This window comes from Tachypleus tridentatus, chromosome 6 (assembly GCF_004210375.1).
Source record: "Tachypleus tridentatus isolate NWPU-2018 chromosome 6, ASM421037v1, whole genome shotgun sequence".
NCBI lineage: Eukaryota > Metazoa > Arthropoda > Merostomata > Xiphosura > Limulidae > Tachypleus > Tachypleus tridentatus.
The window spans coordinates 101729204-101963326 of record NC_134830.1 but is presented as its reverse complement, the minus strand read 5'-3'; the positions used below and the strand labels follow the sequence as shown (position 1 = coordinate 101963326).

Below are 234123 nucleotides of genomic sequence, written 5' to 3'. Positions count from 1 at the left end.
CACGCCAACTTATTTTCGTCATATCCTAAAATTACCATTCATGTTTTCGTATCAATTTATATCATTTGACTCTTTTTCTTTAAGTGAAAAATTTACACGAACCATTCAAATATAATTAAATATTTGTTGTAACTACACTTTAAAAAATCCTAAATATGCAATTCTCCTAAAATTTGTGTTTATGCTTCTATTTCTACAAATAGTCAGTGATATATATATATGTGTGTGTGTGTGTGTATGATATAATTAGTTTTAAAAGAATCATAAGTTTTATTCCAACTCAATTTGGGGATAAGTTCTAGATTATATTAGCACTTCGAGATGAAGACGCAAAAGCTATGTGAAAGATTATGAAAAACAAACAAAATCGAAACTGATTGTCACCGAAATTCAAGCGGTTGAATTATATCATTAAGAATTAGAAATAGTGAGAATTATTCATCATTTCAGTCTTTTTAGTTTCGGCTTGTTTTTGGTTATAACAAACTAACATTAATCAGATGTTTGGATTTGCTTTTTTTAACGTAGTCCTTCCTTTTTATTTCTGCTTTATTTTACTTATCTCCTCAGTATTAATATTATCTTTATATACGAGGTCTGTTCAAAAAATACGCGGACTGTTTGAATTGCGCGGCTTCAGTTGGTTCCAGGGGAATCCGCTTGGTATCGCTAGGTTTGCACAGATCAGCTGATTACGACGCCATTTCCCGATTGCAGATATCTTCATTTGCGTATTAGCTACGCGGTTTTAAGTGAAGTGCGATTTTTTTCGTTTGGCGGATTTCAGAATGAATGACCTGAAGGAGCAACGACTCACTGTGAAATTTTGTGTTAAACTTGGAAAATCTGCGACTGAAACTTTTGCTATTCTTAACACGACTTACGGTGATGTTGCTATGAAGCGTACGGCATGTTTCAAGTGGCATGAACGTTTTAAGGATGGTCGACAGTCCATTGAAGATGATGAGCGTCCTGGACGTCCTTCCACGTCAACTGACGACCCACACGTCGACAAAATCAACACCCTGGTGCGGGCAAATCGACGTCTGACTGTCAGGGAGCTTGCTGAAGAGTGTGGGATATCAGTTGGATCTTGTTACGAGATTTTGACCGAAAAATTGAAGATGCACCGCGTTGCTGCGAAATTTGTGTCTCCGAACTCCTGAGTTTTTGTACAAACACTCGATCACTGTTCTTCCCCCCCCTACTCACCTGACCTTGCTCCTTGCGATTTTTTCTTGTTCCCCAAACTCAAAAGACCCTTGAAAGGAAGAAGATTTGAGACAATTCCCGAGATTAAGGCAAATGCGACGAAGGAGCTGGAGGACATTACAAAAGAAGCGTACCAGGACTGTTTCAACAAGTGGAAACAGCGTTGAGATAAGTGTGTGGGTTGGAGAGGAGAGTACTTTGAAGGGGTCCCAGACCTGTAACTTCTAAATAAAGTACATTTTGTTTTATGACGTCAGTCCGCGTATTTTTTGAACAGCCCTCGTATATATATTATGATAGAAGTGGTCACGATATGATATTGGTTCCTTTTTATGGGAATCTGATGCTTTATACATTGAATGAAGAAATTAAAGTAAGTGTGTGTGTGTTTGAGTGTTTTTCTTATAGCAAAGCCACCAATGGCTATCTGCTCAGCCCACCGAGGGGAATCGAACCCCTGATTTTAGCGTTGTAAATCCGGAGGCATACCGCTGTACTAGCGGGGGGCCTTAAAGTAAGTAGTTAACTCTTCTTTAGTTGGATTCTCAATAATAAATTTAGTCAAATTATTATTTGGAGCCTTACACTTGATCTGTTATATCGTTAGACTCTCAATGGCACGCAGTATGTCTGCGAACTTAAAAAGCCAGAAACTGGTTTTCAATACTCGTGTTGGGCAGAGCACAGATAGTCCTTTGTGTAGCTTTCTGCTTAATTATAAACAAAAATATGATATCGTTAACAAGTAAAGCAAATTACAAGAAAATTGTAAATACAACGTGATAATGTTGAAAACAAAGGCTATTTTCTTTTAGAATAAAAGCATATAATGAATACAGATTTAAAGTATGTAATCTTAGCTGGAATCTCCCAGCGGATCAGCGGACGTTTAACGCTAAAATCTGGGATTAGTTTCTGTGACAAACAGAGCACAAATAACCTATTGTTAAGTAGAAAAACAAACAACGTCCGTCTCATTATTTAAGTACTGAAAATTTCTCCCTCTTTTTCTTGTTTGTCCTGTTAACTTTTTATGTATATTTGTTAGTGTTTCAACATCTTAAACTTTCTAATCTAATTACACAAGTCTGCGATTGTTTTATTGTCTTGAAATTTTTTACTCCTTTTACTGTAAGTTTTGTATGATGAATCCGAAAATGATATACATTTTTCCTCATCAAGTACAGATTTTTCACAAAACGTCATATGTACTTTTTACACAAGTGAATCATTGAAATCGGGTCAGATTTTGTTATGCTTAAAATATTGACAACCACTTGCCATAGGTTTCTCTAGACCAGGATTGGGCAGCTCCATGGCCAGTGGATAGTACAATTATAGCAAGCTTGAGTTTAGGAATCAACTTTTCCATCATTTATTTTTATCGCAAATTTGGTAATCAGCAACTGCACTGCCTCATTTCATCGCGCTTTATGACTGCCACAAACTCCGTCCATTTTGTAACGTCAATCTGGTTTAAATATTTGTTATCAATTGTGCGTTGTTTTGCATGCGCTTGCAAACATTTTTATAGCGCAACTTTCAAGTGTTTAAATATATTTTGTTTTCAATCCCATAATAGAGATGAATGGATAATTCAAAAACGAAAGAATCCAGATGATTGTGAACACTTAGAAAATAAAGACAATTTAATTGATGTTGGGATTACTGTCAAAAAGAGAATGGCGCGTGACTGGTAAAATGTGAAACGAGAATTTAATGAAAGTTGGGAGTTGAAATTTGTAGTGATTGAAGCAAATAATAAGTCAGTGTGTCTTTTTGTGTAACAAAGTTTTTAAGAATAATAAAGTATACAACCTTAAGCAACACTTTAACAATTTTCACAACGAATTTGATGTAAAATTTTCAGTTGATATCAAAAATCGTATGAATAAAATTAACAGTCTGAAAGCACAACTTCTTGACCAAAAGGGAGACCTAAAAATATTTTTATTATCGACAGAACTAGTTACGTTAGCTAGCTATAAAGTAGCCTGGATTCTAGCTAAAAACAAAAGAAACCATTTTCTGATACTAAACTGGTAAAAGAAATAGTGATTGTGGTCATTGAAACTCTGTTGGAGAATTATATTTCAAAAATAAAATATAATATTCTTTAAAAGGTAAATAATTTGCAATTAAGTCGAAGAACATTGTCCGTAGAATTTTAGAGTTAGCAAAAGACATAGAAAATCAGTTGCTCTAACAACTAAAAGACTGTTTGTATTTTTCTTCAGCACTAGATGAGTCAACACATGTTAGTGACGCTGCACAGTTGATATTTTGGGTTCGATATGTAACTTCAGATTTTCAAGCGAGGGAAGAAATGGCTTGACCTTTGTGGAATATGAGATTGAACATGTGGAAAAAAAATTATTTGAAAATTTCTTGAAATGTCAAAAATATTCAATCTGTATTTTAAAATAACTGGTTTTTGTCACAACAGACGGTGCTCCACCATGACTGGGACGAAATTAAATTTTTTTTCTCTTTTGAAGCAGCATTTAATTGAAAATAATGTGAAGTTTATGCTGCCATCTCTCTATTGCATTTTGCATCAGGAAAATGTTCTGCTTAGATGTCTAAATGTGATGGACATTGTTGTAAAAATTGTAAACTATATTAGAAGTGGAAGCTCTCTCATCCATCGACAGTTTTTCGAGTCTTTGAAGAAAAGCAGTGACTGTACTTTTGATAATCTTACTGCTTTTGCAAATGTAAGATGGTTAAGTAGAGGAAGAGTCTTGGAACGGTTTACTTCCTTATTTCCTCAAATAAAAGAGTATCTTGTTGAAAAGCTAAGACTGAAATATTTCCCTGAAATTGAAACTTTGTCATGGCAGTGTGATTTGCATTTTGTGTGCGACATGATGGCTCACTTGAATAATTTGAATACGAAGCTTCAGGGAAGAGGTTGTTGTTGTTTGAATTTCGCACAAAGCTACTCGAGGGCTATCTGTGCTAGCCGTCCCTAATTTAGCAGTGTAAGACTAGAGGGAAGGCAGCTAGTCATCACCACCCACCGCCAACTCTTGGGCTACTCTTTTACCAACGAATGGTGAGATTGACCGTCATATTATAACGCCCCCACGGCTGAAAGGGTGAGCATGTTTGGCGCGACGGGGATGCAACCTCGCGACCCTCAAATTAGGAGTCGCACGCCTTAACGCGATTAGCCATGCAGGGCCCCAGGGAAGAGGTAAAATAATAAGCAAGTAATCACAGTCTATTCATGAATTTCAATTAAAGCTAAACCTTCTTGCGGAACAATTTAAAAAAGAATGATTTGACACATTTTGCAAAGTTGAATATTTTTCTAGAAAATAATAAGGACTATGATTTCTCTGTAAATTGGAACAAAATTCTATCTCAAAAATTTGAATCCCGTTTCACCGAATTTAAAAATTTGAAACCCATATTTGAATTTTTGCATGATCCAGTTCAATTTGACTTAAGAAATTTCAGTAAGGAAATTACGTCTTTTTTGTCTTTGAATAAGTGTGGATTTGAAGACGGGTTGCTTACTCTGCAAAGTGTAGAAGACATAAAAGGTAAACAAAATGTTCTTTCAGAGAGATGTGTCTCACTATTCTGATAAATGAGAGTCTTGCAAATTTAAAGATAACAATTTTAAAATTATTTTACACCCTTGTGCAAATTAATTGAAACAAGACGAAAAATTACGATTTTTTTCAATTTTTTGCGTTTTATTTCTGAGAATCCAAAAATTATTCACAAAGTAATACATGATATGACCACCTTTATTTTTCTGAAGATCATTAATCCGTTTTGGCATCAAGTCAATGAGTTGACTGCAATCTTTACCAATTTTTGGATCGCGGTACCACACCTCAATTATGGCCTCAATTAACTTATCTTTCGTAGTACAGTCTTTTCCCCCGAAGTCTTTCTTTACAAATCGCCCAAAGATTTTTAATAGGATTTAAGTCCGGAGAGTTTCCAGGCCAGTCCAGCACCTTTATTTGTGTTGTAGTCATTAAATTCTTCACAAGTTTCGATGTGTGGCACGGAGCCAGATCTTGCTGAAAAATGCCAGATTCATCTAGAAATCTCTTTTTCAATTCTGGAACGACTCTTCTCTGCAAAACTTCGATTACAAGTCGAGCACCTTGAGTATCTGTTCATGCCGAGCCATTCGAAAGAGGCATACATAATGAAAATATCACAATGGTATGGAGATGTTAATTTAGATTGGTCTTTGCTTAAATATTTTTGTGTTTTAGGTTTTGAATTTACCTTATTTTAGTTTGTTTGTAAAGAATATTTTTAACTCTTGACTATGAGATGTGTTTGTGAGTGCGTATTTGAAAAGGGCAGAATCAAAGTTTGTGACTACACAGGTTAGAATAATTTTTGGGTATCAGTTTAATCACAAAAACGAAGAAAAACATCTTCATATTTATTTTTTAAAATAACACATTTAATCAAGTAAAACGTTATATGTGTTAAAGTGATATTCTTGATATTATATAATAATTACTTTCTGTAATAATTTTAAAAATGAACTGAATGAATTTGTTAAATAGCATTCAAAATGAAGTCCTGATGTCTGATAATTTTGGTCAGAAATCACTTTCTTTGTAATTTATGCTACCTTTTTCTCTTACTGTCTCTTTCATTTTTCCCAGTTAACACAACAATATACTATCTGACAAAATCACAGTGTTAAGGTTAATCATTATTATATAATAGCATTGTCTGATGCTTCAAAGTTAGAATGTTATAAAATACCATTCAAAATAGTATTCTTGGAACATTTTTAAACCTTGCTTTTGAACTCTGATTGAAAAGGTTTCAAGAAAATCGAATCAGAAACAAAGTGCCGAAAATATTTAGGGTAACATTGAGGAAAAAGGTATTATAAAAGAGAAAATATTACTGAAGTGACAACTCATTAATGTATGAAAAGAAATTGCATTTGGGTAAAGATACTTGTTAATAGTTTACACTATTCTTGGTTGTCATTCAACAAATCAGAAAGTGCCACACCAATATAAAGCCTGTAAAAGTACAAGCACTTTTACACTATGCCCAGTAGTTGTAGTTTTTTTCAGTAATAGCTCTAAAAACTAAACCATCATTTTACAAGTGTGTAGCAATCATCGTAAACCATTAGATAAATTAGTGTTATTGTTGTATCATGTAGAAATGAATCCGATTAATATGCAATTTTAAGGAAATGATATGAAGCCATCCAATGTAAGAAATATAACTGCAATGCAAAACGTTCTTAGTCTTTAAAGCTGCCTATGAGACCATTCCATTTATAACGCATTATGCGATTGTGATAATATCGATTGTCTTATTTGACAAGAGTTAAATGTATTTTAATTATCTGTCACAGAGTACTTTATCGTTTGTAATGTATCTGAAGAAAATAACAAACTCTAACTCAAAACTTGAAATAGTTTGACTCTCTTGAAATTCTAAATTCTAGTACATTTACAGTAGTTTTGATGGCAGTGAACGGATTCTGTTGTTTTAACGTATGGTATACGGTCACTTACTTCCGATATCAACTGTAAAATTATCAGCACTACAAAGTCTTCTCAAATTAAATTTTGTGCTATAAACGTAACAATGAGATATTTTGTGGTGGAATCAAGTGTACCTACGGGCGATATGAGCTGAAATATGTCAGTCTTAGCCGGGATGAGTCAGGAATTCATTGCATCAGAACTAATAGCTGGATGTCATCGAATCCATGCGGTACCACAAAATATTCTATACGCTTGAAGCTGTGAGGTATTTTAAGAGTGACAATACATAACATAGCGTGAATAATGTGTGTGTGTGTTAGGTTGTTGCTGACTGGCTGCTTTCCCTTCGGTCAGTTGTTAGAGATGATGGAAGATAGTCTTTGTAGTTAGGATATATGTAGCACAGTTCAGACGAGCTTGAGAGACATATATTTCCACCTTAGTAACATATTTCAATAAAACTTTGAACACAGTCTTAGCTATTCTGTTTCTCATATTTACTTCTAATACATACTATTCATGTTTTAATGTATTAGTTCATGATAGATTAGACGAGTAAACTCCATATACAAAATAAAAGTGCAGTTTCGCATATTTCAACACACTGTAAGGTTAAAACTTAATACTTAAGTTCTCATATTATTGTTAAAAATAACATATATTGTATGTTTAAGGAGTATCTGAAACTAAAGGGTAAAAAATAATATATATATTATTTTTAGACCAGACTGATCAGATGTTTAATAACTTCTAATACTGACAAATAGTTTTGTAAAATCTTTATTTTCTAATCGAGATTAAAACAAACAATATTATAATATCGTAATATTGAAATCTCTAACTTTGTCCAAAGGTTTATGCAATTTTTTTTTTTCTGGTCAGTGAGTAACGTTTTCTAATTAGATGTTCTTATAATAGAAATACAAGAAAACTGTCACGAAAAACACAAACAAGATGATTTTATTACAAATAAATCATAAAGCCATATGGTGTTTACAAAGTATCTAACGGTTCATAGTGATCTCTTTACCATTTATAAGGTTAAAACTTTGTCTAAAGCATTTGAATAAAATGTGTAAAGAACTATGTATATTATTTTTGGAAACAATAAATCTTTCCATTAAAATAAATTCTGCAAACTTGTGATCGACTCATTAATACTATATTCAAATATGAGATACTTCTAAGAGCAAAACTCACAAGTGTGTGAATAATCTAGATGTGATTATATGAAAGTTGCACACTATCAGTGCTAGGAATATTAGAAATTGTTAAAGGGAATAATTACTGATTTTAACATACTAAACATTTTAAACAAATCCTTGTACCCTTAATTTATTCACTAATAACCAGTTTCGTTTTACAAAACATTTACAGTAATGCCGACATAATGTTTTATTTCAGAACAGTAACATCTGTAATTTTTTAATTTCTAGAAATTTTTCATGTGTTTAAAAATGTTATTTAAGAAACTTTTTCCCATCTAACTCAAATATGAATAATCTTGCTTTCCCAAGTATTACTTTTGACTGTTCGAGACTCATTGTTGGTTTTCTAAGCTTTTCCACACGACAGTCGAGCAACTGGTGAAAGTTTTGACAAAATACTTTTAACCACGGGGCACTTCTTACACGTAAGTTGCCGGAATTCATCTTGGTATTCACTAGTAGGGCAGGTAGTGCAAGCAGCACTCACTGACTCCCAAAAATATCCTGGTGGGCATTCCACTAATTACGAAAACAATAAATATTCATAAAACTCTAAAGTATAAAAGCAGGAAAACAGTATCGTTTTTATTATGGACTTAAGGTGACACCAGACATTTAAAGTGATAAAAACAAGATGAATATTATTTTTATAAGCATTAAATCATAATTATTTAGATTACTGAAACATACATTCGGCCAGGAAACAAACATATTAAAGTTTACCTACGGAGATTTACTTATCTAGATAGCAGAAAGTTGAAGGTTAAACAATGTAAAAACCATTATTAACTGTTAGCACAGAATACTTTAACAAGTGTGAAACAATGATAAAGTGCAAATTTAAATAACTACGAGTAACATATCTAAATCAGACTGGCAGGTTTAAATACTTCCTAAAGTATATCAACAACAAACTGAGAAGTTTGAAAAACAAAACCAGGCACATATCAACAATAAATTACATTTTAATAGTTATCAAATGCATACGAAAGACGAAAAGAGATATTTTAGCAATTTCCAGACATATATCTACAGTAAATATTTTTACATACGAATAATAAATTCAGTGAATCTAAATAACGACCAGCTGTATACCAACAGTAAATTAAATTTATGGTCGTGACAAGCTTTACAGTGGAAAATGTTTTTTGTTTAAGTTATACTACAAAACAGCATTTCCAGTGTAAAGCAGATTACTGTATTACATACAACGACCTCATGGATCATAATCTCTTATTATCCCATTAACCGAATTATTTTAACAATTATTAGATACATATCACCAATAACTCGCTCAAATTGAATAATTATTAGAAACTTATTCACATGTTTGAATATCATTAGACGTAGACTGCTGGCCAAAATCTTAAGGCCAATGAACATAAAAAAATATGCATTTTGCGTTGTTAGACTCAACCACTTATTTGAGTAGAGCTTTGAAAAATGAAAATAAGAAAATGGAAAATACAAATAAAAAACTTTTTTAGCATTTAATAGGAAAAATGTGAACACTATGAAATTAGCCTAAGTACTAGCTGGTCAAAAGTTTAAGACCATTTAGTCATTTGTGTTCAAGCATTAGCGTTGTCAACATCTTTCACTGACATCTCCTGTGTTACATTGGGTAAAAACATGGTAAATGCTAAAACGTTGACTGAGTTTGAACGTGGCAGAATTGTCGAGCTGCAAAAGCAAGGTCTCTCTCAACGTGCCATTGCTGGTGAGATTGGGCGTAGTAAAACTGTTGTTGCAAATTTCCTAAAAGACCCTGAGGGCTACGGAACGAGATTTTCAAGTGATCGGCCCAAGAAAATTTCCCCGGGATTGAGCAGGAGGATTCGACGGGTTATCCGGCAAGACACCAGCCAATTGTCGAACCAGATTAAGGCCCTTACGGATGCAGAATGTAGCTCAAGAACAATAAGACGAAGGTTTTTGCTGAGAAGCACCAAACATGGGACGTAGAAATGTGAACGAAGGTTTTGTTCTCTGATGAGAAAAATTTAACCTGGATTGTTCAGATGGCTTCCAACGTTACTGACACGATAAGGATATCCCACCGGAGACATTTTCTACACGAGATCATGATCTGGGGCGCTTTCTCCTTCCATGGAACAACGGAGCTTCAGGTTATACAGGGGTGTCAAACAGCAGCTGGCTACATTGGCATGGTGGAAGAGCATCTTTATTGACTGAAGGCCCTAGTGTGTGTGGAAATGACTGGATCTTTCATCAGGATAACGTTGCAATCCACAATGCCCGCAGGACAAAGGACATTTTCATGGCGAATAACGTGATTCTTTTGAACCATCCAGTGTGTTCGCCCGAACTGAACTTCATTGAAAATGTTTGGGGATGGATGGAAAGGGAAGTCTATTGAAATGAACGTCAATTCCAAACAGTGCATGATCTTTACCACTTGGAATAACATCCAGCTAGCCTTCTGCAAACGCTTATATCGACCATGCCAAATCGAATGTTTGAAGTTATTCGCAATGACGGCCGTGTAACTCACTTCTGAGACCTCTTGTTGGGCATTTCCTACCCTGTTTAGGACTTCTTTTTGGTATGACCTTAAACTTTTGATCAGCTAGTATATAGGCTAATTTCATAGTGTTCACATTTTCCCTATTAAATGCTAAAAAGGTTTTTTATTTTTATTTCCCTTTTCTTATTTTTATCTTTCGAAGCTCTACTTAAATAAGTGGTTGAGTCTAACAACGCAAAATGGATATTTTTTCTTTATGTTAATTGGCCTTAAGATTTTGGCCAGCAGTGTGTTATGAGAAGAAATCCGAAAGTAAGTTATAAATTTTACATAGGTTAGATTCCTCTCAGTGGAGTCAGCAGATAGCCCAATGTAGCTTTGCGATAAAAATACATACACATTTTATAAGTAGTCTAGATACAGTTATGATCTGATTAAATAAAATTTTATGAATTTCAAGTTAGTTGTAAACCTAAGAAGACGGAGAAGATTTGTGTCTTTCATATCTTTCTGATGTGAATGACAATTAATGTTTGGAATTTGCAAATATTAAAACCATGAAGTTTGTAATTTTGTTAACTCGCATTTCGAGTACAGAGTTCAGTATTCACAATATAATAAGTAATCGAAAAGACAAAGCTTCTTTGAACTGCTAAATCTCATAATACATTTTTGGATCTAACAAAATACATATATTATTAGTACCACATATTCTACGCATCTAGTGTGAGAAATTAGATTTTACAATGATTTTCACAATATAGTGAGTGTTGAAGTTATTATTGTTGATGGTATATTATTAGATTAACATATTTGTAGTTGTAGTGTTTCTTCACTGTTTAAGTATTATTTTCCTGATTATATTTCTGTTCACGTTTTTTATTTAAAATTGTGCCTCAGTCATTTTCTATTAAACTCGTGCAACCATCTTCATGTGTGTTATGAGGTTTTTTGTGTATTTTGACTGATTATGTTTTCTGTTAGAAGCTTGTTTTCATACACTTTTTTATTAAAAAGTCTTAATTTTGGTTGGCGTTTGTTATAGTTATGCATAATTTGTTAAACTACCCTTTCCTAATGAAGGTAAGCAATCCTTTCAAAATATTTTTTTTAACGTGTGATTTTTTATATTAAAGGTTAATTCGTCAATGTAAGTGTGTGTACCTGCGATTTTTTATTAAAGGTTTTATTTTTGTATTTTGCATTTTTCTTTATTGGGGATTAGAGAAAATGATTAGTCATGTGGAAGCAATAGCCACTATGGATTAATACAATGTTTCCTGTTAAGTAAGGATCATTGGATTCAAACAATTCCACATGGTACCTCATGCAAGTCAGTCGACAGAAAGATATATCGAGAGCAGAATAATAGAAGGCGATTGTTCAGTGCGCAACATAAATGCGTTACATTTTGTGTTCTTTCTTTTTATTTATTAGCTTAGAATCAGCCAGTTTAGCCAATGTCAGAGTTATTTCGTGATTTATCTTGTTGACCCTACCATTACAATATCAACAAACTTAACAATTTTATTTTTTCGGAAATAAGTTAACCTATAGAACTAAGCCTGTAAATTTCACTTTCATTATGCGAGAGGAATTTATTCACCTGTATAAAAAGTAATTATATTTACTACCACAATGTTTAGGTCCCGCTGTCATCGTGCTTGGAGATCAAATGTTTAAATAATTTTGTTTGGTTTTTCAACTGTATTCTCAGTAACCTGTTGCGTTTTGATTTAAGTCAGTTTTGCAGTTTAAGACATTTCATAAATAAAAGTTATGATTTTAAAGTATTCAGGTTGAACTACTATAACAACTATATAAATTCACAGAGACTTAAGTTAAATATTTTGTCATTACGTTTTGCTTTCCTTTCAATGTACTTCAGCAGATAGCCAAATGTGGCTTTGCTATAAGAAAAACAACAACAATTCAATGTACTTAAAATGCATCACATTTGGTACATGCAGGCAAAATGAAATTCTATTTCTAGATATTAAAGTTTTTATTTCGTTTTGTTGTTTTATTTTAATTTCGCGCAAAGCTACAAGAGGGTTATCTGCGCTATCTGTCTCTAACTTATCAGTGTAAGACTAGAGCTAGTCATCACCACCCAGCGCCAACTCTTGAGCTACTCATTTACCAACTAATAATGAGACTGACCATACACTATAACGCCTCCATGGCTGAAAGGGCGAACATATTTGGTGTGACGGGGATTTGAACCCACAGTCCTTGAATTACGAGTCAAGTACCTTAACCACCTGGCCATGCCGGGCCATTTCTTTTTGTTTTATGGCTGTCGGAATGGTCAAAATCAGGTTTACCCTGGTCATATGTTTACCAAATTGTATGATATCTACAGATTATGAAGAGATGGATTAAACCTGTTTAGAACAAAATGCATTTCTTTTTGCTATTACCAAATGATAGAGATAAAGAGATCCAATAAGCCAATATATTGTGGTACATTCAGTTAGTAACCTTATAGCTTTTCAGAAGTTTTGTTGGAATATATTAAATTTGTAAATGTTTTATTAAGTTTACTGTTTCTATTGAAAATTCATATAGCAAGGTTTTACCAAATTAATTATATTGTATTGAATGATTTTAAAATATGGGACATTCACATTTTAGCATTTGTGCCAGTACCTCATTCTTCATTAAGATATGTCATAGCAGTGGTTCCCTAATGTGGGTTTGGCAAAAAACAACAACATATGTGGCAAACACGTGTAAATAAGCCGGTTGAAATATACTTTCTAACAGTTAGGGTCGCGTAATTTCAATATGTCTGAACTGGGGTAGAAATTCAAAACGTTTGTAAACGGCTGAGTTACAGAGCTTTCTTTTCATACTAATACCCTTGATGGCAACAATGTCATTGAATAGGTACTGTTTTCGTTGTTGTTGTTTTTTTGTGCAAATACAAATATATTAAAACTAAAACCAATTACAGATTGTTTAAAATTATAATTCTAGTGGAAAAAGACTGAAAATAATAGCTTCTGCTATTTCAGGTGAGTATAAAGAATAGCTGTAAAATCCGATTAAAATGAAATGTACACTAATTCCCATAAACCTTTAATTTATATACGATAAATGTCATTGTTATAATTACCGCATATTTCGCCGTTCTCTTTCATGTCATGTTTCAATTCTGTTCCAGCAGGGCATCCATCTTCTGTCTTATATGTGAAAGCTGTAGTAAGAAATTACTAAATATTAAAACTAGCTCGTCAGCAGAGTTTATATAAAAGGATGAAGAATACGTAACACATAAAGTGAGCCAATGTGACACAATAAATAAACAAGAATTAGAAAAATAGTATTTCTTTCATTCGGGAAAAGATTTAGTTAAGTTTGTTTTGGAATTTCGCACAAAGCTACTCGAGGGCTATCTGTGCTAGCCGTCCCTAATTTAGCAGTGTAAGACTAGAGGGAAGGCAGCTAATCATCACCACCTACCGCCAACTCTTGGGCTACTCTTGTACCAACGAATAGTGGGATTGACCGTCACATTATAACGCCCCCACGGCTGGGAGGGCGAGCATGTTTTGGCGCAACTCGGGCGCGAACCCGCGACCCTCAGATTACGCCTTAACGCGCTAGGCCATGCCAGGCCAGATTTAGTTAAGCACAGAATTGAATAAGAACAAAACAATTACTAACGAAACTATAGTCATGAATAATAAATAATGTGTTTGTGAAATCTACAATGGTCTTGTTTTCCTAAATTCTGTAATTATGGAGTTCCACCAAGTACCGAGGATATTAAGCATCAGTTATATTTAGGTAAGTATATTAACCTATTAAAATAATCTTTTAGTAAATTAAGAATATTCACTGTAATATAAACATGGGAGTTATAAACATTCTGCGGACTCACATCGCTAGAAACCAGTTTCGATACCCATGGAGGGCAGAGCACAGATAGCCAATTTTGTGGCGTTTGGATTAATTCCATACATATAAACTTTTCCAAACTTATAATGAGTCATGTAAAAGTACAACACGTTACGTTAGATGTATAGCAGGTAGTGTTTTAGTCATGTCTCAAATACTACGGTAGACTTTAGGTAATGGAAATTCTGAGGGCTTATAACACACAAAAAACACACGAGTTTCGTTACTCTCGCTACAGATGTGAACATTAAGCTTCACTATACTTTCTACCTCTTTTGTGAATTAATGTATCGGCTAGAGATTTTTTGATACGAAAACACAATTTTATATTTAACAAATAAGGCTATTATAAAGAACATCATACCCCATTGTTTTTAAGTTGTGAAATGCTATTGCTTATAAATACCTATACCTATATAAGTATGTTTATGCAGTGTTTTGAATCTTTAAATAAATCATCATCAGGCACAAGAAAACGAAAATTATGTGCATCAGAAAATACAATATCTAAAGAATGTTCTAATCGCGTGAAGCATCAACAACAATAAAAGTTAACCAATAATAGTAAAGACTATTTAGAAACAGTATCAATGAAGGAGAGGAAATAACATTAAAAATTGTATTTATAAAGTTTTTAATTAAAAGATAAAGCTATCAAAAATGTTACTTTAAAATAAAAATTAAATGTATAAGGAATGTTATATTTAAAACGGAAGATTTGCTTCAGAGATGGATTTTCTTGGATTAGCAATTCAGGGTCGGAATTATCATTACGTACGTTAGTGAATCCTGAATGGTATGTCCAATTTCATATCCGTGATTTCGGATCGTCGAGTTGGGTGGACTTAAAAGGATATCACCTGAACTAGACGATACCTTTAAGTAAGTGCTTGCGGATGATAACGGGAACTTCTCTCTAGGTTTTGTGATATAGGTGGCATTGCAGTCAGCACACACAAGTATTTATAGATACTCAAAGAAAGATAGGTAGGTAATCTTATTAAAAGGGTTAGCTTGTTTACAAAGTATGATACTTTGTTGTCCTAGGTAGAGGATGGTCAACGAAACAATACATTTATGAAGCATGAACATTTTTATAGAATTTTAAGTGTCTTATTTATAAATATACAGGTTAGGTTTTCTACAAGTTATTTGAGAGCATTAAAATACACAGTGGTACTTCAAGGAAAAGTGTTTGTTTGTAATCAAGCACAAAGCCACAGAATGAGGTATCTGTACACTGCCCACCACGGGTATCAAAACCCGGTTTATAGCGTTGTAAATCTGAAGACATACAGCGGTGCTCAACTGTAAAATAAAATAAGTTGAACAAATCTGTACACTGCCCACAACGGGTATCAAAACCCGGTTTATAGCGTTGTAAGTCTGAAGACATACAGCGGTGCTCAACTGTAAAATAAAATAAGTTGAACAAATCTTAAAGGCTCGAGTTATTAGACATGTTCCAGGTTGATCTTGTCTACGAGCTGGCCTCTGAACGTTTTCTTTAGATAAATTGGCGTTGATAAACTTCGACCACCTAGAGTAATAATAATATGTAGATTAAAAAGTGATCAATTCGAATCCCGGTCGCTATAAACATGCTCGCCCTTTCAGCCGTGGGGGCGTTATAAGGTGACGATCAACCCCACTATCATTGGTAAAAGAGTAGCCTAAGAATTGGCGGTGGGTGGTGATGACTAGCTGCCTTTTCTCTAGTCTTACACTGCTAAATTAGTGACGGCTAGCGCAGATAGCCATCGTGTAGCTTTGCGCAAAATTCAAAACAAACAAAAGTGATCAAAAAGTGTCGAAATTGTCTTCATAGTAGGATTTCTAAAATATTGGTTTAAAAAACCTCAAAACAGTTATTCAGCCACGGTTCTTCGTGGTAGATGAGAGAAGTATTAGCTAGGGTTAGTCTTAGTGGATTGTTTGTTTTTTAATTTCGCGCAAAGCTACACGAGGGCTATCTGCGATAGCTGTTCCTAATTTAGCGGTGTAAGACTAGAGGAAAGACAGGTAGTCATCACCAACCACCGCCAACTCTTGGGCTACTTTTTTACCAACAAAAAGTGGGATTGAACATCACATTATAACGCCCCTGAAAGAGTGAGCATGATTGGTGTAACGGGGATTCGAACTTACGACCCTCGGATTACGAGTCGAGTGTCTTTACTGCCTAGCCATGCCGGGTCAACTTAGTGGAAATCACGTAGTAACTCCACTGACTTAATCATACAGCTTCGTAAATTCTTCCCTAATTAAACAATGTGACCATTGCAAGAGCGTTCACGTTGCGATCCTGGGAGTTATAAACACTATGAGTGTTGATCTTGAAACCACCACTATTCTAAACAGTACCGGCGACATAGCCCCCCCCCCAATGACACAGCGATATGTCTACAGTTCACACTGCTAGAAATCGGGTTTCGATACTCAGGGTGAGCAGAGCACAGAAAGTCCATAGTGTAGCTTTATGCTTAATTCCAAATAATTAGTCAATCAATCATAGCTAAGATGGACCCTTTTTAGGACTGGCACTGACAGTTATATCCTCCAACATCGAAGGGTTCCCTTCTACTAAGAAGGATATTATTGCCAAGATATGTCAAGAGCAGAGCTGCCACATCCCCGATTTGGAAGAAATACACCGACTATTAACAAACAATTGACCACAGGTAGTTGGAATAAATCTAACTATTGAAAGACACCACGAACGGTATGCAGTTTGTGGTAAAGATAGGGTGGACACGACACCAAGAAGCTAAACAGTAAATAAAAGAATCATCTTCAAATAGTTTATGTTAGCAGCTGGTATGTTGTGAATGAAGAAGTTGCATCAAATCTAGCTATGAAATATTCATTAATAAGAAGTACTGTGTCTTATAATGACTGAAACAGTAGCATTTAATGAATGACTCTTTATGAACATTAAGGAGGTCATCCTTAATATTGGATCGTAAACTGCAAGGATATAAATGGTGAAACGCATTATCAGTAACAGTTTTTTTTTCTCATTTCGTGAGGAAGAGCCATAGTTTTTATCCTTTCATCAACCTTTTATCATTTCTACAACTACAGATATTCTAATTTTGAGCTAAGCAAAACTTGTACTATTTTACTGTACTGCGAAAAAGTTTTAGAACAAGAGAATATTTTGTAATTCTTTCATGCCATTGTAGAACGTATTTAAACACTATAGTAATGTTTCACTGATCCCTGTTGATAATTTGATGAGCCAGGGTGAGAATACTTTTCATTCTTTAGAATACTCATATACTTGTACAAAGGGCATCTCATAAGAGTTCTGTTGAATAAACATACTGATCAAAATTAGAGTCTGAAATAACTGCCATGGTACCTCATGGAATGTCTTAAATCTATAGAAAGAAGCTAAAATATGATACCGGTATATGCAGTCCAAAAAGCGTAGAGAGTTATCAGTAAAACAGAAAGTTCGCACAGAAGCTCTACATGACGTTTGTTGGATTCTCCGACAAATTACTGCAGACTTGAAATGCTTCCTAAGCACTGTCAAGTACACCCTAGATCGTGAGACCGAGATAGGTAAATTTGAAAATAGTAAAGGATAAGAAGAACACCGAAACTCAATGATACTGATGTTAAGTATCATTGTTTATGTAGTCTTCGGGACAGAAGGAAGACTGCCACTGATCTCAAGCATGAGATAAACGACAATTTATCAGATGACTGAAAACTGTCTAGATCTACAATATTAAAAAGATTCAACGAAAATGGCACGTTTGGTCATGTAGCAGTTTATAAATCTTTACTTCGATCTCCAAATATTTTCAAGAGACTGGAACTAGCTAAAAAGTACAAAAATCTATTTTCGATGATTGGGAAAGGCTTTTATGGGCGGATGAGTTTAAGTTTGAAATATTCGGTTCAAAGCAGAGGTTGTATATCCAGCAGAAGAAAGATAAAAGATGTATAACCTCAATGTATAACATTTACCATGAAGTATGCGAGAGTCAATTATGCTTTGGTGGTGTTTTTCTGTTGAGGCGACAGGAGATGTTTGAAAAACAAATGAAATAATGTATCAGCATAAATACTATAAGATAGTGATCTCGACATGCTATACTTAGAGGTTTGCGTATTACAAGTAAAGGATTCTACTACCAAAAGAATAATGACCCCAAACACTCACTCGACCTATAAAGAAATTATTTAGTTCAGAAAGAAGTTGCTAAATCCATTCAAATAATGCAATGGACCCCAAAAACCCCATCTCAACCAACTTGTGCAAATCTGGGATTTGATAAATCAAAAACTTTACACATCAAAAGTTATTTCCAAAGAAATTTTATGTAAATGTATTAGAAACATTTAGAGTAAAATCCCAAAGGACACTTTGATTAAATATGTTGCAACAATGCCTGAAAGACTGTCTGAAGTTATTAAAGTACAAGCGGTGCCACAAAATATTAATTTTTTGCTAAGCTCAAATACTTTCACGATGTTTCTGTTGTACTAAATATAAAGATAAATAGCATTTTTGATGTTTCACGTGTGATTTACCCTATACTGTATTTTTTCAAAGTAGCCTTAAATCTAATACCTGACTTTATTCTAATAATTTTGCACAGTACTGCCCTTTTAAAGAATAAAGTGAATTTGCTTCTGCTTAGAAATTTATGAACTTTGGCAAAAACGTTTAATACACTTTCAATTACGGCAAGTAAATAAATAACCTTATACATAAGTATAAAAAGCAAAACTTCCGAATATGTAAGTACTTGCTAATGCTTTGCTACTTTTATCAATGTCGCTCATTTACATGTCTATATTTGTGTGTTTGTTCTTATATACATGTCCTTCACTGACACAGAGGAAAGTCTACGCATTTACAATGCTAAAATCAGGGGTTCGATTCCCCTCGGTAGACTCAGCAGATAGCCCAATATGACTTTGTTATAAGACAAACACACACACTATATATGTTTGTAAATAAAATTCACCTACCAGCACAGTCAGGAATAATATTACTTGGAGTCCATTCTCCGTTCAGGGAACACTCGTATGTATCAGAAACCGCTGTATAGAACACATATCCAGAACGACAAGTTGGAGAGCAGATTTTTCCAAAAATCCAGTCAGCGCAGTTTTGTTCACCGTTTTCTAATCCATAGAGGTCCTGACATTCTAATACTAGAAACATTAAATCGTTTTACAAGAAAATTTTTAGTAATTAGTTTTTGAAACCGATAATAACACTAATATCTTTATTAAGTAAATATTTAACATTACAAAGAAAAATACAAATTTCACTTGTGATATAAAGAAATACTTTAATTTTGTTAAAAATCCCTTAAGAACAGTATAATTCTACTAACATTGAAACGGTTTACAATCAATAATAAAAAGTGGGTTGTCGCTTAACAACAAGGTTAAAGTTGGAATAAATATAAAAATAAAATTAAAATGATACAGTTCCCTTCCCAGTGACACGGCGGTAAGGGGTTTTAATACCCGTTGTAGCTACAGTAGAGATAGCCCATTATATATCTTTGTGTTTAACTACCAACAAATGAGCCCATTATATATCTTTGTGTTTAACTACCAACAAATGAGCCCATTATGTATCTTTGTGTTTAACTACCAACAAATGAGCCCATTATGTATCTTTGTGTTTAACAAATGATATTATTCATTCTTAACAGTTAGCAGTTAAGCCATACTTTTTTCAATTAATTCACCATTTTTGTGATAACTACATATTTTTATAAAATCTCAAAAACGACAAAACGTAATAAGAACGTAAGGAAAGGAAACACATTATAAAATTAAAGTCAAAACAGATATCAGAACTGTTTTGGTTGAATAACACTATAAAAATATGTAAAACAAAAATATAAGTTTTATGACCGTCAAGAAATCAGTAGTTAAAATGTAACATTAAAATAAAAAAATACCACAGACTCGGCTTGTTTTGTTTGTTTGGAATTTCGAACAAAGCTATGAGAGAGCTATATGCGCTAGCCATCCCTAATTTAGCAGTGAAATTCTAGAGGAAAGAGACCACCCATTACCTAGCCCAGCATGGCCAGGTGGTCAAGGTACTCAATTCGTAATCTGACGGTCAGGGATTCGAATCCTCGTCGCGCCAAACTTGCTCGCACTTTTAGCCGTAGGCTGTTATAATTTTACGCTCAATCCCACTTTTCGTTGCTAAAAGAGTACCCTAAGAGTTGGCTGTGGGTGGTAATGACTAACTGCCTTCTCTCTAGTCTTACACTGTTAAATTAGAGACGGCTATCGCAGATAGCACTCGTATAGCTTTGCGCGAAATTCAAAAACAAACAAACAAATAAAAAAAAAAACCACTCATTGCTAACTCTTCGCCTATCCTTTTACCAAAGAACAGTGGACGTTACGTTATAATGTCCCCACGATTGAAAGGGTGAACATGTTTGGTGTGACGGAAATTTGAACCCGAAATCCTCAGATTACGAGTCGAGTGCACTAACTATCTGAGATAAGGTATTTTGTAAACATCGGCTTCTCTGAGTACAAAATCGAATATACTAACAAAAATCGTAGGTAAAAGTAGTGTATACTTTTATGGTAAATATCTTAATGTTTATTTCAATTATCGAAAATAATACATAGATAAATAAAGTGCTTCTATAGGAGCAAATCAGAAATGAATGTGTCAAAGTTATTTTTCTGATCTTCACAAAATTCATTTCTCTGTTGTAGTTTACTCTGAAAACACTTTTGATAATTCTTTTAATTTTTGTATAAAATAATTCTATTAACCTCTATTGAATTACAGGTTCGCTCTTCTTAAATTATTGCGCTAAACATGCTCGCCCTCCCAGCCGTGGGGGTGTATAATGTGACGGTCAATCCCACTATTCGTTGGTACAAGAATAGCCCAAGAGTTGGCTGTGGGTGGTGATGACTAGCTGCCTTCCCTCTAGTCTTACACTGCTAAATTAGGGACGGCTAGCACAGATAGCCCTCGAGTAGCTTTGTGTGAAATTCCCAAACAAACAAACAAACAAATCTTAAATTATTTATTTATGACGGTTTGGTTGTAGATGCTTATATAGTTTGACTTGACGATTTACAGTTTTTAAAATTTATAACGTCAAAGAAATTTATCATTATCATTTTATTCATTGACATATCTTTCGAACTGTATCAAGAGTTTCAAAGTGACTCAGTTCTGATCGTTGGTTTATTTTCAGTAGAAGTCCACAAAACTGACTTTAAAAAAATTCCGCTTGTTTATCTGATTTTGCAAACGTAGGTCAATTCAATGTATATTTTTATTAATACATAAGAAAATAATTAAATATTTGTTTTCTCTTTATTTCCTCAAATTTCCAAAAATAAAATATAAAATGACTTAACTTTTTGAGCTTCTTACCACAATCCAAGTTATAGTGTTTTAAAACCACATTCTAAACAAAACTTGTGAAAAATATATTCGCATTTCAATAACTAAAGCAAAAACTACAATAATATTTATAAACGAGCATTGCACTATATTTATTTGCAAAGATTATGCACGTTTCGATGTTACTTTGATAGTTCTTAGAAATATTTCAGACGCCGTAATATTATATTTGAAGGAACAAAATATATGTTCACTTAATTAATTTGAAACCTTTAATTCATTTGTACGTATTGTATGGGGCAATTACTAAAAGTAAGGTCTCCAGTAGTACAGCGGCATGTCTGCGGACTCCACTACTAAAAACCGGGTTTCGATACCCGTGGTGAGCATATCACAGATGGCCCATTGGTTAGCTTTGTGCTTAATTCTAAACAAACAAACAAAAAAACTAAAAGAGTGTCAGGAGATTGGATACATATAAACAACACCTATATTGAATAAAATGTGTAATGTACTATGTGACACCTGTGGCTTGATAGAAGCATATCAGCTGATTACATTCTTTAACAATGATTACACACAAGCATATACACATGCATATTGTACATATATAAATACACATACTAATTACTTCAAGACTTTCAGCCACACTTATTATATTATGTATTAACTGGACTTTCTGAAGAAATAGAGGACAGGTTGAATTTAGACTGGCAGGTAAAGTGAGACTAAAAGTTATCAAAAGAACAATCGATCATCTACGATAGATTAAATGGGTTTGTAGGAGTAAATGTTTCTGACAAGCTTAACTTGAATGATTTAGACTGGCAACAAGGTGCACTTGGACCCACACTCGTGAAATCCCTATTACACATCACAGCATTCAGCAGCATCGTACAGTACAAGCAGTGCTCATGAACAGATTTGTTCACTAGAGACTTCTCAACTGGATCTTTTCAACTCCACAATCAGTGGTCTGAGAGACACTAATCAAGCAAGGATTATCTAAGATCCGCCTCAGGATCCGGTTAAGGATGGAAAGTGTTACATAGACACTAATGAGATAAACCATCATCATTATTCCTCATATGTTTTCATGTGGAATACATGTCTTGCTCCATTGGGATGTATAGAATCCAGCTCAGACAAAATATGTAGGAACTGAGAAGGATATGAAGTAAAAACACTTCATGACAACAATTTAAAGATCATGGTGGACAGTAATTGCTACCATAATCACATATGATTCCTATGCCACAGAGAGCAAGAAAGCTGGTTAAGCATTTATCGTTCTACAGGGAAAATAACATTTTACATAAGAGACTGGTGGAGCATTTAAGCTTCCCACTGGTGGTACAAGGATGGAGCTGAAAGTTATAAAGCAGTCTTTTCCTTGGATTGCTGGAAGCATTGAACTTCAAAGAGACAATGTCATCAACATAGTATTTCTGATTGTCTCCGAGGCAGTGCTTCATAAACTTAATCGTATTTGGTCTCCAGATAGATGTCATGGTAGACCATCATCTGGATGTATGTAGCGGTCCCTGCAAGAATAAAGATAAAAGATGAAGTTGACAGTCTCGAAAGAAAAATCACTTCATCAAATACCTCTGTTGCCAATATATTGTCTTCCCCTGATCTGTAAGGAGAAAACAACAATCATGGAAATATTTATCGCCATCCAGAAAACATCAAACAACAAAATATGGAGAATCAGTAACACAGTATAAAGCCAGAGGGTTACTGGTAACATTGGTAAAGGAGCTGTTTGTCTTCTACCTTCCTTGAATCAACTGATATCCACATGAGAGAACAATGTCTCTAGTGATTACAAGATTGTAATCTGGTATTAAACTTACTTCAACACAGTTTTTTTCCTCATATATACTTTAAGTTCTCCTGTGGGACAGTAGTAATTTTATCAACTAAGATCCCTAAAGTGTGGATACAGCAGACAGCCCATTGTGACTTTGGCCTAAAGCTATCATATAATTTACATCTTTGATGTAAGCAATTTTAAAAATAAACACAGGACAACATGTAAATGTAGTAGAAATGTAGCAGAACAGTATAAGTGATTAGTGTTGCCATACAGTATTGAAAAGAGATAAGAATTCAAAGTAAGGGATGAAAATGATTCATTTCGCACATATTTCTGTATAAAAATCACGTTAATCTCTATAAATATACTGAGATTATTTAATTTTATCTGCACTCACCTTTAACATGGATTTCGAATGTGCAATCAGCAAAGTTACCAGCCTTGTCTTTAGCTCTATAGCTAATAGTATGAGTCCCAACAGAAAGCTCTGTTCCAGGATCCTATACATGAAGAAACAATATTCAGATTTCCGAAATAAAATTATTTGGTTATATTGACAAAGTAATCACAGAAGAAATGCTAGTTGTGAAATGATTCTTAAAACACGAATATGTCCATTGCAAAATATTTATACCAGTAAATGTATTGTTTTAAATGACTGTGAATTTTTTTTTAAAATATAGGCACATATCAACCTTTCACAGCGCTAGTTTGGTTTGGTTTGTTTTGAATTTCGTGAAAAGCTACAAGAAGGTTATCTGCGCTAGCCGTCCCTAATTTAGCAGTGTAAGACTAGAGGGAAGGCAGCTAGTCATCATCACCCACCGCCAACTCTTAATGTACTCTTTTATATAGTTGGATTGACCGTCACATTATAACGCCCCCATGGCTGAAAGGGCGAGCATGTTTGGTAATGGGGATTCGAACCCGCGACCTTCGGATTACGAGTCGAGTGCCTTAACCATCTGGCCATGCCGGGCCTTGCAGCATTGGGTATCTTCTCTTAGCAGTCATTATTTTTTAATGTATTTATATAGTTTATGTTTTACTAAACAACACAAAAAGAAAGCGTACTCCATTATATCACGACTCGCCAGTTTCTCAATAGTTCTGGCAAAGCTTTTGCTCAATATAAAAGCTCTTAAGATGTTAGATTCATTAACTTATGTGACGTATAACGTCAAGGTCGACGACGTGTGTTTCTTTTAAGAATAACTCAAGTGATGACGCACTACTAGCTTTGATATTTTACTACATTGAATTTAATGCCTCTCAAATAACCACAATAAACAGCATTCTAACTTTGTGTATGTGTGTTGGAAACTAACTGGCATAACGATCTCGGGTTCTGAACAAGTTGGCATAACTATTCTTGGTTCTGAACAAGAAATTTTGTAGACAGTGTCGTTTAATAGACAAAGAGTGGTTGACACTTTATTGTATACTATTACTATCGAAAACCTCTAGTGGGACACTCCTGCAAGGTATTTGGAAACATTGTTACAACTGTTGTGACTTTTCATCAGACTAGTCAGTTGTTCTAAAATGACCATATTACATCAGTCTCGGTGTTGTGTATCATAAAAGTAGGAATTCTAGCCTAATTGTAAAACAATTAGTGAATTATAAAACTACTTATGAGTAAAATCTAATTGATGTTATACGTATATACACACAGATACCTCGCTTCAACAAACTAAAAGTAAGCAAAAGTTGACACTGCCCTTTAGAACATTAAACAAACGTTTATTTTCTGATTTATATTTTATCCTTTCACTAAAATTTTAGATACTAGTTCTGGCAAGCAACCATCTGAACAAAAGCACACTTTAAAATTAAATTTTATACAAAGGTCCAATATATTAAATTGGTGTAAAATATTTTTAACTTATACTCACAGCTGTGAGCTGGTGTCATGGCAGTAGAAACAAAAGGGAGCAAAGCTGAATGCAGCTCAAGCATGCGACCTGAGGAAGCTTGAAAGACAGGGATAAATTATCTACAGATTAGATACATGTGAGTACATCTCTAATCCTGTAGAAATTCCATTTGATCACTGCAACAGTTTTAATATTTTGTTCCTAATGGAAATTTTAGAACAGAGGATTTCTTTTTCACAAGACTATTATATCTCAAACCGACACTTTTAACTAAATGTTTGATCACTTATTTTGATGGAGCTTTTATTTCAATACTGACGTTTTCAAGTTAAGATAACATTATTGACTATTCTTCTAATGCTGCCACAACTCACTAAACCTCTGCACAACAATGAAAGGAGAACATAATGAAAATTTCCTGTTTGGCAACTTTTAGAAGTTACTGAATATTCATCTATTTGAATTCACCTGGTGATAGCCTTGCTTTCCCCTCAGCTAAGCCTACAGATGAAGAAGCATTGCTAAATGATTTATAAAATACGAGGGAGCTTATTAAGGCTCCTCAAGGACTGATCTTGAAGTCTCCAGAACCACCTAACACACTAATTATTACCAGTCTAATGAAATAACGTCCTGCATCACCTATATAAAACATTCGTTCAGTTTACTCTCGTACAGTTCAACACCATTCAAAATAAATCCATTAGAGAATTGGGATGCAATAGAAAAATGTTTAAATGTTTCATCAGGGTCTGTTCGTTTAAGAAATATTATTACCATCCCATATGCCTGCACCTTTGATGGGACAAACACATACATTTCCGGGGCGACATTTCTCCAGATGTTCTTTAATATTAGAAAGTTTTACTAAGGCCTACCACTTTAAGGGCACTAGCTATTTTCACCCAACCATTTCCATAGATAATTACGTTGACTAGTAATATCGATATGGTGGAGCTAGCATCAACTGGTTTGCTGCTGCTCAATAACTAATCCAGGTTTGGACTATTTAGTCAGAGAAAATGAGGCAAAATAGCATCCAGTAGTTTATCTAAAGTACCACTACCAGGGGTTAGCAGCCAGGTTGAGATAGATGTAGGTATTTTAATAGGGAAGAAAGGCATCTGTTAAAAGGTCAGGTGCATCATTCACTCTTGGAGAAAGAGAGTGACTGTGTTTAGGATAAGTTGGCACTAGATATTTTCACCCAACCATTTCTATAGATAATTACGTTGACTAGTAATATCGATATGGTGGATCTAGCATCAACTGGTTTGCTGCTGCTCAATAACTAACCCAGGTTTGGACTATTTAGTCAGAGAAAATGAGGCAAAATAGCATCCAGTAGTTTATCTAAAGTACCACTATCAGGGGTTAGCAGCCAGGTTGAGATAGATGTAGGTATTTTAATAGGGAAGAAAGGCATCTGTTAAAAGGTCAGGTGCATCATTCACTCTTGGAGAAAGAGAGTGACTGTGTTTGGGATAAGTTGGTACCAGATCATAAACCATTTTGACTCATCATAAATCAACTGTTACATCAGAGAACATACTATTGAGACTTTGATAAGTAAAAGTTCCAGTTTTCTTTCAAACATCTCTGTTAGTTCATTTTATTTTTAATTTAGCTTATTTACTTCATTATTGCTATTTTATTTTATTATTTTAATTATATGTTGTAAATAATGATTATTTTTATTATAATTGACTTTCCTTTTTTCTTGTAATTTATACAAGCACACTTTGAACATTTGTATATTATTTTTATTTTATAGATATTATTGATATCACTGTTTTTATGTTTAGTTAAAGTTTTAAGTTTTTCTTTTCTGTTTATTTCTTTATAGTCAAATGGTTATCTTATGTTGTTTTTGTGTGTTAAATATTTTTGGAAAGTGTTTCTGTATTTTGGTGTTAACACATTCTGGTTCTGATAAAAAGTTATTTTGATGCATTTCATATAACTCCTAAGGGGATTTTTTGTGCTTATAATTTGCACGTCTTACTCAAGTAATTTTATTGTGCCCAGCTTGTTTGTTTGTTTGGAGAGTACTTTATATTGTAATCTGTAGTCTGTTTTTCACATGTTATTTCTTTATTAAATTATCTGTATTATTGTTATCCAGTAGTGAGAGTAAGTTACATCAATTTTTGATCATTATGTGAGATACCTTAATTAAATTTTAAGTTCTAAAGTTACAAATGGTTGAGTCGGCCTAGTTAATATGTACATTTCTCAAAAATGTGTATATATTGAGTATATGTTCTTAACATAGAAATTCACCAAAGAAGCTACTAGCATCTTCTCGCTCACGAAACAGTATCAGTCATCTTTTGCGTCACATATACTTTACTGAGGAAAATACTGCTACATCATGAAGCATACTGTTAACAAAATCGACAGTGATCTTCTCCATTGGAAAATCAGATTATATATATACGAGGGACCCAACGTTCTCTGTTTTAAAGGAATAGCAACCATGAGTCACGTGGGTAGCACCTGCTTCTTGAGAAGAATTACAATTTTGTGTGTGTCTTATAGCAAAGCTACATCAGGCTATCTGCTGAGTCCACCGATACAATTTTGTTATCCGTATATAATTCTGTGTTTTACAGTATGGAACCATAAAACTCGATTGAGCTCAGCTACAGAATACAATTCATTTCAATAAAATTTGATATTGAGATTGTATCTCTCCCAGTAGAGACGTTAATCTTTATACTTATCTGTAACTGTGATTTTGTTTTGAAATAGTGACAGTGACTATATTTATCTTGTGTCCAGTCTGTTTCTTTGGCTTAAAATCAACAGAGATTAAGATAATTCAGATTTCTTCTCTGAAACTCATTTTAAGGCGAGAATCATGTTATTCTGCTGCTCCTTCCCAGTGATCCCAAGAATATGCTACCTTTGATATAGACTTGTCATAAGAATGATGTGCCTCGGAATAGATTATCTTCCAATAATGAGGGTCAAAGGTTGACTAGATGATGTTGGGTAAGAACATTTTAACTTGAGCTTGATCAGATACAGGTTCTAAATACTGATCTTACAGAATAAAGACTTTCTTTCTAATATTTTGTTTTTTTTGTTTATTCTAATTTAGTTATTAATTCAGGTACAGAATGAATGTTTATGAGGCTCGGTATGGCCAGGTGGGTTAAGGCGTTCGACTCGTAATTTGATATTCGCGGGTTCGAATCCCGATTGCACCAAACATGCTTGCTCTTTCAGCCGTGGGGACGTTATAATGTGACGGTCAATCTCACTATTCGTTGGTAAAAGAGTAGCCCAAGAGTTGGCGGTGGGTCGTGATGACTAGTTGTCTTCCCTCTAGTCTTACACTGTTAAATTAGGGACGGCTAGCGCAGATAGCCCTTGAGTAACTTTGCGCGTAATTCAAAACAAACAAACAAACAAACATTTCTACGTTTCAAAGTCGCTGACTTCCTAAAAACAATACCAAATTTCTAGAAGTTGTCCATATAATAATTTCAAATTGTTTCTTTAAAAAAGAGAGTAATTATTTTAGTCTTACCTGCGACTTTGTCACTTCTTCTACCATTACGTTGTCTTTAAAGATCGGTTCAGTCCAATTAACTTGAGTTGGTAATAAAGTATCAGACACGACCTCAAATGATTTTGGACAGTATATGATAACAGGAGACTCTTTGTCTGGTCAATAAACAAAATAAAGTAAATTATATTTGTGAAAACAGGGTGAAGTAGGATAAAATGACTTAAGTACACTAAATCATAATATGTTAAGCTGCATCCTTCACTAATGAATATTTTTCTAACTTTTCTAGTCTAACAGCGTATAGTATACGATGTTTCAAGTAAGATTTCTAAACTGAATTGGAGTATGTCTGAATATATCTCACGTAACAGCTCAGTGAATAATTTGTTCCATATAGTGTCAGAATTAATAAAACTCATACAAGGTTTACTCAATAAACAATTTCATTAGCATAACGAAGAATCTGATGTGTTTAATGTGGAATTATACTCAGATAATTTCAATGTTTTTCGATATCAATGAATATTTAGATGTTTTGTGTATGGATATAGAGTAAAGTATTGTTTCATTATTCCCTGAGTCAATTGTTTGTCTCTACGTAAATTTCTTTCTGGAATTTTAAATAAATTAATTTGTGATTCGTAAAAAGTCGAACTCAAACATCTAAACTTTCACAAGTTTACACGTTACAGTATTTATATTATGGAAAATCTATAAGTCCATTTGTTACCTTATCCAATTTAGACTATTAACAATAAGAAATGATTTAATATAGTCTTGGTGAGCTTTCTGTCAAAAATGTAATAATCATCAGGCCTTACGTAATAAATTGTTCTCAGCCTGAAAGTTACCTACAGTTTTAGTAAGTTTCATCCACATCATCCTCCATCACCAGTAAAAATTCAAATTTAAAATGTCTTAGCATTAAGCTAGAAAAGCCAGTTATTAACCAGAAGATGAATGTACTGTCTCCATGTCTTTGATTGTGAAAACGTAAAGAAAGAACTTTAGTTTCGATCATTAATTAGAGGGAAAGCAGCTAGTTAGCAATACTTGACCACCTACCATCTACTTTAATAAGTTGAAACTACTCTTATATCTCTCACAAAGTTTAAAGTCTGAGGATATTTTATGGTGTCTCGCGGATACGAACTCAATTTAAATTCTAAATTCCGAATCTCTACCATGAGGCTAACCCGTACCCTACATGATAAAAATGAGCCCAAGTAGAAAACATATAAAAAAACTCATTTTTTGATTTTATTATTGAATTTATGAGAAATTGTATTACATTTCTAATTCCATTGCAAATCAGAAAAATTGATTATCCAATTAAATATCCATAACTTCAAGGTATTAACTTGCTTAAATATCTGGTTTGTAGAAACAAATACTAAGACATCAAAGATTATTGTAGATAAAAAAATAAGTTATTCATTTATTTGAATCATCTGTTTGAAACAAATGGCTGTAGTATTGAATTGATAACTACTTAATATGTTCAAACCCAAATATTATTGACACTTTCAACAATTATTGTTTACACTTACCCTGTATTTCTACTTGCATAATGCAAGAGGTCGTTTTTTTAGTATGCTGTTCAGTTGCAGTGAAAATAACTTCTGTTACACCTGCAGAGAATTCATTATCTTCTTGCACCTTGACCCAAGCTGGTAATACCTGAATGTATTCAAGATGTATGTTGGATTTTGGCTGTGGAATGTAAACTAGAACTTTGTTGTTGCTAATCGGAAGCTCTTTAGCTATATCATCGGGACACTGAACGTATGGTTCCAGAACATCTGTGTAAAAGTGATGAAATGGCAATATTAAACATCTACCTAGCATTAATATTTTGTTAAAATGAGATAATATTAGCTTATAAAACTATCAGTAATGCCAACCCAATGTGCTGATAGTCTGATAGGCTTTTATGCATGTATTGTTCTAAACACACCAAATAATGAACGAAAATGTCATCTTATATCAATACGAGACTTATAATAATGTGTTATTTTAATGCTAGTATAAGCCTTATTAAAAGATTCATCTTTTCATATCACTGTAAGCATTATAATGGTTATGAGTTTGATACACATTTAAGCTTTTATACTAATTGTGATTGTTTTATAACGTATTTACTGCTGCACATTTATTTTAGCGCCTACGTTTGTTTCTGTGTAGTTTCATTATTTTCTTGTGACGTATATTCTTGACTGTGTATTGCGCAAGTACTTCCTGTTCTTGAAATTTGTAGAAGTTTCTTGAGCGTAAAAATCAACAATGTACTATGTGAGTATATAATACCAATGATTGACAGTATTGTTGCCAAGTGAACTTTCGAGAACTTTTAAAAAACGTTTATAAGTTGACGTGCCAAGCAACAAGAGATTAATATTATTTGGACAACTTCAGATAGTGTGCTATAGCCTTAGGAAGCTATAATTGTCATTAACGTTTTTGAATCGAAAAACCACAGAATTTGACTAGGAACGTTTATAGATTTCGAACATTACCAACTGTTCAACTTCAGTGAATTACTTCGGACGTTAGAATCTCTGCAAGAACACTAAATATCACTGTGGCTAAACATCAGCAATGTGTGGCCTATCAAGCTATTAAGCATCACCGAGGTGCTTTATAAAGCCACTAAAGCCGAGACATGCGATATCCCATTGTTGGAGTTTGAAAAGATACAGTTTCACCAGATTAATCGATGTTATTGACTTGGCCACTAATAAGAAGGCTGATGTAGTTAGGAATGAATTTAGATCTTTTGCGTCTGTTGGATCCGTATCTTTGACAAATGACGCTGCTAATCCCATACCCCTATGTATTGTACTATTTTACGTTGGACTGTGGTGACTCAATCATTGTTGTTAGAATGTATATTGCCTTTAAATTCGAGTTCTGCCACTGGTGAGGCTATTATGGCTCAGGATATTAAGGTTGTGTTTTTAAATGTTTTTCTTCATAACATTTGTTTAAATCTGATTTAAGGAAAGGAGAATATGTTTAATAATACATATTTGGTATCCATACTTAAGAAATCCTTTTTTCTTCTATTTTATGTATTATTTGTGTTTCTTGTATTGTGTGTATTTTGAATTAAATTCAAAAACTGGAATATATTTGTATTTCCGATTTCTCATTGCTTTGTAAAGCAATCGTTTTCTTATATATGTTAATCTAATCATTTTTAGATACGTTACAATGAATAATTCTTTTGACAGAAAATACAAGAGTTGAGTACGTTATATTAAATTGATTCCGAATAAGCAAATCAGCAAGTCACGTAATAACCACAATTATAGTGGAACAGGATGTAAAACAATTATGTTTCATGAGTAGAATTATGCCACTAGAAATTGATTGCGTCTTCACAGGGTATGGATCAGCTCAGACTTTTCATTGCGAAAAATTCATACACTAAATTCATAAATATATGTTCAGATCCAGGATTTAGAATTTTTAAGACAGGGATATCTTTTATACCTAATGACATTGGAAAATAAATGAATATGGATCAACAAAGGGTATTAGAACCGTTAAGAAAGAGACCTGCGACAAACTGAATCCCAGTTGTGATAAGCAAAGTAGGGCGTCTTGTAACAGGTGAGAATCTATAAACACAAAAATCAGCGCCAGAAGCAATAGCAAATAGCAGAATCATAAGGGATCTATGTTTGAAAGAGAGGACAACAAAGTTCACCAATATACGGCTTTCGGTGAAACCTTCAATTTAACTGGTGTGTACCTCAAGGAGAATGAAACAAGTACACTGCTCAAATTTGGATGCAGCATCTATGAATTTCTGGGAAATAGGCATTGATAAATCACCGTATTCATCAACAGGACGGATTACATAAACCAAACAGAGAAGAATGGAGTGCTATGGACATGAAAACTTTAAAACAAAGCTTGTTGCGATGGGAATTAATAAGCTATAGACCTACTGTCCAGATATACGGTTGTGTTAAATGTAGAGGCGAGAGGTCTTACGATCTTCCTCTCCTCCGACAGGGTATCTAATCATCAGACTAGTTATTTAATATAACTACTGTGTGTACTAACTAATCATAAGTCTAAATAATCATCCCTTGAGGTATGATGTTGTAAAGTAATTAAATAAGCAAGGTTATAGAGCTTTTAGCTAACGGTGAAACTTAGTTTTATATAAGGATATAATACAGACAATATTATGATTTTATTCAAATTTGAACGTGTAAGGGAGCTACACGAGAAATAATTTGCATTTGAAATACGAGAGCGGTGCTCCTATTATATATGAAGTGAAGAGTGGACACTACTTCACGATCCTTACTACTTATTGGTCTTCAGTCAGAGCATGACCAGAAATGGACTTTAATGATGTAGGAAAACTACAAAATCATTTTAAGATAGCGTACTCTACTTTCTGTAGAACATATTATTTCTTTATATAAACTAAGTTAGAAAAAATGAACAAATCTATGATTAGTTGCACAACAGGAGTGTTGAACATTTTAGGATATAGAAATATATTATAATCTGTTCTATAAACATTTTATTACGCTTTAAAATTCAAGAAAGGAAATAAATGTCTTACTTTTTACACATTTGTACGAAAAAGTTTTTGGCTTCCAATGTAACTCTCGTGTACACTTCACAAATGCTCGCCCAACTAATCTATATTCCTGTTCACAGGTAAAGTAGCACGTGTCACCAACTGATGTCTTACCTTCACTACACGTTTCGGGATATACAAATCCGTGTTCGGGAGATTGAATTGGAGGGCAGTTCATGGCTTTAAAACAACATACTAAGTATTTACCGTTATTTTTGGTGCATGGTTTATATTTCTAGATAAAAAGGCTTAACAAAAATTCGTGTTCTAGTATTTCGTTCATCAATACAATGAAATAAAAGTCATATTTGTTTTTATTAAGCTTCAAGATTGTTAAACATTACATCAGATTAGGTGAAATTAAAATATCACGATTCTTTATTCAAATAGAAAAGTAATAAACGAGTGAATTATTACCAGAAAAAGTAAATCATAAGCTAAATTAAGGAAAATAAAACTTGGTTTAATAAAATGAGATAATTGTAACATGTTATCTAAAGGTAACATGTATTTTATGGAATCATATCATACATTGATATAAATAAGAACAAAATCTAACAAAATTAATCTTATAATAACAAATTATATATATAATATACAAGTCTTACCTACACTACGTTCTTTCATATTAGTATAAGCAATCGTATTGTTATGGAAGACTGCAACATTTATAAGACCCAGTAATTTTCTTTTAATGACCGTAATTTGACATGGATGAAAATAGTATTAAACTTAGAAACTGTTCTTTGTACAATCACAGCATGTAAAGGAAACTGTGTCTTTGACCATACTTAGTTATAATGAGAGACACTTGATAATTGTAAATAAGTTATAAAAACGGGACCTGAGGTAACTTTAATTATTTCAAGCTACATTAAAAATACAACAACAGTAGATACCAATATGGAGACAACTCTTACTTACTTGTTCAAAAATGAAAACTTAAAGCAACATTTAAGTTGCAAAAATCTTAATCTAACCGAAATATTATATACAAAATATACAAAGTGCCTTTTCTAATTTTTAGGGCTCGATAATCCGAATTGTATTGTGACGAAATTGTCCGATGCTTTTAAGAAGTTGGACCGATAACATAAAAAGAGAACATTGTTAGCTTATCGTTACAAGCAAAAATTAATTATAATTTATTTTGACTTAAATACGCATGTAAATCGACCATACTTGAAATGATATACAATTGAAAGTGAATGAAATACAGAAAAAGCAAACACCTCTTCTATAAAATTCAGATTAAATTTACTTGCTTAAATTGTTCTAATTAATAGTGTTCTATTGTTGCAACACATGCATTCTCGTATCAGTTGTACAATATCTGTAATATAAAATTACATGTTACATAATCACATGATAATATATAATTTGTTAACACAGAGTGACACAATTCGAGTTGCAAATTACTTTTTCGGAGCCCCCCGCTAGTACAGCGGTAAGTCTACGGAGTTACAACGCTAAAATCAGCGGTTCGATTCTCCTTGGTGGACTCATAAGAGGATCTGATGTGGCTTTGCTATAATAAAACACACACATACGTTTTCGAAAGATGAGTGATTAAAACAAACATATACTTTACGGTCAACAACTGAAGCCAACATATTATCAAACCATAATATATTCTAACAAACCAACTCCATTTTTAATTGAATAATATTTAGTATTTTACTCTTCCTATATACTTATTTTCAATATTAATAGAAATATATGCTTTAAAACACTTACCAACACAGAAAGGCAACTCTTTGTTCCACGTACCATCTGTTTGGCAGGTCTTTGTTTCTGGTCCTTGTAGTTCATAACCCCTTTCACACTTTATTTGACATATACTTCCTACTGGATAATTTTCTGTGTTATTGACATCGCTGGTAGGTATCTTACAGTGTAACTGACTGTTTGATGGCTTAGAAAAGGCAGGGCATCTGATTCCTGTAACGGTTATAAATGGGTCAAAGCTAGATTTCGTCTCTTTGCGATTATCGTTATTTCAAGAAGATATATTGTTCGATGGTTAACAAAGGCGGCCATAATTCACCCTGAAGAAGTTGTTTCCTGTGATTGTAACTTTGATTTATATGATCAAAAAGGCACTTTCAATTTTCACATGTCTACCTTTATTATAAGAAAAGCACACCAAGTGATTCAGTGTGAAGATTCATATGCTATAAGCTCTCTGTTAAAAAACAACTAAGATACAACTAGGGTGATTAACACAGTTTACAACTGATTTATAACAGTTATGTCAACAATATAAACTACTACTTAAAAAGCTGCTATAATGATCTTTTACCATTGTTAAGCAATTTCACTTCTACCCAGTAATGGCTATTTTAACCTGTTCAGTGCCGTAGACGAGATAACTCGTTCAAGCCGATCGGTAACACAGTGCCACGGACGAGTTAATTCGTTCTCAATAATACCTAACTTCAACGCCAGATGTCAGCACAATACATGCATTTGACCTACTTACAAACTGTTTCACTTTCAATCCAAAATGGCGTCACGAAAAAAGTTACAAAATGGAGAAGCATTAGAGTTGTATTGTAGCAACTGAAATGCTTGGCAGCCAACAGGTTAATATATTGTTGGTTGGATATAACATTTGAATAACTTTTCTGTCATGTATCAAAAAATTATAAGCTTTTTAAAAATATTCAAGCTTCAAAATTGTAGCAAATTCCCTGAAATTTACACTTTATTTTTTCATTACTAAGCCTTATCAAATCACATAAACATCACTTTCAACTAATAATTTATTTATAACAATGAAGTTGTCAAGATGAAACTTAAAACAAACTAACTTTTCTGCTATTCGCTAATTTTGAAAAGTCGGTATTGACAAATGTTTCAGCTAATATGCAATAATAAAGTTAATTGAAGACATTATTTACCTATGTTAACTAAAACAAGAAGATATTTGTGAACAAACCTTTATATTAAATATTACATGTGTAAAAATCAAAATATATTTAGCATTTAAAAGGATTAAGAATGAAGTCGATTAAAGAAACGTTTAGAAACCATAAGATTTGGTACAAAATAAACAGTTTACTTTATTTAGCTTACCCCAACATGTCTTTCTATCTCTGGCGAGATGATACCCTTCTGGGCATGTGCAATCGTACCCTCCATTGTAGTTAACACACTTATGACTACAGCCACCATTCTGTTGCTCACATTCGTCGATATCTAGAAATGCAATATGTTGTTAAGGGTCTTTTTTATTATTTTTGTTACAAGCAACATAAGCATAGCTGTAACTCTAGCAACAGTGAAATGTTGGTCATCGGATCTGCAATGAACCTAATTTGAATAGTGTATTACTTAATGAACTGATAAGCTTTTATGGCAGTTGCTCTATAATAACATTCTTTGAAACGTAGAAACCCCATGTAAGCCACCATGGGACACAGCATTTGTGTGATAAACGACAAGAGCAGTAAAATTTCAACGATAATTTAGAATTACAGCTTTCGGATAATGCAAGGTCTGTGATCATCATTTAACGTCTTTAAAAAATCTTTGTTGAAAATTCGTTCTCCCCCTTTCTGTTTGTGTCAAAAAAATGTCAAAAGTTTATTACTTTTGCAAAGTAATTTACACATAGAAACCTTAATTTCAGTGATAAACTATTCAATAAACATTAGGAGAGTTTCCAAACGTCAAGTTGGCCTCAGTCTCATTTGCATGTACAAGACTCGAAGGCATGTTGTTTGCATGATATGCAAACGTTTTGGATGAAATCTCGATGGGTTTCCTGTTGAAATTAAATCAGTTAGAAAGAAAGATCGCCTTAAAACCTAAGAATACATTTTAAAATAAACAAGAAACTTCCTATTTTAACCGCTTTTATTATGTTAGATTGTTCAGTGATGGACAAACTTGAAAATGTTTGATCATTTATCAACTAAATAAATACATAAGAAATAGTTGAATAAAATTCATTATAATTCGTTGATGGATTTCTCTTTTCCTTTATAAGTATGATTACATGTTTCAATGAAGGAAAGCAGAAACAAAAAAACATACTAAATGCAAACCAAGGTTAAAATAAAGTGGTCCTGAGCAAGAGTAATCTTGCTTTGGGAGAACATTTCAACCAGCCCAAGACAACACTTGAGGAATTTTATTGCATTATTAAAGCAAGAGATCGAATTATGAACGTATGTAAGTTTTACATAAGAAACTGGTCGAACAAATTTTCCTTTGTTCGAACTTGTCACCAAGATAAGTTGTTTTAGTGTTAAATACTGATATAACAAAATATATGTGAATAAATTTTATTGTTATTTTAAAGTAACATTTTAATTTACACGTTGGCAGTTACAGTTGTCTGCATGTTTAATCTTACATTTCATATATAGTGATACTTTAGTATAGTAAATTAATGTTTTCAGATGAAAATATTTAATTAACATAAACTAATTACATTCGTTTTCTGTATGCCGTACGTTATAGAAACGCAAATTTCTACTATGTGATAACCTACCATTGCATTGGTACGGATCAATTGATGAAGTGTTGTAACCTTCTTGACACAAGCACTTAAAACTGCCTTCTGTGTTCTCACACTGGTGGTGACATCCTCCATTGTTGATGCTACATTCGTCTATGTCTTTCGATAAATACGAACAATATAAATTTCAGTTAAAGAATAACACGGGAAACAGCCTATCAATCCAAACTATTTTAAATTAATTAACTTTAAAAACGTTTCATTTACTATAGTAAAATGGATATTATTCCAATTTAATTTTAATTTTCATTAATTAGTTGGAGTACAAAACTCAATACTATTGAACGGAAATTAATTTTTACGACATTTTAGATATGAAATTAATTACTACTCAGAAATTGAAATGGATAATATTTTCATAGTAAACTGAGGGTCGCGGACTCAAATCCTCGTCATCCCCCAAATGCTCGCCCTTTCAGCCGGGGGGGTCGTTACAATTTGACGGTTAATCCCACGATCCGTTGGTAAAAGAATACCTCTGGAGTTTCAGGTGGTTGTTGATGACTGCTAAATTAGAGACGGCTAGCGCAAATAGCCCTCGTGTAGCTTTCATGCGAAATTCAAAACAAACTATAATAAACTAAGATATTTTATTTTCATTTAGTTTTGATTGAACTGTATAGCTGTACCGTATAAACTTCATATAATCTACAGGAGCTTAGATCAAATAGTAGAGGTTTTAAGGAAAAACGAACAATAGTAAAGTCACTTTCAAACTATATTCCCATTTGAGGATATATTTAATCACCTGAGTAATTAAGAAGACAATGGTTTAAAAGTGAAATTTTCTTATAATCATAATCACATATAAATCATCAAAACTCATGTGACGGCTCCACTCTTTAGCTTACTTTATATATGAGAGAAAATAAGATTATGCTAATAATATATATATATTATGTGTATATATATACACGTGTGTGTTTCATACCCATTTACAATTAGTGTTCACTAATTTATTTGTTTTGAAATGCATAATGACAGATGGCGATATGTCTGAAGAAACGATGAAAAAACACAGCAAAGGAAAGATAAATATGAAGTTTTTTTAGTAGAATTTGCTTTGATATTTTTTTTGTCTTCGATGCGGTGAGTAAAGTTTCATCGAACAAAATAATTCGAGTTAGGAAAGTCACAAATGAGCGGTTTTGTCTGCATAAAGGTGTAGTAGTTATATAACTCATACAACAAGAATTGTTTGTGTGATTATATTGTATGTTTATCAAAATAATATTCAACTGGACAAATAGAATTTATATGTAAATATATAATGTAAACAAAAGCAAAATTTATGTGAAAATGAAATATGTTGGTTTTTTTTTTACATCGTTATAAAATGTCAATAATTTTTAGGCTTTGCTTACACTGTTTAATTGCAGCACGAGTCACGGATGTAATGTTTATTTTTCATAACGAAGACTACCTTTTGGAGATTTAACTTTTAATTTGGGTAATAATGTTATCAACACCATTTATAAATTTAATCAAAAAGAACTTTTTGAGCCAAGAAAAAGTAAACATTTTAAATTATAGTTGGTTAAAAAAAAATTATTGGTGTTAAAATTCTATTGAAATTTACGATTTTAAGTTGAAGAATGACTGGACAAATATTCCAGAAAATATTAGTCAAAATATCTTTTAATAAATTCAATTAAGTAACGACCTATCCCTTTAGATGTCGTCACAATGAGAACGAGTTTTCAATCTGGTTTATTTTCTAAAGCAAGAAGTCATAAGAGTAAGGTCTAGACGTTGTTACAACAATAGAATTGTTGTCTTCTATACTTGTAAATGTTTAAAAATCATACCAAGAGAAAGTTGTTGAAACTGGTTTTAGGAAGTGTTTCTATGATAAAATATAAAGTTGTTAGCTATACTCTTCAAAAAAAAAAAGAAACGCAAAAGGCAAAATTTGAGACATATTGTTAACAAGTTTATTCCGGGTAGTTCTGTATGACATGTGTGAAACTTTGCACATTCACTGTTGAACATCCAAAGTCTGCAAAGGCGAAGTCCACGCTCACTAGTTGAAGTTTAACGTCACTCAACGTCAATAACGAGTATGCCCCCCCGTGAGCATCAATAACTGCTTGGCATCTCCTGCCCATGGAAGCGATGAGATGACGAATCACATCCTGTGGAATGGCTGTCCAGTCAGCCTGCAAAGCTGCTGCAAGCTGAGGTAGAGTCTGCGGTTGAGGTTGTCGCCGTCGTAGACGTCGGTCAACTCGTTCCAAAGATGTTCGATGGGGTTTAAATCTGGTGATCTGGAGGGCTAGGGAAGAACGTTGATGTTGTGGTGTCTCAAGAAGACAGTGGTGGGTTGGGCTGTGTGAGGACGGGCGTTGTCATTTTGAAAAACGTCGTTGACGTTCACCATGATGGGTTGCACATGGGGCCTAAAAATCTCGTCGACGGTTGCGTACGGTCTGGTCGGAAATCCTACGCAGCCCTGGTATGGTTGAGGCAGTAGACGTCGCAGTGGTGGTCCTATCTCGAAGGTGACGTAACCGGATGTAGCGATCTTGTGCGGGCGTGGTCACACGAGGTCTGCCAGATCGTGGACGGTCACAAGTTGATCCATGTTGATGGTGACGATTCCATAGCCTTGTGATGGTGCTTGGGTGGACATTCACAGCTCTGGCAACATCTGATCGAGATTCGCCTGCTTCCAAGCTACCAATGGCGTTGTTGCGTTGTGCTTCAGTCAGTCTTGGCGTAATTGTATTGCGTGTCGGTGGCTTAACACTGAGCTATGGAAACCGAGAACCCGTCATTTTTATAGGGATTTTGCACATGTTGCACTTGCAGAACATACAGATCGCTCAAACAAATTTATTGCACACGAATGCGTTTTGGCGAAAACTCCTATGTTTTCCTCCGTTTTCAAAGTGCACAACTTTTATTGTCATTTTGGTCTGACAATCAGTGCCTTAACACGTGTAATATCACATACTCTGAGCTTGTAACGTTATTACATATATTTCTCTTTAAAATAACAAAATATCCCTTTTGCGTTTCTTTTTTTGAAGAGTATATGTCAGGAGTGTGTGTTTGTGTTTTTCTTATAGCAAAGCCACATCAGGCTATCTGCTGAGATCACCGCGGGGAATCGAATGCGTGGTGTCAGTATTGTAAATAGGTAGACTTACAGCTGTACTGGCGTTGTGCATCAGAAGGGTGTAAGCCTATTATTATAAAATCAAATTATCAGTCACTGTCATTTGTGGTTGTTTCATTCAAAACATGTGACTCAAACATTCGTGAACTGTTTTTTATTTCTTTCTATCTTGATCCCAGTTGCTCAGCAATAAATCCGAAGCCTTACCACGCTTAATTTTAAGTTCCAATACCCGTGTTGGGCCCAACACAGATTGTCCATTCTGAGGATTTGTGCTTGGCTTTATAATAAGAAAAAAAGACAGAATGCTTCCATGTTAAAAATTACAATCAAAGCAGCCTTTCATTTAAACGGAATCCTATTTAAATACGAAGGACAAGAGCATTTAAAAAGATGTGTGGTTCATTTGTAATTATTATGCCATTAATATTTTGTGAAATACTAATAATCCAATTCCGGTTTTGGTTACTACAAAACTTATAAAACGCATTACAAATGAATAAATAATAATAATTTCATCACAGTTTCGACACCAGATGAGCATGCTTTTACTTAGTGCAAAATCCCAATTTGGTATGGGACCGGCAAACTAGTGCAAACTAGTAAAAATTTTAATTTTTTTTAAATTGGATTTCGTGTGAAGCTACTCGAGGGCTTGCTTTGCTGATTTATAAATGATATACAAAATGGAAACAGCTATATTACATTACACACTAATAACTCTTTTTATAAGGCTACACGAAAATTGGGGTTGAATGTAACCTTATAACACCTGCACTGATGAAAGATCGTGTATCTGCGATGACAGCATTTGAACTCGGAGAGTAAAGGAAGAAACAGAATATGCATAGAGGGAACTCAAAGAATTTGAGCCTCAGTCACCCATCAGAAGTTAATCCGGCATGTAACTTGTTTTAATTAAGAATTTATTTAATTATTAAAGAAATGAATAAATCATTATATATATATACCTTTTTCGACCTTATTTTCTTACAGCCTGGAATGGCCAGGTAGGTTAAGGCGTTCGACTCCTAACCTGAGGGTCACGGGTTCGAATTCCCGTCGCACCAAGCATGCTTGCCCTTTCAGCCGTGGGGGCGTTATAATGTGACGATCAATCTCACTATTCGTTGGTAAAAGAGTAGCTCAAGAGTTGGCGATAGGTGCTGATGACTAGCTGCCTTCCCTCTAGTCTTATAATGCTAAATTAGGGACGGTTAGCACATTTAGCCCTCGTGTAGCTTTGCGCAAAATTCAAAAACAAAAATTGTTTTCTTACAGTCCGATTATATCTTATTGTCATGTGGTTAATTTTAACAGAACTTTTGCACATGAACGTTCCCGCCAATAATTACTTGTTCGGACATGAGTACTTTATTCTTGATATTTAAAAGCAAACTGAAACAGTATTTAATACAGTGCTTTCAAAGGAATGATTGCACCAGATTCTTATATTTTTAATAGATATATTTGGTTAGTAACTTAAAATCACCTTTTAAGATTTCATCCTGGTTTAGGTTCTCATGTTTTTAAATTGCTTACTTTAAGCTGTATTTTTAATATTTGTTACCTTCACAAGATTTTTCATCTACACCAAGCTCTAAACCTAACGGACAGGTACAATGTACGCTCCCTGGAGTGTTGACACAATTGTGAGAACATCCAAAACTGTTTTCTTCACATTCGTCAATATCTAAAAAATAAACAACAATCAATTACAAAATATTTGAATATTTTAATCGAAAGCATTTTAGAGATTCTCGATTTAAATGTTTTTGATTAATATATATATATTAATTATTGTGCCTTATTTGTCCGGTTTGGGGCACATATATTCATATAACGACATCAAATATCGCTACTGTGCACTCTTACAAGAAAACAAACAATAACAGTATCGTTTAAAAAACAGAAAGAGTCTCGTTTTAATATATAACACAGTAAAAGTTATTTGTGATGCAACTTCGGAACCTTTTTAAGAAGGTGGGAATGAAAAATTTCAATATGTATGCATCCATAAGATATTTTAGAATACTATATTGTACATTCCATATAATTTAACCTTATCATATTTCTTTTTCCGTATTGTTTGAAAGGTATGTTTATGGTAAATATCTGCTTTTCACCATTAACTATATGAATGTGATAACTGTGATGTATTAAATATTATCATATACCAAAACTTCACACAGTCCTCTAGTCTAAATTCATATCTTCCAACATAAAATATGTGTTACTGAATAACACGTAGAGTGAAAAAGTAGCAGATCAAAATTAAATAAGTTGAATATTATGAGCTTTTCGAAAAGCAAACTTTCCATGAAAAAGGAGTTTTTGCCTTCCAAAGGGACTCAGGCTATTCGTTATTCTTACTTTCATATAAATTATTAAACTAGCTGTGTACAAGTTCTTACTATTAACAGCTAAATTATTATTTAATTATTTAAATAATTTAAATGTAAGTTTGTTCTTTTTTTTAATAAAAAAGGATGAATACGTGTCACTCTATACCTGTGCAAGATATATTTTTCATCAAATCGCCACTATAGCCTGGGTCACAGAGGCAGTCAGCTAATGAGGTTTTTCCAGTTCCATTAGTATGAGAATGTGGCGGACATTCAATACAAAATTCGCTCTCTTGAGAATTTTTATAGGAATTCTTCCTGCATTCTGAAAACGTTAAAAACATATACATCTATCTATCTATATATGTACATATGCCAATATGTAAACTCTATTCGACTCTTAAATAATGATTTTGAGGATAAGTTTAGGTCTTGACAATTCACGAATTAATATTCGTTGTATTCACTGCATGAAAGAATAGGTATTATAATACCTTATTTTCAAATAGAAAATCACGTGTCCTTGAATGTCAGATTAATTTCACAAGTAATTGTTACTAATATATATATGTATATTCACATGTTATTATTTATATAAAAAAAGTACAAATAACTTGTGATCCGACATTTTGTTCTTCTTACCTTGACAAGTGTTATCGCTCATTAAAATGAAACCTTGATAACATTTACATCTGAAACTTCCCTCGGTGTTATGGCATATATGTTGACAAGTAGAAGAACTTGAACATTCATCAATATCTAAGCAAGAAAAACAATGTGAAACACAAAGAGATGATTACTTGTTCAGTCTATATTAATTCATGTTTTTATTGTGTGTTTTAATTTAATTGTCTGCAAACTTCTGCCATAATTTTGGAGATAACAGGATAAAATCTGGTAGATGGACTCAGAATGACCAGGAGTGTGTCCATTCCCTATTGAGTTTAAACTCACCATAAAAGTAACCCAGGCTGATAGGAGTACACAAATGGAAATCTGACATCGACATTGGTGTTCCTGGGTTCTCAGGGTCTTGGTGACGTCATACTTGATTTTGTATTCGTACCCTCTCTCACAAGTTAGCAGGAGCGGGACCAAACATAGCACACGCGCTAAGCTACTGCAGGTAGACGTTCTATTCAGGACCGTCAGAAATAGTGCGCTTGTATCCCCCTTTTCCAACCAATGCCCCTTGCTATTATGTTTTTTACAAATAGGTGAAAAAATAACGACATACAACTCCATCTAACAAAAATTATTTCATCAAGAACAAAATTATATTCACTAGAAACCACACATTGATGAATGAGCCCATTCACAGTAAAATTCGATGTGTCAAACGAACTACAATATATTAAAACTAAGCAATTCTAATGATAGTCAAGGCCCCCTTATATATCATCGAAGTGGGCCCTGATGATTATTACCATAAGAATTCCTGACAGAATCGAATCACTCTAATCTAAGACAGAAAATTAATAGTAAACATTTAATAAGCGTAAAAATGTATAATACCAATGCCGTAGCCTCAATTAGGCACGTGTCTCGTTGTTTTTCGACAAGGAGCTTCTTCGTGTCCCGCGTGTGGGCACAGATAGCTTTGTACTTAATTCTAAACAAACAAACATTCGTGTACCATGATATCAAATTTACAATGGGAGCTTTTGACAGTAAATGAGAAAGAATAGTCCCGAATATCTATTATTCACGATAATTAATAATTTTAGTGTTGACATACTTGTTTAATATTTGTATATCATTTGTTTTTGTCAAAAAATCTCTATAATTTACTGATTTCTGTTTTAGTATGTAAACATTTCGTAGCTGCTAATGAAATTACACCAATTTTCTGTTGATAAAGTTTTATCGTATCAATGAATGCATCTTATGATATACAATCGTTCTGTCCCGAACTAGAGTTCTCAAACTGCGTCATGCCAGTTTAAGAAATATTCTGGAGACACTCGTTATGAGTACCAATTTAACATGATTTATTTGAGCACAATTCTTGCCTTATATACATGTATATTTATTACTTTAGTACATTTCATTTATCTACTGAATTCATGTACCTCCCTAGCGCCATAGCAAATAATGAACCACCCTGAAAGAGTCGCATCCCATCCTTTCAAAATCCTTTTCATGGGCCAGCTAACGGGTTTTCTATCAGGCACTGACCAACCCTTGGTATAGTCACAGAAGTCCTGCGGATAATGGAGAAGCTTGACTTCTACACTGGGGCTTCTGTGAAGCAGCAAATCGCGCGTATTTTATGCTAGTTGTATCTAATGGTCAATAAGAAACAATGTTAAGAGAAACTAGAGTACTGAACGTTTTCCTAAATTGTGTAACATTGTACACTATTTTGTAATGTAAGGTCAAGAAAAGTAAAACAGCCTTAAAAGTTATTTTGTAATAAAAAGAATACACAGACGCAATAAAAACAGGATTAAACACAAAATAAAACAATATAAAAACAGTAATATTGAGTATTTTTGCCAAATAATGCACGAATTGCCACTTTTTGAAGCACTGATAAATATAGAACCAGTTAGTTTAAGTGATTAATTCCTCTAGTTCCTTGTAATTATATGATTTTCAGCATTTTAGAGGTTTTTGTTGTACTGTAGTAATAACAATATCAACTGTTTTATAGTGCTTATATAGCAAAATAATGCTTTTAAATATTGTGTCAAATAATGGACTGTACGTCAGAGACCAAAGAAGTTTAAAAACTAAAACAAATAAGGGTTAAAAGAAACATGCCATCGAGTTACCAATTAAATATCAATAGAAACAAATGAAAACTACAAAACTTGGATAAGAAATTTCAAACATGAATGTGACATCACCCACCATAGCAGGTTTTCTTGTCTGAGCCCAAACGCAATCCTGCAGGACAGGCACAGTACGATATGTCCTCGCTCCTGAGACAAGTGTGTGAGCAGCCTATATTTTTGTCACATTCGGTGGGATAGATGGGGCGTTTTATAACTAAAGAAGAAAATATATGTAAGTAAACTTCATAAACAACGCTATTCGTATTCCCCGGTTAGAGAATACAAAGATAAGATAAAAACTGATATACGTTTTATGAAATTGAATTTTCCGTACGATATAACACGTCTTTATCAACAGTTATAAAAAGTGATCAAGTACTGTAAATAACGAAAAACCAAGACAATAATTCATTTATTATTTTCTCTTTTATAACTTGTGACATTAGCTGGAATTCTGGACATATTGCATCAAAAGATACCATTCAGCAACATATAAGCCCTCGAAGTGTACAAGTTTAAATTCCGGGATTTATTTCCTTGCGATGAGCTCAGTTCTAAAACAAAGAAACATGGAAATAAAAAAGCCTTATTTTTACTTATTGCCATCTTCATTGGGAATCCAAAGTTTTTTTCCCCACTTCTCCAACCCTAAATCAGTGTTTTTGGCATAATACAGTGAATTATGACAATAACGTTCATGATGTTGGAAAAACACGTTGGTTCAAGAAGTCTTGATAAAAATGAATAAAATTTGCCCATGGAAAAGAAAGGTCAGCCTTTTAAAAGAGGTCGGGTCATAGAGTTTTTATTCATTATAATATATGCATGTGTTTTTTTATACAGCAAAGCCACATCGGCCTATCTGTTGAGTCTAACAAGGAGAATCGAACCCCTGATTTTAGTGTTGTAAATCCAAAGACTTACCACTGTACCAGCAGGGAACTCATTATAATAATAACGTATGTCCTTTCCAAAAGGCTCAATGTAAAGAAAATAGTACAAGAAAAAATCCTTTGTCACATAAAGAAAACATTAAAGCAAATGTAATCACGACATTTGAAGTTAGAGGATCAGCCGATTATAAATATATTAATGTAATTAGAATTTTCTATAGTAAAAAAGGAACCTAATATTGAAATGACTTAACTATTTATTGCACATAAAAAATTCCAATTAACAGTTCATAACATTTACGTAAAATATTTAAATTAAGAAAAAAAGAAAACGCTTAACATACTCTCGCAGAACCCTTCAATATTTCTTCTGTAACCTTTTGGACATGGTTGGTTACTGTCAACTTCCTCATCAAGTTGCGCACATCTATAGCTTCCAACTGTATTAACACAAGCTCCTCGACAGACAGTAGCCAGAGATGGAATTGTACATTCATTAATATCTAAAAAACAAAATGCTTACTTATATATATATATATATATGTTGTAGTATTATGTATAATTATGTTGAAGTATTATAAATAATTCATATTACTTTCTCTTCTACTAGTATCAAACACATATAACTCAGATTTCTAGCAGAGATAAAGTTACACATTCCTACGACGATTTTATTATCTTGACATTTTTACGTATTTTATTGTAATTCGTCTACGTTGAACCTGAAAATTATATGTATTTTTCTGCATAATATACAGATATTTCACGTAATTTTGAGACCAAAAGACGCAGATTTCACAAACAAAATCAGAATGAATGAGGATACATATTCGTTTGACATCAATGTTCATCCCTTTTCTTCAATTTGTGTTTTTGATGACAAACATAATAATAAAAACTGTTCGTTTTTATTTCCTCTCGATTCGTAAAAACTCCTTAGAGGATAGAAAAAAAATATTTTCGAAATTTGCGTAGCTGAATTATGAAAAATCTCTTATTAACCCCCACTTTCCCCCCAAAAAAACTTTTATGAAGTTTAAATTCGCAAGCCTGTGTTATCAGTACTATGAAAAGTGAAGAACTAGTTTCTTATATTATACCAAAATATATTTTGATTTTACTTTTCACTTGCTCGTGGAAAGCACATTTAACGTCCCAAACAATAACGACGCTTATTTGAAACATCCATTTCGAAATACAAATGTACAAAAATTAAACTATGCTAACTTCTTTTTCATTGACTTTAATCTTAACTAATTTTGGAATTGGCCTCTCTAGTGATTTAAATTAGTCAATAAATTTTAAATTCGGATGGATGGCACTGACAGAAACCCTAAGACTGCAAGACGATCGTCCTCACTACCATGTTAAACCAGACATTGGAAAGAATATTAAATCTTGAAATTAATATTTTATATTGCATTTTACAAGTGTTTATATGCAATATAAAGTAAAATTTGTTAAGCAGTTTTGAAATATGCCTGAAGAAAACAAGTAGGTATTAAAAATATTAATATGTATTAAATAAAATTGTTGTGTGTTGTTAAGCACCCGGTTTCTAACGTTATAAAGTCTGCAGTCACATCACCGTGGCACTAGGGGGGGGGTCCTTTAAATAAAGAATATATTATACACAACGCAGTTTAACAAATCATATACATTTATTTTTGTATATAAGATTGTGTTTTCAGTATTATAATAATTTACTCACAACTTTATCTTTCTTAAACAATTATCTGGTGGGAGCGGTGAGTTTACCGACTCACAATGCTAAAATACAGAGTCCCCTCCGTGGACTCAACAGACAGTTAAATCTGGCTTTACCTTAAGGGAACAAATAAACTGATTCTTAAACCAAAAAAAAAAAAAAAAAGATTAGACACGAGCAGAGTTACTAATGTAGAATGCTATCAGTCTAAGTTTCCTTACATATGTAAAAACAACACAATAACACAAGTGTACAATTTAAGTATCAGTAATTTTTCTAAAGCCAATAAAAAACTGGTTATTATATCACTTCAGTCCACCTCATAACACCACATATCGCGTGTTCCTGCAAAATGCTTTTTAGTTAATAAAATGAATTCCAAAGATTACGTATGGTTAGATAAATATACATAACAAATACTATGACATTTGCGTGTTGTTTAATACTCCTAATTATAAGAGAATGAATAGGCCTTATCTTTAAATTTTTGAATAACTACTCACTATGGTTAAGGTGAATAGTAGAAATTAATGTACGAAAGAACACATATATTACTTATCATATATATATATCGGAATATACAGACATACTTACCAAATTAATTAAATGTTTTGTTTAAAATTACGTCTGTATTGTGTAAAAAGATAACAGTTTAAAACAATCTTAGGTTTGTTTCGAATGACAAAGAGTAATTAGGTGAAATGAGTTAGCATTGTGATCATAATCTTATCTTAAGACAAATACGGTGTTGTGTTATTCGTTTCAATGCTATACCAATATCATATCTTAGTTCACACAGACACCTACACACACACACACACATATATATATATATATATGTATAATATCTAACATGGACAGGCTTTAGGGCACATGTTGTAGAGGAACCTATTCTGTGTCATTTAGTGACAATGAAATAAAAGTAAGAAATATATTTTTCATTACCAACATTTCTTTTAAAAATACACACATTCACAACAAGTACAACGTCAGCTAGAAATTTAAGTAAAAAAATCAGGAGGTCAAATAGTTAACCATTTAAAATGTTGTTTTATTTCTATACAACATATCTTTTGAAGGGTGACCCATTCCTCTTCTTGTAAACACAAACGCGTTCTTTTATTCAGCTGGCCTTACCTGCCAGTTATGACATTTCCCTCCACAACTATAATTTCATTCCTAAATCCTAGTGTTATATCAGTTCCGTTTCTCGGACATTTCACCTTGCCTTTAGGATTAGTATGTTACAAGTAGAGACTTTATTGGTTGAAAGTGTATTAACATTAATATAAGATATATTAAAACATGTATACCTACCCCAGCAGGTTTTCTTATCCGGTGCAACATAATAGCCTTTTGGACAAACGCATTCAGAACCAACTCTCATGAAGGAACACTGAAGACTGAAAGTTCCATCTTCTTCACTACTAGAGTTTTCTTCTGAACTTTCCTCTGAATCTTTATTAGAACCGTGTTCACTTATTGAATAAATTTCATCTGTTGGAACCAGGAAAACAATAGTTTTCTTTAGCGTGTAACTGCACAACGCAATCCAAGATCTCTTTTAAAAGCGTAAACTATTATTATGTTTTCCTGAAAAACTACTAACTTCAACTACAAAATATATACTTTTCATTGATGGTGAAAGAAAAAAGATATAATTAGATAATTGTTATATAGTTAACACTTGTTAAAAAGAAATAACTCTTTGTGCTGTGAGCTGTATTTAACTTTTGAGATAAAACGTTATTATTTGTTTAGATATTGTAATGTATTAAACCTGCCTTAGTATTTACTTCCTTCGTTAGTTTCATTGTGATTGATAACCTGACAACTGCCCTCCGCAGACATAAATTAATATAACCGACTAAACTAGGAAAAAAAACACATATTTATCGTATTTCGTATATGAATGAATTATCTAAAATTGTTAAGTAGGAGAAAATTAGACAGGTTTCACGTTAAATTTTGGTTACTGTAATAAAATAAAAATTTTCAATTATACAAAGTCATATAGTGTAAGTACACCATAACTATAAGTTATGAGATATTCTTTTCGAAAGTACAACAGATTACAATTTTAAAATAACAATGTTGTTATCCTGGTAGTTGATTCTTTAGATAAACCGTTTTTCAATAGTAAATAATAAATATGTGTTAGTTTTCCTATTTTAATCAGTTATATTAATATATAAAGAAGACATAAGTGGGGGAGAGCAATTTTTACGGAGGAATTATCTTTTAACCACGATGACTGACGGTGTACGTCATAGGTTGGTACTAATGGAAATATGAATATTTGTCTTATTGTAAAAAAATATGAAAACTAAATACAGTAAAGGATTGACGAATCTCTCTCTGTTGTATAATCATGAACTCCTGAAAAGTTTCGTGGAGATCAGAAGTGAAAAGTTGGAAAATATTCGTCATTGATTGAGGCGGCGGTAAGGGAGGGAGGCTAGATATGACTGAAGCTATTCCAAAATGTGTCTTAGTCTCTCATATAAGTCTCATACCCAATGAAAAGTGCTAACTGCTGAAGATAATTTACTACGTAAATACTACAGTATATGTACCCATAACTGTTTTCTATAGCCCAACTTTGCCTTCTCACCGCTAAGACGCTGGCGCCGCCCCTGTTCGGAGACAAAGAAACTGACATATAGGAACAAAATAATTTATAACATAGCTTATATCTAAATAGTTAAAATATGAACATACACTTAACAGACTGTTATCAGGTAAATTCCTTACCATATACTTTTACAAAAACATCTTTCGACATCGTTCTGCCATTCCTATGAGTAGCGCGACAGGTATAAACACCTTCATCGCTGTATTGTACGTCATTTGCTGTTAAACTTCTTGAAATCATGTCAAAGGAAAAGTTTTTTCTAATTATGTTAGTTATGTTCACGTCACTGAGAGTAATTCGAGTGTTCTGAAAAATTCATTATTACATAATTAAATACTTTTTCATAAGAAGTGTAATAAAAATGTATCTAAGCATACTTGCACATGCAAGCAGTACAAACATCTATTGTCGCACAGGCTCCCGTTTTATCTAATCATACTCACAAAGTAGTAAAAATAGTGAATTCTTTTAAGAAAACAATTAACAATTGAAAAATTAAAAATGATAAAGAATTGATGTTCATATGTTTTACACTATTGCAAATTCACTATTTTTCTTTACTCTTTCACCGAACGAACTTTATAATAAATATTAAAACACGGTTATAGCAACAAAAACATTTTTAATACCGAAGTTTCGGGATTTCCTTAGATTCCTTCATCAGTATTAATATCTAAGAAAATAGTGTTTAAAATACTCAAACACACAACATCCATGTATAAACTTTACATATGAGATAGAAAAAACAAGAATTTAGCTGTTTTAGACGTTCAAATAAACAAAATAAACAATTTCTTTGCCACATCTGTTTACTGTAATAAAATACTAGTTTATACAATCGTTTCAAGAGTTGTGTACTATATTTTCAAGCATAATCTTGTGCTAAATATTTTAAGCAGTGTGTAGTATCTGTCTTCACTGAAAAATTTTAAATTCATAACATATCACAAAGCAATGGTTATCCCCTTAATTTCTTACATTCTATCATGTGAAACTTTGTTTATAAATAAACTACAACCTACTAAAAAGCCACACCCTATCTCAAAATATCCACCAATCAGTATCATATTCTCTACAAATTAAGTTATATTTAGTATTTTTGGCAATATTTAGAATAAAAAAATTGTTTGAAACCAAAGACGCTCTATTCATTACTATGCATTCGTGGTTCGTATATAAATACATTTTTGGTAGCTTTAAAGTTACATATATTGGTAAAACTACACGTCACCTACAAATACGTGCAGTCAAGAACATTGGAATTTCAGCAGGAAGCGGATGTAAGCTAAGTAATCAAATTGAGTTTTGTACCTGATTGTACAGTGAGAATGGCAACCGCTGTATACTTCTAGAAAACCTTAAATTTCTCGACTCTGGGACCACAGGTTACAAACTCTTTATTAAATAAAGCTTTTGAATTTTCAATGATCACCCAATAATAAACAATAACATCAGCTTCTCCCTGTTGTCAGTTGTGTAATCAATTCTGGATTCTTATGTTTTAATTTTAAAGATACAGTGTTTATACTTATATTTAAGCCTTTCTCTATAATATTTTCTCTTAATAATATTATTTACTAACATTTAAACAGCAGAAATGTTGTAGGTAACAGCATTAATTGATGATGGCCTCCGTTTAAGGGTTAAAGAAACATGTGTATGCTCCACGTTTTATCGTACATTCCATTAGATTGTTATAATTAAATCTGTCCTTTCTGAACTACTGATTACACGAGTTTTATTTTAATATTAACTGTAAAAAACATGTGAATATTATACCTAATTTTATGAAATTTGATAGCCTGTTAAACTTATTTTCTAAAATAATTTACGACTATTCAATATTTTAATGGCTGAAAAACAAGTACACTACTGTATTTGTTCAACAGAGTTGGCCAGAATTGAGTAAACGACAGCAATGTAAACGCCAAAAAGCGTAAAAATGTATTTCAACAGAAACTTAACATAGGGAGAAGTATATTATGATTGATACAATTACTTTGAGTTTCATACAACGCATTGACAAATGCATATCTAATTATAAAACCTAATGAATACCAATGTATCTTTGATTTAAGATTCAGTTAAATAAACAGTTATACCATTTTTATACAAAGAGAGGAATACACTAATGACATATTTGATGAATTATATTAAGTTCATAATAGTTGAATTTTAAAATTTTTAATGGGAGCGTTACCTTGGTAATACTGGAAACTACACCTGATGCGTAGATAATCAGATGTGGGTTTTGGAAGGCCAGAATATACCATGGATCTCTTATTTATTTTGCAGAGAAAACATTGAGAAAAACGTGGCGTATTTTATAGCACTCGCTTCAAGATATTAATAACTGTCATATTACATGAAATATCATTTACTGCAATATTCTGCTGCAAAATATGTCTTATGAATAATGGTGGTTTGTTTTTAACGCGCAACTACACAATGGGTTAGCTACATCCTATGTACCCCTGGGAATCAAACTCCGGGTTTGATCGTTGCAGCTTCGTAAACTTACGTTGACTCACTGAGGGACTTTCCCGACAACACTTTTGTGTTTGTTTGTTTTTGAATTTTCGCACAAAACTATTCGAGGGCTATCTGTGCTATCCGTCCCTAATTTAGCAGTGTAACTTTAGAGGGAAGGCAGCTAGGCATCACCACCCACCGCCAACTCTTGGGCTATTCTTTTACCAACGAATAGTGGGATTGACCGTCACATTATAACGCCCCCACGGCTGAAAGGGCGAGCATGTTTGGCGCGACCGGGATGCGAACCCGCGACCTTCAGATTACGAGTCGCACGCCTAAACACGCTTGGCCATGCCGGGCCTACACTTTTGTGACTTACCTTTACAATCCAACTTTGCTACTCAGAAAATGTTATTTTCATACTAATTGCTGTTTCATCACAAGTAATTTTTGAAACGTTTGGCCCTCGTACATGAATAATCAATTAAAATATGAAATAAGATGAAAGCAATATTTGTAAATAAAACATTTATTGAAACATACAATAAAAATACGCTTATTAAATTAATTTTAAATGCAAAAAGTCCATAACAATTCAAATTGTCAATGTTAGAGCGAGTATCACGATGATATTTCAAATTATACATTGTTTTAATTTTGTTTACATTTTAGCATTTAAAAGTTATTTCTTCAATGAAACAAAATAACAAGACCGTGCCAATGATGTAATTATATTACTGAAATGATTAGCAATACATAAGTTATAGTAAATTCCATACTTTCTTATTGTACTTTTATATTTACATTAAAATTATGTCACTTAAGTAAAACCTAAAAATATAAGTGTGCAGTATTCTTACTACTTTAATATATAGTGAGTTAATATTTAGCAAAATATGGAAAAAGGCTTACTTTTAAGTCTACATAGAATAATATATATATAATATAAGTAGATCATATATTACCAAATAATATTTATTAGAAAATAGTGAGCTAAGAGATATTAGAATACGGGTTATATGTGAATACAGAAATATAAAACATGCTTATTTCAACAAAGATATATATATATATATATATACTTTATACATTTCAGTTTATAGACACTAACATTTCGTGAAAATACATCTCAAAAACCACAGCATGTGTGAAAATATTAGTTCATACACATCGTAGGTAAATATAATTAAATTGTATAAATAGTTAAATAACAATATTCTAGAGTTGTTTCGTAGGGAAAATAACTCATACCTATGAGGCGATATATAGAATCTGCTTTCTATAATAGAATAATAGAATTCTGAAGGTTTGCAAGCAAGAATAAAAATAGTTAATAATATACAAAATCCTTACAATTAAGCCTTTTTCATTCTAAGTTTTCAGAACAAACTTAAGCTTAACATTCAATTATTTTTTACTTTATATCATGTTTACAATTTTATATAATTTGTTACATTATTTATTGATTTTGTTTCAGATTAGTTGTTTCATAAACTTTTCACATTAGATTATACTAAAGATAGTCCAAAGTTAAATGCAACTAACATTTGCAAGTTAAACAGTCTAAAAATAGCTGACAAAAGTTCCAAGCAGTCAGTCGACCGAACATCGGATAATTTATTAGTGAAGGCTATCGAACTGTTTCGCATAAGTTTAGCTTTCTCAATAACCTTTGAATAAGACAGCTGTAAAAAAAAAAACGAATTGTGTGCAGTAATATAACAAGTATACATACGTCACTTCCGGGATGAAGCCATTCGATTGAAACTACAGAATCGGGTGCGTAGTAGATCGTACAAGTGAGGGTTAAGGAACCACCAATGACTGGGTGTTGAGCGTTGGTGTCATTAATGTATACAAATACTTGAGGGTCGAGATAATCTAGGGCTGCGAGATATATAAAAAAAAAAATATATATATATACACACAAGTTTAAATCAGAAAGTTATGAAAATAAGTGCTGTAAACATTAATGTAAATCAGAAAAAAATTATATATACAATAATTCTATTTCTAAAAACAAACTATCACTCTTAGTAAATATATCACAAGAACATAAGAATAGTAAGAGATTACAAGCCGTTATTTTGATAAACTTATAACTACTACTTTATTTAATAGATTATCGGAAACAAAAATACTGAGTTTTTAAACAGATTGTAGCTGTAAAACTTCAATCACATGATTATGACTATAATAAATTCCAAATACATAAATATATCACAAACCAAATTAGTGTGCGATCGCAATTATGAACCACTAATTTACTCAAAATTCTGATAGAATGTAGTGGCTGTAGAGGTGCTTTTCCTCTACCCGCTTTCAAAACCCACCTCATAATGTGCTTCTACGCTGCTTCATGTTATTAACTGACGATCTGACTGCAGAAGTGTTTTAAAGGATGAAGTCATAACGTCACGGGTCAAGGTAGAAAGCCAGCCGGTATAACTTTAGAAAAAGCTTTTCATACCAACGTTATGGTAGCTGTTTTAGTATCAAATTAAATTCAGTTTATGTATTATAGTAATAGTGGCGGCCATTTTTCATTGTATTCATTGGATTTCTCTTTAAGATACATAAGACGTTCGTGTGTCCTGTCCTCACACTGTGTGTATGCACTGTTATGGCAAACTTAATGCGCATGTGTGTTTTTATAGCAAAGCCACATCAACCTATCAACTACATTCACCGAGAGGGATCACGCTCCTGATTTTAGCGTTGTAAATTTAAATATTTATCGCTGTTCCACTGGAGGACAGAAAATATAATAATTTTGTTTTTGTTCAACGTGGCACTATCTATGAATGTAGTTAACATTAACTTAAGTCAAAGATAATAAATGCTCAATTACATCAATCATGGGAAATGGAGGAGGTTGTATATCTCCCTAACATGCCTCTTGTTCGGACTATCATCCACGAGGTTTGTTGAGGATGACCCGGCGACGTAGGTGTAGGTAGTTAGATAAATAACAAATAGGCAAACAAGCAGATTTTTATACTGTAAATGTGTATATTGAAACCAGTTTTCTATAAATATGATTCACGACAAAACTAAGAATAGCCTAATTTCTTTTCAGGCATGTAATCATATTTCTTTTTTTGCTTTCAAATAAACCCTTACCCCACACTGGCACAGCGATAAGCCTGAGGACTTATAACGCTAGAAACCGGGCTTCGATATCCACAGTAGGTACAGCACAGATAGCTAATTGCGTAGCTTTGTGCTTAGCTACAAACAAATATTCGATGTACGTTTTCTATTTAAACCATTAGTATTGTCAAAAATACATAATTATTTAGTACTGCCTTATCTTAAGGAAACCCTTAGATAAATCGCCACGTTCATTATAAACCCATAAGCATGTATCAGGTAATTTACAAGCATTATTACAAGAATAAAAGCAATATATTACTGTGTAACTCATACGTTTTACGCTTATTACAGTAAATTAACACATTTTTATTATTATCACTAAGTGCGAAATATAAATGAAGTATTTTGCCCAAAACCTTTAACCTCAGAATTCAAACACTGGAAAAAAAAAATAGAAACAAATATTTACAATGGGTAATGACAACGTAAAATAATAGTGAAGAATGCTATGACATGATGACGCTCTGTTCAAAAACTGTTTGTTTTTGAAATTCGCGTAAAGCCGTCCCGAATTTAGCAATGTGAGACTAGAAGTAAGGCTGACCGTCATATAATAACGCCCCCACGGCTGAAAGGGCAAGCATGTCTGACGCGACGGTGATTCGAACCCTCGTCACTCAAATTACGAGTCGAATGTCTTAACCCACCTGGCCATGGCGGGCCATAGAAAACTCTATTCAGAGAGTTGTAGTCTATGACTACATATAAAAACAACTTCTGTTTTCAAAAGTATATCACCTAGTGAAATATATTTACAAACCATTTACGCCGATCCTGAAAATAAAACCTCTAGATACTGATAATCTTGTGTTTGTGTGAGAAGGAAACAAAGAAATAGCGAAATAGTTCAAAATAATATTTTCCAAATTAAAAAAAATTCAAAAAGACTATAGAAACGTATTTAACTTCTAAAGTAAAACATAACAGGTGAGATTAAAGTTGAAACTGAAGATAAAAGTCAAGTCCAGGAGAATTTGTAAAATCTGTCGAAGAAAAGAAAAAATATTAACAGAAATAGTTTTTACTTACAATATGGATTCAGCGAAAATACAACCTCTTCTGTGCGATCATTCAAGGCTCCTCGGCATAAAAACATTCCTTGATAGTAAATATTCGGATATCGCAAGGTAAATCCTATAGCTGGGTTAAAATGGACATCATAACCAGTAATAATGCTTTCTTCATGCTCACCAACTACCTTGTAGAGTGTTACATTAGCTCGAGAGTTTGTCAGTCGGCAGGGAATAACAATAGGTTTTTGTGGATTTATGTATATTCTTGAGTACTGGGGTAGAAATAGATGCTGATCGTCTAGGATGTAAATAAAATAGAGTTTCACGGTTAACGGCTTTACATGGAATTATAAAAAAGAAGAAGTTTTGTAAGAATAAATGACTTCTAGCTTGAAGGAGAAATTATTCAATAATAAATCAAAACTATTTTGCGAAACATTGTAACAGAATCACAATATGTAACATAGTTGATAAAACTATAACTCTTATGTTTGAATTTGTTTAATAAAGAAATAAATACAGTAGGTATGTTAAAACGACGATTTTATAAAATTTACCTTCAATGAACTATGATATGAAATTATTAATAGTTATAAAAAATGAAAGCTTAAAAATAAAAAGCTGATATCCTTAAAAAAGGTTTAAGACAGTGTAAGAGATGTTCCGTGTAAAACATTAAATATAAATAGAAAAACTCACCATTTACAAATACATTCAAAGCTGTGGCATTTTCCCCGGCATAATAACTTGAATTGGCGAATACACACTTATATGTTCCTGTATCTAAGTAGTTTGCGTCTGAGATAATTAGTTCGCTAAAGTATTGGTAGTGGTCGCTGGCTGGAACATAGCTGCTGTTAACTTGAGCTCTGCCATAGGACCTATTTCTCTGTGAAACAAACAAACAAAAAAGAACAAAAAATGCTCAAAAACGGAAAAAAGAAAATGTGATTATTTTACAAAGTTTCAATATCCTTAGAATAAATATATTTTTAAAGATATATGTAATTTATTGTAATGTATAAAATATTTAGTAGGGCATAAAAACAGTGGCAAGAAAGACACCTTATGTAAAAGAGTTGAAATATAAATGTTATTAAAAAGATGTATTTCAGTTTGTTATCTTTGATGATTTAAAATAATAAATCTGAAAATAATTTAGTGTTTATTAAATATTATTTCATATGAGTATTGTTACTGCGAATATTTGGATTACATTTGTTCTTAAACTCAAAGCTATACACATTTGACTGTTTGTGTCGTGCCAACCACGGATATCAAAATCCAGACTTTTAATGCTATAAGCCTTCAGACTTACCACCGAACCAATGGAAGACATCGTACATTGAATTATTTAGATGTGTAATATTTAATATTTGAGCACTTATCATTAAACATGGGCTATTAAATAAAGAATGCATAGATATATGATATTCGAGAGTATCTATTTCTAATATTTAACAGATATCTAAAAGATTTGCTAAAACTTATCTTTACTAAGGGAATAATATTAGTTTTGAACCGTTAACATAGATTACATTCTTATTAATAATCGTAAATTACTTTCAATCGGGTACAGTTGGTCTGTGGTAGAACTCTGAATTTTGAAACTGGAGAACCAAGGCTTAAATATGTGCGCTACTTCAAACTAGTCCCGGCGCTTTAAGCTGTAGGTGACTGTCAATCCTTTATCTTGGACAGTGGGAGCTTTTTATTAGCTGCTATACCTCTACTCAGTAGTTTAAAATTTTGGACAGTGGCAGATAAGTAGTAGCTCTCCAAAACTACAAAACACAAATCAACTTATCAAGTACGTTTTTGAAGCATGCATCTTTAGAAAAGGATTGAGGACTAATCTCAACAGAAACTGAGCGACAGGGTTCGTCAGACCAGTTCCTATTTGGATTAATCCTCAGGTTATTGGAGACCACTGTAGATGAAATGCTTTTAATGCACTTTTACTGATAAAATTCTACCAAAGACTAAGTAAGAATAAGTTTCGCTTTTCTTGGCTGTCTTGCTGCTCTTTTCTTCAAAATAATTGTTTAATAAAACTGATAAACTATCACTAGCGGATGCTTAATATCACATTCAAAATATTTCTCAAAATATCCAACACTATATGAAATTATGTAAGTATATTAAATAAGTTTCGAACAAATTTTAATTATTGTTGTCATTTGATTTTTGATTTCTATAAGAAGCTGCCTTGAAAGTAAAAGCGTAAAACGTTGAGTCCACCAAAAAGATTTGTAATATGTTTGGACATTTTCCAGTTTACAATAAACACTGTCAGCAAAACAATAACATTCGACATAGCCACTAGGAGACGCTTCAAAAACAACCTAGAAGAAGTTAATGGCATAACTTGGCGTGGCCGTTCTAATAAAGATAAGTGATTTATGAATTATAATTCTCAATAATCCGTTACAATTTGTTCTTAATCTAAATAGCTCATATCATCCTAGCACCTAAGTATGCAACACAGAAATAACTTGTGGTATTATATTTCTATTTTACGCCATGAAAAAATATATTTTGAAAATTATTTTATATCAGATTATTGGAAATAGTACTAACAACTTCTGCTGGTATACTCCACGCAAGCGGTCTTCTTCCTTTACAGTGAATTACCAGTAATACTTTGGCTGGAATGTTAAGTATTGGTGATTGGAAGTTGATGATTGGAGGACTGTAAATAAAATGTGGACCTAGATGATAGAGAAGTACGGTGTAGCATACTTACAAACATTTCATAAAGCAAAATAACAACAATATAATTAATTTTGTATTAAAATGTTTGTAACATAATGTCATCACACAATACCAACAACTTATGAGTGAAAAGTATTGGAACTTCGCAATCAAACGCGAAATTAAATCAATGATGCTTGACATCTCAATAATCTGCGTTATCTTTACTTACTGTCTGTAACCCGGATTTAGAACTCACATTACGATTTTACCTTCCACAGATTAAACCAAATATTAATAAAACTAATATAAGATGACCTGAAATTGCTATGAATAAACTACAAATGAAACCTAATTTAGGATTAAAATTAGTCAGCCATATGAGTTACAAGTTCTATAATTGATATTAGTCTATTCTAAACTAGATATTTGCAAAAAGTTAAGTAAAATTACCCCAGAAAACATGCATTTTAACATTAGGTTCTTTTATTTATCCCATTATAGATAAGTTACTAATTTTCTCTCAATAACTAACTTATGGGAAAAACCCGCTATAAAATATGTACATCTTATAAGACATCCAACATTGTTATATACGTAAATGATTTCTGTAACTCAACATATAAATTCTCGTATAGTTAAAATCATCTTACATTGAATTAAAAACGTCTTTAATGTATGTAAGGCTACAATGAAATCAAGGCAAGCGAAAAACGAATATAACATAGTAATTAAGTTCAAATTTTCGATCTGTAAAATAAATAAACGAACAAGTAGCAAATAAGTTAGATTCATATAATTAATTTTTGAGTCAATAATAATTTCTTATTAATTTAAATAAATACAGGAAACACGTATTTTTTCCTACGTTGACACACTGTTGAATTTCCACTCCAGCTTCCTGAAATCAGACACTCACGCCGAGCACTATTCGAGTCTTGAAGTTGATAACCATCGTCGCAAACGAATAAACAGCTAGACTTGTAACTATTTTCACAGTAATTTACTAGTCGACCATTGACTGGAGGTTCCAGTGGAGAACACGTTATGACTGTTAAGGAGGAAGTATGTTAAGTAATGTTTGATATGTTACGTTTTATTGAGTTATACATAAATGTTAATTTTTTGACAGTTAAAATTAATTCTTACAAGGACTACAGCTAAGTTACTAATAGTGTTTAGGATATAAGGATGCTAGGAATAGTTGATTCATTCCTTTTTGTTAGTACAAACAGTATTTGAATTTGATCATCTTTTCTAATATATTAACATTTACACAAATCGGTAACAAGACAAACTATTTATTTCTGGACATTAGTGATGTCGAGAAACCCACTTGTTGAGAAATTTATATGCAAAATCGGCTCGTTTGGGTTGAGAAAATATTTTACATAGAAGAGCGAACAACGTTTTGACCTTCTTCGGTCATCGTCAGGTTCACAAAGAAAGAGGTAACTGACCGGAAGCTGACCACATGTTTGAAAGGGGTTGTGTAACTGAGTGTCGGAATGTAGAGGGCGGTGTTAGATGTTTGAATATATAATTTTATTTATCTTATTATATTAATATAGGTATAATGATGTTCCTTTATATTGGTTTATTTTGGGTTTAAGTTGTTGTATAAGTAAGGCTTCTTTAATTTTGCGTTTGTTTATGTTTGTTTCTTTATTTAGTATTTGAGTGTTTTCTATGGTTATGTTGTGTTTATTTGACTTGCAGTGTTCGAAAACGTGTGAAGGTGACTTTTTATGTTCTTTGAATCTGGTTTCCATTTTTCTACTTGTTTCTCCAATATAGAAGTCGTGGCAGTTATCACATTGTATTTTGTAAATAATGTTGGTGTGGTGTTTGTCAGTGTAGTTTTTACATAGTATAGACCTCAGTTTTGTGCCTGGTTTTTGAATAAATTTGGTATTAACTGGAATGTCATATTTTGTTACTAATTTTTGCCAAATGTTGGTTATTTGTTTGCTGATGTCAGGAATATATGGTATACAGCAGTATATGGTTTCGTGATTTTTTGATTCGTGAGGTATATTTACTTTAGTTGGTTGATTTTGCTTTCTGTCTAGGTGTGTGCGTATAATGTTTACTACGGTTTGTGGGGGAAACTTATTGATGTTGATGAAGTATTGTTTTATTTTGTCTAATTCATCGTTAATTTTATCTGGTGAGCATAGTTTTATGGCTGTGTTTATTTGGTTTCTTAGTATGTTGAGTTTTTGTTTTGTTTCATGTGCTGAGTCCCAAGGAATGTATAGTCCAGTATGGGTGATTTTTCGGTGGATTTCTGTTTTGAATTGTGTGTCGGTTCTTGTAATTTTGAGGTTAAGAAATGATATTTGATTGCTTTCTTCCTGTTCACATGTGAAGTTAATGTTGGGATGTATAGAGTTAATGTGATTGAAAAAATTAAGTATGTGTTCTGTAGATTTGAATCCCGCAACCGTGTCATCTACATATCTGTACCAGTATAGTGGTGGATGTAATGCTGTGTTAATTGCTTGTGTTTCAACTTGTGTCATAAAAATATTGGCTAGAACTGGTGATACTGGGTTGCCCATGCTTAGGCCATTTGTTTGTATATAGTTTTGGTTGTTGAACATGAAGTTTGTCTTTATTGTGGTGAATTCTATTAGGGTTGCTAACTGGTTACTGGGAATTTCTATGGTTGGGTTAGGGTCTCGGATATAGAGTTCTAAGGCTATCTTGCAGGCTTCAGTGGTTGGAAGTTCTGTAAAGAGGGATATAACATCAAAACTGGCCACTAAGGCTTTATGATTAAGTTGATTTATATTAGACTTGAAATTAAAAGAATCTTTGATGAATGAGCTGGCTGATGTTACATATTTGGAGAATGCCCATGCTATGTATTTACCAAGATTGTAATTAAACGATTCATATGTGGACATTATTGGTCGTAATGGACAATCTGGTTTATGAGGTTTGGGGATGCCGTATATTTGCGGTGTGCGCGGGTCGGTTTTACGTAGGTAGGAATAAAGTGTTTGTGAAATTGTGTTGGCTTTTTTCATTTGTAGTAGTAATTTGTTCAGTTGCGTCTCGTGTGTCTTTGTTGGAGTTGTGTGTATTGGTTTAAATTTGTTCGTGTCTGATAGGATGTTATTCATTTTTTGGATGTATTCATTCGTGTTCATTATGACTATAGCGTTACCTTTATCTGCTTTTAGAATTTTTATGTTTTTGTCTTGTTGTAGGTTTTTAATGGAATTAATGTCTCTTTTTGTAAGGTTGTTTTTTAGTTTTCTGTTTTGAGAAATTATGTTGTTCGCTCTTCTATGTAAAATATTTTCTCAACCCAAACGAGCCGTTTTTGCATATACATTTCTGGACATTATTCAAAAATTGGACATCAAGAAACTGCTAATTCTTTATATCTATCGTCTTTTTCTTTAGTCAGTAAGTAAAAGCTATTAGTTTTAGCTAATTATATCAATAAATTATAATAATGCATTCTTAACGAGATATGGAATGTTTTAAATTTGTAACTGAAAATATTAAAGGTTTATTTCCAAGTTTTAGCAGCGATCCGTGAGAGATAGTTACATAGCTTTTTAAAGTATTGTTACTGAATAAGTTATGCTCTTGAGAAAAAGCTGGTCGTGATAAACAACCTTGTTGGAATTTTATCATACAAAACATAATTGCTTTTAATTAAACCAGCCTCGGGATGTTAGTAGTTGACAATGTTATCAGTTTAACGTACTAGCAGATTTTTTTACTGTAAGAACAGAAGAATTTTATTCTTCGTAGAATTATGTTTTCCATTCTCTTTCCAACTAAAGAATTTTAGAAACTGAGCTTAAGCTACATAAATATAAGTACAAGGAATGAGACTGACGTTTTAATGACTTTTATAGTTTATCCAGAAATAAACCAGATTTTTATCAATATTACAAAATAATGGATTTACATTTACAAAGCACAGAAGTTAAGTATGTTATGAGAAAACGATTTTTGAGCCTCATGACATCATTACAGTTCATATTAACACGTGAAACCACGCATTTTGACAATACCCCTGCGGCGTAATTTCAATTGGCCTGCAATTTCATATAGGGCAGTATGTACAAAGCACACCGTCACTCCTCATGCGGTTTCCATAATCCATCTAATGTATGAATACGATGGTTTTTCAACGTTCCCTTCAAAAATCCATAGACACTACGCAGTAATGAGATCAGTACATTTTTACATGGATTATCATGAATTTCCATTTCATTCTCTAGCTGCTTGAGGTGTGAAACGGTAGGAAAGAAGGTATAAATGAAAGTTTTACTTTTCTAAGCCCATACCTTGTTGGTCATGTTTCCAGATGGAGATCTTTATCGAATATTTTGTGTACTGTTTCCTGGGTCACGTGGACAGTTTTTTGTCACTAACCTTTATGATAAAAAGATGTTACACTTTGCTTTCTACGGCTGAGGTAAGACTTGATGGAGATCTTTCTCTGATGTCTGAAGTTGATCCACAGCTCCTTATTTTCAAATACTATTTAATATATGGTACGTCTTCGTCTTGGAAAATCTAAAACTCCAGTCTGAAAAACATCTTTAAGGCCTAAGCGTTAATTTTTTTTTGCATCTGAAAGAGTTATTACATATCTTTTCTAGAAACTAAAAATGTTCGATGGTATCACACTACCTACAGATGTGATTGTTAAGATGTGGGTTCTAATCTTGTCGTCGAATTCGTGAAGAAAGGGGAAAACGTTATAATGTTACGGTCAATTCCATTTTTCATTTGAGGTAGCTCAAGGGCTGGCAATGGGTTGTATTGACTAGCTGTTTTCCCTCTAGTTCTTTACTTCTAATGTAGAGACGGCTAGTGCATATAGCCCTCGAATAGCTTTGCGCGAAATTCAGCAACAAAGAACCACTACCCACACAATTCCAAACAATGTCAAAAATAATTATGATATATGCAGTCCGTTGCGATTTCATATCGTCTATTGTCACATAACTTCATAATGTGCATCCTCGAACTAGTTTTACTAAAACGTAATCAATCTTGTGTGTATATACATATGAGTGACATATTTGGTTGTGAGCAGTACTTGTAATTATACTAAGGTGTTTTGTTGTATGTAAAACTAGATAACTTTTACAAGAAAAATCATCTTATTTTAAGGATTATAATGAGCGATTAATCACTAAATGAAATCCGAATGTCATTTATTATGGACTAAATATTATTCAAATGAACTAAAATTCGAATCCATTTCCTGATATTCTAAGTCACTTTTAACGAATGAAAAGTCCAACTCACAAAGAGCGAGCTAATAGATATTGATTATAAAACAAATTAACAAAATTAAAATCATGCAATCATTAAAAGCAGTTTCGTAGTATTGCTAAACAAGTAACAGATTGTATCAAATATGATTTTAAAGTTTTGAGCACACATAAAGTGATACGAAACTTATGAAAACAAACAGAAAAGAGTCTTACGTTGGCAAACAGGCGTGTCACCAGACCATGTCCCTGATCTCTGACAAACCCGTCTAGAGCTGCCTGGATTGTTGAGTTTATAACCTTCATTACAACTAAAAAAACATGTAGATTTATAGCTGTTGTCACAAGATCCATGTATTCGACCGTTGGGAGGCGATCTCAGTTTAGGGCAGTTTTTAACTAAGACAAAAATATAAACAAAAATAATTAATGGGATTATAGTTATCACGTACATACTTGATACACTGTTAACCCTTTTTAATATAGCAAAGCTATTGGCAAGAAATAAAAATTATCACATTTTTTTGTCACCATCTGTTGTTTTTTCTCTGATTTCTTTAACAATTGGATTAATGTTTTATTTGAAAATCATTCTTTTTCCAGTTACTTATGACTTCACAAGCTAATGCATTTAACAATTTTGAATATTTTTATGTATAAGTTCACTCATACTCATGAACAATATATTCAACTTTAATTAGTACAATGCAGCCTTGATAGAATTTATTTACAAATAAAACTAAATAAATGAATATACATCAATAGTTTAAAACCTTGATTTATATTATTTGTCTAAGGCAAACTTTAAAATGAAAGATATATTTATTGTTCTGTAATATAAAACTCCATTTGTGTTTCAGAAAAGTTAAACTTTCAAAAGATTAGTAGTAGTTTTGGCTTGTTGTATCATTTAAAAGCTGTTTTCCTTGCTTTGGGTATATTTTAAAAGCAGTTAAACTTTGTCCATATACCATGCTTAACTGAACCAGTTAAATTTTTTCATGTACTGTAAATTGGTACATGCAACGTAGACAAAACCAAGAACAGTTAATTGTATTTAATACTTTCGAAGATATTACAGAGTTAGCACTCTCCAAGTTCTACACAGTAGGTATTAAAGACAATCGTGTATTCAAATACCATCCTGTATGTAGACAACCTTACAACTGCCACACACAATCTTATTCTTAGAATATACACAACATATTACCTTCACACTCAATCTAACTCTTAGAATATACACAACATATTACTTTCACACTCAATCTAACTCTTAGAATATACATAACATATAACTTTCACAAGATGTCGACTATTTCTATTAGCTCATTTAATTATGATTAGTAGTTTAGTAGTTTTTAATTATAGTTAGTAACTATAAAATATTCAGGGTAAAGTGTGATACTGTGGAATATAAGAAGATGCTAAAGTATTCAAGTATTTAATAGCATCAGTTTTTTTTTTAAATAATTAATTAATCAAATCAAGGATTCAGATCTCATCAGAAGTTTTGTTTCCATGTTTGGAGAAACGTTGTCTGATTCTGTTCCTACTTTTATGTCCAGATACATATTCCACGTTTAGTATCATTTCTTTTCTTACCTTTGTGTTCAGATATATGTTATTCTAAGTTTAGTGCCACTTCTAACAGTGTAATATCTAGCAGTATATAAGGAGTCGTTTTCATATTTAATAATCTATATCATCACCTAAGTTTAATTATTAATTTGCTGCATTTTTTTATTAATTACTTATTATTGTCCAGTTTTATTCTATCTTTCGGCTGTTAATCTGCTGCTGTATTGTGAGAAGTACCATTTCTGTAGTGGTGGTGGCGCTGTTCATTAAACTTGTAACCTTAAAGAATGAATAATTTCCCACTAAGCGAAAGGAAAATAGTTTGAAACTATAATTTTGTTTAGAACTGAAGCAGAGAATATAAACGTGGTAAAATGAGAACCAACTAGCCCTGAAATGTTGGCGAAGCCAAATAAAACTCTGGTACTCACCTTTAGGTAGACACGATTTCTTGTCTTGATTCAGGTAAAAACCAGGATAACAGGAACACAAGGCTTGCCTGTTGAATTCGGTGCAGCGATGTTCACAACCTCCATTGGAAACTTTGCAAACGGGTCTCGTGACTTCAATTTTATTTTTCTCTCTCATTTCATTAACATTATCTATCAAATAGTTTAAGTTACTTGATAAGTCTCTGAAGGAGAAGAAAAGTTTACACTGAAAGTTCGAGTCCCAATAGGGTGTCAGGAACAAGATTTAAGATCATAAAAGATCCTTAAAATATTAAGGTGTGTTTTAATTTTAATTAATCATATTGTTACGTAACAATTTAATAAAAATCATGATAACTAATATTGTATTAGGATTTGACAAATAACATTAACTCGTCACAACGAAGTATTAATACCAATAAACGCTGAGCTCTCACTCTATTAAGACTTCAATAATATCCTGAAAAATACTTTTTAAATGAGAATATAGAGAAGTTATCTTTGGTGAAATATGTATATATATACAAATTTATATAATGGCGAATAAAATAAACATTTACTTAGTTTTTAACGTATGAATACTCAGTTTCAAACTAAACATTTTATTCCGTCTATTTGACATTTGTTTCTCCAAGTAACTTACTTATTTCAAAAATACGCCATAAGTGTTCTTAGTTTAATTTGGTTGTTGAAGTTAAGCACAAAAAACCACAATGACCTATCTGTGATCTGCCCACCACGAGTATCGAAACCCGTATTTTAATGTTGTAAGTTTGGCGACGTACTGCTATGCCGCTCTTACTTTGAGCCAAACACCTCAAATCTTCTTTATTAAATGAAGTTCCTTTGTGCTTTGAATAATTTCATACTTTTTTCTGAATACCTACTTGTAATTAAGTAGCTTTTTCTGTAAATGCGTAAAGGCTAAAACCTGTCTGAAAAAGTTAATAAGCACCAGATATAAAGTTTCTCTACTTTTAAACTAGCCTGTTATATATATTACGCCTGTTATCCGTACCTAAAATTAATAAGTTTGTATAACATTTTGTCATGTGGTTTAGGTTGTAAACTTAGTCATATATTAAATCTAAAAAACAACAACAATCGTTACGTGAACTACTCGAAACAACTGCAGGCAATTAAGTACAAACATCACTGTAGCCCGGATGTAAATTCGTACAAAATATATGTTATTTTTCTGACAAATAACAGTTTAGTTTTTCTGTTTTAATAATAATGAAACTGAGAATAGCACTTACTTTACTATCACTGTTATTTTTTGTATCACGAATTTATGACCTGACTAAAAAAACACATGACAACGCAGTTTCTTCTTTAACCTGTTTAACTGGGCATACAAAACAAAACTTTGGCGAATATGATTGTTTTATTTTTATTTTTCAAACGAAAGCAATGAAAACCAACTAAGAAAAGTTACCAAGAAGCATTAAAATATTGTTTTTGTTAACCTTGAGCAAATAATTTTGCCTGTACATATATTTATCTACATATGTATTATCAAGCTTAACTATATCCTACTTTTGACCGATAAGAGTAGTAAAAGTCTTTGAAATGCTTTGTTTTATGGATCAAAAGATATATATGTAACTAATAGGTACGCGTCGAAAGTTTTGTTGTTTGTAAATTTTGAAGTTGAATAATTTATTTTGTTTCTGTCCACCTGCTAATTTTGATCATTATGTTTTACACTTACTTTTACTTTAAGAAATGAATAGAGCTTTTTACTCTTTCCCATTTCATGAAAAATCATACTGTTCTATTTACTGATTATTAGTTTAAATAAGTAATGATTTTCAGCATCAGTTGCTGCATGGGTGTGCCTCGTCTACAAACTCAGAATAATGTGTGTAATAAATTAAAACAAGTATTTTTTTCATGAAGGTTGCCGAATATTTCGAGCATTACACATAGCTTATAAGATTTGATTAGGTAGTAGTAACATTGATATTAAAAATTGTTTATATTTTATGTAACATTGGTTTTTATATTTTAGTAATTTTTAGGTTCTATTTTATTATGTCATTTTTTTAATTTTGCGATTAATTTTCCGCCTATTTTTGATTTTTATATTTTCATGTTTTAAATATTATAAATTGTTTTATTTCTTTTATTGTAATATATTTTTATTAAGTACAGTTTTGAGTTTTAACATCCATATTTTTTGCATTCTTTCTTAACATTACATTTACTTCGTTTTTGTAATATGTCATTTTATGATTTTGAATATCACTAAGCTGTTTGTGTTAAATTATATAGAAACGTTTGTAAACAATAATATGAAATTTAAAATTTTCCGTTAAAATCAACATTAGACCTCCATTTGACATCATATAGTCGACTGAAGAATTATTGGTTGTTAAATAACGTTCGTTTATTCGTTCTATACATGTACTCGAATGAAGTATTACTGAGGGTTATAATACATTCGTTTTCCGTTATATATGCATGTTGAGCACTCATCATGTACTCGAATGAAAAATTATTGGTGGTTATAATACATTTGTTTTTCTGTTCCATACCCATGCTGAGTACTCACCATCATGTACTCGAATGAAGTATTACTGGTAGTTATAATATGTAACTTTATCCGTTCTTTTCGCATGTTAAGTACTTATCTTTCTTGGTTTTCACACTCACTCTCTGCATAAATCTAATTCTAATATTCTTAATTTTGATTTACGCTGGAATACGCATTTAAAGGCGAGCGTAACTACATATCGTTACTTCATCTGCTGCAAAAATGTATGAATTAAAGAATGTTTTAACAATTTAGAACAGTTAGACAATAAGCATCATTATTACAACGACTATGAATTATGAGAAGGTTGCATTTAGTATATTATAGTTAATTACAGGATATCTACCAATGTAAGTAAAACTATTTTATTGTAAACATATATAATAAGGTTCACTAATTGTATTTCCATTGTATTATTTATTTATTTTTACTATATCTGTAAGTTAATGCATTTCATTTGTCGTAGGCGTGTTTTAATTTATTTTAACCATGGTTTAATACGTTTTGTTGATTTTTATTTGTTAGTACTGTGACGGATTCACTATTATATATTTATTTTGATATCGGTTTTTGTTTCAGTTAAATATATATTTAGAAATGTATGTAACTTGTACTGTGAAATTCCCGCATATTCACTAAATTTTTAGAAGATTCTCAAGTGTAAAATCAACATTGTACGATGTGCATATTATTAGTAGTATTACTCTTCTAGATAAAATATCGACTAACGCTTATAAAAGGTAATCAACGCAACTTTCGAAGAGACTGTATTTTGTGGTTTGTTACAGTTGCTAAACTATTTATCCTCGGTAACTATTGCTGTGATTAACGTTTATTAATCAGCGTGGTTAAATATTTGAAACACTATAAATGGTTTAAATTCGACGTATTAACATTGAAATGTTAGTAATTTTTGAAGGTATTATATTATTTATATATAACTTCCGTGGTCAAAAACTCGAGTGTGAACTTAGCTGCACGCTAAGTGAATTGTGCCTACATTAACTCAGAATTAATTCGCTTATCGTGAACCCTCGATAAGATATCAAGAAAGTTCCGGATCAGATAAAAGACTCAATATTGTCTGCAAGTTTGTAAAACTTTTCTATATAAATCATTATTTGTAATAACCGTTGTTATCAATTGTATTATTGTTTGTATATTACAATTTATTTGTTTTAACAACGAAAACTGTGTGTATCAATCTTGCTAGCAATATCTCGACATTTAATTAACTTCTCATCTGAAATTACAATTTAACTCGGTTTCAGGCGATTTAATATCATAATACGTAACACTAATACTTATACTGAAGGCGTATTTTACTACGTTTATTCATAATAACTGTAGTTTAGTATTGTTTCATTAGTTGTATCTGCAAGTAAGCATTTTTTCATTCAAGTTTAAAAAAGAATCGAAATTTAGGAATTTTTATTTATCATACGTTATAGACAAGTTTAGTCATTTTTAATCTAACGTATCTACAATTTAATTCACTTTGTTTAGTATATATATTTAATGGAGTGTTTTTAGTAATAAATTAGTTCTCGTTCGATAATCCTTTTACAACAGTAATTTATTGTTTCTTAATTGAATACATAAAATATCCAACGGAAAGGTATGTTACTGGAAAAACTAACATCTTTAAAAACAAAATTAAAAAACAAATGAAATACTGAAAATAAGCAATGTAATATCAAATAAACCATATCTATCAGTTGATCGTATTTCAATTCTCTTCAATTAGTTTACTATCATTATACTTTTGATGATCAGTGTTCTTAAAAAGTTGGCTCTACGTAACATTCGTGCATCTGATATTTATTGAAATTAGTTGAAAAAAGTTTCTCACTTATCAATGATTATTTGATTATATAGGAGTTTAATAGTTAACCACAAAACGTAATCCCCTTTGTTATTCTGGCAGGTATAAACTGAAGATTTGGCAATAGTGAAATATAAAATATCATAAGTTTTTAAGTTTGTAATCATTCCAAGGTTTTGGTCGAAAACTTGATATAACTGAGAGATCCTTGTAAATGATACTTATTAGGAGGCGGGTAGACAGTTAAGTGTATGATATATTTACTGAAAACATATATTTCAAAATATATCGTAATTTTTTCACATAGATGGAATACCATAGCAACAGATAATTATTATTCAAAACCATAAATATGTTGATGACAAATTCATATATACTTTAATGTAATAATAATAATGATAATAAAATTAACAATACAGAAATAATTATTCTAATATCGTTCATGCAGACACAAAAACACATCAACATAAAACTATAATTGGAACGAATGTGATAGAGCAATTGTTTAGCAAGGTACGTAAAACACGCATTGCCCAATATTAATAGGATGATAAAATTCATGCAGAGAAACAGTAATAATTCAATGTATCTTGTTGGTATAATATTTTGTACGTATCTATTGTACTTCTTTCGCTGCTGTATATAGACATATACATATGAATTATATATTTGTGTGGCTTAACATAAACAATTCCTTCGTAACTGTCACCGTCAAACTGTAATTAAGAAAGGAAAATCTTTCCTTATCAAATAGTTTATTACAAAAATCAGTTTTTGATTCGGAACTTCAATAGAAGTGATGACTGCATAATATTTTCATTTTTGGGTAGCGCACAAAAGAAATAAAACGTAATCATACACATAAGCTTTTATATAAGGTTAACAGCAACTCATCTTTCTTCTATAATGGTGTTTGATTTATATTTAGAACATAAATGGTAAGTGAAGAGAATATTGCATTCCTTTCCCTACAAGGAGCTGATTTATGATTTTCTGTAACATTTTTACAGTTCTACCATTCAGTTTTACAGACAGATTAATAGATAACATACCAGTTACTTTGATAAATATGACACCCACACCCACATAAGTTCTTCTTTTACAAAATAAACACGATGCAGAACGTTGTGCATAACCTCGTATGTGTGTGTGTGGGTGGATGGGCACGATCACACTTCTTTGATTGCGGAGTTTCAACCCTGATTAAGTTTAACTTGATTTCAAACGGATGATAAATTGTGTGATATAATTTATATGTTAGTATCTATTCAGAAAATCAAATAACTAAATACAGCAAGGTTCCCTTGTCAACAAATGCGAGAGTCCATTTCTGGAATAGCACCTAAAAGACATTATTATTAACTTATCGATTACAAACATATACGCACGAATATAACAGAAAAGGGGTAATGAGAAATATTTTCCACGCCCAAAAATGTTAGAGTTGTTAAATATTACTGACAAACGTAGCCTTTATTTCCCGTAATAAAAAAATGCTCTGCATTTACCCTCTACACATTTATGATCTAACTGTTGAAACTAAGTCAGACAGTAAACAGCGTAATAAACACGTTATGTGAGATAACATTCACACTAGTGTGTGCACATTTTACAGCTATTTATCTATTCACCTTGTCAATAAACCAGTGTCTCCAGAATTAACGTCATTGTAGTTATTATTATTTAAACATAAAAAGTTCATTATTTTGTATGAACTATGTGTAGTGTTTTCATATAACAAAATACTCACCTTTTGATACACACTTTGGAAGCTCTCCCACCCATTTCTGTTTTTGACAGTACAAAGAATTTGCATTTGGATCAAGAAAAACGTAGTTAGCTCTACACTGATATATGATGAACATATAAGGATTGTTAATATTTTTTACTCTACGAAGATATTTGGCGAAACCATTGTTGATTCGAGGAGGGGGTGTTATCCTCTTACTTCGTCCACGAACAACTACGCACGATTCGTCATAGGCGGAGGCTGGTTGTTCAGTCTGTGTTTTTGGTTGACTTCCTAGAGTCAAAACACAAGTATAATTAAGTTACGCATTGTACTCAAATACATATTTTTCTGATATGCATCAGATTGTTACATGTATTGAGATATTATAACTTTGATAATTATAATTATGAATTAAAACAGAACAAAACATAAGGTATGACCTCATATTAATGTATTTCGCTGATCATTTCTTAATTTTACAAACTATAATGTTTTTCCTTTTTAAAGGAGACAAGCCTAAATCATATTTAACCTAAATTAACTCTTAACATTACATAATTTACGAACAACCAAAATAAATGTTTAAGATTTAACTTACGTAAAAACACTAACAAACTGATACGTTTCATGGAACTGCGTCTTCGGTAGGCTGACTAATAAAGATAGTTTGTTTTAGAACAAATCCGAATTGGACTGTCTGCCGTGTCCAGTGAAGCAAATCGAATCTCGGGTCATAGCGACGTTAAGTCCGTAGACTTACCGTTAGAGAGCATTTTAAAATCAAAAACCGAATAGTAGGATTATAATTACTCACGTTATTCGTACATAATATAAATATATGTTAAAATATCTTTGAAGTAGAAAGTCTATGTTCCTGTCATTGAGTGTGCGAGAAGTTTTGCTTGGTGCATTCAGTGCTATTCCTCAGGTAGTCATAAATTTGATAGATATGTTGTTCACAAAGTTGGCTTCATCGTTGTTGTTATTGGATAAAGGTCTTGAACATTCAAATTTCGCTTGAACTTGTGACAAACTAATGGTCTTAAAGACTGAGCATGTATTTTGATTTCAAACTAACTTGCTTGTTATTGTTCATTTAATTACATATGATGTCAGTATGATGGAATGAGGTCAAACAGCTTGAAATTTATATTTTGATTTTAAGGTCTATGCACGAGGGATAGAGGAATTATCTCTATTATCGAAACGTTTTCACTGGAATTCACTGCAATAAGCTATTGATCGTTTATGAATACGAGCGAAACGTTTATTTAAAACACTTGAATTATGGTGTTTTTGTAATATTTTAACTACATTTGTGATATATGTTTGTTCCAAGTATAATGAATATCATTGTTGAATGATTATACCATATCTCATTTTTTTGCCTCTCTCAGAAATATATAAAATAACAAATCTTTGTATAAAGCCGTAATTAAGTTGTTGAAGCATGTTAAAATATTCATAGTAAACTAATTAATACGTCCATTTCGTATTAATTTTTTGTACCGTAATTCATAATAGTTTTATTCATTTTTATTATTGTTGAACATTATATTCAATCACAAAACATTAACACAAATTATATTCTATTAAGTTCCCTTCTGGATTTACGACGCTAAGGCTAGTGATTTGACTCTCCTCTATGGAAGCAGTAAATAGCTAGATGTGGCTTTGCTATAAGAAACACACACACACATGTTCTGTTAAACTTTAACACACTATAATATTAATATTTAAAAATCATGCTTTATTATCTTCACATTTAATTTACATATTATATTTGTGATAAAATACCAGATTTGAATGTTTTATTCTCTTAATACGTCTTAATTAATTTCATATAAGAGACGTATTGAAACAGTATTGGAGATTTTTCTTTCTTGCAAGTCACTGTTCAAGCACTTGCAATCATTAATAGAAAGCTAAAAGTCTGCCTGAAATTCTATTTTTATTTGTTTCTTTTGAATTTCGCGCAAAGCTATACCAGGGCTATCTGCGCTAGCCGTCCCTAATTGAGTAGCGTAAGACTAGAGGAAAGTCATCACCACCCACCGCCAACTCTTGGGCTATTCTCTTATCAACAAATAGTGGGAATGAGCGTAACATTATAACGTCCCCACTGCTAAAAGGGCGAGCATGTTTGGTGAGACTAGGATTCGAACCCGTGACCCTCAACAGATTATGACACAAGCGCCCTAACTACCTGGCTATGCCAGGGCTATTTTTATAGGTAACATAAACATTTAAATTTTACGTAATTGAGCACCGAAAGATGATGGAGCACTAGGAAACAAACAAGCCTCAAGTCTGTGTTAAAAATTACACTAGCTGCCAAACGTTTTTCATCTTCCTCTTGAGTTATGTATTCAAACACATATTAACATCTTTTTTTTCTGTTTAGCTGATTAATTTAATTTTGTAAAATAAACTTGAAATTTCGAAGCAAACCAAAGTATTTATAAAATTTGTTTACAAAATGGTGTGGTTTGAATTTTGCGCAAAGCTACTCGAGGGCTATCTGCGCTAGCCGTCCCTAATTTAGCAGTGTAAGACTAGAGGGAAGACAGCTAGTCATCACCACCCACCGCCAACTCCTGGCCTACTCTTTTACCAACGAATAGTAGGATTGACCGTCACTTTATAACGCCTTCACGACTGAAAAGGGGAGAAAGTTTGGTGTGACGAGGATTCGAACCAGCAACTCTCATATTACGATTCGAGTGCTTTACCATTTGGCCATGCTGGGTCGCTTCCAAAATATTTAAATATCTAAACTAAAACTATTATTAGTTTTACATTTAAATTTATGATACATTTTTTTTCGGGTCAATTATAGAAGCATTTTCATCTTTGTTTTTGTCAAAATAAATAACCCATCTGCCATGCTATTCTCCCAATAGAGGTGGAAAGACCGTAACATTTTTCATGTAAAACATCAATAATTCTTTTCAGGATTATCTCTATAAAATTATTTCCAAATTTATAAATGAAGTTTGTCAATGAAATAATGCTTAACAATCTAATTTAAAAGGTACCCCAGCAATATCACGCTAATGTAAATTTAATTTCAAAAGAAAAGGAATCAGCCGTGATGTAATATTAAGGATTCTGTCAATAAAATATGTTAAGAAACGATACTATATTTTAAACGTCAGATGTATTATTCCTATTAACAAATCATCTTTGAAATTTGGAAATAGACATCATCCAAGATTCACAACGCACCCAGAAACATATTTTGTAATGTAACGATACTTTTCTTGAACGAACAGAGTTAAATATGTGAAAGTAAAGCGATTTACATTTTGATCAATAATCCCATACATTATTAAGTCTCATTACGTGTTAACCTCCCTTTTACATTACCAGTTGCCTGTAAGAACATCAACATGCCTATTTTTCCTACTCACCATATTGTGACGGATGTTCTGCAAATTTTCTCCGCTTCTACTCACATGTTTAGTAGTTTTCGGATACGTACGACTTATGTCTGGCAGAAAACCTTGGCTTGAGTCAATGGACTGGTTAGATGAAAGCCTGGAAGCTTCTCCAGTATTAAGTAGCTCCTGGTTAATAGGATCCTTGGGAAACACGGTTTCTATACGTGGTGATGAACGCCTGTTGTAACTGGATCTTGTATTTTTTTGCATTTGTCTCTCCATAGCTTCAACTAATTTCTGAAGTCGAATTTCAGTCAATGCATTTTCCCCATTGTTATGTCTTCTCGAACTTTGATTGTCTAAAGTCGAAATCGGCGATCGCCTCGTATAAAGAACGGAACCTACAGTGTGTCTTTGATTTACAGGTGGGCTTGTTGAAGACCAGCGTGAGTAATTTCGTCTGGAAAAATCAGTTGTATTGATTCTTCTCCCAGTATTCCATCTTCTTCGTGAGTTTCTATAGCGCTTGCGAGTTTTTGGCCTACTGTAAGTTCTGGATTGACGGTATGCAGCCGCTGGTTTATTAGTACGGCGTAGCCACTCAGAGTTGTGATATCTTCTGTGGTGATAGTTGGTTGGATTAAAATTATTCGAGTAAGAAACTCTTGGACTTGAGGCTGCTTGAGGTAGCAAGGAAGAAGATCCTGCTTGTAAATTACGACCTTGTGTATTATGGTTCGAAAATGTTTGCGTTTTTCGGTCTTTTTTACGTGTTTGTACTAAGCTGTTTTTACTTTTCTCGCGAACTGCTGCGATGTCAATTTCTTGTTGGACCAAACGTTTCAGTTCAGACGAATATCGTCCATGATTTTTAGACTCTTTCAAGGGTGGTGCGACTTTCAACAGATTACTTCTTGTAGAATAAAACGGTTGATAATTATTGATGATTGGTAATCTACTTCTTCGTGAAGAAAACTCAGCACCATGAGGTTGAGACGTTTGGTATGAAGGCTCTCCCCAACTGAATAACGGCCTTTTCGTTAAGGGGATTTGGTACTTTCTCGAATGACGGAAGTTGGAATAAGGCAGGCTTTTCTTTGATCCATTTGCCTTCTGTTTAAAAGGGTAAAAATAGGATGTCGAAGATCGGAACTCCTGATACCCTGGCAGATTAAGACTGTTTTTAGATCTTTTTTAGTATAGTTATTTATATTTGCAAGAACAATTTTAAAATAGATTTAGATATCGTAGTTTATGGTTAAGTTATTTAACATTGGCATTAGTATGTTTTATAGGATTTAGTTAGATTTGAATTGGTTATAAGTGCTGAATTTTAAAAGTTTATTTAATTTATTTTTTATAGATCTAATTTACTTCATGAAATTTTGTATCTCCATATTGAATTTTTGGAAATCAGATTACTATAATTAAATACATTATTTATTCACTGTTCAACACCGTTATGTTACAGAGCATAAAAATAGATTTTATTCAAATAATATTTTTAACATTATAAACCGCAATATTGTCGCTGGATCACCGACAAAGAGGGTAGGGAGTCTCGTGGTATATTTTAAAAAAGAATATTTCTCCCGTATTAATTCTAGAAATAAAAGCAGGAATATTTATGACGAGAAGTAATAATTTTTCTGTTTTTATGTGTATTAGAAATAAACATAGATGTTGAGGAAATAGTATCGTACTAAAAGTTAAAGTATTTGTTTTTTACATGAGGTCTATTTTCGCTAGCTCTCCATAATTTAAAAGTGTAAGACTAGAGGGAAGGCAGCTAGTAATCACTATCCACCTCAAATTCTTGGGTTACTTTTTAAACAACGAATGGTGCGATTGGTCGTCACATTATAACGTCCCCACGGCTGAAAGGGCGAGTATATTTAGTGTCACGTAAATCTGAACCCATGACCCTCAGTTTATGAGTCGAACACCTTAATTACCTAGCCATGCTGGACTAAATGTTAAAGTAATGAATTTTCAGAGTTGAAGTGTGATAATATATATGTGTTAGTTATATTAATAAGATGACTATTATTCTCCTTGAACAATTTTCTTTTTATTTCGTTAATCTATTTTGTTAGATTAAAACATATTTTTACTGCTTTGCAAAGATGCCGCATATGAAAAATTTGAAAAAATCTTTAACTGCAACAAATAACTTGTGAAATTTTGTTTCTTTATTTAAAAAAATCTACGCTATTGGTCTGAAAATGATAAGTAGGTACAATATTTGACTTTTTACGTTGAATTTTACTTGGACCAAAATAATTTGGTCACTTAAAAAGAACAGTGAAAAAATATGCATATTTTGTTAGTGTAAATATTTAAGACAAGAATGCACTCGATTATTGCTCAATATACTCAGGGATACTACATGTGAAAGGTCAGAGTATATATCGGGTTAATATAAGCATCTACGAGAGTAATAGTCAATTGTCGTTAATAAATAATTAAAAGTAAAAAAGAAGTCTGCATCGCGTAGAGAAGTATGAGAAATGGATAACTTTTAAATATATATGCGAACCTTTTAATTTCGTGACAAATTGAAGTATATTGTGATCTATACGTGAAGAATGTCTGGCTATTCCACAAACAAATCGTCTCTCTCTTTACAGCAAAATAAGTTAAAATTGAAAGGATTTTGAACTTTACTTATTTCCTCTTACTCTCAACTTTGATATACATAAAAGTGCTTCAAGTTTATGCATTTACATGTTGAGGTTTTCACCTCATGTTTTAGAACGACAATGACACGAATTTGTACCTGACAAACACCTTTATTAGATATGCATCTTATCATACCAAAGGCGTATGGAACCCATTCACATCTAGTTATTTTATATTTTTAGATCTTTGATTCCTCTGAGAATCCCTATTTCACAAAATAAAATATTTGCTGAAATGTTGTTGATGTACTCCACTTTTCATTCGAAGAGACTTAGCCAATTTTCAATAATATTTTATTTATGTTTCAAAAATAAAATCTGACTCACAGCTCAGCCTCAGTGATATTAGCTTTTTAATTGCGGTCAATTTGCTTTTATTAAAGTTATAGCTTTTTAAATGATATAAAACCTATAAGCTCACCTTACGTTGATTCGTCAAGTTTAAAATATGCCAGGATTTGTACACACACGTATTGCTAAACCAGTTTTATTTAGCTCAAGCCTAATCTATCTAGATAAATAGTCTTTCTCTTTAAAGTTTTAAAGCACAAACACCAATGTGTCAAGTTAGTAAAGTAGACAGAACCATTATAATATGCTGTTCTTTTTGTCTTTGGCTTCAGCATAAAGCATAAATCGTTGGAACCAAACAAAATAATGCAGGATTTTAGCCTTTACCCTATAAACCACATATTAAACTGGGAGAAAAGCAACTAGCATGACAGTTTCCAAAATAATTATTGTACTGTTTGAAATATTTTATTAACTAAATATTTTATGTGTGGCTAAATATTACGAAAAACAGTCTTTGGTTGTTATATTTCTACCACGTGAAACAGAACAGCTTAATACTTATATGTAATTATAATTTATGATGCACATTTGTATCTCAAGCTTACAATTTTTGTGTTTTACTTCACGTTTTAATGTTTATTTTATAGTTATATCTTAAGCCAATACAATAATATTCCAAGAAATCTAGAGGACACTGACGTAAATGCAAAGAAAAAGATGCTGGTTAACAAAGTACATGCTAGTACACATAAAAAAAACAATTGACCGTCCCACGTACTTAGGATCACATACCACGTAAGATTTGTGACTTGATTTTGACATTTTCCAAATGGAATACTTTAATAGTTTAAGTTTAGGGCTCGAAATAATATGTATTTCTGAAACTGCAATGTTCATCTTTCAGAGATAAAATATTCGCAGAAATGAGAAAAGACATTTTAAAAATCTTTTTTGATCTACAGATATACTGAGAATTACACGTCTCATGTTCTGGCCTTAAGTTTTTTTCTTTTTTTGCCCACTACTTAAGTACACACACACACATATATATTTCCAAGTCAATTTAAAGAAAATAAATGGTGAAGTGTAAGAAGATAATTGTTAATGACGTGGAATGAAGTGTTGTTTCGTATTATGCTATGATATAAAAATAAATAATTTTTAGTTGCAAGTACATATCATTAATAGATAAGTACGTAATACTTAAATGATTTTACGTATTTTCTAATAAATCCGTCTAAAGTTGCTCCTTGTAAACCCTCATTAAACGCATAAAGTAAGAAACAGTGGAGCGTTCCGGGAAACTATTAAAATTTTGTTTCTCTCTTTTTTCTTACCATGTGGGTTGACCACTAAACACTTTGGGGTAGGACTGGACCATTGTCCACGAATACACTTCATTTCGGCTTCACCAACCATACGGTACCCCGGTAGACAGCGAAATTTCACGAGTTGTCCATTTTCAAAGATGAAATGCTCTCCGTTAACTGGAGACCGCGGAGCAGGACACAGGAAAGAGCTCCAACCAGACGCAACTGCTGCTAAAATAACACAAAATTTTTGTTAAACGCAATTGTAAGGACATCAAAACTTAAACATTTTCTGTCGTTTAATTGGTAATCGATAAGAGTTACGAGTGAAGCAAATAATTTTGTGGCACATGTTCGTGGTCGTTTCAACATTATCGTGTTGATCATTATACTAATTGAATATTCAGCTCTTAAGTAAAAATAAAAATTAGAATTCCAGTTGCTTTACTTTAGATTCCATGTTTTTATTATTATTTGTATGTTTCATAAATGTCATGTTGGTATACGTATTAAGATAACACAAATTTAAGCTAACATAAACATGTAGTAATTCTGTAAATATAAAGTTGTAGTATAAAATATATGATACTATCTTGTAACTTTTATATTTGTATGATACCATCTATTGTCAGCAATATGACTGGCATAGATCTATTTAAGAGTCGGAAGATTCAAAGATGTTTGAAAATTGATCTAACAGTTCAAATGTCAGAAATGTACGATGTGGTTTATAACACATAATGCACTCAAAATATATTTATAGTGAGTGGTATGTCAGTCTCTGTTCTAAAATTTACTTCGTGAAAGCTGAAAGCAGCTGATGAAATATCCTAAACGTTTAGGATGGTTAAATGTATTTGTTGTTTTCACAAATTTAGCCCGTTGAAGATAAAACTACCCATACATCCAATGAAAAGTAAAATATGTCATCTATTCATATATACATATTTTCTGTTTCTATTTTCTATGAAGACAAATACTTGATGACTATTAATCTCGAATTATGTGTATTTCAAATCGTAGGCACTTTAACATGTGTAAGGTACATATAAATAAACATCTAGTATTGAGTGTCCCAAAAAAAATTCACATAACTTTCCGATAGTTTCCTTTTGACAGATATGTTTTCTTCAACAAGTTTACTCGATGAACCCTTTTTTCAAATCTTTTTTTTTCCCTCATGAATATCGCTTATGATAGATGAAAGCTTGTTGATTTACAGTTTAGTGCACACATGGGCTTATAACATATTTAGTTAAATGTCAAAATTTCATGTTCACCGTAAGGTCAGTTTCGTAAATATATTTTTTTTTATTACGACGTTATCTGAAAAAAGTCTGTAGATTGACTTAAAGGTGAATTTTCAATAAATTTAATAATAGCCTTAGAAACTGTACTTTAGTTAGGTATAATTTCTGTGTGGTTGCCATATTTTTAAACACTTTAGTTTTTGAGTAAAAAATGAAACAAAATATGCGGGTCCTCGAACTCAAGTTCCTCTCGGTCGTTCGACTGCTTCCGTGACGTTTTACAACTATGACGTAATAGTTGCCAAACACGCTTCGTTGCGCGCCGACCATTGTGTTCCTTTCAGTGCTGCTATTTTATGTTAATCTATCGGTGCTTCTTTCGGATTACATACTTTGTGAGACTATTTTTTGTCTTTACATTGCTACTTTATGTTTGTTTTATAATAACATGGTTTACTATGTTGCTTATGTTTGTAAAAACGGTTCGACATCGGGCAAAAGCTTCTTTTCGTTTCCGTGCAAGGAGAAGGAAACGACAAGGTGGCGACAGTGGGTGCGGATAGTCAGTAGGAAGAACTGAACTCCTTCACACCATGCAAAGCTTTGTCAAGATCACTTTGAACTCTCATGCTTTGTGTCGGATCCCACTGTTTTGGAATCCGCGGGTTTCAAGCCAGGCAGGTTGAGACTGAAAAAACCATCGGCAGTAGACAGGATCGTCCCCACCATCTTTCCTCGTGTAGACCTAAGGACTGATCTCAGCCTGCAGCGTACAGGTTCCATCTCTCTGAAGCCATTCCTTGACATCACGAAAAGAACAAACTTAAAGGTATGTGTGCAGTATAAAGCGATAAACAATAACTAGTATAATATAATAATTTTAAAAAGAACAAGTTTTTGAATAATGTAACTAGACATACACATTTCACATTCATAAGCGTATTTTTTGCATTTGTGGCACCTGGAAGTCAGTAAAACCTTGATTTTTTTAGTCTAGACAGTGGACAAATCTGTATATTCCAAGTTTAAAAGCTGGTAGATCATTCTGTAAATATTTTTGTATCAGTTTTAAATATGGAAAAGTTTGAAGAATTCCATTTTTCAAATTTAACATTTCAAGATAAATTAACTATTCAGACTGCTATACCTAGTTTGATTTTATAGACAGAATTATGACGTATAATTGAAATTCATTTTGTTAGGAGTCATAAATACCCGGTACAATGATTGTGGAAGGGCCGAGTATTAATTACCATAGTCGGGAAAGTATAAACAAATAAAACCCAGTCTGTGATACCAATAATTTATAAACACCAGACAGGTTTCGAGATGCTTAAAATTGCACGTGAAATAATACAGACCATATCTGTTGTCATGACTTAGTCTTACCATTCTTCCACTGGAGGTATGACCGACTCGCATTCAGCCTGGGCGCAATCAGTATCACTCACAGTTCCGCTACTCTCGCTCGTGGAACTGTCCTCATCACTAGAACTTGTCAGATCTGTGTCAAAAGTAACTGTTCTAGGTTCGTTCAGAGTAAGTTCGAATTGATATGGCGTTACTCGACACTGTTCAAAACACAAAGTCAAAACAGACTCCGCCTCTGTTTCTTTGTATGCACTGGCCATGTTTATTTACATTCAACGCGCTGGCGTTGGCAACTATTACGTCACAGTACTTTTCCTAGCGACAAACGTAACAACTAAAACGTTCGAATTGGCGCTCTGAAAGGGCTCTTTCTGCACCAAGTTTTATGTTTCATTTATTAGCACATATTTTTTATAAAAAATGTGAACCTTCAAAATTAATCAGTATGAGTTGTTCTTTTGACTGCAAAGTTTTCTTTTTTTTTTGTAAAATTCACCTTTAAAATTATCCTCTGTGTGTCAGTGGTAAGTTTGCGGCCTTACAACGCTAAAATCCGGAGTTCGAGTCTCTGCGGTAAGCAGCCTATACATACATCTTTTCATTAAGAAAACAATAACAACGTAAAATTAAATAAACTTGAAATTATCGCTGTCATTAAATTGAACTCCATGAGTCCAATTTAAATATATACATGTCTATTGAAAATAAAAAAGTCCAGCTGGTAATATCGTAACAAACACTTAATAAGCTTTCTATATTATGTTACTACAAACTACTGCATATAAACTAGCTAGCTTTTCACACATGTTGCATTTTACACGGATAGTACAAGCTTTATTGAAACAAATGTAATACCAAACACAAGATAGATGCAATAAAACGATAAGAAGAAAAGCGCCTTTGGTGATTGTAAGAAAAGGTTAACCTTTGGACACTCATATATTAACATTGTTTAATTGATCAAAATTCTTGAGAATTATTGAAGTACCAATAGATATCTCAGAATGTTATTACTGAACACACGGAGTGAATCACTGATATTCGTTTTTAATCATTTTCTCGGTCGGAGTTAACAAAGTTTAAAGGAAATATTTTCTCAAAGAGGAATAGTGAATATGTATTATTTTAACGAGTTTTTTTTTTTTCCCGTAACTATAGATCTCTCTTACTCTTACTGGCTTACTTTGTGTCATTAATACGGACATACATACCTCTTGCGATAAGTTTTATACTGCCTTAAGGTGTACAATTTGTATATATAAAGTATACAAGGGTGTTATTGAAGCAGACAGTTAGTACTGTGTTAACTTTATTTCTACAAGTATTGATCATTATAGGTTAATGAAGCCCTCACAATTTAAACCAAAATGTTATAGTAGAAACACATTTTCCATTGAATATTGGAATTATATTAGTTAAAAAACTAAATTGTTTGGTAAAGAATTTTTCTTCTTTTCGTAGCCCTGAATATAATTATATGTAGATTACTTTAAAAACAAATCATATGATTATTTCCGCAAATTCATATGGTTCAAACAAGAAAAGAAACATTGTGAAGGTGAGCTAATCGCATTTAATGTTTTATTATAATTCGTAGCACATTTTATATAATATTAAAACAATTTGTTTTCAAGCGCAAAGAAACATTTCCCTTTACTCATCGGTGATACCGAACTCCAGGTTTGAGTAATATAATCGCACAAACTTCTGGGTTGTGGAGGGGGATGGGTAGCTAATTATGAAAAAAGTGTGAACGAGGAAACACTTAATGTTAACGCTGATTTATCTAGTTACCGTTTTGTGATACAGGTTATTTGCAGTTTAGGAATTTTATGTAATTTCGATCGTTAAATGTTTAATTTGCATTTATATAGTTTAGATAGTTACTGAAATTAGTCAATCTATTTTTATTTTACTTGCTAAGGTTTTCATAAAGTAGTTTCACTTCTTGAAATATTTTTTCTGTAGCAGTTTTAGAAACAACATATTTTCATGCATCAATAGCTATGTGAAACAATTTTGTTATATATGTGTATATGTTATATAGATTTAAAGAGAATACCAATAATAAGAGCTGGTTATAACCAATTACATATTTATGTATGTATATATGTATATTTATATATATACACACTCATCTAGAATTTCAAAGTTTTTTAACATACTCAAAACAAATCCATGTTTGTTACCAAATGTTTCTTGAGATATCTGTTATTAACATACATAGAAAAATAAATCAACAAAAACATTACAACATTTCATGTAAAATTACCATTCTAGAAAAAATTCAAGGAAACTAGTTGTACAGAAATATCTTACTATAAATACTTATAAAAGGAGATCTCGAAAGCAAATGGTTTCAAGGTAATAACAACATCTCTAGAATAAATCTGCAGAAACCGACAACATTCCTGTATCAAAATTTGCCCTTGCAATATCAATTCAAACTTTCATTGATATTATTTACATTGTACACGTTTTAGAAGGGGGTGAATATCTAAAAAGTAGTCATATCCTGGGAAGTGATTTTATTGAAAATTTAAATACTTAGAGAAGTATCCCTAAAATAATATGACTATGGAGCGCTGATTCTTAAGCCTTTACGGGTTATTTCATATTTTGAGTCTTGAATATAATTAATTGTTTTCTTATTTACCGAAACGTTTTGTAGCCTCTGAAAAGTTTCTAACCAAAGTAAAAAGATTTTGAATAGCTCAGCTGTTTATTTAATTATATCATCAGTCATGAAATTCAAATAATTACTAGCCCAAAATTAATTTCATTCGTTTGTTTTAGAGCAAACTCACAATAGGTTATCTGCTATGTCTAAAGGAAGAAATCGAACCTCGGAATTTAGCGTTCTTAATCTGTAAATTTATCGCTGTTCCATTAGATTTTATTAATTGCAATTACAATGTTTGAATGTTTCTTTCCCAGGAAGTTTGGAATAGGAAACACATATTAAACCTTTGCTAACATAAAACTCCAGAAAGGAAATAGCCGTACTCACCCCAGTATATAGTCATACACCACAACAGTTGGTACATTTGGCTAGTCATGATATTTATATCAGACAAACAAGTCGATATATCTTTGATATATTTTTTCTTTTCGCTTTCAGACTTCAAACAACCACAGAACTTTTCAAACTTATATCAATTGTGGTTAATATGGTCACTTTCAAAATTTCAGTGTTGTACACTATGTAGTTAATTTAAATGGTCAACATGTGGTAATAAATTTGTAATATACGCAATCATTACACTTCGTTTCGACTTACATTCAACAACGTATAGCTGAGAGAAAGAGAGAAGCCACTTATGGTTACTGAATGTACAATATAAAACTATTTAAAACGACACATACATGTATGCACTCTTCTTTTAAGGCAGTAACGTCTCTTATATTTATATTTTTACTGGAAGACAAGGCATCAATCAAGCTCTGGCTTATGTTAGCCACACCACCCACACAAACTGAATTGTGAAATCAGTAACGGAACTGAAGCTAGCAAACACGAACTCACCACGTGATGATAAACATGGTCTGATGATTTATTCAGAAGCTCGCACGGAATGTAGTTAACGTCTAAAGAGCGTATAGGAGTTTTCCAACTAGCTATGATTGTTTCTGTTTGTAGATACTATTGAAACAATAACATTTTCAACGAAAGAAATATGTTCACGAATTTTCCCATCTTTAACAACCACAATAAAATATTCAGAAACTAATAATATATATATTTACTTATTGTTTGTTATTAGGCACAAAGCCCTGGTCATCATTGGTATCGAAACCGGGTTTCTAGTGGTATAGGTCCGCAGATATAATCACTGGGGGGCCTAAACATGTATGCATTTTGTGTGCGTTATTTTTTGATTCATCTATTTTTGTTGCTTATATTTTGTAAATCTTGTAGAATACTAGAAAAAGAAGAGATATTCCCTGTAAATGCCAAAAAAATAATCATTTTTCATCTTGTACAAAGAAATTTTTATTGTTGATAAATGAGTTTTAGTTCATAAATAATATGATTAATTATTCAACCATTGTAATACATAAAATTAAACGCTGGCCAATCTAAAGACGGGCGCTTTATAAAGCAGTTAGGAATTCTATATCTAACTAAAACTTTTAAGAACGTTCAATTTCTACACATATTCTTTCAAGGCCATTCAGCAAATAGAAAATAACCCTTGAAAATATCACTTTTGAAAAAACAAAATAGCTAACTGTTTGATAGAACAAGCCTAATGAACATTGCTGAGAAATACTTTTACGTTGAACAAGTGATCCTGTATTGACGAATTAAAAACTTTTGGGATGCGATACATTTTATTTTAGAATACAATAGCATAATTTTTTCGGAGCTACATGGTGGCATTGATGGAAAAGTAAATCAAGTACAAACTATCCTGATATAAGTTACATATACATTTGTGTATTTATATAAGTGATAATATGTTTGTTGTTCCTGTTTTCAAAGAAAGTGTTTAGTGTTTTCTTCCGTTTCTACATCCGTCAAGATGCAGCTTGTTTACTCTGCATATGAGCATTCTTTCATTTGCTGTAATACGAACATCTAGCTTGTATCTTATTACAGAAGTTCGTTTGCATAATATGGGGAAAACCAATGTAATATAATATTTTCTTAATAAGTTTGGATTGAAATATAGTTGACAGTATAAATTTATTTCTCAGAAATTACAGATTCCAGTTAAAGATAAGTTTTTCAGACAGATTCGTGATAGTTTCGTCACACGCGTCATTCAGTTACTCATTGATAGTTCAAGTGATAAGTTTCCATGTTATTTACTGAGCATCTCATCGTTGTACTTGTTCATATCAGTACGTTTACTTTTTAAAGATAACTGCTTACTGTAAGATTGGTTATTCTTACACAGTTAATCGCCATGGTAGCCAAAACAAGTTTAGGAAGAACTTGGTTTATCCTTAAGATTTGTTTTATTCTGGCGGCAAAGGCTAAAGACCAACCAAATGGCCAAAATAAACAAAATCAAAGATTGGATAAAGTGGCAGAAAAAACATTCATTCAAAGAAATTCTGATATTGTGTTCCTTCTAGACAGATCGGGAAGCGTAGGTGCTGCGAACTTTGAGATAGAGAAAGGTTTTGTGGAGAGTTTTCTAACACATATAGTGATTGACGCTAATGCAAGTAGACTTGCCGTTATTAGCTACAGCAACACTGCAGGTAAGATTATAATAACAAACGTTAGTATGCATAAAGAATTTGTAATAGTAAAGAAAATTTAGGGGAATATTTCAATTAGATAAACAATAAAAATGTGGAAGTAAAGAAATTAAGGCTTAAGTTTTGAATGTGGGAAAAATTTTCATCATCTTCATCAAAACTAAATTAAGGATATTCTGTTTCGACCTAGAGGTTTTACGAGATTTTCTTCCCGTTCTTAATAAAAACTAATTATTATGGACTGTAGTTTTTATTCAAGGTTTTTAGCAACGCGTCTAGTAAAAGTTATTACATAATGGGAAAAACAGATAAAAAACATCTTTTCATTTACCCAAAACAAAATTTAAATCCTAATCTCCAATCCCGATTTGCGATGTAAATAAAACTCAGGATAACAAAGATTGACGACTAAAATCATTTGGCAATTCACTGACGGCATTGAAAAGGTTTATCGCGAACAAAGCTATGTTAAAAATGCAACTACACTTAACATAATCGGTTATAACAATGAGTTCAACTATATTTTGGAGAGTTCCTGATGTGAAAAAAAGAATCAAGTGGCCAAGTGCTGAAACCTGTGAGGCGAAACTGAATATTTTTATATTGAAAATTTTTAGTTTTATTTGCAACTTAAATCCATTAGCGAAAGTAGCCTATAAAACGTTACCGAAGAAATGAATAACTTACATTAAAAATAAGTGACCTGAACGTTGTCTTTATTTTTAGCGAAAAGAACACGTAAATAAAAGAAAGCTGTTACAAAAGAATTAATGTTTTCATAACATTACGGACATTTTAACATAGGTTGTATGAAAGTAAGATCGAAAAACAGCTTTAGTTCATTAATAAGTAACAGAATATTTGTTTCTTTTAAGGCAGAGAGTTTGTTTTCTTTGTAATATTAAGATGCTTAAGGTCCGGAGTAAGGGAATTAGCCACTTGATGGCAAATAACGTAAAAGATGTTACAATTGCTGTTATTAGCTAAAATACACAAAATATTAATAGGGCTATTAATGTTGAAGTTTTGAGTAACTTCGTGTATACTATTTTCTTTACCTAAGAAGGGGAAGGGAGGACGAAAATGGGCCAAAATGAACGTGCACCAAGATCAAATTATGTATTAAGATCTAATATTGTAAAGTTGTACAAATGCTTCTTCTGACTAATGTTAACAATTCTTTTTTTTTTACGGATACAGAACATACTTATCCTCAAATTCAACAATATTCTTTAGTTTGTTGCTGCTGAGTTCAATATTTGTCAGTGTTTTATTTTAGTGCTTTTTTAAAAAAAACATTATGAGTGAAATTTGCTTCTTTTTTATAACATGAATTCTAATGTTTAAGCATTTACAAAAATTCTCTTTAACACTTTTTTCACTTCCTAGAAAAATGTGTGTGTGAGATTTCTTATAGCAAAGTGATATCAGTCTATCTACTGAGTTTACCGAGGTGAATCGAATTGTAAATTCGTAGACTTACCTCGGTACCAGCGGGGGACCTAGAAAAATTAATATATCTTTTTTAAATGTGATATATTTTTATATTTAAATATCACGAAACTTACATGCGATTACTTATGTGGTAGAAAATTTACAGAAGTTACTAAAATCAAGTTGGAAACTTAGTTTAGGACTTGCAGAATTTTCTGGAGATAATAAAACACTTTTTTATTGTCGTGTTGATTTCCTTTGCCTTGTTATCTTCTTATTAACACAAGATCATTCTGGTGATATCCATTTTGAATAAACTCGTAATTTCTAGAAAACAGACAAAGACTGGGAATATGTCCACAGCTCTCTGAATCCAATTAAAGAACCTGTTAGTTAAGTAAAATATAATTAAGGAAACTTCAATATTTATCTCAAGGCTAAAATTCACGACAGATATAAGGAAATGAAGGCTTAAGCACTACTACTAGAAATTGCATAGAAGAATACAATTAAGAACAAGATTAAATATTCATTTTTGTTTGAAATTCATTATTTGAGTGATTAACACAAAACTCTGGTTTCTAGATGTATGAAGAAAATAATTTACATAAATTTCAAGAGTAATTTATCATCATAAAAAACAACAACCCAAACTGAGAAATGCTTGGATGCTATAATCGATATAATAACAAACATTTAATTCTTGAACATTTCGGTACATACATATACCCATAGGGGTCGTTAATATGTCTTTAAATTAGAATACATTTTATATTTTGATAAACACTCATTAAGACTGATCGTTTCTTTTCTAGGTAAACAAAGTTTCACAGTGAAGTCACAAATTTTAAGAATAATTAAAATGTTTTATTCACAAATTCGACTAAAATGATATTTAAATCACATTTCAGAATACAAAATTTACTCTGATCTAAAGAACTATTACCTACAACTATTTATTTCAGGATCGTATATAGATACAGTTATGGTGGTTGTAATTCCACTTACATTGTTGCAACCTTATGCCAATTACAGCTGCGATCCATGCGAACATATGGGAGTATCAAATAGAACTGGTAAACACTTATCAAACTCATCAGGCTCCAAAACATAGTGAATACGAATTGATTACGAATTTCAATGTCATCTCATTTGGGTCATCCAATATTAAACTTTTAATTAAAGAAAGTGTATCTACTATAAATTAACACCCAGTTTTAAATAATAACAGAACTTCACTGCAATTAAGTCTGCCCTGTATACTTGTATAATATTGTGGCATTATCCAATCATCTGTTTATTTTGTTGTATTTTAATTTATGCCATCCTCTTGGTCTGTGTCTTAGTTACTTTTTTTAAAAAAATGTTAGCTACATAAATATTTGCACATAATAACTGACTCTGCTCAGTATAATTTGGTGAAGATGTGCGTTTCAAAATGTTCAAGAATTAAATATTTGTTACTGTACACACATGTGTCAAATGTTCGTTGTTCCTGCCATCGTTTTGTTGTTCATTATTAAATTTCGTTTCCCGTCGAATGAATTTATTGTTAGTGAGTATTAGTATGCACTTTGTAATTATCACACAGACACTGTAAGTCACAGGGTCTGTAAGCACAATATCTCTTAGTTGTAGCTGAATTTCTAATACGAACCAGAAAATTCCAACTTTCGAATTATGACAGTCGTTTTTGTAAAACCCAAAAATAGTTTTTGCTAATAAATCATCTCAGCTGGATATCTTATTTCATGATAAAATAAAACTTTGTTTTCATCACAGGAAAATTGACATTTCTGAAACCTATTAAACTGGAGAAACAAGCATCTTTACAATTTTAAGAAACGGGGTTATTATTCATTAATGCTGTTTTTAAAACTATGCAGCAATTCATTGTTCCAACAACTGTTCTCAATCCTTCCTCATATATATATATATATAGTAGTAAAGGTCTTGCGTTAGGTTCTTTCATTTTACTATGCTGTTCTTTCTGATATTTCATTTTGCATTTGCAAATTATTAACATTAGTCTAAGTCAATTTTCTTTTTTGGCCTGTGCAAGCTACAATGGCTCAGGCGCTTCTAGCCTCTAGTTCTAGGCTATTTTTCCTGTTTTTTAACAGTTTCTTGAGAAAAGTTTCCACAAAAAAGCTTAACTCTTTCAGCTTTTGATTTTCAACAGTGTGTTTCTTTTTCTCTGTTGGGCATTTCAAAAGTAGGGATATCAAAATTCTTAATTTCACTACACTTTGAGCGAAAATTTAGTATTCAGTGCTAACCATGTGCACAAATAGTCCTGGATGTGTAGCCCCTGTGGGTTGTGACAATATAGACTACTTTTGATATATAATTAATTAGCTCAATTTTAATTAACAGAAATTTATCATTTAAGATTACCTTACCGACTATCACGTGAGGTAGAACAGCTATCAAAACTTTAAGTGCTTATAATTGGCCAATTATTGGTAGTGGCGCTGTTTCTCATGCCCGTTTGTTTTGAGTTGTTGTGCACCAACTAAAAGTAAACAAGACTGATTTAGAAACGGCTCTTTACGTATGCTTTTCTTCTTTTCATAAGCCTGGCTATTATAACAATTTTCAACTTGTTTTTTATTCTTTGTTAAATTTCTAGTTGTTTTTCCTTCTCGGTTTTGATTTATTACTTTAATTTCATGAGTCTTTGTGAATTTCTATTTCATTCTTCTTTAACTTTTTTGAGTGTAAGGAATAATCGAAAGGCAACTTATTTTGTATGATGTGAGGTTAGTCATATCATATGTGTCTTTTTGTCTTTAATATTTGTTGACATTTAGTTTTCCAACCAGCAGTTTTTACTGCCTTTTTTATATGCAGTAGAGAACTACCCGTTTTATAATCTTTCAAAAAACGGAATACCATACCGATTTTACAATTCACAGCAATACAAACAATACGGAAACACGTAAATCAAGAAACAACTTCGTTAAAGCTGCATTAAGTAGAGAAGAAATTGTATAGTGGGGTTATTACATTATATACTTAATTTATTTTGTATACATCTATAAAAACATATCTCGTTCTCTCAAAATTATGATTTAAACAAATTACGTCTATTAAATGTCGCGAAAATTTTTGATGCAGAGTATACATAAAGTGTTTTGTTACTTCTTTCTTTAGAGCGTCACCTAGACTACATAAAAGAACCGAAGAACAAGTGCCATCTGGTACGTGACTTAGAGTTTGTAGAGTATAAGAATTCTGGTGCCACAAACATGGGTGCAGGTTTTTTGGAAGCTCAAGATGTTTTAAAAAATTCTCGAGATGACACGAAAAAGGTAATGTATGCAATATATCATTTCGTTTTTGTATTTCTTTTCTGTTCTATTCTAATGTTAAAGCTAAGAGCCATATGAATATTAAAAATGTGATAGCTTAATAAGTCCCGACAGTTGCTATCAAATGTAAACAAAATAATAAGCTAAGTCCTATTCAGCTTATATAATGGCTATACTTATTTTTACTTAAGCGTAGGAACAGGAAATTTTAACTTAAACTAGACATATGAGAAAACATAGATTTTAAGTAATTACGTGAAAAGTATCATGGTAACAAAAAAAGTATCTCAGAGGAAGTTAATGTTTTAAGAAGAATTATACTGAAAAGATGTGTTCTATTATAAACTGTTACTTTTAACGTCTACGATTGAAGGCTAAGTTAAACAGGCGGGAATTTACACCTAATGTTTTTCTTATTGAAATTTCTTAATATATTTTCCTTAGTTTTTTTTTTTTTTTTGGGGGGGGTCACGAACAACTAATTTATCAGCATTCCTTAGAAGGGGGTCTTTACAGCAGAGATTCATTTTCTCGAAGAACATCAACTCATTGTTTTAGTCTAGTATAACAAAAAACATCATTACAGAAAAGACAATTTATGTGCAAATTGTTTTAGACTCTTATATAAAAAAACAAAAAACAAACCAGAAACTGTTAATTTTATCTTATACTAAACTTGTTCTCGATAAACCAATTCTTTATTTTAAAACTTTATTCTATGGTGAACAGCGGTAAGTCTAATGACTCACAATTTTAAAATTCGGAGTTTTGTACTTTACTTTTGTTTTCTTAGTGATATCATTAGTTTTCTATTTATGAATCTTCGTCTTTACCCTTTGTGGTTGACGTTAATTTCATCTGTTGATCTATGTTTGAGAACTTTCTTTTCTGAATCATTAAAGATCTACGACGTTATAGATCTTAAGATTAGTAGGATAGGTCACATAGATGAGGAATCCTAACGGTGTATCTTCCATGTCAAAGAATAATAATAGTCAATTATTATATTCCTTTTTCTGATATAGAATCCACCAAAAATATTTTAGTTACATGATATAATTGTTATGATGGTGTTATAAAGTTGTTTCTTTTAATTACACCAAATTACTTTGAGAAAGTATACTTATGGCTGGTTCCATAAAAATAGATGTTAAAATTGAATTACGAAGTTTATGTAAAAACCTGCATTTTTTTCAAAACTTTTTTTTTATAATTTTCATGCTTCTCAAGAACAAGTAACTTTCTAAGATTTCAGTCATACTATTCTTGTTTTGATGTAACGATTACTTCATGCTGTTGGTCGTTTTTCGCTGTCTTTGTATTTTCTTTTACACATTATTAGTAGGTTTTAAAATAATTTAGGAACTGGATCTTGTCTGCTTATGAAATACTGAACATATCAGTTTACAAACTTTACCTTAAAATACATGTGATATAAAACAAGACAAGAAACAAGCTAAAATCAATATGACCTAATTATTCTAGTTATGCAGTATAGTGTGGCCTAAATTCAGTTCTTTTCCCCCTCCTACAGAGTTGTATATGGATTATAGCATAACGTTTTGGAGCAACACGTTCCATATTATAAACTGAACTAAAACTATTAATAAATCATTTTCTTAAAAACACTAAAGGCAGCCCTTATCATTCATGTAATTATCAAGATTTTTCTTAATAGCACTTAAATTTACTACTCCCTCAACATCTGAAAGCAACCCATTTTAAAGGCCAACTCCTACTCTGTAATAATTTATATTTGTATCCCCTAGTCCTACTATTCTCACTGTTCAGTATGAGAAATGATGATGCACCAATATTATCAATTCATTTTACATTCTTAAGCACCTGAATCAGATATTCTCTAACTCTTCTTTTTTATTTTCAAGATAAAACAATTTGAGAGATTTCAACTTTTCATATTACAACCTCTTCATTCCAGGGTTCAATCTAGTTACCTTCTCTGAGCACTTTTCAACAATTCAATGTTCTTCCAATGTTCTGCCTATATCCAAATGTAGCCTTATCCGTGAACTAGTCAATAAACTTATAACCTATTTAGACTTGTATTCAATATTTCTGTAGCTACAACCTAAAATCCCATTCTCTCTATCAGTAATGACAACACACTGTTTGGATGGCTTTAGAGATGATCAACTATTACATCAAGATCCCTTTCTTTTTATGACACTGTTAAGGTTATTCTAATTCAAATTATACTTATAATTTAGATTATGATACGCCACATGTGTTATCTTGCATTTATTATAATTAAAATCTATTTACATTAATTTGACGAACGTAGTAAGTGATTTATATTCTTTTCAAATCATCAGCATTCTTTTCACAGCTAGCAACACACAAGATCTTAATATCACCTGCAAATTTAAGTAATTTATTGACCATTTCTTTACCTGTATGGTAAATACAGGTAAATAAAAATAGTAAAGGTCCTGTGACTGAGCCCTGAGATACTCCACTTGAAATATTCATTCAGTTTTACTTAACTCTATTTGTGACAAGCCTCTGCTTTTTCTCATAAAACCACTCTTCTATCAAATTTGCTAATTATCTCCCCACCTTCACAGATTTCTTTACAAGTCTTTTATGTGGCACTTTGTTAAATGTTTTCTGAAAATCCAAAGACTCCAAATCAATTGGATATCACTGTTACCCTCATCTACACAAGCAGTAGTCTATTCAAAGAGTGTCAAAGTATTTTAAGGCAAAATTTTCGTTTAGTGAAATCATGCTGACTATTCGATAACATTGTAAACTTTTTTTTATTTTTAGTTGTTCCTTTCTTTCAGATTAATGTATGTATATATACTGCTGGCTGGCCAAAATCTTAAGACCAATGAACATAAAGAAAAAATATTACGTTGTTAGACTCAACCACTTATTTAAGTAGAGCTTCGAAAGATGACAATAAGAAAAGGGAAAATAACAGTAAAAAACTTTCTTAGCATTTAATAGGGAAAATGTGAACACTATGAAATTTGGGAGGGGCACACATATATATATGTGTGTGAACAATACAAGAGCATAAAATATGCTCGTTAGACAGGTAAGTAGTTTTTGTGCTACGTGTTAGAATACAAATAGTGTTGAACAACTAGCTTTTGGAGCATCCAGTAGTTTAATAGCTTCAAAATTTCTAATTTGAAACAAAAATAATTTATTATAGCCTCTTTCAAAAATCAAACAATTTGTAAAGAAACATAAAAATATAGTTTTCATGCAAAATTATTATATTACGTATTCAATTTAGAAGTATTAAAATGTTTCTATTTTTGACAACCTTAGAAAAACTGTTTTAAAAAGAAGTTGAATTCCGTATGTTTTGAAAGTATGTGTGAAGATATGGCATCATTGGTGTTTAGATAATATGATAGCTGATTTTGCTATTAGTGTCAGTAACTTGTAAATATTTTTCAAACCTTTAACACCTCATTTATTTCTGTGTTTCATGTATGTTTTCTCTAACAAATAGGTCATAATCTTGTTAAGTGATGGGCTTTCAAATCGTGGAGTTGATCCTGTTTCTGTCGCAAACAAACTGAAAAAGATTGGAGTAGAGATTTTCACTTTTGGTATTGGTCGATTCTTTAGATCTGAATTGGAAGCAATAGCAAGTAGTGTAAATCACAGCTTTATCTATCCTGAATTTCGTGAGTTCAAGAAACTTGCTCATAGAATTCGAGGAGGTAGGTTTTAAAACACGCTGCAATGTATGTGTTATTAAATGTACTATGTAAATATTTTGTTAAAAAACACATAATTCATAAAAAATACAGAAAAGGTCGTATAGATTTTGATACTTATTTATTATAATTCACAGCGATAAATCTAACATTACTTTTCTACTGATATATAATGTATAGGAATTTTCGTATTCCAATCTTTTTTATATTCGTTTATAATCTGCGAATAACACAATTATACGTATATATTTAAAACATTTGAGTCATAATGGTTTCAAGAACTTTGTGAAATATAGAAATATTTATTGATGTATATATATATATATATGTATGTGTGTATAGCTAGCCCAAACGTTCAGTAATTTAAACACATTACTTAAGAACAATGCTTGTTGCAAGTCATTTCGTTACATTTACATTTTCGAAAAACCAAGTTCATGAGTTCTTGCTTTTTTTTCTAAATAACATTTATATGAATTCCTAAATCACTGTTTCTCTTTAGGTTTCTTTACGAATATTTTCAGAGATCTTGGAACTGTATGCTGTGGTTGTTAAGTGCACGTCGCAGAGCAAACAATTTAACATGCGAAGAGAAACTTAAATTGGAGTATACAAATTTATTTGACTCGCATAATTTACAATAAAAATAAGCCAAAAGACTAAGGGGATAGTTACTTAACTGTTAAAAAATAGGTGATGAATAGATATTTAAAACAGAATACAATGTTGAAGTATACTATTTCCCTATAGAAGATACATGTATATGTTATTTTTATTTGATGAGAATTCATTTTTCTTACATACTACATTTTACTGTTTTATATCTTAAACTTTTAATGATTTTACTGATATTCTCTACTGTAATTTGTTTTATACGGCTACTAAAAGTTAGCTTTATGTATATATGTTTGACATATTACAACAAGTACCTTGTAAATCATATGTTTAAACTAGATATCACAGGAGAGGTTTCATAGTAATGATTACTTATATGCATATATCTATTTTTCTTCTTTACTTTGGAGAGTATCAACTTCCCACAACTGTTTGCTGGCAGTGAAGGGTGATATAGATGTGGAACGTTGTGGGCTTGAGAACCCACATCTCGCTCTCCTAATTTTTATTTCCATATCTTTTGCTACATCTTTATCTTTATTTCTTTATGTGAGACTGGCGAATGGAGGTTAAGACTAATAGACGATGTATCCCCATCGCAATTTTGGTCCTACTTTAGGAGTCACTTCCAAGTTCTAGGGTACATTTTATATCCCACATTATAGCTTGTACTCTGGGATATTTTCATTAGTGCAGTGTTTTTTATTTGTTATTTTTAAATTTATTTTTCTTTCGGTTCCATGTTAGGTTATAACAAACTAATGTAGTTAGCCAAATGTTTTGATTTGCTGTTTTTAACGCAGTCCTTTCTTTTGATTTTGTTTCCTTAATTTTATCAGTATTATTTTTCTCTAACATATGTATACTTATAATTATGTGTTTAAGCTAGATATCACAAGCAAGTTTTTATAGCAATGCTTACTTATAATTACATGTTTAAACCAGTATTACAAAAGAGATTTCATAGTAATGCTTACTTGTAATTTCAACGTGTTCTCTCTCTTAGAAAACTAAACTCTGGACTCAAATTCTTATGGAAGTTTACTCTAGGTTGTAGTACCTTTTTTCTGAATATAGTTAAAATGTATTTTAAAATTTGTGTTAAAAAAGTTTTATTTATATTATTCAGCCCAAAAACTCTCAATTCGTTGCAGATCTTTACGAGAGAACCTGGTCTGAGGGCGGGACCGTAAGAGATTGTGACTATCTCTGCAACAGTCCTTATAAAGGGATGCCTGATGATCCCGGCTGCTGTGATCATATGGCCAAGTGTTCATGTGGTCTCCTTTCTGGAACACACACATGTGCTTGCGGACCAGGTTATTATGGACTGGACGGACAGCTTGGAAATTGTAAAGGTAAGACATTACATAACCTGACTATCTGATATTTTTCTATATGCGCTAGAGAACTTATAGTATTACAATGACAAGACAAAGAGTTAATCAGTTATTGCATACAAAATTCACTGTTGATATATTTATATATACTACTTTTGGAGAATAATATTTAGGTATTCTTTTTCGTAACAGTTCTTTTGCAAGCTAATAACGTGAACTACAATAGCAGCACACTTTTCGTTAAAACAGCAAGTTACTACAAGAGTAGCACACATTTCCTGAAAACAAGTTACTACAGTAGCAATACACTTTTCTTGTAAACAAGTTACTACAGTGAAAACAACAAGTTACTACAGTAGTAGCACACTTTTCCTGAAAACAACAAGTTACTACAGTGAAAACAACAAGTTACTACAGTAGTGGCACACTTTTCCCTGAGAGCAAAATATATTAGTACGGTAGTGCAAACAAGACATCCATCAGAACAACAGTATACAAAGCATATAAATAACAATGCGGCATATCAGAGATGAGAAAAGTAGAGGTCAGTAACTTTTTAAAATACATTTGTTCAATTCCGAGACGAAACACAAACTTTCAACCACAAACCAGTCTCAATGAAAAATCACTGAAAACGATGTCATAGTATGATGTTTTGTTTCCTGCCCTATTTGTTGTGTGTATTCACTTCCTATTTACTTCTTAATTATGATAAAGTAAATTATAATATTGTTTGTTTGTAATTAGGCACGAAGCTACACAATGGACTATTTGTGCTCTACCCACCACGGGTATCGAAACCCTGTTTCTTACAGTGTGAGTCCGTAGACATACCGAGAGGGAATAATTATAAAACTGTAATAAATAGTCGGTTCTTAGAATTTTATAAAATTCTGAAGTTTAAATATATTAACGATTTATTTGTTAATGGATAAATCTAATACATTTTAATAACGTCTAGACATTGTTTATGTTGTTATGTTAAACTTAATATTTATTTGTAAATTTCTCACCGATTCCAAAATATGTATTGTGTATTTTTTTTATTTCTCTTTGAGAAAGACCACATTTTTCTCAGCACATGTTTGGACATATTGAAAAACAGCTCCCAGTCCTAGATCGTTTGAATTTTGGAAGGCAAAATAGGCCGAACTGCTTTGCACGTTTTTCAAAGATGTCTGTGAATTATAATCTCAACTTATTTTTCGAAGAAGAAATAAGTAACACACTGAAAAAAGTTTTTTTCGGTTTCACATGTCATTAAGTGAAGCATGTTATTACAACGAGACACAAGAATAACTAACTGATATCATGCACTAAGAATAAATAACTGTTTGAAAACAAGAGAATATATATATATATATATTTGATTTTATGTACCTTGAAATTTTTCTTGTTATGGGTGTTTTATAGAAGTTTTAATTAGCTACAGTTCAGTGAAAAGATATATATGTAATAATTGCATCTATTTTTTAAAAACAGTATGAATGAAAACGTGTTGCTAATGCTTCAGGTAATTTGTTGTTAAACACAAAGTTACACAGTTGACTGCCTGTGCTGTACTATCTGTAGAGATTAAACCCCAATATTTAGAGCTATAAGCTTTTAAATTGTTACAGAACAACGTAAGTTTATTATTACATGATATTTAAAACTTACTAGACGATTTAAGTTTTCACCGCAATTAAACTGTTTTCCTTTTTGTGTAAACTCAAGCATAACATATTTGATAGTAATTTATTTTAGTATGTTTTTATATGAAATGGAATGAAATTTAACTGCCCTGTATATGTCTATGTTACAACTGAGTAAAATAGTAAAAACGATTTAATATCTTTTAATAAAATATAATCATAAATATCGTTACTAGATTAACCAAACATACAAATGCACATAGATGCAACCCAACGCCAATTTAAATATTTTGTATTTATATTTTCAAAATTATTTTAAGTCTGACGTCATTTCACATTTTCTGAAAACGTACAAGAGTTCTACTTAACACATCTTGTTTTCATTTGAAAATATACGTCAGTAATAACTTGTAGTAAATCCACCTCCCACGACTCCGTGCGGAATTCGTAGGGGGGTTTATCCTTACGCAATAAATTGATGATCCATCGTATAGAAAGGCGTTCTTCTGATGAAATTACTTCCATATGTTTTGGCAAGCACAACGTAACCTTGAACACTTTCCATTTGAAGCGCCATCAAGTCTTAGTTTCTTCCATCTTTCCGCAACGGGATCAAAACCTTGTGTTATGTCTACGAGACGGAAAAGGTCATCTTATGTGACGCGCGTGACTTTCTTCTATTCGTGAAAAGGTTTAAGAAAGATACTTAAAATAAACAACCTTAGAAATAAAAGGCTGTCGTGGTTTCAACATCAGCTTATGTTGAACATAAATAGGGATTTTCCTGAAGTAAGCAAGGTTATTTAAATTTATTTATTTTGCTGACGTGCGTAGGCGATTTTTACGTTTCGAACGTGAAACTTAATTCTCTTACCCTATACATTTTGTTCTATCCATACGGAATGTGCACTGTATTTATGTTTCTGATTAAATGAAATCTTTTTTCGTAACATGAAAGCAATACATTTTGTTTGTTTGTTGTTAAGCGCAAATATACATAATTGGCAGCGGATAGCCCGATGTGGCTTTGCTATAAGAAAAAAACACATAAACATAATGGGCTATTTGTACCCTGCCCATTGTGTGTATAAAAACCTGAGTTTAGCGTTATAAGCCTTTAGATGTGCCGCTAAGCCACTGAAAAGTGTGGGTTTTTTATAGCAAAGCCATATTGGGCTGTCTGCTGGGTCCACAGAGGGGAATCGAACCTCTGATTTTAGCGTTGTAAATCCATAGACTTCCTGCTGTACCAGCGGGAGACGAAAGGCGTGGAAACACAAAATAAAATAATGTTTTATGAGTCGTTCTGTCGTTACTACTGAGCATGAAGCTCTTGACAGCTGATATCATAGACATGGGAAAAATTATGCTAAATATAATATCATTAGTCTGGTTTTTTCACTATGTTTAAAACATGTATTATTTTTATCACACCGGGTATCGTAATTTTATCACATGTGTCATTGAAAATAATTAATAAAATAAAAACATTGGTGTTGTTTAAACAGAAAGCACAAAAAATCAACGCATGATTTGGTTTCTTATAATAATTCAAACATTTTAATGTTACACAACACAACTAGCCTACGTTGATGTTGTTTTTAATTTTTAATAGTTTCTCTGTTAAAGGAAAAAATTTAAAAAAAGTCTCTACGGTTACATTTTTTATTTAGAAGAAATTACGATTCTCTCCAATTTTATCATAGTAAATTATATGCACAAAATTGACAATTATGTCTACACCTTGTCTCAAAGAAATGTACAAGAGTAAATTATATGCACAATACTGATAATTATTCATCTTGTGGAAAGGGGACGTACAAGAATAAATTGAATGTACAATTCTCACAACTGTTTTTACAGCTTGCCCAAAAGGAACGTACAAGAACAGTTACGAGGTAGCTTCTGATTGTACCGCTTGTCCTTTTAAAGCAACAACGCTACGAGAGGGCAGTACCTCTATAAGAGATTGTTCGTGTGTAACTGGGTACAATGGAGATCCTTCAACAGGAAAATCTTGTACAAGTAAGTGCTTCTTTGTGCAGTGGAAAAACAATTAAACCTGAGTTTTATGATGTATAGCATCTAAGCTGGCGTTAGCTGATATAATATTATAACATAGTTAGTTGATAGTACACCTTTCTTTATGAGCCTTATATAAGAAGTGTATGTGATAGCATAGCAGCCACCTTTGGCATCTAACACATTACTGTCGTAAAAATATTTCATTCAATATCACACTTATCAGGTTGCCTTTGCCACAATACACAAGACTCAGGTAAAACGCCAGATGTATAGTACGTGTATATGGAATATAAAATCTTAAAGCAAATAAATATTAAACTGACGAAATATGTTGGATGTGATGTTACTTCACAATAACACTAATGATAACAACTACAGGACACAAAATTCAACGTATGTTTTCGAACTTATCGTATACTCATGTTCATGTTTTTGTAGTGGTTAAAAAAGCTAAACGTAAGACAGTTTAGTATATTCAGTTCATAACTGATTGTCACTAAGCCTCGCCTTTTTACCACTACCCACTAAAAGCATCATAACTCTAACCAGAAGTAACGTTGCCCATTTAGAATGAAACTGAAATTTAGAAGAAAAGAAGTAATAGGCTAATTATAGCTTTGTAGATACCTAAAACACAAACTTTGGAAGCTCTGTTTGTCATATAAAAGATATGAAAATACTTTGGATAACAATAACACCCCAACATTCGTCATTACAATGTCTATGTGATCAAGCGCTTTAAATTAAAATAACTTTAACTTTTAAATTGTTTATAATATTGTACTCGGTTTCTTTCTCGAAATTTAACCATTCAAAACTATAACTAATATGAAACTTCTGATAATAATAAAGATGCTGATATTATCATGAAAATTAGAAAATACGGAGAATAAAAACGCAAATATATCAAAATTCGAGAAAGCCAACAATCCAAATTCTTGCCAATCGTAACAGGCATTCTTTCTTCAGTCCTGAATTAATGAGGTAAAAATATACTGTCTATATAATGTGTGTTCTACAATCAAACTGGATATCTCAAACGTATGGTTAATAGTAAAACTGAAATTTAGTTTAGTCCATAAATATTAAATAATTGAGGTCAAGATCCCAGTTTCATTTTTTCTAAATTCAGATACTTTAAATAAATTCTTAATGTTCTTGGCACTTCGACATACAGATTTTCGATTGTATTATGACAGGTTATTAATATCACATTTCTCTTCATTTGTCTTATAGCATTTCTTTCCTTTACCTATGTATGATGTTCAGTCTGTTACCTATGTCGTACTCTATTTCTAAGTTTTGCCAGTGAAGACTCAGTAAAGATTATATGTAAAGAATATTTCTAATTAAAAGCTCTTTACTTGATAACCTTTGTTTCCTAAAGTAAAATGATTTAGTAATCGTTTAACTCGTTTGCAAGCATTTTTTTTGCTTATTTGACTGATACAAAATAACTGAGAAACCTAGTGAATTACTAATTTGTCTATAATGGTGTAAGTATCCCCCAGTTATAGTTGACTGTTGATTGGAGGTATATGCAAGTAATGTACAGACACTGGACAATGTATTTACAATTTATCTTTTATTTAATATATTTCACACGATTGTCATGAGCAAGTTTATCAGCAGTTAGCAGTAGAAATATTTGAAGACTATATCCATTAAAGCTAGGTTAAGTGTTAAACAATTCAGATATCTGAACATCATTTTAGAATCTTTCAATGAGTTTGACTCAGAACGGCCTACTCTAAGATTAGTTTTTGTAAAATAATCGTCTCTGCTCAAAATTAGTAATCAAATACAATTTAATATCAACTACTAACTGATTTTAAACCTTAATTTCTTGCTTAAAGTCCAAATATACATTAAATATTAATAGTTCCTCCACGTAAAAGTGGAGAAAGTATACAACTTGAAAGTGTTCAGACACATAATAATTCATAAATCCTTCCACACAGTTTAAATGTAAAGACTACTTAAACTTCGGGACAACTACATCACACACCGTTTATCGAAAAAAGATGAAACAAAATAAAACTTTCCATTATATAAATAATTCATGAGGATATGGAATATCTTAAGAAAAATAAATTTAAGTAATCAAAATTTCTGCAATATGATTTGCATTTTATGACATTATGCCGAGAATATGTAACACTTGTTCTTGGTTGTTTTTATTTGTTTGTTTTGAATTTCGCGCAAAGCTACACGAGGGCTATTTGCGTTAGCCGTCCCTAATTTAGCAGTGTACGACTAGAGGGAAGGCAGCTAGTCATCACCACCCACCGCCAACTATTGGGCTACTCTTTCACCAACGAATAATGGGACTGACCATAACATTATAACGCCCCCACGGCTGAAAGGGCGAGCATGTTTGGCGCAACCGGGATGCGAACTCGCGACCTTCGGATTATGAGTCGAACGTCTTAACAAGCTTGGTCATGCCGGGCCCCTACAATCGTCAAAAGAAAGAGAAAAGGAAATAGGTGTTGTAAATAAGTTAATATAATAAAATTTTCAATTAAACTCAATATAAATTAGAAAACGTTTCTGAAAAGATATATATAAAGCTAAATCACGCGTTTTAAAGATAAACAATAAGGTAATTGAATAAGAGATAGAATTTTTTTGAGTTGAAAGTTTAGCGCAAGTTCACTTTTAATTAAAATATAAGAATTTAAACTGTTCTTTTTACCATGTTCTCACGTCAACTACCAATCAGTACTCGTAGCAGCGGATGCTTCATGTGTCTTTGTAGATTTCTACCTAGTTACCAAGGTCTACCAGTATCGAAAAGTATCACTTACTAAAACGAATAATATTCTGTAGCTGTTTAGTTTTTGTTTTAAAAATTTATATTGTAAAGAAATGTAACATTAAACAGTATACGTAGCCTACAAGTATCACTTTTTTCTACTAAGAATTCCAATTTCATTTTTTAATCAAATATTTTAGTTGCTAAACCACTAATTTCGTATCCCTTATTCATGTTTTTTGTTCTTGATGCGGTTTCATGTCATCAAATTCAGTCATAGCTATGAAAGCTTAGTAAACAAAGTTCTTTGGTAACGTTTGTTTTTATTTTCGTTATTAATGTCTATGAAGCTTCTTATATAAATGCTTGAAAGAAGAAACGTTAATTACAGAATTAAATGAACATTGACTTTGTTGTAATTTTAAAATAGTTATAAATATAGAAGGAAAACGGAGACATGACTATTATTGTGCAAGTTTGCTTTTTCTGTCTTTTTTTTTTCAGATATGAAATTAATCAATCAGTAAAGTATATATTTAATTTTTTTAATAGTTGTAGAATGTCCGCCACTCCAGGCGCCATCTCATGGTAACTTGCTTCGTCCTTGTGGTAATACTTTTGGTTCTTTGTGTCTCTTCTCTTGTGAAAAGGGTTACGAACTTCGAGATCCTAATAGTAAAGATCGTATATGTAAAGAGACTGGCATTTGGACCGCTACAGAAACTGTCTGTCAAAGTAAGTTTTCTCTTATATGAAAATAACGTTAGTTTAATAGCTTTTATATTATTACAGGAAACCATACTTCCAATATTGTTTAATTGTTTCAGCATCTTGCCAATTTTAAACTAAGATTTATTCCAGAATTTCCTTCTAGGCTCCAGTTAAATTTAAAGCAAGTTTTTTCAAGAGTTTCCATGTATAGCCTAGTCAGATTTAGGTTAACTTTTATTGCTGAGTTTCTGTGCTGAGCTTAGCCAGATTTAAATTAATTAATTAACTGAATTGCAACGGATATTATCATTATCATTCATTTGAATACAGAAAGCCTCGAAACCTTGTCTGTGTATTCAACACTGTTAACATATTGCTACATATTATAAATTTACATCCAGATGAATGATCAATATCTCTAGTCAATAGCTGTTTTCTTGGGCCATGCTGCTTTGTATTAACCATCTTGTTATGTGAATAAAGATGACAGAAAAAGATATAATTTAGGTCTAATAAATAAAACTATTTTTAAGGAATTCGATGTAAAGAGCCCATTGCTCCACCTTATGGACAGAAGAAGTGTGGTGATCCTGATTTCTTGGTCGGTTCTTCTTGTACGTTTGATTGTAAACCGGGATATATCTTAATTGGACAAAAGAAGAAGACATGTTTAGCAACAAAAGTTTGGTCAGGGCAAGAAATATCCTGCGAGCGTTAGTATATTATAATATGTTTCATGTACTTCTATTATCATAATTTTTGTTGCCGTACGTATTCAGTCTTTTGAAAATTCATGAAAACTTTAGACTTCAGATGGATTAAGGTTTATTAGATTTCAAGATTTCTACAAGATGTTATACTTTTGTACTCATCATTTCTAAAATGCTAAATTTATTTTCAATTAATAAATGAAATTTTGTAAATGCTATTATCCTAAGTTACGTGTGCTACAGTAACTTATAACAGCCTATTTACAATTAGTATTTCGATGAAAAGAAACAGCATATTTTTAACTAAGAAAACAAAATAAATTTAGACGTTTTAAAGACTAGAGTTAAATGTGCTATAAATTTTATGAAATCCTGAGTGGTACTTATATATGTTTTAAATCTCAATGCCCCAGATAATTGTTATAAAATGATAGTTATTTCACTAAATCTTTATGTACAGTTTATTTTAAATACTCTTCATATTTGGTAACAGTTGTTTTAACTTTACATGTTAAGGATGTTTTCTTTAATTAACTACATAATTAATGATAATGTTTCTTTTCGCCGATAATAGCTGTAATGTGTCCAGCCTTGAAGTTTCCTCGATTTGGAATACTTCAGATGTGCACTCCTGGTAAGCATCAAGAATTTAATACGGTCTGTTTGTTTTCCTGTCTCCCTGGATTTCAGATAGATAGCTCCCCATTTTTACAATGTACCAAACATGGCAATTGGAGTGACAAAATACCAACATGTCGAGGTAAGTTATCAGTCATACAATAAAATACAGACTTAATTACAGAAACTTATTATCAGTAGCATGCGTATTAAGTTTTTTTTCCGTTTTATTGACACTTGTTCGTTAGATGAAGTTTTAACTTTTTGTCCATCTCAGGTACGATAAGCTGATCATAGATACAGTGAAGTTACTAGTTAACTGTTCAGCTTAAGTTGTAGATTACGAATTAGGAGGACTTCATATTTTCCACTCATCTTTCGTTGCGCCTATTATTCTAAAGTGTTTACTATTTCGTTTTTCGTTAAAGCCTTTGCTTAGGTGGTTGTAAAGTCCGAAGTCTGCACTCAAATTATCCTCAACCTCGCCTAAGAGTAATCTTCAAACAGAACAAACAGATATGCAATTTTTTCCTGTTTAAAGACAAAATATCTCTTTTAAAAAATCGCTGGTAATATACAAATATTTTTGTCCTTGGTACAGATAAGTCTATATTGGGTGTATGACTCGAATCTTAACTACCAGAATTAGGGAACAGCCCTTTCAATAATTCTGGAATTTACAATCACCTAAGCAAAGACTGTAACGAAAACCGAATAGTGGACATTTTAGAATAACAGATTTGGAGAATGATGAATGAACATTAAAAAAAGGAAATGCTCCTAATTCGTAATCTACAAACTAATCTGAACATTTAACTAGCTATGTAACTTCATCTCAAATTATGATCAACTTATCTTAGGTATGTTTTTAAAATCCATAATTAAACCTCTATTATTTTTTAATAGTAGTTCAACTTATTTTCATTTTTATGCTGGCGTTTTTGTAACATTATATCAAACTTATTTTCTTAAAAGGGACTTCAGTTTATTTTCTAAACTATGATTTTTCTTTGTGTCTACTCTTAATTCTCATGTAACATTCTAAATATCATACCATCCTTGAAATGAACGTAATGTTTTATAATACGTTCACATATAAATAAATGTTGCTTTTGTGTCACTTTTTGAATTATAAATGGTTAACTTATAAGTAGTGATTATGATCGTGTCCATCAGATAAGATCTTTAAGTTACTGTGTTATGATAGAAAAAGAAAGTTTTAAATCGAGTCTGAAAATGTCCTTCAATCAGATAGTTTCTAACTTATACAGATATTGAGCCTCCTAGTTTAAAGTGTCCACCATCGAAAGTGTTCTCAACAGAGCCAAAGAAGAACTACGCTTATGTCAAGTTACCAGAACTTCATGCCTCAGATAATAGCGATCTCAAACCAAAAATCGCCTGGTCTCCTGCACTGAAGTTTCCAGCAAAGTTTCCTATAGGAACTACTGTAATTTCTTTCAAGGCAACGGATTCAGCGTTATTATCGTTTAAATGCAAAACTTTAATCACTGTGAAAGGTATAATTTATCAGAGTTTACTTTTCCAATTATTTATTCTGATACCTTGGCACTTGAACTTTCAATTATTTTACTACATTTTATAATAACCTAGAGGACACTTGTTAAAAGAAGTTAAACGAGATAAGGCTGATGTAGATTTATAGAAAATTGAGTTTCACACAATGTAGTTAATTGTGTTTAAGTGTAAAGCTAAACAGTAGACCATCTGTGTTTTGTCCATTACTGATATTGAAACCCAATTTGCAGAGTATAAGCCCTCAAGCTTACCGCTTGTTCAACGAGAGCGATGATTTAGATTCTTTCTGAGTTATTTTTCAGCTAGCCATTGGTATTTACTGTTTTGTAGTTCTCAACATATTAATTGCTGTATATAGTTAAATATACAATACAAAGTATATTCCATGTAACTATATCATTGTATACACCCACAGTGTTGTTATTTATATGTTGCACAGCAAGTCACATATTATTTTTGCATTACACTATTAAATCACCAACAATAACCAGTTCCCGTGTATTTATGAATTACTAATTGAATGGCTAACTGTAGGTACTTAATGTGATATCTAGTTAGTACAATTACTATGCCGAAGAAATTGAAAAGTAATGTAACACTTCAAAGTCATTTTGGGCTGGCTTGTTTATTGTTGTTAAAAATAGAGTCGCACTAACTTCTGTTATACAATAGATGCAAGTATTAGCATCACAAAAATGTTTTTAGTGAAAACAAGCTAGTCCTCTTTCTAAGTAGACAACTTGAATACTTTTGCAAATTCTTACTTCTAATGAATGTAGTAACGCATCAATGTGTCAAGTCAAAGGAATATTGGGAGTTTCTTCAAAATATCAGTTTTTCAAGATATAAGATCTGGAATCTGGATCTTAATTTCGATCCGTAATAAATGTAGAATATCATATACAATTATGGTAAAGGTAATAAACAGGACTGATTCCTGTTTTTTATATCAACTATGTGTACAGGATATTTTTATTTCTGTACTGATGTTAGTATTTTATATAGTTGAATTTGGTTCTACTAGTGGCAAAAAGATTTCCTTCGTGTCTATTTACCTTGGTCTTAATAAAGTTCAATAGGTTCTGAATTATTTAAAACAGACAATGAACGTCCTATAGTCCTTTCTTGTCCTTCAACAATTGAGTTAGAGACCGATGAACTAGACATAGAAGTATCGTGGAGTGAACCTAAATTTTGGGACAATTCTTTAAAAAAGTTGAAAACTTTTTCAGTAAGTATAATTTAAATAATTTGAAGTTAATTTAAGATTCATAAATAAATGATGCTTCTTTTTGTTTGTATGCTTATAAGTAAAATACGTATCTAGTACCTGAAGTCTAACACTATGTTTTTGTAGATCACATATTGTTTTTTGTTGTTTTTTTCTGATGAGGAAGCTTATAAAATCTATTAACATTTTTAACACAATGTAAGCAATATGCATGTGATCCCACCACATAGTAAGTTTCTTTTTTAATAATCTCATGGCTATGATTTCGCTTTTTGGAAATTTATTCCGTAAATATAATAAATTGTTTTAACACTATAAATGTTTATAACATAGAATAAAGCATCACCCTTTCAGCCGTGGGGGCGTTATAATGTGACGGTAAATCCCACTATTCGTTGGTAAAAGAGTAGCCCAAGAGTTGACAGTGGGTGGTAATGACTACCTACCTTCCCTCTTGTCTTACACTGCAAAATTAGGGACGGTTAGCATAGGTAGCCCTCGAGTAGCTTTGCGCAAAATTCAAAACAAAAAAACAAACAAAATGTATTCGAAGTTTGAAGAGGTTAATATTAAATAGTTTCAAACTACAGATTATTTAAAAGACATTACAATATTGAACACTTTAATAACATAGTAAGCCAAGTGATTTTGTGCGCCTTAGAAAAAAACTTGAACAGTTAACCACAAAATAGAAATATATACACTTGTTTCAGCGTGGGAAGCATAACTGTACCACATTACTACTCCTATTGCTGGGCATAATATGATTATTTCTACTACCTACAAGTTTAAACTTTGTGTGGCGTTTTCAGATAAGATGGGTTATAATCAATAATAGTGTAAATTATTTATATGATTGTTTGTTTGTTCTGAATTTTGCGCAAAGCTATACGAGGGCTATCTGCGCTAGCCATCCCTAATATAGCAGTTTAAGACTATAGGGAAGGCAGAGGGAAAAGGTAAGATTAAAATTCCCTGAAATTGAAACTTTGTCATGGCAGTGTGGTCTGAACTTTCTTTGTGAGATGATGGCTCACTTGAATAATTTGAGTACGAAGCTTCAGGAAAGAGGTAAAATAATAAGCGAACAAACACAGTCTATTCATGAATTTCAATTAAAGCTAAACCTCCTTGCGGAACAATTTCAAAAGAATGATTTCACACATTTTGCAAATTTGAATAGTTTTCTAGAAAATAATAAGGACTATGATTTCTCTGATGCTAAATATGATCTCTATGTAAACTGGATCAAAAATCTATATCAAACATTTGAATCACGTTTCTCCGAATTTAAAAATTTGAAATTGATATTTGAATTTTTGCATAATCCATTTCAATTTGACTTCAGTAATTTCAGTAAGGAAATTACATCTTTTTTGTCTTTGGATAAGTGCGGATTTGAAGACGAGATGCTTACCCTGCAAAGTGTAGAACACATAAAAGGTAAACAAAAATATTCTATCAGAGAGATGTGGCTCACTATTCTGATAAATGAGAGTATTGCAAATTTAAATATAGCAATTTCAAAATTATTTTCCATGTTTGGATCCACAGATATTGAGACAAATGTCACGAAACTTGTTGATGAAAACCCCCATAATTTACACATTGAAGTTTAGTTGAAATGCAATTATTTTGATTAAACTAACATATTTTAATTTTTTTAATAGTGTGGCCAACGTTGTTTTCATTAGCTACAGTTGTGGCCATTATAAAAAATAAGTTGCCCACTCCTGCTCTAAGTCTTCAATTTTTTTATGTGACTGTTTTTATTGGAAAGAAGGACTAAAACAAACTCAACATTATCTTCCTGATGATAGAATATGGTATACAATGATAATAATGCTATTGACAGTAATATATTTTATTCACTAAGAATGAAAAATCTGGAGAAAGATATCCACCAGGTGTCACCTCTGTGGTTTACTATGCAGAAGATCCCAGTGGTAACAAAGCAACTTGTAAATTTGATGTCATTGTAAAAAGTAAGTACATTTATCGTAATACAAAACTACTAAAATATGAGGTTATTTTTTATATTTGTTTGATTTTGCTTTTAAATTTGAATTTTTATTACTTGTGTTCTATTCATATACGAAACAGATGTTTATATATGCCTTTCTGATGTTCGTTTGTTTGTTTTTTGAATTTTGCGGAAAGCTACACGTCCCTAGTTTGGCAGTATAAGACTTTGGCAGCTAGTCATTACCACCCACCGGCAACTCTTAGGCTACTCTTTTGCCAATGAATAGTGGGATTGAATGTAACTTTATAACGCCCCCACGGCTGAAAGGGCGATGATGTTTGGTGTGACGGGGATTCCAACCCGCGACCCTCAGATTACGACATTTCTGAAGTAGAACAAGATAAATCTTCCATTCGAATTATTAAAACTACTACTTAATATTTGAAACAAAACAGATACTATTTTATTTTATGAAGGGCGCACTAAACGAGGTTCTTTCAAGTATTTGGTGTAATTTTTCTATATCAATGAAAGAATCCAAGATAAAGGGGGTAACAATTGTCATATTCAAGGCAACAACTGCAGAGATAAACTTGGAAGATTAAAGATTTAGTACAAATAGATTCAACGACGTTTCAAAATTCTTCAGAAAGACTAAAGATAGATGTCTATGACATAACTATTTCAATCAACCCCTTTAGAAAGTTTTAAAGTTAACTTCAAATGTGATTGTTGAACGAACTGTTCCTAAACAACGATTTTGTCATTTTGAAACTAATCATTGATTGTATGTACTTTGTTTTGGTACAACGCTTTAGCATGTTGTTGTAAAATGTCAAGTCACATTTTGTGTCAGAGAATAATAATGTGATACTTACATAAAAATAAAAGTGATCATTGAAAAAATATTTATCGTCAGGGTCCATATGGACCCTAGGTGTACTGATGAAAATTAAATACTTCTTTCCTCATAGAACATATGTTTTTCTGATACTAAATTATTTTATAGAGAATCATTGCCCATTTTACCCACCTCCAGTAAATGGTGCCTTAGCGTGCGATGACTGGTTGTACGGACAGTTCTGTCAGGTATACTGTAATGAAAACTTTGATTTCATTACAAAACCTGCGGAATGGTATATTTGTGAAAGCACATCCAAGTGGGAGACTGATCCGCTCAACTATCCAGTTCCATGGCCAGACTGTGCAGGTATGTAGCAATAATTACATTTCATGGTATGTCTGTATCAAAGTTATACAAGTGAATTTATATATATTGTCAATTAAAATAGTATTCAGTGATTACAAAAATTTTGAAAACACATTTTGGAAAGTGTTCATTGGACTTTTAATATTCGCATGTTATAAATGGTTATCGGCCGAATTCAAAAGTTTATGTTAGTAAGATCTACATATGTAAATTAAGTTCCACTATTATTATGTTTATTAGAGTTTGTTTTGTTGTTTTGGAATTTCGCGCAAAGCTACTCAAGGACTATCTGAGCTAGTCGTCCCTAATTTAGCAGTGTAAGACTAGAGGGAAGGCAGCTAGTCATCACCACCCACCGTCAACTCTTGGGCTACTCTTTTACCAACGAATAGTGGGGTTGACCGTCACATTATAACACCCTCATGGCTGAAAGGGCGAGCATGTTTGGTGCAACAGGGATTCGAACCCGCGACTCTCACATTACGAGTCCGAACGCCTTAACCCATCTGGCCATGCCAGAATTAAAACGTCGATAATTTGCATATTTAAGTATAGAAGAAACTTTGGTTATAAGAGAAATGATAAGAAACTCAATCTGAAATTAAACAAAAGTAGCTGAAGGTATGGTATTGTAGGAAAAAGCGACGCGATAAATTTGGGCCTGAAAATTATGTTTATAAAGAAAAAAAAAACCAATCACAAGTAAATAAAATGAATAAATACTTTATTTATTTTGAACTCTTACAGCAGAGTTAAGTTCAAGAAATAAACTTTATTATTATTTCCAGATAAAAATATTCTTTCTTTAATATATTTCTTTTAGTTTTCTTTGTTATAAATTAACAAAACCTTTAGCTGTTACCTTATCTTTTATTAAGGAAAGTTTATCAGGAATATATAATGAGCATGCTTAAAATACTCAAAATAAGTTTCTTTGAATTTTATAATAATTGAATCAGACTTTAAACCAATTTAATACGTTCCAAAGTAGAAATTTCGGTATCTTGTAAAAATACTTGGAGGAATTTTTATTTTTTGTATCGTATTAGGTTGAACAATTTGTGCACATCTTTTATATGAAAATAAGTTGGCGGTGGGTGGTGATGACTAGCTGCCTTCCCTCTAGTCTTACACTGCTAAATTAGGGACGGCTAGCACAGATAGCCCTCGAGTAGCTTTGTGCGAAATTCCAAAAAACAAACAAACAATCTTTACATGCAAATAAATGTTTTGAAGCGTTTTTGTTTTGTTTTTTGTCAAACCCTTTCTCATTTATGTTGACTATCGATATTGTTATATTTATTACTTCTAAAATTTTTTGTACTGTAAAATAAATATAGCATCAATATCTTTGTAGGTTAAATTATTGATATTTTTCACAACACACTGAAACACGATTTTCCTTATATAGTTTGTCAAGGTCGTCACGAGAACGAGGTTCAGCATTTTGATAAGTAAACAAACCAGACTCACTTTAAACTCTCTTAATTCATTCCACTTATAATTACAACCATTACGTAAGTCGTCAAACAGATATGTATCAAGATCCACACATAAATACAACATATCAAACCTCACTCCTCTCATACGTGTTGGAGACAAGTTAGCTAATTGAATAGAAGAGTAGCTAGGTGAAAAAAAAAAGCAGAGAGTTATAAATGGAATTGAGTCGTATTGGATTGTTGTCACAAGTAGGGTAATTCAAGGATCAGTCTTAGGACCTTTTCTCTTTTTCTGATTTACACCAATAACGTAGATGAAAGAAGGGCCAAAGAAGTTTTCGAATAATTTAACATAACAAAATGATGTGGAGGCATACAGAAGAATGTTGAGCATTTTAAACACATTTAACATACTTTGTTAAAAGCTACGTGCTGGTTAGTTTACACGTGAAAATAAACTAGGTCAACATGGCCGCCGAACCGTGTGCCTGTATTCCTTAGAATAGCTATATCACATATAGCTTATACACATATTGTATAAAAATACAAAAAAGTTAGTTTTTTTGTTGAAAACTATTTTCTTGACTACTGGAACTATTACCTATTTAATTAATCTGTAAAATGTTAGTGCCAAATATTTAGGATAGTAACAAATTAGCAACGTCTTTAATTTAGGGTAAATTATTTATACTTTACTTTTATAAGTCGCTTATGTGGCACCTTGTCAAATGTTTAAAGAAAATCTCGAAATTAACATGTAACAGTTAATCTCTGTAGTACTCGGTAATTATTGCTGTCGTTTTAACATTTAACACGTTTACAGAGTGGTATGTTCCATCGAAGATTAGAAAGGCTGTTAGCGGCCAGTACTTTGCAGGGAACTGTTCTGACCCACGTGTTCAAGAAGTTATCAAAACACTTTTTCTAAATCATTTTACGAAGCAGTTCAATACAACCCAGTACTGTACATCAGAGGGATCTTGTACTATTGAAAAAGTTCAAGTAAAATGTGGTAAAGTCAATCTGACTCTAGCCAGAAGGAAAAGAGATGTTTCGAAACTACTTCTTGACCAGATGCTTGAGATTGAGGTGGAATTTACAGTATCTGCAGGTAAAAATGTAAGTTAAGCTTTCTTACCAAAACATTATAAAACGGTTTACTGCCAGCTCTGAAATATTTGTTAAAATGTAGGTCAATTATGGTATAATATCAGTATTACAGATATTAAAATGTAAGAGAAGTAAAGAAATTAAATATTTTTATGTTCTATCAATCAAAAATGAAAAACACATATAGGCTAACGTATTTATTAGCGAGATGTTTATATAATATATCTATCAAACGTTTACTCAAATATTCAGGTAGTCATTAAAGGGAAACTTAAAGCTATCACTTTCAACGCATTAAATTATTTCTGTTAAAAATTGTTACATTGTACATGCAGGGTGTCCCAAAAATTTATACAGACTTAAAATTATTATAAATACAATGCTTATTAAGACATATCTAGGTTTTATAATCCAAGTTTAAGAAGACAAGTATAGAATCTTTTGAGTTATCGCAAGTGTTCGAACTGATTACCGTTCTGATCCAGGCACTGCTGATAACGCGGACAGATGGAATTGCAAACTTCACGAATCATTTCATTTGGTATTTGGGTGCATTTCCTTTCAATTGTTGCTCTCATCTCATTGACTGTTGCAGGTTTTGTGCTATAAACCTTGTCTTTGACGTATTCCCATGAAAAAAAGTCCAGAGGTGTGAGATCTGGTAAACGTGAGAAAAATTCAGTGCTGCTTCTTCGCCCAATCCATCTGTTCGGCAAAATTTCGTCAAGATAGGTCCTCACATTACGATGGTAGTGGGGAGATGCTCCATCTTGCTGGGAATAAAACTCCTCATCTACAAATTGCTTTCGAATGTGTAGCACAACAGATTCTTGCAGCAAGTTCAGATAAACGAGATCAGTGACTGTGTTTTCGAAAAAGAATGGTCCAATTACGCCCAACGCTGATAATTCATACCCACTGTAACCCCTAGTAAGTTTTCGTGATGTTCAACAGTAACATGCGGGTTCTGAGGTGCTCGGTAGGTGAAATTGTGATGATTAACTGAGCCATTTAACTTAAATGTGGTCTTATCGCTCCACACAGACTTATTTGGAAACTGTGCATCCTCTACAGATTTTGCCAGATACCACTCACAAAACTCAACTCTCCGGTCAGGATCATCTTTACTGAGGGCGTGGACTAATGGCGGTATAAAACTTTTCCAATGAACGCGCTTCAACATGCGATGGACGCTCAATTTTGGGATTCCTGTCTCACGGGCTGTTTGCCGAACATATTTTCTTGGAGATCGGTGGAGACTTTCTAACAGCTCTGCTTCTCGTGTGGGACTGGTGGACGACTGCAGTCTTCCAGAACGCCCTTTATGGACGTCTTAAACAGTTCCATTTGTTTCAAACCTATCTCTTATGCGAGTAATGATGAGTCGCCTTGGTGGATCTATTTAAAACTCCCTTCTAAACCGTCTCTACACCTCAGCTAAGTTTTCGCACTTCCTGTAACACTTTAAGAGAAATTTCCTTTTCTCAAAGCTTAGTCTTGCTTCTGCCATTACTTCAAATCAGTTGTACCTGTAAAAAGAAACTTTGAGTGAGTTATAATCATTCAAAGTGCGTATACATGTTCTTGGGACACCGTGTATTTAGTTTTCTTTGCTATGATGAAATTATCATATTGAAACAAGCCATTTTGAACGCTCACTCACACTTTTTAAAATGATGAATAAGTTTGATGTAAGTGTACTTAATAATGATGTATTTCTTCTGTTTCCTTACAATGTCTGTAAGGTGACATTTCCATGATAACAGCATTCATCTGAAGACATTAATGAAAACGCTGTCTCGTACTATAAATTGGTCTGAGGTTTGTAGTTTTCAAGCGTATGTGTAAACTTGCCCCAAATCATAAAAACATTATTGAAGCTGTATTAGGAGAACTGATAGATACGTATTCAAGTGGGATTGCTGTGATTTAGTTGTAAGCTTAAGAGCTTAAGATGTTAAAATGTGGGATTAGATCTCTATTATGGGCAATGCAAAGGTAACGCATTCTACAGATTTGTGTTAAAACAAATCAAAATCTTCCGAAACCTCGTTGTATGAATATTTCTCCTTGTAAAGAGTGGTTGCATGTTATTTCAACCACTAGAAAAGTTTTAAAAACATTTTACATTTTGTTTGTCTGTAATTAAGCATAAAGCTACAAAAAGACCTATTTATGCTGTTGCCACAAAGTGGATCAAAATCCAGTTTTCTGCATCGTAAAAGACGCTTTATAGTAACAGCAAATTAATTATGGCTTTTCCATTAAAACAGCACATAATAAAAGTTATTTTTCATTGCAACTCTCTTGAAGTATGGAACAATAAATTTTATAAAATAGCAACCAATGAATGGATGAGATAAAGCAAGAACTAGAGATGTAAGTATAGTACTTCTTCAAGTACCATAACCAATACTGTTTTGAAGTATATGGAATACAAAAAAAAAATCTACAAGTGTTATATTTATAAAAATGTTCACATTTACTACATTTCTCAGAAAAATAAGTTATGAGAAAACACACACTTAGTGCACAAAATCAATTATTTAGTGGTAAAGGAACAAACGTGTACCTCAGTTGAATCTTTACCTCGTATTAATTAGAACCTCCACCTAGCATGGGGTCGAGTAACCTTTAGCAGCGACAATATCCTGTTCTCTCATGTTTGGATCAGGATGAGTTTTTGTTCTAGTCTCCAGTGGCAGATAAAATTCATTGTAACGTCCTTCACTTGACATACTTAGAATCATAATGTTGTTGAAGAAATTGGTAAAATGAGACGCTACCCGAAAAATAACTTTTATAAGTTTGTTCAAATATTTTCTCCCTAAGTCATTTAACAGACGACGATAATTTATCTTCATAGTAAAACATATTCTTTATCAACTGGCTCTATTTACAGACTACCATGAAAACCGCCTTTAACAAGCCTGTCAGAGAAATTACTATCAAATCTACTGGTATTTTTGTTCTTATCCATTGTCTTGAGTATTATCCATAGCATTGCCACACATCCTTATTTATAAACGACAAGCAAGAATCACATGATTGGTCTATCTTACATACAAAAATAACTATTCATTGTGTATATATGATGCATTTGTATTAATTATTTCTCAATTTCACATAGCAAACATTTCTGAATGATGTACAGTTTTCGCTAATACGAACATCATGTGTGAAAGTGGCATAACTTTCCTTAGTGTCTTTTTCTTACTAATGATTGTCTTTGGATGTATGAATAAATATACTTACATATATTATATACATGGTATATTTTTGTTTACTTTTAAACTCACTGCCATTTCTTTTTAATCATCTCACCCCTTGCGTCACAGTTTAGAAATAGATTCACTTTGTTACCTTAGTTTCTAGCTAACTTCGGAAGTTGGGAGAAGTGAAGTTTCCTTATTTTTTTCAAACAGAATGTGTCTTCGTTTCAAGATTTGTTGGAGGCAGTGAATAGAATTGTGGCAAACATGAAGACTGAAAATACAGACGAAGATATTTGGCAAGAAAAATCTGTTGATGTAGAGCCATTTAGTGTAGTAGTTGACACTCCAACCCAGCTATTATGTTATCCTGGTGCTATTCTGAAGAATGAAGAATGTGGTAAGATGTTCAAAATTTATTATTTCAGTTATGACTCCCAACATATTAAGTACGTGTTTGTGTTTATTGTAGATAGCATTTTTCGTAATTCTACGTATCACTACTCTCTTTCTTGTTATCAATCCGTACAATATTGTAAAGAGAAAAAAAATTTTATTGAAAGAAAGAACAATATTACGTTTTTGATTCGATCTTATGTTAACAAAACTTTATAAAGTAAGAATTCACTATGGCAGATTAACTTTTTTGTTAATTAATAACAAAAACGATGATACTTATGTAATTTATTTCATAATCATTTTGTGGTAAATTCAGGAAAAAACACACCTTAAGATGAGTTGTGTGCGTTCACGTTTCACTGAATTAAAATCCGATTAACGTTTACAAAGTGTTTATAAAACACAACGTTACATTTGTATGCTATAGCAAACAACTAGTAAGTACACAAATATATCTATTTAAATATTATTGATTTACCTTCTTGTTACAGTGAATGCTTGTTTGACTGAATTAACCTTAATATTGATTTCAATAACAGAAGCTGAAGTAATTTAATAGAATTGAACTGTCGACTCTTTTAGTATTTCAAAAATAACAAAAAAAAGACAAAAAACACGAGAGGCAGTATCATAAAGCCACTTACCAAGATCTGAACACCAAAAACAAGTAATGAAACTGTTTGCAAAACCCTACGCCGATGGGTTTACACCAAAGTATAATGATTTGAAAGACCTATATTTTCATAAAGAGGCATTATGTACTAGCTTTAACATCGGATCTTTGTTCACTTGATGAATCCATAGAGATGTGTACAAACTATAAAGAGGATAAAACTAAGAAAAGAATACCTAAATTAATTATCAAAAATTTGTTAAACTTTGTTGCTAAATAATTTCATATTATCTTCAAAGGAAAGACTTACGAGCCGCCAGATGGAATTAATGTGGGATCCAGCTTAGCGTCAGATTTAGTTAACTTATTTCTTTGTTTTTGTGAAGAATACCGTCTATACTGTAAAACATTTTACAAACGAGTGCAATATGAATGTAACTAATTATATTTTTCATAAAACAATATTTTAGGACTATTATATACATTTTAACAGTACATTCTTAATCTATACCAGCTGGCTTGAAGAACTGAGGATCGAGCAAAAAACGCATTGTTGACAATGGTAATGACAAGTATAGAGTGGTCTATACACTCTTCTAATTGTTAAAAATTCCCAAGGGACTAGATTAAAAACGTGATGTCCGAAAACATAATGGGCCTAACGTAATATCTTATGACATATATGTATAATTAATTAAGAATAAAGGCTGCTAAATTGTCCAACAAGATTTCGACTTTTATACTACCATAGATATATTGATAATAACTTTAGTATCAAAATAAAGCAAAACAATTTCTCACTTAGTAATATTAACTTTAGGTTAGAATGTCAGGAAATAAAAATATCTCATTCATACCACTAACAAAAAATGGTGTTTTGTCAATTAGAGTGTACCGTAAGCCAGCCTTCGTTGGACAGTATTCATTTCAGTAGCTATGTACCATCTGTATTTAGAGAAAACCTAATTAAAACACTTGTGTATCGAGCTTACAAAACTCTTATTAATTATTACCTGTTTAAAATATAAAAATACAAATATGCAAAAATTCTTGCTCGCCTTGTCTAGTCCACAAATTTATACTATGATCAATCAAAACCACCACTGAAAATATTTATAACCGTATAAAATTGTAGTGTGTTGTTTTCTTTTATTTATTTATGACAGTACAATGTCCTCTGGGTACATTCCATAATCGAAGCAGCGATGTGTGTGACTTTTGTCCTATTGGCGAATTTCAAGATGAAGAAGGTCAGATAAAATGTAAGCTATGTCCGGAAGGATCGCTAACTGAAGAAACAGGGACTAAAAACAGTACAAAATGTAAAGGTAATCCATAATAAGTAGAATTTAGAATTCAAATTGTCATTATTGTACTTTTTTCCTATAATCCTATACCATTTCAACAGCTTTTATTTTTAATTAACCCGATTTTCATTATTGTTAATTTGATTAACATTAACTTATACTTTCTAATAAAGTGTTCATGATGTGTTGAAATAACGTGTTTACAATTTCTATATGAAAAAATTAGAACCTTTTACAATATGAATTCACAATTTAGTTTAACAAAAATAGAGATATGCCATATGCCAACAATTGACGCATATTTATCTATTTTAGAAAGATGTCCTCCTGGTACTTTTTCTTTGACTGGTTTGGAAACATGTAAGGCTTGTCCAGTTGGAACATATCAAAACGAAACACAACAAACTTCATGTTTATCTTGCCCCTCCTTGATGACAACATGGATAGAGGGCGCCACAGATATTCTCGACTGTAAAGGTTAGTCACATGATGTTTTCAGAATATAATTATTATCAAATTCTGAACGAAATTTCACGTAATTTTGTTGTATTAATGGTTAAACATGTGTTTTTCCAGATAAGTTTGGTGTCGTGAACAAATTAATGCTAAATATTTATGATATTTGTAAAACATCTCATTTTGTATGTCTCTTGTAGTGCAACAAATATACATGTTTACTTTATCGTTATTCTAAAGATCATTTCATTTGACAGTACTTTATATTTTATTTAATTAATTTGTCTATAATAGAAACGGGTATCAGCGTTTTCTTTAGAAACTATTGAAAGTGTAATCATTCTTTAATTTATTCTTGCAAAAACAAATTTATATATGAACATCTTGTGCCACGGTTCATGAAATGAAATTAAATGCGCAAAAAAATGAGGTATACGCTGTTGTATGTCCGAGAGAGAGAATAGTTCTATTTGAATCTTGCACTTATTATACATATGAGATGAAGTATGAACACATCTCATAATTTTAAACATCCCATCCCCACCTCTTAAGCATATGAAATTGGTTTTGTTTTTGTCTTTTGCGTGAGAATAAAGTTGCACAATTAGAGAACAAGGGAAAGGTCATTACACTTTTTTACTGAGTTTCGTAATTTAGTCCAAGTGTGACAGTAAAGGATGAACTTTTTTACTTTCTTAGACAATAAATAATATGCTATGCTAAATTACGAAGCATAATAGACTGAGTAATTGGATAAAAATAGAATTATAATACGAGGGCTGTTCAAAAAATACGCGGACTGACGTCATAAAACAAAATGTACTTTATTTAGAAGTTATAGGTCTGGGACCCCTTCAAAGTACTCTCCTCCCCAACGCACACACTTATCCCAACGGTGTTTCCACTTGTTGAAACAGTCCTGGTACGCTTCTTTTGTAATGTCCTCCAGCTCCTTCGTCGCATTTGCCTTAATCTCGGGAATCGTCTCAAATCTTCTTCCTTTCAAGGGTCTTTTGAGTTTGGGGAACAAGAAAAAATCGCAAGGAGCAAGATCAGGTGAGTAGGGGGGTGGGGAAGAACAGTGATCGAGTGTTTGGCCAAAAAACTCACGAGTTCTGAGGGCTGGATTTCGCAGCAACGCGGTGCATCTTCAATTTTTCGGTCAAAATCTCGTAACAAGATTCAACTGATATCCCAAACTCTTCAGCAAGCTCCCTAACAGTCAGACGTCGATTTGCCCGCACCAGGGTGTTAATTTTGTCGACGTGTGGGTCGTCAGTTGACGTGGAAGGACGTCCAGGACGCTCATCATCTTCAATGGACTGTCGACCATCCTTAAAACGTTCATGCCACTTGAAACATGCCGTACGATTTATAGCAACATCACCGTAAGCCGTGTTAAGCATAGCAAAAGTTTTAGTCGCAGATTTTCCAAGTTTAACACAAAATTTCAGAGCAAGTCGTTGCTCCTTCAGGTCATTCATTCTAAAATCCGCCAAACGAAAAAATCGCACTTCACTTAAAACCGCGTAGCTAATACATAAATGAAGATATCTGCAATCGGGAAATGGCGTCGTAATCAGCTGATCTGTGCAAACCTAGCGACACCAAGCGGATTCCCCTGGAACCAACTGGAGCCGCGCAATTCAAACAGTCCGCGTATTTTTTGAACAGCCCTCGTAGAATAGTACTTTTTGAAAACAGTTGTATACCTCTTGCAATTTGTAAGTTAATCATCAATTCACAAACGTTTAACAGTTCAACTGAAATCGTTTTGAAACTTAGGCGTAAAAAATAAATTATGATTAGAAGGAAAATTCTGTAAAATGATCTTTATTAATTGAATATTAATTTGTTTAAATATTCAAGTAATCTGCCACAATAAGTAAAGGAGTCAAGAAGTGTTTATCTAGTGGTTTGAGATTTTAATAAAATGCTACTTACTAACGAGTGGTAGACGTTTAATTAACCCTATGTCTCAATTGGTAAAGCTCTCGCCTTTGCATGTCATAAGTTTTAAGTTTTTTAAGTTCAGTGTTTTCTGGAATGGTTGAATATGAAGTGTCCCCCTGTAAAATAAGTTCAGAATCATTTGCGTCTGTGTGAAGATAGTCCTTGTGAAGCTTTGCTCAAAATTCTGAAACTTCAAGTCCGTCAACATTGTTAAGTGTTTTTTTTTTTCGTAGGATAGCTGGAAAAATTAAGACTAGTGTCACTATTTCTTATTTATTTTTCAAGTTCTTGGTGCAAAAAAGAATTGCGGCAGGTAACGCATCATAAAATTTTGAAAATTGATATATATCCGCTGTTATAATGTATTAGTAAAATACCATACAACGGACACCAAATAAATAGATAATTAAGCACAAAAACAAGTTCGTTAAACATAAAGGTATCTCAATATAATCATGAAAAGAGGTATGTGTATTTTGATCAGTATTACTTTTGTATTTCAGAAAATTGTGAGCCCGGGAGCTTTTCTGACACCGGTTTAAAACCATGCCAACAGTGTCCAATCGGGTACTACCAGTTTAATTATGGTCAGTTATTTTGCCAGGAATGCTCAGAAAACTTAACAACTGCAGAAAAAGGTGCCAGGTCTTCAAACGATTGTATTGGTACGTTGCTTACAAATACTTATGTACACTTTATTTGTTTTATACACTGCTGGCCAAAATATTAAGGTCAATGAACATAAAGAAAAAATATGCATTTTGTGCTGTTAGATTCAACCATTTATTTGAGTAGAGCTTCGAAAGATAAAAATACGAAAAGGGAAAAAAACAAAAAACTTTTTTAGCATTTAATAGGGAAAATGTGAACACTATGAAATTAGCCTAAATACTAGCTGGTCAAAAGTTTAAGATCATACTGAAACGAATCGTTAATCGGTAAACACGTAACGAAATTTAGTCATTTGTGTTCAACATCTCTCGCTGACATCTCCTGTGTTGCAATGGGTAAAAACATGGTAAATGCTAAAAAGTTGACTGAGTTTGAACGTGGCAGAATTGTCGAGCTGCAAAAGCAAGATCTCTCTCAACGTGCCATTGCTGGTGAGATTGGGCGTAGTAAAACTGTTGTTGCAAATTTCCTAAAAGACCCTGAGGGCTACGGAACGAGAATTTCAAGTGATCGGCCCAAGAAAATTTCCCCGGGATTGAGCAGGAGGATTCGAGGGGTTATCCGGCAAGACACCAGCCAATTGTCGAACCAGATTAAGGCCCTTACGGATGCAGAATGTAGCTCAAGAACAATAAGACGAAGGTTTTTGCTGAGAAGCACCAAACATGGGACGAAGAAATGTGGACAAAGGTTTTGTTCTCTGATGAGAAAAATTTAACCTGGATTGTTCAGATGGCTTCCAACGTTACTGACACGATAAGGATATCCCAACACAAAATGCATATATTTTCTTTATGTTCATTGGCCTTAAGACTTTGGCCAGCAGTGTATATAACTTCTATTAATATTTTCTTTCCTAAAACGCTGTTGTTGTTGTATACAATTAAACACAAAGTTTTGTTTGTTCGTTTTTGAATTTCGCGCAAAGCTACATGAGGGCTATCTGCGCTAGCTCTCCCTAATTTGACAGTGTAAGACTAGAGGGATGGCAGCTAATCATCATCACCCACCGCCAATTCTTGGCCTTCTCTTTTATCAACGAATAGTGGGATTGGCCATAATATCATAACGTCCCCACGGTTGAAAGGGCGAACATGTTCGGTGTAACTGGGATTCGAATCCGCAAAAATACAAATTTACACAAAGCGCTTGCTTTGCCTACTACACATTTCGAAACCCGGTTTCTAGCAGTACATACTAGTCTACAATCATACCATCGTGCAACTGGGGGGAGGGGAGCTTCTAAAATACATTGTATTTTGTTGCTTTTTTTTTTGTTTAGAGTTCAATCACTGTTATGGAAAGCCTTGTCAATATGGTAGCAAATGTATCAGCCTGAAACATTCGTATTCCTGTGAATGTGGTCCTGAAATGTATGGAAAACATTGCGAAAGAAACGTCGATGCCTGTTTACAGCAACCATGTGCTCATAACAGCACCTGTATTGATCTCGGTAAGTAGAACAAAATATTTGCTTTAAATATAATAAGCTTTACTCCCAGTTTTATTGCCATACTTTTTGTCATGTATTTTCATAGCTCTATACATATTCAATTATTCATACACGTTTAATGCACTGTTCTTCAGTAAGAAAGAAACTAGTTCATGATTACAAGAAACCCACTTGAAGTAAAAATGTATCTCAAGACGGTTGATATGGATATTAAAACTTTTATTAAATTAAAGTAGAGAATGACGATAACCTGAAGATGATCTAAGAAGGTCGAAACGTTGTTTTCTACTTTATTTTGATAAAAGTTTTAATACCGATACCAGAGAAAAACTAGACTTTGTCCTGACTTCATGCCAAAAGCATTCTAATACTTATCATTTTCACTTTTCCCACTACCTTGACAATACGTATAGCCACAGAAAATATCAGTACTTCCTAAAATTTTCTTTTCAAACTTTATTATGATCTTTGATAATACTAACTATAACTGCATCATAAATATTTCAGTTATTTTGTCTTTCAGAAATTAAATTAGCTAAAATATTACAAAACTTAAATTGCAAATTCAAGGGAAAGGGTTAGTTAAATTGATTGCAAATGGAGCTATGATTGTTTGTTAGAAATTCATTTAAGGTTTCATCTTTAACCCTAGTGACGATGTTCATAACGAGATAATGAGAAGTAGTCTTATAAGAGTCAAGTTAAACGTGGCTTTAAATCAGTTTATCTTAAAAGCATGTAGCTTGTTACATTTCCCATTTATATATTCGGAGTTACGTTTAACTTGAAAGTAGTTTTAGCAGTGTTTTAATCACATTTTGCTTTAGTTGTGGGATTTCAGTGTATCTGCCAGCCTGGTTTCACTGGCAAGACTTGCGAAGAAGAGATTGATGAATGTCGTGTTGGTAGTTCAATGACGTGCAAGAATGGAGGAACGTGTGTTGATGAAGTAAGAAAACAATAAGAGTACAATGTTCTATAAAGAAAAAAAAAAGAGATAATTTGGTTTCGTCTGTTTGAAATTTCGCGAAAAGTTACAAGAGGGCTAACTGTATTAGCCGTTCCTAATTTAGCAGTGATTGATTAAAAGGAAGGTAAGTAGTCAACACCACTCACTGTCATCTCTTGGGCTATTATTTTACCAAGAAATAGATGGATTGACGGTAACATTATGACGCTCCCAAGGCTGAAAGGGCGAGCATGTTTGGCGACAGGGATTTGAAATCGCGACACTCAGATTACGAGTCGAGTGTCCTGACCACCTGTCACTTGAAAGTAATTTATTTATTAAAGAAGAATTCCTTAACCATCTAGCTATGTGGAAAAGAGAGAAACAATAACAAAACAAGAAATTTAAATAACACCGTCGAAAACAAAATTACTCGGATCACTATGTGCACGAACTTGCGCACATAACTGTTAACTTTAATAGAAAAAAGGTTGTCTAATCTATTCTTTGGTACTAGTTTTGCTGAATTCATATCTCATCAACGCTATTTGGAAAAACGAAGTAATTAAAAAAGGCAGACCTCATATACTGTATGAATGTAAACAGTTCGTTAATAGTGGCGAGTGAAAGAATATATATATAAATATGAATAAAAATTATTTAAATACAAAGATATGTTAATCTTTATACATTAAACAACAACACTATATCCTAATTTTTAAGCACTAAAGTGTTCCCTGAAAGTGATCTTTTTGTTACTGATATTAAAGCTTGAGTCCCCAGCGACACAGCGGTATATCTACAGACTTACAACGCTAGAAACCAGGTTTCAATACCCGTGATGAGCAGAGCACAGATAGCCCATTGTGTGTCTTTGTGCTTAACTACAAACAAACAAATTTAAAACTAGAAAATGGTATTAACATTAAAGAAACCAGTATGGCTTATTGCTTCGGATCGTTATCTGTGAGTTCGAATCTCATCCCCGAATATTCTCACTCTTTGAGTAATTATAATGTGACGGTGAGGCCCACTCACTATTCGTTGACAAAGAGTAGCGCAATAAATGACGCTGGGTGGTGTTGACTAGCTGCCTAATCTTAGGTCTACCACTTTAAAATTTGGGACGGCTAACACAAACAGCTCTTTATTAATTTGCACAAAATTCAATAAAACAGATAATGAATTTTAAACTGTGCTTTGAAAGTGGTTTTAATATTGTGCCTTGTTCTTGAAAAGTAGGAGATTTTACAGTATACTTCTAAAGAGTGGTTTGTTATTACAATATCCTCGGACAGTAATATTAAAATTACAGTGTGTTCTGAAAGCAGTATCCATACAACCATGCGTCTTGAAGTTGGAGTTAGCAAAACAGTGTTTTGAAAGTGAGGCTACTACAATAGATTATCAACTAGATAACATTCTTAAAGGGTCTAAATAGTAACTATGTATCGTAGAATTGCTGCTAATTTCATTTACTCTTAAAGATGTGCAATAGAGTGTTATTTTAGTAGAATATCGTTTGGTATATTAGTTTTTATTTGTATTATAAAGTAAAACATAGAATCAAAAATGTTCTTTAATTATTCATTCAATAAAATTTCATACTTTTAGTAATTATTTCATAAGATAAATACTCGAAGATAATAAATTATTGAAGAAATACACGTTTTCACAGTAGTCTTGTAGTGAAACTTTACGTTTACGTCTTTGTTTTTACATGATTAGGAATGCAAACATGTTATAGCAGCAGGTGTGCAGAAAAAGTTCGCGTAAACTAACATCAAGCATCATAATACAAATTTCGCAACAAGTTAAAAGTTTTATTGGCACTTTTTTAGCAAATAAAAACAATGAAGTCAAAAGTGCGAGATCTCGACTATCTTACCCTATTTTTTAATCTCAAGGTTGGAAGCTTTAAATGTATCTGTTCTCCGTGGACAACTGGTGACTACTGTGAAGATCTTGTCGATTTATGCGAGACACAACCTTGCTACTTTGACGCCAAATGCCGTGTAATAAATTTCACGAGGTTTTGTGACTGTACTGAAGGATTTACAGGAAGTGACTGTTCAGTAAATATTGATGACTGTTTTGGAATAGAGTGTCATAATGGAGGAAGGTAGGCAGAATTGTAAAGTACACTCTCGTCATACTCTTAAATTATTAATATAAATATATGAATTCCCAGACTTTGTATGCATATATATATTTAATTATCATATTATTAAATACATATCATGACAGATTAGTTTTGTTTTTCCGAACAGTTCAATGTAATTATAATATACGTTTTAAGTATAAGAACTAGAGACCTACTACTGCTGCTGATGGTTTGTATTTTTGAGTAAACAACTAAGTTTTATTATATTACCTGATAAATATATATATTTATTGATTTTATCTTTGTATTCAATGGTAATTTTCATCATTTTATAATCCCACAGTTTAGAGTAGGTTCTTATTTCTGCGTTTTCCTGTTATCATCATGCGAAAAACCACATAAAAAACGAATCTCTAAATAATTTTCTGCCTGTGAGGTATTTTTTTCACAGGAAGAAATAACTTGCGCAGTTTGCTTTCATACACACAGTGTTCTATTTATTAATAACTCTGCTGACACATGCACACCTGGTATTTACAAAATGTATCCGATTTACATACTACTTCGCAGTGTATATTAAATAGTACTAGATTATGCAATCACACTATAGTTACGTTAATATTTAAAAATAATAAAAATGATTCAAATATTTCTTAAGAGATAAAATTATGCTACATTTATTTAAACTTTGATGTTCAGACAAAAACGTATTAAAGTGATAGCAAACAACAATAACACGCGTAGGGTAATCATCACCTTACGTGTTATACAGTTGAGTAAGAAGGCTTAAATGACTGTTTTGGAGAGGAATTAAATAAGTTTGATGCAGTGTTTTAATATTAGATCATTTTCCAGCTGCCTGGACATGGTAAATGGATACAAATGCTTATGTTCTCCCGGATTTATTGGTCACTTCTGTGAGACGAATATCAATGATTGTTTTTCACATCAATGTCAGAACGAAGCCACTTGTAAAGATCAAGTCGATGGATATGTGTGTTTATGCCTTCCTGGATTTTCGGGAGAGTTCTGTGAAACAAGTAAGTTTAGACTATTATTTTAGCTTTTTAATCGGTTGTATGTTCTAGTATTACAATGACACTTAAAATAATATTAATAGCATATTCGGTGAGCATCAATAGGTTTTCATTGTTTTCGCTGATCAAAACTTTCATTCATTACTAATTTTTTTTATTGTTGTTGCTGTTGTTAAGCCATCCTCCAAATAAAGTGATATAAAAACAATCTTTAAGTAAAAATTGCATCTCATAAAGAAAATGGATAAAATAGAATTAAGGAAATAACTTACCGGACATTAAATGAAAAAATAAATTATTACCTGACCTTTAGAAATTAAAAAATATATAATTTTAGTTTATTTAGCATAAACATCGAAAACCTTTTGAATAAATTTTATAGGATATCTGTTATAATCGAAAGTAATACATCAATTAAAATACCATTCAGGTCAATAATTTCACAAAGGAACCTCTGGTGGTATGTCAGTAAGTTATAACGAAAATACTTTGTTTTCCATACAACTTCGTATTTTACAGCAAAGAAATGGAACTTAAGAAAAATATTTATGATGCATCGACTCTTGTAGTATGTGATGCCCAATCAGAGGAAGCAAAATTCGTTGACTGGTAGATGATGTGATAAAACAATCACAAAACAATTTATAATAAATTTAAAATAATCACGCATTTTTCTACTGTCCATGAAATTTCAGCCAAAATGAAGTAGGAAAAAAATTCAAGGGCAACTTAATGTATTGAGGCTGGTACCAATATGGCCGCTCCATGGTAGAACTTGGAAACAACGCACTAATGTTATGTATATCAGTTTAAAACAAGTATTGATTGCTATAAATTATGCATATTCAATCTTTATAAACTAACTGTAATAATGTTAATAACTAAGCAACTAGGGTTAATAATTACATTTTAAAAATGAACGAGCAAATCAGTTGATTAATTATTAACACTTTTAAGTTCACTTTAAAGATTGTCTGTTTTGTTTATTGAGTTTCGCGCAAAGCTACACGAGGGCTATTTGCTCTAGCCGTCCATAATTTAGCAGCGTAAGACTAGAAGGAAGGCAACTAGACATCACCACCCACCGCCAATTCTTGGGCTACTCTTTTACCAATGAATAGAGAGACTGACCGTCACATAAAAACGCCCCCACGGCTGAAAGGGCGAGTATGTTTGGTGCGACAGGAATTCGAACTCGCGACTCTCAGATTATGAGTCAAGCGCCCTAACCACCTCGCCATGCCGGGGCCACAGCTGATACGAGTCAGCAGATGCTACCAATTTGTGGCGTTTTCTCTGATCAGAAGGTCAAAATTAGGGATGGTTATGCCCGAACGTCAGGGTTTAACTTTCATCCATAAAGTTGACCAAAATAAAAATAGTGAGAAATAAAGTGAATGATTTAGTGAAATAAATATTTTACTTGAATGTTCTGAGGTCTATCTACATTATTTATTACATTTTGAATAATTTTTCAGAGATTAGTACAAACAAACTGTTTCTGCTAAAGCATAGAGTTAGACCTCAAATAATGTATAGATATTATGTATTAAAAGGCTTCAAAGCTAGTTTTTAACTGAATGTAAATAATAAAGCATTTTCGTATTTGATAGATGTGTTTCCAATAAAATTTCCATTATTCTCATTACTTACCTGTTCTGTCCGATCCAAAATTATTTTAGAGCTACTGGACTTCTTAGGAACCTAAACTGTTTCGATCACGTTAAGTTTAAGATGAACATTTAAACTTTTTTTTTTTACCGTGAGAACTATTTTGATCTTAATGTATCAGCATAAGTGTAAACCAGCACTGAAAAATTACCAACTATTTAAATAGACGAATATGTACTTTGTTAATTCTAATTTTAATTTCCATCTCGAAATCGACGACAGTACAAAAACATAATAAGAAATCAATGATAATATCTCGATTTTCAGAGATGTCCGAAAACTTCATTATGACCTTTCAACAGCCATCGGTGTCAAATTTTGCACTATCCAATCGAGCCTCGACTATGTGGGACGTAACACTTGGATTATGGGTACAAACTAATGATCTTCGACGTCCAGGAAGTATGTTTTCTTATGCTACGACTGATTCTAACGGTCAAATACTGGCCAATGCATTATTATTGACAGACTATGGTTCGATGAAATTGTATGTGAATGATGAACCAATTTTTACTGATTTGCCTGTGAATGATGGAAAATGGCACCAGCTTACGTTTACTTGGTCATCTAGACATAAAGGTATTGTTATGTGATTTTTGAGTGTGTGTAACGTTTGATTTATTGTGTGAAATTATATCATATTAGTTACCCTAACTCCAAAGTACATTATTTTAAATCGTAAATATACGTGTTATTATTATTTAGCAAACACCAAAATTAAATTCACTCAAGTAAAATCTCAGAATCCTTAGTACGTTTGGCGTTTTCCCAGCAAATTTAATACTTTGACTTTCATTTTGCTATGCATTTTCGTCCACTTGACAAAACAGTAAGCGTGCTGTTTTCCAACAGTGTATTACTGAATGTTTGTACATTGTTTTACATTGCTATTCTATATAAATGGTCTTTGGGCTGCTAAAACAAACCCACAAAACGAATACCCATAATGGTGTTCTTAGATAATTTTGAACAAGAATATCACTATGTTGAAGCCCCACAAATAATAGAGTTCGTGTTTCTTATGTACAAACCTCTGTTCAGTTCATGAGCTACATATTGATTACAAATACCTTTCGGAGTGGCATGTTTTCCAAGAATATTGTATACAGTCATATGAAAAAGTTAGGACACCCTATGAAAGCCTGTGTATTTTTGTAACATTTTTGAACATATAGATATTTAATCTCAATTTCAACAATACCGAGAGATTACAGGAATATAACTAAACAATTAAAACAGAAAAAAAAAGACTTTTCAAAATCTTCTGTAAATGTAATTCTACAAAAATGCATATTCTAGCTGAGGAAAAAGTTAGGACACCCTACCCTCTAATAGCTAGTGTTACCCCTTTGGCTGAAATAACTGTAGTAAGACGCTTCTTGTAGCCATCTACCAGTCTCTGACATCGGTCTGAAGAAAGTTTGCCCCACTCCTCAATGCAGAATTCTTTCAGCTGTGAGATGTTTGAGGGGTTTCTTGCATGTACAGCCCGTTTCAAGTCATCCAACAGCATCTCAATGGGATTAAGATCTGGGCTTTGACTCGGCCATTCCAGACTCTCCATTTCTTAGTTTTTAGCCAGTCCTTGGTAGATTTACTGGTATGTTTTGGGTCATTGTCGGTCCAGTTCCGCTTCAGCTTTAATTTTCGTACAGATGGTCTCACATGATCCTCAAACATCCTTTGATACACAGTAGAATTCATGGTAGATTCTATGATTTTGAGCTTTCCAGGTCCTGCTGCAGCAAAGCAGCCCCAAACCATGACACTTCCACCTCCATGCTTCACAGTTGGTATGAGGTTCTTTTCCTGGAATGCTGTATTTGATTGTAGAGACATGCACTTTCACATCGACAGTAGCTAGAGCCTGCTGTAGGTCCTGTGATGACATGTTAGGATGTTTGGAGACCTCTTTTAGCATTTTGCGGTCTGCTTTCGGGGTGAACTTGCTTGGACGACCAGACCTGGGCATGTTGGCAGTTGTTTTAAAAGCTCTCCACTTGTTGACTATTTTCCGGACAGTGGAATGGCTGATTTTAAATTTTTTGGGATCTTTTTAAATCCTTTACCAGACTCGTAAGCTGCTGCAATTTTCTTTCTGAAGGCCTCAGACAGCTCTTTTGCTCTCACCATGGTGCTCACTCTCACTTCAACAGTCAGGAGCACACCAAACTAAATGTCTGAGGTTTAAATAGGGCAAGCCTCATTCAAAATGCTGAGTAACGATCTTATAATCATGTGCACCTGGTGTGATACACCTGTGTGTGACTTGAGCCATTTCAAGTGTGAATAAATATGGGGGTGTCCTAACTTTTTCCTCAGTTAGAATATGTATTTTTGTAGAATTACATTTACAGAAGATTTTGATTTTTTAATTGTTTAGTTATATTCCTATAATCTCTCAGTATTGTTAAAATTGATATTAAATATCTATATATCCAAAAATGTTACAAAAATACACAGGCTTTCATAGGGTGACTGTATACATTAGTAACACTTACATATGATGTCATCTTTTCTGGTAAGGTGTATCGGATTTTTATACATAATGTACGGATCTCCATTTCAGAATTTCTTAAAATAAGTGGTTCTAAATTTTATAGCAAAGTATTATTTAATTAGAACGATAACTTTTTTAATATTAAATGCATCCCGGTGACTGAACAGCAAATACTAAAAAATGGGGTTTCGACATTCGCATTGGACAAATCGCAGTTAGCCAATTGTGTAGCTTTGTGTTTAACACATACGAAATAACTTAATTATTAAGTAATCTCACACTATAATTATTTTCCTATTGGCAATAAAAGATCTTGAGTTGTTGAGAGATTTGTATAATAAAATAGGTGGCTGAATATGAGAGCTGATGTGTACGAGTGTGATGCCACGGAATGGCAAGTAATAAGCCTTTTTGGCAAAAATATTCATATGGTCAAATTATAAAGACGTGTTCCACTTCAGGATGATAATTTCCAAAAAAGATATATCCCTTGTACTTAATAACATTGGAAAACGAATAAATATAAATCATGTTGGGAACCAGAATAATTCAGAAAAAGACTTCTAACATGTATCATCCTAGACGTGGTAAGCAAAATGTGTCGTTTCGTAACAGGTGAGAATCCAAGACAATAAAAACACCAACATCGTTTCAATAGAGCATATTTAACCTCTGTACCACAGAGGTTACCACTTGAATTATTTTGTGAAGTTTGCATGGAAATTACGAATTATTTTAGCTCTGCTAACCGATCTATTACATATTTATAATTTATTTTATAGGTCAATGGAAATTATTTGAAAATGGACAGTTAGTGACAAATGGCACTGGAGTTCAGACTGGTAAGCCTATCCCAGGCAACGGAACATTTGTGATCGGCCAAGATCAGGATAGTATAGGAGGAAATTTCAGCCCTTTAGAAGCTTTTCAGGGTAACATCTCAAGGTAAGAGAGTACTTTTAGGTTTCTCCGATTTGAATTTGTATGGTGCATGAAGAGCTAGGGACCTTAACTTTGTTTATTTTAATGAATAATATAAAAATTTATTTTAAAATCTAAATCATTAAAGGTGTTATCAAGTGATTGAATTCCTTCTATTCACTATTCCATAATTTGGGACAGCGTCAAAGAGCTTTAGTAGTTTTGTTATATATATATTTTAGTACAAGATAGGCCTAATTTATAAACTATTTTTGTAACACCAACACTGTTAAACTAAACATATACACATAAACTGAATTACCTATTTTAGTCTTCTTCATTTGTACCAGTATATTCACTACACGGCGCTAGATGGTGATTGGATGTAAAGCAAACAAAACGCTGGTGTGAGTTTTAAATGATAACCTCTTGCATAATTTTGTTACTAAAGTTGGGAATTATTAAATACATTGAAATCTAACAATGTATTGTGGACAATTATAAAATATATCAATTATAAGTGTTTATTAAGCGTAACTAGAAAATAACTTACTCGAAACATAAATTAAACAAACAGCTGCCTAGTATTTAGTATACAAAATCGTAAGTTGATTTCAAGAGACGATATTCACTGGGAAGACAAACAAAATAACTATTTAGTAATGAAGAATATAAAATAAATTATAAGCTGGCTGGATGTCTGGGTAGAAAAATGTTGCTATTTCCTTGTGGTGTTTGAAACTGAAAATAACTTAATATGAGAAAAGTAAATGAAAGAATAATTTGCTTAAGTAAAGGAAAATAATATATCTAACTATTAATGTGCCTTCAGTTTCAGACCTGCAAGCTGTAAACGTTGAAATATCAAACTATAACTGTTGCATGAACATGCAATCAAACCAAATACTAGCGCCATATATTGACGATGTGATAAAAACAAATCACCAACTTTCTGAGGGTTTTTTTTCTTCTGTTGTCTGAGCTCAAATAACATGCAGAATCCTTGACTACAAGCCTAAAAAAGTGTTCTTATAACCACATATTTGCATATGAAAGTAATGGAGAAGAACTACCACTAGCTATACTGCTAATATCGGTCACTGCTCTCGAAAAGTCATTCCACCTTGTAAGTTTCTAATTACAAACCATATTTGAAATAAATCTTGAAATTGGAGAGCAATAACAGCTTGTTTGTTTTTTTAAAATAAAACGATGTGTATTAAGCATCATTTCAATCGCAGCGTTAGCTGGAACTGAAATCTGATTAAAACACTACTTTTGTATTAAAGAGAAGTATAGCAACACCATGTACATACACTTATGCATTACATAGTTATTGTCCTTATTTTGGTTGGCGTTATATGTTTCCCAACAAAGCCTACCTCTTTCAATCGCTGCGTACTTATCAGTTGTTGAAGTACTGATTTATATGATAGTGACTGATACACCACAAGACTGAATAGAATTGCAGATGCCCCTGTGCCAAGTTAAAGTTATTTTGTATTCACGAACCTTCACAGACACTGCAGAAATTAAACTAACAACTACACCAAAATTAAGAGACTGATGTGATCAAGGGATTGATAGATTCAACTAGTAAGTCTGACACTGTTTACCTGTCATTTCCCCTGAACTTGTTGCTTACCATTTGGCCTCCTTATCAAACAGAACTGCTCCTTTGTAAATAAAGAAAACTTATGCTAGGAATGAAAAACAGATGTCCACAAGTGTTTCAAATATCTCTTTATCCTTACTCTGTACAAAGATTAAAACATCTTTGTATCCAAGTCAGTAGCAAGGATGGAGCAGCATGCTAAAAATTTCCAAACTGTACGTAGCTGGGCAAACATCTCTTCTTCCATATCTATACACATATAAAGATTTTTCCCCACCCACATGATAAACACAAGTGAGTCATTACGATCAAAATATCTCTCTTGCTCAGCTTTAAGTTATTAAGACTGAACTGAGTCGCTATATTGTGTCTGCAGAGCGTCATTTGCTTCAATTACCAGCTTTTTTCAAGGAAGCCTCACTCAATTTTATTGATAATGATATCTGCTACTTGCTTACCATGATTAAGGGTATGTTTCACTTAACATCTTAATTTCTCTAAATATACAACTAAATTTTCATGGAGATCACATTTATAGACCTCACATTCTATGCAATCAATTAATGACCGATTTACTAATAGATAAGCCAGATACCAATACAATAATACCACAATGGCTTTTCAGTTGGGAAACTGACAGTATTGCTGGTACTTCATATTATCTATTACCATACCACCTAAGGTAAACAGCAAATGCTGTGCCATTTGATTCTTGATCAAGAAGTTCCAAATAGCTACCTGGTAAAACTTTTTAAGGAAAATCTAAGTCTTCTTTTGTTGAACTTTTAAAAGAAGGGCCAACATCTGTTACACCCTTCTACTCTCTACCAGCTGTAACAAGGACAAATATCCATCATTAATATCATACAGTACCAATAACTGTGTAATCAGAGTCAAAATATTAATTAAGAAATCTATAGTGGCCGGAATTTGTGTATTCTAATAAATTTCAAATTTCACCCTTAATTTGCTGCAGCAGCAATTAGTTATCCCTTTATGGTGCCTTTCCATAGGTGTTCTTGGCTTGGCAGTTCTGCACACAAATAACTGTAACAGAAATAACAGAAATCAGTAATGTACGCCAGAGTGATTAATGTATTGGAATAAGAAATAGTTAAACAATTATATCCACAAACTGTATTCTTATGCTCAAAATTACCTAAATACAGTTTTAAGAGAATATTGCATTTTGCAAGTTCCATTTTGTACAAAAGTACGTTTATGATTCATGTTAACAAAATAAGGATAAGTGCTTAGGTCTTAGAATCCCCTTTTCTATCATTGACAGTAGACTCTGAAGTCAATGTTGTCCTCTTTACATGTCAATCATGCACAAAGAATGAATGCCTAGCGCATTGGCCCGGCATGGCCAAGCGTGTTAAGGCGTGCGACTCGTAATCTGAGGGTCGCGGGTTCGCATCCCCGTCGCACCAAACATGTTCACCCTTTCAGCCAGTCAATCCCACTATTCTTTGGTAAAAAGAGTAGCCCAAGAGTTGAGGGTGGGTGGTGATGACTAGCTGCTTTCCCTCTAGTCTTACACTGCTAAATTTGGGACGACTAGCACAGATAGCCCTCGAGTAGCTTTGTGCGAAATTAAAAAAACAACAACAAATTTCCTAGCGATTTTTAACAACTGGTAGATACAAATATTGGAAATATATGAAGTATACCGTGAATTCTAGTTTGAACTCAAAGTGAAAAAACTGGCATTGGCATGAATGTTTGAGAGTATTATTTGGTTTAATTGAATCGTATTTTATTGAAATCCAGTATTTATACAGATAGTATTTCCTCACTTTACCTTTTCGACAAGGTGTAGAATTTATCTTAGCAAATGCGTCAATTCTTGAAATATTTAACTTACTATTATAGTTTGCAATAATCATAAAAACTTTGGACAAAAAATGAAACCTTGTTGGTATTACATTTGGAACCGTATATTACCACAAGTACAAAAACAAACTACCTCGACTTTTGTATAAACTTAAATACGTACGTGCTTTCTCCAGTGTGACACAAACTTTCATTTGTATCATTACAGATACAACTCGTATATCTTGAACTCGTATAACGTGCTAAGGTAATTCGTCCATCCTTTACTTATCTCAATTAAACTGGGGAAAGAACCAATATTGTTGCTTATACTGATGGAAATTACGATGTGCTTTAGTAAAAATAGATGTTTAACATGTACCTCATGAGTATAAAATCCGATTTTTGCTCTTCTAGGATTAACGTTTGGAACAGGATACTGACGAAAAGCGAAATACAACAACTCTGCAAATTTAAAGATAATCTTCCTGGACGTATCAAGGCGTGGCCTGATTTCTTACAGAATGTTAAAGGCAATGTTCAATTACGCCTGGACGAAAGACCACAGCTTCCACAATCATAAACTATCACGTCCCTTTTTTGACGTCTATACACCAAATCTTTCAAAGGTGTCTATCAAAATCAAAGCCGAGTTTTATGGAAACACATTCTTTTGTAAATACAATAGCTGGAAAGATGAAACTGTTGAAAACGCAAATGCTCAATAATGTAATAGCTTATGTAAGAGAGCTTATTAAAACTTTTCACCACAAGTTATAAGTAATAATTGTTAGTTTTAAATATGAGTAACATAAGTCGTGAAATGGGTATCCTCGCTGTTCGTGGAAAACATCGAGATATCTTGAATGTGTGTTTAAAAATATTACAATATTTATATGAATGAACAACTGCACAAAATGTACGAAATACTTTAAATATTTAAACGGCTAAGTGTGAGAGATTTAGTTACATTTCAGTGAAATAAGAATTACTTTAGTTTAAGAAAACATTTAAGACTATTTTCGAGCATTTACTTTACACTGTTTTGAATCAATAACACACCAGGTATGATTCTGCTCGAGCAGGTCCAATTGTATCACTATGTATTATATACTTCACATATTTATTCTAAATTGGAATGTATAAAATGAAAACCTGAATTTCAGAATTGTAAATACATGAAAAATAAAAATATCCCGTATGAACTCTCACTTTACATCCAAATATTTAATGTTTGTGTGTTATATTATTTCTATGTACTTATGGAAAAAAATACTTAATTCACACTTACTGAAGCAACAAAAACAAACAAAAAATGATCGTTATAAAATGTTGTTTTAAGACCAAATTTATTATGCTAATATTCTCTTGTTGCTGTTTTTTTCTGTATTCAACAACAATAAAACTCGCATATTAATATTGGTTTAAAAGTCTTTTTTTTTTTTGGGGGGGGGGTCATTTTAGCATTCTCTTACTACTGGTAAAAATCTAACATTACCATCACCGCCCTACACAGTAAAGTAACTCATAATATTCTATATTACCCTATGTACATTTAGAATATTAACTGTTTGCTCGGGTTTAGTTGTAAATATATTTAAAAGAGAAACATTAAACATTTTGACAACCTGACATAAATGTCGTGGTACTTTTATTAAAATATTCTTCTTCAATTTATTTACTTTTCTGCAATAACTACTGATTACTCAAGTAAAATCAATATGTTTTAACAAATTTATTGTTTTAGTTTTAACGTGAATACACTTTCTCCAAATATTAACGAAAAGCAACGATATCAGTTAAAGAATTGATATTTTACTGTTTACCTGACAAAGTAAAATAAATAAAGTTTAAACGAATTTGATATCCTTAATTCTTTCTCTACACAAAAAAATATATTATGATTATTTTTTAAAGCCCCACTACTTTCATGCTATTATGTAATGCTTTACATCAAAACAGTCGAATACAGTAATTATATTTACCCAAGTAACAGATTATTAAATTTTTGAACTTTTAAATAAAACTGGTTTGGGGCAGTAAGCGATTTGTAGAAAGAAGTGTTAGTTTGATAAAAGTAGTCACTTTAAGTAATGCTATTTCGTTATCTGTCATATAGCCTAATATAAAAAACTAAGTTTGTATCTGTTTGGTTCGCACCTTTCAGGCATCTGTTCCTTAAACGTTTCTCTATTTCTTGATCAATCAATACCAAACTTGACACAGCAACATAAGATGACATGAGGAAAATCATGAGGTGTGTTCGACCCCATATATAGTTTCATATTCATAGAATTATTGAAAACAGCATTTCCTTCCTTTCAATGTTGGCACTTTATACACTTCTATTGCGCTTTTAATGTTAATTATGTTAAGTTTGGTTTGTCCTGAATTTCGCGCAAAGCTACACGAGGGCTATCTGCGCCAGCCGTTCCTCATTTTGCAGTGTAAGACTAGAGGGAAGGCAGCTAGTCATCACCACCCACCGCCAACTCTTGGGCTACTCTTTTAACAACGAATAGTGGGATTGACCGTAACATTATAACGCCCCCACGGCTGAAAGGGCGAGCATGTTTGGCGCGACGAAGATGCGAACCCGCGACCCTCAGATTACGAGTCGCACGCCTTAACACGCTTGGTCATGCCGGGCCGTGAACGAATGATCATTTTGCATCTCGGGGCTGGAAAAGAAGTTGTACCCGAGGAAATGCCCTTACCTGGAACCAGTGAAAGTGGATCTGGATGTTTGCTGGAATGAATGGTAGGGACAGAGATGGATGTTGACGTTGATTCATCAACTTTCTTAACCATGGAAGTCGAAAGATTTCTCATATGGTTTGAGAATGATTCTTTCAGAGGCACAGAGGGATCCAACTGCACTTCCATTGTAGTAGTGGAATGAAGCACAGCAGCATATGTCCAAGGTGAAGTGGTGGATATTAACTTTCGAATCTCAGGGTAAGTAATGTTTTGAATCGTTTTCAAATGCTATACCTCTTTTTCTCCAAACCACTTAGACAAGTACGAAAGTAGAATGAAAGAGAGCCGTTACAATTAATGTAATAAGTCTGTTTCCAACTCCTAGACATCGTGGTCCTTGCCACAACAAGGAACCACGATATGTCTTTGAGTTACTGAATTATTTACATTAAGAACATCTAAGAGGGTTCGGAATTTATAGCCATATCTTGCAATTAAAATAACCTGCCTTGATGGTGGCAGGTGGACACGGTAATGTAAATGTCAAAATTAGGACATTGGTCAGCATCATAATTCCATCTTTCCAAGTGGAGATACACCTCACTGCAGAAACTCCTTGGGTGAAGAAACCAGCGAGGATCTCTGACTCTGGTATGTTCTTCAAATCCCTCTTAACAATAGCTCTTCGTGACGAATTCAAAGTAGCATGGGATGTAACCTCAATGGGTATATCCTCAATCTCCTTCATATGCAAGAGAAGTTAAGTGTGTTTAGGAGTGGATGTCTCCACCAATATGTCATCAGAACGAAGCTTTTTGACTGACTTAGGAGAACCAGCAAGTCCCTCTAGTCACTTCTGAATAAAAAAGGGAGACATTTGTCTTAAAGAGAATGTAGTCTAATAAAATGGTGTACAGATGTTACAGAGGTTGAAGATTGCTGTTCAGAATCTTCAAGACGTGGTCGTTTACCTATGGACTGTTTTTATTATTCTATTTAAAATCTTATTTGGGGGATCCATAATAAATAAAGAATATTTCGGTGCCCACTGACCCCACCACCCACCATGGAGCCCTATGATGAGACGTACTACAATACCAAACAAGGACAGTGTAGCAATGCCATGATTTCATGAGCATAATACCCAAACACCAGCATCAGATACAATGTCCACAACGCCTGTTAAGACATCCAACACTGGTACTTGGTTGACCCTAGCCCAAGTGGATCAGTTAACTGATCATGAGGGCCACCTGTCTACAGGAATTCAAGGCTAAAATGGTGTGTTAAAGTTGGACCCCTCAACCACCAGGATCCTCTCCTCTCCTTCACAAGTCGCCACGTACGGCAAGCACGTGGGTGGATGTTTAGATACCAGAGGAGGAAAATGGAAGAGCAGAACCTTTTCTTGGAGGTTCCCTCACCATGTACAAGAATTGACACCAAGAGGTAGAGTGAAGGGAAATAGGCAAAAAAGATGAGTCACTCTCATGAGCCACGAATCTTTTCAGGAGGAAGGAATGATTCAGATAAAAGAAAAGAAAAATATGATGGTAAAGTGCGCATGTGGTGTTGATGGCAAACAAGTCAGACCATCAATGACTAAGTGCCATGAGAAGGACATATGCTTTAAGGGAAACATGGAATATTGAACATGGGTAAAGAGGTTCGAATGGACGACCACATTAACATTCCAATCTGGAAGAGTAGGTCATTGTGGAATGCAACAAATATGAAAAGAATTAACATGGTAAGGGAAGGTGAAGCAATGACTCTAAGGTGAAGAGAAAAGACAAAAGGTATGAGAGAAGGTTGCCCGATGACAAGAAATCAAGGAGGCTGAAGACTTCAGTTGAAATATCACATCACAAATTTGAACATACCAGCCATAGTTGGTCAAGCAGCTGGACATCCCTGAGCATAGGATCATGTGTGAAAGACTTTCCACTTCCGTTAATATACATCCATGCAAGATAAACATATGGACTGAGCCAAATGAAAACTACACGATAGAAGAAATCCAATCTCCTCACCAAAGACAAGACAAAATTTGGGTGTGAAAATGGAGGTCAGGAATTGCAAGATGTGTAACAGGTGACTGGGGTTCACGAGGAAGGGTGGAAAATAATGGGGAGTAGAGGATGGAATAATTTGAGATGGTGCTAATGTGGAAAGCATGAAAGAACTGGCCAATATGAATATGTCCCAAATGAGAACATCAATATGAAGCTATCAAAAGAATCAGGCACAGAGTGGTATGGAAAAGGGAAACCATCTGATGAAGCAATTGGATAGGAGGATAAATGTATATAAATTTATGGAACCACTCTTGGCTGAAGCCATCAAAGTAAAGGCAGGAGCTACCTGGTAACGAGAAAATTGAGATAGCATTCCACTGTAGAGGTGGAAAAGATGATCCACTACATATGAGGTGGATAGCAGTTGGAATATGACACGAAACTTAACAAATGTGGTGCATGTGGGCCCTACAGAGGAAATATAAAACAAAGGGATCTTGGCCAGGTGTCAACTAAGTGATTGATATATATACCATCACAGACGAATTGTTGGAAGAAATCATTATCACAGAATGTCTGGTTAGAGATAAGAAGGGATGCAAAGCCCAGTGGATAGCTAGAAGTTCGAGGGCATTGATATGTAAGGACTGCTTCTCAAGAAACCAATAACCAAAGCATTCTGGATGATGACGAGGAAGCTGATGTATGGGTCTTATCCTACCACCAAAGCACATTGTCCACTAGGAAAAGAAAGAAATGTAATAAGAGGACTCCTTGAATCCTTCCAACAAAACTTAAATATCATTGACAAAAGGGTGCCATTGATGGAAAAAGCCACAAATCAAGCTCCTAATGGACCCACCAGGTAGTAACCATTATATCAAATTTTTTTCAGTACTGATTGTTTATTTCCTTGTAATCTGAGATCCTTTAAATATATTAGCTAGTAACAGAGAAAATAATAATTTTTTGTAAACATGTATAATTTGTTCACACCTTTCTGAAAATAAATATATTTAAAGTAAGTCTCAGAAACCTTTATATATTCATTACAGCTACAATACTTTTTCTTGCATAATACCTCAAAATAACTTTCATCATACCCAAGTTAGGAATGTTTGAATTAAGTAAAATTTATTTTCAAAACATTCAAATACATATGTCCAAAACATAATTTTTTTCATTTAGTTTATATCATATACACACACAGGTAGAGGAAATGTATGTTATATATAATATACATTTCCTCTACCTGTGTGTGTATTATATATAATATAGGTAACTGAATACACTTTACAACAATTGTTCAGCATAAAAAGCAAAACTATAGATTACATGCATCTGCAAATCAACAGTCACTGTACATACCGAGATGTCCATAATAGCAATCTTGAAATAATATTTAATGAAGCAAAATCACAGTCAAGAGAATGGGCTTCAATAAAATTAACAGAAAAAGAATACCCTGTTGAGTTTGATGTTAAGTGCACTGTATGAGCATACTGACTTTTTGAAATAATATTGCAACTTATGATGCTAAGCAAGGTGTTAAAGGTGTGTGTAGCCTAAAGATATCATTGGTGTTTTAAATAATTTCAAAGTGTGGAAACTGATCTGAATATTATAAAAATTGGCAATAATAGTACTTTAAGGTTAAAATACTATAAGAAATCATACAATGACACAGTAGAATAGTACAGATACTGTTAATATTAAAATATTGTTATGCATTAATTCTACTTGTTCTTATGTTACAATTAACGAAAAAAAGTTATGTAACATATAGGTAAAGTGTCTACAGAAAATGAGCAAAAATAAATTCATTAAATGTACCTTTATATATTACACATTTTCACAATACCTGTAGATATTTTACTAGTATCTTATATAACTTATTTCTTCATTAATTGTGGCATAAGAACAGTTAGAATTAAAGCACACAAACTGCATCTCTTTTAACAATGATACTGAGAGGAGTTACTGATGAATTTCAAGAAATAATACAGGCATATCCTTTTACTACATTAAAGAAAATAGTTTGTCCTTGATGTAAAACTAAGTGACAATAACTATTTATGTTACTGATTTTGTTTGCTTTGAATTTCATGAAAGGTACACACTGGCTATCTGCCTTCCCTAAACTTAGCCATGTAAGACTAGAGGGAAAACAACTAGTCATCAGTTACAATCCACCACCAACTCTTGAGCTATTCTTTTAATAAAAAATAATGGGATTGAACATCACATAATAATACCTTAATGGGTGACAGGGTGACAGCATGTTTTTTTATGATGGAGATTTAAACTTGTGATACAGTAATCACAAGTCAAGCACCTTACCTACATGGCCATACTGGGCCACTTATATTATTGAGAGAATCAAAGTAGCTGTATAAATTTCTTATCCAAAACCACAAATGATCAAAGACTGTGTACAGGTGTCTACAGTATTTAGCTAATTAGGCTTAATTATAATATCAAGTTGTATTATATCTTAAATTTGATCAACATTAATATCCACAGCTCTTCAGTATTTTCAAAAACAAAGTTTTATTTTTGAAAATGAACTTGTTAGCTATTTGTACTCCTTAATTTCTCCTAATATTTTCATGTATTAAAAATATAGTTTAAGAAGCTAATTGATAAATGTGAATAATATATTTTTACAAACAATTTCTAATTTTATTTCCTAGTTTTAGCCATAGCAGCTCATCAAATGGTGACAACTTTGCTTGCAAGTTATCTAAATCATTTAGATGTTAAGCAGTTAATACAGCAAGAATTGCAACAGTGCTCTGAGATTGTTCTGATGGGTAATACAATAATTAGGAAATAAAAAAAAATATTGAGACTGGACAAATAGTACAATTGATAATCTTGTCATTATGGTTTGAAGATCCCATCATGCAAATACATATGAATAGTCTGAAAACAAAAATAGGATTTTCTCTAACATTTGGTTATAACAGTTGTAAACTACTAAAACTTGCACTTGCAGAAAGAAGCAAATACTTTTTAAATTTCTCCATAATGAACTTCCTTGTTTAACAATAAAGTAGAAGATCAAACCATGTATCAAATACCAACCACTATCAATATTGGTACTATTCAAACAGCTATTGTAACCTATTTATTGTGATAAATGTATTTAATATCTACAGTTGTTTCAGTTTGATGCATGTAATGAATACTGTTGGATGCGTATTATGCAAGTCCTGCCTGTTCTCTAAATTTGTAGAAGATTTTCAAGAGCAAGAATCAACAATATACAGTTTATGAAAACACTAGCATATCTTTGAGCATTAGAGAATCTTGTCTTTAAAATATATACACTGCCACACCAAGAGACAGAACAGAATATTCTTGGTCAGCTACAGTCAGTATACTCTAAGTCTCAGAGGATATAATTATGATTAATGCTTATTAATCTAAAAACTACTGAATTTGACCAGAAATGCTTACAGATTTTGAACATTACAAACTGTTCAGCTTCAGGGAATTAACTTTGGTCATTAGTATTTCTATGGGGATATTAGATAGTTATCTTCCTCTGTGACAAGTAAGTTGATAAACTGTGTTAGGTCACATAAGAATAGAGCTATCTCTCATTCCTGTCAAGTGAAGTATATCTGTACCAACATAAAAGGAATTTGTGCCTTGTGGACAAGATAGAAGATTGAATATTGTTTAAGAGTTTGTGAAATTTCTGTATATACATAATTATTTGTTTTAACTATTCGTAAAAACAGCTATTATAAATTGTATTTTAAAATATACTAGTGCCAAGAAAAATACAAGTTGTGTGTATCAATACTGTTGGCAAATATCATAAATTTGATACATACCAAAATTCAGTTAACTTCTAAATTAAAATTAGATTATGAAGAATTTTAATGTAAATCTGTGATAGTATATATTATAGATTAATACATTTCTACCTGTTATAATCAAGTTTAACACCTGTAAATCCAACCTACACTAGCATCTGATCAACAGTATCTCAACAAAAAAAAAAAAAAAGGTTTTTTTTTGTGTGTGTGTGTGTGTACAACATTTGGTACAGGCAAGCAAAATTAAGTTCATAAACATTATGGATTTTCTTTCCTCTTTGTAGTCTTGGTGGTTTAAATTATATTTACTGTTTTCAGATTTCTATCTATTCCAAAAATATATAATAGTGAAGTTTTGCTACAACACTGTAATTTGTAAACCAATCAGCTCAATAAATGGCCATTAGTCCTTAATTCTGTAATTCCTCTTTCAATAAAAATATAGCTCCTAACTAAAACCTCTTACACAAATAAGAACAAAATGGCAATATCTGAGATACATAATTAAAAAAAACCAAAAAGAAGGAGAAAAAACTAACCTCAGCTGTACAACCCACCAAAGAATGGGACCTCTCCAATACATCCCTGGTTACTTTATACATATACTTCAGTATAACGTAATACACATACCAACAGATAAGACTCAGAAATGTCACAACTACTTACTTAAAACTTATCTCTATTTTAAAAACACTATTGGTTTCTACTTCTCAATAAAAACATACACATTATACATCAATAAGTAAATAAATTTTGTTCATCTATAGCAGTACATTGGGAAGTAATGAAATACTGAAAGATTGTCAGGGATTGCATGAAAGTACAGTGATCAACAGCCACTCAAAATACTAGTAACAGTAGGGAAAATAAATGTAATATATCTAATAAATACACACCCTCTTCAAAGTGAAAAATACCTGATAATTATCATATTGTATCAATATTCAAATGAACTACATATTGATCCCCTGACACTAGGCCTCATAAATTAAAACAATCAATATGATATTATTTTGATATAATCATATTATAGGAATTTGCAGACTAGTAAAATCAAAGAGTGCAATTGGTTATTATCACACAATTTTGAAGGAGTTTTGAAATGATTAAATCTGTAAATGGTCAAACAGCCCTAGTTAAATGTTACTGTAATTCTATGACACTACAAAAAGTATTACTCATATCAAAACAAGTTCTCAAAGTCTGAATGTTGAGAGATGATAAAATTTAATTCTTATACCTTTCACTTAGAAAAGGCAGAATGATGCATCAGGTCAGAATTAAAGATTGTAGTATCAGTCTGTAAAGTGTGTGTGTATAGCTTGTGCTGTCACGAGTATTTTACATATAACGTCTCAGTTATGTATTCAAAATATCCCCTACAAAACGTGGTTTCTATAACTACTCATAAACATATACACCACATAATAAAAATGAATTAATACCAGTACTAAACTGTGACCATAGGGTGACAACACTGATAGTTGTCTGATGGAAAGCTGTCTACACTTCAAATCTACCATCCTGCAAAACAGAAAATACCTTCAAACTCCAGAATTACTAATATGAATACCCATCCATCTAATAATGATACAGAATATTTATCTTTCTCTTTTCATAACAAAAATATTAACCTTAAGAATGCTGTAATACATGTATACCACAGTAACCCAAACCATTCACACATCATTAATTTTGCAAAGAGATCTCTGATGATGAAACCAGTCTTCTCAGTAAAGGGGTAAATTCTCTCCTACCAATAACTTTGTTAATGAAACTAAATTTACTTATGAATGACACAAGTTATCTCAAAAATTTTAACTTCATTAATTCTTCCACGACAAAAAATGTGTCATCAACAGAGAACCATACTTTATACACTTACATTAAAGCTGTTGAGAGTTGTTGAAATCCTCCTAGCATACTAACAATAACCTTAACCCTAAAGAAAGCATCACACTTAAGTTAAAGTGTGATTTTTATGATTATTAGGAAATTTCTGAAAAGGTCATACTTTCTAAAATAAAAAAAAAAATTACATCACTAAACCTTATTAACACCCCAGAAACATGGATTTTTTTCTAATTTACCATATATTAATGATAAACTAAATAGCTCTTTCAGACCAACCAAATTCATAATAAATACAATATTTTTGAATACACAATATCAAATAAACCTAACCTAGAAGATTTTATCAACTCCTAAAATCCGTAAACCCAATAATTCCTACACTTTCTCCTAACAACCTTCTTCAGACATTTCATTCCTTACACTAACAGTCTTCAGATGTTTTCAAACCATGAACAAAATAAAATAATTGACACTTGTTACAGCCATAAATCATTTTCAAATCAACAACAACAACAAAAAAAACACTACATTCAAATAAATGTACTGGTACAGACACTAAAATGACCTCCAACTTTGTCAAATTCTTTTTGTGGGTAGGACTAATAATTAATTCCTGAAAAATGTTTTGTTAAACAAAACTTCTAGAAATAATACATTGATGATTTTTACATTTGATTGTTAATGCCCAATTCCTCAAAGGCTGTTTTTATATGAAAATTATTTCTATTAGCTACAAATTTGCACATGAATATGATCCATTACAAATATATATTCTTGATATAATTTTATCCTCAAAAGATTACTTTCTACATAATTACCTGTCAAAAGAAAAACAAAGGAAAACTGTACAAATGAAATATATACAGTCAATTAACTCCTTTCCATTTTATATATATGCACAAACACTAGTTACTACAAATACCCATGAAAGAAAGAGAAAATTAAACTGAAAAAGCTAACAAAATCTTACATGTTCTAACTCTTTACCAATTTGACCCCAAAAACTACGTATATTATCCAAACTCAAAAACAATTAAGGAATCTTTAAGAAAATTTACATTTTTTACAGTTAGTGCATGTTTAAAGCATCTAAATCTTCCCTGAAATTTGTGTTTTCCTTCTAAAAGAAAACAAAAATCTAAGAAATGTTTATGCTCAAGGTAAAATCAATTATAAAGTTATATTATAGAATCATGTATAATGCTTATTTCCTAATAATAAAGTTCCATGTCACACTTGTAAGTTTACAACATTAGCTGTACTTTCTCAGACCAACATGAAAAATAAAATCAACTACACCATAACCAAGCTTTTGCTTCGAACTCAGATACACAACGGTTATCATATACAGTACAAAAAATCATGAATGTGCTGAAGAAATGTAGCTTATCCTTAGAGAATGGTATGATAACCACAATAAATTTTGTATGAAGAAGAAAACAAAACCTTTGTTATTTTAAACAACTTGACTACTCTACAAATGGCATCCTTCCAATTAGTACTGAAACCCTGTTTAAATCAAAAGCAAATAGAGAAATACACAAGATATAATGGACCAGTATTTTGAATGTTGTCATTCATTATCATGTAACCCTAGACCCACATTTCAATGATCCTAACTTTTTAATTCAAAGTACTTCTGGAAAATCTTAAAAACAAATTTCTTTTTTATTGCATCAATAACACTGCCCTGCAAAGTGTTTGCTCACTTAAAAGTAACAGCTGTTTATACAGGAAAAAAGCAGTCTAAATCCAAAACTAAGTTTAGTTTTTAGTGTCAGTTCAGGTTTTCCACAAAAGTTGGAAAATGAATTACAAATTTAATTTATTTTTTATAATTAAGTAAACTACAGTCATTCTTTCAATATATTAATTATATTTTTTTAATATTAATTACACTTTTAGTAATAACTAGATTGTTTTTTTTCTTCAGATTGAATTTTGAAATTTAACTGCAATAAGTAAAATAGTATAATGGATCATAGAAAGTGCAGACATAGTCATATAGTATAGTACCTACTGTCGATATATTTCTTTGTACATGGCTTCATTTAGAAATATGAACTTTTATTTCTTTATCTTTTAATCATATAATTTAACTGGTTTGTAGCAGAGGTACATTGGAAATTTACTATACTGGTGAATTTTGTAAATGTAAGTTGTGAAATACTCAGACCTGATAGAGAGAAGCAGGAGGTCATTTCTGAATTCAGGGGATATCAAATTAACTGTAACCAGGTCTTGAAACTAAATCAGCAGGAAAAAAGTTTCCAGATGCAGGCTAGTGTAATTTTTTAGTTAATTATTCTCTATCACTTATACATTATGTGCAATGTTATTTCAAAAGTTAGGTCACAGTCTTAGAAACACATTACACATCTCACTTCCAGAGCAATAAATACATACTTGATTAACAAACTTAAAAATTGTCATTTACTATTTATCCCTGATGAAGGAAAGCCTACTATCCAAAAGCAATCAGGTTAATGATTTTTCTTTCCTAATTCAACAGTTTTGAAGAGATGGATTAAAGTTTTGAGGCCATACTACATTCTGTTACAATTACTGAGTAACTGAAAGAACAAACAAAAACTATTAGGTTAGTTTTGCAACTCAACTAGTGACAAATACATATAGTTTGTCATAATACTAATGCAGTTATAGTGAAACCAGAAATATATGATTAATCCTGAGTTTTAAACTTTTCATAAATCATCAGTTACAGAGATTGGTGAAATACTTTTTATTTTAATAAGCTTTTTTATTTTTTCACTATAGTGGTATTTGACAATTTCAACTTCAAGAACACTCTAAACCACACAAGCTAACAGACCAGGTCACAGAATATTTTAAAATTTCTCATCAAACGGAGCCCAAAGAATCGGTATCACACAACAAGATTTTCTTATTTATAACATATTAGTTGAAAGTGTGAAGTATGTTTAACATCGATATCATGACTCAAACCATTAACCTTCCATCCTAGTTTCCTTAGTTATAATACAATAATGAAATAAACTGCTCTCTATTTTTATGTAATACATTCTCAGAACAAATCTGAACTGATCAGAATCTTATCTTTAAATTTTTTTTCAACCATTCAGAATTCCAATGGCAAGTGACAGATATTAATAACCTATTTATTTCTTGACAAATGCAAAAATAATGCCAAAAACTAGAAAACAGAAAAAGATTACAATGAAAGCAACACTAACTGTGAGTTTATGTTTGTTTGCTTTCCATCCAACTCCAAATTACTACATTCAAAAACTAAAAGATTCATTGTTATAACTGCCATATGTTTCATCATCTACTGGTGTGTGTTATAAATTTTGTTCTGGCAGGATATTTATCTTATGTCTTGGATATGAATACTGTTGCAAAAACATACAAAAATACTGAAATTAATTCACTGTAATTTATTATAAAAGATGAGATACAAATGACGTATAACTTGAACTAAATTAGCAGAATAAATAAATATAATTTAAGGAAACATTATTTCTTTCCTTTTAGAAAATATTAATTTGTAGATAGTAATTCATGAAGTATAACTAGCAGGTACCATAAGTATTATGGCTATACTTATCAAACATACTTTTCACATAGCAGGTCAGTATCCTATGTAAAATAACTATACTTTCTAATATATTATCTTATATTTTGATAGACAGGTCTGTTAACTACTTTAGTGAATATCAAATTAAATTGATTTTTTAAAAGGGTTTCGTTTGTTTTGAATTTTGCTCATAACTACACGAGAGTTATCTGCAGTAACCATCCCTAATGTAAGTCTAGAGGGAAGGCAGCTAGTCATCACTACCCACTACCAACTCTTGGGCTACTCTTTTACCAATGATTAGTGAAATTGTCTGTCACATTATAATGCCCTCATGGCTAATAGGGTAAGCATGTTTGATGTGACGGGGATTCAAACCTGCAACCCTCAGATTGCAAGTTGAATGCCTTAACCATCTGGACATGGCGGGCCTTTTAAAAAGGGAATTTCTTTCACGTAATAAGGTGATAATACACAGTACCATCAAATTAGCTCATATAGACTTTAAAAATACTTTACTTATTACAAAATTAGCTCATCTTTATCATCACACTGAAGGTAAAAATGCATTTTTCTTGCCTCTTTGCTAGTTTCTTAGTGTGTGTAATGTTCATGCCAAATTTCATTTAAATTGTTAGGAAATAACCACACTATCATTCACAATTCAAAATGTGATATAATTTAAGGAATAAAAATATAGATTTACCATACATTATTGTTGAATAGCTTTTAGTTTGACTGAAATTCTCATAAATTACTTTTTATGGTGGGCAATACAAGTAGTTTATAGCTTTGACTCTGTCTGAAACCAACAGTGCAAACAATTAACCTTTTTAAAGACAAAGAAATAATTTATAAATTGACAGATTAAACTCTTCCATCACTGTGGATGGGTACTTTTGCATGTAAAGCTATAAAATAATACTTGAAAAAAGCATATAAACATTATTTTTGGATTTCATCAAAGTTAAGAAAATACAAACAAACATTAAAATAACTTTTTATAGTTAAGTTTATGTTCCATGGAATAATGTCATTATAGTAATATTTTATGCATAGACATTCTTTCCATTAGATTACCTTTTCTTCTAGTTCTCTTTGGCTTTTACCACATATAATCACATCATCTGCATACATCATGGTTCATGTTCGTGGATCTGTTCCAACAATGTATCAAACACAACAATGAATAAGAAGGGACTCAAAGAAGATCCTTGATGTATTCCCATTACATGTTGAGCATCCAAGTATAAATCTGAACTGATTACTATCCAGAAGTCCTTTGAGTCACCTACAGGGGTTTAAATGTATGGCTGACAACTTTTATAATTTCAATATTGAATCTTATATATTTTTCTGAAATTCCCTTTCTTCCTCAAAGTACCCAAAATAACTTTCCTTGATGCTATACCTGTTCCAAATCTAGAGATAATATGTAAATTATTTTCCTTTTCTCTTGGTATTTTTCAATCAGAATCCTATTTGCAAATATCACATTTTGTGAGATTTGGTTTTCCTGTCAGGCTATTTTACCTATTTCACACAACTCCATCACATAACGAATCAGTCTTATTCCTCAGTAATTCTCACTCATTTGGATGTGCTCCCTTTTTTCTTTCAGCGGGTGTATTTGTACTTTTCATCTATGTATACAGAATTTATTCACTTGTTATTATTAGTTTAAATAAACATACAAGATATTTCACTCCTTCATCACCTAATGCCTTCGATATCTCAAATGGGATTCCATGTTGACCAACCATCTATTCTCATTTTTACCACTTCTTCATTTACTTTACTTTCAGATTTTTGCTGTATCAATCTAAAATTTTTCATCCCTGAGAACTTCACTGTATTGGGTATCTTTGTTGAGTAACTTACTGATGCATTCAGTCCACTTCTCCTTTATCCACCCTTCATCACATAACAGTTGTCCATTTATGTCACTGATGATTTTAATTTCAGTGATTTCCTTTGTTATTCTATCTCCAGTTTTTACTATCTTGTAAATCATCTTGTGTCTTTCTCCAGTTTCCAGTTTATCACAGATCACTTTTTGACTTTGAGCATTATCCATGATCATGTATCTTTATGTATGTATATACAATGAAGTGCATAAATTAGAAACCACCATTTAGTATCCTTTGCAAAAGATGCCCACTATGAAACATAGTAACAATAGCAATTTGAAACAATTATTTATTTGAAACTTTTAAAATCATGCATTTTCTTTAAATAAATTCTAAGAAAATCAGACACAAGAACTTACAATAAGTTACATTTCCGAAAACTGTGGCATAATAGCTTTTAGACGTTGTATTGTTGTAGTTATTCATACTGATGTGGTATATGAATGAATATACCATGTGTTTCTACATTCTTGTAATATTATAGTATTTTTTTCAAAACATATTATTTGTTCTTTATGTATGCAGGTTTCATGTAATACATGGTTAAGAAAGCTGTTAAATTTAATCTGTTAGAGCTGCCTTTATCACTTTGTTCTCAAATGGATAATACTTGCTTTACTGGGAGAAAATATTTCTGCAACACTGCATGTCATGCAAAGATGTCAACAGCAGTTTTCTTAAATAGTTGATTAGGTGATATCTAAACGTTATGGCCTCATCAATGTAAAAGTGAAAGTGATCAGTCACATTGGTAATGCTAGCTGTTCTGAGTAATGATGAAATTTCTTATGAGATAAGAAATGTTGAATTAAGACAGTCAAGAAAAGGATCTTGGAGGAGATGCAGTCCTGTGAAATGAAAAGATAGTACACATACTGTGTAATAAAAATGACTTTTTTATTTCACCTTGTGTCCATTCTCATTAGTTTCTTTAATACTACAACTCAATTAGTCAATACCTTCACCTAATCCCCAGTTGTTAAGCATACATATCTACCAGCTAGAAAGTTAGCTCAGTTTTATCTGAATATACCATACTGATATCTAACATCAAATACTTTCCATATTTTAATAATTTTATGTTGTAAAAGTAGTAAACTATTTTTCTTCCTTGTTAGAGTATTATTTGCTTTTATAAAAAATATATAAATTTCTCCATTGGCCTGTTACTAACATGACTGTTCTACTTTCAAGTACAAAATGTGGTTCCATCATGCACAGTATATGATAATAGCTTTAAAAAACAAAGGGTACTAGAATCAATTACAAATTTTTGCAGAAATGAGATTATCAGAAACTGAAGTTCAAAGACATAATCTATAGCTACAAATGAAATTGATACCACTGATAACAAAAGTAGGCCTAGAAGACTACCTAAGTTTTCCAGACTAGATATTAAATACCTTAAGCTTACACCCCTCAGACACACACATAAATCTAGCAGCTACTTGCTGCAGATATTCAAAAAATCACTAGTGTACAAGTTTATCCTTTCATACTGTGATGAAAATAGGGACAATAATGGCTGAAAGAAAATCTTTGTTATAGAAGGGTAATACCACACAGTGGCAAAGACATATGCCTGTAGACTCACACTGCTAGAAACAGGGTATCGATACCCATGGTGGGCAGAGCATAGATTGCCCTTTGTGTAGTTTTGTGCTTAATTTCAAAACTCTAGAAGGGTAACACATAGTAGACAATTAGGCGTGAACAAAAAAAAAAAAAAAGAACAACCTTTATGTGGAAAAGGATACTCTTTTCTCATAATTCAAAGTTCGAGACTTTTGAGGCTAAAATACACCAATAAATTTATCACAGTTGTGATGAGATATTAAAAAAAATGTTTTCAGCTTTCAGTTAAACACAGTAGAAGTATCATCATTGTATGAGATTGTTTAACTACAAATGGTACAGGTGATAACTACCATGTTGATGGATTCTGCTCAATATAAGCAAATATACATTCACCATGTTGTTCCTTTTAAGCATCAGTCAGTGAAAGAAATTTCATTTTCCAGCATGATAATGAACCCAAACATAAGGAGAATGTGATAAACAAAAAAATTTAATCTTTGCATGCTTACTGTGACTTCTGTAAAATGCAAATTCAATATTGTTAAGCATGTGTAAAACTATCTTGATAAAAAAAACAGAGGAATGTGAAATCAAATAAGGAGCCCCTCCAAATACATAAAGAAAAGATTCCTCAATGGTTTCAGGCAGTGAATTCTGTTAAGGATGGTCATACAATATATTATAAAAACTAACTAACTCCATGTTCATTTGTTTTAACTCCAAGAGCAATAAAGCTCTAAAATAACCATGTATATGCACTGACTGTTTGGAAAAATGGAAACAAACTCTAAAAAAGTAGAGTACAGGAAGAAATACTGGTACAGGTAAATTAAGGTCAAGATTTACCAATAGAATTACAAATTACCTATAGTAAGTTGATCAGTTTACACTGAAAAAAAAAGACTGGCCTAAATGCATGGTTTGTGATAACATTTTCAGTTCATTTTTATGCAACATAATAATGATAAAAATAGACATAAGTACGAAAATAATTACTATAGATGCAACACAGATGTATCAATCTAAGTATCAAGTTATATAATCATCTAGAGTTGAAGATAAACATTTTTATCATATGATAATTTGTTCGTAAAACCACATATCTCATCAGATGTTAGGAGACATTAATTTGTATATCATACAATCCTCATGCTGACAATTCACGATTCTTTCAGAGCATACTTCATGTGTTAAACATCAAACATTTGGATGTTAAACATGCTAAACAGATCACACAAATTGGTAGTAATTTCTTCTTAACCAAAGTATTCAAACTTTCTCATCATAGCCTTACCTGTGACTTGTCACCTCTTCTACCATTACATTATCTTTAAATGAAACTTAGTCCAACTGAATTAGGAACAACAGTGCATACAATCTCAAATAAATCTGGACACTATGTGAACAGAAGATTCTACTGATCTGATTAATAAACAAATCAAAAGAAATTTCCTTTTCTTTCAAGCACAATAACTAAGCAATTAAGGTAAATAAAGCCAATTGTACATTTCAAATATTTTTTCATGTCACTATAAAAGTTTTGTCCACAGAGGCTTCCAAATATTTGTGAAATAAACAAATGTCTTTCTTTTTCTAAATTATGTAATTATGGAGTTTCTTGAAGTTCCAAAAGCTTCTACTTTTAATTATATACATAATAACAAGAAATTTAATGCAAAACTACAAATGTGAAATTTAGCACACCCACTCATGCTACATGATGTGTATCTATTATAAACAAATATTTTCCAAACTACAGTCTTCTCACTTGCCTTTCCAGTTTATCTTACACCTGTGAATGCTAGAACACTTTTTGAAATTATCCTTCCAAACTAAAACATGGTAATGTGTCAGCTTCCAAACTGCTTAAATTACATTCTCGTTTGAGTAAGCATTATAAATTCAAATTCTGATAGAACCACAATTTTTCTATGAGAATAATTTTGAAGAAAAATTTTAAATATTTTGTGTAACATGCATAACTTCACTTAAAGCTGGGCCTGGCATGGCCAAACGTGTTAAGGCATGTGACTCGTAATCTGAGGGTCGCAGGTTCGCATCCCCGTTGCACCAAACATGCTCGCCCTTTCAGCTGTGGGGGCATTATAATGTGACGGTCAATCCCACTATTCGTTGGTAAAAAAGTAGCCCAAGAGTTGGTGGTGGGTGGTGATGACTAGCTGCCTTCCCTCTAGTCTTACACTACTAAATTAGGGATGGCTAGCATAGATAACCCTCGAGTAGCTTTGTGCAAAATTAAAAAAAAACAAACAAACAAACAAACAATCACTTCAAGCTACATGTATATAATTGTTTACATTAAAAACAAAAACTAAAGTTTCAGAAAATTATTTTCCATTTTTCTTGAGTGTTGCATAAGATGCAGAAAGTAAAATATTTCAGATTTATTGTTCACAAAATTGATCTTTAAACTTTTTAATTGATTCTGTTTTCCTTCTCTTATTGGTCAGTCATGGTTCCCTGTTGAGTAAATGAGATACACTGCTCAAATTAATAAACTTCTTATAAATATTATGTTATTTTTCAAATGAATATATAACTTGAGTTCATACACACAGATTATATAAATTTAACCAAGTTACAATACTTAAGACTATGCAACAGTCATTTATACTGCTGTTACAGTTATAGTACACAGTTCCTTTTAATGTAATGCAGTAAACAGATAAAAATATAATCTATTCTGTGTAATAAAAACTAATGATAATGGAATTTTTAAATGCATTTCCTTTATAGTGATCAATAAGCTCTTAAGAAAAACTGTAATTTTTTTAAACACCTTTTAACTGGATTAACATTTGCTAATGTTAGGCCAACTTAGCCTAGCTAATAGAAATAAAAAGTAGTGAATCATAATAACACATTAATTTAAATAGCTTATGGTACAAATATATGGATACCAAAAAGAGACAGGAGATAAGAATGAAAAGTGAAATCTAAATCTTTCATAAAGACCTGCATGTTTAGTTGTGTTTTTTAGACCTATTAATGAATACTAAATTACCACATGATTATATAGAATCAATACACAGTTAACAATTGCTAGATTATTGGTATAATTCAAAATATGTTGTATATTTAGTTTAGGTGCAATGAAGGGCTACCAAATACATGGGTTTAGAACAGTTTATAATTTAATATGTACAACATTACTAAGCATGCCATTATAGGAAGAAGTACAATACTACTAGGTGTTATAGTTAGAGATGTTATCATTTCCCTACACTGAAAATGTATTTTAAATACATTATTACCTCTTCTCACAGAATAGCTTTTCCCAACTTGGACTGCTCTCTATATATGCACATTTACACTCAACACTAGGCTTGATGCTCTCAACTTCTCTTACACATTTTCATGCAAGGCAGCTGTGTGATAGCATGCAAATAAGCATATGACAACCCTTCACCAATACGAGTGCAACTCTTAACACAGCTAATTACCTCTGTACAACTTAGCCTGAATTCACTTAAGTGATTGAACAAAAGAAAAAAAAAAAAAAAAAGAGACAGAGAGTTAGGGTTGGAAGTGTGAGAGGAGGTAATAAGCTACTGGAAATACACTTACAGTGTAGGAAAATATTAACTTCCAATACAATATCTTACCACTCTCACTAGAACAATTAAAATCTCACACTGATCAAGTGGAGAGACTAGTGTAATAGTACCTAAATAAGCCCCTTTTAAAAAGTGTCAAAAGAAAGCATGGGGTGGGGGAATAAAGAGTATGTAAGACACTTGTGGGAGACTACAACACTTCTAGGCCAAGAATACTCTTTGTCTATGAAGGTGATGTATCACAATGGGTTGAAATTATAGGAAGGAACCCAGAAATTAAATGAGGGTATCATGGTGTAGAATGTTCAAGGTCTTGTAGCCCATAAGGGGAAATTCAACCTCAACCAGCACCAGCAGTAATGTGATAGAAATGTAGAAACCATGGTAGGATGGGGGTTAATTCAGATATTGAAACTGGAAGTAAATATCATCCATCACCATGTGTGTATGTCCAATACAACTAACACCAGTACTCCAAAAACTGGCATCTGAAGTGACAGTTGGAAGGTATAGAACAATGTAGCAGTTCAACTTTAGTCTAGAACCAAGCAGCATTGGAAATGAATTGTCCAATCTGTCATAGGAGGAATGTACCCGCACCACTTGGATCTGAGGATTTATGCAGTGTTCTAGCTACAACTAACAGTAGTTCTCTCCTAGAACTGACACATCTGTGCAACAAGGAGGGAACTTACTTTAGTGGAAATTGTCAAGTGCATAACCAAGCACCATGTGGAACAGTACATTAGGTCTGTGGTAGGATGAGTATCTATACATCATCTACAACAGCAACTGAATGGAACTAAGTAATACTCAGAAAGATGCCTCCATGGACCACCACCCCAGTGACTAGGAGTTGGTAAGTGGAAAGGACACTTCTACTCCACTAGAAGAATGGGTGAAAATGCAGAGGAGGGTCTGAAGGAACACAGCATCAGAGACAGTGCAACAGGTGACTGTAAAGTCCTACTGTGGATTACAAACAAGGTTCCACTGACCTGTTAAAGCCAACTAAAACAGTTGCATGTGGGCTGGACAAAGAAGAATTAGGGCCACCAAAGAATCTCATGTCCTGGAAAGAAAGATTCCCTCACACAGCTTCAGAAGGAAATGGTCAAACCAGAAGTGTCACAGTTTGCAAGCAAAGGGAAGAAGGTTGTGCCTAGTTGAGTGGGAATTGAAAAATACCCCAAGATGAACAAGATGTTGAGTAGGAAAGGGGAAGCACTTCTCCACTTTGATTAGCCAAACTACCTGTACAACAAGTTGAAGAAGAAACTTAGTGTGATGAGAAGAGACAGCATGAAAGAGGCCCCTAAGTTAACCTACCTGAAGCTCAATTGTGTGTAACATTATGGCTGATGAATCTATAGAATATAGAATTAATGGCTAAAACAGCTTAGATCTTATAAGCTGTACCAGCTAAATATTCCACAAACACTTGACAGATGGACAGCTCAACAACCCCAGGGTCAGGACATTTGGCACATTCTGTTACTAGAAAGTGAAACCAACACAAAAATGCCTAGTTATCAATGACAAGCAGGGCTGACTGGCATGCATAAGGTCCCATGCCAGGCAGACTTTTCAGAGGTTGGAAGATATCTTTATACCATATTTGCCAATGGATATATACCTACAAAATTTCAGCTCCTTTCATATAACATACTTAAATGTTGTCACTTACATGCTTTGTTAAGGCAGACAAAGGAATGAAAAGCTTTGAAGTCCTTATGATTAATCTATTGCCAACATAAAATGGTAAAAGATCTGATGAGCCAAAGGAGTTAAAAAGTACTTATTCTGTTAAAATAAAAATTATTTTAAGATACTCAATGAAAACTATAGACTTGATCAAGTGTTCTCAGGCATGAAAACTTCAAACTTTATGCAACAACATCAATCATGTCTGGTTCTCCTATTTGATCTAAATCATAAATCTGCAGGACAGGAACAGCATACTAAGTTATCACTTCACAACTAGGTAAATAACTTAAATTTACAGAAAAGAGGATATTAACATTTAAGTAATAAGTGAAGGTAGATAAACTACAAAAAAATTATTTACATTTCTGAGTTGTGGAATGTAAAAACTGTCATTGTTCATTTTTTGCATATGATAATAATAATAATAAATATTTAAAGCCAATATTATTTTTTCCTTTTCAAAGTATGTAGCACAAATTGGGGGGATGATTCTTGTAATTTTGTGCTTAAAGTTGATCTTCAGCTAAGACAAAAGTTAATATTTTATTTAATGTTAGACCTTTCAGTTTTATCCTTTGAGTGATAACAGCCTATTTCTCTCCAGAAACTGTTACCTTTGGTGAAGTTGCACATGATTATATAATATTGGGCAATAAAAAATTTTATTTAGAAGCTAATATTAGAGGTTATTTTTTATTTTACTGTTTTTAACTTACAAGTCCTTGATTATAATATAATACTAAACACAAATTTCCCTTAAAAAATAAAACTTCCTTTAACAGCATATTTGTTCACACAAGGAAAGCTCAAGGTGGATAATAAACACCAAAAATTACACAGAATGACAAAAGTCAAAGCTAACTCACCTATTTATAAATACATTAGTTAAATCTTTTATAAGTGACCGAAGTTATGGAAAGTAATGTTGGTATTATCTAGTTCTTCTGCCACATATGAGTAACAGCCATCGTTCATGTGACTAAAATATTTGAACTTAAAACAAAATCACTATTTTATATCCTTGTAGAAGCTTTAACTACAATATTTACTTCCTAAAGCCATTTACATATGGGTTATTATTGTCTTTTTTTTTTATTAGGTTGTGCATATTTATAACTTACAACAACAATAACAAAAGCCATTGGCAAACAGAAATGATAGATCAAATTATACATTCATTGATAGCTAAACAACAAAATGTTTAGCTAAATATGCATATTACTGTATTATTTATTGTGTTAAGGAATATAAAATCTATTTGATTGAAGTATTATTCATTTAATTCACATTAGCTTGCAAACAGAGCAAACTTTTAGAGTGAAATTGAACATTCAATTTGGTTGTCAGTGTATTGTTATTCAAATGTATAAAATACAACTCAGTTTACAAAATTCTCATTATCTGTCTATTTTGTATCAAGACTGCAATTGCATCTGATACTGAACTAGATATTTACAAAGTTTGAAATGTATACCTTTTACTCAATTAGTAACAATTCTAAAATCTAATAAAAATTTGTAAATTTATTTAGTGAAATATATCATAAAAAAGCCAATATGGATTCATTAAAGGAAATTCTTACCTTACTATTCTGTAACCTTGCTTCAAGCATATATTACAAGTTACTGGATGGTATAGTTGTGTTATGAATCAAAACACTTTTGACAAGGTGCCATGCAAAAGAATAATTAGAAAAATCATATCAGTAACAGTTGAGGATAGACTAGTTGATTGTGTTGCATGATGGCTGGATGGAAGAAAACTAAAGAAAGTTATTAATGGGAGTCCATTGGAACTGGACCCTTGTATATTGCCTTAGAGGCCAGTGTTTGGGCCTTAAAATTTGCTTTTGTTTTTAATTTACATAGATACAATAGGGACATGTATACCATATAATTAATACAGTTTGGTTAAATTACATGATTTTCACATCACAATATTCACTTATTTCTTCATATTATGTATAATTTCACTTTACCCCATCTTTGGGTTCAGTGAAATAATGAAAGCATGATTAATGTAAAAATTTACATAATTACATTTTGTATATAATTATGTTCACTGAGTCTGAGTGGATGCACTATGGACAGTATATCTAAGGGTTTATCATATAAGTATGCATAATAGTAAAGTACACAAAATAACCTACTCGTATTTACTAATACATAATTTTTAAATATCTGAGTTTTAAACATACAATACTTTTTTGTTGTAGACTACAAGAGAATATACACAGGATTACAGCATTGATAATGTTTTTAAAAATTATAGAAAACTATAAACAAAAATAAAAATAATTAAGAGAACTGTCTCATAACATGAGTTTTATTAATTTGAGAAACTTACAGCTGAAGCACATACATGTGCTGTTTATACCCTAAATATACAGTAATGTTCTAGAATGTGTATCATTCAACCTTAGGAGCAGGCTTCTAGCATTTTGTTAATTAATGTTTTAATGGTGTTTGGTAACAGCTGAACTTATGAGAAAAGAGATTATCTATTGTTTTAAATAAAATTATTGGGATTTCACAGTTTAAATACTGATTTTTTTTTCAAACACTGCATTTTAAAACCTAAAATAAATAATACTGAGGAAGTTTTCTCTAAATTAAAGTACATCAAAAATGCTCTTACAACTCAATGTTCACAATACTCCAACAGCATTAGTCCTTAATCAATATCCAACATCCCCTGAATCCCAATCAAATCTCATTTTGAGTTAGTGTTTACACAGATATTATATATCTGCAACTATTACAACACTGTAAAATGATTTTCTCATTTGTGTATATCAGAAAATTAATCTTCATATTTTAAATTTACCAATAATATTAAAGTATCATTTAAGATGAATGTAAATAAATTTCTTTATAACTATTTCTGAGCTGTGAGGATTCAATTTGGTAAATAAAACTTATTACAAATATACATATAAATAGATATATAGATATGTATACACATTATGGACTTGCATACAACATACACTATTAATATATTGATAAAGTATCATTAAGTTAGTTTACATCTTCTATGTTTCACTTATTTGTGTATCATATTCTGACTTGTATTTATAATTACACTGTGTAACAAAATTTTTTACTTTTCCTTGTTCCTGGGCAGAAAGTGTTATTTTCCAATTACTTATACCTATTTTTCTCTTCAAACTTCGCTTTTGTGACTTGGATAACAAAATTTTCAAATTTACCCATTTTCTAGGACATTCCAGGTAGATTCAGTGCTGAATAGCTGATAAAGAATATTCTCAAACTTACAAGAATTTTCAAGAACTTTCTAGAATGTTGTAGAACTTATGAAAATTTTGAAGAACCTTTTAGAATTTTCTGATCTTTCCATGGTAATATATATATATAGGGGTTTACCACTCACCACTTCACTTTAGTTCTAGCTGCCTAAGTGAACACAAAGACCTATCTGAATTTATCAGATATGGCATCAAGAAGCTGCAAGCATTTTTCAGATGTATTTTCCTTGCATTGTTAGAAGAGACTATTCACATAACATATAATTTGTAGTTTTACAACACTAAGTACGACTATATATGTTACAAGACAATATAATTTAACAATAAATTAATGGTATAAACATATTAAGATATATAACTGATCAATGAATAGGAAAACTTAAAAAAATAACATAGAATTATTCAGCATAAATGAACTTCTTGCACAAACTGACAAAGATACATTTACAATTACTGAATTAGGAACTAAAATTAACATTAAATTTAAAAACTTGTATATTATATAAAGAAAATAGAGACCAGATATTCCAATGTTATTATTAATACAACATAATGTTTAGAAACAACATGTGACCTACTGGTCTATATCAGTTGTCCTGTCCTCAAAGTCAAATTTTAAAAAGAAAATTATCCTTATCCTTCATATATTTATCAAGCTTTCATTTAAACTCACTCAAATTTACTGTTCCCACAACATCCAAAGGTAACCCATTCTACAGGTCAACCATCCTATTTAAAAAATAAAATTGTCTTAGCTGAAGATGGTTTCACGTTTGCCTAAATCAATATTTGTGTGCCCTATTTTTAAAATTCTGTTTAGTATGAAAAATGTTGATGCATCAGCATTATCAATTTATTTTACAATCTTAAACAGCAATACCAAAGACCTCGATATCATCAACAAATTTAACTCATTTATTGGCTATTCCTTAATGTGTCATTAATGTAAACCAAAAAGAGCAATAGCCCAATGTCAAAACCCTGAGGTATACCACTTGCAACATTAATCCAGTTTGATTGAACTTGATTTATAACAAGTTGTTTTCTTTCATTAAACCACTCTTCTATCTAATTAATTTATTCCCCACACCTATATTGGTTTATTTACAAGCCTTTTATATTGCACTTTGTCAAATGCTTCCTGAAAATCCAGATACACTAAATATACATCCTTTCATCTACATATACAGCAACATTTTCAAAGCATGTTAAAAGACTTGTAAGGCAGTATTTTCCCTCAGTGAAACCGTGTTGACTATCTGATACAATTCTAAACTTTGTTAATGACTTTACAACGTATCTTTTACCAGACTTTCCAAAACTTTTCCCACAACTGATGTAAAACTAATAGGCCTATAGTTAATGGAATAATTTCTATAACCTCTTTTGAAGATAGGATTGGCATTAGCTAATTTCCAATTATAACGCAGAGTGTTTTAATGTGTTCTCCTGAACTAATAAAAAAATAACATATGAATAAATCCGTCTTTGTTACCATATTTACATACAACTGCCGATATCATACCTAATTTCCGTTCGACAACTTCGCCCTATCAATCATAGTATGGTACACGTACTCTCATATCAGAGAAGTCAATAATAAATATTATAATAAATAATTTGCTATTTATTACACGTTTTAACATCCGATGCTTGATTCAGCGAGATTTTTCTTTTTTCTTTTTGTGAGGGAGAGTTCTGGTAAAATCCTTGTGAGGGAGAATTTCTGGTAAAATACATCAAACGATTTGTCTTGACCGCCAAAATCGAAGTGAACATGTCCATTTCTTATTATTCGCAGTCTAAACTGTTTCACGATTGACAATTTACGGCTTCCATGGCTTTAAACCAAATAAAACATCCCATATTTATACATCTTTCAAGATAGTAGTGGCTCTAGAAACTTTACACTTCTTAAGAGCGGTGGAAAGTGGAGAGCTGTTGCCACTTACAAACAACCACAGTTCTCATTAGCAATCACTCTTTCGTGTAAAATAATAGCAGAGGAAATTACAAACAACCTCACATGCCGCTGCAAATTGCAAAGTGCAGTACTTGACTGATAAGCATTAGATGCGGTTGCCATCATGACGAGATCCCTGTCGCAATGAGAAAGAGAAGGAGCAACAGACGGGTTCTACAGTGTCAACATCCAGGAAATTATGCTATAATTTAGCAAAGCACTGTACGAATCCAGGCGCTTTTCCTGAGCCAGTGTTGTGAAAATGTTTTCAAAGTGTAATCGTAGGAACAGCTCATATGTCTATCTTGAGCAGTTATTTGATTGTGCACAGAAAAAAAAAAATCCTTTATGGGAAGTTCGCTAGAATGTTGACAGCTGATAAAAGAAGAGTCAGACATGAAAGCAGTCATCAAATTCTTCAAAGATAGTAGACATGTTATGTAGACAAAATACAGATGTTATAAGTGAACATTTCATGAAGCATATTTCTTCTGAGACATCAGAGTTCCATCTAACAAGAGAGATATTATGGTGAATATCCTTATAATCGTGCCGAGAACTCCACTGAGAATAAAGTACCACGTGCACTGACGTGTTCGAGCTTTACTACACGAGAATTGCAATGTTTGAATACATGTGACACCAAAGTTTTATTAATGAGGGATGACAGTTTTGCTGCTGAACGTTCATAAGCAGACATGAACTTTACAGCAAATCAAACCCAATGCTACTCAGCTCGAGTGTGCTGCTACTCAAAACACTGTATATGGTAATGTTAGTCCTGGGCATTTTGTTATGATAAAAGATTGTAAAAGTGACAGAAACCACTGGTGAACGATTAACGAAAATTAAATAATTCAATTAAAATGTATTATGAACTTGTCTGTAGATTCAAAATGCATCTGCTCTCCACATATTTCATGTCTCAAAGTAATTCTTTAATCACTACATTTTTACTAAAAATTATTTAAAAAATGAAACGTTATCTTGAACAAAAGCACGTTTGCACTATGAAAAACTCTTAAATCGCACTCTTCAGTCTTCAATAAGTAGAAAACATATTACGGACATTCTAACAAACTTTCGACTATACAAATAATAAAAGATATTTCGTTATAATAAATATTTATTTTCTTTATGTTTTATTTTTGGTTACGCAATATATATGTTGAAATAGCAAAATAATATTTATTAATTAACATTTATCCACCACTTAAAACTTTATAAGACTGTTTTGTTTGTTTGTTTTGAATTTCGCACAAAGCTACTCAAGGGCTATCTGCGCTAGCCGTCCCTAATTTAGCAGTGTAAGACTAGAAGGTTGTTGTTGTTTTGAACTAAGCACAAAGCTACACAATAGGCTATCTGTGCTCTGCCCACCATGGGTATAGAAACCCGGATTTTAGCATTGTAAGTCCGCAGACATACCGTTAAGCCACTGGGGTACAAAGACTAGAGGGAAGGCAGCTAATCATCACCACCCACCGCCAACTCTTGGGCTACTCTTTTACCAACGAATAGTGGAATTGGCCGTCACATTATAACGCTCCCACGGATGAAAGGGCGAGCATGTTTGGTGCGAGGGGGATTCGAACCCGCGTCCCTCAGATTACGAGTCAAACGTCTTAACCCTTCTGGCTATGTCGAGCCTTATAAGAATGATTCTATAAAGTTTGTAATATTAGGCCTAAAGTAACAAATAGCAAAACCTTTCTAACAAATCAACACGAATATTGAGAATAGTTAGACCTGAGAACAATTAGGTAATAGTTTTGTTGCTAAGTAATGATGTATATTTTTGAGCATTACCAAAAAAAAAAAGGATCGTGAAAGCCTTCTCTACACATTTTGTAGATAATAATAATAAAGTTTTGTCCACATCATTCACTAGTTTTGCCTTGGTGATATCTGTTGTGTTTGTATATGTCTCGCTGTAGCGTCTTTGCCTCTATAATTGTTTTTCTTGATATATCTCAGTTCTCTGCCTCTCTCTTTTTTCCCATGTATGAGTAATTGCATTGTTCTCCTGTAACAGCCTAGAATGTCTGTCTCGTCTCTTCTTGTATGTGTGTCGTCATACTTCTGCTATTATTGCTGTGTACCTTTCTAATAATAAGAATTGCGATACAGTGCATTTGCACTTGTAATTGTTTTTAGTGCTTCATGGAAGGAGAGATAGACCTGGATCAGTTATTAGTTCATAATACGGTAGCTGAAGAAGAGCAGCAGCGGATACACGTGTAAGTCCTCAAAAGTTTTACAATCATCGTTTTTACTTTTCTTATTACCCATTACTAACGGGATATTGAACGGTACACCAACCGCACAATAATTCCCAATTGTATTATGTATATATTATGAGTGATTTCCACACCTTTCAGAGTTCACCTACTTGCTGCTGGGTATTATAAGCATGAGATGATGGATCATATAAAACTTTGTGGATTTGAGATTCAATTCCTTTGCCGGGTAGATAAGTACTATAGCCTCCTCTCAAAACAACTTTGCAATTTTGGTCTAGTTGATTGGTGCATCGAGTGTTAAAAGAGTAAGCTATTTTGCTCCATATTATAATATTCGAGAATTACATTCAATTATAAATCATCCATTTTCTCCGTTGCAGTTATTATAAGCATCTCAGTGGTTAATTCAAAATCAAACATAAAATAGAGGGGAGTAAAATGTGACTTCTTAAAATTATTATTCATAAGTCATTAGATAGAGAGCACCTTTAAGATATAAGATATATAAGTAATGTCCGATTTTAGGTTCAGAAAAAGATAAAGGATTTCAAATGATTTTAATGTTATTTAATCAATAATGTATGCTCCATTATTATTAATGGCAGTTTTGACATCTTTATGTGTTCCAAGCTCTCTTCCATCATGATAGTTCTGCAAATTTTGGAATAGATAATAATCAGATGGGGCAAGGTCTGGAGAACAAGGAGGATATGGAAGTTTTTCCCAGTGTAGCTCTTCAATCTTTGCGAATGTGATCTTTGCTGTATGGGGCCTTGCATTATCTTGGTGTAACACAACACCTTTATGATTGATCAAAGCAGGTTTCTTTTCTTTCAGTGCAACATTCAAGCGCTCTAACTGTTTACAATAGAAGTCTGATGTAATCGTTACTTCGAGTGGCAGCAACGCAAAGTGGACACACCAAAAATATTCCACCAAACGCTTAACAAAACTTTCCTAGAGTGGAGGTGAATTTGTGTCTGTGCTATAGCCAGTATACCTGCACTGGACCATTGTCTGCGGTGCTTAAAATTTCTTAAAATATCCAGTTTCTTTATCTCCAGTCACTAACCTGTACAAAAAAGATTAGTCACGTTCACGAAAGTGCAGAGACGTGCAAATGTTCACTCTTGTTCTAAAGTTGGCTTCTTTAAAATCAGGGTGACCCATTTTCCAAGTTTTTACACCTTTTCAAGCTGTTACAAATGACGGTAAACTGTTAAATGGGTTAAATTAAGCTTAGTTCTTCAACTGTTACAGCACAATCTTCATCAAGTGCAGCCAACACCAAGTCTTCATTAAACTCAACAGGACGACCTGAACGTGGCGCATCACTTAAGCTGTAGTCACCAGATCTGGAATTCTGAAACCACCTTTGACATTTTCTTTTATTAAGAGACTCCGCACCATAAACACCTTGAATGTTTCGTGTAGTTTCTGCTGCGCTATTGCTTTTTTAAATTCATAAAGCATTATATGCCTAATGTGCTCTTCAGACACACCTATCTTCTTAAGAGTTTGTTTGATTAATGATCTGAAAAACTGGAGTTGGGTTAGTTTCTTTTATTTGTCTGTACACGTTCTACTGCACATTTTAGTAATTAGAGCCTTCTACAAAGACAGAAATGATGATGCACTTTCTGTATTAAATTTTCGGACATTACTTATGGGATGGCTTGATATATTCTCTTTCTACAAGCTCTATTAAATAAAAAATTTAATTGGGAACTTATTGACCGCTAAAAACAAATCGCCTTTCTACGCTCGTAATAAAACCGTCATCGTGAGTTTCTTAAGAATTTTCTTTCCAAGTATACTACTTGTCTTAACATATATTAAAAATCCGAGAACTTCCTATACGAAAAGGAGTGGGTACGAGAGAACATGTCTAGGGAAGCGCATTTGTAATTCCTGAATGACAATACTTGTTGTTATTATTGCTATCGTTAAATTAGATTTTTTAAAGATAATCATTTGTAAATTACATAAAATCACATGAAATAGAAAGCACATTTTTCTCCTCTCTCTTTTAGATACAGAAAACGAAATATATACAGGTCTCCATCAATCAAAACCATCTTATCATGTACACAAAATAAGACACGTTAATTATGAAATAACCTAGTTTTCATACGCCTAGTTAAAGCTCGGAGTACTGTAAACACATGGCCCGAAATAGCTTAAAATTTACTTGGACATTTTTAAGGCGCACACACGTTTTATCCTATGGGAAATAATAGGATGACCCCATAATTTCATATTGGTTCAAGAACCTGAGAGATATTAATATCATAATGGAACATACATTAATCTCGCTGTGTGTTTTCTTATAGTAAAGACGAAGCTATCTGCTGTGTCCACCAAGGGGAATCGAACCCCTTATTTGAGCATTGTAAATCCGAAGACTTACTAATGTGGATAATGTGTGGATTGAGGTATATTACAATACATTTTATAAATTTCTGTGTAGTTTCATATTGTAAAAAATTATTTTATTCTATACTAAAAATAATCAAAATCACTAGGATTTTTAAAAATCACTATTTATTAGGTCTGTCACAAATTAAACAGGTTATTTTCATATATGTAAATAAATGACATGTATAACATTTTATAAACGAGGACGCAAATTAAGTTCAAATTTCTAACATTAAAATGACAAAATCCGTTTAATAACACACGGTTCAAACACTTTGAATAATTATAGCTCAAAATGCTGATAAGCTCTGATCGATTTCAAAACAATAATCAACCTGAAACTCTCAGTTCTGGTGCGTTTAGCTTGTTTCTCATTAGTTTTCTTTGACTTGCTACCTGAGACGAGATTACAGTTCAACATGGGAAAGTTGTTGGTTATGGACAAAACATGTGATTACGTTGTTTACCTGGAGTTTATCAAACACTCTATATTTGCTATATCAACCGCTAAGGAAGCCTTTCGTACAATACCAAGGCTCATCAGTACAGCTTAGATACCAAAGACATAACCATGTCGAGACACTATTTATAACACTAATTGTTGAAACAACAAAACAACAAGTGTTTCGACGAGAATTACAATAAGCTGGTGAACTTCAGTTTTCATCAATTTACTTAAGTCAGTACACATCAATGGCTGATTGAATTACATGTGACCTTAACGTTGTATATGATTATAATTAACGCGAGAAAGACTTCAGCGCCACAGTAATTTTCTTACAATATAAGAAGAATATCAAAATTAATTCTAACAGCGTGTGATCTGAAATCCTACATAAACAAATTCAAAAAACAATTCAAGTAAATTACAGAGGAAAAAATACATACAATATAAAAATCATAATCATATACTGTACTTAAGTTTCAACCTAGCACGTACGCATTAGTAGATAGACGTTTAGAAAGATGATATATTAAAAATCGCGTTATAAAAACTTGTGCAACTGTGATAATTTAGAATTAGATGTCAACCGTTCGTTGAAACATGTAACATGTGAACATGAGGAACACCCTGATGAGGTTTCGCCCTTGTATAAGGAAACAAAACAACAGCAACAACAGAAAAAGATATTCAAAATGAGAAAAACAACAACAAACAAACAAATGAAAAAAAATCAAAATTAAGAGACAGATGTATGGAAATAGTTCATTTATATTTTTGATCAGCCAACCATATACACTTAGAACCAGGCCAGAAACTTGGTAACATTAAAAATGTATATGTAAATAAATATATAATTTGTTTGTTCATTAGAGTTTATTTGTTTTTTCATTCGCTGTCAGTGTTTCACTTAGTCTTTGTTTAACAGCCTTGAACTAGCACTCTAGCAATAATGTGACGAAAATGACTGCAGAACTGAAAATAAACCACCTTATAGGTTTGGTACTCCACAGCTAAAGTGAACGAAATAAATATTTTTAACGGTTTATTTGTTTGTTACCTAGTAGCTGATTTTTAATTATATATATATATAGATAAATAATCACATAGTTTATTCTATTATTATTAATGAACACGGAAATGGACTGTTATTCAAATATTGGATTAGTGATTTCATATTGTAGATGAATTTCGACTTAATTCTTGTTTTTGACCTTACATTAATTTTTCATAAAATATACGTTTGCGTTTCACAGAACCAAATATTTTCGGATTTTCTTCGCAACCTGTATAAATTTAATTGCCTTTGAATTTACTGTAATGGAACATCAAATCAGCTACATGTCAACAGTTTTCTACCAATTATTTATATACCTCCTTCAATATTCTAGTCACCAATAAATTAAATTCATAATCGTTGTTGAGGCCAGTGCAATATTTAAATGTATGTTCAATTTAAAAGAAAAAAAACTTTCAAATATCATCAGTTCAAATGAGATTAGCATTTTTTAATAAAACAAACAATAAAATACTTGTATAGTAGATTTACAGATGAGTTAAAACATGTAATAACACATTCATTAATAGGAGTACTTATTTATTTGTATAGTGAGTCAGACTTCAATTCTATTTTCTCTTATTTTTAATTAGTATTCAAAGAAATACATCACTATTACAAAGAGAGTTTACGCAAATAGTGTTACGCAAATAAATTGTTTGGGTAATATGCGTAACTATGGCAGATTTTGTGTTTTCTTTTCTATAACAGAAAAACTACAAGGATATTTTCACTCAATCATTCAGATTAGTGGAAGCGGAGGCAACTTATAGATAACAGTTTCAATTTTATAATATTCTCATTATCAGAGGTTAAAGTATGGAAAACTGCTGTTGTTTCAGTCTATCAAATATGAAGATATGTACTAAAAATGTCAATTTATTCGTGATTATTTTGAATAGATGTATGAAAAAAAAGGTTTAATCTAGCTTCGTTTCTTGTACAGTTGGTTAATTTGAAAGGATAAAGCTAATAACCTTTCTTAGTCAATGGCCCCCTGTGTAATTGTTTTTATGTTATAATAATTATATAAACATTCCTCTATGATTGTCAAGTAATTTTAGATAAAGGTTATTTGTTGGTAGTTAGCTGTTATTAGATGTTTGTTGATTCGAAAACAAAAATAAGTAAGAATTGAAGCAATTAATAACACAAGTGAAATATTCAACCATGATTATAAAAGTGAGAAAAAAACACCATTAATATTGAGGGCACGTAAAGTGTACTTCCTGATCTTCATAATAACTTAAGAAACGTATACTTAATTAGTTATACACTTTGCAAAGTTGATTTTTAGTTTTGGTCTCAGTCTATACTCTGCTCTTATTTGTTGTTAATATTAATAGTATTTAAAATAGTTTTAAAAGCTATAAATCTCAGTTACTTTAACTTATAATAAATGCTGAGCTTTGGATTACAACAGTGAAATTCATGTTTTTTAAAAATCATATTTTGTTTTCGTGAGATTTCTTTTCATTTAATCTTTTTATATTAATTTGTGTAGATTATTCGATCTAAAAACTCTTCCATTTTTTCCTGTTATAATCATGTTTTTTTTTATAAACGGGAATTACAAAATTTAATCATCAACAAATTTTTAAAATTTAGGAGGTATGAGCAGATAAAGTATGTGTTTGTGTGTGTTTTCTTATAGCAAAGCCACATCGGGCTATTATGCTGAGCCCACCGAGTTAAAGTAAAAAGATTGGTTAATTCTTCTTCTTCTTTTATTTATTATTTAACGAATAATAATTGATTAACTTTAATTGCCATAAATTACCTGTCAAACGACATCGTTTTCTTCGAAAAAAGAGAAAAAAGAACAATTTTTTAAATGTAAAGTGTAAAACTGGAATTTAGAATACTTTCACATTATTATGGAATGTCATCAGATCTCTTTCCTTTCAACTTAATTTTGATTTTTGGGAACAGAAACAAAATTACATGGGGGAATATTTGGAGAATACGAGGGGTGTGATATCACAGGAATGTTTTTTTCTTTCTGCCAAACATTCTTGAACAGACACAGCATTGTGTGAAGGCGCGTTGTCATAATAGAAACGCATGCAGAATTTTTCAGTTAAAATCGCCTGACACGATCCAAAGGAAATGTCCAGCTCATCAGCAATTTTGCGGATAGTTAATCGTCGATCTTTTGGAATTTTTCTTTCACTTGAGCGACCGTTTCATCAGTGGACGATGTCGAAGGTCGTCTAGAACGTGGGTCATCTTTGAATCATTCCCGGCCATCTGGCCCGGCATGGCCAGGTGGGTTAAGGCGTTCGACTCATGGATTCGAATCCTCGTCACGTCACACCAAATATTCTCACCCTTTCAGCCGTGGGGACGTTATAATATTACTGTCAATCCTACTATTCGTTGGTAAAAGAATAGCCCAAGAGTTGGCCGTGGGTGGTGATGACTACCTGCCTTCCCTCTAGTCTCACACTGCTAAATTAGGAACGGCTAACTCAGATAGCCATCGTGTAACTTTGCGCGAAATTCAAAACAAATCAAACCTGGCCATCGTGGAAGCGTTTTGTCCACTGATAAACGACAGCCTAATTTAAGCTGTAATCACCAAAAGCAGTTCTTAACATTTCGAGGAATTCTGTTCCTCCTTTACCATTTCTCAAACAAAACTTGATGCAAACACATTGTTCTTCTTTTCTGTTCATTTTTATTACAACAGGGGCATGAAATACGTCTTTGAACACGTTTTTCGCAACACAGGTATAAGGTCTAGAGAAATGGCTTGTTTGTGGGGTAGATTACTATTTGTATTTTGTATACACCTCAGTGAAGCTCACTGCCTCTGTACTGGCACCTGTAACAGAAGAAGTCTTAAATTTTTTTTATCAGACCTCCTATTATTCATGTTAAAGATATAGCTTAAGAAGAGTAGAATATTTTAAGGATAATATAACTGATATCTATATTATTCAGTACGGAACATTTAGCAGTATGTCACACAGAAAATACTTCATTCACATATATTCTGATAAAATAGAATTATTGATACAAATTAGAGTCTTATTTTGCATGGTATTTACTCTAAGTATCCAATGTCTCTCCAAACTGTAAGCTTACAATACACGATCAAGTACCATTTTAACGTTGTATTTCATCACATACCAAAGAGAATTTAAAGTGAAAAGCAAAATGTGGGAGGAAGAGCTAAGAACATTCAAACTTAAAAAAATGCTCATGAGAATTGGTTAAATTTTATCCTTAACTATAAACCTATCTAAACATTAAGTATTACGAAATACGACGCAACGTTGGTAAAACAGATAAGTTTCAGCACTTTTGTCTCCGTTAGAAAAAAAATTAGTTCAGTAAATATCTCTTTGTAAAATTTATCTTAGTGGCATCATAAGGAGAAACTGTTGAACATGCTTAACATACTAAAACATATACTATTAAGCCTGTTCTTAAAGAAAATTAACACACACGTATTCTGTCAAACAATACCCTCGCAAAACCTTGTTATGAATAAGCTGTAACACGTATCTTGCACTATCATGGTTTCTTAAAAACTTGTTTGTTTTCTGAAAAAGAATTCCTAACTGGATACAGTGTATATATATATATATGTACATACAACGTATCAAATTAGAACTTTTATATTTATATTTTGTACACAGAAAGACAGCATATGTATACAAACTCATCATTTTAGTTTTAATATGTGTATGTCATAACGAAAATTTAAACCTGAAAAATGACTTACTGAAGGTAGATATAGAAAGTGTACTGAAACAGAAACTACTTTTATTTTGTACGTGGTCGGATTTGCGAGTTATACGCAAGCGAACATAAGCTTGTTGCAGTAAAGATAAGATTAATAGTTTATGTTTAAGCTGCAACATTGTCTTGAAGTATAAAGCATGGTTTTAAAATTAAAAAACTGTAATAGTGTTCTTATCCACATAATTTAAACTTTTTACATTTATAACAAACTGGCTAATATGTTGCGTGACGTTACAAAATTCTGTTTCTAAAAAAGAACGAAGAATTAACTTTTGACTGCTAAAAATTTGATGGATAGAATACCATACACTTTTATTTGGTTCTTCATAATTTGTTAGAAGTAATATATCTGAATTTTGACTTGAATTCTTCTCTTCTAGCAATATAGTAATTTAAAAAATAATCTATAAATATTATTCGGTTTGAAAATTTACTTATATATATTGATTTGGTTTGTTTTGAATTTCGTGCAAAGCTACATGAGGGCTATCTGTGCTAACCGTCCCTAAGTTAGCAGTGTAAGACTAGAGGAAAGGCAGCTAGTCATTACCACCCACCGCCAATTCTTGGGTTACTCTTTTACCAATGAATAGTGGGATTGACCGTTACATTATAATGCCCCACATGGCTGAAAGAGCAAGCACGTTTGGTGTGAAGGGGATTCGAACTTGCGACCCTCGGACTTATAAAGATAGGCACATCTTTTATGAATTCTTTATCTGTGTATATAATAAGCGAATTATGTATGTATCTAACAGCTTTGTACTCACGTGTAAGGTTGTGTGTATTTAATATAGATACTTGCGGATTACTTTTGTTATTTTAAATTTACACTTTATTTACTTAAAATTAAATTTACGCCTATAAAAATTGGTCAAATGTGTTATTGACCGCATGGTGACGCGTAATCTTAGTTTATTTAAACAAAAAACAATTCGTTTATTTATTTATTTTTTCCACAACAAGTAAAACAGGCTAGAACCACGCGCAAGCGCTGACCTTGCTGTTGGTTCAATTCTGATTGGTGGATACACCAAAGTTAGCGAGAGAGTGAAGTACATATAATACCTGTTTAGTAGTTTGCCGTAAGGGATTTTGTAGAGGTATTTATATGTATATCCTGCCTTCTGTTGTATATTCACAATGTAGACAAAACTTTTAAAGTCTAGAGAAGTTTAAATGTGACAACGACATTTTTACATAGAGATAATTTCAAAAATAACAGCAAATATATTTAAAGGTAAGCTATTTGTGCTTGTTCTATCTTCTGAAGTTGTATGTAAGTTGTTAAGTTGATTTAGAATACGTAATATTATGGATATCTAAACCGGCTTGGTCGTCCATGTAAGCGTTTTATGGCAACAGTGAAACTGGGAGTAGGCGATAATTCTGGGGATCTAAAACAATGTAACATACATCTGTTAGGGACTTTTGTTATTTAAATAAAAATGTCTTCCCGTTTATACAAACATATATATATATATTTATGCATTTAAAGCAGTATTCTGTCTGATGTTTCTTTGTTCGTGTTTTCGTGATCCAGTATAAGTTATATGTATATATAAATATCTACGAGTTTCTATCACGACATCTTGCTAATAGCAATACGAAATCTAGGTCTTCGTTTTCATTGACTAATCCGAAACCAGGAGAACAAATACGAATTTTACATATATTGACAGGTTAGTTTAAATAAATGTTATAATATTAGATTTAGAAGAAAGTAATCATTAGAAAATTTCTACAGAAATGTAGTTTTTTGTATTTTGAATTAACTGTTTTTGTTGTTTTTTCTTAGTTTGGGTCGTAAACATTATTTTATGCCTTATAAACATTCAACTCTTTGGCACACTTCTTTCAATACGTATATGTTTTACCCATTCTAATATAGCAACAAAAGTTGAATATTACGGATCGTACCTGTAGAAACACATTAAACAAATAGTCTTGACATAAATACGTCAAAGAAAAAAGGTGACCAATTAATATTGGACTTCGTGAAAAAAGTGTTGGAAGACCTGTTTGTTCTACCAATAAGAAAATGTCCCATGTCTTTAATATTACTGGCATTCTTCGTGAAAGCATAAAGGCGTTATGTGATAGCAGTAAATCAACTCAACCAGTGTGACAATAATCTTTTAGACTTTTTTTTTTTTAGATTTGGAAGTCAAACAGAAATTATTCTTTATGAACAAAAAGTTATTAGAATGATAAAAATACCAGAAAAAGCCAGACTTTTGCAGAGTTATATATTTAGTCTTAAAGTATTTTTCCTAATGTACTCAGTGACGCATGTAGACATTTGAAACCAGTCATTGTGTTCATGGAATGGCCAAAGAAAGCTGTATACGTATATATACAAGAAGCATTTTTGAGAAAGAAAAGACAATGTGATAAAACTGACAAACATTCTGGAACATATAAGGTTTTTAGAATATGTGTTATCATATTTCATATGAGTACATGCTTTCAAAAACTAAAGCTTAATGAAGTAGAATTCTATTAATAAGTTTAAGGCGTGATATTGCAATGAAAAGATCTGAGTATATGGATAAAACATTTAAATAGTTGTTGTTTTGAATTTGTCACAGATAACCCAGTGGCTCAGCGGTATGTCTGCAGGGCTTAAATAGTTAGTATTGATATTTTAATGTTTATGACATTGTTTTAAATATATTTGTTTCAAATAGTTATCCTGTATTAATGTTAAACTTTTGGGAGATTGGACACGTATGTAAGCAAGAATTTGTATCTGGAAACACGAAAGATTTATATTCCACATTAAACATACAAACAAAAATTAAACCAAACCTAATTATATTAAACTAAATAAATATAACAGGCTAACCTCAGTTTTTACTATTTATGTAGCAGCTACATAAATGGATGTATGCTACTGAATAAGTATATATGTACATATATTTAACTTACAGTTTATCCGAACAAGATTAATTCTTTAAAAAATTGTCATCTTAATTTTTGGAGCAAATTTATTAAAATACTTGTACAAGAGTACCAGCTTCAATACATTCTTGAAACATTTCAGCCTGACGTTAGCTTCTAAGAAGAAATTAGTCAATGACACATTACCATATTTTGTGTGTTTTTTTTTTTACTTTATGTCAAACCTTGGAATTTTCTTGAGGGCATATTTGGTCAGGAAACAATTTCAAGTGACCTTTGGAGATGTTAATATTTGACGAGCTTTCAACAATACATCTTTTTTTAATGTAATTTTTTCATTTAAATGTTGTTTCAGTCTATTTCCAAGTCAGTTTTGTTGTCGAACTCATTATTATGTAAAAACAAAGTGTATTATTTGTATTCTATTGTCATTTCTAATCTCTGTTATGTTATTAGTGATTCTTCAAGCTTCACACGATTGGAAAAGTACAGTGTAAAAACCTTGTACGAAGGTATTATGTATTACAGTATTATGTTTGGATACTTGTAAATGACTTTAATATGACCCTCAAGATAATGATTTTCTCTAAGGATTAATTCTTTTAATATTGTAATTGATACATTGTACATTCTTATTTTATGTTTTTTATATTTGATGAAAAGTTTATATAATTGTCTTTAATAAGGTTTTTCCTCCTTCTGTATCTTAATTTTTAATTAGTCCTACTGGAAATGTTTAAAAATAAACATATAAAGACTGGTCTTACTTTCTTCGTCTAGTGGTGTGGAGTGGCATATTTGGTAGGAACAATAAAGTTAATAAATGTTTGTGCAGTTTCATTGTTTCATTAAAACGTAAATACAAACGTGAAACGTGAACAATGTATTACAATTGGAGTTAATTGTTGTTGTTTTTTTATTAAACTTTAAATTTGATTCCGTTTTAACGTGTGAGCTGGTTTATGATGTTGAGAAAGGTTTGATAGTCATTTATTTTGTTTAACAAATGAGAAAATATCTCATAAAACCTATTAAAATCGTGGAGTCTTAGTAATATTATTGGTGATGCTCATTTTGAAAAAGTTCATAAAGATAATTCACACTACTGGACATAATGGACGTCCCATAGTCATACCATATATTCGTCTCCAATATTACCCCAAATAAGCAAGACAGTTTATGTATGTATGTGTGTGATTCTTTAAAGTTGGTGTCTGTGTCTTGTTGGTGTCAAATTGCAATAAAAAACAAACAGCACACAGTTCACTTGTTTTAAAGTAATATAATAAAACAGTTGAAACGTATTTACAATAAACTGGTTTACTTACTTTAGAACACAACTGACAAGACGAAATATCCTTCTGTATTTTGTTGTTACAATACAATCTGCGATAAGTTCACTAAGAAACGCACCACTGTACTTTCTTTACGGCTAAATTCACAATCATACAGTCTGTATCTATCTATCTCTATCTAACTATTTTGCTAAAACTACAACAGTTGAATGAATGATAACTGTTGTTATAATTTTCTTTGATCTCAGTTGAGTGGCTGTGTTTGATAATTTCTATAAATGACTTAAATCTTATGAATATGTTTAAAAAGTGTGAATATTGTTATAGTAGTAAGAAAGCTGAAAGTAATATTAGAGCAAGCTGTTTTGGATCAACTATTACATGAAAATTGGACTCCTAAAATAATGAAAATAATATAATGAAAATAATTTTATATTCACGTATGTATACCCTAACCTCATTAGCAAGAATATAATTTTAAATAAATCCACTTTAGAAGACGAAAAACAAGTGTTTATATCATACCTTCTCAGTCTGAAAAAATGTAAGTGGGTGTAACTTGAAGAAACGTAAACTCAAAAATCACAGAACATAAAAGAGGCTTTAAAAACAGCAACATAAACACTATAAATGTTCTATATATGAGGGATTTTGACCATCAAGTTGATTTAAAATAAAGTACAAAATAATCAATAAAATAGTAAATTGTTTAAGTTCTTGTATCAAAAGTCTGCCAATTTTGAATATCTCTGAAGATTGCATTCTTTATAAAAATTGTTACAAGTCTGTGTAAGTTAGAATGCTTCGTTAGAAACTTTCGAATAATTTTCGAACGATGTATTTTTCTTGGCATATCAGATACGTCGCACATGAAATCTCCTTTGCTAAACTTTTGATTAGATCCGCTTTGTGCACAATACTGTTTCGTTAAACCTCAACGCATTTGGTGATTGTCGTTAACAAAAACGTGTACGCGTTCTCCTTCCTGATCGACCTCTCTTTTTACCTATGGCTAGATATGTTTTATTTGTCAAGTACCATTTGCTAATTTCCATAATGCTCTGACAGCATGTTTTGCTGAGGCTTTAAGTTTCTTAGCATTTATTTCTTCTAGATCTTTCATCTTCAGCTGTTGCCTGGCAACCCATTTACGTTATTTGCATACCTGGCCGGGGATCTTACGTATATAACTATATACAGTCACTGACGTGTGACAACCAGACTAGAGAACTAGACTTCCCGTGTAGCACCTTTATTACTGACGCAACAATTTAGGAGGGAAATCGTTATAGTGGAACGAATTTCATTACCATTTATGGAATGTTGAGGCATACAGACTCTTCCAACCTGTTGATTATTACACAGATAAGTATCCTGTTGTCTGGGAAACTAGAGAACATTTATATATACATTTATACATATACATGTATATGTATATATATCGAAATTGCCTTTTGCGACAGTTTCGTTTCTATTGTTATTGTGTATTTAGTTTTTAAACGACAGAACAGCTATAACCTTGTTACAAAAGAAAAGGTTATCTATTTTTATATTTACAATATGCTTAAAAGTTAAGTTTTTATCATCTGGGATTGAAAACTTGGATTTAATGTAATCTTTATACACGCTGAAGGCTGTTTTAACTAATTTTCGTGTTATAAAAACGCGTGCCCATTGTATCTTACCCAACTTTATATTTTTCTTCCTTTTATATAATAAACGAGAGTAACAAAGCTGTATAAAGCTTTAGATTTACCGTAGGTTTTTATTATGTATCTCGACAACCAATATGTAAAATAGTGGTGGACGGAAAATATGGCTGAATTTTTTATTTCGAAATTACTTGTTTATCAGTCGTGTGTATTTACCCTGATGAAGCTGCAAAGGCAAAGCGTTTGTTAACATAAAATCTTTTATATGTAGTTGAAGTATGAAGGTATTTTTTCTGAACTTTTTATTAGCTTGAAATAAGTTTTAGAGTTCGAGCTTGCGGAGCATATACTATTTTCTATCTATTTAAAGTAATTATATTAACGCAAAATATATAAAATTTTGCGTTAACAATAATTCAGGATGTTTTATTTCTTATTAATAAGAAATATTCGTTAAAATTCCAAACTGATAACTCAATTTACAGAAGGTAACATTTCACAGCCAAAGATTAAAATTACAAAATAACATCTTCACATAAATACACAAAAGCACACTTAGGCAGTATTGTAACATTAACGCATCATTTCGTCAAATTGCTTAGTATGAAAATACAAATTTTTACATCATCAGTTATTTTAATAACAAAAATGCCAGTATTTATATTCATAAATATTTTTTTTTGTAAAACGGAGCAATGTTGTAATAATGCTAATCAGAATTATATTAGGTTTTATTTTCTACTTTTCCATACTTTATTCATAACTGTTCTTTTATAATTTTAATTTACCTGTATTTAAACGAACAGTGAATGGCACCGTTTTAGATGAAGTAATTTTTTTAATTAGGGCCTGGTAGGTGTTTATGTACTTTTGACTTCATGCCTACTTTTAAGGTTATGTCAAATATGAGGTTGATTTGCAAATACTGAAAATATACATTGTGAAGCTTTGTATAAATTACACTAGTAATAGTGAGAAAATACGTTTATTTTCGACGTTTATGGGCAGGGTTTCAGGAAATATGTTGAACGTGTTAAACGAGAACGAATGGGCTGAGAAGTGGAAACTGTGCTATAATACTTTTGCTCAATGGTGTTCATGTTGTGAATGTATTTTTGACATTAAGTCCAGTGGCTTCGGTACGGATATTTTTTCTAGAAAAAAATATTAATCTAGTTATTATTTTACATCATGAAGAGTTCTTGTAATGCTCTGCTTTATTTTTACATAAAAATGTTTTAGTTTTAATATGCTTACATTCGAGGTACTGAGTCGTTCGTATTTAGGCCTAACACTAGTAATTTTAAACCAAATTTTCATAGATTATTTCAATGAATACATAATTTTGAAAGGCATGTTTGATACTGCAGTGCATATAACTTAAAGGCAAATAAGGCAAATAACTTAAAACGTTTTTAAATTCTGTCAAATAAGGACACTGAAAATAACAGATATTACATATATAATTATGATATCCGCCCTCTACACACGACAGATATATAAATACAATACAAACATGCTTATTATGAGGTATTTTGATATTTTAAGGTTAAACCTTTAGGGCTAACGATTTATTACATCACCAACAGATATACCACCTGCGCAGCCTACTCACGGAACTTAAACAAGTTTTAGTATTGAGCATAGAAAAAAATATTATTTTTGGGTTACACGAAATGTGAAGGTCAAGTTTTTGTTGAAGGAGACACAGGAGAATTAAACATTTTGAATATTAAGTTAATGTAATCTCTAACTTTATTTAGTTGTTTATTATGTGTCATAGAAACTAATTTAAAGAAATGTTCATGTTTTTGTTCTTTAATTTTCGATCACTAGTATATTTACATTCTATAGAAATTTACTGTTAATTACTGTGACATATACACCTGTAAATACTTACAGCATCATGTTTTTTAATTTCTGAATTTTTTGATTACTTAATACTAAATAAATTAGAAAACAATAAATGACATACAAAGCCGAATGTTTATATGTATATCATAAACTAAACCTGAGGTACTGTTTACAACTCTCTTAATTAATGCATTTCACCCATAATGACAACATAAAATAGAGTACTGTAGTGTTAAGGTTATAACTCACGTTTCTTCTTTACGGTTTAACACAGTTTCCAGAAGCAACTTGCTGATAACAACATATGTTATTACCAAAGTAGATAATTTTTTTTTTGCTCGATAAAGAAGTTCATAAATGCATTGTAAAAATGTTATTCCAACTCTCTGACGTATTTCTACACTGACTGGATTCTTTATCAGGACCACACACATGGTTTTATAGGGCATTCTCTGTGGTATCTCAAGCATGACAAACTGATAATGTGATGTATTGGGTTAAGCTACAACCCTATAAATGCAGGGGTGTTATGCTGACATGGTTAGTGTGCATGTCAGAGGCTAAGGGAAAGTATCTCTCCGAATTTGAAAGATATATGGTTATAGATGCCAGTCTACTAGGAGGGTCATTATCAAAGACATTTTATTTGACTGTTGGTATAAAGACATCTTTAATCAGAAAAAAACAAAAAAAAAAACTTGTGGTTTACAATCGCTGGTGACTGACCGAGAGAAGATACTGTTGGATTGCTTGCAAAGACCAGCATACATTAAACTGTATAAACTTAACCAATTTTTGCGTCAGTAGTCAGGCTTGAAAATCTCCTACTGTTCTGTACAAATGACAATAAACACCAACAACAAAAACCCTTATGGTAGCTAGCAACTATTTCAAAAATTGTTTGTTTCAGTTGTAATCAATAAGACTTGGCTTAAGTTGCATATATACATGAAAGATTGTTTTTAATAGTTTTGTGTAATAACTGATTGGATGAATACTATGGATACGTTATATGTATTGTTAAATTTGAAAAAAGACTTGTTTGTTTGGTATTTGTTTCTTATATATACATGACTATTTTAATTCAAAAGTAGTGCGAGTGTTAAATTTAGTTATTTTTAGAAGGGAAGCTAATCGCAAGTTTGCTTACATAACTGTTCGAATTATCGTTGTGTAGTTCAATTGTTGTAAATTGGCGATTGATGTGTTATTACGTCATGTTACTAGAACCTTATAAATATTTCTCGAGTATTATTACTTCGTAATATCTCGTTCAGTTCTGAGCTGGGATATTCATAAAGAAAGTGTAGATCAAGTAGGACAAACAGAGACAAAGTTAGTGAGAGCTGTATTCAAATATATCTAGAGTGTGTTTTGTACATTTAGCCGTAAAAAGCATATAGTGGCCCCTTTTAAGTGAAATTATCACAGACTTTATTGTAACAACAGAGCAGAGAATAATAATTTGTTTAGTCAACTATGTTATAAAGCAATTGAACAAACCTGTATGGAATATGACGAAAATAGATAACACTGTGTAACACAAATTTTGTTCCTGGATAGCATGTGTTACTTCTTAACTGCTTATGTTGTAAAAGTACAGAAAATTGGCATTATTCCCTTCAATCTTTGTTTTTGTGACCTGGATAATGAAACTTAGAAATTAACCTATTTTTTTATGTAAAAACGGGCAAATTTGCACATTTTCATTTATATAAGGTCTGAATAAAACAACATATGAATCAAGATTTACATCTATTTATACCAAAGTTATACAAAAATGTTTAGAAGGGAGTAGTTTCTCGAGATTTGCGACTGTAATGTAAATCACTTTCACGAAGAGTTTGAAGAAGAAAATATGTCTCTTCCATTTACTTTAGGCATAAGCAATTTGGAACTAATACTTTCTGCCCAGGAACAAGAAAAAGTAAAAATTTTGTTACATAGTGTAATTAGCTTAAAGCCTTGGATACAACTGTAGTAATCAACGGTATAAGGTAAGAGAAATTATAACAGATTGCATTGTAATAACAGAGTAGAGGAGTGTAATTCGTCTTGTAAATTTTGTTCCAAAGTAACTTAGCCAAATTATCTGGCTTTCTGACGAACAGAGATGCTTATTTAAAGCTCTGGATACAATTGTGGTAATCAACAGGGGGACTAGAATTTGTATCTACGTTTGACTTGTTTTAATATGTTACTTTAAATGAAGTGCGTTGTATGTTGGTTGTGTCTTGTTGAAGTTTATTGCCAATAAGCCACAGACACTTACAGTAAAGAATTCGGTCCACACATACTGAAAATAACCTGACACTGATGATAAAAGAAAACAACTACATAATGATCTATTTTTCTCTGCCTTCGGCGAGGTTTGAAACCTAATTTTTAGTGTTACAAATCCTGATATATATCACCGAATCACAGGCAAGAATGTTGATGAAAGAAGGGTTAAACTTTCTTTTATCGTCTCTTCGTCACTGCTGTTAACAATCTGTACAAAGACGTTTGTCAGTAATAAGAGGTTTATTTAGTTCACTGATTTATTTTTTGTTTTAAATTATTTGCTTGTAAATAATCACATAGAACACTTTTTGGGAAGACACGTAACAACACTGTTTGTGCAGAACAGCAATTTTTTTATTGATTGTTTGGAAATAAGCACAAAGTAACACAATGGGCTACCTGTGCGCTGCCCATACGGATATTGAAAACCGGTTTTTAGCGGTGTGAGTTCGCAGACGTGCCACTGAGAGGGCACAGAATAGAAAATGGAAATAATTCATTTTTATTCCTTGCTTTGTACCTGCTTTTTTTGAACGAGTTGTCGTGCTTGTTAATAATTGTTTTAGTTATGTATTTAGTGTTTTATAAACTAACCGCACTAAATTATTCCTGGAAACATGTGTTTATTGGTAGTGTGACGGAGTAGACATAGGTTATCTGAGTATAGAAAGTAGGAAGCTATACTTTAAAATTAAAGCATACTATAAAGAGCATGTTTTTATAATGACTACTTGTTTGTCTAGTGTAAATATTTTCTTATTTTATATTTCAGAATCGAATGCTTTTGTATTTCTACAAGTGATTATGTTTTATTTATAAACATTATGGTAGGCAAGTTTCGGTCATATATATATACATATATGTACAGATATATCGTAGCTCTTTCTGAAACAGGGATTACACTCCGGATATACTCCTGTTTAATTACTATAATATAATAGCCACGCAAATTCGCTTATTCGCGCGTGAATGCAGAAAAACTCAACAATAATGTGGACCTGTTCTTACCTAGGGTAGGCAGGAGATAAAATGTTGTTTATTATAGAGTATGTAGGTCAATCGATTATATACAAGAATGTTCCACTGTAAACGTCACCCCAGTCCAGGTGTTACTTGTAAGTTCTGCTCTCTATTTAGATATACATTTATGTTGAAAAAATTAAAAACATAATGGTTACCATTAAATTTTTGCTAACATTCTTTCACTCGTTTCCCAAAATTCAATTTTGAATTGAACGTGGAGAAACATAAACTTCTCAGACAAAGAAGTGTAGATCATATTTAGGATGTTTATGTTTGCGTCTCTGGGAACACGAAACCTATTATAATATCATGTTTTATCTTTTGGCTGTTAGATTAATTTTACTTTTCGTAGCTTCTAAGAAACATGGAGAACAGTTTTGAAAAAAAATAGCTTTTAATCTTCCCAGTGTTTTGGATTCGGTGAGTTAAAAAATAACTTGAACAATAAACACTGGTCCTAGTTAGTCTAGAAACGTTATGAGAATTGTAGATATTCTAGATTCGATATGGTATAATTAGCTTAGGTTTATGAGTTAAAAGAAATAAGAGAAATAAAATTATTATATATATATATCTGTAGTAAATTTCTTAGTGGTTTGCCCTATGAGAGTTTTCATCTCTTTTCACAACAAATTACTACGCGTAATTTTTATACAGTTTTATACGTTTACAAGTTGTTTTTTGTTGTGTTTTTCAAAATTAATTTCATGCTAAATGAAACAAATGTCTGCGTCTCGCTTTTAAGTATAAATTTTGAGAAAATATTTAATTTGATAGTTGTTAAACATTATTTTTTGTTCTAACTCCTATTGCATTTAATTATGCTGTTAAGTAGAGAAATTGTGCCAAATTATTCTAGGCATATTCAAATATATCAATCGAAAGGGTTTGATACAGTGAGTTCAAAACTGTACTTCCTTCTCAAATCGGTCAAGAGATGACGGAGCTTGTTTGTTTTGAATTTCGCCCAAAGCTACACGAGGGCTATCTGCGGTAGCCGTCCCTAATTTAACAGTGGAAGACTAGAGGGAAGGTAACTAGTCATCATTACCCACCGCCACACCTTGGGTAATTTTTTTTTTACCGTTGTCTTATGACTCTTCCATGGTTGAAAAGGTAAGCATATTTAGTGTGACGGGGATTTGAACCCGCGACCAACGGATTAGAGTGCCTTAACCACCTAGCCATGCAGGGCCGTGACAGAGTTCCGACATAAAACTTTGTATTTGAAGCATTCAGAGCCATTCTATATGTCTAAAAGGTCTGGCATGGCCTAGCGCGTTAAGGCGTGCGCTTCGTAATCTAAGGGTCGCGGGTTCGCGCCCGAGTCGCGCCAAACATGCTCGCCCTCCCAGCCGTGGGGGCGTTATAATGTGACGGTCAATCCCACTATTCGTTGGTAAAAGAGTAGCCCATGAGTTGGCGGTGGGTGGTGATGACTAGCTGCCTTCCCTCTAGTCTTACACTGCTAAATTAGGGACGGCTAACACAGATAGCCCTCGAGTAGCTTTGTGCGAAATTCCAAAAACCAAACCAAACCAGCCATGTCTAAAAATCGTAGAATATGTAATTTATATAGTGTAATCGTTTATTTGAGGTTACCGAAGAAAGTTAATTTATTAATGAAAAAGTGATGAAAGTGTTGTAATTAAAACGATTGTTATCACCACTAGAGTCATTGTAATATTGGTTATATTAATATGTATGTCATTTTCATATTTATTGCCTTCTTGAGGAGTTAAATGAATTCTTTGTTCTAACGTTTGTACAAGTAGTATCATAAATAGCCTTTGTACTTAGTTAGTAACTGCAGGTTTGTTTACCTTGACTTTCTAAGCTCTCACAATACCTTTTCTATATGTATAAATTCCAGGTTGATGATGAAATCAGACTTCAAACGTTCCCACTGTTTTTTACACATCTTTTGATTCAAAATTCAGATCCAGTTAATTCCAAATATTAGATTACTTGTTTTCTGTTACTATGTGATATTTTTCTATAATTAATCTTCATACTTGAATCTGTTAAACAAACTGTGAGTTTCGGTTTTTACCTGTTTTATGGTATTTATAAGCAAAAAATTAAATATTTAATATATAACATATTTCGCTATCAAGCAATATAAAATATGTGTGTAGATCAAACATACACAAAAAGTATATTTGCAAATGCTCTATAATTTCATTAAGTCGTGTGTCCATTTATATAAAAATGTTTATTTGTTTGTAATTTGTAATTAAGAACAAAGTTTCTGTGTTTGTTTTGAATTAAACACAAAGCTGACACAACGCGCTATCTGTGGTCTGCCCACCACGGGTATTGAAACCCGGTTTCTAGCGGGGTGAGTCCGCAGACTAATCGCTGTGCCACTGAGGGGTAGGCATTGAACTACACAGTTAGCTATCTCTGCTCTATCCACCATGGTTATCGAAGCCCGGATTCTAACGTTGTAAGAATTTGTTCTTTTGATGCATGAGCTGAGTAGATATCTAAAAAATTAGGTAATTTTACAAAACGTCGATGTTTTTACTTTCTGCTACTGTTTTCAGAGTGAAACAATTGACTTTTCCATTAAAATGAAAAATTTCGAGTAGCTCTTCATTTTTACTTTCACTGGTTATCAGTTGGAAGCTCCTTTGAAAGAAGTTCAATCACTTGTGGGTGTGTTTGACATTTCGTATTGGTTTTCAAGGCAACACATGCCTTTAAATAGATGGCAGCTGGTCAAAAGGCAAGGGTGGGCCCACACTAAGCATCTGCCGTGATTGTTGATTCTGACTGACCAAGGTCATCGCCACCTCTACATCATCCTATGCCTTGTAACTGATATGGTTTTTCTGAGATTTTAAAAGGCTTTGCTACGTTTTCAGTGTATTCACCTTTGCAGTTTAAAGGAGCACACACAGTAATTTTAGAATAACCTTTTAAAATTCAGAAAATGTTCTTTTAATATAAACCGTCGAATATAATGTGTCATATTTAAGTACTAGGTGTGACGATAACATAAAAATATTATATAGTCGCCGGAACGATCTGTCTAAAGGTTTTAGTAAGCTACTTGTATATATGTTTAAAGTTATTAAAAACCATTGTCAATTTAAAGAAGGCTCGTGTGTCTCACAAGGACACAGTAAAGTTAAGGTTTTCAGGATACAAATCTACAACTATATTATATACATACATGATGTAACCATTTCCAAATTTCAATATCATCAATTTTAAAGTTAACCACTAGTTTAACATTATCTTAAAATTATGTTTCTAGACTTACTTTTGTGATTGTCAATTTTTTATTAATTACGCTTTCATGAAAAATTGACCCGTACTGACAAAATTTGCAACCTATAGGTATACAAGTGATCCCATGACTATTCATACAAATAACTCTTTCATATGCAAAAGCAGTAGCTTTCCAAGCTTAGCATATTTCTGTAACCGTTACAGAAATACCGTACAGTATTGTGAACCAATGTCTAAAATTTACTTCATCACACCAACACTTAAAGAAATAGGAATGGAAGTAAACAAACGTAATAAATCCGAAGAACACATTTCCATATTTGCAGAAACCTAAAGGTCATGAACAAACTGTCGTGTATTGTTGTATGAAATCCATATAGCCACATTAATGGAAATATCAAACCATCTAAGGCGTTTTGCAAGTTTACATGTGAGGGCTTCTTTGATAGAAACATTTAGTTGTAATTGAACATCTGGTTATTTGACGGGACAGCGGTTAGGTCTATTGACTTACAATGATAAAATCCACGTTTCATTTCCTCGTAGTGACTTTGATCCAAAGCTATATAAGGACGAATATTGTTCTCATTTTTTCTTGCAGGGCCACTCTTAAGAACATACGTATTTTATAATTATTATTATATATAGCACAACTTAAGGCTATAACACGGTTTCCTTTATCGATGCATAATATTAGTATCATTTTTTAATATTTCTTCAGGACTTTCCGTTAAGATTTGAGCAAATTGTTCGGTTGAACCTTAACGTGTTTTACAATGTCTCTGTTAGGGATCACGGGATCGGAAAAAAAATATTGCAATAACGGATATTATAGGGTATGCACAGTAACTTTGCTATCGCTTTGTGTATGTGAGGGGCAGATTCATCAGAGTCTGAAATATTTTCAAGTTGGGAGGGGGGGCAACCAAAAAGTTTGAGAATTTCAGTGTTAATGTTTCATAAGTGAGTTTTGTTTTATTATCTGTTCCAATTGTGGTGCATTTTTCAAATACGTTTTCCTTGAAACTAAAACATGATGGACTGGAATAGTTTTGGAAGACAAAAATGTAAACCCTTATTTTTCGGAACGTTCAACTGAAATTCATTCAAATCTACTTTTATCGATGTATCATTAGTACTTAACTTTTCTTTGCAGTGAGGTTCTCCAGTGGATTTTGTTTGGTTTGCTTTGAATTACGCGCAAAGCTACACGAGTGGTTAAGGCACTCGACTCGTAATCCGAGGGTCGCAGGTTCGAATCCACGTCACACCAAACATGCTTGATCTTTCAGCCGTGGGGGCGTTATAATATACGGCCAATTCCACTATTCGTTGGTAAAAGAGTAGCCCAAGAGTTTGCGTTGGGTGGTGACGACTTCCCTCAGTCTTACACTACTAACTTATGGATAGCTAGTGCACACAGCTTTGCGTGAAATTCAAACGAAACCAAAACCAGAAAAATCTAAACAAAATTTAAGTTTACTGAAAAATATTTATAAGTCGTCACGTATAATAGAAATAAAGTATAATACTTGCATTAAGAAACATTAAACTACCCATGATGCGCAATCAGTTTACCTTCACAATTATTTGCTGATGGACGAATCTTCGACGCTGGAAGAATAAGATCTTCGTCCAGACATCTATTTAATAATATAATCTGTCGTCGTCGATTGTCGTTGAGCAAGATTGAAAGAAAAGCTAATATTCATAATTACAGGTTGTAAAAACGATTGTTATCAATTTTTATTTATTATTAGATAGAAGTAATTTAAATGGCGCAGATGCAGCACGAATATTTAGTACACACTGAAATTCATATATATATCTGGACGAGTCAAACCCTTGCAACAAATTTCTGTCAATCATCCACGAGTCGGACAGTTTTTATATTTTGATTTTCATCTGGTGTTTTTAAGTAATTCCAGCTTAATAAATATATCCAAGTTGTTTGGAGTTTAGTTAATTGTCACAGTATTTCAACGTTTGCGTTATCAGGTAATCAACGAAGCTATATAGTTTTTTTTGTTTTTTAATTTCGTGCAAAGATGGACGAGGGCTATCTGCGCTAGCCCTCCCTAATTTAGCAGCGTAAGACTAGAGGGAAGGCAGCTAGTCATCATCACCCACCGCCAACTTTTGGGCTACTCTTTTACCAACGAATAGTTGGATTGACCGTCACTTTATAACGCTCCCATAGCTGAAAGGGCGAACATGTTTGGTGCAACGGGGATTCAAGCCCGTGACCCTCAGATTATGAGTCGAACGCCTCAACACAGCTGACCATGCCGGGCTGGCTATATAGTTACCGATTCGTTTTTTGTCTTAAAATATATAGTTACCGATTCGTTTTTTGTCTTAAAATATATAGTTACCGATTCGTTTTTTGTCTTACAATATACCATACCACCTCAGCCTTAGTTTATTGAGTATATCATCTGACTACCATAAACTAAAGAAAGAAACTATAAGTCTTCCATTGACGATTTGGTGATCATGGATAGAGTGTAGTATTTAATGAACTTTTCATAACTTACATCTGTATGTTAAAAACATCCTATTATTTTGGTTTAATAGCAGTAACATTTTATTTATGCACATATCTTTTTTTTTGTCGTAACTTTTATTTGCCACCACCTGAGCTGTTTGTCTCGATTATAGTACTTTCTTTGTTGTGTTTAACCGACATTATGGAATGCTGTTTAGAATACTTTATTATAACTAAATACTGAAATGGGTAAAAACATAAATAGTTTTAAAATATTTCTTTGATGATCACCTAACATCATTCACATAGTTACCCAGAAATATGAAGTAAATGTTACATAGATAAGGAAAAATGAAGACGAAACTATACAACTGCACTATTTAGAATAAATACAAGGAAGTTTCATAAGGGTTATCAATAATAGGTTTGGAACTATATTAAATTTTTTAACTTTTCTAATTTGAACCTCATGATCGTTTACAGCTTCAGCCCTACATCACATTTTTATTCAGCGAAAGTTTATATATACTGGTATATTAATAAGTGTGGTTTGTTATGTAATTATCGTGGTTAATGAAATACATCGATGTTTTTTGTTTCGTTTACGAACCAGTGAATACGAGGGATTCTCCCTTTATCACACTGAAATTAAATAAATCTCGGTCTGTCAAAAATGAAGTTAAAATAGTCCGAGAAGATCTGAAATTTTCACAAAGTAAAATAAACCAAGAATTAATTATGATTGGCCTACATTTTGTAACAAAGTTCTGAAGAAATGAAAAACAACTGATATTAGTATTGCCTATCGACGAAGGAAACCGTGTTGTGACTATAATAATCATGTAACTATAATATCACGTGTAAAGATAGCCATAAAGCGCTCTTTGAATGCATTGCAACTGAAAATAATACATTCAGGTATGATTCTTTATGGAGTTTGTATGGGGACATCTCTTCCCCTGGGCCTACTGGCTTGTACATCTTCACGAATGATGTTTTATGTCTATTATTATGAGAATGAGATATGGCAGTAAATTTAAATGATTTCCTGAATACTTTTAATGTGACTGAATTTTAATGAGCTATGAAACCTGTCACCACTGTCCATTTACCGTTAACAACTTTCAGATCATCATATTCTTCAATTATCAACCCATAGAACACATCTTTGGACCAGTGTCAAAGATAGGTTCCTTGTTTGCATTATCCACCAGACACATTGGATCAAATGGTGTAGATATAGAAAAACATCATGCAGCCAGGGATTAACAAAATATGCAGCGATGTCTTAGACATGTCGACCACTTGAAGTAAACGTATTCGCTACTGTTTGTTCGTGTGTTTTTCTTTTAGCAAAGCTACTTCGGGCTCTCTGCTGAGCCCACCAAGGGGAATCTAACCCATTATTTTAGCGTTGTAAATCCGTAGACTTACCGCTGTACTAGCGGGGGGCATTCGCTAGTGAGACAATAAAAATCCTGAGAACTTCACTCAATTCCTCAGTTACTCTTAAATTATGGGATGATATGTCAGGTGAGTTGATTCTGAACATTTTCAAATTCATTATGCTTTCGTCTTAAGAAGAAAACAAATTTAACTATATAATATTTTTCGGTATGTGAATTAGCTACTTTCGAAATTTATGCAAGATGATGACAAACCAGGGTTGATGAAACAGGTTGAGTTAACATAAATTTTATTTTTTGCAGTGTATTGCAGTGTAACGTTATTCCCGTTTTTCCATGTTGCATGTTGCTCGTTTCGAAGTTACACTGTTCAGCGTACGACACAAAAGTTAGTTGCGTGAAAATATAGCGACATCTGTGCTGTAACGTCACACAGTTATACAAATGGATTATATGTACATGGAAAAGATAAATTTCCCTCACGTGTTTGTTATACTATGTATCAAAATAGTTTTTTGAATTTTACTGCAGCAAAGTGTGTTCATCGTAGTTTATTAAATACAACTTATATAATAATTGTTATAGCAAAGGATTTGTTAAGCGTACTATATTTACACGATAACTATTTATTGTTATTGAAATTAATAACTTATTGGTGCTCAGCATGACCAGGTGGTTAAGGCATTCGACTCGTAATCAAAGGGTCAAGGGTTCGAATCTCCGTCACACCAAACATGCTATCCATTTCAGCTGAGGGGGCGTTATAATGTAACGGTCAATCCCACTATTCATTAGTAAAAGAGTAGTCCAAGAGTTGGCGATGGGTGGTGATGACTAGCTGAAAAAAAGCCCTCTAGTTTTACACTGCTAGATTAGGTACAGCTCGCGCAGATAGCCCTCGTGTAGCTTTGCGCGAAATTCAAAAACAAGCAATAACTTAGTGAGAAAAAATTGAAACTCTTCAATGCATTACAATTTTAAACAGTTTTCAGTATTTTATAAATAATATTGTGCTCCCATAGTTTAATTTCTGAAACATGTTCATTCCTTATACATAACTTTTAGTGATTTTCATTTCGTACGAACACAAATGTACTATTGAGAAATATTCCTCTTTTTAAATTTCTTTGTTTGTTTCGAATTTCGCGCAAAGCTGCACGAGAGCTCTCTGCCACCCACCACCAACTATTGGGCTACTCTTTTACTAACGAATAATGGGATTGACCATCGTCTCCACGGCTGAAAGTTTAAGCATATTTGGTGTGACTGGGATTCTAACCCGCGACCCTCAGATTACGAGTCAAGCGCCTTAACCACCTGGCCATGCCGGGCTTTTTTAACATTGTAAAGCATGGTTTTAATGTATTTCAAATTATAATAATAAACCTTAATTTATGATCACTAAGGCTATAATTCAGTATTACCCTGAAAATTCACCGTCTCTTGATAACACGCACTGAGTTTTTGTAAAATATCTACACATAAAGAACAAACAGTTTTGATTGTAAACACATATGTAATCTTGCATTTTTACATCTTTTTTTCAGATGAACTTTTCGTTTCACAGCCTAATTACTTCATTAACATGGAATCAGGGCAATAGAATATAAAGTGTTTACCATAAAATTTATCTTGTTACTTCGTTTAGCAAATATACTTCTAATAAAACATTTAAACGTACTTAGCTGGTACAATTAATCTATAGTAAAAAAAAAGGGTATATTTGTGGGTCTGTGTATGTGTGACTGCCATTACTCCGAAAGGAAAGAACTTAGAAACATAAACTTTTGCACCTATCTTAAGTGTACCCTGAGGATATACACCTTGGTATTGCTACTTATCAGCGTGCGTGCGCACGCGTGTTTTAATAATTAATACTAACGCCATATTTATTTCAAAACGTTGCTTTTTATTTCGAAGATGACAATTACTGTATTTTTTATTTAACAATTTAGAAAAGTAATGATCGAATTTCCTATTCCGTTATATATACATATATGTAAGACTAAAAATTATAAAATTTGACTGTTCTTTTTCAAATAATGCTTGTTTTAATATTTTTCTTTCTGTATATCTCAACTGTTTGGATAACATTTCTTTGTGTGTGTGCGTTGCTCATGTACTGTTCCCTACACTTGTACACTGCCTTTTGCAGCTGTGACGGAATTCAATTTTGGATTGAAGTTTGCTAGTCTACGAGTGACATTGAAGAGCAGGAAGAAGTATTATAAAAATTAAAGAGCATATTTATATCTACTTCACTATAATAAAAATAAGCTTCTAATTAATGTAATGAAAGTAAGCACTCCGAAACTTTGAAGTTTCACCTACTTACTAAAATTAGTCCAAGTGAAATGTTTTTAGCCTTAATTGAAACTTCAATCCATAAAATTGGATAAGTTTTCTAATGAGTGCTAAAATAGATTAATTTTGTTTTTTTTAAAAAGCAGGACAGAGTTTGTTAAACTAAAAATGCTCTATTTCTTCAGAACCGTATGGGAAACATGAAAAATATAAAACACGTAGATGAAATATAAACATTGTAGATTAAGTTAAAGTTTTTAATTACAGGCTGTTAGCGCAAATGCACGTTTACTGTTTACAAATGCCACAAAAAACCGGGTTTCGATATTCGAGGTGGGCTTAGCACTGATAGCTGTGTAGCTTTGTCCTTGATAACAGATTCCTGTCCTATAGGTTTACTTAAATAATAAGAAAGATGTATATATATATATATAACTGGGCTTGATGTAGTGTAGTTTTGCGTTTAATACGTTTAATAGCTTAAACTGTTTAAGATATTAATATAAAGATGATGAAGCTATTTTAAAAAACGCATTTACAATTATTTAGCAGATGGGAATGACGAAATACAATAAGAACTAATTTCACAATATCTCTTTTTACTTTTAAAAATAAGTGGAAAAAACAGACTTTGAAACATGTGAGATGTGAAGGTTTTCCACTTTGGTTCAGAGTGCGGATATAATCATCACGGATTTTGTTTTTAAATTGAAAAATCAGTTATAACGTGATTTTTTCCTTTTGTACACTGGGAGCTCTTATGAGCATTTCAGACAATTTCAAAATTACCAAAACTAAAACTATTTTATACAAAACACCTCATTAAACTGTTAAAGTCTTATTTTTATTATCTTTGTTATAATACTTAAATACGATATCTAAAAACATAGAAACCTGTTTTAGATCCCGTTGTGGGCAGAGTACAGATAGCCCTTTGTTCTTAATAACAAACAAAAACAACATATAATAAATTACAAGAACTACTGAATATCATAAATCTATCTACAAGAAAACTAAAAACCAATAATAGTAAAATTGTACTGGATTAGTATCCGATGTCTTCAACCACAATTCCGATAGTATTACATGATATTCAGATCCACAGTAGACTTAAATCTATATACTGAGCCAACAGAACATAAATATCTCTATAACCACTATACAGTAGTCTGTTGTTTATCATACATTAAGTAGGCACTAAAATAACGTCAGAGACGTTTAACGTTGCAATTTGTACTATCGGGACGTCAGTCAAAGGTGCGCATGCCATGAATGACGAGAAGAATTACGTACTGTGAGATACAACACATCATGACATATGAACTACAAAAGCAAGAAATAAAAATATTTATTACTCTTAATTATAGTTGTATTTACTCTTGAAACAGTACACTTTTGGGGACCTTGCGATAATACACCTAGTATAAATATCCATGTATTTGAAATGATGCAAGTTCAAGAACATAAGCTGAATGAAGCAACAACAAAATATTGGGTTCTGTTTTGTTACCTTCGCCACCGAAGGTTATGTTTTTACCCCTGTGTGAGTTGGACGAAATTTTATATAATTTTGGAGTATTATCCAACTTAGAAGTGATTATATTTTGGAGGGACAAAGTCACAACAAGGTTAGAAAAAATTCGAAAGAACCCTATCTCTTAACAAGGAACCGATTTTCACACGATTTTTGCTGTATAACTCATTCGGATTTTGATGAAACATGGAGGAAATGTGTAGGATATTATTCCACATTGTCCTGTGGAAAATGTTTTGTGCCTGTTGATAAAGACGGACATACGAACAGATTTATCTACATTTTTTGTTTGAACTTAAGCACTAAATATGATCAAAGCTTCATGTCAGAGGTATGCGCTTTACTGAATGCCATTCTAGTAGGCCTGGCATGGCCAAGCGCGTAAGGCGTGCGACTCGTCATCTAAGGGTCGCGGGTTTGCGCCCGCGTCGCGATAAACATGCTCGCCCTCACAGCCGTGGGGGCGTATAATGTGACAGTCAATCCCACTATTCGTTGGTAAAAGAGTAGCCCAAGAGTTGGCGGTGGGTGGTGATGACTAGCTGCCTTCCCTTTAGTCTCACACTGAAAAATTAGGGACGGCTAGCATAGATAGCCCTCGAGTAGCTTTGTGCGAAATTCCAAAAACAACAGCCATTCTAGTTCAATATGTTTATTACTATTTAATTTTGCTTGAAGTTTTCATAAAACATTTTCTTAATTTTTTTGCCTACAAAACTATGTATCAATTGAGCTATAGTATAAATAAAGGTGAATTTGTTTGTACTGTAGAGAGTTTGACTGCTAGAAAACGATGGCTTCTTTCCATGGTACCCGACAAATGATACCACTTACTGTGATTATCTTCTTCCTTTTCACAGGTAAGCTATTAGCATTTTATTTTTTATTACTGCAAGTAATTTTTATTTTGCACTAATAACTGTGATTGCTAGATATATAAAACTCGTGCTTTTTCGTCTCGAATGCAATAGATAAATAATTAAATTTTGATTTTAATTAAAAAACTCTTCATTAACAAGTTGTGCTGATTGTCAGCGTATCAGATTTATGGGTTACACGTTGTTGTTTTTCATCTTTCGAGAAAGATGTTTTGCCAAAAATATATACAAAAACTTATTTGCTAAACACAAAATTCATCAATGTAGCAGTTTGTTTAAAGAACATTTGAATGTATGAAACTCCTTTGTTTCTAAAGTTTACACTAATTTTTTGCGCGGTTAATTATTCCTAGTTATAATATCACTTTTATTTTGTTTTCTGTCATATGTTAAAATTTATTCTTTTTATTTAATAAGTATTGTGTACATATATATTTATTTTTCTTATCGTAATTCTTATTGCGTCATCTATTGATATTAATGGATAACACATGTTTACTATTTTACAAACGTAATATTCATTTCCAAAATTATTTGTGTATTAAATTAATATTTTCATGCTAAACTGAAAAGTTACATTAGAAGTTTTAATATAATACTATAGTATAAACACTTAATTTTTAATATATCATTTTAAGTTTACAAGCTTTAACCTACATGTTGTTGTAAATATCTACTTTTATGAGATATTTAAATGAAATCAAACGGTAGCAAGTAAAATACCATTGATTATGGTATTTATAAGTAAGTAATATGGAGAGAAGTTGACCTAATATAAATTTGCTGGATCAAGTAAAATTTAAAAATAACCTCGCATAATATTCTCCCTGAAACATTGATGTGACTATTATTTCCTTTTAATTGATCCCCCCCCCCAATGAAAATCTTAGACCGACTTCTGAATTCAACTTTTAAATAAACTAAATACGTGTGTGAACGTTACTGACATTGAGATAAGTATTTGTGGGATATATTGTAAAAAGTATTTTACAGGAGTTAATGCCATTGTGGAAGAGATAATGGTTGTTGCATTATAACATTCACCTGTTCTTTGAATATAAAATTGTGGTTTGTGATTGGGTGTAATCGGCCCAGCATGGCCTAGCGTGTTAAGGCGTGCGACTCGTAATCTGAGGGTCGCAGGTTCGCATCCCTGTCGCGTAAAAGTATAAGTGAAGCCTTTAGACGTGGGGGCGTTATAATGTTATGGTCAATCCCACTATGCGTTGGTAAAAGAGTTGTCCAAGAGTTGGCGGTGGGTGGTGATAACTAGCTGCCTTCCCTCTAGTCTTACACTGCTAGACTAGGGACAGATAGCCCTCGAGTAGGTTTGTGCGAAATTCTAAAAACAAACAAACAGCTTTACGTGTAATGTTTACAAGTAGGAAAAATTTAAAAAATAAAATAAATCTTTTGTGAAATTCTGTACGTTATAAAATAATATAAACTATTTAAAGCTAAGACAGTACATGTAAGATCATTGTTCCTTTTGTATTTTAATATTGAAACTTTTCTTATCTTCGTAAATTTTACTTTTCATCTTTTGAATGATTGCGATACTTCATGGATTATCAGATACTGCATAAATCGTACAAGATCGAATTAACTTACAAGTGTTTATTTGTATATATAAAATAATAATTTGACACCCTTACAGAATGCATTATTAACTAGATTAATTTAGTTAAAGTACAATACAAAAAACTCCAGATTCGAAAACAAACACTTTTGTGTTTGATAACAATTATGTTATCATAAATATAAGACTAAACATACGTCCTCAAACTTAGTCTGCGAAACAGTTCTGCGTACAAAGACACTGAATTTTATGTGAAAGAAAATGGGAATATATATTATTACCGATATTATTTAAATCGTTGTAACTTACTCTGATTCTATTTCTCACTTTGTTTTCCATGTTTACGTATTCCTATAAAATGAATTTGTACACATATGCGTGGCTTTCATTACTTCTTTAAGAAAGGCAAGACTCTTTGTTAGAGGAACTGCTACATTTCGCATGTGGTCCTGAGGTTTTCTTCAGCTGAACTATTAATGAAAGTAATTACCATCCAACTGAGGAATTAAAATATCATGCTGCTTTGTTATAATCACATAAGTAGTATTGTCAATACAAAGAAAATAAGCTATACATTTAAAAAAATGTAGTAATAAAATATTGTTTTAAGAATTTTTATAACTTTCATAATAAACAATTTTATACAAAAATAACAGAAGTTTATATTTAAAATTTAGTGCGTGAACGGATTTAATGCATTTAAATATAGATTTAATATATTTAGAAACAAGAGCATTAATATAATTTTTTTAAATTGACCACTTTAGAGTAGGTCAGATTCAGGCCTAGTGCTTTGCATGTCTTGACTGTATATCCGATAACTGATGGTTCGATACTCTTTACTCTAAAAATGTGCTTCGTACTTTTGGCTCCTGGGAGTGCTCTAAGAATAAGTGACAAATCCTTTTATTCGATCATGCCAGAATACCCAATAGATAGTGTGAATTATATTGACAAACAAAAGAACAATATTTTTCACTTATCTATGCGTCTCAGTAAAATTAATGATTATCTTTGTTTAACTAACCCAAATTAATTAATTAGAATAAGTGAAGACTTTAATATCAGAAAATGTATATATATACTGGGCTAAAGATTACGTTATCTCTATTAAACAACAGCAAAAAATTATATTATTTAGATAATAAGATTTATAGTTTATACATAGCGGAAGGTAGAATGCCAGTGTTTGTTTGTTTTTGAATTTCGCGCAATAAATTGGTTATCAGTGCTTTGTTCTATTTTTTACGTTTCAATTAAAAGTATAATAAACCAGCAACAAAACAACAGTGAAAATAATTTAAACTTTAATTGAATAAAAATAAGTAACTATTTGTACTTCTGTATAAATGAAACATTTTCAGTACTTTCCCTAGGGAAGTGATTAATACATTTCCTTTTTTTCATTTCAAACCCTACCTCAGATCATATGGTATTTCTATAACTTTTATAACCCTTACATTCTGGATTTAGTCATTATCTTATATGTTTCAGTGTGATAGCTTCAAAGACATGATGGTTTAAGGAATTTTTCACTTTCAGAGGTTAACTTGCAAAAATATCCAACTGACTTTATTTTAATGTTTGAAGCATATTCGTTAATCCCTCATAAATCTGTAGGAAGTACCTGTAAGAGATATGTAATAACATATACTAGGACAAAAATGTAACAATAATTAAATAATACTGTAGCATTAAGAACTGAAAAGTGAATATATCTTAAAGTTATCATAAACTTAAGCAATTGTAATTAGCTTCTGGAAAGCACCTCATTAATTTAATAAGTAAATAATCGTTTATTTATCAAATTCGATTCAAATCCCACTAAATAATACTGAAATATAAATATGAGTAATATATCTCATAATACTCAATGTAGAAAGACTCCTTGGTTCAGGCTAGTCTTCTCTAATTTAGAACTAGTAATCAAATAGAACATCCACTTATCAGAACCCTCTGCCTCCGTAGCTACTCTTAATTGATTAGTTGGATTGGCTGTCAAAGCTATAACGCTTCCATAGTTGAAGGTGCAGAACGTTTGTTTGTTTCTTTAATTTCGCGCAAAGCTACACGAGGGCTATCTGCGCTAGCCGTCCCTAATTTTGCAGTGTAAGACTAGAGGAAAGGCAGCTAGTCATCACCACCCACCGCCAACTCCTGGGCTACTCTTTTATCAACGATAAAATGTGGGATGTCACATTCTAACGCCCCAACGGCAGAAAGGGCGAGCATGTTTGGTATGACGGGGATTCGAACTCGCAACCCTCAGATTACGAGGAAAGTGCCTTAACCACCTCGACATCACTGATTATTACAACAAACCTTTTAATGAATGAAAGTAGTTTTAAGAATTCCGATCCTGAAAATCAAAATGTTCAGTAATGTTCGTTGTACACCATTGTATTTGCTGTAGGGATTCAAGAACCAAGCAAGACTATTTTCGTTTAGCAATATAAGATACACGTGTAAAAAAAGTTCCATGTTACTTTTAATTATCATTATTAGAAATTAATTAACCACTACGCCTACAATAATTATTTCATTTGCTGCTTTATAAATATTCTAAGTTTTGGATTTTAAATAAAATTTTTAATATTTATCACACAGCTGGGAATTTTATGCATGCAATAATGTATGCAAAAAAAAACGTTTCGCTGTTTTATAACGTTATTTTTGTGTTTTGTTTCATATAACTTTAAAATATGTTCATTTGCCTGTTTTGTATGCAATTTATTTAATATTTGTATTTGTAAAGCCAAATGGCGTGATTTCTTTTTTTTTTCTTCTGACAGCTATTGGTTGCCTAACTCCGTTTCTTAGTATCCATATGAGAGACCAGGGACTCACTTTGCGAGAAACTGCTTACATCAACATGGTTGCTGCTTTCTTTAGTGTACTGGGACCGCCACTCTTTGGAACTATATCTGAAAAACACGCCAAGTATAAAACGATGTTTGTACTAAGTTTACTATTATCAGGTTTAGCGTATACTGCTCTATTGTTTGTGCCTAGAATAATCAGGACTCCCCGACAGCCACTGGTGGAATTTGATTGTTCTACGGCTGTCAATGTAGAGAAGTGTGAGAACTGGGATAGCTGTGCTGATGCTGCCTTGGATACACTGAACCTGACAACCTTCCATTTGTCTGAATGTCAATACAAATGTCCTAGTTCTTACGCTGCTAATGTTTCTTATCCCCTCCATGTGTGTTTCCATGGTGATGAAACAGACATTTGTATTGTTTACGAACCTTCAGAGGAAAATGCCACAATCAGTTTCAACTCCCGATTCATCTCGTGGTATCACGATGAATATAAAAATGTCGATTCTTCTCAGTTATTGGACAGTAATTTCGATAGTCCGTCTTTAATTAATATTTGCAGTTTTAAACCTGTGGCACCAATTGTCGTGAACAAAAAGCATTACACAGAAATAAGTTGCCGTCCTTTACCTGAGAGCTGCTTTATTAAGTGTCATTTGGGTCTTCAAGAAGGCGATAAGCAATTAAAACCAGCCCCGTGTGTTAAAATTATTGGAAATCCAATATTGACCTTCTGGGCCTATCTTGGCGTTCGAGCTGTTGCTGATCTTGGTTTGGTTACGGCCGTTTGTCTGCTAGATGCAATTACTATATCTAGCACTAATGATTATGACGGGACCTACGGTAGAACTCGAGTCTTAGGAGCACTTGCACTAGCCATTTTTCCTCCTATTTCTGGATTTTTGATTGATTACTACAGTGATATATCGGAACAACCAGATTATTCACCATCTGTATTCATTTTTGATGGCTTAGCATTGATAACTTGTGCTCTCGCTGTCGCTTTACCTTTGTCAGCAGGGTGGAAAGGCAAATACATTGTTACTCCTGAGAAACTGATGAAAAAAAAACATAAATTCTGGTCTCTCGAAATGATCTTTCTTCTATTTTTAGTGGTGGTGCTCGGGGTACAGTGGGGGTACATTGAGACTTTTATGCATTGGTTCTACTCAGACTTGGGTTGTACCAAGTGGCAGATTGGATTAACTCTTACTGTGGCCTTCATTTGTAGTTTACCTTTTTTGGCCATTTCGAAAAACATGGTGCATAACATTGGAAGAGCCAATCTTCTCGTTTTTGCATTTCTTTTCTATGCTATCCGATATGCTGGAATTTCGTATATAAGCACTCCCTGGTGGACCCTTCCTTTTGAATCTATGGAAACTTTTTCGTTAAGTGTAATGTGGATTGCAGCAGTTTCTTATGGCCACAGTCTCGTACCCAGAAGTTCCCATCTTATAATTCAGTACCTTCTGAACATATTGCATTTTGGAATCGGTAAGAGTGTTATTATAATTTTTGTCAATATAAATTACTGATAATTTAAGTCAGTGATATTTCGGTATTTATTAATGCTTATAAAATTCACTAGTTGTTGTGTATCGTTTAATTTCAGCAAGATCAATTCATACTGACAGTGACTGGTTAATTAGTTTCAGAACGATAAAATAACTAGAGAAAACCTACGAAAACTTAAGAATAATTGAGATTTCGTGAAGGACTTGACCCGTAAGATTATTTTCTTGGAAAAGATTTATTCACTATCAGACATCTAAAAAATCAAATCAGAAGTGGATAACGTTTGTTCGTTTACATAAACGAAAAAGTAGAAATGTGTAGCGTTTGCAGATATTAATCTAAAATATTATAATAATTTGAGCTACGTGATATTAAAAATGCATCTGTGAATCGTATTTGTTGAACTTTTTACGTAGTTTAACGGCACATTTTTTCCCACAATATGCAGAGGTTTTTAAAATAATATTTTCATCTTCTTGTGTATTTTCTGTCAAAAAGGTAGAGGACTAGGAAGTATTCTGGGTGGATTTTTTATGGAAATGTTTGGAACTAGACAAGCTTTCCGTGGGGTGGCAGTCTTCTCCGTTGTGTTAGGCCTTTTGTACCTTACTATTTACCATTCTTGTCTTAAAAAAAGCCGTAGACCAAAGAATAAACACCTCCCGAGTATGTATATAGCTTACTTATCTTGTAAGTAAAAACTGAAATAATGTAATGTAATAAAAGTATAAAACTGAAGAAAAATGAATTACAATGAAAATACTTAGCCCTATGTGCTAATTGAATCACAAAAGTTAAAAGTTTTGGCAAATAACTAAAGACGAGGAATTTTTTCTGTGATATTTTAAAATATTCATTTTCTTTGTTACACAGAGTTCATAATTCTTTATACTGTTTTAATATAAATATATTCAATACGTAAGAGTTATCTTATCAGTTCGACTATCGGGATTTTGTAGTGACCACTTTTAATATGTTTGCTGTTTTTTTTATCATGTTTCAGAAATGGCAAATGGTGGATGGTATCCCATGAACGAATCAATAGCGAATGGTGAGACGAAGATTCGTCATCCAATTCTGGCGGATCAGGACGATTCTGATGTTGGAGGTCAGAATGAAGAGAATGCCAAATAAGAACGGATTTTAGAGTTTCATGTAAAAATGCTGGTCATATTTTGTTGTTTTTTTATATGGCTCAGAAGAGATGAAAAGTAACCGTTATGTCATGTTGTAACATCGTCATTGGACAAAATCCTTTTCACGCCCTCATTGAATTGTTCAGCGGAAAAAAAAAGCTATTAATAAAACAGCTTTTAGCTGTATTAGAAATACAGTAACGTTTCCTGTTTTAAATATTATATTGTTCATTTTAACTGCTTAAGTGAAAGTAAGTTTGAATTATAAGAACTATAAACTATATTATAGATTTGACACCATATGTTTCGGAAATAATATCTGTGTTAAGAAACGGTACTTTCAAAGTGTAAGTGACAACGTATCTAAAACATATGCAATTTGGTCTTTTGGTCAGAAACAAATGTATGCAAAGAAAATTTCTCAAGAACATGGTAAAACAACAGCCCCATCTTTGTCATCATGTAATTTATAGAATAGCATATTATTCGCTAGCTTTCTATGGCACAGTAATGGCAAAGATTATTAATATATTCAGTTTAGCAATAAGTGCTTAACAGTAACTCATATTAACTAGTTGGTAAAAGCTATACGCGATTTAGTTCTCTCTTCTATTATGAAAATATATGCACTGTGATTGAAGTTTTACTTTATGTGTGTAGTGCCTACGTATTATTTTACAAATGTAGTAATCTTACTCTTATATGGTGCGCTTCCATTTGTGTATATTTCTTCGACATGTACATTGTGGAAGTTTATAGTAAAAACTCGTAATGAGAGAGAGAGATGCAAACTTTAACAGAAATGTTTAGTAAATCATATTTTAGACTAGTGTTAAATGTTGCCATTTATTCACATGTTATTCTGCTCGTTAGTGATTTTAATCAAGTAAAGTAAATAATTACGGGAAAGAGTCACTTGATCAGACAGATTAACAATTCTCAGGCAGATGTTTCTTTCGTCCTCATTTAACTGCTAAGTTTTATTTAATCCATTTTTTAAAAGCAGTTTCTGAACGCGTGTAATATTACGCCGTTAACGTTTTTGTGTCACTTATTTGCTTTTTTGCTATGTAGTTATGTATTATTTTAACTGATCTAATCTTTATCGTATTTTAATTTCAGCGATTAAAACTGTATCCAAAAAAATATCATAACATATTTTTTTTAAAGAAACGTGAACATTTTGGGTTTATATACATTTTTCTTTGCAATTTATTTACTTGTCGCATTTATATGTTTTAAAAATATTATATATATATAGGATATTCATCGTGATAACCAAATTCTTTGTGAAGTTTATTTGATAAATTGATTTTAACTAATTACTATTACTTTATCAGCGTACGTTACTGCTAAATATTATTTACTTTTAATATTTTGGTATAGCCTATTCATTTTTTCACATCGTGAATACTATAGTTTACTTGCTTCAAGTTTGTTCGTATACTTTAATAAAGTAATTGTTTTGAAATTGTAAACATATAGCTATTTAATAATTAAAACAAACAACTTGATTTTAGAAGGTCCTCTTACATTCTTTATGCTTTCGTTTGTTTTAAAACTCTAAATATATTCAATTTTAATAATTATAGAAAAACAATTGACTTGTTTAATGATCGTCAACAGAGTTCTAACTGCAGTAAATTCGGAAGTGCTTGTACCACTAAGCACATAACTTTTTTACCTGTTTTTGCAGTTTGGAACACTTACCTCTAGACGAAGCATTTAGATGACAAACATGATGGTCAGTAAAACTAAAGATAGTAAGAATAGTGCTACTAATATGACCAGCTATAGATCTAGATTCCTTCCACATCTTAGGCTAGGATATCACAGTTTTAAGTTTATTAGAAGATTACCAGTTTTTTCATTCACAAAAGTAAGAACAACATCTGTCACTACTGTAGTTAAGACTTTCACCCAATTTGACATGTACTCAGGGAATTAACCAATTGGAAGTAAACAAACATGACCTAACAAACATGCTGTTTATTTTATTTTCTTGGCTTAATTTCTTAGCCTGAATTCGAGTTACAGCACACGAGGAAACACATCTGGATTTTCCTCAACAACAACATTATCTTTTGATGAAACAGTAGGTAGTAAAATGAACGTGTAACGGTAAAACAGTTACAAAAGTTATCATAGATACTAGATGTAGTTTCTGATTCAAACTGTTTTTTAGATATAGATGTGAGGCGCCAAAATGGACCCGTTCACATAACTAACACAATTCAAACCTTTCTAATCTTCATCAGTACACCTGGGGTCCATGTGGATCCCGCAGATAAGTATTTTTTAATAATTTTTTTCAATGACCACTTATATTTTTATGTAACTATTACATTATCATCCTCTGACACAAAAATGGTAAAACTTTTGATGTTTTGCAGTCGAATAATTTTTCTGAATTAAAAACTTGCATGGGGTCCATGCGAACCCCAAGTAATATACAGATTTGGAACTCTTTGTCTTCATAAGGCATTGTGTGTATGAACTCGCAGAGATTACCCATTATGATAAACAGCAATTACCTATTTAAATCTCTTGATGTGAAGTAATGAGCACAAACTACTTCAGAGACGTCTCCAGAATCCCAGTGCAATGCAGAAAGGCGTCAAATCTGCCTTTGTAGATTTAGACATTTGAATGACAGAAGACAGCATGCTGGTCAAGATGTGCCAGCAACAAAAACTCGATGTTATTTTTGCCCAAGAATGGCGGACAGGAAAGTCTGTTAAACCTGTACAGCATGTGGAAACCATGTCTGTGGTGATTACTCCACACCCAGTGTACAGTGTGATGAGTGTTTGTAAAATGACTGGCAAAAGATATGAGAAACACTTTATGTTCACTCAGAATAAGTTTTGCTTATATGTTGTCCAAAATTTGGCATTAGTTTAGCTCTGAAACAAAGTTTGATGTAGTTCGACCCCCTTGGGTGCGTTGGGACCCTGAGCACATTTTTGTATAATTTGGTGTTGTTTGTTATAAATTCTAGAAATCTGTTTCTTCATACAGTATTTTATTAGTTTTAATTGTGAATGTCAATTGGAGAAGAAGATGCAGAAAACAATAGTAAATTTGAAACATATCTTAGGTGTAATTACTATGTATATATACACAAATTGGATATCATTGGTCATCATTACACTTCTCTTCTGTCATCATCAGAGTACCTTACTATAATGACCCACTGGTTTATGACATATATTACGATTATCAAGTGAGAAACAGATTACCAGATTTTGTGGATAACCAATGATAACAAGATCACACTTTATGAGATGCAATCTATTTTGTTTAGCCATACCTTTTCTAAAAAAAAGAGGAGTATTAGTTTTAGGAAACCAAGTAGTTAAATCAGGTATAAATTTAGCATCAGACGTCATATAAGATAATCTTTTTTGTTGATACCAGGAAACAACACGCAAAAGAAGGATCTCAAGAGTTCACTCAATATGTCACACAAATTGCTCTATCTAATAAGGGACTGGCATTCAGAACCACTATAACCAAGAGACAGAGAACATCGAGTCCTGATATTTTTTACAAATAATTATGCTCCTTCTACCTCATGAAAAGTCCTTTTAGTGTATATAGTCAGATCTAGTTTTATTTTTTCTTCCTCCTACACAAGTGTTGACTGAAAAGGGTCAATAAACAGAATGTTATCGTTATTCATCAGTGAGTACAGCAGACAATCGAATTTTATATATAAAGATCGGAAGATGAATATATATATCTGGCACAATCGTATCTACATGTGAAGGCAAAAATTGTTAAAGGTGATGGGACGAAAATAAAAACAAGAAGTATTTTATGGTCAATCGGTTTCTTCATTCTCTATCTTCTCAAGTCGACAAATGACAAACTAATTTTCCATCTCACAACTTCTTTGTCTGTATTACTATATAGGAACAATACTGAGTTATAATGGAAAAGCCAAAGAAATCTGAAGTATGTCGATGAGGGTAAAAGAACATGGTGGGTAGTTTTGACGATCTCGATTTCAGTGATGAAATCAGACTGTTATAAAAAAGATCGTTTTTCTGTCGTCCATTTCATGGTTTGGGCCACTTTTTCAAAATGTTGGAAATATTTAAATAATGGTATGTAAATATATAATTCAGAGTTGTAATTTTGCCTTGGTAGATCGGAGTTAAGTCTAATTTCCATTTCTTTCAGCCTAATTTCTTTCTCAGCTTTGATATGGGCTTGTTTCTTCTCTCTTTCGGCTTCAATATGGCTTCCTATTTCTGGGCTTTGAGTCTTAACTGGATTATAACATACCTTTATCACTCAACTCTCACTGGTTAGTGGAGACACTAGAGTATTACCCTAAAAATGCTTCCTCAAACAACAAATCATCATTGACTAAAATTTCAACAATATGCTTTTTTCAATCATTTTTCTCATTGATTTTTTTAACCTCTGATTCTAAAATTTTAGCATTTTCAAGCAATTCAGTTTTGTTATATTTTTCTTTTTGTTCGAGGGAGTGTGATTCAAGAAAACCTTGCTAATCCGCCATGATCAAATCTTGTTGGCAAGATATAAATTTAAATTTAGAATAAATATAAAGAAGTTTGGATTCTAGCTCAAAAAAAGAAATAATTTTCTGATGCTGAACTAGTAAAAGAAATACTGCTTGTGGTCATTGAAACTGTTGAAGAATTATGATTCAAAAATAAAAGATGATATTCTTCAAAAGGTAAACAATTTGCAATTAAATCGAAGAACCATTGTCCGCAGAATGCTAGAGATAGTGAAAGACATAAAAATCAGTTGCTTGAGCAACTAAAAGACTTTTGTATTTTTATTTAGCACTAGATGAGTAAACAGATGTTAGTGTCACTACACAGCTGATACTTTGGGTTCAATATGTAACTTCAGATCTTCAAGTAAGGGAAGAGGTGCTTGGCCTTTGTGGATTACGAGATTGGACATGTGGGACGTTGTTCCCGCCATGACTGGACCGAAATTAGGATTTGTTTCTCTTTTTTTCAGCATTTAACTGAAAATATTGTGAAGTCCACGCTGCCATCTATCCATTGCTTTTTGCATCAGGAAAATTTATGTGCTCAGATGTTTAAAAGTGGTGAATTGAAAAACGTTGATGGACATTGTTGTAAAAATTGTGAATTATATTAGAAGTGGAAGCTCTCTCATCCATCGAAAGTTTGTTGAGTCTTTGAAGAAAAGCAGTAACTGTACTTTTGTTGATCTTACTGATTTTGCAAATGTAAGATGGTTAAGTAGAGGAAAGTCTTGGAACGGTTTACTTCCTTATTTCCTCAAATATCTTGTTGAAAAAGGTAAGACTGAAAAATTTCCCTGAAATTGAAACTTTGTTATGGCAGAGTGATTTGCACTTTCTGTGCAACATGATAGCTCACTTAAATAATTTGAATACGAAGCTTCAGGAAAGAGGTAAAATAATAAGCAAGCAATGACAGAGTATTCATGAATTTCGATTAAAACTATACCTCCTTACGGAACAATTTCAAAAGAATGATTTCACACATTTTGCAAAGTTGAATAGTTTTTTAGAAAATAATAACTTTATTTTTCTGATGCTAAAGATGATCTCAATGTAAACTGGATGAAAACCCTATTTCAAAAATTTGTTTCATGTTTCTCCGAATTTAAAAATTTGAAACTTATATTTGAATATTTGCATGATTCATTTTAATTTGACTTGGGAAAGTTCATGAAGGAAATCACATATTTTTGTCTTTGGATAAGTGTGAATTTGAAGAAGAGATGCTTACCCTGCTAAATGTAGAATACATAAAGTGTAAACAAAAATATTCTATCAGAGAGATATGCCTCACTATTCTGATAAATGAGTCTTGCAAATTTAAAGATAGCAATTTCAAAGTTATTTTCCATGTTTGGATTCACATGGGTGTGTGAGTCAACATTTTTTACGATAGCTTTTCTCAAGTCTAGGTACAGATCTCGGCTAACTGACATATATTTAGTGGCAGAGCTAAGATGCTCATTAAGCATAGCTATTAAGCCAAATTTCACGAAACGTGTTGATGAAAAACCCATAATTTTCACACGGAAGGGTAGTTGAGATGCAATTATTTTGATTAAACTAACATCTTTCCATTTTTTTTTGTATAGTGTCCAACGTTGTTTTCATTAGCAACAGTTGTTTACCCCCTGATCTAGCAATTTCTACATAGTAACACGCCCTCTGATGTTTATGACTTATGAGTGAAATATATATTAGGTCAGTACTCTCGATGCATCATTACGTTTACACGGCCTTGTCAAAATTGATTCCAGATCATGTTTGTTTGTTTTCGATATGTTCGAGCTCTCGGTACATGTCGAAATTGGGTGAAGGTCATATTTGTTTACTTATGCCCCCATACTAGCGTCTTAACTACTCGCTACAACACAGAAAACCCATCGTATACTGCATAAAACAATAATGCATTGTCCAAACCAAACAACAACAAAACAGCTAAATCAATGTTAAACCCACTCAGCAAAAAGTTCCTGTTAGTGTAACAAATTATAAATAAACGTCAACCTCAGAACCAGAATGTGTGTTTACTTTGGTTTATTTTGATCTCCTGGGCTTGCCTCTACGATCTCAAAGCGTAAGAACATTAATCAAAGTGAACTATAAAACGTGGAAGGTTCTGCAAGGACAGTCCTTAAACTTACATATTGTCTTTAAACTTATTAAAGCAATTATTATAATATCTTATACAAGTTGCATGAATGCGGAAGTCTTCTTTTATTTCTATATTAAATTAGCTTCGGTTTTAAAATTGTGAACTCTCTAGATATTGATATGTTGATTTACAAAAAGCCCTTCATTTAATGATTCTTATACTGTCATTTTAGTAAAATATTTATATCAACAATTTAAGCTATTTTCTTTTGTTTGTTAATAAACATTACTGTTTCCACATGAAATGGGGCCCGGCATGGCCTATCGCGTAAGGCGTGCGACTCGTAATCTGAGGGTCGCGGGTTCGCGCCCGCGTCGCGCTAAACGTACTCGCCCTCCCAGCCGTGGGGGTGTATAATGTGACGGTCAATCCCACTATTCGTTGGTAAAAGAGTAGCCCAAGAGTTGGCGGTGGGTGGTGATGACTAGCTGCCTTCCCTCTAGTCTTACACTGCTAAATTAGGGACGGCTAGCACAGATAGCCCTCGAGTAACTTTGTGCGAAATTCCAAAACAAACAAACCACATGAAATGTGGAAAAATGGGATATGCTTATTTTGATACTTTTGGTCATTCAACATAAGAATACACAAACAAAAGTTTAAATCTACAGCAAAATAAAGCAATAAATATTTGGTGCTATAAATGATTGAACATCCTATACCTCGCCCAAAAGATTCGTCTGGTTGGAGAAGGAAGTCGACGAAAGTCATGTGACATCATAGTTTCACAGAGAGCGAATAGTTCCAAAGTTTGACGCTAGGACATATAGTTCAAAGAGAGTCTTTAGAAGAATGATAATCACAGAAGCAATAAATATTAAGGTTCCAAAGTCTGATACTAGGGTGGATAATTCCAAAGTTTGACACTAGTATGGGTAGTTTAAAATGTGTATTTAGAAGATTGATAAGCACATTAGCAATAAATATTAGTTTAAAGTAAAACATATGTGAAACATTATTTTTTCTTATTAATGTAAAACAAACTGTAGATACACACTACGTAACGAAAAATATTTAATTCTTTATAGTCCTTAGCACGATATTAGATTATCTTTAGAATCAACATTAACGTTCTTACTTGAATAACAACACTAATCAGAGCGTGTAAATAGAAAGTTAATATTTTGTTTTAAATTTGAATATTTATATATCGTACTTTATGAGTATCGAAATACCAGTTCAGTCTACAATTTACATAACGGGCTTGTTTCCCCTACTGAGATAAATATTCAAAATCTTTATTATTCATTCTTAGGACAAATTAATTTATTCATTAATTAACTTTAATGAAGTACATTTCAAATTTATTGTTTCCACAAATTACTATAAATACAGTAGTTTATCCCGCAATTGTAAACAGTACATATAAAATATTAGTTTAGTATTATTTTTATGGTTAATTTTATAACTTATATTTTCACTTAATTATAAATTTGTTCAATAATAAATACATAAAAGTTTTAAAGCTCTGTAAGATCATTTTACTCCAAATAAATATAGTGACACTGATATTCTATTCTATTAAACTTTTATAGGTCAATTAATTATTTAAGTAAACGTCTCAAAAAGGTTTTTATCATAAACACAAAAAGAAAAAGAACAGCAAAATTTACCATCTGATAGAATTCCACGACTTCCGTGATGTTCTGTAGAGTATTCACTTCAAAGTACAAAACACAAGATCACCGAGACAAGTGCTAAGTTTAACTTTTAATGCTAATACATAAACAGCTCATTACACACATTTGAAACAGACAAAACTGTGATTTCATACTATAGGTTAGTTACTCGATATCAGATAATCTGCTTACACCCTACATACAAGCAGAAGTATTACCAATTCGTTTAGCTCACGCACTGACACTGTTCGTGTGATGAGTCACATAATGCGTATTTCAAGAATACTGAACATTCTGTCTGCTTTACGTGTGTTATAACATCTGTAGCAGACATTCTTGCTTGATAATACTTAAAGTTTGTATTACGCATGTAGCACATTCAATTATGATTAATTTTAGAGTTGTTGATTATGTTTGCATTTTACTTTTTCTTTCTGAAATTCTTAGAATAATGTTTCATATAAATTAAACTGCCTTTCCATTGTCTTTCACAATTATAGCAGAATCGGTTTAGAAATATATAAATGTTAGTGTTTATACAGAACACTATTTTGAATATAACCGAGTAATTGATCAACAACCAACTTAAAATGGGAAAATTCAACGTTTTTGTATTGGTCGAATGAAATTTCGTATTTGTTCCAGTTTTCATCTTTATTTCTGTGAGTATAACAGAACAAGAGCTCAAAATATACATTTTTAGTCAATCTCCCTATTCGTTGGTAAAAGAGTATCCGAAGAGTTGGCGGTGGGTGGTGATGACTAGCTGCCTTCTCTTTGCTAAATTAGGGACGGCTAGCGCAGATAGCCCTCGAGTAGCTTTGCCCGAAATTCAAAAAACAAACGTTAACAATATAAGCATAAGAGAGTTTCTTTTATTTTAAGCGATAATGTGTACATTTAGAAAGGGACTTTGTTTTTGGTAGAGAGTTAGTTTCTTCTTTCGCCTTTTTCTTTGTCTTCATTCGTTCTCGCACCTCCTGGTCTTCTTTTCTTCATTGAATACTAATCTTTTATAATCCTTTCTTGAATCTACGCTAAACCGGCCTCTTTCTTTCTGCCTTTGCATCTGTTTCTTGTTGAAGATGTTCCTTATATCCAACGCCATAAGAAAGCATAACACACAAAATTATGTAATACTTGAGTAGTTTCAAAAGTTAACAACACTTTTAACTGACAGCAGGTTTGAGTGAGCTTTTAGCTCAATTGGTAAAGATGTTTGTATTTGTTATATCAAGTGAGTCGCAACTACTGAAGCTCTGAAAGTAAATATATCAGGAACACACACAGGAATATTTATAGAATTAAATTTTATTTATTATTAAGTCAGTGAGATAAAGCCTATAATTATTTCTGTATCAAGTAATCTGTATGCATGAAGTAAACATATGACAAAGAACGAAATTTTATTTTTTGTATAAAATCACTGTGATTAAAAACACTACATCCTGTTAATATCATCATTAAACATAATGGAGCTTGTTATTTGTTTCTATATATGTACAGTTAATTAGCTTCTTCAGTAAATAAGATAATAAATGCATTCAAATAAACCATTTAAAATTTTGTACAGTAAAACCCGTTTAAGGCGGAATCGCACGGAACCGAGTAAAATTTCCGCCTTAGTGTGTGTTTTCTTATAGCAAAGCCACATCGGGCTATCTCATGAGCCCGTGAAGCGTAATCGAACCTCTAATTTTAGCGTTGTAAATCCGTAGACTTACCATTGTATTAGCGGGGGGCTTTTGGCTTAGAGAGTGAACATGCATTTCTTTAATTAGATATAATTTTTTAGCTCAACGTTATGCTTGCTTGACTCAAGGGAAGTAAGACATTTATGATTAAAGTTATTACACGTTTATGCTATACTTATTAGAATAATAACCAAAATAGACATTCAAAATATACATAAGTACAAAAAATCTTAATCAAATTTATTTTGAAGAAAGTGTCTAATTTCGACTGTTTTGTTTTTATAATGGGTTTTCTCATACAATTAAAAGATTACGCCAATTATACGACCTTTTCATGAAGTTCATTTTCCCCTTCATTTTTGCATACAATTAATAGCGTTAATATAACTTAACACTTGCAATGAATTAGGAATTTCTATTTCCTCACTATTTTTCCATTTTGTTCATCTTCTGAATCTTTCACACTGTTACCATATTGTGATTCTATTATAGATTTTAAATCAGTTTCATTAGTTTCTGTTAAAACATTCTTGTCAACGTTCACAAAACTTTCCGCGTTCGCAGAATCATCTGCATCAGTCTTCTTAGTCAGAGTATGGATTTCATTAGAATCGTCATAACAAACAACTTCTTCACAATCTCTGCCATTATCAAGAATAAATCCACAGTTTCGAAAGCACTTTATTACGCATTCATCTCTTACGCAATCTTAAGGTAATCCTGCAAAATTTTGATATTTCTGGCTTGTACAGGTTTCTATCCTATGCATTTTCCGACTTACAGATTTATTTGTAGTGAAGCCCAAAGCTACACAATGTGCCGTTTTCTGCCCACCACGAGTATCGAAACGCATATTCTAGCGTTGTATGTCCGCAGCCAAAAAGCTTTGTTAGTGGGGGAAGGGGGATTATAGCATGATAAATAAAACTGTAAACAATAAGACAAGTAGGTTGTGATTCAATAAAACTGTATCATGATAAAGGAATATGCTGTAATGCAGATTTTGTTTTCAAAGAGCAAATTTTGTAGATGATTAAAGTTCGATATATATATAAATATATCACTCAAAATATACTTACAATCGTTTAAAAAAACCCACCAAAAACAAAACATTATTGATTTTCTTATTTAATCATGCCTTTTTTTCATAAAAGAAAGTTTGGTTTGAACTTTGCTTTATGCTTTCCTAATTTAGCAGTGAAAGACTAGAAATAGATTAGGCAGCTAGTCATCACTACCTATCGGGTTCCGCCAACTCTCGGGCTACTCTTTTACTAACAAATAGTGGAATTGACTGTAATATTCTAACGACCATTATATGTGAGAGTATGGGAAATTCGAAGCCCGACCCTTAAGTTACGAGATAAGCGTCCTAACCAGCTGTCCATGCTGAGAATAGAAATATATAGAAAGTACTTTATATAAACAAATTTTTTTCTTCATTTACGTTTTTCACAGTTTCCACGATTTTTGCATAACAATTGTTTATTTCGTTTTACGCTATATTGCGACGAAAACCAACGCAAGAAATGGGGCAACTTGTGACATGATTCTTTTGACCTCTACAAGTGTATTTATTTGCCTGGTTTCACAGGAATCAGTTGTAAAATACGTAAGTTGTGTTTCTTGCTTCTCTTAGCAAAATAAACACCTCATATTTTCGTATAATTATAATTTCTTAAGTAGTTCCTTATAAGCCTAACATAAGTTTATCACAAAGGCGAAGACGCTATTGCAGTATCTTGATTTAATACCTTCTTTCACGTAATTAATTACACATCATTTTCGTCATGAGGTAGTTTTTTGGAGCACGTTGCAATTTTATATGTTCTATGTAAGTTGTCTACAATACATACGACATTTCTTTTGTTGGTGACAAATGTTTATGACATTGAACCGTCATAATTTTTGTTTGTTTGTTTGTGAATTTAACGCAAATCTGCACGAGGGCTATCTGCGCTAGCCCTCTCTAATTTAGCAGTGTAAGACTAAAGGGAAGGCAGTTAGTCATCACCACTCACCGTCAGCTCTAAGGCTACTTTTTTACCAACGAATAGTGGGATTGACCGTAACATTATAACTCCTTCACGGCTGAAAGGGAGAGCATCTTTAGTGTAACAAGGGTTCGAACCCGCGACCCTTGGATTACGAGTCGAACGCCTTAAACACCTGGCCATGTCGGGCCTGTCACAATATAAAAATATAACAAAATGAATGAAAAAACAAACAACATTTGATAATATTGATAGTAGGTATTTTCTAACTGAATGTCACCGTATGCACATGTAGGCTGAATGGTTCCGTCAGATCTCCGGGATCAGTGCATATTCAAAAGCCATCTATTAGAATTCGTCTCTTAATACTATTGCTATAAATAATAACACAAACAAATATTTAACACAAAATATAAAAATCCTATAACTCGAGTTTTTTTAAGGGAAAGGGACTTTTCTTCTTTTCAAATTTTGCTTCTACTGAAGCAAGGGATCATCTTTCGAAAGTGCTCGGGTTATATGATTTTGTATTTTTGCCTAAATAGATTTCTTAAAAAATCTAAATGTTTTCCTGACGTCATGAACGTCTCCCGCTAGTACAGCGGTAAGTCTACAGATTTACAACGCTAAAATTATGGATTCGATTACCCTCGATAGCCTGAGGTGACTTTACTATAAGAAAAACACACGTATCATGAACAAACGTTTAATGTAGTTACAAGCTAATTATTTCATGTATTCTAATTTTATATAAATGTTAATAGAATGTTTAATACAAATAATTAGTTTTTCTTTTGGATTTTATAGCAAACTATTAATATTTAGTTGCTTCATTTTTATCGAATGGATATCAATTTTTATCATACTTTAAGTACTATACGATTGATTCACACGCTGTAGCAGCACCCTGCCTGAAGTGCCACATTTGGCTACTCATGAATTTTTGATAAATATTATAACTCTTCCGTATAGAACCTGGATAGCTCTTTACCAGGTAAATAGTGTTTGGCAGTACGAATCGAAGCCAGGCATGACCAGATGGTTAGGGCGCTCGACACATTATTCGAGGGTCACAGGCTCGAATCCTCGTCACACCAAACATGCGCGCCCTTTTAACCGTGGGAGCGTTATAAAGTCACGGTCACTCCCACTACTCATTGGTAAAAGAGTTGGTGGTGGGTGGTTATGACTAGCTGCCTTCCCTCTAGTCTTACATTGCTAAATTATGGACGGCTAGCGCAGATAACCCTCGTATAGCTTTCCGCGAATTTCATAAACAAGCAAACAAACCGAATGGATTTAAAGCCTAGTCTCCCAATGAAACGCGTATACGCACGTGTACGGATGTGTGGGAAGATACTGTCTTTCTGTGGGATAATGTCCTATGCACGTCTTTTTACCTTCATTATATATGCGAATTTAATTTCAGCAAATAAAAAATCCCGAATTTCCTGATTAGTTTATTTGGTGCACAGGCAATGCCTCTATCACTTCATACGCATAGTAAATTATTTTTGTTTAACTTCTGCATTCATAAAGATTTAAGTTTTTCATTGGTTTTGAATTTTTTATATAATTATATTATGATAACCACTGAAAAAGACCCTGAACATAATATACGTACTCAAAAGATAAATACCTAAAATATTCAGTTGGAATTTTTATTTCTTCACAGAAAGGATATGATATGATATAAACATTCAGTGTTCAATAAAATAGGAAAATATTAAAATAAAATAGGATATTAATATAACAAGTGATTGCTAGGATGTGTTGCCTCAAACACATTTAACATTTGAGATTAGGAGAACAGGCTGTAATCTAGGCATTAGTAGTTCGGACTGTGAATCAGATGGTTCATGATTCAAAACCTGTTGCCTTAAAAATGCGTTACACAATTTAAGCTATGGGTGCACTATGATAGTGGCAGTTAAATACAACCATTATACCAGAACAGAGTAGCCAAAGAACTGGTTGTTGAGAGTTAACTTCTTTGTAGGGAGTGTCACATTCATTAGTTCAAAATTAAGAACAACTATGAACAGAAACAGACCTATAGTAGTTTGGGTTTGTTTCTTTCTTTTGGAATTTCGCGCAAAGCTACACGACGGTTATCTGTACTAGCTGTCCCTGATTTAGGAGTGAAATACTAGATGGAAGGCAACCTATCATCACCACCCACCGCCAACTTTTGGACTTCTCTTTTCCAAACGAATAGTGGGATTGACCGTCACTTCTAACGACTTTCTCTTCTGAAAAGGGGAGCATATTTGATGGGACAGGGATTCTAATGCAAGACCCTCAGATTGCGAGCCGATCGCTCTAACCACTTGGTCATGAGTAGACTGGATTTTGTGTTTGTTTGGAATTAACCACAAATCTGAACAATGTGCTATATGTGCTCTGTCCCCCACAGTGGTACAGCGGAATGTCTGCGGACTCACATCACTGGCACCCGAGTTTCGAGTAGACTGGATCTAAAATTCTAAAACAAAAATGTTTCATATTAGTTCCCACATTATGTTTATAAATTATGCACATTAAAATAACTGCGTTAATTCGTTAAGCTTGACGTTAATACTACAGAATTAGCTGCAACGCTCGTTAACAAATCATTAATTGAAACATCTATATTGATAATCAAAGCGATTTGTTCACAAGGTTACTCTGGAAAAGATCTTTGTTTCGACTTACCTTCACAGACAAACAACACAATTTATTAGGGATATAAAACACACACAAATACTAATGCTAGAAACTGGAGTCGTCAGAACTTCGAAAACTCTGTTAGTTATATGCGTTTGTTTTTGCAGTAATTCTTAAACGAGTTAAACGTGTTTTTTAACAAAATATTTGGTTATGAAGCTTGACTTTACCTGAATGCCTTGTCATTTCTCTTTGCTATCTGTAATTTATTGGCATTAGTTATACACTTTAATGAATGATAAAGTGACTTACTTATCCCACTAAGATAATTATATATATAAAGCTGCAGCGAATTAATCGAAGCATTGCAGTATGTCCTCGTAAAGGATTATCAATATATATCAAAATCTCACTGCAGTTTGTCTGCCTTAATTCACGTGTGTCTATTAGAAAACATACATTTTTTTAATTTTTTCAGTGCTGACTGAAGGATGGAAACAAACTTCAATAAAGATGACAAACAATACCAGATAGTGTTTTCCTTCTAGCCGACGTTCGGTTTTACGCAATTTTCGAGGATTCACGAAGTTACGATTGACTAGGAATAATCGTCATCAAAACTGAGGAAGATATGCCATTGTTAATGAACGTTGTTACAAATTTAATTTTGAAATGATTTGAGGTTGGTGTATGTTGACGCGTTAAAATATAAAACTGATGTCATTAAATACAACAAATTATTAAATATATGTAATTGTTATCTCGACTTCCGAAGTGAAAGTCCCAAGAATAGATGACAGTTGTTAAATTTTTAGGCAACTTTAAAAATATTTGATTTATACTTTACTGAAATTACTGGTGGTTATAGAATGTTGAGCAGATTCCTTTGAAATAAGATATATGTCACATTAAACACAAGTTAAGTCAGCGACATTAAATTATCAATGGATTGATCTATTAGCATCAAAAACATTATTTCTTTTTTTTAACTTATGGACTTCTGAAACCTTCTCAGTTATTAGAGAAGAGACCGATGAAGCTATGATCCAGACTGTCCGAGTAACAGAAACAACATAACATACCGATAAAGGCGTATGTTCATGCTCAATGTACTTTACTGAGACTAACTAGATTCCGAGAAAGACATTTCAGCAATGATTTGATTCTACTCAAATACTTATCAGCTTCCTACCGAATAACATCTCTTACTACTTTTTTATCTGAAAGGTAGAGACTGAGTATATAATGAGGAGAGACCCCTTGGTACACAGATTTCTTTACAATTAGAAACATACGTTTTATTGTGCATACAGACCTTCGGATAAACGTATTGCACATTTGGTGAGTAGGATAGGAAGGATCATTCTTATTATTTAAAGTAATTATTTCATTATTTATAAAGTCACTTAAATTTAATATTTATAGTAATATTTTTGTTTAATAAGCTTTCATTTAATCACGCTTTCAAAGTTATTTCTACGATGTCTTGTGTTTTTCATAAAATTGTATGTATACTCTCTTGAATATAAATTTTTATATATTTTTTTTAACTTCCGTTGGCCTGAGCATAATAAACATATTTTGCTTAACCATATAAAGTTGAGTTATGTTGTTATTCCTGTCATTTGGTTGTTGATCCCATAAAAATATTTATTTGTTTGACACTAAACGTTTTTCAACGTTCATTGGTTAATTAGCCTGCGTGCAAAATCTGTCTTATTAAAACAGACAAAACTATTAGATAATTATACTGTTCCATACATAACTGTTATTATATATTTTATTCTTTTCTCAATCTAAATGCCATTACACTAGCAGTAAATGGTGTATTATTAGATAATAGAACAAAATTAGTTTAACCACATGTAATTCATATATTTAATTTGTTTTTGAAAGAAATCTAGTTGACAGAAAAACAACAACAACAATAAAACCAAAAGCACCCCTGGTAATTTTATTATATTTAATAAATGTGTTTTATGCTATTGCTGCAATAAACTTCTTATTTTTAGGGGCTATTATGCTTTGACATAGATATTTCAGTTAATTTTACACTATCATAGAGTATTCAAAACAATACTTCATTTTTATCAGTGCAGAAAAATCATGAATTGACTGTAATATATTTTATTTAAAAGATAAGTTGTTAAAAACCGTCCATGGTGTCTTAATAGTAATCTTTAAAGCTTATTTAACTAGAATTCGTGCTTTAATACTCCCAGTAAGAAGAACACTGATAGCACGTAGGGTAGTATTATCCTTAATAGACAACAGTTTTGTGCTGCCATCTGTTTATTATGGAATGAAGTACACTTTTTTTTTAATACTTTTCCGTCGACGAACTTCTTAGAACATGTTCACCCATCACTTGATAACTCATCAAGTGACCTTAGAAGTATTAAGAATGACCAAATATAAACGTTAGGTAATTTGACTTATGTGAACACCGTTTTATTATTAAAACTCCAAGTAAACATGTTTATGTTTTTAAAATCTAATAAAGCATATGGTAAAGCTCTTCTTAGTCTGTTAAATGTAATAGAAACCACAAAGAGATTATTGAATTTTTAATATTTTATTTCCAATTACTTTAATAAAAGTTCATAAAAAGAGAAATAGGTTTTTAGCACATTCAAAACAAATATGCAATTTGTGTCCATCTTAAGAACTAACGTTTAAGCTGTAACTCAATTACTTGTAGTATGAAAATTCCTTACTCAAGACGTGAAATAACTTTTTAAGATTATTTAAGATCACTCGTACTACACTAAAAAAAAGGAAGTTGGACTTGTCTCTGTGTATGTATTTTCGAAAAATGTCCATACCTGAGACTTAAGTGAGTTTGCGTCTCAGCGGTACCGTATTTGTACTTTTTTCTTATAGCAAAGCTACATCGGGCTATCTGCTGAGCCCACTAAGGGGAATCGAACCCCTGGTTATAGCGTTGTAAATCCGTAGACTTATCGCTGTACTCGCGGGGTGGCAGCGGTACTGAAAGTTACAAATATTATTTTCAGGATTTATATCACAGATGAAATATTCGTTTATTTTCCGCCTGGAGTGGCTGATGGTTAGTGTATTCGACTTGCATTATGAGGGTCGAGGACTCGAATTCTTGTCCCTCCTATTATGCTTGCTCTTTCAATCGTGGGGGCGTTATAAAATGACGGTCAGTTCTACTGTTCGTTGGTAAAAGAGTAGCTTAAGAGTTGGCGTAAGGTAGTGATGACTAGTTGCCTTCCTTCTAGTCGTACACTGCAAAATTAGTGACGGCTACCGCAAATAGTCCTCGTCTAGTCTTGCGCAAAATTTAAAAACAAACAAACAATCTAAGCATAGCCGAAATGTTCGTTCATATTTTTAAAAAACAACACAATTACTGAAGTTATTATTTCATGACTATCCAATTGCAATACAAGATAAAAAGAGCTGCTCAACTTATAAATTAAAGCACTTTGTTAAATGAAGTGTCTTTCAATAGTGTATAAAAATCATCACATATAAAATATTTTGCACGAACCTCTTATACATTAGTTATGGATGAAATAAATTTATTCTTCATAATAACAATTTTATTTTGCTCTTTTGTAGGATGGGAAAAGAGAGCCATGAAGTTCGTTATTCTAAGAATTTGGTGTGAGCCCACTTACCACTAAAGCAGTTGCTACTTCTGAATGGTGGACCCTTCCAAACGTCGGGCTGGCAAGAATTCATCTGGTATCATGTATCCGGACCTTCCATCGTTCATCGCCTCAGTGCCACATTGCTTTGAGCTCCCTCTACCCATTCCGCCAGAGAGAAAGCAGTCATTTCGAGAAACTACTCACTTCTAAACATTTTTGTATAACTTTAGTACAAATACATGTAAATCTTGATTCATATGTTGTTTTATTCAGACCTTATGTAAATGAAAATGTGCAAACTTGCCCGTTTTTACATAGAAAATAGGTTAATTTCTAAATTTCATTATCTAGGTCACAAAAGCAAAGTTTAAAGGGGATAATGGCCATTATCTGTACTTTTACAACATAAGCAATTAAGAAATAACACATACTATCGAGAAATATAATTTGTGTTACATAGTGTAATATGATGGTTAGGAGTGCAGTGTTAATGGAATGAGCTTTACGTTGTAAAATATTGTGCTTACAATGTTTTATGTGCGAAAGTTTTTAAAGTACTGGGCTTATGTAAATCTAAGTTTGAATGATTAATGTAGTGTTCATGCTAAAATTAACAAAATAAGATGTTCTGACAAAAGATAATGTGATATTTCAGTTGAACATGTGTTACATTGTGGACAACAATTTAAGAAACTGTGAAAACATTTACGAAAGTAATAACATAACAATATTTAAGATGGGTAATTTGTAATAATTTACAATTTTGATTACATAGTGGTAACTCTAAACACGGAATCAGTTAAATATTGTTTGATACTTAAATTTAATCCGAGGGTATTTTATGATAAACGATGATAATTATTTTTCTTGTGATCTTACTATATTAAAATTGATATTGAAATCCAATACCTACTACTCAGTTTTGGGTACCTGGAGTTGTTGGTTTAGAAGTTTTAAGCTTAGGTTTCTAAGGTGGTAAACATCTTTTACAATGCACATTAATTATACAAAAATCCTGAAATTTTCAATGAAAAATTAGCCTGCTAACATTAGTTAATTTCTTTCTAATTCGTTCTCTCTTGGCAGATGAAGAAAATTCATTAAGCCTGGTTAAAAACAATAACTTTATTAATTTGCAAAAACTATGCAATTTGAATGCATAACGTTTTAATTGTCAATAACAGGTTTGCGAATTGAAAGTTTTTTTTGGTTTAAATAACGGATTTTCCATAATTTAGCTACGCAGGTTTCGAAAATAAAATTATTTTTTATGATGTTTAGAAATCAGAAAGGAAACTAAAAAACTCTTACCTTGTTCATATTATTTATTTATTAACCACACTGAACATTTATTATTATTATTGCGTCTATTAACAAAAATGCAAGGATTGTTTGTTTGTTTTTTGAATGAAGCACAAAGCTACACAATGGGCAATCTGTGCTCTGCCCACCACGGCTATCGAAACCCGGTTTTTAGCGTTGTAAGTCCGCAGACATACCGCTGAGCCACTGGGGGGCAAAATACGAGGAAACTGAAGAAAAGGGAAGAACATTGATATCAAACGAATATATATCCTCATTCATTCTGATTTTGTTTGTGAAATATTTGAACGTGATGGAGAAAAATGGATATAATTTTTGGATTCAGCGTATCAGAATTATCATAGAATATGTAAAAATTTCAAGACAATAAAACCATCGCAGGCCTGTGCAATTTTTATTTCGCGCCACAATAACGTACATTCTAAAATAAAGAATGAATTCACACTCTTAGGAAGAAAAACAAATTGTACATAAATAGTGACATTATTAACTGTTAAATAGTAACATCATTAAGAAACCACATGCCATACAAGTGTAAGCTGAAATGTAATTGTATATATATTTGAAAACAACAACAATAAAAACAAACAATAACATTCTTCTTCAATAGTTAACCAACGCGACGTGCCAAGAAAGTTATATATTTATTATTGGTTTGCTACAGTTAGTATACAGTAAACCTCAGGAGCTGTACCTGTACTTTATGCTTATTAATCGGGAAACTATAGATATTTGACCAGGAACGTTTATATATTTCGAATATTACAAACCGTTTCACTTCAGCGGATAACATCGGACGTCAGCGTTTTTACGAAGACGTAACTTCAAATATAAATTAGTTTGTAGTAACTATTTGAAATAACCGTTATTATAAACTGTATTATTGTTTTTTCATTAAAATACAATTCTATTAAAAATGAAAACTATATGTATCAATCTTATCGGTAAGTGTTACGAACATGATGCATTTCGACATTTAATTAGCTTCTAAATTCAAATTACAATTTAACCCAATTTAAAACTAGTTCAAATTGTAAAACGTAAAATAATTAAATTGGAGTATCTTCCGAGATAAATTGTAACACGTAACAACATTAACACTCAGAGAGTAATTTTCTTATATATCATTTATAAAGTATCTCTATAGAGAACAAATAAAATATCAACTAGCAATACATTATCTAACTATTTATACAAAAGATAACCAAACAACACAAGTTTGATTTATGGTAAGAAAACGAAAAGTAAACTATGAGTAATAATTTATACATTACATTTGTATAAAAATTATATAAAACAAATGTTAGTCACTCCACATGACAATGTCCTCTAGTTGCACAGCGGTGTGTCTGCGGACGTACTATATAAGAACCTAGTTTTGATGCCCGTGGTTGGCAAATCACAGATAACCCATTGTACTGTGTATCTTTGTGTTTAATTTCAAACGAAAAACAAACAAACCATATGATAAGTCACTAACAAAGTGGAATTACAGTTTTCTACTGTATTTAATTTTATGTTTTATATTAATATGAATTACCTTTTCTCGTTTCTTACTCTTGTTTTCGTTAATCAATACCAGTTCACCGGCAAACAGTTATTGAAAACTGGCAAAGGTTAGCGAGTCCAAAAATATTAAGTAATCAAATGATCAAACGTATTGTTGATCTCTTACTATTAGACAGTTCTTTAAGGATATCAGACTAAATATTTTCCCCGCTAAAAATCTTTTTTTCCATTATATTTGAGCAAATTACTTCAAATGAAAGTTTTCGACGAAAGGAAATGCTTGGGTGAGTAAAATTAAGTATTTTTCATAATATGTATTGTATTATTATCCAATTAAAATATCACAGTATTCAATGTTGTGTACCGTAAGTTACAAAGTAGTTTCATTTTTAAAACCACAATAGAAGTATTGTAACACTTTTTTTGAAACTGTGTTTTTATGCTAGTTTAGACCAAATTTTACTAATAATAAAAACTTAGTTAAAAATATTAACTGATAACATAGGAAAAATATCGTGCGAACTTACAAAATACAAGCCCAAAAATAATAATTATAAATAATAGCGACAAATATTAAATTACCTTAACTTGCCCACTTTTTACATGTGTATTTTTCGTATTTTAAAACTTTAGTCTTTACGACATTTCTGCCATATGACATTTTTCCCTGTTCACATTTTTCATACAGAATAAATGTACTTCCAGACAAAAAGAACATTGCGTGCACATGCCTTTCAGAAACACAAAGCAATATTTTTGCTTCATCGAACATCATGAGCGGAACTCAGGTAAATGATGTTGGCAGGATGGGCTTCGACTTTGTGTCTAGTTACTCAATATTTTCTGTTTTAGATATTAAAGTAAGTGAAACTTGCACTCGATAAACAAAAAACAAAAAACTGAAGGCTCAAGAATATTTTTCTGTAATAACATGGACACAGAAAGAATCAGAATAGTAGTGTAGTTTATCTGTATACAGACGCATAATTACGTAATTAATTAAACAGACAAGTTGTTTTGAATTGCGTGTAAAGCTACACTAAAGCTATCTGCGATAGCCGTTCCAAATTTAGCAGTGTGAGACCAGAGAGAAGACATATAGTCGTCACCACTAGCCAACAACGCTAAAAGGGTGAACATGTTTGGAATGACGGGGATTTAAACCTGCGACTCTTAGATTGTGAGCTGAGCACCCTAATCACCTGGCCATGCGGGGGCCTAATTAAACAATCCATGCTATTCTTTGATAGATTGTTTAGGCAGATTATTTATGATGAAACTTCGTAGAATGGACGGCAACTGCTTCTTATGGAGACACAAGTGTTGAGGACGATGCTTCAAAAGTCTTCCGCCTTGAAGACGAAAGGCGGAAGACTTTCAAAGCATCGTTCTGTTGCCGTCCATTCTACGAAGTTTCAATCCATGCTATGTTTCTTGAGTTTCTATTTGTCTCGTCTTAAGTAACGTTAAATTGTATAATAATTACCATTTTTTATTCACAGCTTGTCTTATATTGATGATGGACATCATTTAAGTGTTAAGAATGGTTAGTGCAGATAACCCTTGTGCATTATTTAACGAAAAAATATTTCATAATCTGACTTTTAGCTTTCTTCTTATTTTACGTTTAACTTTTAACTCACTGTCTATTTCGTTCTTTACGTATAATATTGTGTTTTATTTTCCACCTTTCTTTGTTCATAAATGTGTATGAAACATCTCTTTGTAGGACTTGAACGATTACTTGCATACAAGATAATCCTTTATTGCTGCCTTGTTCTTTACAAAAAATTATTTTCACGATATGCAATCTATCTTTAAAACCGAATCTTGTGGTTATTACTTATTAGTACTTGCGCTACTTATTTGAAGGTTGTTTGTTTCTTTGTTTTTGAAGTTCATACAAAGCTACATGACATGAGGGCTATCAGTGCTAGCCGTTCCTAATTTAGCAGTGTAAGGCAGCCGGTCATCACCATCCATTGCTAAGTCTTGGAACACTCTTCTACCAAAGAATAGTGGGATAAACCGTGATAATATAACGCCTTCACGGTTGAAAGGGCGAGCATATTTGATGTGACGTGGATTCCAATCCGCCACCCTCGGATTACTAGTCGAGTGCCTTAACCACCTCGATATGCCGGGCCCGTGAAGGTTATATACTTGTTTTAAAACAAGTTTTGTGTGCAGTGTACAATGACAGTTGACCAATAATATTTCTGCTGAAACGTCTTTTTCCATAATGTATAAAATAAAATATAAACCACTTGAGGCTAATTTACAGCCACACTAATTTTCAGAACTACACAAGACCTATTTACGTAAGAAGTCTAGAACTTTGGAGTCATTTACTACAGGAAATGCAGCAAATCAACAGCATCCACCTGCAATTCTTGTACTATTACATTGGAATAGCAGTTTAATTGCCAATGATTAACCCATACTGTCTAACAGCTGTGTGTTCCTTTTCAAACTTGAGTTTCATCTTGGTGATTTTCATTTTTTGCTATTTCATATACGTTCTTATTTCATCTTAAAGCGTCTTAAGAATGATTTATTTTGTAATTCGACTTTTTTATTGCGTGTTATGGAAAGAATTTGTTTTGGTTTTTGCAGTATTTAATCTATTTGAGCTTCATCTTTTTATATCATACTTCAAGTTTCCACTCATCTTTAAAATGAATATCTTAATCTCTTGCTTTTCAGCTCATACAGCGCAAGCTGAAACATATTTGTTATTTTAGAACGATTTGCAGTAACAGAAAACTACCATTCATTATCGACTTTTCGCTTCCATGCTTTCTTCAGGGTTAGGCTGCGTCATAGTGTTACAGAATAATCGATTATTCGACTACGAGGTTTATGTACAATATGCAGAGAAGAAGTTACAGGTAATGTGCTCGTCTGTATACAACCTTTCATTGTTCATAAAATGATGTGAAGAATAGTTTATTAGGATTTTCATTATTTTTGAGAAGTACAAATGCTTTTCATCACGAGGTTTTCACGAAGCTGTACTTCTAGAAACATTGTTCAATAAATATATTTTAGTTGTTTCATGCATGTTTTAATTTTTTTATCCTCTAATCTTTATTCAGTTTTATATTTTTGTTAGTTTTCGTAATGATTTCATTCACACAACAGAAAGTTGAACAAAACGAGCTATCATTCCTTGCATTTATTTTTATTGTAAAAAACAACAACAAAACAATATGTCATTCTATAAAATTTTCCATATTTCTAATAAGTTTTAATTAGTGATTATTTTTATACATTATAGTTAATAATAAGTAACAGGTCTAGTTATATTATTTTTAACTGAACGTAGAAATAATACGTGTATGTATCTTCCATGTAGAAATAATAGTACAATAACAGTAATTTTGTTTAAGTTACACCTCCCTTCATTTAGGTCTTATTTCCTTTATTTCATTGTGTTCTTTTTTACGAATCAACGTTTAAAATGAGTTTAATATCCCTCTGATATAAAAGGCTATGAATTATATGTATTTCTAAATAAATATTTAACGAAAACAAATATATATATTAAAATAACTACATAACAATAAATCCTTAACACCTCATTTTCTAGAGAAATAAGCATTGGTGTTAAATCACTTTAACAAAGCATTATCAAAGAATTATAGGACTTCAATAGTCATGGCAATATATAACACAATCAATAAAAATAATCTTATGATAATAAAATTACATAACACATGAAAGTGCATCAGTACTAATGTTATCTTTCTAGTAAACGCTTAACACGATCAACGGTTTGATTATAGCAAATGGAACTTGACCAGGTGAATTAGAGCTCCCGCATCCAATATTGTCACTCAACGAGGAATCGTCAGTGAAATAGTTATCCACAAGAACCCTGTTAGATCCAAAAAAATGTCTGAGAAAAATTTAAAATATTGTCCTCTGAATACAAATCTATCATTTGCTTTTTATTTAATTTCTTAGCTTGAACTCGAGTCATAACACATGAGAGAAATAGATTCGGATTCTAATCAAGAATAACATTAGCCTAAGATAAAACAGTGATTAGTTCGCTAACCATTTTGGGTTCAGAAACAAACTCACTCTAGCTGAATCGTTTCCCAACAATAATGATACCCCCTTAATTTGTAGAGTAAATCTTACTCTAAACACAACTAATCTCGAAAAAATATATAATTATTTTAACAGGTACCTTGCTAACTCTCAGTTCTTTGTTTTTCGCCAGTCGCACGCCGTTATTCACCACTGAAGTTACATAATGTTTTCGTAATGTGAATCCGCTGAAGTTAAATAGTTTGTAATGCTGGAAATTTATAAACATTCTTCATCAAATATCTGAAGTTCCTAATTAATAAGTGTTAATAACAGTTCTCGCATTCAAAGTTTATAGCACCCTAACTATAGCAAATTAATAATATATACTGTTCCTCAGTGCGTCGCGTTGGTTATATTTATAGGTATGAGGATATTTCTTTCGAAATTTCAGCTTACGCAACAGTATAAACGATACACCAATGTTTAATTAAGTACATAAATGTGTGTTTTTCGTATTGCAAAGCCACAAAGGGCTATCTGCTCAGCCCACCGAGGGGAATCGAACCCCTGATTTTAGCATTGTAAATCCGGAGACATACCGCTGTACTAGCGGGGGACGTACATGAATGTATTTTTAATTCCTACATAAGAGAATTGCTCTACAATTTTATTGGATAGGAGAAAATTTGAAATATTGGTTGAGTAGCATAAATTACGTACATTTCTAAACATAAACTAGCTTAAACAAACATTGATATTAATATAGATATATGAGAATAAATTCGTCACACTAAAACATGTTATAAACAGTTCCCTTTAAGTGCCTAAAGGTAAATAAGAGAAAAGATCACAACTAACTACCAGATAGATGCTCAGCTGCTTCTGACATTGTAAGTGTTACGGAATACAGTCTCATTACATCAAGGGTAAAACTTCTAAAAGTATCTTAATGTAAAAGAAATGAGAAAACAGAGAAATGAAAAGTGAAACTTGCTTTTTATTATGCATTGAGAAAGTAAGTTTGAATAGCGCTTTATCCTTATACTGGTCCAAAAATTGATATATGGTCATACCATAAATATCTTTGTTCCAAAAATGGTATACGTTTTTAACATACTTTCTTAGTGCAATTATATGAGGACTATCTGCGCTAGTCGTCCCTAACTTAGCAGTGTAATGCTAGAGGAAATTTATCTAGTCATCACCAACTACAGTCAAACCTTGGGCTACTCTTTTACCAACAAATAGGGGGATTGACCGTAACATATAACGTCCCCACGGCTGAAACGGCGAGCATGTTTGGTGCAACTGAGACTCAAACCCGCATCCTTGGATTACGAGTCAAATGCCTTAACCACTTGGCCATGCTGGGCCGTATTATGGGATTTATAATCTAAGTAAATTAAAGATTCCTTTAAAAC

At 32.3% G+C, this 234123-nt stretch overlaps 3 protein-coding genes and 1 long non-coding RNA gene across 15 annotated transcripts; 2 read left to right on the top strand and 2 right to left on the bottom strand.

The window, feature by feature from the left end:
* Positions 1 to 7654: 7654 nt before the first annotated feature.
* On the bottom strand, positions 7655 to 87993 carry LOC143253197 (uncharacterized). Of its 7 annotated transcripts, none has more exons than XM_076506635.1 (27): positions 87526 to 87993; positions 81922 to 82122; positions 74245 to 74517; positions 68131 to 68301; positions 66338 to 66520; positions 61735 to 61917; positions 60753 to 60883; positions 58872 to 59061; positions 58189 to 58470; positions 55739 to 55890; positions 51648 to 51834; positions 50211 to 50390; positions 47530 to 47688; positions 46369 to 46506; positions 44155 to 44271; positions 43679 to 43837; positions 42738 to 42860; positions 38020 to 38145; positions 36597 to 36719; positions 35256 to 35459; positions 33501 to 33698; positions 30463 to 30714; positions 28931 to 29067; positions 23910 to 24012; positions 19308 to 19493; positions 13531 to 13611; positions 7655 to 8440 (listed from the first exon to the last, which is right to left on the bottom strand). In XM_076506635.1, exons 1-27 carry the CDS (start codon positions 87572 to 87574, stop codon positions 8268 to 8270), a joined length of 4461 nt encoding a protein of 1486 aa, XP_076362750.1. In that variant the 5' UTR covers positions 87575 to 87993; the 3' UTR covers positions 7655 to 8267. The 7 variants fall into 7 exon arrangements, with proteins under 7 accessions (XP_076362750.1, XP_076362749.1, XP_076362755.1 ...); XM_076506634.1 differs by having other exon boundaries at positions 81922 to 82125; positions 87526 to 87992; XM_076506640.1 differs by having other exon boundaries at positions 81922 to 82125; positions 87796 to 87922.
* A 1045-nt stretch (positions 87994 to 89038) lies between these two features.
* LOC143253195 (sushi, von Willebrand factor type A, EGF and pentraxin domain-containing protein 1-like) lies at positions 89039 to 140988 on the top strand. 3 transcript variants are annotated; one of them, XM_076506631.1, is made up of 24 exons: positions 89039 to 89729; positions 94320 to 94477; positions 97968 to 98181; positions 99948 to 100151; positions 103631 to 103792; positions 107103 to 107285; positions 107795 to 107974; positions 108546 to 108731; positions 109861 to 110109; positions 111229 to 111359; positions 113236 to 113344; positions 114335 to 114535; positions 116801 to 117096; positions 120513 to 120699; positions 122478 to 122639; positions 122934 to 123095; positions 125531 to 125692; positions 126982 to 127152; positions 127980 to 128101; positions 130009 to 130223; positions 131061 to 131245; positions 133181 to 133492; positions 136196 to 136358; positions 140182 to 140988. In XM_076506631.1, exons 1-24 carry the CDS (start codon positions 89429 to 89431, stop codon positions 140345 to 140347), a joined length of 4581 nt encoding a protein of 1526 aa, XP_076362746.1. In that variant the 5' UTR covers positions 89039 to 89428; the 3' UTR covers positions 140348 to 140988. The 3 variants fall into 3 exon arrangements, with proteins under 3 accessions (XP_076362746.1, XP_076362747.1, XP_076362748.1); XM_076506632.1 differs by lacking the exon at positions 125531 to 125692 and having other exon boundaries at positions 89055 to 89729; XM_076506633.1 differs by lacking the exon at positions 133181 to 133492 and having other exon boundaries at positions 89055 to 89729.
* Positions 140989 to 174886: 33898 nt separating this feature from the next.
* LOC143253194 (uncharacterized) lies at positions 174887 to 216241 on the bottom strand. 2 transcript variants are annotated; one of them, XR_013029442.1, is made up of 4 exons: positions 215867 to 216241; positions 214916 to 215010; positions 202389 to 202549; positions 174887 to 176713 (listed from the first exon to the last, which is right to left on the bottom strand). It is a non-coding gene; the product is annotated as an uncharacterized LOC143253194 (long non-coding RNA). The 2 variants fall into 2 exon arrangements; XR_013029441.1 differs by lacking the exon at positions 174887 to 176713 and having other exon boundaries at positions 202156 to 202549.
* On the top strand, positions 178707 to 207752 carry LOC143253193 (major facilitator superfamily domain-containing protein 6-like protein B). Of its 3 annotated transcripts, none has more exons than XM_076506629.1 (6): positions 178707 to 178879; positions 182953 to 183203; positions 200389 to 200482; positions 204872 to 206398; positions 206918 to 207085; positions 207423 to 207752. In XM_076506629.1, the coding sequence occupies exons 3-6, from the start codon at positions 200416 to 200418 to the stop codon at positions 207551 to 207553; spliced, it is 1893 nt and encodes a 630-aa protein (XP_076362744.1). In that variant the 5' UTR covers positions 178707 to 178879; positions 182953 to 183203; positions 200389 to 200415; the 3' UTR covers positions 207554 to 207752. The 3 variants fall into 3 exon arrangements, with proteins under 3 accessions (XP_076362744.1, XP_076362745.1, XP_076362743.1); XM_076506630.1 differs by lacking the exon at positions 182953 to 183203 and adding an exon at positions 180231 to 180271 and having other exon boundaries at positions 200394 to 200482; XM_076506628.1 differs by lacking the exon at positions 182953 to 183203 and having other exon boundaries at positions 200394 to 200482.
* Positions 216242 to 234123: the final 17882 nt, after the last annotated feature.

Coding starts and splice junctions, on each gene's coding strand:
- LOC143253197 (XM_076506634.1), bottom strand. CDS start 87,574: ATGACTAGCCAAATGTACCAACTGTTGTGGTGTATGACTATATACTGG. Junction 68,302..74,244: donor TCCAAAGTGTGTATCAAAAG/GTGAGTATTTTG, acceptor ACTATTTGATAG/ATAATGTTAATGAAATGAGA. Junction 44,272..46,368: donor AGACAAGAAAACCTGCTATG/GTGGGTGATGTC, acceptor TTTCTTGCTTAG/ATATTGATGAATGTTCAAGT.
- LOC143253195 (XM_076506631.1), top strand. CDS start 89,429: ATGGTAGCCAAAACAAGTTTAGGAAGAACTTGGTTTATCCTTAAGATT. Junction 113,345..114,334: donor ATTTGATGTCATTGTAAAAA/GTAAGTACATTT, acceptor ATTATTTTATAG/AGAATCATTGCCCATTTTAC. Junction 122,640..122,933: donor AAACAGTACAAAATGTAAAG/GTAATCCATAAT, acceptor TATCTATTTTAG/AAAGATGTCCTCCTGGTACT.
- LOC143253193 (XM_076506628.1), top strand. CDS start 200,416: ATGGCTTCTTTCCATGGTACCCGACAAATGATACCACTTACTGTGATT. Junction 200,483..204,871: donor TATCTTCTTCCTTTTCACAG/GTAAGCTATTAG, acceptor TTCTTCTGACAG/CTATTGGTTGCCTAACTCCG. Junction 206,399..206,917: donor CATATTGCATTTTGGAATCG/GTAAGAGTGTTA, acceptor TCTGTCAAAAAG/GTAGAGGACTAGGAAGTATT.